We start from the raw sequence: 288,358 nt of genomic DNA, 5'->3' as shown, positions 1-288,358 counted from the left end.
GACGGGCATGACACGCTAAGGCTGCTGCTGCCGCCACCAAGAAGGCTGTGTGCGAGCACGGGTCACTATCCACACCCCGCTTCCGCGGAGCCTGTGCAGCCCGCCACTGCCAGGTTCCCGGGATCCAGGGACAACTTCCCCGGGAGAACGCACGGTGAGCCTCAGGCTGGTGCAAAGTCACGCCGGCCCGTGGCGCCGCAGGCTCGCCCCGCACTCCGTGCCCCTCCCTCCCCCCGGCCTGAGTGAGCCAGAGCCCCCGAATCAGCGGCTCCTTTAACCCCGTCTTGTCTGAGTGAAAAACAGACGCCCTCCAGCGACCTACACGCAGAGGCGGGGCCAAATCCAAAGCCGAGCCCCTGGGAGCGGTGCAAACAAAGAACAGAAAGGGAAATCTCTCCCAGCAGCCTCAGAAGCAGCGGATTAAAGCTCCACAATCAACTTGATGTACCCTGCATCTGTGGAATACATGAATAGACAACGAATCATCCCAAATTGAGGAGGTGGACTTTGAGAGCAAGATTTATCATTTTTTCCCCTTTACCTCTTTTTGTGAGTGTGTATGTGTATGCTTCTCTGTGAGATTTTGCCTGTATAGCTTTGCTTCCACCATTTGTTCTAGGGTTCTGTTTTTTTAAAAAAATTTTTTCTTAATAATTATTTTTATTTTAATAACTTTATTTTATATTACTTTATCTTCTTTCTTTCTTTCTCTCGTTCTTTCTTTCTTTCTTTCTTTCTTTCTTTCTTTCTTTCCTTCCTTCCTTCCTTCCTTCCTTCCTTCCTTCCTTCCTTCTTTCCTTCCCTCATTTAGACAAAGAATCATCCCAAATTGAGGAGGTGGACTCTGAAAGCAAGATTTATGATTTTTTCCCCCTATTCCTCTTTTTGTGAGTTTGTAAGTGTATGCTTCTGTATGAGATTTTGTCTGTATAGCTTTGCTTCCACCATTTATCCAAAGGTTCTATCCGTTCGTTTTTTTTTCTTAATAAGTAATTTTTAATTTAATAACTTTATTATATTTCACTTTATTTTATTTTACTTTATCTTCTTTCTTTCTTTCTTTTTTCCTTCCTTCCTTCCTCCCTTCCTTCCTTCCTTCCTCCCACGGTCCCTCCCTCCCTCCGTCCTTTCTTTCTTTCTTTCTTTCTTTCTTTCCTTCTTTTCTTCTTTCTTCCTTCCTTCCTTCCTTAAATTAAATTCAATATAGATATTTAAATTTAAGGTAAAACTAAATTATAATTTGAAATTATATGTGGAGTTTTATTTCCTAAAGAATATTTTGGAAATTTCAACTCCTATTTTAACTTATATTTTCAGAGAAGGTATTTGGTCCAAATGAAGAATATCTTCAATTATTGTTCTTCTATTGCAAGCAAAAAAGGATTTATACTTCTTTTCATGAAATATGGTTGTTTGACAACAGAAGGATAAATATTTTATATTTTTAGAAACAACAGTCAGGCTACTGATATTCTTAATGAGTTTTAATAAATCTGAATGCTTCTTATCATCTACTCTTTAGCTGGTACCTGAGGAGTTGTATACCTCCGGGAAGATATGTGCTCCAGACCCGTAAATATGCAGTTCACAGAGCCCACCACCAGAGGACAATAATGAAGTAAAATCTTGAAACCATGTAGTGAAAATAGTGGGAGTTTAAATAAAAGCAACATTTCACAGTATGCTTTTCTGACCAACGTTATATCTAATAACCTAATGGATTATATGTACATGGATTCTGAAAAGTCAGCAGCACACTTCGCTGGTCAATTTCTATGATAAGGGGAACGGAATTTGAGTGTAGAAAAACGGTATACTTACATCTTAAAATTCCACCCCTACAGAATCTACTCACTATTGAAAACTGGTAAGAATAATAGCTTTCTGTGTCTCAGTGACCAGTTAACATTTTCAAGAGTAGAATTTATCTTCCTATGATGCTCAAATACACAGGGAAAATGCATATCTAGGACAATGGATAAACTCTATATGACATGAGAAAATAGTTATTCAAATGGAAAAAGTATAAGATCTACAAGGCACAGTTTTATATGCATTAGTGTGGATATATACGTAAAGAAGCTCTAAGAAACATAAAAATCACTTCCAGGAAGTAATTTTAGGTAGAAGAGAATTAACATGGATGAGGAAGAAAAGAGAGTTGGTTTTAAAATAGTTTCATTTACTTGTTTTTTTGTTTGTTTATTTATTTGGTCTTTGGAATATAAGAAAACAGTGGCTGTCAGATCAGTATCCCAGTGGAACAAAGGGACCGAGGTCTATCCTGGTGCCCGGCCATTGTTTGACTATCTTGTAATAATCCTGGTGAAATACAACCAAATCATTTGAACTATAAGCATCCTCTCTGACAATAAACTTAAGACACCAACATTATATATTAAAGAAAGTAAAGAGAGAATACTGTTTTCTTTAGAGAGAAAATACAGATCCTGGCCCAAATCAATAATGTCAGCAAACCTCATGGGTATAGAATATTCTGCCGCCTATCATTTAGAACATGCCTCTAGAAGAGGGAAACTGGGCGATAATTTCCCCAGATTTTATATTTAATTCAAATATTTTAGATAAGAGGCATCTCTAGTAAAACATTGTATTATTGATTCTTTCCAATATGATAGCTCACAGGAGTTCCTCTTTCCTTCTCAAATACATATGGGGAAATGGAGGTGGGTGGGGGTTAGAGGAAGTATCTAAATAGAGCATAATAATCAACAGTTTGTTTTTTAAAAATAGAAATTTCTATTCAAATTGTTTCCAGAGACAGAAACACACAGAGACAATTCCATGTGACAAGAGTGAAAGAGACCAGAGTGATGCAGCTGCAAATCAAAAAACTGCCAACACCAGTGATTGATGGCCACCACCAGAATCTGGTTAAGACAAAGAAGGATCCTCCCCTTGAGGCGTCAGAAAGAACATGGTCCTCTCAACACTTCGAGTTTGAACTTCTGGCCTCTAGAGCTGTGATAAAATAAATTTCTGTTCTTTTAAGCTAACAAGTTTGTGGTATCTTGTTATGGTAGCCCTAGAGATGACAGTATTTGATTCCTGAGCTGGCAACTGTATGTTGATTATGTAATGACTATTCCAAGATAATCAACAGACACAAAGATAAAGGCAAAACTGAGACTAAGCCCAGTTCTTTTTATTCCCAGAATAATAAATGATTTTTTAATTAATTTAGATCTCTGTCTAACCCCTCTGCTTTCCAGAAGAGTATGTGGGACCAATCAAGTATTAATATGTTATACTTTCATTTTAATTCATCTCAAATTATTTCTAATTCCCCTTACGAGTTCTTACTTGACCCATGAATTATTTAGGAATATATTCTTTAATTTCCATTTGTGATTTTCAACAAATTTCTTTCTGTTAACGATTTCTTATTGCATTCTGTTGTCACCTGAGAGCACTCTTCGTATGGTTTATATCCTTTAAAATGTACTGAAATTTGTTTTATGCTCTAGCATATAGTATATCCATGTGCATTTGAAAAGAATGTATATTCTGATGCTGTTGGGTGGAATGTTTTATAGATGGCTGTTAGGTCTACTTGATTGATAATGCTGTTCAAGGTTTTTATTTTCTTGTTGATTTTCTGTCTGTTCTGCTATTGAAAGAAGGGTTTTAAAGTATACGACTATTATTGTAGAACTGTCTGTTTCTCTTTTCTGTTGTGTCGATTTTGCTTCATTGTATTTTGAAGTCCTGTTGTTACGTGCATATAAGTTTATAATTATTATGCATTCTAGATGGAATAATCATTTTATCATTTTAAAATGTCTTTGTCTCTGGTAAAAATTTTCGTCTTAAAATGTAATTTTTTTCTGATATTTTCTTAGCCACTCCGGTTTTGTTGTTGTTGTTTTGTTTTGTTTTTACTGTTATGGTATATCTATTGCAACCCTTTTACACTTCACCTATATATTTTCTTTTTTTTTTTTTTAAACATCTTTATTGGGGTATAATTGCTTTACAAAGGTGTGTTAGTTTCCGCTTTATAACACAGTGAATCAGTTACACACATACATATGTTCCCATATCTCTTCCCGCTTGCGTCTCCCTCCCTCCCACCCTCCCTATCCCACCCCTCCAGGCGGTCACAAAGCACCGAGCTGATATCTCTGTGCTATGCGGCTGCTTCCACTAGTTATCTACCTTACGTTTGTTAGTGTATATATGTCTATGCCTCTCTCTCGCTTTGTCACAGCTTAACCTTCCCCCTCCCCATATCCTCAAGTTCGTTCTCTAGTAGGTCTCTGTCTTTATTCCTGTCTTACCCCCAGGTTCTTCATGACATTTTTTTTCTTAAATTCCATATATATGTGTTAGCATACGGTATTTGTCTTTCTCTTTCTGACTTACTTCACTCTGTATGACAGACTCTAGGTCTATCCACCTCATTACAAATAGCTGAATTTCATTTCTTTTTATGGCTGAGTAATATTCCATTGTATATATGTGCCACATCTTCTTTATCCATTCATCAGATTACGGGCACTTAGGTTGTTTCCATCTCCTGGCTATTGTAAATAGAGCTGCAATGAACATTTTGGTCCATGACTCTTTTTGAATTTTGGCTTTCTCAGGGTGTATGCCCAGTAGTGGGATTGCTGGGTCATATGGTAGTTCTATTTGTAGTTTTTTAAGGAACCTCCATAGTGTTCTCCACAGTGGCTGAACCAATTCACATTCCCACCAGCAGTGAAAGAGTGTTCCCTTTTCTCCACACCCTCTCCAGCATTTATTGTTTCTAGATTTTTGATGATGGCCATTCTGACTGGTGTGAGATGATATCTCATTGTAGTTTTGATTTGCATTTCTCTAATGATTAATGATGTTGATCATTCTTTCATGTGTTTGTTGGCAGTCTGTATATTTTCTTTGGAGAAATGTCTATTTAGATCTTCTGCCCATTTTTGGATTGGCTTGTTTTCTTTTTTTGTTATTGAGCTGCATGTGCTGCTTGTAAATTTTGGAAATTAATCCTTTGTCAGTTGCTTCAGTTGCAAATATTTTCTCCCATTCTGAGGGTTGTCTTTTGGTCTTGTTTATGGTTTCCTTTGCTGTGCGAAAGCTTTGAAGTTTCATTAGGTCCCATTTGTTTATTTTTGTTTTTATTTCCATTTCTCTACGAGGTGGGTCAAAAAGGATCTTGCTGTGATTTATGTCATAGAGTGTCCTGCCTATGATTTCCTCTAAGAGTTTGATAGTGTCTGGCCTTACATTTAGGTCTTTAATCCATTTTGAGCTTATTTTTGTGTATGCTGTTAGGGAGTGATCTAATCTCATACTTTGACATGTACCTGTCCAGTTTTCCCAGCACAATTTATTGAAGAGGCTGTCCTTTCTCCACTGTACATTCCTGCCTCCTTTATCAAAGATAAGGTGACCATATGTGTGTGGGTTTATGTCTGGGCTTTCTATCCTGCTCCATTGATCTATCTCTCTGTTTTTGTGCCAGTACCATACTGTCTTGATTACTGTAGCTTTGTAGTAGAGTCTGAACTCAGGTAGCCTGATTCCTCCAGCTCCGTGTTTCATTCTCAAGATAGCTTTGGCTATTTGGGGTCTTTTGTGTTTCCATACAAATTGTGAAATTTTTACTTGTAGTTCTGTGAAAAATGCCAGTGATAGTTTGATAGGAATTGCATTGAATCTGTAGATTGCTTTGGGTAGTAGAGTCATTTTCACAATGTTGATTCTTCCAATCCAAGAACATGGTATATCTCTCCATCTATTTGTATCATCTGTAATTTCTTACATCAGTGTCTTATAATTTTCTTCATATAGGTCTTTTGTCTCCTTAGGTAGGTTTATTCGTAGATATTTTATTCTTTTTGCTGCAATGGTAAATGCGAGTGTTTTCTTCATTTCACTTTCAGATTTTTCATCGTTAGTGTATAAGAATGCAAGAGATTTCTGTGCATTAATTTTGTTTCCTGCAACTCTACCAAATTCATTGATTAGTTCTAGTAGTTTTCTGGTAGCATCTTTAGGATTCTCTATGTATAGTATCATGTCATCTGCAAACAGTGACAGCTTTACTTCTTCTTTTCCGATTTGGATTCCCTTTATTTCCTTTTCTTCTCTGATTGCTGTGGCTAAAACTTCCAAAATTATGTTGAATAAGAGTGGTGGGAGTGGGCAACCTTGTCTTTTTCCTGATCTTAGTGGAAATTCTTTCAGTTTTTCACCATTGAGGATGGTGTTGGCTGTGGGTTTGTCATATATGGCCTTTATTATGTTGAGGAAAGTTCCCTCTATGCCTATTTTCTGCAGGGTTTTTATCATAAATGGGTGTTGAATTTTGTCGAAAGCTTTCTCTGCATCTATTGAGATGACCATATGGTTTTTCTCCTTCAATCTGTTAATATGGTGTATCACATTGATTGATTTGCGTATATTGAAGAATCCTTGCATTCCTGGAATAAACCCCACTTGATCATGGTGTATGATCCTTTGAATGTGCTCTTGGATTCTGTTTGCTAGTATTTTGTTCAGGATTTTTGCATCTATGTTCATCAGTTATATTGGCCTGTAGTTTCCTTTCTTTGTGACATCCTTGTCTGGTTTTGGTATCAGGGTGATGGTGGCCTCGTAGAATGAGTTTGGGAGTGTTCCTCCCTCTGCTATATTTTGGAAGGGTTTGAGAAGGATAGCTGTTAGCTCTTCTCTAAACGTTTGATAGAATTCGCCTGTGAAGCCATCTGGTCCTGGGTTTTTGATTGTTGGAAGATTTTTAATCACAGTTTCAATTTCAGTGCTTGTGATTGTTCTGTTCATATTTTCCGTTTTTTCCTGATTCAGTCTTGGCACCTTGTGCATTTCTAAGAATTTGTCCACTTCTTCCATGTTGTCCATTTTATTGGCATAGAGTTGCCTGTAGTAATCTCTCATGATCTTTTGTATTTCTGCAGTGTCAGTTGTTACTTCTCCTTTTTCATTTCTGATTCTATTGATTTGACTCTTCTCCCTTTTTTTCTTGATGAATCTGGCTAATGGTTTATCAATTTTGTTTATCTGCTCAGAGAACCAGCTTTTAGTTTTATTGATCTTTGCTATCGTTTCCTTCATTTCTTTTTCATTTATTTCTGATCTGATCTTTATGATTTCTGTCCTTCTGCTAACTTTGGGCTTTTTTTCTTCTTCTTTCTCTAATTGCTTTAGATGCAAGTTTAGGTTGTTTATTCGAGATGTTTCCTGTTTCTTAAGGTAGGATTGTATTGCTATAAACTTCCCTCTTAGAAGCGCTTTTGCTGCATCCCATAAGTTTTGGGTCGTCGTGTCTCCATTGTCATTTGCTTCTAGGTATTTTTTGATTTCCTCTTTGACTTCTTCAGTGATCACTTCGTTATTAAGTAGTGTATTGTTTAGCCTCCACGTGATTGTAGTTTTTACAGATCTTTTCCTGTAATTGATGTCTAGTCTCATAGCGTTTTGGTCGGAAAAGGTACTTGATACAATTTCAATTTCCTTAAATTTACCAAGGCTTGATTTGTGACCCAAGATAGGATCTATCCTGGAGAATGTTCCACGAGCACTTGAGAAAAATGTGTATTCTGTTGTTTTTGGATTGAATGTCCTATAAATATCAATTAAGTCCATCTTGTTTAACGTATCATTTAAAGCTTGTGTTTCCTTATTTATTTTCATTTTGGATGATCTGTCCATTGGTGAAAGTGGGGTGTTAAAGTCCCCTACTATGAATGTGTTACTGTCGATTTCTCCTTTTATGGCTATTAGTATTTGCCTTGTGTATTGAGGTGCTCCTATGTTGGGTGCATAAATATTTACAATTGTTATATCTTCTTCTTGGATCGATCCCTTGATCATTATGTAGTGTCCTTTGTCTCTTCTAATAGTCTTTATTTTAAAGTCTATTTTGACTGATATGAGAATTGCTACTCCAGCTTTCTTTTGGTTTCCATTTGCATGGAATATCTTTTTCCATCCCCTTACTTTTAGTCTGTATGTGTCTCTAGGTCTGAAGCGGGTCTCTTGTAGACAGCATCTATATGGGTCTTGTTTTTGTATCCATTCAGCCAATCTGTGTCTTTTGGTGGGAGCATTTAGTGTATTTACATTTAAGGTAATTTTCTATATGTATGTCCCTATTCCCATTTTCTTAATTGTTTTGGGTTCGTTATTGTAGGTCTTTTCCTTCTGTTGGGTTTCTTTCCTAGAGAAGTTCCTTTAGCCTTTGTTGTAAAGCTGGTTTGGTGGTGCTGAGCTCTCTCAACTTTTGCTTGTCTCTAAAGCTTTTAATTGCTCCATCAAATCTGAATGAGATCCTTGCTGGGTAGAGTAATCTTGGTTATAGGTTCTTCTCCTTCATCACTTGAAATATGTCCTGCCAGTCCCTTCTGGCTTGCAGAGTTTCTGCTGAAAGATCAGCTTTTAACCTTATGGGGATTCCCTTGTGTGTTATTTGTTGTTTTTCCCTTGCTGCTTTTAATATGTTTTCTTTGAATTTAATTTTTGACAGTTTCATTAATATGTGTCTTGGCGTATTTCTCCTTGGATTTATCCTGTATGAGACTCTGTGCTTCCTGGAGTTGATTAACTATTTCCTTTCCCATATTAGGGAAGTTTTCAACTATCATCTCTTCAAATATTTTCTCAGTCCCTTTGTTTTTCTCTTCTTCTTCTGGAACCCCTATAATTTGAAAGTTGGTGCGTCTAATGTTGTCCCAGATGCCTCTGAGACTGTCCTCAGTTCTTTTCATTCTTTTTTCTTTATTCTGCTCTGCAGTAGTTATTTCCACTATTTTATCTTCCAGGTCACTTATCCGTTCTTCTGCCTGTTATTCTGCTATTAATCCCATCTAGAGTATTTTTATTTTCATTTCTTGCATTGTTCATCATTGTTTGTTTCATCTTTAGTTCTTTTAGGTCCTTGTTAAATGTTTCTTGCATTTTGTCTATTCTATTTCCAAGATATTGGATCCTCTCTACTATCATTATTCTGAATTCTCTTTCAGGTAGACTGCCTATTTCCTCTTCATTTGTTAGGTCTGGTGTGTTTTTATCTTGCTCCTTCATCTGATGTGTGTTTTTCTGTCTTCTCATTTTGCTTCTCTTACTGTGTTTTGGGTCTCCTTTTTGCAGGCTGCACGTTCGTAGTTCCCTTTGTTTTTGGTGTCTGTCCCCAGTGGCGAAAGTTGTTTCCGTGGGTTGTGTAGGCTTCCAGGTGGAGGGCAGTAGTGCCTGTGTTCTGGTGGATGAGGCTGGATCTTGTCTTTCTGGTGGGCAGGTCCACGTCTGTTGGTGTGTTTTGGGGTGTCTGTGGACTTATTATGATTTTCGGCAGCCTCTCTGCTAATGGGTGGGGTTGTGTTCCTGTCTTGCTAGTTGTTTGCCATAGGGTGTCCAGCACTGTAGCTTGCTGGTCGTTGAGTGATTCTGCGTGCTGTTGTTGAGATGGAGATCTCTGGGAGATTTTCGCCATTTGATATTACGTGGAGCTGGGAGGTCTCTTGTGGACCAGTGTCCTGCAGTTGACTCTCCCACCTCAGAGGCACAGCACTGCCTCCTGGCTGCAGCACCAAGAGCCTTTCATCCACACGTCCAGGTACGTGGGGACTTTCTTCCCTTTTGGGAGGTCTGAGGTCTTCTGCCAGAGTTCAGTAGGTGTTATGTAGGAGTTGTTCCTCGTGTAGATGTATTTCTGGTGTATCTCCGGACGGCGGGCGCAGGTGCCCGTTTGTGGGCTTCTCTGGGCTCCCGGCTCCCGGCGGCGGGGAGCGGCGAAGGAACCAGGAGGGCTGGCGGGCGGTCTGGGAATGTGGCGGCCGCGCAAGAACGGCCCATGGCCCTCACTCACCGCTCCAGTGCAGCCGCGACACGGGCCCACGCCCACCACCCTCGGGTTCCGCCACAGCCGCTGGACACGCCGCGGACCCGCACGGCTAAGCGGAGCTGGGCTCAGGCGTCAGCCCTCCCGCTCCAACTAACTCCCCAGAAGTATTGCCTGGTGTGCATTTCCAGGCTCTGCCTTCTTTCTCATCTCTTGGTGGCAGATTGAGGAAGAGGAGAAAAGGTTAAAAGTTTTTCATAAACCGGCAGAATAAGCTTATAACATCCTCTCACTATCTCTGCATAGGTTCTAGTCTCTGCAGCACTACATAAGCTTTGCCCGAAGTAATGAACAGTTAAAAGTCAAGTGTAGTACTTCACCAAACAACTTAAAAATGCTTGCGCACTGTAAAGGATTACGTTGCAGAGAGCACACATGGACCCAGAGCAACTTTTGCCAAAAGAGAATATTGTGCTAAATGTACAGCCATAGCTCTTTTCCATATGAAGAAACAGTCAGAAGGATAAAAGAACTTGGTCAAAATCACACAAGTAAGTAGGACAGAATCTGGTCTGTCTGTCGTAAGGGTTGTGTTCTTTAACCAGCAGGCTAGCTTTTCTCAAATCTGATTCATGCATAGAATAACTAAACACCTCTGTTTGCCTTGAATATTCCCTGTTTATACGTAGGGCTGCTGCGGTTTCTCATATTGCCCACTTTGACTCCCAAAAGCAACCGAGAATACACAATAATTTGGTCATTCTATCCATGGACCACTGTGGTGGGACTGCCCAGGAAGCTTATTAAAAGTGCAGCTTCCTGAGCCCTACTCCACATCTAGATAAGTTTTCTTGGGGTTGGCTCAAGAATCCAGGTACAAGTCTTTTTAAGTGCTTTTGTGGAACCCCCCAGGTGAGTCTCTCGCTCTCGTAGTTAATAAACCATTTATTCTGCCTCCCCCAGATGCCCAGCCAGGTCCTATTAAGGTAGAAGTTCCCCCACCACATCAGAGGGATGCTCCCAGCCAAGTAATCTCTGGAGCCTTGGAGAATCTGAGTGGTCTCATGCTGGCCCACCTGCCATGACAGAGCTCCTCCAGAGCATTCCCCTTCACATTTTACATTCTACCACTCCCAAAGGCAGTCTGCTCCAATGGGGCCTGACTTCGTGTGTCCTAACGCGCACCCGCTGATTCAAGCAGTTTAGGAATAGAAGGTGCTGTGGTTTTCAACCAGGGTGGCCCAACCTCTAAAATGGTAGTCGAAGCAGTCTCTACCTCCCGGGCACATCGCCTCTGCAACAGCCCCAGTAAACGAATGTCCCATCTTTGCTTTTTCGAGGTCGGCAACAGGGAGTCCCCTCCTAAAGAAGGTTGTCTCTCATTGCCACACTATCAAAGCCTGCCGCAAATGTTCCTTCCCGTAGGCTTGATCAGGCTAAGGGCAGAGTTGTCTCTTTCCTTCTCTGAGTCGGACCAAATCGTCTTAGAAACACCTCTTCACACTGTTGACCATGTTTTTCATGGGAGCTGCTGCTGAGTCTTTCTCTCATCCTTTCATGGTGGAGAGAAAGAGGATTCTAATGAGTTTTACTTCTAGGGGAGAGGGGAGTGTAATGATTATGTTGTCATTTTCTATTATGTCCTTGTGTCATGAATTTGTTTTCAATTTCATGTTAAAATGGGCCCACCATTTCTACTTTGTGAGGTCATTCAGCACCCTCCTTTTGCACCTTTAACATCTCTCTCGGTATCACTTGGAAATATTTGAAATGGCATGAGCTTGTCCTCACATTCCTATTAGCTGTAAATGTGGAGCCCCGACATGAACCTAACCATTGAGCAGAACACCTCTCCACTACCTGTGTAACACTGGGTAGGCCCCGTAGCCTCTTGGTTTTTTTAAGTCCTCAGTTGTAAAAATGTGAGGGTGCTATGGATTTATATTTGGGGCACGACAAGGTCGAGAAGAGTGTGTCTTTTCCTTTATTCTTCCAAACTGGAATGTCTTCCCTCTCTTCCGCATGGGTCCAAATCTCACTTGTCCTTCAGGCCGACTGCCAAGGAGCCTTCCCTGATTCCCCAGGCCACACAAATCTCTGCCTCTTAGGGTCAGTGCCATACAACCTAGCTGTCTCTTACGTTAATCTTGTCTCTCAAGCCAAACTCAGAATATGGGTGTCTCTTGCCCTCCTGTGGCCCCTGCGGCTGTGCCAGCCCACCGGCACGCCCCACGTGGGGTGTCTACTAGGCTGGGGCGTGGGTGGGGAGGCCCAGGGGTGAGGGGCGAGGCAGAGTACCTTTGCCTCTACCCTGTTCTCCTCCACAAAACTGCCCCTCCTCCTCAAGCCTGCCCCTCAAGTCAAAGGTTCCATATATGACGTCACTGGGTAGTGATGCCCTCACAGGCGTTCTCAGGGTTTCCATGGCAGCATAACTGTGCAAACGGGCTGCACTCAGAGAAACTACTCTACCCGTTCTCCACCAGATACCAATCTTTTTGGCTGTCTGTGTGAGAATGTGTGACCGGGTAGTGTATGTGTACTCTAACCTGTGCTCTGTTCCCTGGGTGGGCAGTGCAGCAGGTACACCCAGACAGGGCAACTCTACAGGAGGTGTGATATACACACAACCTCACCCGGCTGGCACATGTTCCTGTGGGGGTTGCCAACTACGTACAGCTGAGCACTTTCCCCCCAAATGTAAGTAATACCAGTGACCTGGGACGCCTTAAGGGACGCACAGTTCTCACTGCTGAGGACAAGTGAAAGCTCATCCCTGGACAAGTGTGCAGGACGGTTCTGAGCTTTATAAATGTAGCCTTACCCTTTGGGCTACAGGATGCTTCCATTCAGACCCTTTCCTGATTGGCCTCTTAACAAAAGACAAGCGCATTTTTGTTGGCAAGTTGCAAATGGAGCGGTTTGAGGAACAGGGCCACTCTTGAACCGCACCTTCAAACCCAGGCATCACTGTGCTATAATGTAGACATCTATATCGGTCCCCTCAGACACATCCCTTACTGAGTTGCTGAGTACTAGGGGAGAGGGTGTTGCCATATTGATGGGAAGACCGTAAGAACGAAGGGGGGGCGGTGATGAAGTGCTAATGAGACTGGAGGGCTGAGGAGATGGTGTCCCAGGAGGCTGGGTTGATGTGAGCCTAGACTTGGTACCCAGAACCCGGTTCTGAGTCTCCTGATCACTCTGCCTCAGTATTTGGCCTTGTTCTAATCGACATAAAAGTATTAGACAGCTAGAGTTCAGTGTGGTTGAAATAGGCAGTATAAATGGGGCCCAAGAGGGGTTGCCAAGGTGGGCGGGGTTCTTAACCAATTTATATTAGATTATTTTTTTCCAAAACTTGAAAGACATTTCCATGAAAGCCTCAGAAGTGACAGACTGCAAGAAATGTTTTCTCTGTTGTGGATGGGAGAGATGGAGAGGATCATGATTGCAATTACTTTCGGGTTCTACTGTTTTCCCTGGGAATGGTGAAGAGACTTCCTCATGTGCTGCAGCCCTAGGCTCTAGGGATTGCTTTTGCAGCCAGTGTCCCTTCTCTAGGGACTCATAGCGATGATGCGCCAAGGCTGTGTTTTGGACGTCAAGTAGATTAAAAGGTCTTCAGCCAGAAACTGGGAGAGACATGAGAGAGGGAAATTCTGGCAGGAGACTGTGCACAGCAGAAGTGACTGATCAGTTCTGATTTTCTTTGCAGCAGCAGTGGCTCCCGCTTCTCATCCTACACCTGGTCACTACCATGTCCTGTACCGCGGGTGTGGAGAAACGCAGTTGGGCTGGCATGGGGAGACATACTGCCTGGTTGGTGGCTACCGGCTCTACGGGGATGTTCCTTTGGCCACGCCAGCTAAGGTAGAAGCAGAGAAGCCAGTCCCCAGACGTGCTCCGAAGAGAAAGCACTCTCTGGAATGGTCGGACGAAGACCTGGGTTGCCCCAGACCCAAAATCCGGCGATTGGAGCTTTCAAGCAGCACAGGAATACAAGGTGCTTTGATTGTCAAGCAGGGTGGCCCAACCTCTGGGCACATCGCCTCTGCAAGAGCCACAGTAAACGAATGTCCCATATTTGCTTTTTCAAGGTGGCAGCAGGGAGTCCCCTCCTAAAGAAGGTTCTCTCTCATTGCCACACTATCCAAGGTTGCCACACATGTTCCTTCCTGTGGGCCTCATCAGGCTAAGGGCAGAGCTGTCTCTTTGCTTCTCTGAGTCGCACCATATGGTCTTAGTGACACCTCTTCACCCTGTTGACCATGTTTTTCACGGGGGCTGCTGCTGAGACTTTATCTCATCCTTTCATGGTGGAGAGAGAGAGGATTCTAATGAATTTTACTTCCAGGGGAGAGGGGAGTGTTATGATTATGTTGTCATTTTCTATTATGTCCTTTTGTCATGAATTTATTTTCAATTTCATGTTAAAATGGGCCCACCATCCCCACTTTGTGAGGTCATTCAGCACCCTCATTTTGCACCTTCAACATCTCTCTCAGTACCACTTGGAAATGTTTGAAATGGCATGAGCTTGTCCTCACATTCCTATCAGCTGTAAATCCGGAGCCCCACCATGAACCTAACCATTGAGCAGAACACCTCTCCACTACCTGTGTAACACTGGGTAGGCCCCTTAATCTCTTGGTCTTTTTAAGTCCATAGTTATAAAAATGTGAAGGTGCTATGAATTTATATTTGGGGCAGGACAAGGTAGAGAAGAGTGTGTCTTTGCTTTTGTTCTTCCAAACTGGAATGTCTTCCCTCTCTTCCCCATGGAAGATGCTCCTTTGGCCTCGCCAGCCAAGGTGGAAGCAGAGAAGCCAGTCCCCAGACGTGCTCCGAAGAGAAAGCACTCTCTGGAAATGCCGGACGAAGACCTGGGTTGCTCCAGACCCAAAATCCGGCAATTGTAGCATGGTGGCAGGAGGCGGACCCCACAGAATCTTGCAGGTGAGTCATCCTGAAGAGAAGGCAATGGTTTAAATGCCTAAGGCAGCGAATGCCTCTTCCTGCACTGACACCCCCCGCCCCCCACTGCCCACTGCCACAGATTAGAACCTGCATCGTTTTGTCTGAGCCTTCCCCAGCCAGGAGCCTCCTTCTATACTAAATGGCCATAAGCCAGGAGCCTCAGAAACTGAGGTTTGTAATGAGAGTCTGCCCTGAACATCCCAGGGCTGAAGCTGGCCTGGAAGAAACCCTGACGTTCCTCTGCTTAATCCTCGGGGGCCCCTTTGTGAGCTGAAGAAAGAAAAGTCTAGAAAAAACGGATACCTGGGAGGGGAAGATGGCGGAAGAGTAAGACGCGGAGATCACCTTCCTCCCCACAGATACACCAGAAATACATCTACACGTGGAACAGCTCCTACAGAACACCTACTGAACGCTGGCAGAAGACCTCAGACCTCCCAAAAGGCAAGAAACTCCCCACATACCTGGGTAGGGCCAAAGAAAAAAAGAAAAAACAGAGACAAAAGAATAGGGACGGGACCTGCACCAGTGCGAGGGAGCTGTGAAGGAGGAAAGGATTCCACACACTAGGAAGCCCCTTCGCGGGAGGAGAGTGCGCGTGGCGGAGGGGGGAAGCTTAGGAGCCGCGGAGGAGAGCACAGCCACAGGGGTGCGGAGGGAAAGCGGAGAGATTCCCGCACAGAGGATAGGTGCCAACTGGCACTCACCAGCCCGAGAGGTTTGTCTGCTCAGCCGCGGGGGTGGGCGGGGCTGCAAGCTGAGGATCGGGCTTTAGTCGGAGCGCAGGGAGAGGACTGGGGTTGGTGGCGTGAACATAGCCTGAAGGGGTTAGTGCACCACGGCTAGCCGGGAGGGAGTCCGGGAAAAGAGCTGGAGCTGCCGAAGAGGCAAGAGACATTTTCTTCCCTCTTTGTTTCCTACTGCGCGAGGAGAGGGGATTAAGAGCGCTGCTTAAAGGAGCTCCAGAGACGGGCGCGAGTCGTGGCTAAAAGCGCGGACCCCAGAGACGGGCATGACACGCTAAGGCTGCTGCTGCCGCCACCAAGAAGGCTGTGTGCGAGCACGGGTCACTATCCACACCCCGCTTCCGCGGAGCCTGTGCAGCCCGCCACTGCCAGGTTCCCGGGATCCAGGGACAACTTCCCCGGGAGAACGCACGGTGAGCCTCAGGCTGGTGCAAAGTCACGCCGGCCCGTGGCGCCGCAGGCTCGCCCCGCACTCCGTGCCCCTCCCTCCCCCCGGCCTGAGTGAGCCAGAGCCCCCGAATCAGCGGCTCCTTTAACCCCGTCTTGTCTGAGTGAAAAACAGACGCCCTCCAGCGACCTACACGCAGAGGCGGGGCCAAATCCAAAGCCGAGCCCCTGGGAGCGGTGCAAACAAAGAACAGAAAGGGAAATCTCTCCCAGCAGCCTCAGAAGCAGCGGATTAAAGCTCCACAATCAACTTGATGTACCCTGCATCTGTGGAATACATGAATAGACAACGAATCATCCCAAATTGAGGAGGTGGACTTTGAGAGCAAGATTTATCATTTTTTCCCCTTTACCTCTTTTTGTGAGTGTGTATGTGTATGCTTCTCTGTGAGATTTTGCCTGTATAGCTTTGCTTCCACCATTTGTTCTAGGGTTCTGTTTTTTTAAAAAAATTTTTTCTTAATAATTATTTTTATTTTAATAACTTTATTTTATATTACTTTATCTTCTTTCTTTCTTTCTCTCGTTCTTTCTTTCTTTCTTTCTTTCTTTCTTTCCTTCCTTCCTTCCTTCCTTCCTTCCTTCCTTCCTTCCTTCTTTCCTTCCCTCATTTAGACAAAGAATCATCCCAAATTGAGGAGGTGGACTCTGAAAGCAAGATTTATGATTTTTTCCCCCTATTCCTCTTTTTGTGAGTTTGTAAGTGTATGCTTCTGTATGAGATTTTGTCTGTATAGCTTTGCTTCCACCATTTATCCAAAGGTTCTATCCGTTCGTTTTTTTTTCTTAATAAGTAATTTTTAATTTAATAACTTTATTATATTTCACTTTATTTTATTTTACTTTATCTTCTTTCTTTCTTTCTTTTTTCCTTCCTTCCTTCCTCCCTTCCTTCCTTCCTTCCTCCCACCGTCCCTCCCTCCCTCCGTCCTTTCTTTCTTTCTTTCTTTCTTTCCTTCTTTTCTTCTTTCTTCCTTCCTTCCTTCCTTAAATTAAATTCAATATAGATATTTAAATTTAAGGTAAAACTAAATTATAATTTGAAATTATATGTGGAGTTTTATTTCCTAAAGAATATTTTGGAAATTTCAACTCCTATTTTAACTTATATTTTCAGAGAAGGTATTTGGTCCAAATGAAGAATATCTTCAATTATTGTTCTTCTATTGCAAGCAAAAAAGGATTTATACTTCTTTTCATGAAATATGGTTGTTTGACAACAGAAGGATAAATATTTTATATTTTTAGAAACAACAGTCAGGCTACTGATATTCTTAATGAGTTTTAATAAATCTGAATGCTTCTTATCATCTACTCTTTAGCTGGTACCTGAGGAGTTGTATACCTCCGGGAAGATATGTGCTCCAGACCCGTAAATATGCAGTTCACAGAGCCCACCACCAGAGGACAATAATGAAGTAAAATCTTGAAACCATGTAGTGAAAATAGTGGGAGTTTAAATAAAAGCAACATTTCACAGTATGCTTTTCTGACCAACGTTATATCTAATAACCTAATGGATTATATGTACATGGATTCTGAAAAGTCAGCAGCACAGTTCGCTGGTCAATTTCTATGATAAGGGGAACGGAATTTGAGTGTAGAAAAACAGTATACTTACATCTTAAAATTCCACCCCTACAGAATCTACTCACTATTGAAAACTGGTAAGAATAATAGCTTTCTGTGTCTCAGTGACCAGTTAACATTTTCAAGAGTAGAATTTATCTTCCTATGATGCTCAAATACACAGGAAAAATGCATATCTAGGACAATGGATAAACTCTATATGACATGAGAAAATAGTTATTCAAATGGAAAAAGTATAAGATCTACAAGGCACAGTTTTATATGCATTAGTGTGGATATATACATAAAGAAGCTCTAAGAAACATAAAAATCACTTCCAGGAAGTAATTTTAGGTAGAAGAGAATTAACATGGATGAGGAAGAAAAGAGAGTTGGTTTTAAAATAGTTTCATTTACTTGTTTTTTTGTTTGTTTATTTATTTGGTCTTTGGAATATAAGAAAACAGTGGCTTTCAGATCAGTATCCCAGTGGAACAAAGGGACCGAGGTCTATCCTGGAGCCCGGCCATTGTTTGACTATCTTGTAATAATCCTGGTGAAATACAACCAAATCATTTGAACTATAAGCATCCTCTCTGACAATAAACTTAAGACACCAACATTATATATTAAAGAAAGTAAAGAGAGAATACTGTTTTCTTTAGAGAGAAAATACAGATCCTGGCCCAAATCAATAATGTCAGCAAACCTCATGGGTATAGAATATTCTGCCGCCTATCATTTAGAACATGCCTCTAGAAGAGGGAAACTGGGCGATAATTTCCCCAGATTTTATATTTAATTCAAATATTTTAGATAAGAGGCATCTCTAGTAAAACATTGTATTATTGATTCTTTCCAATATGATAGCTCACAGGAGTTCCTCTTTCCTTCTCAAATACATATGGGGAAATGGAGGTGGGTGGGGGTTAGAGGAAGTATCTAAATAGAGCATAATAATCAACAGTTTGTTTTTTAAAAATAGAAATTTCTATTCAAATTGTTTCCAGAGACAGAAACACACAGAGACAATTCCATGTGACAAGAGTGAAAGAGACCAGAGTGATGCAGCTGCAAATCAAAAAACTGCCAACACCAGTGATTGATGGCCACCACCAGAATCTGGTTAAGACAAAGAAGGATCCTCCCCTTGAGGCGTCAGAAAGAACATGGTCCTCTCAACACTTCGAGTTTGAACTTCTGGCCTCTAGAGCTGTGATAAAATAAATTTCTGTTCTTTTAAGCTAACAAGTTTGTGGTATCTTGTTATGGTAGCCCTAGAGATGACAGTATTTGATTCCTGAGCTGGCAACTGTATGTTGATTATGTAATGACTATTCCAAGATAATCAACAGACACAAAGATAAAGGCAAAACTGAGACTAAGCCCAGTTCTTTTTATTCCCAGAATAATAAATGATTTTTTAATTAATTTAGATCTCTGTCTAACCCCTCTGCTTTCCAGAAGAGTATGTGGGACCAATCAAGTATTAATATGTTATACTTTCATTTTAATTCATCTCAAATTATTTCTAATTCCCCTTACGAGTTCTTACTTGACCCATGAATTATTTAGGAATATATTCTTTAATTTCCATTTGTGATTTTCAACAAATTTCTTTCTGTTAACGATTTCTTATTGCATTCTGTTGTCATCTGAGAGCACACTTCGTATGGTTTATATCCTTTAAAATGTACTGAAATTTGTTTTATGCTCTAGCATATAGTATATCCATGTGCATTTGAAAAGAATGTATATTCTGATGCTGTTGGGTGGAATGTTTTATAGATGGCTGTTAGGTCTACTTGATTGATAATGCTGTTCAAGGTTTTTATTTTCTTGTTGATTTTCTGTCTGTTCTGCTATTGAAAGAAGGGTTTTAAAGTATACGACTATTATTGTAGAACTGTCTGTCTCTCTTTTCTGTTGTGTCGATTTTGCTTCATTGTATTTTGAAGTCCTGTTGTTACGTGCATATAGGTTTATAATTATTATGCATTCTAGATGGAATAATCATTTTATCATTTTAAAATGTCTTTGTCTCTGGTAAAAATTTTCGTCTTAAAATGTAATTTTTTTCTGATATTTTCTTAGCCACTCCGGTTTTGTTGTTGTTGTTTTGTTTTGTTTTTACTGTTATGGTATATCTATTCCAACCCTTTTACACTACACCTATATATTTTCTTTTTTTTTTTTAACATCTTTATTGGGGTATAATTGCTTTACAAAGGTGTTTTAGTTTCCGCTTTATAACACAGTGAATCAGTTACACACATACATATGTTCCCATATCTCTTCCCGCTTGCGTCTCCCTCCCTCCCACCCTCCCTATCCCACCCCTCCAGGCGGTCACAAAGCACGGAGCTGATATCTCTGTGCTATGCGGCTGCTTCCACTAGTTACCTACCTAACGTTTGTTAGTGTATATATGTCTATGCCTCTCTCGCGCTTTGTCACAGCTTAACCTTCCCCCTCCCCATATCCTCAAGTTTGTTCTCTAGTAGGTCTCTGTCTTTACTCCTGTCTTACCCCTAGGTTCTTCATGACATTTTTTTTCTTAAATTCCATATATATGTGTTAGCATGCGGTATTTGTCTTTCTCTTTCTGACTTACTTCACTCTGTATGACAGACTCTAGGTCTATCCACCTCATTACAAATAGCTCAATTTCGTTTCTTTTTATGGCTGAGTAATATTCCATTGTATATATGTGCCACATCTTCTTTATTCATTCATCCGATGATGGACACTTAGGTTGTTTCCATCTCCTGGCTGTTGTAAATAGAGGTGCAATGAACATTTTGGTACATGACTCTTTTTGAATTATGGTTTTCTCTGGGTGTATGCCCATGAGTGGGATTGCTGGGTCATATGGTAGTTCTATTTGTAGTTTTTTAAGGAATCTCCATACTGTTCTCCACAGTGGCTGTACCAATTCACATTCCCACCTGCAGTGCAAGAGTGTTCTCTTTTCTCCACACCCTCTCCAGCATTTATTGTTTCTAGATTTTTTGATGATGGCCATTCTGCCTGGTGTGAGATGTGTAATACCAAGAATGAAGTGCAATGTAGACTATGTAATGTAAACAGATGTAAACTATGGACTCTGAATGATTATGATGTGTTAGTGTATGTTAAACAGGTGTAATAAATAAACCACTCTGGTCGGGGGATGCTGATAATAGGGGAGCCTATGCATGTGCAGGGGCAGTGAGTATAAGGGAAATTCCTGTAACTTCCCCATAACTTTGCTGTGAACCTCAAACTGCTCTTTTAAAAAGTATAAATAAATAATAAAAGAGAAATCATATCCTTCAAGAACAACGAAGTGGGGGAAGAAGGGGTATGTCTCCATCAGAGAATTATTAGCACTGCCTTCCCTTCTACTTAGGGCTCTAAGGCATTAGGGCCATATGCTACAAACAACATTCAAACCAAAATAACGAATGAAAGATTACCACTACTAAGATGAGAAAATGGATCTGTTGAGATGCGGCAGGGTGCTGAATATATCTACTTCCTTTCCCTGATGGTTCAAAACACTGCTAACTCCCTGCCACATCCTGGTAGAGAGGCTGGATTCACACACTTTCCAAACCGTAAAATCTAGAAATACATATTCCAACAAAACCTTAACTAGATATAAAATCATTCTACAATCAAGCAAATTGGAGGTAGTATGGAATTCATTTTAAATTGGCTTTTGGCTGAATATAAAAATCAGCAGTTTAAAGGCCCAGAATAATTTTCAGCAACTAAGGCTTACGCATAACTTAAGAAACTCATTAGCTTCTTAAATTCTTAAATTTTCAGAGCCTGTGAAAGCAGTATAGCCTGGCTATATATTTCAACCAACACTCAAAGCACGTAACACCAGGTAGCATCAGAAAATTTTCTAAGAAATTGATAAAATGCCTCAGCTGCCTGCTGGAGCAGAGGGAGGAAACAGAGCAGAAAAAAACAAAAGACAAATACAACCAATAACAAAAGCAGTCATCTCACAAACTTTTAGCTGAAGGCCTCCCTCCAGACTCTTGCATGATTTCCTCCTTTGCCTGATTCCTTTTAGATGTAAACATTTATATGGTGATCCTACGGTAAAGAGTTATGTGAGTCACCACTTTGTTCTATATGTCAAACAACCTAGTGCCTTCCACATATTCTTCTCCTGTAACTCAGAGCAGAACAAGACAGGAAACCTGTACTCTCTCAGAGACAAGACTCTGCCAACATAGGCCACCTTCCTGAGAAGATGAGGGTTCCCATCTTTTTAATTTGCTGGTAAATTATTGTAAAGGCAGACTTATTTTGTTCTTTGTTTGTTTTGACGGGACACCTAAGTCAGCTTGAAATTACCTTTGATTTCAAACTGAAGACTAAACTTTATCAGACAGAACAGGAATCTGCCCAGTTCTGCCACTTGCTAACCAGGTAACATTGGGAAAGTAACAGTAACTGAGTGTTTGCTACTAAAGCACCGTTCAAACTGCTTTACTTAGATTCATCCATTTAATCCTCAAAAAGACCCTTTGAGGGGAGACCCAAGAAGACAAAGTAACTGCGTGAGAGAACAAGTAACCCACTCAAGATCACAGAGCTGGTAAGACAAAGAACTAGGATTAAACCAAGGTAACCTTTTTGCCAGAGCCTGTACTCTTAACCACTTTACTGGTGGGTTTAAAATTTTTTTAATGTAACCCACTATAAGAAATATGTTCTACAGGGCTTCCCTGGTGGCGCAGTGGTTGAGAGTCTGCCTGCCGATGCAGGGCACACGGGTTCGTGCCCTGGTCCGGGAAGATCCGACATGCCGCGGAGCCGGCTAGGCCTGTGAGCCATGGCCGCTGAGCCTGCGCGTCCGGAGCCTGTGCTCCGCAACGGGAGAGGCCACAACTGTGAGAGGCCCGTGTACCGCAAGAAAAAAAAAAAAACAATAACACATAACATTTATTGGACATTTACCATACAGTAGGCATTGTGCTGAGTGCTTTACCTGCTAACTCATTTCCTTGTTGAGAAACCAAGGCTCCAAAAGATCAGAGAGTGTCAAAACTAGGTGTGCCTGACTTCAAAGGTCATGCTCTCAACCACTTGACTACATAGTTAGGTACTAGATGTGTGTACAGTTAGTGGTTTGCAACTTCTCCCCAGCAAGTACTCCTTTTTCTCTTTCCCCGCAAGAACCATATTTTGAAAAATTCTGTATGTTAACTTTTTTCATTAATCAAAGATAATTGTAACAGCTGATAGCTTTGAGCTAACCTCTTTGCCTCTTTGGATTTATATAGTTCCAGCCAAATAATGCAACTTAATATTTTATTTAACATATTTTGGCATCATTTTGGGATACTGAAGCATAACCCACTTTGTAGATGCCTAGGAGTTCAGAGAAGAAGGAAATCAATGGGGATGGGTGGAGCAGTCAGAAGAAATAGGGTCTGACTTCAGTCTCAAAGAAGCACAAATTTCACATAGACTAGAGAAGAGAAAAGATCATGAATGAGAAGTGAGAACAAGTACATGTAGGAATGAGACATAGGGAGCTTGTTAGGAGAACTGGACAAAAGAAATTAAAGAAGAATAAATAAAACATTGAGGCTTTGAAAGATAGGTAAATAAGGTTAAATTTAACCAGACAGGAAAATGCAGAAGCTGGAAAATTTCTGAGCAGGAGCCCTTGGGCTTGGGGAGATTAATCGGCTAGAACAAAGAGCATGAAAGGAGGAAGTGAGAGACTGGCAATTGTAATTCACCTTCCAGGAGGGAAATTGGTGGCTGGGAGGCATAGAAAGGGGTAGAGACTAACTTTTCACTATACCCCTTTTGATTCTTCTAAATTTTATACAATGTACATGTATGAACTAATGTCATATATAGATACACATATGTAATATATATAATGTATAAGTAACATATAGAAGCAGACATGTATGTACGACTATCATTACTGACCCAAAATACCATATAATAAAACTACACATCTACTTTTAGCACACTTAAGAATTAAGGATAAACCACTCCTCAGTTGTACTCTGCACCCTGCAACGCCTGGCCTGAGTAGAGCAACTTCAGCAATTTTCTCATTGGTTTAAAAAATTGATCCTTTAGTCTCTGTCTACCTACCTCATCCTAAGCATCAACTCCAGGCTGGGCTGGTGCCCAAGCAATTATATACTGCTCTTACATGTTTGCCCAACTCGAACGAGAACCTACTTCAGAACTGACTCAGAAATCTCACAGGATGTTGCCATTCACCCCCAGGATCAATGATCAGTAAGAGAGTTATAAGGTCTATACCTCCTGACCCAGCTCAAGGTCCTGACTCAGACAATGCCTGCTAGCTGGCCTCATCCCCACATGAGGAGCCCCTCATCCCCTAGGCTCCACTTCATCACCAGTGTATTGGCATCAATATTTATCTTTTCAAAGGAAATTGTTTACCTCATAAATCAATAGGTATCCTGTTGTTATCAGTTGTTTTGTTTTTAAGAGCTAATTAATGAAATAACTTCATCAACGATTTTGTGGGAAGATGTTGAACCTTTGTACTTTCTGAATAATCTATGTTTTATTTGTAGTGTTAGAAAGCTCAGCAGTGAAAGCAAGTACCCCATACTGCCCAGGCACACAACCTGCTGCCTTAGCGCTCTGAGCAGTAACTGACACAAATGGACGACTACAGAATTATTCTAATGTTTTGAGGTTTAGGGAGAGTTGCATTAGAAAACAATTCCTTCATCATACTGTGACTTCATTACATTCAAAGCCATAGTGGCTAGCTCTTATAGTTTAGAAGTTATACATGAAGATGACATAAATAAATGCAAGATACAGCAGGCAGAGGAGAGAGATAATAAACCAAAACTGACTGACACAGCTAGATCCTAAAAGCCAGCTTGGTTACTCTTTGAACATGTTGCCAATTTTCATCTGTAAGATAACATGCTATATTGTATGAATGAAAGTGTTACATCTAATTATTTGATCTGCCTGTCTTATGTTAGTTACTGGAGAAATATTTATTGAGCTCCACACAGATGAGTAATTTTAGAAACCATGTTCGTAGGGAAACATCCAAGAGTGGAATAAGTGCTAAGCCTCTAAAAACTGTTCTCTCTTTTCTTAAAACTCCTGGAAGGCAGGAAATACCCTGTGTTTTTCTATATGTGCCTTGTGCAGTGCTCACCCTCAAATGACACTAAACTAGAACAAAGAAAACCTTAAAGAAGAGCCATGATTCAAAACTAAAATTAATTAGTATGTCACAGTTCATAAAGTACTTCCCTTACGGATGAGGAAAGCAAGTTTCAGTAAGGATAAGCAATGCAGGTACGAAAATAGAGACTGGGGTTAAAACCAAACATGATCTTGTTAACGTGTTTTTATATGTGTGATTAAGGCCAAGCCTTTGCCCATCTACCCACAAATTATAGGTAAGATGTTACAAACTCATATTATGGAACCTGACTCTTAAAACATTTTAGTGCCCAGAGTGTAGTGAGGTACACACTTCATTCAGCATGCTATTGCTTCTTTGCAACATACACACCCACCAGTTGTCCTGGTGGGACGTGGTTCTCATCCTTGGATTTTGTAGCCCTCTCTAAAATGTACCAAAAACTCTCTGGAAACAACGAAAAATGATTCTCTCCTTTGAACTGACCTTCAGATCACCTCTTTCTGTAAGTTTTTCTCAATCATTTACACTCTACAAAATAATAGTGATTAAATTCCTCGTTCACTAACTCTCTGGTAACTTCCATACTTCAGCATGAATATAATTGAACCTTTTTACTGTGTTTCTGTTAAATATTTGCGTGCATAAACATATGTACACTCTGCTACGTCTCCAATGATAGCTTCTTAATAACTGAGATATTTCAGGCATTTAATTCAGATGTATGCACCATTTGAGTACTCACTAAATAAAAATATATACAATGCTTTTATTCTAATAAGTTCATTACCTCATCACAAAGCAAATATAAAGAAAGCTGCAAATTTATGATATTCGGCTCTAACTTTTACATGTATAGGTCCTGGTTTTACTGTGATTCTAGGATACTATATCGTGTACCTCATTAATAAGGGCCCTCTGATAAACCTGAAATAAACCATCTGGTTTACTCCCAGTTCTATCACCTTTTACTTGTAATACTTGAAGCTAGTCAATCTACTCTTAGACTTAGTTTTCCCATCTTTAAAATGGGAATTGTTGGGGAGAACACTTACCACCATCCCCTCATTCCACGTATTTTCTTCCAGGAGGAGTTCTTTCACTGGAATAACGTACCCAGGCTCTCGCTGTACCATCCCCTCCCCTTCCTTCATCAGGCCAGTACTCCTTCCTAGGGGAAGAGAAGTATCTTACCTGACTTGTAGGTTTGGTAACATAGTAGCTTATCTTTTTTCTTCCCTTTCTTTTTGGAATCTTCCTGTCTTTATAATATCATTTATTAGCCCCATCATATCTCAATAGAGATAATAATTACAACACAAGCTTGTCTTAATGATATTGTATTTGGTAGAATGTAAAACATTTTTATGTGTGAGAAGTTAGTATTTCAATTTTAATACTTCTTTCATCTATTTATTTCATAATAAGTTTTTAAAGAAGATTGATATATTCATTCAATCAGATGACTAAGTTTTCACTAAATCTACTAAAAGGAATAAACTTAATACCTAATTATGCTTGAAATCAAATATCTTCCATCCAACATATTCAGTTGTACATGGTTTCTTTAATAATACTTTAATTTTCTAAATAGGTGAAAGAATATATTACTTCTACTTAGACTACAGTCTAAGAGTTTAGAGATACAGTTTAGACTCAGAGAGTTATCAGAATATTGGCTGCAAAGATTTTTTAAAATCCTGTACTTTTGTCATAATAGATGTCATAATATTATTATTACTATTTACCTTTGTGAACTATAATGATTTTTAAACATGAACGTGTAACTTTGAAAACACAAAAACTTGAAATGAGCACACTAGAGAATTCTGCATGCTTTTCACCCAAGAATTGCAGTCTTCTACTGACCATAACATCCTTCCACAGTCTAAGGTGATAGTAGGTGTATTATTATCACTTTCATTGTCCTAGGCACTGTTGAACAAAACAGATACGGTCCATGTCTGCATAGAGATCACATTTGAAACAACAGCATGGCTACACAGTTTTTAAGTCATTTTTCACTATTCATAACCCAGCCTTGACAATCATAAAGTTGATAATTCTCACTTAGACTAAAATTGGCAAGGCCCACATATTTTACTTTGAGAAAGAAAACTAATACTTATTGGGTATAATCTTATGCACATTATCCTATTTAATTCTCCTAACACCCTTAAGAAAAGTATTATTTTCACTATTTAATAGTTGAAGGAAATGAGACTCACTGAGATTACAAAATACCAAAGAGGTCATGCACATAGATTAATGAAGAAGGAGACTTTTAACTCTATTGGGTGCCGAAGCCCCATATTTTTCTGCTAGAATCAGATCAGTTAATGCCAATTATATTCCAATTCCAAGTTGTTATTATAATAAGGAAGATTTCTAAACGATAAAAATGATGTATATAAAGACTTAAATCATCATGATATATATAAAGACTTTAGTCATCACTTTTGTAGACAGCAGTGTAGAGCTTATTTATTCTGTAGATAGCAATGTAGAGCTTTTGTCCCATACTACACACCAAAGAGCCATTCTCATCATAGACAGTCAATAAATGCCGAATTAAAATGTTCATATGTAAAAGAAAAAGCAAATTATAGCCAATGGAGTTACTTCCATAAAGTTTAAATGATTCCTAACAGACACTATTATTAAAGAGACACATCAACACTTTAAGATTGCTAGACTGAACTCCTTTAAAAGATATCCTTGCTCACGTATAAAATAACTCTTCATATAAAAGTGTGTTGAGTGGTGCCGAATCATTCACACTCCATCTCTCAGTACTCTATTACTTCATGAGAACAGCTGAACTGATTCAGAATACAGCAACATAATTTCCTTTGTTCAATTGCTGGCTATGCCTCTGAATAGCTGTGTGACCTTACACAACTAATTAACATCTCTGTGCCTCAGTTTCTACATCTGCGAAGTTAGAGTCATAAGAGCATCTATTGCACAGTGTTGGTGTCCTAAGCGAGTGACTCTATGGAAATTGCTTAGAAGAGTCCCTGACACGTAGCAAGCATTATATAAGTGTTAGGTTGTTTTTTTTAAAAATTAATAAATTTATTTATTTATTGGCTGCATTGTGTCTTCGTTGCTGTGCGCGGTCTTTCTCTAGTTGCGGCGAGCAGGCACTACTCTTTGTTGTGGTGTGTGGGCTTCTCATTGCGGTGGCTTCTCTTTGCTGTGGAGCACAGGTACTAGGCACGTGGGCTGCAGTAGTTGTGGCACGTGGGCTCAGTAGTTGTGGCTTGCAGGCTCTAGAGAGCTGGCTCAGTAGTTGTAGTGCACGAGCTTAGTTGCTCCACAGCATATGGGATCTTCCCGCACCAGGGCTTGAACCCGTGCCCCCTGCATTCGCAGGCGGATTCTTAACCTATAAGTCTTAGTTATTATTGCTGTTGTCGATATTGTTGTTGTTGTTGCTGTTTTAGAAATTCAGTACCTCATGTCCATATCCCCATAATCCACAAAGGACTTGAAGGGGGATATTATGGCCAACCAGAATCTCTTCCTCAGGAGTTCTGGGCTATGAAAAAGAACCTACACCATAGCTAAGTCCCTAGAGAAGTTAGAGGAGCCAGTTCTTTAACTGAAATGCAGACAGTGAGGGCTCCATAGAGCATTCATAATAACTGCTCTATGAATCTGCCAATGTCCTCTATCCAAAGACCACCAGGAACACATCTGCAGTTCTATAAATCTGGGTTTACTGACTCATTGCAAGCAGGAGTTATGTGTACCATGAAGAATCAGGACATCTCAGTAAGAGGATGTTAGAAATAATTTATCATAGGATTTGGACTTCTTGTAGGTGATTCTGAGGAGCATTCAAGGAAACGGGTATCTTCCCTGCATTGGATGCTGTCTGGAAGCAGGAGTGATTCTCTGATCAGGTATCTTAATTTATATCTAGACAGTGAGAATAATGAAATTGAGATAAAGCTATAATTGGTAAAGAAGAAGCAGGCACTTATTATTAGCCAGGAAAGGGCAATGTTTGCTCATTTTTGTGGTTTGAACAATGTTTTTACCTCTGTCTGTTCAAACATGATAATGAAGTGGTCTTATTTTTTCTTGCTCCACTACAGTGACAAAATAGTCCTGTCTGACGTTGATGTTCTATGAAAGTGTTTATATTGAACAGGAGAATGCCACAGATTCATTGGGAGTGCCAGGCCAGCTCCCAGCTAATAAGGGCTGCTTTTCTCTTTCTTAAACTAGATAAGAATGTTTTGCTTGAAGGGCAGAGCTGGCCAGGAAAATAACTATTATTATTATTATTTACATAGATTGACAGGTTTATAACTTATAAAGTTCTTTTATATTCACTGTATAACTTGAGTCTCTCAGAACAATCCTGGGAGACAGGTAGGCTATAGGGCCTCCACATCGCACAACTCTAGGGGGCCCATTCATAACGTATTCCACGTGAATGGCACCTCCCCAGTGTGAACAGTGTCCTTGGCAGGAGTTGTGCAACAAGGTTTCCCTGGCAGGGCAGACATTTCTATTCCTTTTTACAATTATAAAAATTAAGTCAAAGAAGCTTCCTGAGTGTTCCTTAGTTCCCAATAAACCTTAGAGTTCTCTCTGGCAACCTGTTCAGCTGCTGACATTGGACCCCTGCTTCAGTCATGTTTCCGATTCCAAATTGCACCAGCCGGCGCTGTTATGACCTAGACCAGTGGTCCCCAACCTTTTTGGCACCAGGGACCGGTTTTGTGAAACACAATTTTTCCCCGGACTGGGTGGGGGGATGGCGAGCGATGGGGAGCAGCAGATGAAGCTCCGCTCGCTTGCCAGCCGCTCACCTCCTGCTGTGCGGCCTAGTTCCTAACAGGCTGCACACCGGTACCAGTCTGCGGCCCGGGGGTTGGGGACTCCTGACCTACACTATACTGGCTACTACAATAAGAAAAGCTCTGCCTTCTTCTACAACTTGGTCTATACTTGCCCAAAAAAGGATACTAAAAAGGGTACTGAACTTATAATCTCTTTCATATAGCCACTGCCTAAAGCAGAAAAAAAAAAAAAAAGTGTGGCTTTGTCTGTGTGTGTGTGTGTGTGTGTGTGTGTATTGCCTAAAAAATATATCTTAGTATATTTTGCTTACAAGCTAGGAGTGACAGCTGGAGAAAATGATTTTGAGTTCTGAAGACATTTGAAAAAGCAAAATATCCTGCTTAATTCAGGAGCTAAAATTTTTAAATGCAGACTGAGCTACTGGTAACATACCTTTCCACACTCTTGGAAACCTGCCAATTAAAATGTCAAAAGAAAATGGAATTTCCCATGAAATGTCCATTAATAATAAATTTTTGTCCATCACTGTCTTTTTGTAGCTGGGAAATTCCCTCTTGCTACTAAATTCCTCTCCTGAGACATCATATAAAGTGAAACTGAAAATGTAATACCCTAGTGATACAGCAAGCAGTTCCCAGAAAGAATATGAGCTTTAATTCAAATAGATTTGTGCAGGAATCATGTCTCTGTAGTTTAAAAACTCTATGACTTTGGGCAGTTTGCCTTACCTCTCTTCATTAAATTACCATGCAGGCTTCTTTCTCCTAATTTCTGAGTGTGCCCTGGACTTCCCTACCAGAACATTTATCACACTCTACTGTAATTGTATGCTTAGGTTCTATCTCCCTTAGAACACTAAAAGCATTTTAAGGACAGAGACCATGTGTCTTTTGTTATCCCTGTATTTCCAGCACCTAGCATTATGGCACATAATATTTGTTAAATTTATTTGCTGTCTTAGGGGAGGTGAACTGGAGATCTGAAGAATCAGGAAGCCTTACTTCTCCTTTACATACCTTTTTATAATTCTTGTGGTTCTTTGTTATGGCAGTCCCTGGAAACGAATACACCCAGGTACAACTTTTTAAAACTTTTTATTTGGAGATAATAATAGACTCACAGGAAGTTGTAAAAATAATACAGAGTGGTCCCACATATCCTTCACCCATTTTCCCCCAATGGTTACCAGATGCTTTTAGACCAAAAAATAGAAAAAATTAGAATATGAGATGTTTTTAATTCTTGCATTTGTACTTTTTTAAGGGGTTTATTTTTCAACTTTTCTGTCTTGTTTCTAATTTTAAAGACTATGAGATATATCCCCTCTTTTTTTGGATTTCCTTCCCATTTAGGTCACCACAGAGCATTGAGTAGAGTTCCTTGAGCTATATACAGTAGGTTCTCATTAGTTACCTATTTTATACATAGTAGCAATAGTGTATATCTGTCAATCCCAATCTCCCAATTCATCCCACCCACCCCCCCACTTCCTGCCTTGGTGTTCATACGTTTGTTCTCTACGTCTGTGTCTCTATTTCTGCTTTGCAAATAAGATCATCTATACCATTTTTCTAGATTCCACATATAAACGTTAGTATATGATATTTGTTTTTCTCTTTCCGACTTACTTCACTCTTTATGATAGTCTCTGGCTCCATCCACGTCTCTACAAATTACCCAATTTCATTCCTTTTTATGGCTGAATAATATTCCATTGCATATATATACCACATCTTCTTTATCCATTCCTCTGTCCATGGACATTATATGTATACATATAGCTGATTCACTTTGCTGTACAGCAGAAATTAACACAACATTGTAAAGCAACTATAGTCCAATAAAAATTAATTTTTAAAAAAATTAGAAAAATAAATAAATATAAAGAACTTACAGGAATAAAAGGCATTGAAGTTAAAAAAACAAGCAAAACAAAAAAACAGACTATGAGAGATTTCAAGCATGCCATTTCAAGCTACCATGTCCCTAAAATAGCACATGCAGATATAAATAACCTTTATTCTCAGTAAATGGAAAATATGACTTAATATGATTCTACAGAATTTTGAATAGATGAATTCAACATATAGGTGTGAGGCTTGTTTTTAAGCCTAATTTGCATAATTATTCTCATGTTTTTTGTTTCTCATTTAGTTGATGTAGTTTAGCATTAGTATTATTTAGGTTTTCTGTCATTAGCCATTCATTATGGGCATTAATTAAACAATGTACATATCACTAAGAATACATAGTTTTAGCTCTATAATGGTGAAACTATCATGAAAGCTAAAGGTTTGATGTTGTGATAAGCAAATTGAAGCCAGATATTTAGAAGGTCTGCAATAAAAAGAATCTTAGCATTTAAATGACTTTAAAAGCACTGAAATACAGGAATCAGCAGATCAACATTATACTATCTATCTCGAAAAGAAATGCAAGAAGGTGTGTGGAGAAACAGCACTCTCATTTGTCTGCAGAAAAAGAAAACTGGAACAACCTCAGTGAAGGTCAATTCAACAATACAAACCAAAATTACAAACGAACATAACTCTTTTGTCCAGCAGTTCAGCTTCTAATATGGATACACTTGCACATGTATGAAATGACATATATGATTACTTATTGCAGCATAATTTGTAATAGTAAATATGTGGAAACAAGCTAAGTGTCAACCAATGAGGGGTAAATTATGGCATATCCATCATTAAAAAAAAAAAAGATGAGAAAGCTTTATATGCATTTGTATGGAAAGATATCCGAAATAGATTACTAAGTGAAAGACAAGCAAGGTGAACAGGTATATACTGTAATACTAATTAAATAAAAGTAAGAGACATAATATACACCCACATATATTATTTATTTTGTATTTAAACCTATTAACCTTTTATTGAAGTATAACATATATATACACAGAAAAGTGCACATTGTGTAGCCTCAAAGAATTTTCATAACTGAACATACCCATGTAACTGGCACCAAGAGTCTAGGTCCTAGATCAAGAAACAGAATATTTCTATCACCCCAGAGGCCTCATCCTGTCCCTTCTACTCACTATGACCACTCTACAAGAGCAGACATTATCCTGATTTCTAAAAGCATAGGCTAGTTTTGCTTACTTTTGTACTTAATAGGAATTGACTCATAAAATGTATACTCTTCTGTGTCTGGCTTTTTCATCCAGTATTGTATTTGTGCAATTCATCATATTGTACACTGCTCAATATCATTGCTGTTTAGTATTCCACTGTGTAAATGGGCCACAAATCATTTACTCATTCTACTATGTATGGATATTTGGGTAATTTCCAGTTTGAAGCTATTATAAATAGCACTACTATGAACTTTCTAATATATGCATATGCATGTCCATATACCTAGGCAAGGAATTGCTGAGGATCCTCATCACTGCAATTTTAATACTACTGCCATACAGTTTGCAAAATTGATTGTACCAATTGACACTCCCACCAGCAATGTACAAGAGCTCCAATTGTTACAAAACCTCACCCACACTTGCTATATTCTGTCCTTTTAATTTTAGTTATTCTTGTATTTGTGTAGTGATATTGCACTGTGGTTTTAACTTGTAGTTCTCTAATGACTGATGATGTCGAGCACCTTTTCACATTCATGTACTATTTGCTATTTAGATATACCCTTGTGTGAAGTATCTAGGTCTTTTGCCTAATTTTCTATTGAATTATCTGTCTGTTACACTTTTAAATTTTGAACCATGTGAATACTAATTTTTAAAAATTTTAAAGTAATGTAATTAAAAATATACATAAATTTCAGAGTGCTCTATGCTGCATGTTCTCTCCTTCGAGGTTTATAATACACGAGTATTTCAGAAGCTCTAAAAAGTCTTAGAATTTTCACCACACAACAGTTGGAGAAACGCTGTTTCCATTCTTGCCTAATTTTTAGTTTTCATGGAATTAAGAATTGCTTCCGTTTTTTACTTGCTTATATTTTTTAAGTTCTCTCTCGAATTTTATCACGTATTTCATTAGATCTATCAAACATCTATCAATGTAACTACCCAAATACTCAAAACTAGTAATCTAAATAAATTCAATTACACTAACCAGTCTTTCTTCTTGGAGTCTGCCATCTTCCTTCTCCGGTGAAAACGATTGCTCTCTAATTCTGCCACATATCTTTCACCCTGGCATTTCCCTTCACATTCTCCTGGTCCTTTTTTCTGGATCCCATGTCTTTCTCTTTCTTGTCTTGCTCTCAGGTTTTGTTGGAGCACATCCTCTAGTAACTTTCCCTTAAAAAAAAAAAAAAAAGGTGGATGGATGGATGGAAAATAAATGTTTTCATCCTTGTATATGTGAAAATGTTTTTATTCTACTCTTACACTTGATGGATAGTTTGACTACAGGATTCTAGGTTGGAAGTTATTGTCTTACAAAACTTGAAATTTCACTGTAGTGTTTTAGCATAAAAGTTATTGTTGAGAAACCCAATGCCATTCTAATTCCCATCCGTTTATTCCTGCTTCTTCCCTCTAAAAACTTTTAAAATCCTCTCTACTCTTCGTGTTCTGATCTTTTTAATGGTGTGCTTTAACATAGGTCCTTCTTCATTCACTGTGGGTAGCTGGTGGGTCCTCTAAATATGAAGATCTTTGTCTTTTGGTCCTGGAAGAAATTCTTGAATTATTATTTTGATCATTTCCTCCCTTCTTAATTTTTGTTCTCTTTCTCTAGAATTCTTAGTTTGTAAACTGACTGGATGAATGAATGAATGGGAAAAGTTTTCTGAGCACTTTTTGTAGCAAAAAGCTTATTAAGGAATGAACCACAGATTATCAGACCATATCTTTAGAGCTAAGTATTTTATTTTAAATTATCAAATTTTAAAACACACTCTTTCATTACAGCTTCCATTTATTGTAAAATGTAACACTGCTACTCTCATTTCAGGCAATACAAAAATACAGGAAGCACTGATTTTCTGTAGGCAGAAATCCCTGATTGAAGTCAGGCATTCCCTATTACTTTTGCTTTAGAATTCATTAAATGCCTAGCATGGACTTGGTATTGTGTATAATATTTGCACCACACTTTGCAAAATAATCATTTCTGGTGTAGAAAAGTGTTTGTTTAAGGTAAAAAGATCTTTGCAGTCTTTTTTGATTGGCATTAAACACCGCATTCTTCCCAGATCTATAAGAAAGTAATGTTTGCAGGCTTACCTGGAATCAAGGGAAGGACTCTCTCAAGGTTACTTTTCAATCTCTGTCTGTAATTATGGACGTCAGGAGAGAAAAAAAAAGTCAGAAAAATAGGTCCCTAGTAGAGAAGCACCCAACAGGAACTAAACATCTGAACGTTTAGACAGGATTAAACTCTGACAGGGCTTATCAGCCACCCCCACACGACTAAAGTAGTTGGAAGTGAGGTTAGATTGGAGTCCAGATAAGCAAGTGAATCTACACCCCTACTGACTCACCGGGCTGAGAAGTGCGGAGCCCTAGTAAGTCACCACTGCACGTCCTCAAAGGGCTTTCCGCGCAGGCTTGGAGTCAGGAAACGGCAGCTGCCACACCCACCCCACTACCTCTATCTGGTGTTTGGTGACTCCCGGAAGACGCGCCGATGGGACCAGAGGCGATTCCTCCTGGGTGGGAGGGTCCGCTGACTGGGTGTGGAGCTGCGAAGAGGAAATTTCCCCAAAAGAAAACCTTTCCAACCTAGTGGGTTGGGTGGAGAGAAGACAAATTGAGCGCCCCTGGCTCACTTCCCCACTCCCAAGCCCCCGCCCGAGCCCCGCCGGTGTGGCACACGTCATCTGGGCGCCACAAGGCAGAGATCTCGGGCCTCAGGCCGAGGCCGGAGCCTTGCTGGGAGGATCGCGGGCCAGTGGCCCTCATCCCCGCCTCGGCATCCGCCGCTGACGTCGCCTGAGAAGTCTGGGGATGGTGGAGCTCCGACAGGCGGGCTCCGGTGGCAGGCAGCGCCTGGGAGGGCCAGGTCGGAGAGAGGAAGCTTCTCCGCTGTGCGCCCCGCCGCCGCAGAGTTGACCAGTCTCTAGAAGAGAAGAGTCCGCTCCGGCTCCGGATAAGCAGCCGCTTGGCGTGGGCTGCGCGGAGAATGGACGGCCTCGTGACCTCATGTCCGGCAGGCTGTAGGGCCTGCCGACGCGGCTCGCGCAGGGGGTGGAGCCGGGGGAGCGGCGGGCACTTCCGGAATCGACCGGCTGCCTGAGTGCCCGCGCCACCCGCTACCATGAACGAGGAGGCCATCTGCAGCGTCCTGCCCACCATCCCGTACCACAAGCTCGCCGACTTGCGCTACCTGAGCCGCGGCGCGTCCGGCACCGTGTCTTCTGCCCGCCACGCAGACTGGCGCGTTCAGGTGGCCGTGAAACACCTGCACATTCACACCCCGCTGCTCGACAGGTAGGGCGCCTTGGCGGCTCCACCGCGGAGCCCCGAAATCTGCGTTCCCCACCCCACTGGCTCTAATCCCGGGCAAGCGGGCTTTGAAGCCCAAGCGACGGTGACCCTTTAGGATCGGCCGCACACCTCGTCACCTCTAGGCAGCCGTTCAACGCTTGGGCTAACATGGTGGGGAGAGCAGGCTTCTCTGGAGATGCAGCAATCACGCTTCTTTTCACTGCCCTCTCCTTTGTTTCTTACTCCTGGGCCTCCTTTCTCCAGATACCAAAAATCAGCGATCACAGCCCAACTCTAAACGTCCTCTTTATTGAAATTGGGTTCTGTTTGCTTTGTTTTTCCCTTTTTTTTTTTTTTGAAGTCGAATTCTAGGGCTGCACTGCCCAATAGGTAGGCTCTTAGCCACAGGTGGCTATTACTTTTTTTTTTTAAGTGGCTATTAGAAAATTTCAAATTGTATATGTGGTTCACATTATATTTTTATTGAACAGCACTGCTGTAGAGTCTGGGACGTTTTGGTTTGGGCTTTTTGTTGTTTTTGGTTTACACATGTAGGCATGAAAGTTTAGATATCAAACTCAATTTAGTTTCTCCTCTTACCGTCACAGGGAAGGAAGCCTGTCTCTAGAGGAAACTTGTATTATCTTTGCTAACAATAAACGGAAATCAGAAAGCTGTTAAACGACCAAAACTTTTGAATGTCTCTCCCATCCTGGAACAAGTTTAGTGCAATGTCCAGATTTCAAGGGAAGGCTAGATTAGTTCCTGTTTCCAGAAAAACCTTTCAACCATATATATTAATCAGTGAGTCTAGTCACTAGCCTTGTGTATTTTCCTTCCAATAGGAATTTAACTAGGCCCTGCATTCAATTCTTAGTGAGTTAACATCCATGATTACAACATTCTCCTCTCCTCCCCCTCTACCTAAAGTGAAAATACATCATGCTAGATGCCTGATTAGCCAGAGGCCGTCAGTATCCAACAGCAGATAAATTCCTCAGCTTCAGCCCTGCTAATGGTATTGACTTTCATCTGCCTGTGGCTTTTACTTGCTCTCTTGCGATCAGGCTTGGATGGGCTAGATCTCACAGTAAGTTTGAGACACCTCTAGAAATTGTTCCCGCTTTTTGTGTACCATAATCCTGATTTAGTGATATACAGGGTCTATTTACCCTGGGTCTTGAATTCTGTGGAGCAATTACTGGGAAATTATGTGTATCTAGTCAACTTTGAAGGGTGGTGGTTGATTAGAGAGGGTAGATGTATTTTAGAATCAACTATTAAAATATATGGAAATCTAGCACTGATGGATTCCTTAGGTATTTTAAAGGAGATTGATCCTCCCATTTTGGATGCTGCTTCTCAAGATTTTAATTTATCTAAGTTTTGTGCCATTTGGGACCAAGAAATGAAGGGAGCTCCCTTTCGTGCTCATTAACAATTTCATAATCTAAAATTCTTCACTACATCGGGTAGGAAATTAATTCTGCCGTCAAAGAAGCCATAAGGAACAGTGCAACACTCTGGCATTACTGCATCACATTTTTCTCCCACTTGTTTCCTAGAAAGTTAACATTAGCGGTATTTATGTAGTCTGAGCATAGGACTGGGCTATGCAGTTGACTCACAGGGTGTCTTATGTCCTCACTTATGAAGTGGGAATAACAGATACATGTACTTCTTGGGCTCTGGTGTGGATAATGTTTGCATTGTTCTTTGAGATCACAAAAGAAAAATAAGTTTCTGTGCTGTAACATGTTCTTATTTTAGTGATTGGTGAATTATTCTCTGTAACCTGACTTCTGCCCATGAGAGGACCTTCCCCAACAATCTCCCAACGCCTTATGAGTAGGTGAGTCTGATAGGTTGTTCAAATACCTTGTGTAAACAGTGTAACTGTTTAGTAACTGAAATTTGCTATGGGTAATTTAGGTAATATGTCTATAAAAGCTGTTTTACATTTTAATTTTTTTAATAAAAAAACCTATTTTTAAACTGTTTTGGCTTTCTCTGTTTTCCCATTCATTCTTCCTGAAATCTGACTTCAAGAATTTTCCTTCTCTGATTAAGCAGTGAGTGGAAAAAACAAAGGCTTTAGAGTCCCACAATTGCAATTCAAATCTGACTCCAAATCTGCCACTTATTGTTGGCATGACCATTAGAAACTATTAATTTATGTGAGGCTTAGTGTTCTCATATATAAAGTAGGGATAATGAAACCAACTGTAGTAAAGTGGCCAACACATAATAGGATCACAAGAGAAGGAAGAATGCATCATACTCTTAATGGGAGGAGGAATTCGTATATTAAGTATCACTAAGATATCCCCTAGCATGCCCTCTCTATAATTCTTTCTCAGAGTATCCAGGAGCCTTCCCGGCAAAGGTGCTACTCAATAACTGTCTTGTTGACCTACATTTCATGAGGCAAATACAGACCTGTTTCAGCTTAGGAAATATAAATTTAATTAAAACAGGTCTCACAAACTGGTATAATTGGGTGCCTCACAGTTGGGATATTAAGTGGCTGAAGAGCAGGGAGAAGAAGAGAAACTCTTTATGCATTCTTGTAATTCTTGAATTTTGAAACATATAAGTATATTACCTATTCAAAACATAGATGACTAAGATTTTTTTGGTTTATTTTGCTTATTGTTTGCTTATTGTTCAGAGCAAACTCTAAATTTTCAGCTTTCTTCCAGTAAAACCAACTGGAACACTTCACACATAATGGAGAATAACCACCATTTTCAGGTCTGGGATTCAGTGAATTGCTAGGGGTACTAAGGACAACTTTGTTTTAATACTTTTTACACCCAAATCCCTTCTATCGTGATGAGGCATAAGTGGCCTTTTACCTTTCAATTTAGTGCTTACCCTTATTAAATTTACCAGTCAATTGGCTAATATTTAGAGAAAGAGCCTCTGCTCTATGTATTACCAGAGTTGCCACCAGACCCTTGCTCAAAACTCACCAATCCCTCCTTTGAACAGGAACTAACATATATCTTTAAGTCACAGGGTCTGGACACAAAGGAAGTTATAGGTAGAGAAAAACAAAAACTGGTTAGAATCAGCTGAAACCAAAATGGCTACGAATCTGACCTCCAGCAGACCCTGAGTCTCATTTTATGCTGATTTTACTATATAGTATACTATATGACACACCTACAGGTGACTATGACCGGATGTCACAAAGCAAAAAAGGACAGAAAAGGGATGGTACCCCATTTCCAGGGAAGCCCTGCTTCTTTCCCAGAAAACCAATGCACGTGCCTCACCGTCATTAGTCTCACTCCTACCTTCATCGTCCTTATTCCTTAAAAGCAAATCCCTCTCACCATTAAGGTGAGAAGTTGATTCGTGAACTAAGTTTCTACTTCTCCATTCTCTGACCATTGAATAAAGCTGCTTCAATCTCAGCCTCGGTTTTATTTTGGCTGCATGAACTCAAAGGGAGAAAGAACCTTCCCCACTGAGGCAGAGGGCCTCAGCAGGGCTAGGGAGCAAGCAGGGGTCCATAAGACTTAATTTCGTAAAGTATACATAACAGTGCTTTGGGAAAATTCCTTTAAAATAGTCAAGTAATGACATGAATGTTCACAGAATGCATAAAGCTTGAAGGTATTCCTTTCATAGAATCTTTTCAAGAAGTAATACTTATTCTGATAATACTACTGTTACTAAAAAATATTTTTGAACCATTTGTTTGGAGATGTCTTTAGACTCAATTTACAATCTCATGTTTGCACAGTTATAGCTAATATAGACGAGGAAATAAGAGATGATAAGTCCACCATAGTTTAGAGTAGGAAAAACTCATTTCAATAGAGATTGACTAAGGAATGACAGGGCATCTGCTCCACACAGAGCAATCAGCTCACTGCTTTAAGGGAATATTTTAAAAATAATTTGTTCATTATAAAACTATATAACAGAATATGTGCATCCATGAATGATTTTCTTTTCAGAATTATCTAGGTAAGCAATATAATAATACTATGATTGCTAAAATATTCTTAAATTAGCCATTTAGTGTGCCTTTAGACTCAGTTTACAAGTAATGTGAAAGACTTAATCTCATTTTTGTTTGGTTATCGTTAATGCAGGACACTAAATGAAAAGATAAATCCTAATATAATTCAGAGCTAAGAGATAGCATTTCAATAGACATTGGCCAAGAAATTATCTATGAAAGAAGTAAGATTTAAATTAGACCTTGAATACAAGTACCATTTGGAGATGTGTAGAGAGATAAAGATAGCACTCTATGCGGAAACAGCTGTGTAAACAAAGGCATCAATACTGGACAACTCAGATTCTGCTCATGAGAGAGTAAATAGATGTAAGTGAAAACAAATATGTAAGGGAAGACTGAGAAACAAAATTAGGGTAAGAGTTTGTACGAAATTGTGGAGAGCTGTGGGCATATATGAGTTTTGATTAGCATGATGCCACTGGTAGCCATACACCACATTCAAAAACCATTTTTATTATTTTGCTATAAGGCTTTCCATTAGCAGTTTGATGGGATTCATTGTTTGGTAATACTTCAGTCTGTATGCTGCTTTCATTAGCTAGTATAAGCAAGATTCCTATTAAAGATTTTTTATTTCCTATAACATTTCTATTTTAATTTGTTAGATATTTATAGTTTAAAATATTTGATGAAGACTCTATGACCTTTGGAAGATCAGAATAGGAGAGGTATGAAAAACAAATGACTCCATTCATTAAAATGTGAAAAAGTAGCTTATTTTCCCAAGAGTGGTGCATGAAAGGCCACTGTGTAGATTACATAATCTTGCAAAGAAAACAACAAGCCTGTTTTTCACCAAAGCGGATCTGTTGGAGTTTTCTTCTAGTTCCTACTTCATTCTTTAATTCACAGTTGTATGACTTCTTTATTCTCCTTGTTTTACATTGTTTACTATTTCTTCCTGTCTTGACTCTTATTCCACTAACTTGTCCTAAAGCCTCAAAATCTCCCACCTACACCGTTATGTTAGTCACCACGGCAATGCTTAGGGCAGGTTATAATATATAGGCAGATACTGCCTTTATCTGGCATGTTCCCTTTGTGAGTACTTTTCAAACATCTTTCAGTGTTTGGTACTTTCTTCATTCCTGATCATTCAGTATGTCCATGACCTCAAGTGAAATCACTGTAACACTTTTACTAAGTATTATGAGAGATTGGACATGATAATATTATGGAACTCTCTAAAGGAAATAACAAATCTGAACTAGAAATCATTATGCAAGGCTTCCTAGTGGAGAAGAAACCTAAGGTTAGCCAAAGTGATAATCAGGAGCTACCCAGGCAAAATGTTGAGGTAAATAACTGCTGTCAGAAAGCATGGAATAAGCAAGTGTTCAGAGGAGAAAGAGCTGACGGTTTTGAGGGAACTGCAGATGACTTGGCAGAGATGGCACATGGGCAGTGAATCTGAGATGGGCGTGAGGAATGAGGCTGACAGGGTAATCAAAGCCTGGGTTGTGAAAGGACATGGATGCCATAGGATAGATGATGTTTTTCATCCTGAAGGTAAAAAGATGCTACCGACAAATTTTAAGGAGGAATATTACATGAAAACATACAAAGTTTTAGGAAGATTTTTCTAGCTTCAATGTAGAGAATGTGTTAGGAGTGCTCAAGACAGGAGATAAGGAGTTCCACTAAGAAGATATTTTAATATTCTGAATGAGAGATGATAGAACCCTGAAGTGGAAATATGGTAGAAGGAATGGAGTGAAAGGGAATACTCTAGTGATGTTATGCGGGTAAAATCAACAGGATTTTGTGCTTAATTGAATGTGAGGAGTGAGTGAAAATAAAATGTAATCTCTGAGAATTAAAAAGTATAATATATGTAATGTTTTCTTCAAGCTAGTATTCAGAAATATTAGTTTTGATTTAAATTCTGTTTATACCATAGTGTTCTATCCATTATAGGGATAGAATTTTGTGTAATTATAAAATTGACTTCCACCTAGTCTGTATTTGTTTCTAGTACATTTTTAAAGATTCTTCATTATGTGTCTAGTTTGATGAATTCCTATGATAATGTCTATTAACTGTCTTTATCCAGGTATTACTAGACTGGCAATGGCTTCTATTTTTGTAGCTTGAGAGTCTCTCTCTCTCTCTTTCTCCCCTCACCTTCTTTCCCTCTCTCTGTCTCTGTCCCTCTCTCTCTGTCTCTGTCTCTCTCTAATTACTTTCATTACTTTCATTTCATCTCTTCTCATTGCTTTCTTATTTCCAGGTGGTAGTGAGTGGGATTTAATCCTAATTGGATCCAAGCTGAGGCCAGATCCTTTCTTTCACAAATTATGGGCCCCGTTTCATACCAATTCACTTTGGTGGGTGTGTATGTGTGTGTGGAGTGGTGGTATTTTTGAGCCCCTTGTATGGTGGGCTACATAAATACAGTAATAAAAATTTTTTTAAATAGAATTTTTATGAAGAAATAAGAGCAATTCATATCCTATAAGAAGCCTATAAATAACGTTTTCTTTCTCCTTCAGTCTTTGCCAGACTGGCTAAGCTGCCATGACTTAAACGAAGGGTCTGCAAAATGATCTGAGACAGCAGAAATAAGCCTGTTTCTTATATGAGACACAGGATTTATTAGATCCACTTTAGAGATTCTGTGAAAAGTTTTAATTTTAAATGGATTTTTAAATGTCCTCCCCCTTTTCTTCTTTTAAAATCAATATTTTCTGCCTCGTGTCTGTATTTTTTAAGTGTTAACCCTCAAATTGAATATACCCTGTGCTTGGCAAATGAATATTAAATGATTTTTCCTGGAAAATGTGTTTGCTCTTTAAATTTGACAGTCATTGCTTATATGGTAAATGTTGTCAGTGCCAAGAACTACCTGGCATGGCTGCCAGCTACAGGTCCATTATTTTCATTGCCTTTAACCTATAATAAATATTTACTGCTTTCCATAGAAAGAGACTGCGTAGCTAAGCAGGATGAAAAGTAAGTTTATTCTTCTGAACCTTAGTTTCTGCTTTCACATCTAAAAGATAACATTAAACGCTTCCTCTGTGTACTACTGTCTTTACAAAACTGTTTCTTACCACTTATTTTGTGAAATGCTCACATCAGCCAAATCATGTCTATTTGAAATGACAGTTTGAATTTATCACTAAGTGAGACCCAAATTCTGCTTCATCGTGGAGTTATCTACATTTTTTGTTTTGTCATTGGGAGAAGGTTCTGAATTTTAATAGAATTTTTTGAGGACTGTATGCCTTTAAGTATAAAATCACCAGGATTTGCTCCGGGAATTTGGAGAAGAACTAAGCCTACAGGTAAAAATCAAGAGATCCTAATTGGGAAGAGGCAGAATTCAAAGGCTAGGAGGATGCTTTGATCTTTTAGATATGTAGGCTGGCAATGGGGACCCACTGAAGACGATTAAACTGAGGCATGGCATATAAATGTCATTGTGAAATGATTACTCTGATGATATGTGGAGACTGAAATGGTAGAGTCAGGAAAAGTGGGGTTTAATATAAACAAATACAGTAATTGAAAGAAATACAGCAATATTGTACATCAGGAATATCATAATAGTGTATGTGTGTAAGTACCTAGGCTCATGAATTTTTATTGTGAGAATTTTTATAATAATAAATATTTGGAAAGAGCTTAAATTGTCAAAAATCAGGGATTGGTAAAATAAATATGCTACTCTCCACTCTAATGAAGCCACTGAATTTGATTTCTAAAAAGCATATTTAGTACACAATGTTCACGGTACATGGTTGACATAAAATAATGTTCATGACACATTAAGTGAAAAATTGAATATCTATATGACAGGTTCATATTATATGCAAATAAACACATCTAGATGGAAACACTAAAATGTTATCTCTAAATGATCAAGTTATAGTTGATTTTATTTTCTCCTTTTATTGGTATTTAGATTTATTTTCTCAATTTTTATAACAAGTGAGCACTGTATGCATGATTTCTGCACTTGTCCACATGCTGAAATATTATAATGCAGCACTATGGATGTGGTCATGAAATTTGAGAGAAGGGCACAGTTTTGGAAGTCAGTGTTAGATTGAACTGGAATTTGATGACATTGAGTTCATCTAAATTTTATGTGATTGACCAATGTCACCACCAATGAAGCTCTACAATGTAGTCATTTCTCAAATATTAACTTTATGTGTATCACAACCTTACTTCATGGGAGAGAAAATGTGTGAAGAAAGAAAACAGCCTTACAGTCAAGGAACTTTTGTATGGTAATGTCTTATAGTATAGTCTCTAACTACATAGGATAATTATATCGGGCAAGGATAATCTACCACTAGCAAACCTTTGAAGTTTTCAGCTACAAAGAAATTACGTCTCTTTCCAAATAAAAGTTTAAACTCCCTTATATTCTAACAAAATATTTTCAGTTAAAATAGACAATGAATTAAGTGAAAATGTATGGCATCAGCCAAACATCATGTATGCTTACTATAAAAAAATTTTTTTTCAGTCACAGATAAAATACACCAACCAGTGCATTATGATTTACTTCATTCAAAACATATTTTCATTATCTATCTTGTGCAAGGCACTGTGCTAAGCCCTGCAGAGCATACAAAACTTATGAAATATAGTATGATCTCAAGGAGGTAATAGTCAGATGAAATGACATAAGTATTGATAGCCAGAAAGCAAGGTAAATATAACAAGGTAACTATAACAACAATAAGAATCATACAGACAACTAGTTTAACTGAATAAGAAACAGAACTCTTTAAGTTTTAGATTTTCATAAGAAGCTGAGAACAATGCAATAGGTATTGCGTACCCTGCCACTTCAGAGGGTGGCAGTAGATGCAAGACTTTCCAAGAAACTATGAGAGCTGTTATGCCATCATTAACCCACCATGTTCCTATAGACAAAAGTAACCCACTTTACTGAATGGAAAGTTTTCAGCTCAAAGGGAGGTTGTATAGAGGAGGATTTTGAGAAACTGAAAGAAGTGAATTATGTTCTCAATTATTAAGTATGTAACTGGCAACAGATAGCTAGCAAGAAAACCTGATAGATCAGCTCCTCCGCAGTCCTAGGTCTTGAGTGAGTAGCAGTAAGAATCTACACACATAATTTTAATTGTCATAAGAAAATATTAATTTCTAATTTTGACTATGGAGTATATACTCACAGTCCCAAAATCAAGTGATTGCTGATGGTTTCAAAATACTGCTTCATATAGTAGATACAAAGTTTACACCTACATGGATCATATAACTAAGTCCTTAAGAGTTTAAGTCATATGATACGTGATGGCATAAACTATATATATATACACACACACACACACACACATATATATATATTAAGATTGAGAACAATGATTCTGTGATATGAAGAGGTAGATGATTTTTTTCAGAACAAGCTTTGTTCTCACAGGTTATACCTATTTTATAATCACAAGATTATAAAAGAAAATTTTATAAGAAATCACAAGGATTTGAGGAGCAATCTATTTTGAGTAGAATGGGGTAAAATTCTGCCATTGTGCATTTCAAATCCGGGAAAGGGAAGCTGAATTATTATATGTAAAAATACATATTTTTGAGACAAATAGCTCACTATTTGGATAAAATAAAGCAAAATCCATACCTCATTCTTTGTAACTTCCAAATTGCTCAAATGGCTAAAATACTTAAATACAAAAATAATCCATAAAAATAGCATAAGAAATCTTCCTAGGGTTTAATTTTTTGAAAGTACTCTAAGAATGGGGAAGACCTGAGTACAGTAATAACTTCAGACAACATAAAAGATAAATTTGAAAATATAAACATTTTCAAGAGTTTTTAGGGGACACACACTCCAAGTCAAATACATAGAAAAAGTTGTTCTATATCCCTCATAGATACACAGTTCCTGAGGTGGCTCCTAATGATCCTTATCCTCGTGTATTATCCTTCTCTTAAATGTGGTCTGGATCTGGTGACAGTTTCCAACAAATAGAAAAAGCAAAAATGATGGATGTTACGTTCATGATTAAATAATAAAGGACTGTATCTTCCTTTCTCTGGCTTCGACACCTTAGACTGCTGCCATGTCATGAGGACATTCAGGGAGCCACTGGAGAGCCCTATGTGACAAAGAAACAAGACCTGACAGCAACAACATGAGCAATCTTGGAAGGGGACTCTCCCCCAGTTGAGCTTTGAGATGACTGTAGGCCCTGCCAATATTTTGATGGCACCCTGCCTGAGAGCCGGAGCCTGAGGCTTTGACACTCCCAGCTAACTTGCACCTGTTTTCCTATATCTGTTTCCATAGAAACTGTGAGATAATAAATGTCTGTTGTTCTAAGCTGCTAAAGTTTTTGGACTATTTGTTACACAGGAATACATAATTAATAAACCTCTTAATTCTTTTTTTTTAAACGTCTTTATTGGAGTATAATTGCTTTACAATGGTGTGTTAGTTTCTGTTTTTTAACAAAGTGAGTCAGTTATACATATACATATGTTCCCATATCTCTTCCTTCTGGCATCGCCCTCCCTGCCACCCTCCCTATACCCCGCCTCTAGGTGGTCACAGAGCACCGAGCTGATCTCCCTGTGCTATGCGGCTGCTTCCCACTACCTATTTTACGTTTGGTAGTGTATATATGTCCATGCCACTCTCTCACTTTGTCACAGCTTACCCTTCCCCTCCCCATATCCTCAAGTCCATTCTCTAGTAGGTCTGTGTCTTTATTCCCGTCTGGCCCCTAGGTTCTTCATGACCTTTTTTTTTTTTCTTAGACTCCATATATATGTGTTACCATATGGCATTTGTTTTTCTCTTTCTGACTTACTTCACTCTGTGTGACAGACTCTAGGTCCATCCATCTCACTACAAATAACTCAGTTTCGTTTCTTTTTATGGCTGAGTAATATTCCATTGTATATATGCGCCACATCTTCTTTATGCATTCATCTGCTGATGGACACTTAGGTTGCTTCCATGTCCTGGCTATTGTAAATAGAGCTGCAATGAACATTTTGGTACATGACTCTTTGAATTATGGTTTTCTCAAGGTATATGCCCAGTAGTGGGATTGCTGTGTCATATGGTAGTTCTATTTGTAGTTTTTTAAGGAACCTCCATACTGTTCTCCATAGTGGCTGTATCAATTTACATTCCCACCAACAGTGCAAGTGGGTTCCCTTTTCTCCACACCGACTCCAGCATTGTTTGTAGATTCTGACCAGTGTGAGATGATATCTCATTGTAGTTTTGACTTGCATTTCTCTAATGATTAATGATGTTGAGCATTCTTTCATGTGTTTGTTGGCAGTCTGTATATCTTCTTTGGAGAAATGTCTATTTAGGTTTTCTGCCCATTTTTGGATTGGGTTGTTTGTTTTTTTGTTATTGAGCTGCATGAGCTGCTTGTAAGTTTTGGAAATTAATCCTTTGTCAGTTGCTTCATTTGCAAATATTTTCTCCCATTCTGAGGGTTGTCTTTTGGTCTTGATTATGGTTTCCTTTGCTGTGCAAAAGCTTTGAAGTTTCATTCGGTCCCATCTGTTTATTTTTGTTTTTATTTCCATTTCTCTAGGAGGTGGCTCAAAAGGGATCTTGCTGTGATTTATGTCACAGAGTGTTGTGCCTATGTTTTCCTCTAAGAGTTTGATAGTGTCTGGCATTACATTTAGGTCTTTAATCTATTTTGAGCTGATTTCTGTGTATGGTGTTAGGGAGTGATCTAATCTCATACTTTGACATGTACCTGTCCAGTTTTCCCAGCACCACTTATTGAAGAGGCTCTCCTTTCTGCACTGTACATTCCTGCCTCCTTTATCAAAGATAAGGTGACCATATGTGCGTGGGTTTATCTCTGGGCTTTCTATCTTGTTCCATTGATCTATCTTCCTGTTTTTGTGCCAGTACCATACTGTCTTGATTACTGTAGCTTTGTAGTATAGTCTGAAGTCAGGGAGCCTGATTCCTCCAGCTCCGTTTTTCATTCTCAAGATTGCTTTGGCTATTCGGGGTCTTTTGTGTTTCCATACAAATTGTGAAATGTTTTGTTCTAGTTCTGTGAAAAATGCCAGTGGTAGTTTGATAGGGATTGCATTGAATCTGTAGATTGCTTTGGGTAGTAGAGTCATTTTCACAATGTTGATTCTTCCAATCCAAGAACATGGTATATCAGATGGAGACCTGTTTGTATCATCTTTAATTTCTTTCATCAGTGTCTTATAATTTTCCGCATACAGGTCTTTTGTCTCCTTAGGTAGGTTTATACCTAGATATTTTATTCTTTTTGTTGCAATGGTAAATGGGAGCGTTTTCTTGATTTCACTTTCAGATTATTCATCTTTAGTGTATAGGAATGCCAGAGATTTCTGTGCATTAATTTTTTATCCTGCTACTGTACCGTAGCTCTAGTAGTTTTCTGGTAGCATCCTTAGCATTCTCTATGTATAGTCATCTGCAAACAGTGACAGCTTTACTTCTTCTTTTCCGATTTGGATTCCTTTTATTTCTTTTTCTTCTCTGATTGCTGTGGCTAAAACTTCCAAAACTATGTTGAATAAGAGTGGTGAAAGTGGGCACCTTTGTCTTGTTCCTGATCTTAGTGGAAATGGTTTCAGTTTTTCACCATTGAGCACACTGTTGGCTGTGGGTTTGTCATAAATGGCCTTCATTATGTTGAGGAATGTTCCCTCTATGCCTACTTCCTGCAGGGCTTTTGTCATAAATGGGTGTTGAATTTTGTCGAAAGCTTTCTCTGCATCGATTTAATTCTTAAAATATAAGACATTAGAAATAATTATTCACACATCCTGTTGACAAAGAATGAAGGTTAATGATGCCCATTCTTGATAAAGTGTGGGAAAAGAGACTTTGCTTACTGTTTATAATGTATAAATTCTGTCATTTTTAAAGGTAAGATTTTTAATGTGTCTATGGTTTTAAATGTTTATACCCATTCACCCAGCAATTTATTTGAAAGAGTATGTATGAAAGTACCCAAACTAGGTGTCCATCAATAGATGACTGATTATATTAGTCATGAGTCACACATGCGATGGAATATTTTGTGAAGAATAAGATACATCTAAATGCTAATGTCTAAATTTGCCAAGGAAATGATGCTGTTACCTTTGCTTTATTTTCTATTTCATTTTGCTCCGTTTTCTAAAGATTCTTCCCCCTTACCCTAACATTGTTTTCAGCAATGTTTATTCTAACTTGTAACAGGTTAGTTTCGAGACTAAGTTGTTTACTTTGGAACCAGATTATCTGAGTTCATATCTCTTCTCTGCCCCTTCTTTTGTGACCTTGGACAGGTTACTCCGTGGCTTCTTCATCTGTTAGTAGTAACTGTTTCATAGGTATATTGTGAAAATTAAATGAGTCAATATAAGTCAAGACTTACAATAGTATTTGGAACATAGTACAAACTGCATAAGTGTTGATTCTTTTCTAAGTTGTAGTTTTGTCTAGGTTAGATATTTCCTAAAAAATAATTTCAGAATGTTTTAGGGGATAGATGAGCAGCAGGCACATTCAAGGATGTGGTCTTAGAATAGTTTTATCAGGTCTGCTCTTGGTACATCTCTTATTGGTGTCCTCTGGGTTCAATGTTTTTCTCCTTCTTGGTTACCAGGAAACCTGTGGATTGAGTTAAACCCCCTACTTTAGAAGATTTACATGAGATGCTTTGGATATTAAAAATTATTATTTTCACTGGTACTGGCAAAATATGCTACTACTTTCACTTTTTAAAAAAAGAAACAGAGTGTCCTTTGACCCACAGATGACCTCATTCCATTTCCAGATGAAACCACCATTACCAAAATGCTGGTATCCAGGCACCACCCTTAGTCTGGAGACCAACTCGGAAATGCCCATGGAATTTTACAGCATTAAGGATGGAATGGACTAAGACTAAAGTACAAGGGGAACATTGCTGATGGGGCAACTGCTTCTGTGCACAGGAGTGGGAAATTTTTCACAGGATGTATCGCATGTAAGATAAGATATTAAGAAAGTGTCTGGTAGCCATAGAGAAACTGGAAAGAAAGACTGGACCTCAGTCAAACTTAAATATTAGAAACGACTCATATGTAAAAAAGAAAAGTGCTATGAATACTACAATTTTTAGATGATAATTATGAAAATGGTATAGAAGATTGTTCAAATTGCAGAGGTTGATGGTGGAAAGCCAGCCAAAGGAAGAGGAAGGCCTAAATCAAAGCAGTGGCAAGGAATGGAGCTGGATTTCAGAAACTCATCTGATGTGAATAAGAGGCTATATAAATGAGATGAGGGTGTGGTTATAGATATATATGAATGTGGAGAGTTTTACTATAAATGTAAAGAAAGGAATTTATTTAATTTGTATTAGATACCTGTGAAAACACCTGTCAATCATGGTTCCATCTACTTATAATACAACTTTGACTGTGCACGATAAGTGTATGGATGACAAAATGCAGGTTGATCTTCATTATCTAGTCTGGAATCATTTTAGAATAAGTTTTCTAGCCTAATCTTTAAAAAAATAATACATAATGTATATCTATTTCAATATTAAGATGGATCTATATTGCTAGCACATTTATATCAGCCCAGATGAAACACTATTAAATTTCTTTTATGTAATGTTAAAGGTAAGTTAAGCATTTCTAATTTTATGGCATGTTTGTGTAATTTCCCCTTGCCCCCAAGTTCCACAGGGGTGGTGTGAATGAGGTCAGATGAATGCCTGCCCATGCAGTAGCTTTAGTGCAGGAGAGGAACTCTGAGCTGACCGAACCTGACTATATTTGAATGGGCAGAAAGAATGCTGCCCTTTGCTCTGGAGGAAGACGTTCTCTTTAACCTATTGCAGAATAACCTAAGCATGCCTGGTTTTGCTCCAGCAGGAGACACTATTTCTCTCTATCAAGGTATACCAAAATCCTTGAAATTACAGTTTGTTAACAAAGGACAGTTAATTACAACACAGGTTTGGACTGCTAGGGTCCACTTATACACTGAGTTTTTTCAATAATAAATAACATAATACTACATGATCCACACTTGGGAGAATCCACAGTTGTAGAATTACAGATACAGAGAGCAGACTGTAAGTTGGCTGACTATAACTTATATGCAGAGTTTCAACTGCTAGGGGGTTAGGGCCCCAACCCTTGTGTTATTCAAGGGTTGACAGTATTTGTTTGCAAAACATGCAGAAATGTGAGCCACCCATGCAGAGTTGTCTCCAACAGACAGTGTAAAGCAAAAGCACAATATCACAGTTGGTAACCATAAGTTTGTCTTCTATGTCTGTGAGTCTATTTGTGTTTTGTAAATACTTTAATTTGTATCATTTATTTAGATTCCACATATATAAATGATATATGATATTTGTCTTTCTACATCTGGCTTACTTCACTTAGTATGATAATCTCTAGGAACTATATATCAGAATAACCTATAATGGAAAAGAATCTGAAAAAGAATATATATACATATACATACATACATATATATATATATATATATATACACACACACAATATATCACTTTGCTGTACACCTGTAACACAACATTGTAAATCAACTATACTTCAATTTTAAAACAGCACAGTATCACACTGCCAATTTCACAAGTGTTGCTCTAGTCATGTAACATTAAATCCCCAGTGATGACAGCAATCACCTAGTGATGACAGTTTGATTCGGTTCAATATTGTGAATAAGAAAACAGTATTCTAAGTTGGCGATCTCTAGTGGACATTATTTATTTAGATCATATTGCCCCAAAAGTTTTATTTAGTTACTATATTTAATATAAGAGAATTCAATAAAAGTCAATTTATAAAAATAATTCAGAAAATTATTTTCAACTGATATCTATGCAAATATGGCTTAGCATGAGATGCATGATTCCTGCAAATTAAAAATAAACTATCAAATAAAATATGGCACTGATATATAGGTAAATTTATACTTCCCAAATCATTTGAAGGAGCAAGGGAAAATATACTATTCAAATTATATGGATTTACCTGGATATATCTAGAAATGCTTGGCTTATTTTACCATTCTATCTTGGTATGATTACATACAATTTCTGAGCACCTTTCTGTGATAAGTTCTTAAAACATATATCTACCATCTTCCTTTCACAAAAGACAAATAATACTTGCAAAATATTTCATTTAAAAAACTAATTTACTTAAGACACCAGGTTTATGCCATTCTGTGGCCTGGTTAAAATATGTCCAAATCAAGAAAGTTACATTTAGACATTTCTTACTTTTCATTTCTTCCAACATGCTATAATAAAAAAAATTCAAATAGAAAATCGAAAGAAATGTACAATGAAAACCTGTGTACCTTTCACTGGAACTAGTATCCTCTTTTTTTCAGAACAATTTGAAAGGCCACAGCCATCAGAGAAGAAAAAGAAATAAAAGGAATCCAAATTGGAAAAGAACAAGTAAAACTGTCAGTGTTTGTAGATGACATGATACTATACATAAAGAATCCTAAAGATGCTACCAGAAAACTAATAGAGCTAATGATTGTATTTGGTAACATAGCAAGATACAAAATTAATGCCCAGAAAGCTCTTCCATTTCTATCAAGTAATGATGACAAATCTGAAAGAGAAATTAAGGAAACACTCCCAATTACCACTGCAACAAAAAGAATAAAATACCTAGGAATAAACTTACATAAGGAGACAAAAGACCTGTATGCAGAAAACTATAAGACAATGATGAAAGAAATCACAGGCGATACAAACAGATGGCGAGATATACCATGTTCTTGGATTGGAAGAATCAACATTGTGAAAATCAACATTGTGGGTAGTAGTATACTACCCAAATTAATCTACAGCTTCAGTGCAATCCCTATCACACTACCAATGGCATTTTTCAGAGAACTAGAACAAATAATTGCAAAATTTGTATGGAAACACAAAAGACCCCAAATAGCCAAAACAATCTCGAGGAAAACAAAACAGAGCAGGACGAATCAGGCTCACAGACACTAGACTGTACTACAAAGCTACAGTAATCAAGAGAGTATGGTACTGTCACAAAAACAGACATATAAATCAATGGAACAGGATAGAAAGCCCAAAAATAAACCCATGCGCATATGGTCACCTTATTTTTGATAAAGGAGGCAAGAATAAACAATGGAGGAAAAACAGTCTCTTCAATAAGTGGTGCTGGGAAAACTGGACAGCTACGTGTAAAAGAATGAAATTAGAAATCTCCCTAACGGCATAGACAAAGAGAAACTCAAAATGGATGAAAGACCTAAATGTAAGGCCAGACACTATAAAACTCTTAGAGGAAAACAAAGGCAGAACATTCTATGACATAAATCACAGCAAACTCCTTTTTGACCCACCTCCTAGAGAAATGGAAATAAAAACAAAAATAAACAAATAGCACGTAATGAAACTAAAAAGCTTTTCCACAGCAAATGAACCCCTAAACAAGATGACAAGACAACCCACAGAATGGGAGAAAATATTTGCAAACGAAGCAACTGACAAAGTATTAATATCCAAAACATACAAGTATCTCATGCAGCTGAATATCAAAAAAAAAAACAAACAACCACTCCCAAAATGGGCAGAAGATCTAAACGGATATTTCTCCAAAGAAGATATACAGATTGTCAACAAACACATGAAAATATGCTCGACATCAGTAATCATTAGAAAACAAAGCAAAACTACAATGAGGTATTACCTCATACTGGTCATCATCAAAAAATCTACAAACAGGGCTTCCCTGATGGCGCAGTGGTTAAGAGTCCGCCTGCCGATGCAGGGGACACGGGTTCGTGCCTCGGTCCGGGAAGATCCCACATGCCGTGGAGCGGCTGGGCCCATGAGCCGTGGCCGCTGAGCCTGCGTGTCCGGAGCCTGTGCTCCGCAACAGGAGAGGCCACAACAGTGAGAGGACAGCTAATCAATGAATTTCGTAAAGTAGCAGTATACAAAATTAATGCACAGAAATCTCTGGCATTCTTATACACTAAAGATGAATAATCTGAAAGTGAAATCAAGAAAACACTCCCACTTACCATTGCAACAAAAAGGATAAAATATCTAGGAATAAACCTACCTAAGGAGCCAAAAGACCTGTATGCAGAAAATTATAAGACACTGATGAAAGAAATTAAAGATGATAACAAATAGATGGAGAGATATACCATGTTCTTGGATTGGAAGAATCAACATTGTGAAAATGACTCTACTACCCAAAGCAATCTACGGATTCAATGCAGTCCCTATCAAACTACCACTGGCATTTTTCACAGAACTAGTACAAAAAATTTCACAATTTGTATGGAAACACAAAAGATGCTGAAGAGCAGAAGCAATCTTGAGAACGAAAAACGAAGCTGGAGGAATCAGGCTCCCTGACTTCAGACTATACTACAAAGCTACAGTAATCAAGACAGTATGGTACTGGCAGAAAAACAGAAAGATAGATCAATGGAACAAGATAGAAAGCCCAGAGATAAACTCACGCACATATAGTCACCTTATCTTTGATAAAGGAGGCAGGAATGTACAGTGGAGAAAGGACAGCCTCTTCAATAAGTGGTGCTGGGAAAACTGGACAGGTACATGTCAAAGTATGAGACTAGATCACTCCCTAACAGCATACAGAAAAATAAGCTCAAAATGGATTAAAGTCGTAAACCTAAAGCCAGAAACTATCAAACTCTTAGAGGAAAACATAAGCAGAACACTCTGACATAAATCACAGCAAGATCCTTTCTGACCCACCTCCTAGAGAAATGGAAATAAAAACAAAAATAAACAAATGGGACCTAATGAAACTTCAAAGCTTTCGCACAGCAAAGAAAACCATGAACAAGACCAAAAGACAACCCTCAGAATGGGAGAAAATATTTGCAAATGAAGCAACTGACAAAGGATTAATCTCCAAAATTTACAAGCAGCTCATGCAGCTCAATAACAAAAAAAACAAACAACCCAATCCAAAAATGGGCAGAAGACCTAAATAGACATTTCTCCAAAGCAGATATACAGACTGCCAACAAACACATGAAAGAATACTCAACATCAATAATCATTAGAGAAATCCAGATCAAAACTACAGTGAGATATCATCTCACACCAGTCAGAATGGCCATCATCAAAAATTCTAGAAACAATAAATGCTGGAGAGGGTGTGAAGAAAAGGGAACACTCTTGCACTGCTGGTGGGAATGTGAATTGGTACAGCCACTATGGAGAACAGTATGGAGGTTCCTTAAAAAACTACAAATAGAACTACCATATGACCCAGCAATCCCACTACTGGGCATATACCCTGAGAACACCATAATTCAAAAAGAGTCATGGACCAAAATGTTCATTGCAGCTCTATATACAATAGCCTGGAGATGGAAACAACCTACGTGTCTATCATTGGATGAATGGATAAAGAAGATGTGGCACATATATACAATGGAATGTTACTCAGCCATAAAAAGAAACGAAATTGAGCTATTTGTAATGAGGTGGATAGACCCAGATTCTGTCATACAGAGTGTAAGTCCGAAAGAGAAAGACAAATACCGTATGCTAACACACACACACACACACACACACACACACACACACATATATATGGAAATTAAGGGGAAAAAATGTCATGAAGAGCCTAGGGGTAAGACAGGAATAAAGACACAGACCTACTAGAGAATGGACTTGAGGATATGGGGATCAGGAAGGGTAAGCTGTGACAAAGCGAGAGAGAGGCATGGACATATATACACTACCAAATGTAAAGTAGATAGCTAGTGGCAAGCAGCCGCGTAGCACAGGGTGATCAGCTAGGTGCTTTGTTACTGCCTGGAGGGGTGGGATAGGGAGGGTGGTAGGGAGGGAGACGCAAGAGGGAAGAGATATGGGAACATATGTATATGTATAACTGATTCACTTTGTTATAAAGCAGAAACTAACACAGCATTGTAAAGCAATTGTACTCTAATAAAGATGTAAAAAAAAAAAAAAAAAAGAAATGATATTCTGTGGAGAACGAAGAATGAAGCCGACCATGGGCTGTCCCATTCCTGCCCCAGAATCTCATAGAGCCTGGCTGTACAACCTAACCCCAGGTTCCATGCAATATCCCTCCACGCCCTCAATACATTTCCTTTTCATCAGCAATAGCTATTAAGACTGTGGTTTAAATTGGTTTCCTACCCACCCCTTTCTCACAGGCTGGCTTCCGCCCTACTAAAGCACCCTCACCAGCCCCCCAGTAGATGTATCCCTATCCCACCCGAGGTCCTGGCTGTTTTCTCGGTCTGCTATTCTTCATGCTCCACAAGTACGAATAGAATCTGACTGCCAAGTCTTCTTCACACTCTGCCTTCTGTTGGTTTCCATGACATTGTGCTTCCTAATTTCAGCCTCTTCCCACGACTTCTCCCAGCCCCTTCTCTCTCCTCGGTGTCCAGTCCTTGATTAATCTTTGGCTCAGTCCATGGGCTTCTACTCTTCTTTGTATATAGTCTTTCTAGTAATTCTTTCTCTTAGTGGCCTTACCCAATACCAGGCCTATGGTTTCTAACTGTATTGTTTAGCTCTTACTTGTCCATGAGCCCGCTCAAATTCAATACGTACAAAGCAAAACTATCCCTGCATCCAAATTTTCCTCAGTTACCTGCCCTTTTTTTTTCTTCAATTTTCTATATACAAGAGACCTCAGAACTTATTTCTGACTCTACTCTATCCCTTAAGTGTAATCTGTACTATAACCTTGCAGGCTTTCTCTTCCAGATAGCTCTCAGATTTGTGCTATCCTCCCCGTCCCCAATGCCATTACCTTTGCCCTAGCACATATTACTTCAACAGACTCTTAACTGGTCTCTTGTTTTCCACAGTCTCTCAATCATGTCCATTCTGTACATCACTGCAAAATCTCTCCCGCCTCCCTTGCATTGGGCATGTGATTCCCCTATTCAGAACCAACAGTGGATTCCCCATCACTAGTATCCACAAATATTTACTGAATTCTTACTATGGATGCTTGTGGGTACAGATGCAAAACATCTTCTAGGAGCCTATGATACAATTATGGAAATTACAGAGGACATAAGTTTTAAAAGATGTAAAACCACGGTAATATAATGTATCAAATTAATGGTGCAAATAACAGTGCCAAATAACCTCCATTCTATGGAGGATGTAATTACAAGGTTGGGGAAGTTAGAAGAACGGGAGACATGACAGAGAGGCAGTAAGAAAAACATTCTATAGAGAAACTAGCATCAGCAAAGATCAGAAACTCTCAGTGCATTTTCAGCAAACAGGAAGAGGAAGCCAGGCTGGTGAAGATAGAGGGGAGGATATGCCATGTAGAAAAATTAGAATAGTCAACGAGGCAGGAAGTTACCTAATTGGTTGGAGAAGAGTGACCAATAGCCCCATTAGTCGAGAACGTGGGACTAAGACATTTTGTCTAGTGCGAAGACGTTCTGTAGTGTGAAGAGTGCCAGAAGACAGCATTGGAAATTTTGATGGAGAATCCAGAGTTCACTGGGAGCCACTGAAGCCTTTAAGACAACCGAAGAAGGCCATCAAAGAGGTGTTTCAGGGCCCCGAGGACAAGGACCAGATCCAGCCTGCTAACATAGTGCTGAGCACGTCAGAGGTACTTAATATTCAGTGGTGCCTGTCAACGAGAAATGTGATCCTTAGGGGTAGGGGGAGAGCTAACTTGGGGGTAAGGAGGGTCATGATAGAAATAGAAGACTAAATAGGAAATGCCACTGGCAAAATTAAAAAAAGAGCTGTGTCGGACCACATTGCTTATTTATACTAATCACCATTCTTCAAGCAGGGTAACAATGAGAGCACAAGCTTGTGGGCAGGAATAAGCATAGTTATCATCATCACGTTCATCATTTTAAAATAACAACAGGAACCATAACTTACATGTACTGAATGCTTACTGTATGCCAGACACTGTGCTAAGTGCTTTTCTCCAGGCTGAAATGCCAGCTATTACGATACTGAAATGTTGTCACGTGCATTACCAAGCAGCTATTACGCTGAGCATCCTTAGGGAGCCCCCACTGCCCTGATCATCTGAGCTCTCCCCACTACTAGAACGTCCTGTGTCCCCTCCCTCCAGGAACTAAAAACATAAAAGGAGTCTGCTAGGACCCTTCTTCAGCGTTGTGACCTGTGCCTCTTCTGATTGGTCAATGCCCCCATTGAATATTTTGAAAATCAGTGCTCATTAGCCAACTTTATTCTTACACTAGTCTTATATTCTGCAAGAGCAGACTAAAGCTCAAAGAGGTCGGAGACTCGAAAGGTCATAGCTCATTAGGGACTGAGCACAGATTCTATCTGACCCCAGTTTGCACTCTTGGTCCCCCTCGTAGGGCAGGTTTTATGCTGGAGGTTGTAAGACCTCAGGCTGAAAAGAACGGCCACACTAAGTACAACAACAGAGGAAACATGATTTCCAGAAACATCCTGTTCTAACAGGTCATAGAAATCCCCAAATTCTCTTAAGAACATCAGGCTCCTTAGCCCACAATGCATACTAAATATTGTTAAGCCTGCTGGGTGAGCCCGCACTGCTAAGTTTATGCAGGGGGTAACATTGCCTTCGGTGGTGACATTTAGAGTGGACTGTTTCATCTTCATCTTGCAGAAAAACCCAAATTCTTTTCTTCCATTCTTAAATTTAACTGATCTCACCCCAGATGCTATGGTTATTTGCCTCTAGCTTCCAAAACACAAGTAAATGGCAATACCATCTGTTAACAGCCAGCTATATGAAAAGGTCACCAGCCTCTCCCATTGTCTCTTTACTCCAAGTTAAGTGTTATCAAAACAGAGAGATGTTTATTTAGTATGAACTCTTGAGTTTCTTCTGGTGGTAAAAGGAGGGTCAGAAAACAGGACTCAACTTAGGTTGCCATAATATATGACCATGAGGTCAGAAAAAGGACAGCAAAAGCCTAAGGAAAACAAGAAATACTTACAATAGGAAAAAAGCAGAAATTAAGGAATTCGAAAACCAGACTAAGTCTTTATGTAAGAAGTCCATCAGCTTCTATAGGAAAACATATACAGATCAATAAATATGTAGACAAATACTGTTTTTCATTGTTTCAATAGGTCAATATAGAAAATGCTCAATAGGCTCTATGACCATTTCAAAGGGCTCCAAAAGGCACTTGAGGAAATGCAACATTCATTCTTGAATTTTTTTAGACAGGTAATAATATATATGCATAGCGAAATACCCACAAGGGTATACAGAGAGATATTCATCAAAATGTTAACAGTATTTATCTCTGGGTGACAGAATTTGGGGCCATTTTTCTGTCTTCTTTACACTTCTCCATACTTCTTGAATTGTTTACAATGAGCATTTATCATTTTTATAGTCAGAATAAAACTTCTAAAGCCATGTTCATTTTTCTAACTGTCCCAAACATGATTCAGTGTGAAACAAAATACACACAAAAAACTACATCAAATGCAAAACCAATCATAGTCGTATTTGCTTTGTGACAAAGTAAGAATCACACATTTTGCATCACAATGGAGAATAAAAAGAGAGATCTCATGAAATTACCTACTACTCTCCTGTCAGATTACTCCCCAACACGTGGAGGGCAGTGGGGTCCCGATGAGTGAGTGAGCCCAGTGGCCTGAGAAAGCCAACCACAGGCTGACCTCACCTCAGAGACGGGGCTGATAGAGCTCACAGGGAGCTTCACCTGAATGTCACTGTGCTAGCACCTAAAACAAGACCAAATGACCACAGTTAATTTTGTATAAACAAGTCCAGTAGAACTGAAGACTAGTGGATGAAGTTAAGTTAGTCTAAACTACCCTTAAATTAATAAGCAGACTTGGGAAAAACACTCCCTCTCAAATTTTTAAAGGCCTCTTTCTAGTCATTAATGGAAAGTGCATGAGGGCTACATCTATACATTTGTAGGCACAAACCCCTTCTTTATGTGGGGTCACAGGGATGGGCATGCGACCCAGACCTGGCAAGTTATCTCACCCAGTACAGGGATTGGTCCAAGAGATGGGCACATAACCAACAGGACCAGTCGGTATCCCAGCATTAAACCAGAGACTGGGAGACTCTGGGATCACAGGCTTTAAGGACCATGTAAGCCAGCAGCCAGTGGGGCTCATCTTACCACCACTTGGAGATGTACCTAAGAATGAATCCAAGGGAAAGCAAGCAGTCTAGAAACACAGAGAGACAATGCTGAGGAGTTCTTACGACATGCCAAGCACTATTCCAATCACTTTATGGGCATTAACTCATGAACAATTTTAACAATCCTATCCCCATATTACCTATGAAAAAGGAGGCACAGAGGGCTTCCCTTGTGGCGCAGTGGTTGATAATCTGCCTGCCAATGCAGGGGACACGGGTTCGAGCCCTGGTCTGGGAAGATCCCACATGCCGCGGAGCAACTGGGCCCGTGAGCCACAACTACTGAGCCTGCGCGTCTGGAGCTTGTGCTCCTCAACGAGAGGCCGCGATCGTGAGAGGCCCGTGCACCGCGATGAAGAGTGGTCCCCGCTCACCGCAGCTAGAGAAAGCCCTCGCACAGAAACGAAGACCCAACACAGCCAAGAATAAATAAATTAATTAATTTTAAAGAAAACAGACATAATTGGCTATAACATTATAAAAAAAGAAAAGGAGGCACAGAGAATTGAGTAATTTGCCTGACCTCACTCAGCTAGTAAATAGCCCAGCCAGGATTTAGACGCAGGTGCTAGCCACAATGCTGCAGTTGCCTCTCCAGCCCAGGCTTACACTCAGCCAAATCCATCGTCATATTTCCTACTTGTCAGTTTTATGGTATGTGACCCCTGGTCTGCAGAGTGGTGCCACTGGGTTATTGAACTGAGAAGGGCCTGTTTGTCCTCTGCCAGGTTTTAAGCAGCCTTCTACAGGGGCACGTAAGAGGTGCTCCCAGGGTGAGGCAGAACCCAGAGTATCCATGGCTGACAATTGCAGCTGTGGAGACAGAGTCACCACTATCCTTGCACATCTGACCTCACAGTTACAACACAGTCACCAGCCTACCTGACGCTCAAACACAGTAAGCCTCACACAGACAACAAACGAAAAAATAAACTGGAATTCGTCAAAATTAGAAACTCTTGCACATCAAAAGACACTATGAAGAGGGAAAAAAACAACCCACAGAATGAGAGAAAATATTTGCAAACAATTACATCTGATAAGGTATTACTATCAAGAATGCCTATGGGCTTCCCTGGTGGCGCCGTGGTTGAGAGTCCGCCTGCCAATGCAGGGGACACGGGTTCGTTCCCCGGTCCGGGAAGAACCCACATGCCACGGAGCGGCTGGGTCCGTGAGCCATGGCCGCTGAACCTGCGTGTCCGGAGCCTGTGCTCCGCAACGGGAGAGGCCACAACAGTGAGAGGCCTGCATACCGCAAAAAAAAAAAGAATGCCTAAAAACTCCTATAACTCAACAACAACAATATAAGTAACCTGATCCAAAACAATGGGCAAAGGATTAGAGTGGACATTCCTCCAAAGAAGACATGAAATGGCCAAACACATGAAAAGATGCTCAAAATCACTCATCTTAGGGAAGTGACAATTAAAACCACAATGAGATACCACTCCGTGCCCATTAGGATGGCTATTACCAAAAAAATGGGAAACCCCTGTATATTGCTGTGGGGAATGTAAAATGGTGCAGTAGTGGAAAACAGTCTGGCAATTCCTCACAAAGTTAAGATAGCATTATCGTATGATCCAGCAATTTCACTTCTAGGTATATACACAAAAGAATCAAAAGCTGGGACACAAAGACACTTGTAGTCAATGTTCCTAGCAGGTGGAAATAAGGCAAATGTCCATCAACAAATGAATGGATAAACAAAATGTGGTAGGTATACACACACACACACACACACACACAACTGAATACTAATCAACCTTAGAAAAAGAATAAAATTCTGAAACAGGCTACAACGTGCATGCACCTTAAAAACGTGCTAAACAGAAACAGAATCACAGACATAGAAAACAAACTTACGGTTACCAGAGGGGAAATGGGGGCATGGGGGAGGGATAAAGTAGGAGCATGGGATTAACAGATACAAACTACTGTATATAAAATAGGCAAACAACAAGGATTCACTGTAGAGCACAGGGAACTAAATTGGATATCTTGTAATAACCTATAATGGAGAAGAATCTGAAGCTGTTCACCTAAAACTAACACAATATTGTAAATCAACAATAAATAAAAACAAACAAATACTAATTAATAAATACCTTGTGCTAAGTGAAATAAGCCAGCCACAAAAGGACAAATATTGTATGACTCCACTGAGATGAGCTACCTAGACTAGTCAAATTCACAAAGACAGAAAGCAGAATAGAGGTTACCAAGGACTGAGGGGAGGGGAGAACGGGAAATTGTTATTTAATGGGTTTCTGTTTGGAATGATGGAAAAGTTCTGAAAAGGATTAGTGGTTATGGCTACACAACACTGTACAAATTGTGAGTTACTTAATGCCACTGAATCGTACACTTAGAAATGATTTAAATGGTAAATTTTATGTTGTCTATATTTTACCACAATTAAAAGAAGCATTAAGCTATACAGAAAATCTCTGCCCATTCAAAATCAAATAGCAAAGTCTGAAAAGGGTCAGGCGACTAGATAGAAGAGAATCTATTCATTTAGCCAGAAGGATAGAAGAAAAAAAAATATTTAGGCAACAAACGGTCAGCAAAAATTGGTAAATCTTCAGGACACACGAACAAAGCTTTAAAACACAAAAAAGCAAAGAGCCTAGAAAAGAAACTTTCAGAAAGAATTAAATACAATAATGTTTACCTATTAGATATATGCTCACAAAGACATGTGCCAGGATAATAAAATAAATGTTCAAATTTTCAGCTACCAAAGCAGTGGAGAAATGAAGTTAAAATGCCCTGGTTTCACATGGATCTGAATGCAGAATAGAGCCTGAACATTTTAATTACAACCAAAGTCTATCCAGGGAAACTGCAGTGTCCTTGGGAGCTTTCAATCCTTTCCAAAGGGCTAACACAAAAGTTTTAAAATATAAGTCTGCCATAAAACTATCCATTAGAGACCAGCATATTTTAATAAAATGAGCTGCGAACTCCATAACTGCAAAGCAAGGTCATGGGATTGTAAATTACTCTGCAATCCTCTGTCTTCGACTGGAGCATTTTGGATTCTCCCAAACCTTTAACTTGGCCCACATTGGGTAAATGGGGGCTGGCGAGTCATAACACTACAGGAATATTGGTTTATTTAAGAGGAGACTAGATTCAACCCCAGGATGTGCCATTAAGTTACTGGGTGACATTGGGCAAGTCACTCAATGTCCCTAAGCACCAATTTCATTTGTGTGAAATAAAGAGACTGGACAAAATAACCTCTGAATTCTCTGTAACACACTATGAGTCATATTTTTTAGGATAACTTTTTGTTCAATTTATTTATTTAAACTAAAAAACAAAAGGACAAAAAACAATATGAGTCATCTTCTGTTCCATCTTTTCCCTTGGTGACATCTTTTTGCTTCTCTTTTCTAAATACGTCAGTATCCGAATTGAAAGCTGCAGTGTTTCATAAACTTCTCATAAAAATGTTATTCATTCAATCCCTCTAAACTTACTCTCCTCATCTCCCAGTTGTCTGCACCCAAAGATGATTAGAGAAACCTCTCTTCATTGTACTTATTTGAACACATCACTTCAATCTGCAAGAATTTGCACCTAATTTCATTTGCTTCTAAAAATTTCAAAATTCTCTTGTATGAATACTGTGCATAATCTTATTTTAAGACTAAATCCTTTTCACCAAAAAAAGTGCACGCTTTAAAGTGTTTACTTGTTTTATTTTTTCCATTAAAACAGGAAAGTGACATATGGATAAAGAAGGATGCTAAATGAATGCAGATTGGATACGGATGATTTCCAGCCAACTGCTGCCCTTTCTGTCCTGGCTTGATGGCTAATCACCAAAATACATTTCAGAGCTGTTCTCTTTCCTCATATATTTCATTTGAGAATGAATTCATTTCTGTTTCAAATGGTCCCATTTGGGAAAACCTAGATCCCATCAACAACAGCTTGAGAATAGAATCGAGGAGTAGAAAGGCAAGAAAGAAGAGAGGCATGGACATATATACACTAACAAACGTAAGGTAGATAGCTAGTGGGAAGCAGCCGCATGGCACAGGGATATGGGCTCGGTGCTTTGTGACCGCCTGGAGGGGTGGGATAGGGAGGGTGGGAAGGAGGGAGACGCAAGAGGGAAGAGATATGGGAACATATGTATATGTATAACTGATTCACTTTGTGATAAAGCAGAAACTAACACACCATTGTAAAGCAATTACACCCCAATAAAGATGTTTAAAAAAAAAGAAGTTTTAAAAATTAAAATAATCTTTCTTCAGTCTGTGTACAGAAAGGAAACTCTGGCGATCAGTGTGCAGTCAGTCTATACAGGGAAGATTCTATTCTTCTTCTGTATTAAGTAATCAAACAGTTTAATAACATTTATTAGTCTTTAGTCAGGACTAAACTCCACAACTGACCTCCTTCCCCTGGTGCAACCACAGGCGGCGGCTGAGTTGTTAATGCAGTCCTGGTCTCACGTGCACCTCATAGACCTGCCATGCCTGGAATTTTCTCAATATAGCTAGAAATTGTGTTTTGCAGAATTTTAAAAACAGAAAGACCCCAGCTTTTAATTATATAGGCAACTATATTTATACCAGCATCTGTATTTTATATGAAATTTCTTAAATTATTATTACAATAACAGTTTAAATAATGAAGACTATAAAGCTAGATCTATGGAAATGCTATATGAACCAATCCAGGCTCGAACCAAAGTGGAACTCAAGTGTCAAAATAAATCACAGTAATTTGATTCATTCATTTATTCATCAAACACAGACTGAGCAACATCTTTTTGCAACTATTCTAGGCATTGTGGGGGACCTATAAAGCGTACATCATCACATCCCATGGCAAAATGTAAAAAGTGCTTCTGGGAGGCATAAAGACAGTTCCTTCCCTGCTGCCCCTGAGAAGCCCCTTACAAAGATTCTGATGACCTGGGAAACAGAGGTGAGGTCGTAGCTTCCTCCAGACTCCAACAAGCCCGTGCCAGAGCAGGCATTATGACACCTTTGACCCAAAGATGGACGTCAACATGGATATACGGCTGGAGGGGAAAGCTGAGCTTACCTCAGGACAGACAGGACCTCTGCATGTAGAGCCAGTCCCTCAGCTCTTCGGCCCTGACCTCCCCTGGAATCCCAGAAGTTGAGAGAAATGAGACACCTCAGAGAAGCCATTATGAGAATAGAGGAGAATAGAAAGGCAAGAGAGAAGCCCTACCAATAAAATTAATCTTTCCTCAGCCTAAATCAAGACAGGATGATCTGCCTCTCAAGAGCTCATTCCATCCAAGAAGCAGAGCGAAGATGAAACACAAACTAACTCTGAGCTAAAAGAAAGAGGAGTAATGCTCTCTGAGGGGTGGGAGAAGAGGAAGGAGTAACAAAACGAGCCCACATTCCAGAAAATCCTGGTTTGAACTGTGGGAAGAAATAACACATCGGAGGGAAAAACAGAACAGCCCAAGCTGCCAATGAGTGACCAAGAGATTAAACAGCCTGACGAACTGATGACAAGCAGATTTCCAATTACAGCAGTGATATAATTGAGCACACAGGATCACTCATCCCCAAAGACTAGAAAAGACTCAACTCAGTCTGAAGGCAAGTTTTTACTTTAGAGCTCACAAGTTGCTCTTGTAAAAAATTCTGCCCCAGCGTTTCTTCTCCAGCCAGATCAGATATGTGCCCCACAGACAGCCAGGAGGTGAAACGAGTGTCAGCAAGTACTGATGAGTGGCTTGAAAATCCAGCTTTTAGAACCTCTAAGTACAGAAGTCTCACTCTCAAGAGAGGGAGATTAAAAGATGTTGGGAGTGAAAGGACTCACCAGTTGTCTGTTTGGGTTGGGAATAGAAAGACACTGAAGAGCTGGAAGAGCAGAGAGAAGCCAGGAGCAGAAGTCGCAATGGAAGGCAAGGCTGTGAAACACCGTGAGTCATAGTCTTAAAGTTAGAAGAGCCAAATGCACCCCACACCCCAAAATCTGCATTGCTCAGCTAGACCCAGCAAACAGACCCATGATCATCTTGTCTAGAAAAGCATATGATAGCACTCCCTGTGGGACATAATCCCTTTACTGATACTAGCTTTGACCCAATTCCATCCTCCCTTGGGTTTCCAGTAAAATCTTCTGAAACTGTAATTTTCAAAAAGTGAAAAACATGACTCTCATCCAAATATCAAATGAACATGTGTCAAAGATGTTATCCAACTTGTTAATTAATGAGGGAAACGTTAAGATGGTAAAGCTCCTTCAAAGAGCATTTTCAGGATCTAGATTTTCATAAGCATGTGGAACAACATTAGAACAAGATCACGATGTTAAATACAAAACTGGCTAATGACCTAGAGAGCAATAAGCCATAACCTTTGGGGTTATCTATTATACTGAACAGAAATTATTTGCCAGATCTACATGTTAACATGTGACTTCACTGAGTCTGGAAATTTTAATGAAAAATAATGGTTGGGATGAACAAAGCATATTCTCCTGCCTAAATACCCCTCGGGTGGAGCTGCTAAACTATGCCCCTAGATGATGTTAAAAGGACATATTACCTATCGTTCTGTCTTACTTCCAAGTTTTAAATAAGTTTTCTTAACTCCTTGGTGCTTTATTTTATAATAGAGGGTGGGCAAATCTCATTAACCACAGAAGCTAGAGAACCTCCCCTCCTCAAATTTTTAAAAACTGGACTGTCCATAGAAAATGTTGACCTTGGCCTTGACTGGCTGGCAAGAGGAATGGTGTATGAGGAAAGAGAAGAAATTCCTGATTTGAAAGGTCACTCAGATGGCAATGGGAAACAACTAACCGCCGCTAATCTTAGCCACCTGCCAGCCTACCAGACCTTACTGACTATGACACTCTTAAGTCTGGAATTCAGAAGGGGAAGTTGTTCACCTTCCTCTGTGCTGATCAACCACCTGAGTATAGTTCCATCAGGATGGAACCACTGCAGTTAGAAATCCAAGGGCATCCTCTGCAGAAGCAGCACTTCTCAGGTGGGTGAGGTACAGACTACCCTTTGAGTGTGGTACAAAAAGCAACTTCAAGCATCCCTCAAAGAGACCAAGTGTTTAAATCAGTTGGTGTGGATCTCCAGACGTCTGTCCAAGAAGATGCTCTTGGTGCACCCAACTCCACATAGGACCAGGAGTAATTAACTATCTCACCTAGAACCTCTCCCAGAGAAAAGAACCCAGTATCTTTCGGTGAATATTGACCAAAACCAAAACACTTCCCTCCTTGAATCTTGGCTTTCATACCCTTTTTTGCATATGATTTTTTTTAAAGTATTTTCTGTTACGACAAACAAAGGGTCAGTAAAAGACATTTCACACAAAGACACAGAGTTGTACCCTAGGAACAAGATTGAGACAGGCGTGAAAGTAAGTGGCCAGGTATACAGAAGAGATTGGTGGTTCAAATGAATTTTGCCAAAGGATTTGCCTGGCATCTATTAGCTCTTATACTGGCTTGGAGTGGTGGTAATATGAAAGGTACCTTGTTACTTCCTAAAAGTAAGAATCAAAACCACAATGAGGGACTTTCCTGGTGGTCCAGTGGTTAAGACTCCACGAGGGTTCAATCCCTTGTCAGAGAACGAAGATCCCACATGCCGCATGGCAAGACCAAAAAAAAAAGAAAAGAGAAGGAACCAAAACCACAATGAGATACCACTTCATATCCACTAGGATGGCTGTAATCCAAAAAAAACAGAAAGTAACAGGCATGATGAGGATGTGGAGAAAATGGAACCCTCATACATTGCTGGCGGGCATATAAAATGGTGCAGTGGCTGAGGAAAAAAAGGCAGTTTCTCAAAAAGTTAAACGTAGAATTACCATAGCAGTTCTACTCCTAGGTATATGCCCCAAAAAGTTGAAAACAGGTACTCAAACAAATACTTGTACACATATGTTCGCAGCAGCACCATTCACAATAGCTAAACAACAGAAACAAACCAAATATCTATCAACCAATAAATGGATAGACAAATTCTGATATATACATACAATGGAATGCAACGGTATTCAGCCATAAAAAGGAATGAAGTATTGATACATGCTACAATGTTGATGGACTTCAAAAATATTATGCCAAGTGAAAGAAGTCAGTCACAAAAGGTCATCTGTATGATTCCATTTATATGAAATATCCAGAAAAGGTAAATCCATAGGGATGGAGAGCAGAACCATAGTTGCCAGGGACTAAGGGGAGAAAGGAATGGGGAGTAACTACTTCATGGATATGGGATATTTCATTTGGGGGCAAGGAAACTGTTTTGGAACTAGATAAAAGTGTTGTTTGTACAACACTGTGAATGTCCTTAATGACACATAATTGTACACTTGAAAACGATTGATTTTATGTTATTTGAATTTCACCGCAGTTTAAAAAAAGAGAGGAAATATCAACAATTATAAAGAGAGCGTAGATTTCAAACAGAAAAGAGCAAGTTTATACAATGGCCTTCAAAACGTAAAAATACCCAGAGTAGGGTTTCCCTGGTGGTGCAGTGGTTAAGAATCTGTCTGCCAATGCAGGAGACACCGGTTTGATCCCCGGTCCGGAAGATCCCACATGCCGCAAAGCAACTAAGCCTGTGTGCCACAGCTACTGAGCCTGCGCTCTAGATCCCGCGAGCCACAACTACTGAGCCCACGTGCCACAACTACTGAAGCCTGTGTGCCTAGAGCCTGTGCTCCGCAACAAGAGAATCCACCACAGTGAGAAGCCTGTGCACTGCAACGAAGACCCAGCAAAGCCAAAAATAAATAAAATAAAATAAATTAAATTAAAAAAGAAAATACCCAGAGTAAACTAGAGTTTGGACAGAAGAGGGAGCAAGAAACACACATTTACATGAAAGAAAAGTTCTGAAAATACAATGATTTTTTTTTTCCCAGGATCATGTCACTACTCTCCTCCTTGGATGAATTGTTATATCTTCTAAAAATCGAATTTAAAAATAAATAAACTCTTCAATACTGAGAAAGAAATAGTGAACACTCATAGAATTTACAGCTTGAAGGGTTGGCCTGAGAGGTCATTCAGTCCAGCTGTCCTTATTATACAAACGGGAAAGCAAGAGAGACTCAGAGAGACTGCCTAAATGCCTTTCCCAAGGTCGCACAGCAGAGCTGGCGCTAGCAGCAGCCCACGGTTGGTTGGAGACCATGCTTTCCAAGATAGAAGCTCCAATTATGTTCTCTGTGGTTTTATTTTTTTCTCTTGAATCACATATCAAAAATGCTTCCAGGCCTATAGCAAATCAGTGTCAGCCACCCCCTCCTCAGCTTGCCAGTATTCACATCCAAGGACAATCAGGTTAAAATTAACATCGCTAGAGCAGCCTTACGTGGAAAAGGCCCAAACACGCAGCCTAGCGTGTGTAAGATGTCAGCACAGTACGCCAGCGCACTCTGGCCTTATTCCCAGGGAGGGGATGGGGGATTAAGAGACTGTATGTGTGTGCAGCCTACCTGTCAACTAGGGTCAACACATCCTTTGAGAGTCCGTCCAAAGGGCTTGAACTCCTCTCTCAGATCCTGTCATCCAGATCATCCCTTCCAGCCCTTGCCATCTGCACTAGAGGGCTGATTAAGCAATTTTCCCAAACAATGACCATTCTCTCCCAAGCCCAGCTGTCTAAATAACGTGGCTGGGGTTTTTTTCCCAACTGCATATATGTCCTGGGACTTCTTTTGAACTTGCTGGTGCATTCCCTTCCTCCCCTCCCTACACCAGTTACCAGAATGGGTCACTTCTTTATGGGGCCTCCACAAAAAGCAGAGTCTGCAGTAAACAGATATTTTGACTCAAGGTTATAATGCAGATAAGGAACAGTCACAGCCAAAGCATAACTTGAAAGTTTCCTACCCCAAGAGGGCTACCACAAACTGGATACCAGCGCCTCAAACACTGCTATTTAATTTTGCTAATGTCTTCATTAAATTTTCAAACTTTTAGCTCCTGAAATACAGTTTTCTTATTAAATGTGGATTTACGTCAGTGCCACGAGGAGCACCTAATCCAGCATAATGTCGTGCCAGAAAGGCCTCTCTCCCCGAATTATTTAATTTCGAATAAAAGTGGGATTTTATTTTGGGATTAAGAGTGGGCTCTGGAATTAGAATATTCATGTTCAGATTTTGGCATCACTTATATCTATGTGGTCTTAGGCACCATACATAACCTCCTATGACCTCAGTTTGCTCATCTATAAAATGACATAACAACGAGCACCTACCTCTTAAAGCCACTTTGAGAAAATAAAAAGTTTGCAGTACATATATGAGTGCCTGGCACATTCTAAGAGCTCAGTAACTGTTATCTATTGTTATCCTTCCCTAGGCGGGGCATGGTAATTACTCTTCAGTCAGGGAGAAGAACCTGCCTGCAGTCAGGAGTACTCTACTGCTAATATTCTTTGGGCAATTGATCTTCGGGAACAGTTCATACACTAACCTGTCTGTTCTGAATTTCCACAGGCTCCAAAACGATTCATGAGTTGGAGAGCCAGATCTACAGCCCTATGCAGATCTTATTCCCTTTCTAACATCCCAGAAAACCTCTGCTTGAATATCTCCAGCAAAAGGAAACTGCCCCTTGGCTGTCCATGTGACTTGTGGATGGCCTACTGTTTCTAATTTTGTCCCGTGGGTCCACCCAGCAGAAGGTACTTAGCCCCTCAAACATGTAAATACATTATCAAGTTTCTAGGCTGAATAACCCCATGTTCCTAAAGTGTTATCCCAGGGCCTGATTGATACAGTCCCTTCTACGGGGACTTCTGCTTGTTAATACGCTTCAGAGCCACCCAATTCCTGGAAGGGAGGCTGCCCAGCTCTAAGGTGAGGCCAGGCTGGGGAGAGGATTGTAAAGAAAGCCAGGGGACCAGATCTTCTTCATCATTCTACCCACTAACGCGCACCCCATCACTCTACACTTCTGAGAATCTTCAGAGATATGGCATCAGCTTTTTTCAAACATTTCCTGAGTTGGAGGAGATGTCAGTGATCTTGCAGTGGGGTACCCTAACTAAGCAATTTATCCTTTCTACATAACTTTAGGAAGGGAGAAGAAAGGAAATAGAGAGTGTTCAGTGATTATTATGTGTCAAGCTCCATGCTGAATTTTTTTTAATTGTATTTATTTTATCTATTTATTTATTTTTGGCTGCGTTGGGTCTTCGTTGCTGCGCATGAACTTTCTCTAGTTGCGGCAAGCAGGAGCTACTCTTTGTTGTGGTGCACAGGCTTCTCATTGCGGTGGCTTCTCTTGTTGCAGAGCACGGGCTCTAGGTGCGTGGGCTTCAGTAGTTGTAGCACGCGGGCTCAGTAGTTGTGGCGCACGGGCTTCACTGCTCCGCGGCATGTGGGATTTTCCCAGACCAGGGCTCGAACCTGTGTCCCCTGCATTGGCAGGCGGATTCTTAACCACTGCACCACCAGGGAAGCCCCATGCTGAATATTTTTCATATGTTACTTCATTTAAATAAACAACAAACATAAGGGGCATTCTAGTTACATTCCCCATTTTAAAGATGAGGAAACCGAGACTCAGGAAAGTCTAAAGCTTGCCCTCAAGCACAGAGTGCTTAAGCAAGGATATGAACTCAGGCCGCCCAATATAAAGTCCCTTGTGCTCTCCTCTCTACCAGACCTGTCTTCCAGGGCTCATCTCAACTTGCTCAAGGACTCAGCTACTACACAAACTATTCACTTACACTGAGCCTGCAATTGCTGGCCTTGACTGGGCTCCACCAAGCTACCATAGTACTGAAGCATCCCTCTAGACCAGGGCTCAGCAAAGCACAGCCTGTGGGCGAAACCTCACCATCGCCTCCTTTTGTAAATAAAGATTTATTGGAACATAGCCACGCCCATTTATTTTCATACTGTCTATGGCTGTTTTCACACTACAATGGCAGAGACTGTATGGTCTGCAAAATCTAAAATATTAATGAGGTAGCCCTCTCTTTGCAGACAAAGTTTGTCAACCCTGCCCCAGACCCACATTATATTGGCAAATATCTCATTATCCCATGGACAATCGTAAAACCACAAGCAAGAGAACAATGGAATCATAACCCTTTGTTATTTCTCTCATGGATCTTTCTTACATATATGTCTATATGCTGGTACTTTTTCCACATTAACCATAATCTACTTTTCTAGGATAGGCTACACCACCTCAGAACTATTGTAACACCTGTTTCAATCTCTATTTTCATGTGGTAATTTCTCATTTGCCATAAGAGGTGGTGTGTGGACAGTGGTTTCTATTTTTCCAGCATCCAGGCAGTTACCTCTCCCACCGTGTGCAGCTTTGGTAGGACTTTCAGTCAAGGTGCCCTGCCCTCCTCTAACCAAAGATAGGCTTGAGACCCAAATGGCCCATTAGGACTCCTTTCCCACAATTTCACATCTGGAATATCATGACTCATGGACAGAAATTTAGTGAGAGTTGATTTGTACCTGCATCAGTGCCCTTCCAAGACTCTTCATTCCTGCTGCTCTGCAAATTGTCCTTTCCAAGCCTGGTTCTTCAGATGTAAATTCCTTTTTAAATTAAGTTGGCCAGATCAGTGTGTCACTTGTAACCAGACCCAGCTGATACAATAGGTCCACAAAAACCTGCAGGGTAGGAGAATTTGTCTCTAAGGAATCTTATTGCTTCTGAACAAAATAGGACTAGGGGAGAGAGGTCTTGATTTGAATGTATAAAACCTTAGAAGAGGGCTTCCCTGGTGGTGCAGTGGTTGAGAGTCCGCCTGCCGATGCAGGGGATACGGGTTCGTGCCCCAGTCCGGGAAGATCCCACATGCCGTGGAGCGGCTGGGCCCGTGAGCCATGGCCGCTGAGCCTGCGCATCCGGAGCCTGTGCTCCGCAACGGGAGAGGCCACAGCAGTGAGAGGCCCGCGTACCGCAACAAAAAAAAAAAAAATATATATATATATATATATTTTTAATTCAATTATCGAATGCAGAAGCATATAAAGGAATATGGACACCATTTCCCAGATATTAAATTAGTCCCGTAGTTCATGCACAGTGATCTCCTATTGCTGAGGTAATTTTAGTTCCTTAGGACTAGCAGCTGGTTGCTTTGTGACAACATAGTACACCATCAGCATTAAGCATCAGAGACACCTCTCCGTGGCTTCCCCTTGGCGACATCTGCTCATCTGTGATGGCAAAGGCGCGGGTGAGGGTTTTTAATGCCTTTAACATGGAACTGACAACATAACAAAGCAGAGCTCACTACATCTGATTCTTGACATTCACACCAGAGGGTGTTTGGGGATGCTGGGAAGGTTCCCCAAAGGAGAGAAGAAATGAAAATTTCCTCTGCGAAGGCAATTCCTGCATCACTTGAACTGTAGGAAAGAACTCTCCAGATCATTTAGCCCACCGACTATCTGAGGAAGGAATCCCCTTCAGAAAAACCCCTGAACAATCACGTGTCACTAGAGCCGTCCAGGTGAATACCATCAATGATGGTGAACTCATTACCTTTAAGGCAGCTTGATTCATTTTTAGATAGCACAAATTGTTAGAAACTTCTAACAACTCTGAATTGAATAAAACCACACACACAAAAAACGCTACTCCCTCTTCCTTGTGGCCATCCTTCACACCTACCTTGATCATACTTTTCATAGCCCACTAAATCTTCTCAACTCCTAACCTAACACCACAGAAGCTCCAAATCATTTTTAATGTGGCATGCATTGAGTTTTTACTTTCCTACCTGTAGAGGTCAATCAGGTCCTGTCAGGAAAGGTATGGCACACTGCAATTTAGTAACTTGAGGACAGTTTAACAAAGGGACCATTTACAAAAGTGTGAGCACAGGGTAGGGAAACTAAAAGGGATTGTACAATACCCCAGGGTATTACCACTCCAGGCTTCAATGAACAAGGAAAGCAGTTAGCAGAACTGGATACAGGGCCAGCCAAGTAAAGAGGATTGCCTGGCAGGAGCTGTAACCTTCAGCTTCAGATGGCAGCCTCACAGGACAGGCCTTGGTGGAATAAATACCCCTCCCTCACTCTTCTCCTTGACTCTAATCTCCTGCCAGAGGTTTTCACTGGTTAAACGTAATTGGAAACTTGAGGGAAAGGGAGCACATCAAAGCACTTTATACAAGTTAGATTCCTGGGGCACAGAGCAGAGCGGTGAGCAGACCTGAGGGGCAAATGGAAAATATCCAGCACGGAAGACATCTCATATCTTGTCTGCCCAACATGCATTCACTTTTATTCTGGTAACAATACCTCAATTTTCTTCTAGGGAACCACTTCCCACCCACTCTCCTGTCACATGATTTAAGCCCAGTTGATCACACCTCGAACAGCAGGAGAGGTCATGTGACTCAGGACTGAGGCCTGTCCAATCAGCATCACAACCCTCTTAATAATAGTGATTGACTCAGAGATAAACATTAACTCAGTTAAGGACAATGCGAAGCAAACACTGTTCTTCTGCAGGAGAGGAATGTTCTCCTTTCCCCCAGATTGGTGGATATTAGCCTGGAGCTACTGGAAGCCACAGTGCCCCCCAAAAGAAGAGCCTGGATAAAGAGAAAGTTAACTCAGAGGAAGGCAGAGCCAAGAGAGAGCAAGACTCAGCCCTGATAACATTGTTTGAGGTCCTGAATCCAATTGTGCCTGAAATCTACCCTGACTATCCCAGCCTGAAATTTAAATGATATTGAAAAGAAAAGTTCCTATAGTATAAAGAGCACAGTTGGGACATAAGTTCAAAGTCTGGCTCCATCACCTTCTAGCTAGGCGACATTGGGAAAACCCTTCACTTTATGATCTTCAAGTTCCTTGACTTTAAAACAGGAAATTATAATGCCCTGCCACCCTCCTAGGCTTATTGTGAGTACTAAAGAAGATCACAGATTTAAAGGTCCCTTGTAAACTGCACGGCACTGTGCAAATGTCCCAGATTCTTCTTCAGGTCACCCCCACCTTCAGATGTGCCACACTCGGGACATTGGTAATGCAGTGTTCCAGTCAGGGGCACACAACATTCTACAATTACTTCCAAGGCTGAGTAATGACATATTGGAAAGCAGCTGTCAAGAGCAGTGGCAATCTCCACATTGCCAAATAGAAAAAAAGAAAGAAAGAAAGAAAGAAATTAACAGAATCGGCTTTATTTTAAAGAGACACACTGGAATCGGCAACTAAGAAATAAAATAATGAGAAAAATTCCACCGAATTAAAAACTATGTCTGAAACAATGTCAGGCAGAGAAGATGAGAAACAGGCAAACTGAAGAAAAGTGGTCCATGCTCTGGGGTGCTGTGATTCAAGCTGCAATAGTCACAGCTGGGTAGCAACAGAGTCAAAATCAAAAACCATGGAACAGACAAGACGGAGTGCTTCCCTGAGGACAGAGAACTGTTGAAAGGAAAAGCCCATACGTTACAACTATAAAATACTGGGAAAGAAATAAAGCCAGAGGCCAGCAAGTGCGGCAGTAAACCCAAGCTCAGAAAAACAGAAAGATATCAAAGGTCTCACTGCTGAAGCCAACCTGATGGTGAGCAGGGAAGCTGAGAGCACTTCACCAAGTGGCTAAACCCCATGTGGAAATTTCAAAACTGAAATGGGAAAAATCCAAAGCACAGCTAGGAAAATGTGTTACCACAGAGGCAAAAGAGAAAAACATATGTGCAAAATGCTTCAATGTGCTTCTCAGTAGCTCACCTCACAAATACAAATACCAGGCTTGGATAAAGCACTTGGCTTTTTGCTGGTCCAGCAACTCGATTCTACTGTAGACTAAAAGCAAAGAGCAGAGGAAAAATTAACTTGAATTTATAATCCATATGCCCTGTGCACCATATTTACCAATGGACTAGAAACTGAAAGAAGGGTTAAGTCCAAAGGAAAGTGAAATCTTTCTTGTCCAGCTGAAGAAACATAAAGTGCTCAAAAGAAATGTATATTTCAAAAATGATTTTCAGCATCTGAGCAAAGGACTGTGCTAAGTGCTACATAGGACGGGAGATGAAAGCAACATAGTCCTTCCCCCTGCCCCACCTCACCCCCAAACAGCTAGTAATCCAGTTGAGAAGGAAAATCCCACTAGACAAGACAGAATGTAGAATGGAACACAGCGAGTAAGACAAACCAGGCTTAGGTGGCTATAGAGCAGGTTTCTGCTCAGTGAAAATCATGAAAAAAGAGACTCACATGACAATTTTCTTCCCTTGTTTGAGTGGGCAGAGGAAGTGAATAAATCAGCTTGAAAGCATTGGTTGATACTTTCCTCTGCCTCCCAACTACCCCTCCCCCAAACACAGCATCATCAAGTCCTGCCCCTTCCACATCCAGACTGTACCTCGAGTCCTTCTTCCCTCAACCCCTGTTGCTCCTACCCTTGTTCAGGCCACTGTACTCTCTTGCCTGGACCACCTAGATTATCAGCTTGTTCCCATTCTCTTTCCCTTATTATCAGTCTTCTACCCAGCATCCAGAGTAATGTTTTTAAATGTAAACTAGAGCAAAACCCTTCCATGGCTGCCAAGACTACAATGAAATATCAACTCCTTCAAGACCCTGTATCTTCCAGCCTCTGACCACTCCTTCAGGTTCGTTTCCTCACTCACTCCAGCTTCACTGACTGCTCAGTTCTCTGAACACCCCACACTCTTTGCCACCAAAATACTTTAGCATATGCTGTTCGCTGTCTGTGATGCTGTTCCCTTCCACTCTTCCCATAAGTCTTATTTGCCTGGAAGTCTCAATTTAAAAGTCACTCCCTCAGACAAGTCTTTCTGAGCCCCCACCATAAACTAGGTCTCAGAGCACCATGTACTTTCCTTTATCATAGTTGGTAATTATGTATTTATTCTGTGTCTGACTCCTCACAATACTAAAAAGCGAGGAAATTTTCTTCTTGCTCCCCACTCTACACCCGGGTCCTAGAATAGTTTGTGGCACCCAGCAGGGGATCAGAAAATATTTGCTGAATGAATATACACGCTCAGCACTAACATGATGTACAAAAGTAGAAATTATGTCCTTTTTATTCAAAGTGATTCCAATCTAATATATGCAAAACAAATGGAAGCAGAAAAAAATAGAAGAAAATCACATGTAGATCAGATTATATGGAAAGTGCCATAGAGGTGCATAGGCAGTCCATGTATCTTTTTTTTTTTTTTTTTTATGGTACGTGGGCCTCTCACTGTTGTGGCCTCTCCCGTTGCGGAGCACAGGCTCTGGACACGCAGGCTCAGCAGCCATGGCTCACGGTCCCAGCCACTCCGCAGCATGTGGGATATTCCCGGACCGGGGCACAAACCCGTGTCCCCTGCATCGGCAGGCGGACTCTCAACCATTGCACCACGAGGGAAGCCCCCATGTATCTTATAAAACAGAAAAAACTAAATAAAGAAAAGATATTCTTTTAGGTCATGTCTATCTTCAGGGAAATCCCCATGGAGTCATTGGTAACCACAATTTTCTACAAAGGTAGAACCAAAAATAAAGAAAAACAAAAAGCAAAATAAAACCCACCTACTTGTCCATAAGCAGAGACCAAAGGATCTTGGCTTACCAACCCAGGATTGCAACAAACGGATAGCCAACTGTGCCAGCAGCACTGAAGCTGTGCTGGCCGCCAGTGCAGGTCCCAAATTTGCACCACCTGAGCCGTACAGAAATTAGAAGAAGAAAGGAACGCCAAAATTGGTTCCACTTGGAGACATAGCATTGGAAAGCATCACACCCACACTTACAACAAGGAACAAGCTAGACAAACGGCAAATTAACAATTTTTCATGAACTCATCAGAAAGCGGAGGTCACGGAGCCAATAACCAACCCAGAATCTGAGGAAAAACAGGCATCCACAGGAAGAAACAGGACCCAGGCCTTTGCCTGGCTGCGACAAACACCTCTGGACACCATATAAGCCATTAGGAAGAATTTAGCTCGAAATGTTTAACAAATTGCTGAAGGCCAATCGTAGGCTTGCTAAAGGCTGCAGTAATAGGAAAAGCTGGGTGAACAGTATGTGGGAGCTTCCTGTACTATCTTTGCAACTCTTCTGTTAAGTTTAAAATTATTTAAAACAAAAACTGATGGGGGACTCATGAACACTACTGAGCATGGACACAGGCAAACAGAAAAAAACATCTCATGGGAGGTCTCCCATCCCAGGCATGCATGGTCCTCTCAAAAGAATATCCACGTAGATGACCTCACTCACCAAAACTATGAAAAAAAAACAGGAATTCTAATGACTCAGCCCACAGAAACAACAACTAGAAGTTCTTCACCCTTGAAAAAGTACAGATATATTTATTTTGCATTCCTAGAAATTATAATAAAGGTTCATATCACATTAATGGAAATAAATTCAGAAGGGAGGTATGGGATGCATGGAGCAATGGGACACAAAAAATCAGAGCACCCGTTGGTAAATTTATGTAAGAACTGACTATAAAAATAATGAGGATGGGGGCAAGGGGTATATGAGAACTCTCAATACTTTCCACTCAATTTTGCCATGAACCTAAAACGGCTCTAAAAAATAGTCTACTTTTTAAAAAATACATAAATGATAACTTTTTTGTACTGAAAAACAAAATGGAAATACTAGATAAAAATGGCACAGAAGATGGAAAAGCCTCTCACAGCAGACCATGGGAGGAATATTTAAACGAAGTTAAAGCATTCTAAAAATACTAATCTTCTTCAGGAGGAAGACAGAAATATTGATTTACTATAGACTTTGTTAAAAAATATATGATTAAGTACTTCCGTTTAAAACTCAGGTTCAAGATGGCAACACACACACTGAATCTACAGATACAAAAAGAACAACTTCCTCGGAAAAAACCTAAAAACTGAGCAACTTCTATAAATGGGGCCAAGGAGAAGGCCCACAGGCTGCACGGGGGAAGGGCTGGGACTCAGTCTAGGCATAAACGCCACCCCTTCTCCTCCCCCCCGCCCCAGTCAGGAGGCAACTCAACAGCCAGAGTGTCTCCGAGGAGCAAAGGATCTGAACCCCACACCAGGCACACCAACTTCCAAGACCTGCACCTGAGAGGCGAGCCCCCAAAACATCTAGCTTTGAAAACCAAGGTACTCTTATGCCCAAGACCCACAAGGCTGTAGCGACGAGAGAAACAGCTTTTCCGGGCCTAGCGCTGGGACTCACCTGCTCCAGGGCCCCATGCGGAGCAGCCGCTGGGCGCCCAGACTTTGTGGTCGGGAGGCTCGTCTGCTTGTCCTGCAGCTTTGGCCCGAGTTCAGGCCTCTGATTTGACACACATCTGGGGCCTTAAGGGAGTGCTCTCTGCCTGGGAGACTGGCGGGCGCTGTCTCCGGACCCGTCCTCCGCCTAGCCCAGCCGGACACCAGCTTAGCGCCTCCGAACATCCACCGCCTCCCAGAAGGGAGCTCCTACGCGCCTCTGCTGCCCAGGGCGGTCTTTGCAGCGGTGGCCAAAAGATGCCCCGTGATCACCTGGCTCTGGGAGCAATTCCCCATTGGTCAGAAAAGTAGCCAGAGCTTAGAAAGGTACTAAGCCTGCCAGGTCTCAGAGTTCGTAATGGTGGACAGTGGTGGAAACTCAGGATGCCAGAGCTCAGGCTTCCCTAGGTAAACACTTGCTTTCTGCATTTGTCAGCTTGAGTGAAAGGCCCTGCATGCTTTTTGCTTTGCAAACTTTCCCTCATCTCTCAAGTTGCACCCCTTCAAGAAGTGTTCCCTGGCCCCTCAGTCTGGGCTTCCACAGGACACAAGGCACACCTGAATCTTCGCCCTTTACCACACTGGATGTGTTACTTTACCTGATTCCCAATTAGACTGAAAGATCCCTGAGGGCAGAGGCTAATTCTTTTTTTTTTTCTTTCTTTCTCTGTTTTTAACTTATAGTTGATTTATAAGTTTCAAGTGTACAACACAGTAATTCACAATTTTTAAAGGTTGTAATCCATTTATAGTTACTGCAAAATATTGGCTATATTCCCTGTGCTGCATAATATATTCTGTAGCTTATTTATTTTATAAAGAGTAGTTTGTACCTCTTAATCCTCTACCCTATCTTATGCCTCCCCCAACCCTCTCCCAACTGGTAACCACTAGTTTGTTCTCTGTGAGTCTGTTTTATTTTTTAGACTCCACACATAAGTGATATCATACAGTATTTATCTTTCTCTGTCCAACTTATTCCACTGAGTGAGATACCCTCCAAGTCCATCTATGTTGTTGCAAATGGCAGAATTTCATTCTTTTTTATGGCTGAGTAATATTCCACTGTGTATATATACCACCTCTTCTTTATCCATTCATCAGTTGATGGACACTTAGGTTGCTACCACCATATCTTGGCTATTGTACACAATGCCACTATGAATGTTGGGATGCATATATCATTTTGAATTAATGTTTTTGTTTTCTTCACATATACAACCAGGAGTGGAATTGCTAGGTCATATGGCAGTTCTATTTTTAGATTTTTGAGAAACTGCCATACTGTTTTCCACAGTGGCTGCACCAATTTACATTCCCACCAACAGTGTAGAAGAATTCCCGTTTCTCCACATCCTCACTAATATTTGTTATTTGTGCTCTTTTTGATGATAGCTATTCTGACAAGTGTGAGGTGATACCTCCTTGTGATTTTGATTTGCATTTCTCTGATGATTAGTGATTTTGAGCATCTTTTCATGTGCCTGTTGGCCATCTGTATGTCTTCTTTAGAAAAATGTCTATTCAGTTCTTCTGCCCATTTTTTAATCAGGTTTTTTTTTTTTTTTGATGTTGAGTTGTATGAACTCTTAGTATATTTTGGATATTAACCCCTTAAGGGTCATATCATTTGCAAATATGTACCTCCATGCAGTAGGTCATCTTTTTGTTATGTTGATGGTTTCCTTTGCTGTGCAAAAGCTTTTAAGTTTAAGTAGGCCCCATTTGTTTATTTTTGCTTTTGTTTCCTTTGCCTTAGTCAACAGATCCACAAAAATATTGCTACAATTTATGCAGAGGCTAATTCTTAATAGACTTTTTATTCCCAGGTCCTGGCACAGCTTGTTTGTGAATGAAAAAGAATTAGACACTCCTTATGAATCAACAGAAGATAACTCTATTTCTTAATAAGGCTCCGCACCCAATTTGTGTGGGTTTTTTCCCCACACCAACCAGTCTTCCAACACCAGCTGGGTGTCCTACAATTTAACTCAGTCCTAACACTATCTACCTGGAGATAACATCAGATCCCACAAGTTAAGTGCTCATTCCTACAAGAGTGCCGCCCCCCGCCCCGCACTTCAGACGCAAGTTCAGTTTGTCATTAGTGCTTCTCACAAACCAGCTATAAATTGGATGTTCCAATAAACCCCTCTCTGGGTTCAATTAATTTGCTGGAGCAGCTCACAGAATTCAGAGAAATGTTTTACTTACCAGATTACTGATTTATTATGAAAGGGTGTAACTCAGGAACAGCCAGGTGGAAGAGATACATAGATAGGGCAAGGTATATGGAAAGGGCCTGGAGCTTCCATGCTCTCGCCAAGCACATCACTCTCCCCAAGTCGCCCCATGTTCACCAACCCAAAAGCACTCCAAACGCCACTCTTTTGGGTTTTTATGGAGGCTTCATTACATCGGCATGATTGATTAAATCATTGACAACGAATGATTCAACTCAGTCTCCAGACCCTTTCTCCTTCCAGGAGGTTGAGGGGCAGGGCTGAAAGTTTCCACCCTCTGTTCACACAGTTGCCTCCACTGGCAGCCAGCCCCCATCCTTAGGAGCTTTTCAAAAGCAACCTCAGTAACATAACAAAAGACACCTTTATTGCTCTCTTCAGAGAAAATTCCAAGGATTTTAGGAGCTCTGTGCCAGGAATGGGACAATGACCAAATATATATTTCTTATTATAAAGCACATTATCACACTTCATAATTACCATTACCACAAACAACATAAATTAAATGTTCTTAAGTCTTCATGGTCAAATTTTTAAAGCTGTTCTGAATTGCAGATTATTTGTAAATGAGTTTCTTTTAAATTAAGAGGGTGTTGACATTTCCTGAAAGGAAATTGACATTTCCTGAGAGGGTATTGACATTTAAATTAAGAGGGTGTTGACATTTCCTGAAAAATGTTTTCAAACATTTATCTGTATGTGTCCTAGTTGCATTCACTGTGCTAACAGAAATACCCTACATGAATCCTGTTTCCAAAGTTAATTTGGCAAACATCTGCTACAAGAAAATGGTCCAGCTGGTTTCTGACATGTAGTGACAATAAATAAGTGGTCCTTTTCACATATTGCATGGTGTTTGCTGCAGTTTTCTATTAAAGGGATGTGGTTTTTAAAAGAGAAAAAAGACCACTTAATTTCATGGCCACCCAAGGCACATGGAAATATATGTGACTCATGTGTCTAAATGCCAGACCACTCTTCATAGATTCAAATGGCGTCACATTGCCAGTAACATCTCATATGTTACTGATTCATGTCTCTTATAATTTAACATCACTTACCACATGCCTTACATGTATTAATCTTTTCAACAACCCTATATAGTAAGTACTATCTCTATTTCCAGAGAAATAGTCCACAATTATTAGTTAAGTGGTAGAATATCTGACACCAAAGTCCATGTTCCTACTGTCCACACACTCTCCACACCAGTGGTTTCTCCACCACCAGGTTTCATACCCAGTGGACAAGGCCTTCTCTGTGCAAACTTGCATGAGGGCACCTTGTCATGCCTCTGAAGCCCATTGTCAGTCCCCTCCCATCAGACAGAGTGGAACATTTGTGCCCACCCTGCAAGCTCTCAGGCACAGAAGAACCATCCAGAAGTGCAGAGGATGCCTCTCTCACCCAATCCAGTGTCCCTCTTTTATATCCAAACAGCAGTTTACCATAGTATGTCTCAGAGCATCTTCTGAAACACTTTCATCTCTGCCTCAGATCCCTCTCTCCCTATGCCGGACCAGAGGGCTAAATCTAAGACAGACACTGCAATTCCCCTTCCCAAGGAGCAAAGGTTTTTATCCAAAACCCAATAGCAACCTGATCAGTGCACACTGAGCTGGGTTAGGAGGCAGGCAAGCGCTGAGTTATCATAGGAAATGGAACCAGACAGAAAACGCTGTATTCATCGAAACTCCTTCCATGAAGAATGTGACATGTGGTTGAGAGGAATATGTTAAAAAGTCACTTGGAGATGGTAAGATCCCACAAGGGTGTGTAAAGGTGGTAGTTAAATGCCTGGTAAGAAGGGGTGGTGGTGGGGCGTCTGGTTAGCCTCTGAGTTTGACTTGTTGGGGGAGGTGAACAAGTTTGGGGCTAGACGGGAAGTGTTCTTGTCAAGGGCTAAGAGCTGAGGGGGGTGGGTCTGCCTCTCCCACAAGGAGCACTTAACCTTTCCCCAGCTGAACAGGAATTTGAAGAGGCACCATACTGAGAGCCTGAGAATGCCATACAAGCCTGCCCTATAGTTTCCAGCAGTAGGTATGGCCTGGGCTGCTGCTATGATTCCTGCCTTCCATATAACTATTTCTAGAAATGTTTACCTTTCTTACATTTAACTCATTGTGTACTTTCAATATTTATAGCACCTGCTTTAAATAGAGCCCTAGGCTATTGTGAGAACACAAGAAAAACATTAGCATCTGGGAAGCTTCAAATGAAGGAACAAAACTGTTACATACAAAACACTTAAACAACATAAGTGCTTAACTTAAGTAACATTAAATAACTTAAATAACACTAGTGAGCACTTAGTATATCTGACACTGTGCTGAGTGCTTTATATGCACTATCTCTTTTAATGTGTGTGTGTGCACACGTGCTCACTTACGCACACACACACACAGAATACCTTGAGGTAGGTACTAGTATTATCTCCATCTTACAGGTGAGAAACCTAAGACTAAGAGATATTAAATAATTTACCCAAGGTCCTCCAGCTAACAAAGAGCAGAGCCACTAGAAGTCAGTATGTGAAGGAGATCCACCAAAAGGTGTGGGCAGAACTCAGTGGAAGGGATAAGAAGAGAAGAGCTGTTGAAGAGGGTCAGAGAGTGACAGAAAGCCAGGAAGACAAGACATGCAGTGGAAACAACTTGAGTAAGAGTGCAGATGTCAGAATAAAACTCCAGAATCCAAACTACAACCTGCAAGACAAATCCAGCCCACCATCTGTTTTTGTGCAGCTTAGTTTTGCAAATTAAGAATGGCTTTTGCCTTTTTAAGTGGTGAGAGGAGAGGGAGGATCAAAACAAGAATAATATTTGTGGGGCTTCCCTGGTGGCGCAGTGGTTGAGAGTCCACCTGCCGATGCGGGGGACACGGGTTCGTGCCCCGGTCTGGGAAGATCCCACATGCCGCGGAGCAACTAAGCCCGTGCACCACAACTACTGAGCCTGTGCTCTAGAGCCTGTGCTCCGCAATAAAGAGAAGCCACTGCCAAGAGAAGCCCGCGCACGGCAGCGAAGAGTAGCCCCCGCTCACCGCAACTAAAAGAAAGCCCGTGCACAGCAACGAGGACCCAACACGGCCAAAAATAAAATAAGTAAATAAATTAATTTAGATTTAACCAAAAAAAAGAGTAAGGGCAAAATAAGAACTTTCAGAAAAATGCTAAGAGTTTAATAGCCACAGGATCTCATGAAAACAATAAAGAGTAAATTTTAGTAAGAATAAAACTGAAGAGGAATGAAAGTATAGAATTAAGAAACAGCAATAAGCAGAAAAATTCAAAATGACACATGAATATGACAATAATATGTCATTTGTGTGTTAAAAAAAGGAACAAATAACACACTTGCAACAATAACCAGATGAGGTGGTATTGATTAATATGTGGCTAAAATGTGTTAAGATCCATGTTCTATTCAGGAAGGGGACAGAAATAGTGAATAACTTTATACCTGGTTAGAGAAGGAGACAATTAAATATATATGCTTTTAAATTAATTATTAGGGGCTTCCCTGGTGGAGCGGTGGTTGAGAGTCCACCTGCCGATGCAGGGGACACGGGTTTGTGCCCCGGTCCGGGAAGATCCCACATGCCGCGGAGCGGCTGGGCCCGTGAGCCACGGCCGCTGAGTCTGCGAGTCCGGAGCCTGTGCTCCGCAACGGGAGAGGCCACAACAGTGAGAGGCTCATGTACCGCAAAAAAAAAAAAAAAAAAAAAATTAGTACTAAAATTAGAAAAAAGGCCATAGTTTATAAAACAACAAAGAGGGAAAAAAGAAAATATTTACAAAACATATATCTATCCATTAAATAACTTTGATTTAAAATGTATAAACATTTACCACAATAATAAACAAACAACACAATTTTTTAAATGGGTAAAATATTTCAACAGATATTTCACCAAAGAAGAAATGTGAGTGGCAGATAATCGCCTGAAAATATGCTTAAAATAATTTTACTCATTAAGAAAATTTCCATTGAAACCACAATGAGATACCACTACACAGCTTCTAAAATAGCTTAAAAAAACAAACACACAAAGGAAAAACAAGTGATACAAAGAGTTTACAAAGATGAAGTGCCACTGGAACACATACATTTCTGGTGGAAATGCAAAATGTAACACTTTGGGAAAGAGTTTGGCTGTTTCTTCTAAAGAGAGACATAGGGAATTCCCTGGAGTTCCAGTGGTTAGGACTTTGCGCTTTCACTGCCACGGGCGTGGGTTCAAACCCTGGTCGGGGAACTAAGACCCCACAAACCAAGCAGTGCAGCCATAAATAAAGAAATAACAAATAAATAAATAAATAAAAGTTAAACATATGATCCAGCAATCCAAGCCCTGGGTATTTACCAAAGAAAACTGAAAACACAGGTCTCCACAAATGTTTAGAGCAGATTTATTCATAGTAGCCAAAATCTAGAATGAAGCCAAACATCCATCAACAGGTAAATATATAGATAAATAACACATGGCACATCCATCCGATAAGATTCTCAGCAATGAGACAGAGTTAAACGAGCAATAAGTAGAACCAAACTACTGATATATGCAACAATATGGATCAACCTCAAAAACACTATTGAAGGTGAGAGAAGCCAGATACAAAAATCTAAGTACTATGTGATTCTATTTGTATGACATTTTATAGAAGGCAAAACTACTGTATAGGGGTTGAAATCAGATAAGCGGTTTCCAGGAGCTGGGGCTGAAGGAGTCAATCAGCGTTGCCTGGTTTTGAACTTTATATGAATGGAATAATATAGTATATCTTTTTTCAGGTCTGGCTCCTTTTGGTCAGCAGTACATTTGTGATCTTCATCCATATTCTTGTACAGAGATATCATTTGTTCATTCTCATTTTTATAGTATTCTATGCATAACTATGCCATGATTTACTTATCAGATTGACTGCTGGTGTCACACTCACATTTTAAAATTACAACATAATAGCCTAATTGGCTAAAGTTCTCTTTTAGTTAGATTCTTAAAATTCTTAGTTTTAAATTCTTATTTAAGTCTTAGTTAAGCTCTACAAAATCTAAATGGGATTTTCCTTACCAAGTCACCTCTTAAGCAGATATTAAAACTCAGTATATATATCCATACCATGCATTGATTTTTTACTGAAAAATCCCCTTGATCATTTGGTCAGTTTGGGTTTACCCCCCAATATTATCACATCTGATTTGCCAGTACCTACCCACTCCTAGATTTTCCCCCATCAGTGGAATTTCTTTCTTCTTCATGGATTTTCTAATTTAGAGCTGGAGATACTATCACCCTTCCCATTTATGACAGTCAATAATTTCAGAATATTTGTCTCTTAGATTATGGTAGTCTTGGCCTTCTCCCCAAACATCATCAAGATACTCCCTGAAGGAAAAGAAAGAGGAGTGTTGGTTGTCAGTTCACACACAGTTTAGATGATAAGGGATTCTGCCCCAAACAATGACCATAATTAACTAGGGTAGCTGAGATAGAAGGCAAAACCTGTGAGTACATTACCTTCAATTACTGTAGTAGATGGAGCCACAGGTATATGAGTTAATTTTAAATGAAGAGGTTCTGGCAGGAGTGTGTTTCTGAGTCTCAGAAACCTGCACACATCAAGGTAACCAGGATAGGTTTAAACTTGGTTGAGTATTGAGTTTTTGCATTTTATTGTTGCAGTGAAAATCATGTCATGAATACTCCATTTATTTCTCTACATAAGGATGTTCCTAATTAATCTGTTATTCAAAAGCCACCAGTATTATATTAGTAACTGCAGTATTTCATGACGCTGACTAAAGCCCAGAAGCAGGTTCCTGTGGCCCAATTAAGTTTTTTAAAACCTTTTACTCAGCGGGATGCTGCCTCCCTGGATCTTTGAATGAAAGGAGATGAATGAAGCTGCAATGCAGGTGATTATAGTGAAAGTGATGAAGAATTTATTAGAAAGACAAGCATCACAGGCTGTACAGTATACGAGGCACAAAACTGCTAAAAGTAATGACAGAGTAGAGTTTAGGCAAGTAATGGGCAGTAGTGCTACAAAAGGAGAGCATGGAGATATATTATTTAGTAATAAAGTTCTCATAAAAATTGAAATATGAGGTGGAAAGATTAACATGGTCATACGAGTCATCTTTAATGTTCATAGCCAAGTCCTGGCTTTTAGAAAGAGTAAACTGAATTTATGCTTGTGACAACATGTAAGTCAAAATGCTTATTTGTACATTTCATGCAAATGACTGCAGACCTTTGGTTTGCAGTTACCAAAGTAATGTTTAGTAGCATTTAAATTTATTACATTAACATTGGATCAGGAGCTGTATTTCTACCTGCCAAATGACTAACATTTGTAGGTCATATCATCAATAAATAGGCTGTAGTTCACAGACCCCAGCACTGCTAGTCCCAAATCTATGAACAAAAGATTTCACATTTTGTTTTTCCACCTTAAACTGAATATAGATGTGTTCTCGTTTACTCCATCATAATATTCTAATATTATTGACACAAACCTTTCGGTCTTCTGGTGTGTTTGCTTCCACGAAGGGGATGCATAGCGCTCTATTTAAGAGCAAGGGCTTTTAGTGGAAGTAGACCTAAGTGAAAACCCTAATAGCCAATTACCAGCTGGGTGACCTTAGTTCAATGACTTGATAACTCTGGTCTCATTTTTCTCATCTATAATAGGGACATAATAATACCAGTCTCATGGAATTATTACAATAATTCAATAAAGTATATAAAAATGTATCTAGCCTATGGTAACTAACTCAATTATTATCATCATAATTATCATTATCAATACATTCTGGGAGTTTCCATAATAGAAAGTGGCATCAAAATTCTTGAAGGAGAGGCAAAACATACCTTATTCTTCACATATTCTCATCTCAGCTTCATTTCTAAAGTTAAAGGTCTGAAGGTTAACTTGTGTCTAATGAGGTATGTAAGTAAATTGACAGCCATTTGGATTTAACACAAATGTTTTATAAAAATGCTTGTCTTTTACGATTTCTTAGAAGTGGGTATAAAATTGGGGCTGTAGAATAAAACTAATCTGAATTTTGAGAAAACATAAATATTTACAAAACATTTTATTCTGAATTTGAAACCTTTCCTATTTCATGTCAATCACGTAAAGAATGGGAATAAGATTTCCATTTTAAACACAGTAGTAACAGAGGCCTTAATAAGAAAATGGCATCTGAGTAAAGGCCTGATAAAAGTGAATATATAAGCCATATGAAACTCAGAGGAGAGATTTCAGGTAAAGGGAATACCAGTGCAAACACCCTAAAATGCAAACAGAGGCATAGCAAAGGAGGGTGTGGTCAGTGGAAGTAGTTCACCATGGTTGTAGTCAATAAGTTGTGCACTGTATACAGAACATCTTAAATCAATAATAAGACTGATTAAATGTTTATTATCTTCATGAACTGACAAGTGTAAACAATATCAGTGATAAAATACTCCTCCCTAAAAAAAAATAGTCTATTGATCTAAGATCTAAACAACTGCTGTGGTTTCTATCAAGCTCAATGGCCTGCTGCCACTGGCCCATCTTTGGAAACATACCAAGAAGGAACAGCACGGGACAAGTGTGTCTGGATCAGATTGAATGGGAACAGGAGCTGTAGATGGGTGGGTCAATGATCAATAGCGTGCCTAGAATATGTACGGCTTTGTAAGCTCTGTTTGGACTTGAGCTTTTACTCTACAAGATGGAAAGCCATTGGATGGGTTAGAGTAGAGCGTTTTTAAGAAATTACTCATATGGGCTTCCCTGGTGGCGCAGTGGCTGAGAGTCCGCCTGCCGATGCAGGGGACACGGGTTCGTGCCCCGGTCCGGGAAGATCCCACATGCCGCGGAGCGGCTGGGCCCGTGAGCCATGGCCGCTGAGCCTGCGCATCCGGAGCCTGTGCTCCGCAACGGGAGAGGCCACAACAGTGAGAGGCCCGTGTACTGCAAAAAAAAAACAAAAAAGAAACATATTACTCATGTTTTCAACACACTGATTGCAGTATTGAAAGTAGATTTCGGGAGGGGAATGTGATAGTTATGAAAGAGAAAACTAAACTAGATGGTGATTGTTCTCAGTACATCCTATTCATGCCCCCGGTGAAGGATGAGTCCCATACCCTAAATAGTACAAAATGGCTGAAGATATGACATTCCACTCTGAACAGATGAGACTGACAGCAGTTTATTAGTCAAACATAACCTGGGAGAGGAGGATTCCACACACTATGCAGGGCAACACAAGCGTTACACTTGGGATAAGAGTGAATCAGCAGGGGCAGTTGAAGGCAGACTTTGTAGTAACCAGAGACAAGTGGCCCACCCGCATCCCAGTTCACATCTTGAGGATGTGATTGGTTTGTCTGAATAATTTTGCAGACTGACAGAGGAGTAAAATATATTAGGTTCAGATCCAGATGGGGTACAGCTGGTCTGGTTAACAGGGGAACTCCCTGGGTGTGAAGTCTTTCCCACTGAGCATGGAGCATATTCGCAAAAGCAGAGGAACTCACAGATAAGCCTCTGGGGCTCTGTGATACTCAAAGATGTCAAGGAATACAGTGATAGCTTGGGATAGAAGTAGAATTGGTGAAATTAGTAAGAAAAGAATTGATGCAGAATATATTTTGAAGGTAGAGCCAACAAGAATTGTGGAAGAACTGGATGTGGAATTTGAAAGAGAGGAGTCAAATATGACAGTAAAGTGTCTGATTCTAGCAAATGAAAAGACAGTGTCGATTACTGAGAAGGAAAACTATAGGAGTAGTAGTTCACGCTTTATCCACACAATTAAAAACTATGTACATGTACAAAACATAAACTTTTAATGTACTTATATGGAAATATCTCAAAATATAGTAAGTGAAAAAGCAAGGTACGTGGTATCCAATATAGCATTTAGGATTCATGTTTTAAAAGGGAGAGAAAAAAATAGATATTTGAACTTGCCAGTACACACATTTAAAAAATTTATATGAAGTGTGTAGGAAGCAAAAAACAAGTAATAATAAGAATTACCTGTTAGAAGGAGAGGATAGAAATTAATTGGGCAGAGATTGGGAGCAAAAGAGGAATAGATTCACTATAGTTTATGGTTTCTGATGTTTGTACAATGTGAATGTATTTTTTAGATAAAAATAAATGCTTAAAAAGATATAGGGAGGAATTCTGTTTGAAAAATGTGTATAGCTGACAGTCCCTGATACAGTATCTCCACATATATACCACTGTCTCTTGAAGAAACAATAATAAAAGGGAAAGACAAAAATAAGAAATAGATGAAGGAGGAGGAAAATAAGAAAAGCAAATACAATAATTATAACAAAAACAATAACATATTGAAACTTAAGACTAAGGAAAAAGGCAGAAACTGATTACTGAATTATAAATATAGCAACCCATTACCTATTGCCATAATTTGGAGTTGGAGTCCCAGTAACAGGACTGATAAAATCAGACTTTGAAGTAAAATTATTAGCTCATCATGTTTTGTCCTGAAAGATGATCACCTTTTTAAAAAAAGAAGTAAGGCTGATATCACATGGGGGGTTGGTAAAAGTTTAGCAAACTATTTGGGAATGTTAATTGCAGCTGTATGGCTGATTAGTAACATGCAAATGTACATACTTCCATTGTGGCTGATTTCAAATTACCAACGTGACCTCATATTTCTTCGCTGCTCTTTCTTTCTTTCTTTATGTAGATACAAGTTTCGGACCTTTATCATTTTCCTTCCTTCTGAAGAACTTCTTTTACCATTTCTTTCAAGGCAGGTCTATTGGCTACAAATTTCCCCAATTTTTGTTTGTCTGTGAAAATTAATTCTCTTTCATTTTTGTAGGATAATTTTTCTGGGTACAGAATTCTAGATCTTTGGGTTCTTTCTCTCAAAAGTTTAAATATTTCACTCCAGTCACTTCTTGCTTGCATGGTTTCTGAATAAAAGTTATATATAAGTCTTATCTTGTCCTTCTATAGGTAAGGTGTTTTTCTCTTTTAAGATTTGCTCTGTCTTTAATTTTATGAAGTTTGAATATGATATGCCTAGCTTTGTTTTTTTGTGTTTTTTTTCTTTTTAATTTATTCCTCCCTCTGTTCTGAGTTTCCTGGATTTGTGGTGTGGTGTCTGTCATTAATGTCAGGAAGTTCTCAGTCATTATTGTTTCAAACATTTCTTCCATTCCTTTGTTCTTCTGCCATCTGGTATTCCCATTATGCATAGGTTACACCTTTTGTAATTGTCCCTCAGCTCTTGCATATTCTGTTCTGTCTTTTTCATTATTTTTTCTCTTTGCATTTAAATTTTGAAAGTTTCTATTGACATTTCTTCAAACTTGCTGATACTTTCCTCAGCTGTGTCCAGCCTATTGATGAGTCTATCAAAGGCACACTTCATTTCTGTTACAGTGTTTTTGACTTCTAGCATTTCCTTGTGATTCTTCCTTAGAGTTTCCATCTGTCTGCTTACATTATGCATCCATCTTTGCATGTTGTCCACTTTTCCCATTAGAGCCCTTACCGTATTTATTAGTTATTTTAAATTCCCTGTCTGATAATACCAACATCTGTGCCAAATATGAGTCTAGTTCTGATATTTGCTCATCTTATCATGCTGTGTTTTTTTGTTGTTGTTGTTTGTTTGTTTTTTGTCTTGTAGTACTTCTTGTAATTTTTGTTAAAGGCTGGAAATAATGTACTGGGTAAAAGGAACTGAGATAAATTGGCCTCTAGTGTGAAGTTTTATGTTTACCTGACTGGGATTTAGGTTGTGCTTATTGCTTGCTCTAGCTGTAGGAGTGAGAGGTTAAAATTTCCTCTGATATCCTTGTTTTGGTCACTCCTGTAATCTTCAGGTTTCCTTAGATACTTCTTAAATGAGGTCTGAGACATGCAGTTCTTTCACTTGTATTTCCTGTTATTATACAGGAGTTTAAATGATGTGGTGGTAAGGTGTGTGGGAGAGGAAGTTTTCTATGGCTGTATGGTAAGGTCTTGGTCTTTTGGTGAGTCTGTAACCCTGCCTATGACTTTCAGTGGTATTTCTCAATTTTCTCCCTCTTAGGTCGAACAGGAAGCCTAGAGGGGGCTGCAGGTGGGTGTTCTCTATTTGGTCACATGTTGTTCTCATTCTTTCCTTTAATTCTTTATATATGCTTTCGCTTTAGTTCTTTTTTTAAAAAACATATATATTATAGCTTCTTGTTGACTACTTTTTTCCCGTGTGAGCACCATACTTTCTCATTATTTTACATGTCTCATAATTTGTATTGAAACCTTTAGAGTTGCATTAATGTATCAGTTTTGGAAATCAGAACTCCTACTCAAAGTTTCTGTTATAGCTGTTTGTGTTTTAGTGACTTTCTTGTACTAATTCTATAATGTATATATTACTTTCCTGTTTGATCACTGAAGTCACCACTCAATTAGCTTGATGGTCAGCTAATGATTGAACAGATTTCTTCAAAAATCTTTAAATATCCCAACTTTCGCCAAGGGTCTCTCTATGTGTATGGGGCATGCCTTTAACTCTTAGGCAGACATTTTCTAACTCCACCTTAGACTTCACTTCTGCTTTTGCAGAATTACCAGGTCAGATGAAAGGAGAGCTTAGGGCCTTCTGGGGCCTTTCCCAGGAATGTACACAGCCTTTGTGTGCACAGGCCTATGCATACAAAGTGATCTTCTCATTTTCCCAAAATATGTTGAAGTTTTTCAAAGCCTCTGGTTGTCAGGAGATCACCGACTGAAACCCCCCACTTTGGCCAGGGCCAGTTACCTGAGTTGTCTCACAGCAGGAAGTCCAGATAAGGAACATGGTGCTGAAAATTAACCGGGAGAATTCGGGAGAGGTGAAAAGAGGGAGGAGACAGCCAACCTCCCAGAATACTTCATGCTGGAATCCATCTGGGCTGAGAGACGCACGTGCCACCAGGTAGGACCCTGAGTCACACTATGGGCCAAGCAAGATGATTGGCCAGAGGCAACCCAGAAAGTAACCCTCCTACCATAAAACCTGAGACTGCAAGCCACATGGCAGAGCAGTTCTCCTAGTTTCCCGTACCCTGCTGCTCTCTGCCCGGTGCCCCTTTCCTATACTAAAGTCTCTTGTTTTGTCAGCACATGTGTCTCCTCAGACAATTCATTTCTGAGTGTTAGACAAGAGCCCACTCTCAGGTCCTGGAAGGGGTTCCCCTTCCTGCAACATTTTGACATCTTATTCCCCAGTTTTTCCTTTTAGGTTGTTTGGTGAACTTCTTATTAGTCCCAATCAGTAATGTTACTTCAGACAGACTGACATTAAACAATTATCATTAATTTTCTTGAAACTTTCCCTGTAGATAGGCTTGTTCATACAAGGTAAGGACTCTGTCAGATCATATCAAGACACGAGAACAGAGCTTTTCATAGACCTGCCAGGTAAGTCAAATAGTAATAATTCCATGTGTGTGGGGCTTTTGGGATACTTCAAATTGATTCTGCTCCCTCAAACTTTGCTGCTAGATTGGTGGCTTTCCAGCTATAGTAGTTGTAAGGCTGTTCCATTTTCAGGACTACCACAGAGTTAAGGACAGGGGGATAGAGCAGGTTAAAGCCCTACAAGGCTTGCTCTTCATTTCAAGATTCAACCATTTTTCTTGGATAATCATTCCCTGGATTGTTGAAAATCATTGGTTAATTTTCAGGGTTCTGAAAATATTGATTTTGACAGTTTTTGCCAGTGTTCTCATTTCTTCTATGGAGGAGTATGTACTTGGAGGTCCTTACTTGACATACCTTTCATTAGTCAATATATACAAGAGTGTGTCCCCTGCCAGTGAAGATGATATAGGTAACAGAGTTGTTTGAAGATGGAGAATAGAGTATTGTTTTCCGAGAGAAATATCTCCATAGCCACTCTCTTGTGGCCCGAATTCCATGAAGTTTATTTTATTTTATTTTTTAACACCTTTATGGGAGTATAATTGCTTTACAATGGTGTGTTAGTTTCTACTTTATAACAAAGTGAGTCAGCTATACATATACATATATCCCCATATCTCTTCCCTCTTGCATCTCCCTCCCACCCCTCTAATTACAATAGCCAGGACATGGAAGCAACCTAAGTGTCCATCGACAGATGAGTGGATAAAGAGGATGTGACACATATAGACAACGGAATATTACTCATAGGTGAAGTTTATTAAACACGGTAAGCTCTGCAGCTTCTGATGCCCAGCTATACTTTGCTATTTTGCTTGAGTAAGGAGGATACCTTTCACTCTACTCTGACAGAGAAAAGAAGTACAGCTTCCTTGTTTCTTTATGCACTAGAGAAACCCAGGTTATAAAGAACACACACACACACACTTGCTTTCATTTCAACATTGTAAATATAAAATTGTATCATAACAATGGGAATATGTTATTTTAAAAGCAACAGATATGAACATATCATTGTCCCAGCGAGTATAATAAAAGGAGAATTTCCCAGGGATCTTTGTTTTGAAAAATATAGTGATATTGGGAGAGAGTTCAAAAGTCAGGGAAAGCGAGAAAGGAGACTTCCCCGTTGGCTTCATGCTTAAATATATTTATCTCTGAGGCAGAGAAGAATGAAAATTAAACTCTGCCTTTACACTTTACTTCTGTTACAACACTCCTCAACCCAACCCTTCTTGCTCTGTTTATCCAAATCCTGCCCATTTTTCAAAGTGCAGCTCAAATCCTGCTTCTGTTGTAAAGTATTCCCTGACAATTTCACCTGGAAGCAACTTGTCCTTCTTCTAAACTTCCACAAGACTTATTTTCCATACCACTCATTCATTACTTATTAGTTACTGACTGGTACAGATGTAATATTTTCTGAAATACTGCAGCTATTGTAGAGACTTTTTAAAATTCTTTTGTATATACTACATCAACATAACTAAAAGGAAGCACATCTGTAATGCTTACAGTATGCCAGATACTGTTTTGAGAGCCTTAGAGATATTAAAAGCTCTAACTACTTTACAAATATTAGGTAGCTAATAATAGATATTTTACGTGTGTATATGTATTTTTGTGTGTACCCAAGTAAAATATATGTATGTATATGTGTGAGGTATATGTATATATGTATGTGCATGTACTATATATGTATATATATGTGTGTGATTATATATGTATATATGCATGTGTGGATACTTATACATATACGTATTAAATGTTGTTTTTCTCATGTGAATATCATATTGTAAAATTGAAATAAAACAATATTTATTCAGGAGTTTATTAAAAGACATCAATAAGTTGTTAATAATTACAAATTTATTATTGCATTTATGTAATTTTTCTCACTTCTATAATAGATAAAGGTACAGGCTGGTAAACAAGAAACACAGTATATCTTAGTACTTTCCATCTTTGATGAAAATTTTAGAAGGGGAAAAACCCCATATATTATATTTAGAGTAATACAAAATTGGATTTTGTTTCTGAAATGAGGACCCTCTTATTTTTATTCAGCAGACAAAACGTGTTGGTTTTATTTCTCTGAAGGAAAAAAATGTGTACACAAACAAAAACTACTTGACAATTACCTAAGAGTCCTCCTAGATTCTAGTCCAGCATCACCATCAACTAGCTCTAAGTATTAACCTTTCTGTTCCTTGGTTTCTTCATCTGGAGATGAGGGGCACCAGTTCAATTAACAGTATTATCTCCATTTCAAATTTCCAAATCCATGTATGATTTTGTCCATAGAGAAGACAGTCTATTCAAAAGGATTTTCAACCATATCTATCATTAGTTTCTACAGTTATACAACTTAATGTAATCCAGGCAAAAATTTCCATTTCCAGAAGCTGATAAAGATGAAGTGATTAAAATAAAATTATAGGAATCTATCTATACCTACATTACCCTTCTGTAGGTGTAAATATTTCCTGAATTGACACCATGCTGAAGATAATGCCAATTATTTAGAGCAGACAAGCAGGAAAATGTCTTTTAAAGTGCTTGCCTCTGTGCTAGGTATATCCTTGGAAAAATCCCACATTTATTCTGGACTAATGGATACTCTACCTTTTTTAGGTGCCTTTTCAACATCCAACCGTGAACGTATTGCTTTCTGTGCAGTTCAGTCAAATACAATCATACTTATAACGCTATTATTCCATGCTTCTGGATTATGTGGCTTTGAATTTGAAAGATATTTGTTAAAAACATGTTATGAAACAAAGAGATGGCAAGAACATATCTTCATGCCTATATCAAAAGTCAGCCCACAGCAAAGAAGTCTTCAAATTCATTTTTCTTTTTTACATTTTTTGTTAAAAAAACAGTGACTTATGAAAAAGGAACTAATTTTTTAAATTAGTAATGTTCTGCGTTGTGTTATTAACTAATCATCTGGAACTATAGATTATTTCCAACAAAACAGAAAATCCAGAGTGAGGGTCTAAGCTAGATGAACACTCTAAGAATATATATATATATAATGCATACATAAATACATACATATGTATGCACATACATATACATTCTTAGCGTAATAGATATAGTAGGATATATTATATTTCATTATATATTATATTCTTAGAATTTTGAATGTGTATATATATATATATATATATATATATATATATACACACAGACACCCCCAGATTTAACGATGATTCAACTTAAAATTTTTTGACTACTGTGGTACAAAAGCAATACACATTCATTAGAAACCGGAATTCGAATTTTGAATTTTGATCTTTTCTCAGCTATCATGCAATATGATATTCTTCTTCTAATGCTGGGCTGCCACAGGGAACCGCAGCTGTCAGTCAGCGAGAGGATCACAAGGGTAAACAACCAATGCACTTAAAAACATTCTGTACCATACAACCATTCTACTTTTCACTTGCAGTACACTGAAACTGTTTGCTACACTACCTCCTAATTTTGGAACTGCTAAACAGAGAGTTGGGAACTCTTCCTAGGTTAAAAGTACTGCCTTGGCCTTGTGCAATTATACTGTTTAGGTTGCTGGACAAATCCAAGGATAAAACTGGCCTGGACCTAGTGATGGGCAATTCCAAAAGCAAGCTGAATGTGAGAAGTTCACTCACAGAGAACCTTAGTGTTAAAGAGCCTCTCTACTTGGGAATGGCTCAACACTGGGAAAATAAACCCTGGTTCAGCTGTAAAGAGAGCACATCCTTGGCCATTTTTCCCCCTCAAGTCCGGAAACTGATGATCTGGTCAGCTTAGGAGAGGGAGGGAGGGAAGGAGGGAGGGAGGGAAGGAGGAAGGGAGGAAGATGAGAGAGAGAGAGAGAAACCTGTTAATAGCTGGTGCCAATTTAAAGAGAGAAGGAAAGGGCTTATTATATACGTACACGCTAATATTATTCTTAAAGCCAATTCTGATATATCCTTCGGGAAAGAAAGAGATGCAGCCATCTGTTAATGTGGCTTCAGCTTCTTGGTTTCCAAATGTTACAGCTGTCATGAGACCAGCCATTCCACCTGGGGCGAGGCCAGGAGGTTAGAGGTTAGAGTTGGGTTAGGGTTAGAGCTGTCCACTAAGGACACCACTAAACAGCAACAAAATCTTGGGGCGACCCCTCTCTCTTTCCTCGAGTGCTTTCGCTAGCCGGTCCTACTTCCCCACTCCTTTGGGAGTTTCCTGTTCCATTACGTAGGCAAGAGGGCGAGAGGTCCCAGCTTTCATCATTGTGAGTGGTTTGGCTGGGTGTGTACGTGCGAGTAACTGTGTGTGTGTGTGTATGTGTGTGTGTGTGTGTGTGTGTGTTGCGGGAAAGTGGAGCTTGCTACAAGGGGCTTAGAAAAACTAGTCGCCAATTTAAAATATTTTCGGAGTGTTTGAATGATATCTTAAAAGCTAATCCCACTCTCAAATTCAGCGAAATGAACAGCACAGATAAGGAAGATGAAGAGGGTGGAAAACCCAAACAGCGGAATGGAGCTGTCCATGCCCCGGGAGTGACAGGGGAGCGCTCAGAGGAAAGGAGCTCTGCAGAGAAAGTCACTCTGGCTCTTCTCTCTCGGTCCACCAGCCGGCGACGCTTCTTCTGTAAAAGCATTCCTAGAAAATAACCCTAAAACCGGGAAGGGTAGCGATCGTTGAGCGCAGTTTCCAGGAGCCGGTCCCCGCAGCCGGTAGAGCTCCCTCTCCCCCCGCGGCTGGCGCGGCATGTGGCGATCCGGCCCGGCGCGGGGGATGACTTCTTGCGGCCGGAGCTCGGCGACGGAAGCAGCTGCTGCAGCTTGCAGGTGTGGTGGCGGCCGGCCGAGCTGACCACGCACAGACCCGGCGCGGCGGCACTGCGGCCCCGGGGCAGCCGGCGCCGGGGACATGCGCTGATTCGATCCCTCCGGAGAAGGTAAGCAGCCCGGCTATTATTAGCGTCGGCCACACTGCGCGATGCTTTCTGCTTGGTTAGTAATGGGGTTTGTAATACAGAGGGAAGACGGGGAATATCCCTGCCGCCTTCTGCAATGGGAAAAGGAGCAACAACTGGAATTGAATGTTAATGAGCCAAGTGCTTGAGATTATTGGAGGAGCGGTGTTACTGGGCAGAGAAAGAAGGCGGTCAGCCTCTGTAATCTTAAGATAATCAACCATTGCTATGCCACACTCGCTTAGATATTGAAGAGGATTCAGAATGTAAAATAATTTGAGTTGCACTTCTACGTTGCTACCTTCCACCTTCGCTTGGTTAATTTCTGGTTTGCGAGCAGCAGGTTCTTGTCAGCAGCCTGGAGAAGTAATCGGAAATCTTCCCTCTCCTTTGGCCTTCCTCAGTCTTCTCCCTTTCCAGTTATCAGAATGGGTCTGCACATTTCAACGTCAAACACCCACTTCAATACTGAACCTTTAGAAAGAATCTCAAATTAGAGGAGAAACTTACCTGCTGGAGTTCAGCTTGGGTTGAGCAGCGCTTGTCCCCACTTCCCCGTTCATTTACCATCTTCTCTTGTCAATCATTTCATTGATTTCCCCCCCACACCCTGCTCCGGGGATGCTGTGCCCATTAACAAGCCGGCTCTTGTCAGCTCCTGTCCACCACCTCTGTTCCGTGACTGATTTTTCAAGGACCCAGAATGGGCATTGCCTTATACCACGTTTGGACTATTATCTGTGTCCTTCCCCAAAATGCATGGCATGAAAACTCCTTTAAGCCCAGTACCAACATGGTTTCCGATAACTCCCTTCATTGTAGTCAGTGCAGCTACCAGATGGGTTTGGAGGACAGCAGAATCTGTTGGGGTGTGAGAAAGAGGGCTATACCTACATATTTTGCTCCATGTGCATCAGAATAGGTGGAAGTAGAAATGCAAATGTCCGTCTATCCCGTTTTTCTTGAAGCTTTTTTAGTCCAGCTAGGTTGTGAGACACCTAGCTGGGTAGGGTATGGGGCAAGTCCTCCTGCAAAAGCAAGCAGTGTGTTTGTCCTAGGATTCCCCCAATAACCTCAAAAGGGTTTCCAGAGAGGCTTTTCCCACAGACAGTCAGAAAGCCAGGGGAGGTGGCCAAGGTAAACCTCAGGTTATTTGGGCATCCTCATGTTAGTCTCCCCTTTTAGGGGTTCTGACCTAGGATTTCCCCACAAACACCTTGCCGCTGAGCTCAAGTGCCCATTCTTGTTGCCCACCTAGGGATGTACAATTGAATGCTATTCTGTGTAATGGTGAAGATTGCTATGGTGGGGATAGCAAATGTGCCACTTCACCAACAGAGAACAGTTGCAATAAGCCAGACTGTGTGGTGTCTGTGTGCCAATATTCCATTTAAAAAGAGATTTGTTATCTTTAAATCTGAAATTAAAGATACAGTTTGACTCAAAAGGCCATGGATTTTATTTTAACAAATTAAAATAGGAGATCAATGAAAAAGAGGGCCAGGGTTTATAGCTAACCTTCTTACCTTCTTTTTATTTATTTATTTATTTATTTAAGGCTGTGTTGGGTCTTCATTTCTGTGCGAGGGCTTTCTCTAGTTGTGGCAAGTGGGGGCCACTCTTCATCGCAGTGTGCGGGCCTCTCACTATGGCGGCCTCTCTTGTTGCGGAGCACAGGCTCCAGACGCGCAGGCTCAGTAGTTGTGGCTCACGGGCCTAGTCGCTCCGCGGCATGTGGGGTCCTCCCAGACCAGGACTCGAACCTGTGTCCCCTGCATTAGCAGGCAGATTCTCAACCACTGCGCCACCAGGGAAGCTCCTTACCTTCTTTTTTAAATATTGCTTTTAGGACAAGATACTGGTTCTGAAAAATCATGTTACTTCTATTACATATCATTATTGTTTTTCTGGTTACAAGTTCTCTATTTATAAATACACTGTGGAAAGATTTGAGTTGGTTTCTTTGTCTCTATCTTCAGTATATGAGGCAGAAGGAGTGGAGGGGGGTGGGCAAATCCCACTCCAAATGGCCCACTCAAAGAACTGTTCCCCGGACCATGCAAACCTCTGGACCGAAATTTTTTTGGCTGGTTGTTATTATTATCTTTAAATGTGGTTTGGGTTTGAAATATTAAATTTTCAATATTCTAAAATTTTGACTCAGGCACACCAACTAGAAGAGAGAACAAAGAACAAGAATAGCAAGACTGTTTTCCACCTTTCTTACCTAATTGTAAAATATTTAATTATATGAATAATTATTCTGAATCATAAGTGAAAAACATATTAAAATAATAATTCATTTTTAAGAAAGTAGCCCAAGGTTTATGAAATACAGGTTAGTGCAATTGATCTTAAGTACAGTAAAAATTTCTGTAATTTTAAGAGGTGTTTTTATGTTGAGTATTAGTACATGAAAATATGCTAATGATGGTTAGAAACTGAAATGTCTGTTAGTTGGTTTCTGAAGAAACTGAATTCTTTGGCAAGAAATGGGGCAGGATTAAGGGACTGGAGCCGCCAAAGCTGGCATCATACCTGCCAGTGATTTTATAGGTGAGATGGATGCACTAAGTTATGGATTAGGGTTGGAGAAACCTTCTGGGGAAGAAAGAAAACAAGATAGAAAATATAATTTGTTATTTTAGTGCAACTAAGATAATTAAATTTAAGGTGTTTCTGAATTTGGACTTCCTTATATTTAAACAGTTTCTGAGGAAAGTTTCTAAATTCAAAGCCCTAGGTAGACATAGTTGATTTCCTAACCGAAACTGATTTATGACTCTATTTCCTTTTTTCAAACGTTTCCCAGAGAAAGGAAAAATTACTTGCCCCGTGTTAAAGAGGAGTAATACCAAATAGAAGGATGTACGCTATTACATGCTAAATGAACTGTAGGACCTTTTTTGTAGATTTCACAAGACAGAATTGAAATCAATCTGTTGCTTTCCAATCACGTAAAAAACAACATTTAGTCTGGTGGGTGGTCAGTGTTATCAGTAATTTAAGACTTGAGTACCGATTTAGGATTCAAAGTTGCCCTCTCCTTACAAAAGGCATTTTCTGGTGCTGCCTTACTGCCATTCGCTACAATTGAAATAGACTTATCCTGAGATTTTGAAAAACAGCAAAAGAAATAGTAGGATTAATAAGGCTTTGCCTCCACTGAGAATGGGTAGAAAAAGTGCTATTTTGAAAGTTCTCAATGGCCTCTTAATTGCCAGATTTCTGCGCTGTTTCAAACTGTTTTTTTTTTGTTGTTGTTGTTTTTGCGGCACGTGAGCTTCTCACTGCTGCAGCCCCTCCCGCCGCGGACGGAGCACAGGCCCCAGACGCGCAGGCCCAGCGGCCAGGGCTCACGGGCCCAGCCGCTCCACGGCACGTGGGATCCCCCCGGAGCGGGGCACGAACCCGCGCCCCCTGCATCGGCAGGCGGACCCCCAACCACTGCGCCACCAGGGAAGCCCTCAACCTGTTTTTTATGTCTTTATTTTTAAGTCCTCTTCTAAGTTCTTTTTTAAAAATTTTACTGCTTAGTGTTTTATTCACTAAAATAGCATTTTTAATTGAAGTATAGTTGATGTGTAATATTATATAAGTTACAGGTGTAAAATATAGTGACTCACAATTTTTAAAGGTTATACTCCATTTATAGTTATTATAAAATATTGGCTATATTTTCTGTGCTATGTAATATATCCTTATAGCTCATTTTATAATAATAGTTTGTACCTCCTAATCTCCTATCCGTATATTGTTCTTTTTTTTTACATTCAATACTTGTGTTCAAAAGTATTACAATAAGTAATATATAAAGAGATATCTCTTTATCTAGTTTCTCACTAATCCCCTTAAATTACCTCAAGGCCAGCCTAGAACAAGTGATATTTATTTGTAGTTTGTGCTTCATGATGTCACGACTATATGTCTTCATTTGTTCCTTTCACTCACCCTGCTACACGGTGAAACCTTGCTCACATCATACACTGCCTCTTCCATGAACCCTTCCCCATACCCACCTTCTTTCTCATTTCAGATGTGTTTCTCCCTTGTCTAAATTCCTATGGCACTTTCTATTTTGGTCTATCCTTTAGTTTGAACGTGGTTTGCTGTTCTAAAATAACCCTAGAGAGCAGAGTCTTTGACTAACAACTTTTTATTACCTGCAACTCATAATACAGTGCCTAGCTATGTATATTCAAAGTAGTTGTTCAGCAATTGGATTTTAGTGAAGAAATTAGCTATTATTTTCCGGTGGTGTATATCCACCTACTCTAATATCCAAGTTAGGCTCTAAATAATGTGTGCAAGTGCGTTTTAGTTTAAAATCCCTATATAATAATATAGTGAAAGTACATTCAAACAGTTATATTCAACAAAAGTTATTGTGAGCTTACATGCCCTTAAGTGGATATTGGCTCATCCGCATCAAACAGCACAGTAAGCGTTACAAAACAAAACGTTAAAGAAGACATTGTACCAGCTTTCAGTATGCTTTCATTCTACTGAAAACAAGTAAGCAGGGGAAGATGTCTTGCATAAATAAGTACTAGTTTTAAAGCACTCTGCTAGGTACTTTCATCTATGGTATATAATTTCATCCTTCTACTATATGCTAAGTTTACACTGAGACTCAGAGATCTTACCTAAATGGCAGAGATTCTTTCCACATTAACATGCTGTTCTTTGAAGTGTTAACGAGTGAAGGAAAACTATAAAAACATAATCAGAGTAGTTTAAAATTGTTTTGTGATCAGGCTTTCCAGCGCTTTTTAAACTTTTGGGTCTTAACATCCCCTTGAATAATTCAATAAAGGCTATACATCCACTCCCCTAGTACATACACAACACACACACATAGAATTTTGCCTGTAATTGCAGGTGTTTACAGACCTAATAAAGGCCTCCTTTGCAAATGCTTTAAGGACATCTGCGCTGGGCTCAGTTTTTCTTTTTGCTTGTTCTATGCTTAACATTTATTTTTGTACCTATTAAAATTAAACAAATTGTTATCTGTTATAGATTGAGATATAAACCTAAGCAGCTTCGTACTTGACAACTTTTCTTTTTGCATTTTTGTATTCTGTCCTTCTCTCTCACACAAACATAGAAATTTATATAAATGAGATCAAATAATACTTTTTTGTGAAGAGAATGCTTAGAATGTATTCTTAACGATTTTTCTATATATCACACGTCAGTCTTAGCTGTAGTCATCGTGTTGTGCGTTATGTCCATAGTATGTATTTATCTTACAATTGGAAGCTTGTACCTTTGACCATCTTCCTCCAATTTCCCCTCCCCTGACCCTCTGTCTCCTGTAACCACAGGTCTGATCTCTTTTTCTATGATTGTTTTCTTTTTTTTTAGGTTCCACATATAAGTGAGATCATATAGTGTTTGTCTTTCTTTCTCCGGCTTATTGAACTTAGCATAAAGCCTTCAAGGTCCATTTCTGTTGTCTCAAATGGTAGCATTTCTTTGTTTTCTTATAGATGAATAATATTTCAGTGTGTGTGTGTGTATGTACATATGATATGTATATATCTATAAATATACAAAACAACCTCTTTACCCATTTGTCCATCAGTGGGCACTTAGGTTGTTTCCACGTGTTGGCTATTATAAATAATGCTGCTATGAACACGGGGGTGCAGATATTTTTTGAGTTAGTGTTTTCATTTTCTTTGGATATATTCCCAGAAGTGGAGTTGCTAGATATATGTAGTTCTAGTATTAATTTTTGAGCATCCTCGATACTGATTTCCATACTGGCTTTACCAATTTACAATCCCACCAACAGCACAAGGGTTCCCTTTTCTCCACATCCTCACGAGCATTTGTTATCTATTGACTTTTTGAGGATGACTGTTCTAACAGGTGTGAGGTAATATCTCAGTGTGGTTTCATTCCCTAATGACTAGTGGTAATGAGCATCTTTTCATGTACCTGTTGGCTTTCTGTGTGTCTTCTTTGGAGAAATGTCTATTCAGGTCCTTTGCTCATTTTTTAATTGGGTATTTTTTTTTTGCTATTGATTTGTTTGAATATTTAATTTATTGTGGATATTAACCCTTATCAGGTATATGGTTTACAAATATTTTTTTCCCATTCTATAGGTTGTCTTTTCAATCACTTTGTTGATTTTGGTTTTGCTTTTTCTTTGCTGTGCAGAAGCTTTTTAGTTTGATGTAGTTCCATTTGTTTATTTTTTATTTTGTCATTTGTGTTTTCAGTGTCATATCCAAAAAGTCATTACCAAACCCATGTAATGAGCTTTATCCCTATGTTTTCTTCTGGCAGTTGCATAGTTTCAGGTCTTACATTTGAGTCTTTAATCCAATTCAAGTTAGTTTTGTGAGTGGTATAAGATATTGGTCCAATTTCATTCTTTTACATGTGAGTATCCAACCATCCCAGGGTACCCTTGTATGTAACTTCTCTCTTTTCTCTTGCTGGTCTTAAAATCCTTTCTTTGTTTTTAACTTTTGACGATTTAATTTCAATGTGTCTCAGTGTAGCCCTCATTTGAGTTCAACCTATTTGGGCTTGATTGGGCTTCATGGATCTGGATGTCCATTTCTCATCCTTGGTTTGGGAAGGTTTCACCCATTATTGCTTTAAATATACTTTTTCCCCCCTTTCTCCCTCTCTTTTCTTCTTCTGGAATTCCCATAACATGAACATTGTTTAGTTTCTTGTGTCCCATAATTTCCATAGGCTTTCTTCACTCTTTTTATTCTTTTCCTTTTTGTTCCTTTCACTGGGTAATTTCTAATGTCCTAACCTCCAGTTTGCTGATTCTTTCTTCTGCATGGTCGAATCTACCTTTGAAACTTTCTATTGAATTCTTCAGTTCAGTTATTGTATTTTTAAAATCTAGTGTTCCTGTTTTTTTGATGTTGCTATTTCCTTGTCAAACTTCTTGTCTTGTTCATGCATTGTTTTCCTAATTTCACTTAGTTGTCTGTGCTTTCTTGTAGTTCACTAAACTTCCTTAGGAGGATTATTCTGAATTCTTTGATAGTTCATAGATCTGTATTTTTGTAAGGTCAGGTATTGGAGTTTTCTGACTTTCCTTTGGTGGTGTCATATTTGCCTAATTTTTGTGATCCTTGATTCCTTACATTGGTATCTGCATATTTCAGTAATTGGGCTCTTCCTCCAGACTTTACTGGGTATTATATTCGGTAGTAGTAGTAGATGGGGCTAGGAATTAGTTTCGTGGCAGAGAATCAGAGCCTGTATAGGACCTGGCTCTGGACAGGACCCAGAGCCTGTATAGTTCATTGTTTGGGAACCCAAATCAGGCCAGAGTGTGCACTTAATTCCCTGGTCAGGTGAGGGCACTGGTTTTGCCCTGCAGATGGGGGAAGCCACAGGCTGTGCTGTCTGTTCAAGTGCCACTGTATCTAGGGCTGTTTAATGGGCTGTACAGCTTCCCATGCTCTCTGTTTAGGTTCCCCAGTTGGACATGCTGAAGGCTGTATTCAGTGATGAGTAGGGCTATGAATTAGATTTCCTGCCTGGGTGCAGCAGAAGAAGCAGCTCTAAAGCCAGTAAAGCTCTTTGTTGTCTTAACTGAAGCTGATCCACACCCCACGTTCTGTGGCTGAACAAGGCCACTGGCTTTGCTTTGCAGACTATCAGCTCTGCCTCCCGTTCTCTAGGCTTGAGCACTGCTGGGCCACACAGTTTCTAGGAGTTGTCACCAATCCTTCTAGTCAGATGGGCCACAGTACATCCACAGCAGATGGGATGGGGCTAGTCCCAGTTCCTTTGCCTGGGTGGGATGAGGAGGGGCCACTGCAGGCTACTCTTAATTTCTCAAACAGGCTCCCCAGTTGGGAGGATCTGGGAGCTACTCTCAGCCTTGGATATGAATTAATCTCCCTGCCTGTGCACGGTACAGGATCCCTCCACACCTGGTACTGGCTCTGCTTTGTACCAGAGCCAGTGATGAGCTCTGGCTGCCTGCCACTTGGCTGGAGCGGCTGGAGCACGACTGGGCCAAATAGCTTCCAGGATTTATTGCCAGCCCTTTTGGTCAGATGGCCAGAAGACACTCTCCACAATGGGTGGGCTGTGACTCTGCTCTTTCCCTGGGTGTGGGCAAACCAGGCTCAAGGGCCAGATACGTATCAGGTGGATCTGTACCCTGCTGAGTTCCCTGGTTGTAGTGCCCCGCCAACCTGGCTCTGTAGATAAGCAAAGATGCCAGTTATGATCACTACTTGGGCACTGCAGGTATGAATTCCATCTGTCACAATCCATGTGCTGGCTGTTGCATGCCCCTTCCCCCTTCATCACAGTCCAACTTTTAGTGGTCAAACCCTGCAGATTTCCCTGCAATCCCAGTGGAGCAGATTAGAGCAGTGGCTCCCACAAAGCAACCCCAATGCTAGTGGTAGTGCTTGCTGTCCCCCAGTTCTCTTCTCCTACTGGAGGAACCAGAGGTTCAGGGGAGACCTCACCCATGGTGCTCCACTGGCCTGGGGGAGGGGCAACATGGTCAACGCGTAGCTCCTTCTCTCACCCTTCTAATGCAGTCTGTCTTGGTCTCTGTGGTGCACGGGGGTGCTTCAGCCTCACCTCCATGTTCTAGGATCCTCTCAAATAGTGTCCTGTTTCTAAATAATTGTTCGTTGTTCCTCCTTGGGGGGGGTGTGGAGCCAGGAATGACCTTGGTGATGTCACCCCACTCTGGGCTTACTTTGACAATATGTGTGTCCTTTATAGCCCAGACATTTGTGGTACTTGAAATGAGGTTCTCCTTTTATTGTTCTCCCTGCTTTAGGACCTAAAATGGGAGCTGTTCATTAGCACTGGCACAAAGGCTGCTGAGATGACTAGGAAGCAAGTGCCAAGGAGAATAGTGAATCAAAGAACCTTGATTCATGGAAAAGGAATCCCAGAAGGAGCTCTAAACGTTTCACATTCCAAATGATTTATTCAGGGTTTTCCAATCAAAACCATTTTTACAAAAAAGAAACAGTTCTCAGACTCAGAGTACTATACTGCCAAGTATGTAGAAGAACGTTGCCAGCAGTTGAGTGGTGTGGTCTAGTGTGAAATATATTCAGTTTTCTTAGGATGGACATACGTCTACTTCCAAGTTACTATTTCTTTCTAGTAATGCTGTCTACAGTAATATATTTGCTTTTGCCAAGTTAAGAAAACAATGACATCCCTCCCAGGTTCTAAAACAATTACCAGCATAAAAATACATTAAAATTTTTAGCTGATACTTGAGGAAACCAGCACTAGCTAGCGTTCCTACTGATGCTAGTATTCAAAGAGAGGCGTGACAAAACCATGAATCTAGAAAACACCGGGTTGGAAAGATGGAGAGAAAGAACTCAAGAGGACTACTTAAGCTGTTGATGTCTTTACATGTCCCAAATATGATAATAACCATATAAGCTCCTAAAATAAGTGCAATTTTATGCAAACTTCATAATACGCCTAGTAAGAGGTAAATTTTTACTTTATGTTATAGTTTATTTTTATTTTTATTTTGGTAAAATGTCCCATAACGTAAAATTTACCATTTTATCCATTTTAAGTGTATCATTTATTGGTGTTAAGTCCATTCACAATGCTGAGCAGCCATTGCCATTATCCATGTTAAGACCTTTCTTATTATCCCAAGCAGAAACTACTCACTAAACAATAAGCCCTTATTTCTCCCCTCCCCTTAGCCTCCGGTTCACTCTATTCTATTTTCTGGGTTTATAATTTGCCTATTCTAACTACCTCATATAAGTGGAATCATACAATATTTGTCCTTTTGTGTCTGGCTTCTTTCACTTAACATAATGTTTTCAAAGTCCATCCATGTTATAGCATGTGTCAGCATTTCATTCCTTTGTAAAGCCACACAATGTATAGTGATTTTTAGTTGCAAAACACTTTTAGTACATTGTGTTTCTATTATATTAATGATATCTAGCATATATCACTACCATATTACCTTTAGTAGATGCCCAGTTATGTGTACTATGAGTGAGCCATAATTTCATTCAGTCAAAACCCATTGATAAACATTTATTAAGTTCCAAACAGTTTTATGATTTCAAGAAATGTGGTAATGGACATAGAGGTTCATGTCTTTATGTGCTGGAGCTTTTACTTTTGATGGAAGAATTCTTGGAGTGGCATGGCATGGTATGGTTGGGTCAGAGATTATGCAGAAACATTTATAATTGGAATACATACATTGACTATAAAAACCATAAACTTCTTCAACAGATAGTATTCCTGTATTTTATGTAACCATTTATGACTATCTTAAAAATGAATGCAAGTAATATAAGGGAATCCATTTAATGTGATTTGAGCAAGGAAACATTCTCACTTTTTCATTTCTAGTTCATGGAAGAAAATTCCTATACAGAAGTATTGAAATATTTCAAGTCTCTGGATCACACATTTCATCATTTCAAAAATATTACAGAATACATCACGGATGTCAGTCAAGTCTTGTAACAACAGTGTGGAAAACTAGTAACATTTATAGCTAGTTTTTTTTTTAAGCTTCAGCAATGGATCATTTCTATCCAGCCTAATCTTAAATTTAATTAGATCAATTTTTAAAACAAAAAAGATTAATTTTTAATCTAAAACTATTTTTACTTAATATTTATGTACCTGCATTATGGTAAATATTTTATTTTATTTTTTTTTCTTAGTTTCTCTTTAGACTATCTTTTAAAATTTATTTTGAAACAGAATAATTAAAGCCCAAAGATGAGAATGTCTCATTTCAGCTAAACTAAAGAGTGTTGGAATAGCTGAAGTATGAACACAACTGGCAAAACTTTTCACTACCCTCCTTAGAAGAAGACTGTTTTGATTTGCATGGTCCAAAAAAGGAGAAAGAGATAACTTGCTGGGGATTGCATCCTGCTTTACTTAAATTAGACATTAACAGGCTAAAAGGGCAAGGGTGAAGCAACATGTTTATAACATATTTTTGAAAAGCTACTTAAAGGTGAAGGGTTGCAAGAACACAGACAGACACACCCTAGACATTTCACAACAATATTTTAAGGTATGCCTTTTCTTTGGTTGATAGGGATGGAGGGACCTATTAATAAACATTTCTCCTATTTTCTTTTGTCTTTATTCTGTCTAATCAAACCCTCATTAAAAAACAGACATAAAACAAATAAGCATTCTGACTTTTGCCTGAATAAGCAACAACAAGCTCACATCTTAAACAATGGACTGCAATGGCTATGAGACTGAGGATCCTTGGTCATTGCAACAGTAGCGGCAACAGAACCTGCTTTGTTCCTTCTGTTGTATACTGCAGAATCTGAGTAAATAGAGAGAAGTCAGTGATACCTTTAGTGCCATTTCTTATACTCCTCTCCATGATCTTTCACATTCAGGTTCTCTGGTAATCTCAATGTAGTGAAAAACAACCAGGATGCTAATACCCTCTATCCATTCACAAAACTTAATGCTTCTGAGACTTGCAGAAATAATGTTGAATCTGAATTGGTGGTACCCAATAGAGTCACTAATAATAATCTGTCAGACTCAGCAAATCCAAATTCAGATTTAAAGGCCATCAAATTTTAAAGATTACGAAGATTTTAAGATTTCATTATTTGTTATATATGGTCATATGTAAAAATTTAGGAAAGTAAAATTATATGTATAGGTTTTTAATTATAAGCTATATTCACTGGAGAATTAATGCATTTTTAAAAGGATTCATTCTGAAAAGATTACATTAGCACTTTTTTTAAACCACTACCCTCAAAAATAAATTGTGACAAATCATTGTTCATCCAAGTTTATCTCTCATCTCAAGGAAGTGAGTTGTTCTTGGGGAAATTGCTTTCATCTAATTTGTGCTTTCCTGCAGCGGATCAAGCTGAAATGAAGTGGGGTTGACATTCTTAACTATTATTACGCGCCAACATTTACCAGAATTACCTAACGATCAGTACCGAAGAGTTTTATAATAAATAAATATGTATGTCTGAGAGTCTCCACTGATACAAGTTAGTTGAGACATGGCTGGTGATCCTGTAGAAGAGATATCTAGATTATATTTCTTACATCATCTCCATATTAGAAAGCAATCCAGGATTGCAAAGCAAGGCATGAGACAGTAGCATTTGGTGTATTTTATAAATGTTTAGATTTCTAGGGAGCTTATTGGTATCATATATTATGGTAAGCACTCAAATGTAAACTTACTTTAAAATAGTAAAATATCAAGAACGTAAAAATTTCTGCAACCTAAATGGTCGGTTTGGTATTTGGCTTTATTATAGGCATTTGCAAGATATTTATTAAACAACCAAATGAACCAATACCATTTAATTTTGAAAACTGCCTTCCTAATACAAAAGAATTGGTATTCTACACAAGTTCCTTGTGATTATTTTTGTAGGTGTGATGGGAATGAATTACGGATGGCACTACCCTTTCTCCTGTTTCTTGTCTGAGGTTTTGGTAAGGTGGAAATTAGAGGTGATGGACCTTAAAGTTTGAGCAGTTCAAGACACTCAACCAGTAAGTCAGAAAGAGAAAGACAAATACCGTATGCTAACACATACACATGGAATCTAAGAAAAAAAGAAAATGTCATGAAGAACCTAGGGGTAAGACGGGAATAAAGACACAGACCTACTAGAGGATGGACTTGAGGATATGGGGAGGGGGAAGGGTAAGCTGTGACAAAGTGAGAGAGTGGCATGGACATATATACACTACCAAACGCAAAATAGATAGCTAGTGGGAAGCAGCCGCATAGCACTGGGAGATCAGCTCTGTGCTTTGTGACCACCTAGAGGGGTGGGATAGGGAGGGTGGGAGGGAGGGAGACGCAAGAGGGAAGAGATATGGGTACATATATATATGTATAACTGATTCACTTTGTTATAAAGCAGAAACTAACACACCATTGTAAAGCAATTGTATTCCAATAAAGATGAAAAACAACAACAACAGTGAGTAGAATTCAAATAAGTACTAGTAGATATAAAAATAATAAAAGAGAAATTTTGGCACTAAAAAGCAAAAAACAAGACACTCAACCAAGCACAGTCCATTTACCCAGGACAAGAAAACATATGATATTACTCTTATTTTTTCAACCACAATGGATTTGAACTTTTAGAAAATTGAAAATGCAAGATACAGATTTTATTTATTTTTTTAAGTTATTTATTTATTTATTTATTTATTTCTGGCGGCGTTGTTTCTTCGTTGCTGTGCATGGACTTTGTCTAGTTGTGGGGAGCGGGGGCTACTCTTCGTTGTGGCGCGCAGGCTTCTCATTGCGGTGTCTTCTCTTGTTGCAGAGCACGGGCTCTAGGGCACACCGGCTTCAGTAGTTGCGGCGCACAGGCTCAGTAGTTGTGGCTTGCGGGCTCCAGAGTGCAGGCTCAGTAGTTGCGGCGCATGGGCTTAGTTGCTTTGCGGCATGTGGGATCTTCCCAGACCAGGGTTCGAACCCGTGTCTCCTGCATTGGCAGGCGGATTCTTAACCACTGCGCCACCAGTGAAGCCCAAGATACAGATTTTAATAAGAAAATATTAGGCAACAGTTCTCTTATCTCTATGTCTTTTTCTGTCTCTTTTATTGTGAAGAATACAATCATAGAGAAAGCAAAATCTACATGAGTTGAAAATTTTTTCCACCTACATGCATGTTAGAGTGGATGTGTAACACCTTCACAGGGTTTGTGAAACACTATTTCAGCACAGAAATTAAATATGACACTAAAATTATCTGACACTAATTAGTCTATTGAATAAGGGGAGGAGGATTGGCATTTGGTCATCGTTTAGAAGAAAAAAAAATCATTAACCTGTTAGGCAAAATACTTGTCTTTAAATTACCTCTTAATAAATATACTAGAAAATGAAATAAAATGGCAGTACAGTGTTATGAAAGGAAAGCAATTGGGTTGATCTCAAAGTGAGTGAGTATAAAAATCAATGTTTTTTGTTTAGTTTGTTAATAATTTTATCCTTAGAGCTCTCAGGCAGGTAGCTTTTGGTCATTTTTAAGATCAATCAAAAAGTTCTAAACATTTTTAAGGTATGCAGATCACTAGGCCCTCCCCGCCTCCTTTCTCTCTTTCTTTTAATTTTTTAATTTACTTTGGAGAGTTTTGGGTACTATTTATGTTCTAATCATGTTTTTCAGCAAGTGAATTTGAACTTTGAACCTCACCTAGTTTGAATCCTACCTCTATTGTTTTCTATCTCTATGACTTAGGGTAAGTTACTTAACCACTGTGAATTGTTTCTGGATATTTAAAACAGGGAAATCACAGGGTTGTTGCGAAGATGAAAGAAGATAACATAAAAGGGAACTTATTGCAGTGTTTGAGACATAGTAAGGGTTAGTAAATATTTCCAATTTTCATCTTTCTAATTCTCGTGAGCAGTTTACAATGAGATCTCATTACCACAGATTTTCCCTAAAATTATGAGCCTTTTCCTACCCCTCTCCATTTTAAACCAAACCTTGAAATGACTGAACCTCATAGGAAGATGTCTCAATGCACGTAATCCCAGTAGCAGGAGAGGTTGAAGCTCCCACAATGCAAAGTTGTCAGGCTCTGATCTGGCAGTAGCTGTGGGAATTAGTCTTAGCTTCTATTTTTAACTCTGCAAGGAGTTGATTGGATGACCTGGGAAAACTCAGTTGGCATCTTATTTTCTTTCTGAATTTCTTTCTGCATCTTATTTTCTTTCTGAATTGTACCATTTGTCTAATCACTCTTTTCACTGACTCATTATCAGAAATGATATGAAGGTTGTTGAATTACGGTGTTGATTTCAGAGGTAATGTTATAGAAAATAGGAATTGTTCCCTTTCTTAAAAGCAATAGTTGACAATTTTATTTTTTTCTGATACAGTGTTGAAGTTCCTGGGAGAGGGAAACTTTAATTTATAAAGAGTTGTTAACATTCACTTCCTCTAACAAAAGCCTTTAAAGGTAATACTACTATCTTCCTTGTACCCCAATCTTTTTTTTTTAATATGTAACTTTTGAAGATTTTTTTAATGTTAATCAATATCATTAAGTTGTCCAAAAAGGAAAATTAATCTGTTACTCCATTGTACACCATATACAAAGGAATCTTCTTGGTATATGATATCTTTCTATTTTACTGAATCTCAATGAATTTAGAGAGTACATGTAAGAATTTTAATATTCGGAGTCTTATTCATAAATGTGCAGTACTGAGTAGATTCAATCACTAGCAACACCTTTAAACTGAAATCAAAAATAGAGCCTCAATTAACGTGAAAACTTTAGTACCAGAAACACCTGCCTATAAAAACTGCACTGTTAGTATACAGACGAGCTTTAGTATGATAACAATTTTGTTGGGCTTAAAAAGCACATAATTTTACATTTTTTCTTATTTGACTTTTTATCATTATGTGGACCATTTAGGTCTAAGGAAACAAGTACAAAAACTGCCTAAAAAGCCTTCCATTTAATATGTAAGCCGTAGTTGTCCACAAGAGAGAATTTTGTGGTGATCAACAACTCTAGCCAAATCGGCAATAATTTATTTCAGTTGGTAGAGTCTAATCATGTGTACCTAACTATGTTCTTTTAAGTAAAAAGTGTAAAACATTTTTAGTAGTAAGTTTGTCCTGAATTTCCAAATCAATATTTTTAATCCCTGTTTGAATACTGAATTCATTAGCTATTCACCAAAGGCTTGAGGCATAGATTTTGGGCATAGTCTGCTTCTAAGATGAGATGTAGCAAACAGTCTAAATTCCTGTTTTAAATATACATGTGCATACACGTATATTATACAAAACTTTATATACAGACATTCCCCGAATTACAATGGTTCGACTTACCGATTTTTCAGCTTTACCATGGTGCGAAAGTGATACTCGTTTAGTAGAAACTATAGTTTGAATTTTTTCAAAGTATACTTTGAATTTAGAGTAGAAACTATACTTTTCCCAGACTACTGATAAGCAGCATGATGCTCTCTTGTGATGCTGGGCAGCAGCAGCAAGCCACGCCTCCCACTCAGCGACTGGATCACAACTGACACACTTAACAACCGTTCTGGTTTTCACTTTCAGTACAGTATTCAATAAAACAAATGAGATAGTCAACAGACTATTATAAAATAGGCTTTATGTTGATGATTTTGCCCAACTTTAGGCTAATGTGAGTGTTCTGAGCACCTTTAAGGTAGACTAGGGTAAACTATGACGGTTGGTAGATTGGGTGTAGTATAAGCATTTACAATTTATGATATTTTCAATTGATGTTGGGTTTATCAGGATGCAATGCCATAGTAAGTTAAGGAAGATCTGTACTTTATGTGTATTATATATATTAATTATATTTAGCCAATTATGTGTGTAAATATATATATGCATATATATGCATGTATATATGTCTGTTTTCATGAACATTTGCCTTCTCTTTCAAATATTTGATTATATTTATTTTTTTATTTTTTGATCATATTTAAAATAAACAGAGAAGTTCTTGGAGAAGCATTTGAAGAATCTTTGTTTCCAGAGTCAACTTTTGCAAAGAAAACTTAGTTTTTCACTAGCTGTTTATTTTTCAATAGTTAAAAAAATATTTTTAAAATTTCAAAGTGATTCTTTAATATATGAATACGAATATGTATTTACTTCAGGCACTATATATGTGATTTATACATATGTGTATTTATATATATTTAGATGTTTTTAAACCTGATCTTACTGGGTTATAACTACTATCCAATTATGTGAGAATAGTGATATTGTTGCCTTTCAGCTTGGAACATGCTTCTGTTTCATTTGATTATATTTTATCCATTAAGTGCTCTGGCCTTCCATTAGCTCTTTTGCTTTGAGGAATACATTTTATAGTGTATTAGAAATAGTCTTCGATTTTTCATGCCATAATTTTCCAGTGTCTCACAAAATCCTAATTTGGAATGTTCTGACTTGAATGGTGTCTCAGAATAGAGACTTGTCCCTTTTGGAATCATCAGATCTGTTGGTTAGGTACAGTAATTCTTATTTTTTCTGTTGGAGAGAGGGAGGAAGGAAACTGCACTATGGAACTTTCCAGTTTTTTTTTCTTTTTTCTTATGCTTATACCAAAAAAATGCACTCTTCTAGTAAAACTAGAAACATGAGTGTGGCAGTTACATAGTTCCAAATGAGGACAACCTAATATATTGTAATTTTTTCAAGTAAGAGAATAACCCAGGTAGTATACTATTAACTAGATTTTTTAAAATAGCCATTTGTTGATTAATAACTCTATTCTTTTTCCATTCTTAGTTTCATAACAATTTTACACAAAGGCTTATATTAACAAATACCATCAGTTGTATTGTTGGTTTCCTCTTGCTTTCTGATTAGTTCTATAATTTAAAAATGCTTAAAGTCCAGACTTCTCAACTAGAAAACATAAGCACAGTCAAAGCAGTGTTTTTAAAATTAATTCTGGAATATATTTCTTTTGATGGTAAAGACATATAAGATTACAGATGTGTATGTTTGGATGCTATATAAATAAAAGTAATATGATTAATCATGTATTAATTTATACTACCAGAAATTCCCTCTAAATCCTTTCTAGGACACAAATATTTATGACATTTCTATATTGTTCTCATTTTATTATTTTAATGAAATATTATACAGGTAGTATTTCATAAAAACACTGCATCAATTGTAATACTAGTTTAGGAATTTTAATTTAGTATGTAAATATACTAACTTCTGTTGAAATTGCTATATATAGCTTAGGGTCAAAATGAATTTGAAGGTTATTAGTGTTATTATTCTGGTTTTTATTAGCTGCTGTCTCAAATTAATTATACAGACAAAAATATCCCTGGCTTAGAGTTTCTGCACTATTAATGACATACCGAGATGTCTCTTGGGTATCAGTAAATGATATATTTTAGAGCATAACTTATGAAATGACTTGCCGGTTGGCAGACCACCTTTGACAATAAAATATATTTGATAGTCTACCTTTGCAAATTCATTGTACCACACAAATGTGATCTTGGTAATTGACATATGACTATTAAGCTTCAATCATTCTCCATAATATTCCTATTACCAATTATTAACAGAATAAAGGGGAGATAACAATTCTATAGTATTTATTCAGATTTTTATTGAAACTCGAGTATAATCTATATTTCTATAGTGCATTTTTAATCTAACGCCTCACTTAAGCAGAAGGAAGTGTTCTAGAGATTTGTTATCGCTTTTAAATGAAGTAATCTTTAACTATCTTTTATTTAAAAATACTAAAAATGTTTCATGGTCTTTAATTAAATATAAATATTGGAATTGTCTATGAAACTTTTGAAATGGTCAATCACATAAAAATATAGGGATATCCTTTAAAGCAGGGGTCCACAACCCCCTGGCTGTGTTAGGAACCCGGCCGACCAGCAGGAGGTGGGCGGCGGGCGAGCTAGCGAAGTTTCATTTGCTGCTCCCCATGGCTCGCCATCGCTGGCATTACAGCCTGAACCAACTATCCTCCCCCGCTCACCCTGTAGGTGGAAAAATTGTCTTCCATGAAACCGGCCCCTAGCTCCAAAACAGTTGGGGATCACTGCTTTCAAGCATATGAATTTCTAATATATTTATTTAGGTTATATATGCTGAACTATTTTTTACATAATAGCTCATAGGTAACCTTCACTATTAAGTATTTTATGATGCTGAGAATCGGAAACAATACAGGAACTAACAAATTAAAATTGTTTTTTCTAAAATGTCAAGTGAGAAGAGAAGAACGTTAAATAATAAATACAGCATATTCACAACTTGGTTTTGAATATCACACACATAGAGAAAAAAGACCCAAAGAAAATTTAAAAATTATTTATCAATGGTTAACTCAAGAAATAAGAGAGTCAGGTCAGGGCGACCTTTACTTTCTCCTGTTCTTATTCTGTATTTCCAAATTCATTGCAATATGTATGTATTACTTTTAGAACTGTTTAAGAAGAAATGTGTCAGTTTGGATAATTTTTTTTTTAACATCTAAACATTGCTGAGTGTTGCTAAAATGTTCAGGTTTTATGTAGCTTTCTGGAAGATCTAGCTGGCCATAAAAAACTGAATATATTAGAGGAGGGGGAGTTTTCCCATCTTGAAATAATAATGATAAATAATATTTTTAAAGCATTAAATAATTTTCAAAGCATTTTTGTATACATTTTCTCCTCAGACCATCCTAACTCTCTAGAGTTGGTAGAAAAAGGATTATACTCATTTTGCCCAGGGTGGGGGTTGGAGGGTGGGAATTGAAATTCATGAAGTTTAGCAAATTGCCCATTTAAGCCGTGCACAGTTATTAAGGCAGGGCCAGAATTCTAACCCGTTTCATGCCATGGCCCATCTAGTGCTTTCCTCTATGCTGTAGGAACTGGACATATTTAAGAGGTAAGCACAAAAATGGAAATAGGTCTGAATCTTGCTCTAGTTACAAATTTGCCTATAGACCTCACTGGAGCCTGAACCACGAAAATCTATATGAATTTCTTTCTTCAACCCAAAGAAATGGCCATGTTAAATAATTCCTAGGTTTAATTTTAAAATATCTATACTGTCTGTTTTTTCACCATATTCCAGTTTGTGTATCTTGTGTCTATCAACTACTCCAAAGAACCATGCTTCCTACCTAAAGGATTGCATTGCTTAATAAACAAACATTGACAATTCTGATGCTAACCTGAATTAAATAATATACCAATCATTTATGAGATCCGCCTTAGTATTTTTACACTCCTGAAATATCATCTCTATAACCTGCTTTTTAAAATAGTCTGACACCTACCGAATACTCTTTCACTTCCTACAAGAAATCAAGAAAAAGAAAGCATTTGTGTTTTTAATTTTAGTGAAGGGTTCTTGATTTATGAATTAGTCATTTAGTGTCATTTGAATTTCAAGTGTGCCTCAAGTAGTTGAGGTTCTTTCTGTATGACTTCTCCAGAGTTTTCACATATCATCATTAATTTCATCTTTCACTTGGGATTAGTAAAAGAAAAGGTTTATTTACTACTATTTCTTAGTTTTCTTCATTTCAAATATTCAGTGCCTTATCAAAAATAATATTATAGTCTTATTACTGTTCATTGATAACAGATAATACCAAGAAATTGTGATTCTGGTTTTCAGTTAAAAAAACAAAATGAGAAACTAAAGAAATAATTACTATAACAATTTTTTTCTTCATTTAGCTAATCAGATATTCACATCAGTGAGTGTTAGATTTTGAGACTATGAATCCCAATACTAAATGTTTTATATATTCAGAGAAGTGAAAACTAATAATTATTATGCTTCCTCTGTGCTAAATACTGTTTTAAAACCAACTGGAATCCCCCCTCACAACAATCCTAAGATGTAGGTACTCTTTGCACCTATTTTACAGCCGGACAGACTGAGGCACAGAATGATTAAATTATTCATGGTCACACAGCTGGTAAGGCACAGATACAGGATTTAAAATCAAGTCTGTTTTTGTGAGAGTCCACATTCCCAACCCCTGTAATGAAAGCGTGTGATCCCTACTATTTGCTATATACCCATTTACTTGCTTTGTGGAAAGAAAGGGAGTGAGGGAAGAGGAGGGAAAGGGAGGGAGGGAAAGAGGAAAAGAAGGCGGAATGGAGGGAGGCAGGAGAATTGTCAAAATTCTGCCAGCTTGTTGATACTCTTTGTTATTTCTTATAATAAGGTTGAAATTAAGGACTTGTAGAGATTTACCTGGAATAAATAATTTTAAATTTCCTTAAGGGAAGTCTCTGGTAATATTATCAGACGGAGACAGCAAGTGAATTTCTGTTTAATTCTATTCATAATTAAAATGCTATATCAGGCTCATATTTGGAACAGACACAGTTCTGGTAATTCTCATAGTAATGATTCTACATTTTCTTAAATTTGTTATCATTTTCCTCACCCTCAGCACTCTCGGCTTATTTAATTTTAGTACCTACTCTTTTTCAAAAGTCCATACATTTTAGTTAGGCTTAAATCATAGGAAAATTGAAGAAAGTTTAGAGCCTGTAACAGAAGGAAACCACCCCCTTCCCACCCCGAGAGCCCAGCTCTGTCCATTTCTATCAGAGCTACACCACCAAGAATGGAGGAATTATTCTGATTGGTCAGATTTATGACACATTCTGTTACATAGGGTGACTGTATTCGTTTCGAGGTACAGAGCAACAGTTTCACATTTCTTCTTGTCCGTTGCCTGGTCCTGTGAAAGCAGGTAAGTGGAGTGAAGGTCCTCAAAACCTAGACCTCAGTCTCTTGTTCCTGTTCCATTCCATTCACCAGGGTGAGCTTAATCCAGCAGAAGAGTGAGCTCTTCTGTGTTTCGCGGGATGTTTCCATGCAGATGAGTCAAGTTCCATTTTGAGCCGGAAAATCTTGCATGCTCCCTTATCAACTTCTTCCTTTTCTGAGTATGTACTCAGAAAATGGTAACATGCCCCCAGTAAGCCTTTACCACAGCTCTGACTCAGGGTTATTAGGAAGTAATTCCAAATCTCAGACATGTTCTGTATTTTAATCAACAGATAATTTGTACTTATAGTTAACATTTACTCTGGATTATTCACGTGTTCTTATGCAGTTGGAACCTATTTCTGTCTTCATGTGCTTAAAGCTAGGATGAGTACGGATTTTAATCAAGATAATTTAGAAATTTTATTAAGTGTTTTTTATGTGGCAGGCACTGTTCTAGGTACTGGTGATAGAGTTTTAAACAGAGTGGTTACAATCCACACTCTAAGAAAGGGTACTTAACATTAAAATTCAAACAGGAAAGATGTACAGAAATCATACGCAAAAAACCAGAGTCAGTTTAATATGCATGGTTGGCATCTTGGGGATAGAAGAAATCTAACACAAGGAGTTTTACAAGACTGATGATATATAGTCACTTCAGTTGAACTTTGTTTTATTTAAAACAAGCAACTTTTTTTCAAACCAAGTAAAAAAATTATTGACAGTGATTGTGCAACTTTATAGCTCCTTATTTTAGTAAAGAGAGGGTGCTTTGACTTATGATACGAGGCAATTTCAGTATTTTGATAAACTAACCTGCAGCATTTTAGAAATTAAGCTTTTACATTGATGGAAATTCTGATATTTGCCCATCAGTTTTATTGCATGCCTCCAAAATTATATTTTCCAATTTTAAATGAAAAACTGGCATATTATCTGTTGACACTACAGTTCCAAGTTTTATCATAGGAAAAGGGGGGTGAGAGGAATCCCCAGCTCAAAATCCTATCCAAATTTGAATTCTGAAAGTCTTTTTTTCATTGATTAGTAGATGTTGGTATCACATTATTTGCAATGACAGAGGACATTGTCAGGTGGTTATTAGCATTCACTGCAGCACCGGCTTCTGAGAATGTAGTAGTTTTTTTTTTAAACCACGTTGTCTCCTCTTGATGCATGACTCCAACTCTAAAAATATCTTGACTCATTCATACATCATACATTCAAGAAATAATTACTGATCGCATATACTATTCCAGATACCAGGCTGGTCACTAGGGAGTCAAAATGACTAAGGCACAGGCTTGGCTGTCAAGGAGACCCCAAGGTAGTGAATCTTTGCTTCTTACTCTTCAAGTGGCATTGATCCCGTGTAATCAGAAGTAATAGGGAATTAAGTAGCATTCATATTGTAATGAAATGTAGATGGAGCAGGGGATTTTCCAAAATCAGGCTTAATCAGAGATAGGGCAGGAATGTTCTTTGGGATTTTTCCTTGATGAGCATTGTTAACTATCCTTGAGATGCAATAATAGAAGTCACTGAGTAATTTATCAATTTGGTTTCCTATGGGAACCAAGATGAAGGACGTTTTCTCCTTTAGTCATTGACTTTCTACAGAGATAGCGAAGGCGCTTCAACTTTCCCAGACAAGAAATCACCAGTAAACAGCAGTGATGGTAGAGGTGGGTTATTTACTACCATGGGGTTGAGAATATTAGTGAGCTGCATTTTGACCACTTGTCAAACATTTTGACATCTTGGAACAGAAAGTGTTATTTAAATATAAAAAGCATTTTCTGTTGAATTGCTGTTAGTCATCCCTATGAGGAAATGACCTATGAAGTAATAGATCAGGAATAAGATTGATTTCTGCTAAAGAGTCCTTAAAGTAGCTACATGTTTCAATTTGTGGGTTTTTTTCAACCATTTGTAAGTTACCACAGTAAAAACCCCATATAAAAAGCTATCTGAACTTACTTTCCAGCATTCTTTCCTGGGCTTTCTCTATCTTTCCCCCTCTCCCTCTCTCTCAGATCAGAAGGAGAGCAATGGGCCTGAAGCTTTAGCGAGAATCAGAAGGCTTGTCAAAACAATGATTTCCAGAGCCTCCGCTGGGAATTTGCATTTCTAGCAAGTTTCTAGGAGAAACTTCTGCTGCTGTTACTTATTTGATGAACCACTGCTCAAGTAAAAGGACTGGGAATTTAGGAAGTAGAAAGATGGAGAGCTATGAAAAGCTGAAGTCAGCCTCTGATCTTCTTCACCAAGCTGCCCAAGCTATTGGGAAGATCATCACTAGTGCCTTAGGGAAGCGTATTGAAAGTCACAGCGATTAGAATGGGCATCATCAGAAAATCTACAAGCAACAAATGCTGGAGAGGGTGTGGAGAAAAGGGAACCCTCTTGCACTGTTGGTGGGAATGTAAATTGATACAACCACTATGGAGAACAGTATGGAGGTTCCTTAAAAAACTAAAGATAGAATTACCATATGACCCAGCAATCCCACTACTGGCACATACCCAGAGAAAACCAGAATTCAAAAAGACACATGCACCCCAATGTTCATTGCAGCACTATTTACAATAGCCAGGTCACGGAAGCAACGTAAATGCCCATTGACAGACGAATGGATAAAAAAGACGTAGTACATACATAAAATGGAATGAACTTGGGTCATTTGTAGAGACGTGGATGGACCTAGAGACTGTCATACAGAGTGAAGTAAGTCAGAAAGAGAAAAACAAATATCGTATATTAACACATATATGTAGACTCTAGAAAAATGTTACAGATGAACCGGTTTGCAAGGCAGAAATAGACATAGATGTAGAGAAGAAACGTATGGACACCACCGGGGGAAAGCAGGGCAAGGGTGGTGGTGGTGGGATGAATTGGGAGATTGGGATTGACATGTATACAGTAATATGTATAAAATAGATAACTAATAAGAACTTGCTGTATAAATAAATAAATTCATTTAATTTAATTAAAAAAAAAAGTAATCGGCCCTCCTCTGAGTAAGTGATTGGCCGAGGGCATCATGTAGAACACTCTTGACTGTCCTACTCTTAAGCCCAGCTTTGCAGTGAATGAGCCATTTAACCTCTCTTTACCCCAGTCTTTCTCAGATTCAAAATAGTAACAGTAATTTCCCTTCCCTCTTGTTAAAAAACAAGACAAAACAAAAATGCAAATCCTGATGGTGCTTTCCCTTTGTGGAAAATTCTTTGGATTTATCCATCTATTTCTCTGATGTAGTAAAGAAGAAATTTAGCAAAATTTCTCTCTGTCCATAAAGATTTTAGGCTTCTAAGCTTAACTCTTTAGCGAAAACTCCCAAATGCCTGCTCTCCACTGCCTGGGGCTAGACATTTCCTTGATTCTGTCTAAGACGTGGGAAGCCACAAGGGAACAAGTACTTAAAGAGACTCTAAAAAGCCCTATCTATTCTGCACCCCCTTCACCACCACCAGCTCTCCAGTTTATCCACTGCTCTTCTCACTCTTCCCACACCAGGAACACCAGCCTCTTACCTTGTACTTTCAGCACTCAACGTCCTCCCATCCAAAGGCCCTTGCATGTACGATTTCATCTTCCGGGAATGTTCTAGAAAAGCAGTCCATACACATATAAACAGAATATGATACTAGAGGTTATGATAATAGGATATGGCTACCTTCCAGTTTCTGGTCAAATGTCACCACATCAGTGAGACCTTGATCATCCTATAAAAAACAACTGTTGTGCATCCCCATGCAGGTGCACACATTAACCTACACATGCTCCATTCCATCTCTGATATATTTTTCTCCATATGTTTGTTCCCATCTGCCAAACAATATATCAATATTTTGGTATTGGTTTATTTTCTCTCTCTTCCCTAGGTGGAATGCGAATTCCGTGCAGGTAGAGTCATGGTTTTTTCACTGCAGAACCTACAACCATCATTGGCACATAAGAGTCGCTCAGTAAATATTTCTAGAGTGAAAAAAGGAAAGGTGATATATCCTTACGTTAGATTATCCAGTGCAAATTTTGGTATCTTTTGCATTACTTGCTCAAATGATCTTATACTCCAGTCATACTTACCTATTGGCAGTTCTTTAGAACCACCATTGCTCTTTATGCCCTCTCGTCTTTTTTAAAATTTTATTTTATTTTTTTAACATCTTTATTGGAGTATAATTGCTTTACAATGGTGTGTTAGTTTCTGCTTTATAACAAAGTGAATCAGCTATATATATGCATATATCCCCATATCTCTTCCCTCTGCGTCTCCCTCCCACCCTCCCTATCCCACCCCTCTAGGTTGTCACAGGACATATATACACTGACTACCAAATGTGAAATAGATAGCTAGTGGGAAGCAGCCACATAGCACAGGGAGATCAGCTCTGTGGTTTGTGCCCTCTTGCTTTTTAAATCTTGCTGTAGCCTCTGCCTAGAATGTTCGTTTCTGAAACTTTTTTGTTGTCTTTCACACTTCTACATTTCCTTCAAAACACAAATCAGGCGTCCTGTTCTTCAAAAATATTTCATGATAAACTCGTTCTTTCTCTGTGTCCTCCTTCCCACCCTGGCACCCTATCCTGGCACATATCTACTCATTATGTTATACTATTCTGTCCAGTTGAAACCCCTCCCAGCTTTACCAGAGACCACTTGAAAGCAGGGACTGCTTCTGACATCCAAAGCACAATGCCCCAATGCCTGGCATATGACAGCTACTCATAAATGATTAATAAATGAACAACATTCCACCTTATTCTTTTTTCTTATCATAAGAAGCTACGCTTCATTGCTTTAAACTTCTAAAATTGCCCTGAGGGATATAGTAGTAATGAGTGTTCCTGAAAATCAGGAGAATGGGCACTTACGATAAGTAGCTTGAAGATCAGCCAAGTGAAAACTGGAGTAGCTCCCAAACGAGGAAGAGGAGTGAGGCATTCAAGCTTCTTTAGGAGTAGCAAGTAGCAGCGATGCTGGTGTTCACACTGCCATGAAGAAAACCACTGCCGTGTGAAGCTCCTGACACGAGTAAATATGTAGTGCCTCTGAGGTATGTGACAGTATGTGAGAGTAGATCATGACAAAACTCTTCAGCAGCCTTGTTTCTGGGTTTTACCTCATCCAGCATCACTTGGTGTACGTTGAGGTAATGCACAAATTTTACTAGGTAATTAGTCAGGAATTATTCCTCTAGGGTAGAAAGATGCTATGTTACTCCAATCGTGTTGCTATAACAAAATACCACCAACTGGGTAGATTATAACAACAGCAATTATTGCTCACAGTTCTGGAGGCTGGGAAGTCCAAGACTGAGGTGCTAGCATGTTTGCCTTCTGGTGAGGACCTTCTTCCTGGTTCATAAGCTGACACCAACTCCCTGTGTCCTCACATGGTAGAAAGGGCAGGGGATCTTTCTGGAGCCTCTTTTATAAGGCATTAATGTCATTCATGATGGTTCCATTGTTACGACTCAAGCACTTCCCAAAGGTCCACCTACTAATACTATCACATTGGGCATTAGGGTTTCAACATAGGAATTCAATGTATAGAACATTCAGACCATAGCAGATACTTGGGACTCGAAGCTTGTTCTAAACTTTATAGCCGGGAAGACTCTGTGAAGCTAGTATGTGTGGCTGAGTCATGAATGTTTGAAGATGATAAAAGACCCATCCCAGCAGAAAAATCCTACACACAACTGAGAAACCACTGGGCATTGTGAATGAGTGTATGCCTTGGCAGAAAGATTTTACAGCTGTTCCTCCTCACATCTGTGAATTATGTATGATATTGCAAGAGGACTTTTAAAATATGAGCAATTTGGAGCAAAAATGACAGAAAAGAGAAGTGCAAAGGTACAAGGTGAGTGAGTATTGAAAGGCAGAAGTGGTATATTGGTAGGCCTGGAAATCAACTGTGGGTAATTTAAGTTGATTAAATGTAGCATAGAAAATGTACAAGAAAAGGTTGAGGGGATCAAATTAACAGGCAAAAGAAACAATTTTCTCAACAGTAACATTTTTGCCAGATCAAAGTGAAAGCAGTCCATAAGAGATTGAGAAAATGAGTCTATTTTCTCATTCCTTTGTCATGTGACCAAGGAATAAAATAATTCCTTGGTCACATGACTAGATCTAAGGTGAAAATTAGAAGTTTATCTCCATATAAGGAGGCAGTCATTCTCAGGAAATAACATTTAATTTGAACAAGAAAGAGGAGATCAGAGGCATGAACCAAGAGATAAGAACTTGTCTCACTTATTTGTAAACTATGGGGCCCAACTGTGGAACAAGAATCAGTATCGAGGCTGCAGAGAACAAAGTTGTATTTGGGGTCTTAATAATTGCAATCCTGGAGAGACAGATTCAGGTAAAACCCAAAGATGTTTTGTGGAAGAGAAAGAGTCAGGGACTTATAAAGATAAAAGGTACAAGGTTGTTAAAGCTGTCTGGCAGGCATTATGATTGACTCTGACGCAGGAAAGGAAATATTTGTCCTTAAGGGATTCTCTGTCACAAGTTATTTTAGGGTAAGGGTCCGATAAGTATCTTGAGTTTCTGGAACGTGGGCAGATGCTCTGGATGCCTGTGTCAAAGCAATAGGTAGTCAAAAGTTCAGGTTCCATCTCGGCTGAGATGTGCCTAAGTCACACGTCCTCAGTGGCTTCCTCAGAGGCTCCATTTGAGAGAGCTCTCCCTACCAATAATGACTCCATTTCTATTTTCCTTTCACACAACTTACCTTCACTCCTCAGATTTGTTGGGAACTGATAAGCATATTCTCACCATAGTACTTGTTGTCGCTCACTTGCATTAGAGTGTACCGTATCCAACATCAATAACTGATAATATTGAGTTTTGTTGTATTTTTCTCAAATTCAGAGTTATTTATTTTAAAGCATCAGTAAGCAAAGTATGGCCTACAGGTCAAATCTATTCTTGGGCTAAGAATGGTTACTGCATTTTGAAAAGGTTGTAAGAAAAGAAAAAAGGCAAAAAAGGAAGAATATGTGTTCGAGACCTATGTAGGTCATAAAGACAAAAATATGTATTACCTGGAGGGCTTAAATTTAAGGGGATAAAGTTGATATTCACATTCATTATATATATATGAATATAATAAATATATTATGAATAACAACTGAACATAATAAATGTATATACTGAATGCAAAGGTTTATATAGACACAGTTAATTATAAGAGAACAATTTTGTCTTACACATTGTAGAATTTCACACCCTAAAGGGTGGATTTCTAGATAAGAGAAAGAGAAGATATATATTTACCAGTTTATAGTTCATTGAGGACAAGAAGGAAGAGGATTGAGGCAAGTTCACTTCATTTTTGCAATTACAACATTACAGAGGAAAATGAAGTAAAAAATGTGAAACAGAAGCCTGATTGTGGAAGATGCATGAAGGGAATGAATAAGGCAATGAAAGGGTATAAACTGCTTTGAGAGCTCTGATACCAGGAGGAAAGTGGAAAGTAGTAATGTATGTCCCTGCAGGTATTTGTAGATTGTCTTACACTCTGAGATTTCTCTGCTGCTGCCCCTCCTCTAAACAAGTGTCAGAGAGGATTGGAGCTCTAGCTTCACAGCGCTTGCTGACTTTTCAAGAGAAACATTGCACAGATAGACCCACAGACATACTTAAATAGATATCCACAGCTCTGTTGGATGTGTAGTATTTAGCTTCTTCGGTCTGTGTGTGAAACACTTCTAACGTGCTTCCCCTACTCCAATGGCCACAGGGCCACCAGTTTTCAACCTGTTTTCTCTGTCCTGTTAAACACACCTCTTTTTCTAGCAGCTGAATGGGAAGGAAGACCCCCCCCCTTCAGTTGTTATCTTCCTCGGAAACTGTTCATTCTAAACGAATTCTCACATTTCCCTTCTGAATCTATCTACCATCTCCCTCTATGTCTAAACTCCTCCTGATAGCCAAATTTATTGAGCGCTTAAATGTATACCAATTACCCTTTGTCAGTGGCGTTTAACCCTCACACATATTATCCACATTACACAGGCAAATATTCAGACTTAGAGAAAGTAAGAAACTTGCCAAAAGTTGCACACTTAACAAGTGACATGTCTATGATTCAGGCACAAAAGGTTTGAGCCCAGAGGCCATGCTCTTAATCGTGAAGTTAAGCCCTCTGGGAAGAAGTTAACACCTGTTCAAGGGAAATGGAGGGTCTATACCAGCTCCCTTATTTATACCAGCCGCCAGAGGGGAAAGTTTAACAGAAAAGTGTTCCCATTTAATTTTTCTATTTCTTTAACCATTGAATTAAACAATAACACATCCTTCTTAAATGTAATCTCTGTTTGATTCAAGCTTTCTGATTATTTCAGAAACTTCAGTGAATAGTTTATATCTTCATAAATTTTTTCTTTAATTTCAGAACTTTGTGAGAAGGAAAATGTTATTTTCTTTTAAGTGATTAGATAATTTTATAATATTCTATACTAAAAAGTATGCTTATAGATATAGTATAGTATATATAAAATTCTATGTATTTAATGTATACTTTTGTTAAAGCATTATAAAATAACAACTGAATTGTACTCAAATAAATACATCATTATTCCTCAACATTGACTTGATGTGCACTATAGTTCATATTTTTTTTTTTTTTTTTTTTGCAGTACGCGGGCCTCTCACTGTTGTGGCCTCTCCCGTTGCGGAGCACAGGCTCCGGACGCGCAGGCTCAGCGGCCGTGGCTCACGGGCCCAGCCGCTCCGCGGCATGTGGGATCTTCCAGGACCGGGGCACGAACCTGCGTCCCCTGCATCGGCAGGCGGACTCTCAACCACTGCGCCACCAGGGAAGCCCCTATAGTTCATATTTTTTTTCTGATTAGTTCAGAATTATCAAATTAGAGAATTATCATTTTGAGACTGGTTTTTACTAACTCTAACTTCCATGTTCCTAATGAATAAACTAAGCTTTATTTATCCTTAATATTTTCTGACCTCTTCACCTCAACTGAAATCTCGATTGTTTCAAATGATTCCCTTACCATGTCCACCACAAATTTAGCTTTCTCTTTCTCTCGTATAAGAAGAGCCAGCCTGCTTCTTACATTTATGCCACTTTCTGATTATTATTTTGTAATCTCTGTATTCCCCTAATTTTAACTTACTGTTAGGAAGTAAAGTTGGCCCTCTCTCTATTCAAACCACTCCTGTATCCTCCAGAACCAGTGCCCACTTATACTTTGCTGAACGAGGTCAACTACAGTTCACCAAGCTTACCATTTTTTAATTTTAATTAATTAATTTTAAAATAATTAATTTTATTGAAGTATAGTTGATTTACAGTGTGTTAGTTTTACGTGTACAGCAAAGTGATTCAGTTATACATATACATATATCTATTCTTTTTCAGATTCTTTGCTCATATAGGTTCTCATAGACCAAGCTTACCAATTTTATACTTTCATTGCCTGTCTTCATCTGTGCCATGACCTCATTTCTCATTCACATCTGAAAATTAAACTTTCAGAACTCTATTGCAACAACGATCAGTGGTCTAATGAACTTGTATAAGATGACCACAAGTTGAAATATTGTAAACATTAGTAATATAAAAGTCCAACTACTGTCTGTTCTGCAAATGAATATATGTTTCATACTAAATATATGTTTAATACGAAAAGTTTCACCATGGTAGTGTGAGTCTTTCCAAAATTTATTACATTCCTATTATATGCCAAGCACTGACTTACTCTTTGATTTCATTTTTCCCCGCATTTTGTTTTCCAAACACAGAATGACAACTTGGTGAAAAAACCCTGTGGTATATACCAAATACCAAGATATGCATCCTCTGCCCATCCTCATTTGTGTATTCCCACTCATCCCATCATAATTAGATTCTGCCACTTTTCTCCTCAGCCCTGTAATCGTCTCATGTCTACTCACTTCCCACCTCTTCCCCATCTTTTAATCTCAAATACAGTTCATACATACAGAACGTCACCTGAATGATGTTCATTACTGATGGCTGCTTGCTTTCTTAAGAATGCTTAAAAGATGCAGTGTTGAAAGAGAAAACTGTCACCACCTGCTGACTTGTGCCCAAAGTCTCAGAGGCTGAAACTCCTGCTTTCATAAATGGGGAGGCCCAGCACAGAAGTGAAATGAAGAAGTGCCATAAAAGAGCTTATGAGCCTTTTAAAGACTCCCCAGGAAATATACACACACACATACATGTACACAAGATGTTCAGTGTGATTTCAGAGAAATTCTCAGACACCTCATATGTCTTGAACACTGGGTAAGACCTCTGCTTCCAGACATTCTAAAATTTACTCTTGAATAATGCAACCCAGAGAGCTGTGTACTTGGACCAAATTACTTATATCCTTTATAGTATTATTTCTGGCAAATTACCCCATCCGCTTTTGGCTTGCATAACAGACAATTACAAGAATTTCTTTTCTATCTATTGGTAGAGGTCGTCTTCCATCACATCCTTTATACAAAGACTATATAAATGCACGTAATGTCTTACATATTATTTCACAGTGTTAACAGATACTTGGTGTCCAATGTAGAATAACATGAACTATGGGCTAATAATGTTCTATAAAGAATAAAGTAGTTCTTTGTAAACTAGACTGTTTATATATTTCATGCACACTCTGTTTCCCAGTTATTCTCTCTTATTGCTTAATAACTTCTTTTGATGTCTTTTCTATATCATTTGTACTAAAGTGAAACAAAGCAAGATGTTTTTGATTGCTCCATACCTGGACAAAAGTGTTAGAATGGAAGCCTAGAGGCTGCTATGGTGGTAGCAGTCATAATGAAAATGAGAGAACCCCTAAATGGATGTGGTTTTCCTGCTTCAATTACCTGGAGATTGTTTTCCAGTGCTGACACCAGGATGTTCTGAATTTTGCTTTAGTGAAAGGAATTAGTGTTTCCTCTACAGTTTTAATTATAATTTTGTTTCCTCTAAAATTGCTATGTAATTTCATTGACCATTGAATTAATACAAAGTGAACTCCTTGGCCTGGCCCTCCAGGCACTTTAACTGTTCTAACCTATCACTGCCCCTCCATCACCTCCCCTTCTCCTACACATGGGCCTGTGCTGCCATCAAACTGCACAAACCTCTCTTCTCTCAAGTGCTGGGGAGTTTTCTAATCTCTGTGTCACTTTTCATTCTGCTGATTATGTCAGGAATTGGATTTTCTTAGATGCGATGCATATTAAATCTACTTTACATGTATAACATGCTTATATAGTTAATAAATTTGACAAAAAATTATTAAATGATACCTAATGATGACTACGTCAGAAAACCATATATATATATATGCTTTTTCATATATATTTATGTCTTTCAACACTAACCTCACCCTCTACATTCTCATAATACTTAAAATATGCTTGCTTTATGTTTTCCAGACCATTGCATGTGGTACTCTCTTTGCCTGGAGTTGTCTCCTTCCTCCGTTCTTCTACTTGCCAGCACTTCCCCATGTAATGACCCGATCTGGAGAAGACTTGTTTCTGCCCCTCTTATGGGTTTCCTTAGTACCCTATTCTAAGCTCTATTAATTCACACTGCATTGTAACTCCCTGTGCATTGTCTTACTTCATCATTGTGTCCCCAATGCCTATACAGCACCTAACGTTTGGAAAGTACTCAAATAAATGAAAGTTGGTGGCATTGAAATACATGTATAACTGGTTTAGAAGAGTTAAATGATAATTGTTATTGAAAGTCATAAAGATACTTACGCCTTTGACCCAGTAATCCAGGCGTCAAAAATTCAAATGCTTTCAGGGTCAAGCAAGTAATCTAAATGTGCAATGTTGGCCTGGGGGAAGGCAATGGGGAATACAGGTTACTGTACTTGCCTCACCTAAACACATTCAGATTTACACTTTTATAAATACTGTTGACACAAGCCAAACAAACCATAACCCCTGTCTCATTCTAAAGAAACAATTCTGTAGAGGAAAAAAAATATTCATAATAATGTTATTTGTGAATCTGTCTGTAATAAGGAAAAAAATGAAGAGAAATAGGTAGTAATAGGGAGCTGATTAAATTAAATATAGACTGTATCCATTAAATATCATGTATTCTTTAACATGAAAATAATCCCCCAATCGTAATACATGAAAAATGCTTTCGTTATTGGAAATAGTGAAGGAATAACACAAAACCCTGTGTTTCCTATAATTGCAACCATGTAAAAATGTACATCCTTGTTTAAAAAAAAAGTATTATGCAAAATGAAGATAACTATGTTAGGGTGCTCAGAATAGAAATGATTTTTTTAAAGTTCAGCATTTACTAATGCCGTCATTTTTCCAATCCCAGTCTCTGGAGAAAACTTTGGCAATATCTCTTGGAGTCTTAGAAGATGACACCTAGCAAGCAGAACCAGGTTACTTTGGGTAAAAGCTGAAGAATATGAATTGTGGGCTGAGCTACAAATAACCTTGTCATAGCAACCTCCAAAGATTTCATAGAAAAGGCATGAGTTGGATTTCTCTGTTTTTTTTTTTTTTTAAGGAAAATGACTAACAAGATCCCTTTTGAAACAGTTCCGATACAGTGAGGGATAAGATACAATAAGTTTGATAAAGAGTTTTGTTGAGAAATTGGGATAAACTGGCATAACCTTGAGATCAGAAGTCAGACTCCCTAGTGTAGCCTTAACACATTGTTTTGTGTGTGTATTGATTAGTTTTCAGTGACGTAACACTTCTGTGATGCCAATCTGCCTTCCCTGCAGATAATATTTATTTATTTAATAATAAAATATTAAGAACAATATAATGATTCTATAATGATAATAATGGTTATTATAAGTAAAAAAGTTCAATTCTCCTTGTTAAGAGACATTTAATATATTTCTCTGATTCTTTATAAAGGCTTGATTATCTGTTCTCAGGGTTCTTCTGTGATACTATATATAACCTCCTGGAAACAGAGGACTGTGGAAATACTGACAGTATCAATGCAAATCATTGTAACTCCTTCCTTGGAAAGGGCGTGTTCCATCAGTCTCATTGCCTCATTTGTTAAGCTGAATCGCCATCCTAAGTGACAGATCTTTTCAGTGTCCAAACTTCCTGCAAGGATTTATGTATTAACCCCATTCTGTTTGAGTTTAGATCAGGAGTGTCCCTTAGGTTATTTTATGAACCCAGGTTTCCTGTAGTTTGCAAAAGCTGGCCCAGCCCACTGGCAGAAAATCTACTTCTGGTAGCATAGTCCTGTGGTAACAACTTTGGTATCTTGCACAAATAAGCAGCCTTGATATAGGTCCATGTGTTTAAGGAGGAAGACATTGTCAGTAATTACTTTTATGGGGGAAATTCTAGTTAGCAATTTTTTTCCAGTTCGAGGTAAACATGTAAATCTGGGCTTATCAAAAAGAGCAATATATCCAAAGTATCATTCTCAGACTACACACAAATTTTTGACTCTAGCTTTCTGTGTAACATTAGAAAAACAAACACACAAAAAAGCGTAGTCAAATCACCTATTACCTCAAAATAAGGAGCTGTGTGGCAGCATCAGGAAGCATAATGAGTTAAGCCAGAATTAACAAGTAGCAGGGCTGTGTGTGAAACCCCTGCAGTTCAGGCCTTATCTTTGAAACTGGCACCTGATTGCCCTTACAAGTAATACCCGTTCACTCAGTTCTTGAAACAATCAAATATATACCATAAATATCATGGTTCTGCTAACACCTTTTGATGTTTTCTGAAGCCACTGGTAGAACTAACCTTTTTAACCATCTGCTGAGGACAGAAGTCATGTTATAAGTCAAATGGAACTTTGAGTTCTATTTACATTTCTGAACATTTAACCACAAAATTAAGCCTCAGATTCTTAAAAGAAGAATTCAGTCTTCTGTGCAGGTGGAATCTGTCCACTCGTTCATTCAACATTTACTGAGCTGCTGCTTCATGTAGAATGTACAAGTGGGTTAAAAAATGTTTGAGGAGATTACTGTCTCGGTAGCCATCCAACTAATCATCACTCATGCTGAAGTTTTGAATGAGAAAAAAAAAAGAGTTGAAACAATATGTGTTAAATTTTGCACACAAATAGCCCTAGGGAGCACAAAAGGGAAGGCTTTTTCCATTGAAAAAAATGTATGACTTTTCTGAATAAATTAGTATGTATCTTAATCATCTATGTTTCAAATGAGGAAAAAGTTAATTTAACAGAATCATTCTGTAAAACCCCTACTGCTTTGAATCATATGAAAACTTGTTGCTAATTTGAGGCTTTCAAATTTAAAGTCATAAGATAAGTTGATCAATCAATAACCTTGAAATTTAGGAAAGTGACTGACATGGGCTAGCCAGGACATTTTTTGCAGTAATTTGATTTATAACTCTGCCCTAATCACTCTTAAAAATCAGCTAGACAGTAAAAAGTTCTCTACCTTCAAACCTCTTGATGAAGTTTTGTAGATTAATCTGAATGAGTTTAAAATGTGAAGAAAGGATGGAGAGAATCTAAATTTAGTTTCTCTGGATAGCCACATGCAAAAGAATGAGATTAGACCACTATCTTATACCATACATAGATATCAACTTAAAATGGATTAGAGACTCCAATGTAGGACCTAAAACAATAAAACTCCTAGAAGAAAACATAGGCAGTATTCACTTTGACTTTGGTTTTAGCAATATCTTTCTGCATATGTCTCCTCAGGCAAGGAGACAAAAGCATAACTAAACAAATGGCACTATTATCAAACTAAAAAGCTTCTGTACAACAAAGGAAACATCAACAAAATGAAAACCTAACAAATGGGAGAAGATATTTGCAAATCATGTATTTAATATCCAAAATATATAAAGAATTCATGCAACTCAACAACAGAAAAGCTAACAATCCAATAAAAAAATGAGCAGAGAAACTGAATAGATATTTTTCCAAAGAAGTTATATAGATGGACAACAAGCACATGAAAAATGTTCAACATCACTAATTATCAGGGAAATGTAAATCAAAACCACAGGGAGATATCACTTCACACCCATTAGAATAGCTATTATCAAAAAGACAAGAAATAACAAGTGTTGGAGAGGAAGTGAAGAAAGTGGAACCCTTGTGCACTTTTGGTGGGAACGTAAATTAGTGCAGCCACTATGGTAAATGACATGGAGATACCTCAAAAAATTAAGAATAGAACTATCATATGATCTAGCTATTCCCCTTGTGGGTATTTATCCAAGGAATACAAAAACACTAATCTGAAAAGATATATGCCCCCCTGTGTTCATCACAGCATTATTTAGAATAGACAAGATATGGAGACAACCTAAGTGTCCACTGATGGATGAATGGATAAAGAAGATACACACACACTTACAATGGAATAATAGCTATGAAAAGATGACATCTTGGCATATGGGACAACATGGATGGACCTTGTGGGTATTATGTTAAGTGAAATAAATCAGATGGAGAAAGACCAATACCATAGGATTTAACTCATATGTGGCATATAAAAACAAGCAAAACAAAACGAATGAACAAACCAAACTGAAACAGATACAGAGAACAGAGTAGTGGTTACCAGAGGATAAGGGGGTGGAGGGAGGGCAAGATGAGTAAAGGGGGTCAACAATATGATGACAGATGACAACTAACATTCTGGTGGTGAGCACACCGTAGTGTATATAAATGTCAAAATATAATATTATACACATGAAACGTATGTGTTATAAACCCATGAAAATATAAAAAACTAAAAATTTAATAAATGAATTTACTTTAATTAACTTATGAAACAGCAACATACTTTGCCCAATTTACTTAGCTTCAGAATTTTCATTTGTACAATTTGAACCAGAAGAAGTATCTTTATTCGTCTTTTTTTTTCTCCTAAAATTCTAAGACTAAATTGTTATTACAATGTCTTCATAAAATTATTAATAGAATGCTTTCATAATTATCTCGCATAAATATTTAGATAAATAGCTATGTAATAGCTGAATTTTTTCAAACTGTTAAAGTATTATATCTACAGGTATATTTCAAGGTAAGAAGGATTAAGCTGCACAGATATAATGTTTAATGATATTTCTCAAGTGATAAGAACTTACTATCAGAAGCATGTAATATGTTAGTACCCTCACTATGGAGTTCAGATTCTCTCTTCAGCAGAAAATGCTCAGGGCATATGTGAGTGATGATTTTTTTTTTCTATGCCTATATTCCTATAGCATTTCTTATCATGATCTCATTGTGTAACTGCATTTAAAGTGTGCTCTTAGGGACTTCCCTGGTGGCGCAGTGGTTAAGAATCCACCTGCCAGTGCAGGGGACACGGGCTCGAGCCCAGGTCCGGGAGGAACCCACATGCCGCGGAGCAGCTAAGCCCGTGCGCCACAATTACTGAGCCTGCGCTCTAGAGCCCGCGAGCCACAACTACTGAGCCCGTGTGCCACAACTACTGAAGCCCACGCACCTAGAGCCGGTGCTCTGCAACAAGAGAAGGCACCACAATGAGAAGCCCGCGCACCGCAACGAAGAGTAGCCCCCGCTCCCCGCAACTAGAGAAAGTCCGCTTGCAGCAACGAAGACCCAACGCAGCCAAAAATAAATAAATTTAAAAAAGATGATTCTTTAATAAATAAATAAATAAAGTGTGCTCTTAAGCGTTTGCCAATTAAAGAAACTCAACATAAAGACCCAAAGACCCCATCTGAGTTTGTTAAGTGATGCAGTGTTAATAAAACTGTGGCTCATTGGAATCTAGTGTGTTACAGGATTTTTTTGCACACTTAGCTCCTCAACTGATTTGGTTTGGATTCTAGTCAAATTACTTGGCACCTTGGTTAAGTGGGCTTGTGAAAAATACCTGATGTATACAACCACTTCATATGGAGCTAATAGCTTGCTAAGTATTTTGTGAGAAGAAAAGATGAGAGAGCAAAGAAAGCTGCATTTCCTTAAAAGCCCTGAACTGTAACATGTATGTAAAGACTGGGTAATTACTGGGCAGAAACAGGCCTGCCAGTAAAAGCCAAATATATGCAGCTCCCTTCTTTTGCTGAAAATCTGTCCTAGTTTCATGTTAAATTATATATTAAAAGAATACTGCATTTTTCTCTAATGATGTTTTTATAATATAGACGGTATGTTTCTGACCAAAGACTCTACATCCACAATATATGATAAAAGCAAAGGTATAATTATAAAATATCATACTCAACTCATTTAAGTAGTAAAGTATATTCTAAACCTCATAATGGACAAATATAGGCACTGTGAGGTGGTTATATAAGTCTCTAATATATTTTAAAAAGGTATATATCATGTTCAAACCAATTTCACCTATATCTTAAATTATAAGTATATGAAATGAACACATTAACTTTAATTACCACTTATTTACACTAATATAAGTCTGTTCCCCAACAAGAAAGATGTACATATGTATATGGGTGTTTGTATGAGTTAGATAACTGGCATCTTTTTTAAAACTGTCCAAGAAAGTTTGAAGTAATGAATTTTCATGTAGCATGAGGAGGTAATCAAAATCATTCTCCCATATTTCCTTAATTCTAAGGTGCCATATGTTGTATATGACCTTAAGTTAGTGAAACTTTTTTTGGAAAGAAAAAGCAAGTACACCAAATGCGCACATTAGAAGGAAAATTCTGGTTTTATACATTTTATAATGAAAAAAATGAAAATGGAATACATATTTTTATTTACCTTAGAATTAAATTTGAATTTAATCCTCATTTCTACAGTAACCTTTAGAAATTTTTATTATGCAGTCTTTCTTGATGATAATTTGTAATTTGCTATGATTGATTTAGAATTTCCAAATTTCCATCCATTTTTAGAATTCAAAATTTTGGCTAAAACCATCAATTATTTGAAATCTTCTCTCAATCTAGACTGTGCATGAGGCCAGTGTCTGAGCTGATCCTCTAGAGAGCTTCATGGAGAGTATAATAAGGGGAGCCCTTGTTGAGTAATTTATAGTTGGTTAACATCCTCATGAATTGCTCCCAACTTTATTCATGATTCTGAACACTTGAGATAATTGAAATACCAAAAGAATGAGTATAAAGCTTTTAGGACGAATGGATACTTGAGCCTACTCACAGTCTCTTTGAGGCAGAGGCTCATTTTGTGCATAAGTGTAAAGAAATATATTTTTGGAAAAATAATTCTAGTTCCAGTTAGAAGATGGTGAACTCAGAGATTTCATTTATCACTGCTCAAAGTGTTTAGAGCCATTGAAAACGTTTCCCCCTAGACCTTGACATGATGGACTTCCTTTAATCAGCAATTACAAAAGTTGACCAAGTGCCAGGCCTCAGTGAGTAGATTATTGGGCAAAAATCAGTTTTTTCCCCTTGTACAAAACCTGGATGCATCCTGTCCAAGGACAGACTTAAACAGGCAAGGGAAAGTTTATTCAAAACTATTGCAATTGGAGAGAGAGATTGGACTAAACTCTGCTGAAACAAAAGGTGGGAGAGTTTCTCAGCTCTGGAGTGAGCTAGTGGACTGGTACTGGAGGGCATTAGGAGGAGACTGGTTAATGTGATGAGGCCATCTGTGTTTGCTAATCAGCACTTATTGAAGGTAGACTCTTGCCCTCCCACAGAGGATGCGGTGCTATCTTTCTTGATGATTACATTTTGAAAAATGGCTCCCATGTCCTTGAGAAAGACATTCCTGGGTTGTAAATCTGGCAAGATTACTAGAAGATTTACGTGTCAAAGGGGTGAAAAAAGAATTTGCATGTTTTTTAGAGTAAATGTTCTAAAGAAGGGGAGGTCAAGGGCCTACAAGTCAGGAAGAAACCTGTCTAAAGTTTTATTAAGCTGAAAGGAATGTTAAGGCTGTCTTGGTCAATCTAAACCTTGAACACAGGTACAGATGTTTGCCAACTCTAGAGAAAAGCCTACAAGTACGGCAAGCTCCTTTACCTTTAATCTCCCATCCTCCCTAATCTGATTTAGATATTTCACTTGTGTTGTCACAGGCCTACCAATATCACAGAATTTATCAGGTCAAATTGCAATTTTTTGTCTGTTTACTACTCTTGACACTAGACTATAAGGCACCTGAGAACAGGGATCCTGTTTACATTTGTAACCACAGGACCTACTGTAATTCCCCTTACCTCAATTAATGCCTGCTAAAATAAACTGAATTCTCAAAAATTAACAGAAGAGTAGCTGAGATAGGAAATAAGAATGTGGGAATTACAAAAAAATTAAGAGCCTTTAGTTTAGTAAAATGAAGATGGTAAGGGAATATGATCAAAAGCCATATATTCCTAGAAGGTATGAAATTTTCTAGTAAATCCTAGAAAACTAGAAGTTGGCCACGCCCAGTGGAGATAGGAAAGAGGGCTCACATTTAATGTACACTATATGGTAGACACTATGTTAGCATATCAAATTTAATCCTTTATCTGTGAAGAAAGCACTGCAAACCCTATTTTATAAGTAAGAAAACATACCTGGAGTGGCCATATACCACCTACCAAACAGTGAACCAAGATTTAAACACTCACCTTTATGGCCCCAAGTCATAAAGCTATTAAACTCGGCTGCCTTAAACATAAATTATAATAGTTTAAGTTTAGGAGAGAACAATGATCAATACTTTTAACTTTGCATATGAGATGATATCCCTAAGAAGGGATCACCCTCAAAATATAAATAGAATCAATAAGTATCAGATGTATCTTTAAATACTAGAGACAAGCAAGGTTGTAAAGAAAACTGGTGATGTTTGGGGGTACCTTCCAAAACTTTTGAAGGTGGTGTCACCACAAGGAGGCCCTGTCTCTTGGTAGCACCATCAGCTCTGCTTCTGGATTGGATGGATATTGAGATGACATTAGAAGTGCTCTTCTCTTAGAGTTAGGACATTCTCTGATTCTTTAGTAATGAAATACCTTTGATTCTTTGCTTTATCACCAAAAAAGATTGTTTAAAGGAACCACCTTTCTGTTTTTCCAGGCACACACTGGGAATGCTATTTACTGACTCTCATTACATGCTGGAGATATGGTGGTAGTCCCCTTACATACCCCAGTATACCGTACAGAAAACAGTAAGGCTTCTGGCATCAGCCCCATATGGTTAAATAAGCTACTTAAAGGAGGATATTCCTGAACTGGAGAGGGATGTCTGGGACAAGAGCAAGCAGGATGGAGAGGATTTAATCAACAATTTAGTTTTATCTGGAAGCCTGATAAAATTCAAATACCCGTGTCTCGCTTACATGGGACTTATTTTTCAACATAATATGGCTTGACAATTTTTCTTAAGAATTTGGGACGAGAAGGAAAAATTAATAATTTAATCTAGTCAATAAAAGGAATATTGATGTTCCTCATATTTCTTTGAAATCCTTTGGTAAATTTCTTGACTTGTCATCTGACTGATTTTTACTCTTTTCTAGAAAAAAAGCATAGCAGGAGGAAGTAAGACCTAGTGCTTTTCTAATGTACTCCTGGCATTCTTCCAACTCTTCTGGAAAACATCATTCTATCACTTATATTCCTGTAGAACTGTGAGCTGAAATGAAGAACCCTCTTACACAGCCTCTTAGACAAAAGTATCACGATATTCTTACAAAGACCCTATCCAAACAGACATATTTAAAATAATTATTAGTTCATCATCATGCCCCAACAAGACTGCAGGGTTGCTTCGTAGCAGAATCAGGCACCCTTAACAGGAACATGCATGGGAACAATGGTGAAAAGTGATCGAGATCTTACAAAGGCAAATTCTTTGAATTAAATCTTTGTGAAAAGACATCTTGGGGAAAATGAGTTTTTTAACCTAAGAATTGTTTCCTGAGATTGATACATTATTTCATAGCTAAACATCAACCACTTTCCATAGAACAGATAGAACAATGGAACTTTTAGTCTTTACATAATTTAGGGCACTTACAAAACATTATCAGTGTTAGCTTGAAAATGAATAATATTTCTGTGTCGTCCCATTATCTTTAAAACTGTATAGATATATAAAGAAAGGAAGTTACTTACAAAAATAAATACTACAAATATATTTGATTAACGACATGTTCTATTTTTATGTCATACATAGACTATAAAAAATTGTATTCTTTTAAATTTGAACAAGATATAAGTATATATATATGTATACATACCTACACACAAACGTGCATTATCTATCTAACTCCCATTTCCAGTGGAAAAAAAAGAAAAGAAAGAGCCTACAAAGCATTGTCGCTTTTGAATGGGCTGATTTTATACTACAGTACCTGTAAAGGCACTAACTTGCTTCTATTAGTAAATGGAAGAAAATCCAGTACGTATGGGCTCTCTTGATGCAATATGTAAACACCCAGCAAGTTCAAAGAGTAAGCTGAACACCCTGGCAGAAGACCTCAACTTTGACCCTAGTCCCATCTCTGGCTTGGACAATTCACTTAACCACCATAGACCTCATATTCCTCATCTATAAAAGGAGGCCTCCAAGATTATTTTCAGCTCTAAACTTCCTAAAGTTCATGTCCATCAACTCTAAGTAGCATCATTCTTTTTTCTCATAGAAGAATTGTTTTACTGCATTGGTCATTTGACTAATGTCTATGTAAATATGAGAAGTAGCAGGCTTGTTCGCCAATACATTCCCGTATCAGGCAGAAAATTTTCAATGCTGGCTTTTTCTTTGTTTGCTTTTTCTTCATGTCTGATTCCATGTTGCAGAGCTGATTTTTAGTTTCTGGAAGTTAAAAACATGCAGGTGCGGATATAGTATGCTGCAGACATTTATATCACCAGCCATAATGTTTTACAACAACTGGCTTTTTTGTATGGTCTTTAGAAGAGGGTTAGGTGAGCGCTTCTGTTTTCCTTTTCTTGAGAAGTTTTATAACAACACCAAAAGGTCATCTTTAAAATGTCAGACAAGATTAACAACAAAATCTTGGAAGACAGCCAGTCCACCAAGGAAACAAACCCAAAGGACTATTTACAGATGCAAACCTTAAATAAGCAACAGAACCCGAGAGTGGGGTGAGGGCAGGGGAGAGAAATACTTTGTAGCAAAGAAATACTTTCAAGAGATGCCTCAGGGCATTGAACTGTTGGAAACCAGTAGCGGTAAACAAACCTGGCCCCCAGCAATTGCTAAAGGCACATTCATGAGGAAGTTGGAAGCAAGAAGTCTAAGATCGTGAGTGAGAGAAGCAGAATCATGAGCCACACCCACACTGGGTTCTATATGCTGTTGTTAAAACAAAGAGAAGTTGATGTAAATATTTTAATTGCAAGGAATTGAAAAAGTGGTTTTCAATCCCACTGGTTGATGCCAGGCCAGGTTTTTGATTATACAACTGAGGATGTAGGTCTATAGTCCTGCCAAGTGAGTAGTAGAGAAGATGCTGTTTTCTTCCCACAAAAATACCACTTCTGGGCTTCCCTGGTGGCACAGTGGTTGAGAGTCCGCCTGGCAATGCAGGGGACACGGGTTCGTGCCCCGGTCCGGGAAGATCCCACATGCCGCGGAGTGGCTAGGCCCGTGAGCCACGGCCGCTGAGCCTGCGCGTCCGGACCCTGTGCTCTGAAACGGGAGAGGCCACAACAGTGAGAGGCCCGTGTACCGCAAAACAAACAGACAAACAAACAAAAAAAACTCAACCACTTCTCCTACTAACAATTCTAACGGGAGAGAAAGCCTTTAACAGAGAACACATTGAAGGAGAGTCACAGTTATTTAAAACCAGAAACTTAAATATTGATGTAAGAAGCAAGTAGGTTTAGGAAGAGAGCAAGTTACAGAAATTGATAAAATCTTTGCACTTTTAGTTGAAATTTTTAAAAATTATAGACAGAAATGGAGACTTCTCTGCAATTTGTATTTTATCCAGTATTCAACTAAGTGGCCTATTAGTTTAGTAGGATAAAAACTATCTTGCTGGCAAATGTGGAAACTAATACTGAAACAAAAATATAAGGCAGAGACATATTTTTGTAGCAAAGGATTTCAGCAGCTTTGTCAAGGTTGACACCAGAATCATATTATAGTTATACTTAATATAAATGTTAGATTATGAAATAGATAAATGTATATTCAGGAGAAATAGTCAATAAATTGTACATAACATACTACAGTTGTAAATGTTAGGTTCTTTTCAATGAATACTTTATAGTGTTTTTGCGATCTTTTTAAAGAGCCTAGTTTTTAAATAAATACTATTTCAAATTTTGGGAATGAGAAGTTTAAAATAAGATGAACCAGATTTCTACAATGCATTTTCTGATGCTCAAAGTGGGCAGACTACAAAATGGAGCATGGCTGAGGCCATGTGGTAATCAGTGTGTTCCTTGCACTGTTTGAATTATATTATACATCCGTAATATGCAGGGGCACAGATCACTCATAGGTTATGCTTTTTAGGCAAACTTTTACACACGAATAATAACTAATTAGAATAGACCCTAGCAAAGCCGTGATGTTTGCTTGTTTCATCAAGCTCCACTTTCTGAGTTTCCCCTGTGAGTCTATTGATTGCTCTGTCTTCTCTATTCCCTAATACCCTCTGCACAACACTTATGCCCTCAAGTTCTCTTCCCTCTTACACATCATCAGAACTTGCTTTTGGATCATTCAGGCTGAGGTAAAAATGACTACGATCTTAAAGCACAACCAGTATTTGAATTTTAATGGGAAAAAAAGATTTAAGGTAAAGGGATGAGATTCAGAGATAAAGGGATGAGAGTTGAGTGCCAACCATGAGTTAGTAGATGAGAAGACATTTTTAGGCATCAAAACTTTTCTGCATCTCTAATCATAATACTAATTCTGCAAGCTATATAGTTGGAGACATGCAATCATATGAAAGGCTCAAGATACCAGAAAATAGAAACCAAATCTATTTCTTCTTAGTTCAAAAATAGGGTGTAGGTTTACTAAAGAGGACATTAAAATTGCTCCCTATTTCCTGAAGCCAATCCATCCAGCAAGCGAAAGGAGTTGAATAATGTGGCATTTGAGTTGGTTAATGGCAGGGAGAATTCAGAGTGGAATTACAGATGTAAAATGGATATCAGGATGTTATTAGTGTGTATGTGTCCATTGTGTATGTGTATAGAAGCCACCTCTGTCATCTAGGAAAAGACATTTAAATCTCCCAGAGTTAGTAATTCACTGAGAAGAAACGGTAAGCTTCAGCATCCTTTTGTTGCTAAATTGGGTCATATTTGAGGGATGAATCAATAACAATGATTTCCTTGAAAGGTCTCTCAAGGCTATTGATTTTTTTATGGCACTGGTATGCAAGGGGGTTGTTCTGAAAGGACACAAACAGGTAATACTATCTTTCAAGAACTTTGGTAGTAGTAGTTGAGCAAAAGCGACAGTATGATAGAAAGCAGTTAGTTTTCTTTGTCTCATATGCAGAGTTAAAATTAAAAAGTGAAAAGACCCTACGTTTTATCATTTTATATTTAACACTTATTTACATAAGTGTTAAAACAAATTGCTCTTACTACCCGTTATGATTATTAAGGTACCAAAAAAAATTCACTTTGAAAACGATTCCTGAATATGGATACATTTTGTATTCAGAATCACATGGAAAAAGAAGCCTCTTAACTTCCATGGGCCAGTGTCCCATAGTTATTGATCATTATTCATGGGAAATAAATTAATTTTCTAACATTCCATCATTTGCTATTTTTTTAACAAAAGAGGGATTTTATTGTTCAGCACAGGGAGATATAGCCATCATTGTATAATACTTAAATGTAGTATAATCTATAAAAATATTGAATCACTATGTTGTACACATGAAACTAATATAATATCGTGAATCATCTATACATCAATAAAAAAGAGGTATTTTAGTTTTCTTATCAGCTGTTCTGTTCTTTGTTAAGAAGGGAGGAAAAAACACTGATTCTAAGGAAGTCAGATCCTTGATTTGCCTGATGATTGTGAATATGAAAAAAGTGTTCTCTACAGAACAGTAGCTCTTAATCAAAAAAGGCCGGCTCTAACGTACTCTACAAAGAAGAGTGTGCCAAGATATAGCCATCCTTTTTGATTTTTTTGAAGTTTAAACAAATAGTGTACTCTGCATGAATCTTATCTTTCAACTAAATCGTTCTACTGTGGAATTTATGATGCTATAGTACTAGTTTACGAAGAAAGCGCAGTAGGCTCCACATATCTCCATATCTTATATTGATGGCATTTAAATTCTAATACCAAACTGCTACTGTTTCATAAACTAGGAGAAAATTGCGCTGATAACAAGCAGGAGAAGCTGGCAGAAACAATAGATTTTCCACTCTGCTTTCTATTGTTTGTAAGCCTAATTACCCTAGTTGACCAATTAATGACAACACATGACAAAATTTTCCTGACTGCTAATTAATTAGCTCTAAGTTCACTAGTTCTGTTACTGCTAAGGCTTCCACTAATTCTATGTGTGAATGTCTTCTTACCCTACTCCTCCTATTTTCCCCTTTGAACTTCCTCATATGTAGAGAACCCATTTGATTGACTTAAGAGTCAGAAGATACTTATAATCAGAGAAAAAGCAAAAAAGAATGACTATAATGCCAATTAGTATAGCTATTAATTAGAAATTATGTTTTGAGGATTTTCAGACAGAAGAGGGGTAGAAATGATAATAGTTTAGTTTTAGGAAAGCTGTAGTACACAAATAGAACCCCAAATCACACCACAGATAATTTTCCAGGAATTTAATATATCTGATATACACTCAATTTGTGCCCATGAATGGTGAGCAACTAGAAATAAAGGAGAATCACATAGTTACATTTCTGGACAAATCAGGTTCTCAGAATGATGTAATAATGGCAGTTTACCTCTGTCACTTCTTAGGCTTTCTTATTTACTATGCTAAATGTTAAATGAGATTTCTGAGTAAAAGCATTACAATGACTTCAGCATTGTGGAACATGAAACACAGTGAGAACTCAGAGCAGGGAAGGAAATAAGTAAGGTAAGAAGGAAAAGGAATTGAAAGAGCTGAAAGATGTATTACTTGGCTGTCAAGTGTTAGGAGAGTTTATTTGTGCTTTTTCTTAGTCTTCATAATGCTCTTGTCAGAATGGTAGTAACATACCCAGGTTTTTAGATGAGCGACCTTTAACTATAGGTTGCACTTGATTGTCTGCCAGGTCTTCAAGTCTGTGATGGGGACAGTAATGTCAGAAATTTCAATCCCAGTCAAAGCAAGACCCGGTAGAAACACCATTATGGAAGTGCATAGTTTTGACCCAAATTTGACCACATTAAAATGTTGTTCTTTCTTCTCCAGGATGATAGTCTATATTTCAAGAAGAATTATAATTCTTGCCCCATAGCAATTTCTCTGAGTTCTTTGTTCCAACTAAAGCCTTTGATTGATTTTCATATTAGCAAAGCCCTGGAATTATGTGCAAAATGCTATGAATAGTTATCTACCTATCTATTTTTAGCAAAAGGATGCAGAGCCATTATCAGATTCTCAAAACTCAATCAGATTATCTAATAGTTTCCATTAAATGAGGTAATGAATGACCTTTCTGGATCCAAACATTATAATATTTTCAATCCTTACCGTGGTCCCTGAAATGTCTATTATCTCTAATTATCAGTAAGGGAACTGAGGCGTAGTAAAGTCTAAGTAAGTGAGAGGTCTGGAATTCAAATCCAGGTCAGTTTCAGGCTTGAACACGACTAATTCTATAGCCTACACTGCATTCTGTGCTCTCACTGTAGATAATCAATAAGTGTTCATTTCTTTCCTTTACCCCAGTTGGGGACAAAGAACATGGGTGTGTGAAAGAAAGTACAGATTACTTTTAATGTAAATGATATAATAATAATGCTAGTCAGCAGTTACGGAATATTCATATTGTGCTAGGAGTTGAGCATTAAGTACTTGACAGGCATTCTTTTATTTAAAATCTCATATATATAATACCTACCTTAGGAAGTAGGGAATATAAATGTGCCAAGGTGATTGAAGTAACGTGGTCATGTACAGGCAATGAAACTGGGAAAGGGTTTTCTGGGCTGATGGTTGAATGTTGGCCAAGACATTAAGGGGAGAAGGGATGGGCACTGGTGGGGAGACTGAAAACTTATTCATCGTGCGGAGAAAACACTGGTGTTTAAGCATTGTACTGCTTGCTTCAGAACTGTTACCCTCATAACCCGAAAACTGAGGTTTTGCTGAAAGCTGAAGGCAGATTGCTTGCAGTGTGAAAGAGAATTTACTGATATCTATTCATCTCTTCATGTTTGAACCTGACTGTTTTGCAGATTTGTTGAAATGACTCAAGTTCTCTTTCAGATCTGGACTAAATGATTGTATCACAGCATTAGGGCCCATGGAGCAGCATTTGCAAGCCCATACTCACCTCCCCCCTTTTTAGTGTTTTGCACTCTGGAAAAGCAAACAACAGCAGCAACAACAATATTTTATTTCCTTTTATCTATAGTTATTATTCATCTTGTCAAGAAACCCAATTTGATATATTTATGCTAAAATATAAATGAAATTTTTCCAGTTTTATTGAGATTTAATTGATATATAATATTGTATCTGTCCAAGGTGGACAATGTGATGGTTGATATATATATATATATATATATATATATATATATATATATTTATAGTGTGAAATGATTACCACAATAAGTTTAGTTAACCTTAATTCACATAATTACAAATTTTATTTTTGTGATGAGAACTTTCAAGATCTACTCTCTTAGCAACTTGCAAACATAAAATACGGTATTGTTAACTGTAGTGACTGAGCTGTATATTACATCACCATTACTCACTTATCTTATAACTAGAAGTTTTTACCTTTTGGTCATCTTCACTCATTTTCCTCACCTCCAACCCCCAGCTCTGGCAACCGTCATTCCATTCTTTCTATCATGAGTTCAGTATTTTAGATTTCACATATGAGATCATAAACTATTTATCTTTCTCTGTCTGACATTTCATTTAGCATAATGCCCCCCAAATCCACCCATGTGGTCACAAATAGCTAGATTTCCTTCTTTATCATGGCTGAATAATGGTAGGTTGTATGCACCCCATTTTCTTCATCCATTCATCCACAAAAAAACACTGAGGTTGTCTCCATGTCTTGGCTACTGTATTGGGTTGGCCAGAAAGTTCATACAGCTAATGAATACACTGTTCAATAAAACTTGGTGAAAATGAAAAATGTGTCTTTTATTTTTACTTAAAATAAATCTTTGGCAAAGCCAGCTAGGCATCCCTTTGAGTAATGACTTATATCACATTGAAATATTTTAAACGTATGAACAGTAGTAGCTGAAATGACAAATGTTACTAATATTGACACAATTTATCAAGGAGAATATGTTAGAATATGTTAAAATGCAGATGGACAGTGAAAGAACAAATATAACTTTTAACTAAATATTGTCTTGATATTTAGACCATTGGTTAAAATCATGATAACAGGTTTCATCCACTTCAAAAAAGCAGAATATTTGCAGATCACTTAACATTTACTAGGTATGTTCTCAGTCTGGAAGGATATATTTCACTTACATGTGTCATTTAATTTAACCACATCCCTCTGTAATAGATAGTGTTATCCCTATTTGCAGATAGGAAACAGGCTCAGAAAGATTAAGAATGTTACCTAATTCTAGTAAGTAGCCAAACCTAAACTGATCTAATTCCAGGGCAAAGCTCTTTCTGACACATCAGTGTGGGTCTTTATCTCTTTGACAATTGTTGAACATTAAAAGCCTTCTTCCAGGTAAATGCATAAAGAAACAACATGAGCAATGACATAACAATACAAGTCTCACTAAATAATTGGTGTGTCTGGCCTTGCTTTTGCTGATAGATCTTTTGCAAAATTGCTTTTCTCTGAGATAGTGGACTTTAAATATTTTCTTTGAAGACTTTCCTAAATTATACCGATCAGAAACCTACTTTGCTTTAAGGCTAAAGAAAAATGAAAGCTTACTTAACTACACTTAGGTGCCAGGGTCATACTATGAGCTCTACACCTGCCAGGATTCATGCTAAGATAGATAGGGTAGCTCAGCAAACTGTCCAGAGTCCTGTGATTTCTTTCTGATATTCTGCAGTAGAAATAATTTAATAACTGTTCACAAAAGAGAGAAACACTGTTTCTTGGTCCTCAAATCATACTGCTGTAGGCTAATTCTTTCTCTCTTCTGTTGCCCCTTAGTATAGAGAGTGTGTTTTGGGGACCCTCCTTCACGATCTTCTCCATTCCAAGAGCATCTTACATAAATCCAGGACTTCTCAAGCAGCCAGTTTTGCCAGATGGTCTTAGGGTTGGTTTTACCCATATATGTATAATCCTGAACTTCTCAAGTAAGGTCCTTAGAGAGCATAATGGCTAAGAGTATTGGTGCTGATACCAGACCTGAGTCCAAGTACTGCCTATGCCCCTAACTAGCTGTGTAACCTTGGAGAAGTAACTTAAGCCCCTTAAAGGGATTAGATTTCTCACCCAGAAAATGGTATAATAAATGCATCTACCCCATATGGTTAGTGTGTAACTTAATGTACCTTGAGATGGTGCATGTTAAGCATTAGCACAGTGCCTGTGTCTTGTTAGTAATACCTGCTTTTATTATTAATTATTCTCTTTATATTCCCAGTTCCAGCCAGGTGCCTAACGTATAAGAGCTGTTCAGCAAATATTTACTGGATTGAACCAGCTCTGAAATTTAAGCATTGGGTCAACAGCAAAGTAGTCACCCCACCATCATTTCTCCCGCAGAAAGGGAGAATAGATGGAAGCCAGCCATCATACTTTCTTTTCTTATTCTAAACTTCCCATCCAGCCCCAGCAATAAAATAATCTTCCTGAACCCCAACAATTTCAAGAATTTTTCAAATCACACTATTTGAAAATAGTTGGGTTGCCCTAATGTAATATTTCCCAGGACCTCAAGGTCACCAAGCTTATGTTAATGAAGTCTAGTTAAGATAAATGATTAGTTAGTAAACCAACTGCTTATGAGCTCATTGGGCTTTTTAAAATTTACTATCTGCGCTTCACAGAGACACAAGTATTTTGCTTTTGTAGGACACTCAACAGTCAAAGTAGTCTTTTAAAAAGCACAAATCAGACGCTATTATTGCACTGCTTCTAACCTCTAAAGGCTATCTATTGTAAAGAGATTAAATTTTCAACTACTTAGCCAGGCTCACAGAGACCATGTGCTCTGGCCACTTACTACATCTTTCCCTGACCTTCATGGGGTTCGAGGCACAGTTGTCTTTTTCAGTCCCTCAGATGCAACTATCTCTACTTCTTGCTCTCCCAGCTTTAGATTGGCTAATGCTTCTGCCCAGACCAATTTCCCTCTGATCGTTAAGGTCTCAGTTCAAACGCCACCAGTACTATCTTGACCAAAGAGACCTGCCTCCTCAGTGCCTCTCCATCCCATTGTCCCATCGTATTTCTGTCACTGTACAAAATTTATGTACATGTTTACTCTGTCTTCCTCCACCAGTAGACATTTGCTTAAGAGCAAGGACTTTGTAATTTTTTGCTCACCACTGAATCTTCCAAGGCTTGCAGCAGACACTGGCACCTAGAAGGTGTGTAGGAAATGTGTGTCTAATAAATGAATAAATATGTGAATGAAAAAAAACTGTAAAACACTAACACAAGAATATTCTTCAAAAGAATAATGAAAAATAATTTCATTCAATAAGAGTCATTCTTAGTTACTGATACATGACTTAGTAGTTCCCATTCAATTTAAAATGTTCCATTTTTTTCTGATACTTCACAAGTCATTAATTAACTGTTGCTCACTTTTAAGGCCAATCTGTGAGACATTATTTAACTTGTCTACTCTAAAGTTCCAGCATTAACTCAGGCGGGGCTTCACCAAGTACTGATCATGTGACCTTGGCCTCTCATTGCCTCAGTTTTCTCATTTGTAACATGGGTATAATAATAGGCTTATTTCATACGCCTATGAGGAGGAAAACTTCATATATGTGTGTGTGTGTGTGTGTGTGTGTGTCTATATATATGTATTTAAACAGTGTCTTAGAATAGTGTCTGGCACATGATAAGCATTACCGAAGTATTGACTGCTGCTACTAGTACTGTTATTATGAGAACTAACTGTTGAGAATAATCCTTCATATAGTGGTTTATTCCACTGAAGATAAAGGAAACTCATAGAATATTAGAAATCAGATTAAACACAGAAAGCCAGTAAAATATACCAGGACAGAAGTTCATGCGAGTGTAAAAGCGTAGAAGAAAAAAAAGGGTTTTTGTTTTTCTTTTTCTTTTTTAAAGAAGGAAAGAGCCTAGAAATAGGGCAAAAGCTATTCATTGGCTATACTGACATGGAGATCGCTGGTGACCTTCATAAGTAAAATTTCAGGACAGTGGGCAGAGAGATTACGGTGAGAGAAGTCAGATGGATGTAAATTATAGAGTAAATGGGACGTGAGGAAATGGAAACAATATATGATGATAACAATTTTGAAAAGTTCAGACATGAATTGGCTAAAGAAGATGTTCAGGGATTAGGGGAGGAGGGAGGCTTTCATGTTGCACGTATAGTTTTTAACATTTTAAGTTGGAGTTACTAGTCTAGAATGAGGTTGAATTTTGGCAAGAATCATTCATAAGGAGTAGATGGGTTGTAGAAAATGCAGTGCTGTGAAGTACTTGAGAAGATGAGAGAAAATGAAATGCTATCTGTAGTGCACGTGGCCTTTTAACTTTAACTCCTGTAGTGGAAGGGAATACAAAGATCAATGCAAATGCTAATGAATTAACGGATTTGGCAGTGGACTATTTACTGACTTCTGTGTTCCTAATGAGTTATGAAGCGCCTCACCAGATCAGAGTGAAGGAAGTAGAGAGGATGGAGGAAAATTTGAGGAGGGTAGGCAAAGCTTCTAAGAAAATAGTCCTTAAGGAGAATTAGAAAGAACTTACTGTAAGTCAGAGCAATATTTCCAGTCTTGAAAATCCATTTAAAGTTGGTGATTATTAATTTATTGGAATACCAATTTGCCCTGCCACATGATTTTTCTCCAGCTCCCTGGATATAAGTTACACAGAGGCAGAAAAGAGTGAGAGATAACAATCGAGGGAAAATACAATTAGTATTTTTTTTATCTTTTTCCACTTCCCCGCTCCAACTCTGGGGAGGCTTCATGGACATGGCTGCCCTCCCAGCCTCCAGCAGCACTCTGTTATCAAAGAATTCAAAGAAATGGAACATAGGTTTCCAATTTATTAATTTAGCAAAATCAAAAAGTATATATAATGCTTTTTGTTGGCAAAGATTTTTGCAGTATAATTTGGTTCCATCTTTTGACAAGTAATTCGGCAATGTCTAGCAAGATAAAAATGTTAATAGCTTTTTACACATTAATTCTAATTCTGGAAGCTTATGCCAATAAATAATTTATAATCCAGAAAATTATTATATAAAGATGCTCATTGTCATATCATTTGTAATTACAAAAAATTGGAAACACCTTTAATTGTTAACAGTAGGAAAACACTTTAGGAAATTATATCCACTTAGTAGAAAATTACACAGTTACTGTATTATAATTACAAGATGATGGAGCAAAATAGAATAATGCTTAATAAAGAAAGAATGAAGAAAGCTGACCTAAAATTGTGTCTTCCTTATGACAGTAATTATGTAAACATATCAATATTTATTAAAACTTAAAAGCAAAATAAGGTATTAAAAGCTCTGTACCAGTAATGGGGATGTAATGCTTGTTTCAAAATATTTTTTAACATAACTCTTATAATTTTGTTTTTTCTACTCCTTTTCTTAAGAATTTCTGATTATTACCACATTTTTCATTTCATAGTTTCAAATAAAGTCAGCAATTTTATCATCAGAGAAGATTAGATTTATTTGACAGTTCATAATTCCAAGTTATTTGGTATAAAAAGACCATATACACTTGTAGGTGCTTTCAAAATAAAAGTTCGAGATTTTTTTTTTTTGCTTAGTCTTTCCTAGTATGGAGATTAAGCAAACTACCTAAAATTGCTAGCCATTCTTTTTTCATTTTTCTCATTTTATTGATTTATCTTGCCCTTCACAGGAATGATAACAAATGAGTCTGCAGTTGTATCTGCCAATTTCTTAAATCCTCTATTATCCACATTATGAAATCATACTAATATGAATGCTTCCAGTATTTTCAGAGCTCTTTTGTTATTATACTTTAGCATTCTGTATGAAGTATCTTATGTAAGTGTAAAATTTAGACTCAACTTCTGGAAGCTTTTGATTTCTTAGTTCAAAAGTGAGAGATCCTTAGTTCAACCATATGATTAACAATTACTTGTATAGTAAGAAGCTCCTAAATTATTGCTTTATGGATACCTGGCAGTTTTCTTGCCATTTCTCAGAAGTTCTCTATTAAACACATTCTCTCTCTCTCTCCCACCCCCCCCCCCCCACACACACATTGTGATTAAAAGCACAGACTTTGGCATCATGAAGTCTAAGGTTCAATTTCCAATTCTGTAGTGTCTGGGCCACTTCACTTTAGGCAAGTAACCTAATGTCTCTGAACCTTGTTATTTTCATCTGTAAAATAGAGATTACAATTATATTAGACAATCCTCAAAACATCCGTAATGATTTTAGAGTTTCAGAGTCAGGTACAAGCAGGCACTCAGTAAATGGCTAGTGCTTTTATTACTTTATTATTATTTAGGTCTTGGTTTTCCTTGAGTCTGTGAGTCCCCATAATGAAATGTAATTTCCAGTAGATTGAGTAACACCTGTTTTCACCAAAAATTTTAGCTGAGTTCATTACTTTCTGTGCAACCCAGATTAGTTTTCTGCCTTTTCTTCTGTGCCGTACGTAGGTGTTCAATAGATTTATTTAATAAATGTATCGATGCATGAACACATAGATGAATTTTTAAATGCTTCTTTTTGAGAAGGTAGAACAAATGTGACACAGTACAACAGATAAGAAAATAGTCCATGGAGAAAATGTCAAAGTCATGTATGTGCCCAGGGCCAGCCTAAGAAGAACTGCTTTTTTTTTTTTTTTAAGGAAAAATGTGTTGAATAGCTTATTTTAATTATTTTTAAAAGTTAAGTACAGGGACTTCCCTGGCGGTCCAGTGGTTAAGACTTCGCCTTCCAATGCAGGGGGTGTGGGTTCAATCCCCAGTCGGGGAGCTATGGTCCCACATGCCTCGCAGCCATAAAGCCAAAACATAAAACAGAAGCAGTGTTGTAACAAATTCAGTAAAGACTTTAAAAAGTGGTCCGCATCAAAAAAAAAAGTTAAGTACAAAAATTTGCTGATGATTTACATATTTAGGACCAATAAAATAATGTGAGATTAGCTGTACTAAAACAGAATGTTGAGCTACATTCACATTAAGTGACATTATATAGTCTAAATTCATGGAAAACTTCTGAGATGGCTGAAAAAAAGTAAGATGGTGAGTGACCTTTGAGCAGAAAAAGACAGAAAGAGAAATGGCCTTTTCTACATTCTATTGTGCCTCTAAGTAAAATGCTTGGTAATCTAGCTACAAAGCTGTATGTCATTTGGCTTTAGGCACCTACTGTGATTTACCCTGTGAAGATCAGATTTTGCCATGGAGAGGATTTGTAAAAGTATCACACATTCCAGTACCGTCGGCAACCACAGCTACCAAAAACTCCAGTTTAAATCGATGAACCTAATATCAGATGATCGTATCATCTCCTTGTGGGTGTTCTGGGGAAAGGTGGGTAGGAAATGTATAAAAGTGAATACTTTACTGACTGAAATAACAATTCATCATTTTGAAAACATAAAATACATTAAAGCTGTTATAGCATCGTGCATTAATATTTCACTGTACTTTAGACATTGCCTACAATCAATGTTTTCTGCCCTTTGAAACAGAATCATGCTTGTGGTATGCATTAATCATATAAAAGATTAAATACTGAAAAGAAATTCAGCCTTTAAAGACAAGTTGCTTTGATTTATTCAGTGGGTTCTTCCAAAAAGTTAATACCAAGAATTATTGCTTGTTGAATTGGAGTTACAAATTCTTTCAGAGTTACTTAGTATTTTCTTTAATATCAGTATCAAGGAAGGTAAAGCAAATTTACATATTTATTAGGAAATACAGGCACATAATCATAAAACAAGAAAACACAACGTTTTTATAGACTTTATATTTTAGAAGTGTTTTAATTTTACAGAAAAATTGAGAAGATAGTATAAAGTGTTTCCATATACACTATATCCATTTCCCTCTATGATGATCAACTTATATTAGTATGTTACATTGTTACAATCAATGAACAAATATTGATACATTATTGTTTACTATAGTCCATACATTAGTCCAGTTCCTTAGTTTTTACCTAATGTCCTTTTTCTATTCCAGGATTTCATCCAAAACATCACATTACATTTAGTTGCCATGTTTCCTTAGGCTCCTCTTGGGTTTGATAGCTTCTCAGATTTTCCTTGCATGACCTTGACAATTTTGAGTAGTTAGGTTTTTGTAGAATGCCCACTACTAGAATTTGTTTGATGCATTTTTCATGATAATATTGGGATTATGTGTTTTGGGGAGGAAGACCACAAGAATAGAAGGGTTATTTTGTCAGATCACATCAAGTGTACAAAGTATCAATATGCATTATGAATGCTGAGGTCAACCTTGATCACCAGGCTGAGGTGGTGTTTTTCAGGTTTCTCCATTGTGAAATTACTGTTTTCCCTTTTCCATATTGTACTTTTTGGAAGGAAGTCAATATGCTCAGCCCACAACTAAGGAATAGAGAGTTATGCTTAACATGGAGTACTATATAAACTATTTGGAATTCTTTTGTACTGGAGATTTATCTATTCTCCCGCATTTATTTATGTATCCAATTATTTATTTATATCAGAAGAACTCATGGATTTTTATTTTATACTTTGGGTTATACTAATTCTACCTTAGTTACTTTGTTCCTCAAATTGCTCTAGTCCTGACCCTTGTGAACTCTTTTCAGTTCAGTGGCTCGTGTGCCACTCTGAGGTATCCCCATCCTATATATTTTCTTGGAACTTCCTAACTTTCTGACATTATAAGATGGTCTTGTATATAAATCTTGTATATTTACTGCCCCAGTCCTAGAATCAGCTATTTCTTCAAGGATAACTAGGTCTTTTTAGTGGAGAACAGTATTAGAGAGCAGGATCTGGGTTTTGGGGTGTGCTAATTGCTGCCCGGATGTCATTGCTTCTAGATCTTCTCAGCTGACAGAGCAAAGAGATAATATGTCTGTACATTACCCATGTATATGCACATATCTATAAGTATCTCTCTACATAACCATGTGTATTAAGGTAATATGAAGCAATATTAAGCTAAACATGAATGTATATTGATGTTTCCAACTTTAATCTGTTACCACATAGATCATCTTAGCCTCATCTCTTGCTTATCTTTAAATTTCAACTCCAGCAAAACACTTGACTTTTAGAAGTATGAAAATCAAATTGTAGCTACTTTGGGAAGCCACATCATCTAGCAGAATAATTCTTAAAGGGCAAGGTGTAGATCATCAAATTTCAATTTACAGTCAGCAGTACTTTGTAACATCCATAGGCCTCCAGACATCTGCTTCCAAGAAGATGAAGTAGCCCATTTCTCCCAGGTACATAACAACAAACAAACATAGGAAGACACTGAAAGGTGGAAATGAGAAGGCAGACTTAACTAGGGACTTTGGGACTTGAGGAATAACATGGTGATGAGTCCCCTGTGTTTCCTGTTGCTTCCCATACATCCTGGAGAGGGTATTACAGGAACCCCCAATCAATAACCACCAACAGAACAACAGACAAAAAAGCTTCAAAAAAGAAAACACAAAACCCCCGTTCCCCCTAGCCAAGGTATGAGGAAAGGGGTTGCCAGAGACAGAAAACCCTTTGGGCAATAATATACACACTGCTCGAGCCAAGTGCCAATGGAATATTACACCCATCCCCTATGTCCTGTGGTTTCAGTTGGGCCAAGCTAGGATTTGATCTTCCACACCACCCCACTCCTGCCCTCCAGAAGAGGCAGCGCTCTGATTCCCCACCAGGGCTGTTTCAGTGTGGTGCAGTGGTGAGCTGAGCCTCCACCCCTTTGCATTAGCAAAGAGACTTTCAAAGGTGGTGCCTGACAGGCTAGTTAACACTGGGCTGCCCTCACAGAGTAGTGGGGTCCAGTGGTGGGATCTAGCCTCCGTCTCTCCCTGACATCAATAAGAATAGGATGTTACAGGTTGGAGGGAGTAGGCACCCCACTAACCCCCAACACATGGTGTCAGTGAGACCCAATGGGGTGCTGAATCCCCATAACCGTCCTGAGGCAGTAAGACAGAATGAGATGGCACAAGCAGGGCTAGTTGGCAGTTCTCTTCCTCTTACCCTGGTGTCAGTGGGGCCAGCAGGTAGCTGACCCTCTACCCACACCTGGCATCAACAAGAAGGAATGAAGTGGGAGGAAGGACAGCAAACACTTCACTTCTCCCCTCCCCTGGTGTCAAGAAATCTACTGGGGAGATGAACTTCTACTCCTACTAAAAGGCAACACAATGATATTAGTGTTCTCACTTTTGGGGGGAAGGTGTCAGAAGGGCCAATAGGATAGCTGAACTTCTACTTGATCTGTCTGCAGTGAGACAATGTAAGTGCCCACTTTTGCTGGGGTATTGACAGTAGGGCCCAATGGAAATCTGTACGTAACCCCCCAGTCCTCATACTACACCTCCAATAGGATGACTTCCTTCTAAAAAGTAATAATAAAATTAAATGGGATACAGTGTCATATAATAACTCACAATGTTTAGAATACAATTGAAAAATACCCATGGCACCAAGAACCAGGAAATCACAGAATAAATGAGAAAAGACAATAAACCTACACCAGCACTGAGATAAAACATCTATTGAAATTATCAGACAAGGATTTTAAATAAGTTGTCACATAAATGCTTCAATTAGCAATTATGTGTTCCTTGACAGAAATGGGAAAAATAGAAAATGTAAACAAAGAACTAGAAGTTATAAGAATAAAAACAAATGAGAACAGTAGAACTGAAAAATACAACAATCAAAAAACTTTGCTCAAGAGCAGAGTGGAGATTACAAAGCATAGAATCATGAACTTAGAAGAGATCAATACAATGTCCCAAATGTACAGAGAAAAATAGACTGAGGGGTAGAGATGAGAGAAAGAACAGGATCTCAAGAACCTGTAAACAGTAACAAAAGCACTAACATTCATATCATCAAAGTTCCAGAATGAAAGAAGAGAGCAAGTAGGACTGACAAAGTATTCAAAGAAATAATGACTCAAAAGGTCCCAATTTTTTAGAAGACATAGCACAAATTCAAGAATCTGAGCAAATCCAAAGAGGAAAAACACAAAGCTATCCTTGCCAAGACGCGTCATAATTAAACTTCTGAAAAGTAGAGACAAAAAAAATCTCGAAAGTGGACAGGCAGAAACAATGCATCACTTATTGAGAAACACCAATTCCAATGACAGCATATTTCTTGTCTAAAACTATGGAGTCAGAAGCACTGACATAACCTTTTTCAAGTACTAAAAGAAAAGAACTCTCAGCCACAAATTCACACTTTTTATATCCACTTCCTTGTTTGACTTATATTAATGGACTACTAACTCATCTTCCTATATCCGGGCCTGCCATCACCCTTCTCCAAAAATCTAGTCACAGTATTTCCAGAGTGATCTTCCTGAAAAAGAAACAAATTTTTCTTACAAAAATACCTGATTGTGTTATGAAACTTTTCTCTCTTCTAAGTTACCAGGTAAAATCTTTCAATGGATTCCCATCTTTCTTGGAGTAAAATCTCACATTCAAACTCTCTTTGTCCTTTTGGGCCGCTGTAAGATTATACTGCAGGTTGGGTGGCTCATAAACAACAGGAATTTTTTTCTCACGGTTCTGGAGGCTGCAAGTTCAAGAATAGGGTGCCAGTATGGTCAGATGAGGGCCCTCTTCTGAGTCACAGACTTCTCATTGTATCCTCACATGGCAGAAGAGCTTAGGGAGCTCTGTGGGGTCTCTTTTATAAGAGCACTAATACCATAATCACTTCCCAAAGGCCCCACCTACTAATACTATCAGCTACGGAAATTAAGATTTCAACGTATGAATCTGGAGGGGAACACAAAGACTAGACCATAGCACTTACTATACATGCATGGACCATGCATGATCTGGCCTCTACCACCCGCTCCATCGTCTTGTTTTTTTTTTTTTTGCGGTACGCGGGCCTCTCACGGTTTTGGCCTCTCCCGTTGCGGGGCACAGGCTCCGGATGTGCGGGCTCAGCGGCCATGGCTCACGGGCCCAGCCGCTCCGCGGCATGTGGGATCTTCCCAGACCAGGGCATGAACCCGTGTCCCGTGCATCGGCAGGTTTACTCTCAACCACTGGACCACCAGGTAAGCCCCAGTGAGCATTTGTTATACTGATGGTGAATGGAACTCCTTTCTGTACTGATCCTTAACCATTCATTTTCCGGCAACCATGAATTTATCTTCTCTTTTCCTCAAAAATTCACCCTTCCTTCATGTTACATATCCATTTCAATTGCCTTCTACAGGAAGCCCTACTGATATCCCCCATATACTACGGTCCACAGCATGAATTAAGGTCTTACCATGTCTTCCTATAGCACTCTGTAATAATTTTTACAGTAACTATGGATTTTCTTATTTGAGTGTCACAATACATTGAATTCTAGGTGGCACGATAATGATTTTAGTAACAGTAACACTGGTGCCTAGTTTAACTCATGACATACTTCAGGTGTTCAATAAATGTTTGTTGAATGAGTGAATGTTTGAATGAATGAATGGTCAATTTGAACTCTTCATCATGTTACTTTTCAAAAATCTGTTACAAGATACCCACAGTTTTCCAGAAGATTAGGGACTTAGCATCTTAAACTTGATTTAATAGAGGAAATTTTTACTCATACATCATGTTAAATACCTCAAAGTAAAACCATAAACCCAGGAATTTAAGGTTATCCATTTGGACTTTCAAGCCAATAATAAATATCTCCTGCCCCGACTGTATTAGATGATTTCAATGCTCCACTCATATCTCCCCAGCACTCATCATTCCAGTATATGCTGATAGAACCATGCTGCCACCTGCAATTATCCACCTTAGGGCAGGCCAGAAGTATACAGGAGTTAATGTATCTGGGTGTAGCTTTCAACCAAGGACAGAGGGGACTGGAAGATAAGTACTTCAGGTTTCTCACCGATTCTTGGGATAACTCTGAGACATGTTCTGTAGAGTTTCACAGAACTCCCCTGAAGTACTGGCAGCAGTTCCCTGCAGGAGTAATTTATTCGGTAATGCACCTCTGTTGGCTTCCTTCCATGCCTCCATTCTCAATTCCCACTCCACTTCTGAGTTTTCTGGAAGCACCTCCCAGATGAACAGTTTGCATTCAAATTATTTCCTCAGGTTCTGCTTCTAGGGGAATTCAATTGATAGCCTCCTAACAATCCAGTGCTCTCTACAGAGCCGTCACTGGTACAAGTACCAAGGCACGGCACATTACGTATCACTCCTCCTAAATCCTAATATTTTTAAACAGATAGGAAAGAGCATGACCTTGAAGAGAAAAAGAGTTTATGAGGATGGCCAATGGATAAAGGGAAGGAGAGACAGTGCCATTTGCTTTCCATTAATGATAGTGTGAAATTTATGGGCATATGGTCTAACGGGTGTGACTATAATTTGAGGAGCCTCTCCCTTGGTTACAGAAGACTGCTATTGTTATTATTATGGAACCACAACCTCATGACTTTATTGTTTCACTTGATGTAGCCTTTTCCTTTACCCTTAAATCTTTCTACATCACTGAATTGCAGCCAATAGATTTATTTTCTCCCTATGGCTCCATCACAAAAAAAGACACACATGCGCGAGCGCACACACACACACACAAACACACACACAGAGTTTTGTGTATGCCAGTGCTAGAAAAGACAAGCTCATGGTGCATGTATGCAATGGATATTGTACATTACAGGTCTCTGTGAAATAGTCTTCTGCAGGTTCCTATGTTTTTATTTTATGAATAATTAACTTTAGTAAAGTTAATTTCCTGAAGATCTTGATGAAGACTGAAGAAAGGAAGTAAATTGTAAAGAAAAAGACTTCGAAACTTGCCCTTTTTGCCCTCTCTTTGTGTCTTAATGAACAAAGGATAACTGGGCCTTTTCTGAAGTCTTTGCTTGAGTTGAAGACACAAAATGCAACCTGTACTCTTATCATAATATGTTCAGTTTATGAGTACACAAACTTATAAACCGTGAATTTCCCTAAAGCTATTATACCATTTAGAAGATGTTTGCTTGGACATTTACTTAAAACCAAACAATTGAGGTCTATATGTCCAAATAATTTCCTTCTCTCTTGCTTGTCTCCATTTCAGTTTCCTGAGTTTGTGGGAAGGCCTGGTTTCCCCAAAGGAATGATTTCTGGTAGAAGTCTGAAGGTCTGACCCAAGAAAAAAAATCCAGTATAGCCAATGAATTGAGGACAAGAAGGTTTCCAATCAGGTAGGAACATTTAATCTCATACATTACAATCACCTGAAGTAAGGTGTGCTGATAGCTGGATATGATTTAACTGCTTGGAAAAAGATGCATATCTATTATATAACCTACCCCACAAGGAAGCTGTTCTCAATTCCCTTAGAGGTTGTGGTGTTTCTCAGAGAGTGCCTTGGGGGAAAATGAATACAATAACAGTATGATGCTTTTTTTTTTATTTTTAGCTCATTGTTGCCAAGTACACTTGGTGATCTTGGTGTCTGTGGTTTAATCCCAGGACGTTAGACACGTGGAACAGCACATTAACCGTTTTTAGTATTTTCTCCCAAGACAAATCATTTTTATAGGTTGTCTCCATGGTCTTCTAGTTGCTTATCAAAATTAAGCATCAAGTCTTCTAAGTGAGCAATAGCCCCAGTCAGTGTGAGGAAATCAGGTTGGTTCTTATTGGGGCACAGCTTCTTGGTCTTGGCACAAAGTGGGTTCACATAGGGAGTTAGAAGGAGGAGAATGGGGCATGCGAAAGGGGAGTTCTGTGTTCTCATTTACCTATGCATGTTGAAACTCCACTAACAGCTTTATTTTCATTAGCAATTTGTGATAAAAACTTAGGGTAAAGGGAATAATGAAGCTGTCCCATTATATGGCAGGACAAAAGATAGTAGTGACATCAAAATCAGGGCCCATCCATCTCATTTGCAGTTATATACTGAGTGGTTAGCATAGCATTTGACCCCTCGTCGGTATTCAATAAGAAGATGCGTGTTGAATGACTTAGGGATGAATTAATGAATGAAAAAAGTTAATATGGTAGAAAATGTGTTTTATCCTTGTATTTTCGTGTGTTGACTTCTGTATTTCAAGACCCAGCACTGTAACTGACACATAGAATATAAGCAAAAAAATTTGTTGAAAGAATGAATGAGTCCCCACAATTCTAAGAATAATTTTAAGACCAACACAGACCCCATATCTGCCAAGGTCTATGACAGAAGTATCCAGAGGTGAAAGCCTGGATCTCAGCTAGTGGTAGAGCTGACAGAATTTATCTAGTTTTAATAATTTACAGCTCATCCCATTACATTTAGGCATAGTACCTACATGAGCCATACAATTAAATGTTGACTGAAAAACAATGCACAACCTAGAAGTTGGGAATTATGTTTTATGTGGAGGACATACTGAGGACTTAAGTCAGGAGACAGCCTCTCAGATAGCTCTGAGGGACTGTTCTGAAGAGGTAAGGGAGGGCACAGGGTATTTAGGGGTTCTTGCAAAAAAAACACAGGTAGTTGGAACATCAAAAGATTACTGTTAATTAAAGAAACTAGACATCTTAAGTTAATAAATTTAGCACTTTTCTATATATGGTGAGATGCAAGAATCTGGTCTCATGGAAATCATTCCCTTGATTTGCACTTTAATTATCTAGGGCCAGTATCCTGTTTTCTCCATCCTGAATCCCCTCAGGGTGCGGCTTTGGGTGTGGCTTCAGTGGCTGATGTCTTGATGGCTATAATATCCTTTGTTACTGATAAGGCTGGCTACATTCTTTGTCTACATAAATGACTTGAATATGGATAGTAAATCTGTGGATTTGCAAAACGTAATTCTTGGAGCATTTTTATAAGGACAAAGTTAAGGGCAATTTCAGAATCACTAGTGGCTAAAATTGCTATTTATACTTTTCCACTGGTAGGTAGTAATCTGCTATTGCTGTCTTCAGTATTCCCAAGGGATAACAAAAGCCATTTAATTCAAGAAAGAAATGTAAAATTTAGCACAATGCAGCTTCCACAAAACCAAACACACAAACACACACCCAACTCTGGCAGATATGAAGTAATAATCTAAAATAGAATCCTGGAACTAATTGCAAAACAAGAGCAAATGTACTCATATTGGATAATTTTATTCTTTTATTAATGTTTGATATATATATATATGTATTTATTATTAAAATTCAAAGTTGCTATATGGAGAAATAGCTTTGTACCGATATTGTCTTTGTATGTGTTTATCAATAATGTATGAGATTGCCTCCTATGCTCCTTTTCCTTTATTCTCCTGCAGGCAGTAGATGTAGTTATCAGTTGTTTTTAAAATTTCTAGGCAGCCAAAGGACTAGTATCACTTAAATAAAGAAGGCAAATTGTCCCAAAGTAGGAACAATTTTCCTTCATTATGGAACATAAAGTCCTCATATGAAAGGGGAAGAATTTCATAGCTAAAAGCTTTCAACTACAGAAGATTTATGAGTAACTATGTATGTTGTTTCAAAGTGGACTCTCTATAATTAATGTCTAGGGGTTATCTTTGGCATATAATGATTTTGATTTTTTAAATACTATTAGATAATATAAAAAAGAATATATTTAATTGTATGTAAGTTATGAGAAATAATAAAAACTCCTGCAAACACACCACCAAAACTAAGAACTAGAATCAAAACTGCTGAGTCTTCTCTGTTCTCTACCCTGATCCCACCTTCCTGCTTTCATCAAAGAAATCACTCTGATCTTGGCTTTATGTTCAACATCCACATAATTTTTATCTGATTTTGCTTATTATTGAGATTTATAAAATTGATATCATACTTTAGTCTTCTGTGCTTGCTTTTTTTACTCAACATTATGCTTCTAAGATTCATCCACTTTGCTTTAACTAGTGTTCATTCATTTGTACTACTGTATAATATTTTATTGTATAAATACAGGAAAATGTGTTTATTATTCTATTAATGATATTTGGGTTGTTTTGGGCCTATTACGGACAGTACTTCCATGAACATTATTTTAATGTTTCCTGGTACACATGTGCAAGATTTAACATAAGTAAAAGAGTAGACATACTAAGAGTAGAATTGCTGAGTTGTAGGGAATTCAAATAGTCAACTTTAAAAAATAATGTCAAAATGTTTTCCAAAGTTATGGAATCAATTTTCAGTCCTTTTGCTCTATAGCTTCACCAGTTAGAATGGCCAGTCTAGTCTTTTGTTCCTTGTTATTAGTCTGCTCAGGTTGTCCTAGCAAAATACGTCAGATTCAGTGGCTTAAAAAACAAGAGATTTATCTTCTCATAGTTGTGGAGGCTGGAAGTCCAGGATCAAGATGTTGGCAGTTTGGGGTCCTCCTGAGGCCTCTTTCCTTGACTTGCAGATGACCACTGCTTTCTTGCTATGTCCTCACATGGCCTTTTCTCTGTGTGTATACATCCCTCGTATCTCCTCCTCTTCTTACAAGGACACCAGTCATATCAGTTAGGGCCCCACCATTATGACCTCATTTAACCATATTTATGTTTTCAAAGTCCCTGTCTCCAAACAGCCACATTGGGAGATGGGGCATCAACATACGAATTTTAGGGAACACAATTCAGTCCATAACAATTTTAATTTGTATTTCCCTAATTACCGATAGGTTGAGAATCCTTTCATTTGTTTAATAGTTGCCTATGTTTCCTATTCTGTGAAAGTCCAGAGAATATCTTTTGTCCATTTTTCTACTGGTTATCTTTTTCTTACTTATTTCTATTGCTCTTTAAATACAAGCAAATAATCCTTGGTCAGCTATATATGACACAAATAAGTTATTTCATGCCTTCTCACTTTTTTAATGTTGTCTTGTGATAAATAGCAGCTCTCAATTTTAATGAAATCAAATTTATCTTTTAGCTCAGTGTCTTTTTGTTCTACTTAAAATGTCCTTCCCTAGTTTAATGCTACCCAGATATAGTATATTTTCTACTGAAAGTTCTAGTGTATCTTTGTTTTATATTCAAGCCATTAATGCACTTACAATCGACTTGTCTGTATTACCCAATTTCTTTGTTTTCTTATGAATAATTAAGTTTTCCAGCACCATTTTGGAATGAATGGATTTTTTAGGTGTGTCTGAGCTGTTCTTGACCACTCACATAAATTGCAGAATTGGCAATCCTGTAAAACCTCTATTAAGTATTTTTATTGTAATTGTATTGACTATATAAATTAAGTTGGGGAAAATTTACATCATTATGATGAGTCTTTTCTATCCATAAACAAGATGTATCTCTCCATTTATATAAGACTTCTTTAATATCTTTCAATAAGGTTTTATTTTCTCCATAAATGTCTTGCACATTTTTATTTAGATTTATTCCTAGGTAGTTTTTTTTTCCATTTTAAATAATTTTTAAGCTCTCTCTTTGTTCCTGGATTATAGAAATCCAATAGATTTTTGCATCTTGAGCTTATATCTAGCCATCTTGCTAATATTGTTTTTTAGTAAGAGGATTTTCTTAGCAAAGAGGAATAAATGTAAAATTAAATAAAAATGTTATGGGTCAGCTCTGGTCAGTAGAACTTTCCATGATAATGGAAATGTTCTTAGTGCTGTCAAAAACTATAGCCATTAGTCACATGTGTTTTTTAATTTTTTTTTTTTTTTTTTTTCGGTACGCGGGCCTCTCACTGTTGTGGCCTCTCCCGTTGTGGAGCACAGGCTCCAGACGCGCAGGCTCAGCGGCCACGGCTCACGGTCCCAGCCGCTCCGCGGCATGCGGGATCCTCCTGGACCAGGGCACGAACCCGTGTCCCCTGCATCGGCAGGTGGGCACTCAACCAGTGCGCCACCAGGGAAGCCCATAAATTTTTAAATGTAAGTTCAATAAAATTCAGTAAAATTCAAATTTCAGTTGCTAACTCAAACTTGCCCACATTTCAAGTATTTAATAGCCGCTTGTGACTAATGGACACTATCCCGGACATTGTAGCTCTAGACTGTTAGACTGTGAAGCCATGGCGTCCCGGGATTTTATCTTTGTCAATGGCATAGTGAGATCTTTCATGTGACAGTTATTCTGTTATTAAAAAGAGAAGTTACTTAACCTAGTCATCCCTAACTTTTTGAAATAATCCAACATAGCTTTCACTATGCATGAATTTCTTGAATCATATTTATGTTTCTAAACTATTTCTTGCGTCAAGTGTTCACTTTGTAGCAAGTTCATTGTTCTAAAATGGCACATACCAAAGTATCAAGAGGTTCCCTTATTCCTGATAAGCTGTGATTGGATGAAGAAGACCTTGTTACCCTGCCTATCTGATTTTTATTATAATCAGATGTTAATCTGTATCAGTCTCCATATTCAAAATTCACCTTCAAAATTATATGTTATTCACATGATGGTTGTCTTTATTTCATTTAGCTAGTATCATGACCTTATAAATGCAATTTTGGTCACTTTCTCCTAAAATCTCCTATTTATCCGTGTGGAAATACATCTCCTACTTCTTTGCCCTCTTATAAACTCTTCCTGTAATTTAATCCTCATGAGCTTTATTTCCCCTAATTTTAATTACTTAATATTTTGTAAAACATTTAAGAGATCACTGGTATGCTCTTTTTTTCAATCATCTATACATTTAAACAGTGTGTTGCAATAAGAAATAGTACTGGTAATCAGAAGACCAGAGTCCTAGTTTTACCCATAAAAATGAACCATATGTGCATTTAAATAAGGTTTATATAATGTTATATAAGGTTTATTCTGATTCTAAAATTGTTATGATTATTTAGAAAATTGTGTTTGAAATATGACATTATTCAAAACCAATAAAGGTTTGAAATCTATTAAAAATCTACAAACAATTCAAGTATTTCACCTTTTTCCCTGATTTGATATTAAACTGTAATCCTTCATCTTTCACTTACAGCATGCTGTAGCTGCTGTTGACACAAAGACAAAATATAATGTCTAAATATTTTGTACTTGTTTTTTAAATGAATACTTTTGTTTAAAATTGTCTTTTACATAAATTCTTGATTCCCTTTTCACAACTTTTCCATTCCCCATGCTACTGCAATCAATCACTCATGATAGAAAATTATTCTCTTTTCTGTTTGCTAAAGCTCTTTTTAAAATACCAAGTTTCAAATTCTCATCAATTCAAGAAACTTTGGAAAATGAACTTCATAATTTCCAGAATGAATATTTTGTTTCACTGGCTACCAGGACACCATCCTCTCCTAGATTTCTCCCCTCCTCACTCACCATCCCTTGGCAGTCTACCTTGGTGATGCCTCCCATCCCTCAACGTCTGTTAGAATGCCCTAAGACTCATTCCTGGCCCCCTTCACTCTCCATCTACCTTAACTACTCATGAGTTTTAATCTAGTCCCACTACTTTAATGGGAAGATGACTTATGACTCCCCAATTCATACTTCTAGCCCTAACCACTCACCTAACCTCCAGACTCCTAATTCCAATTTCCCACTAAATATCTCCAATCTATGCATAATAGACATTTCAAACTTAGCAAATAAAACTAAGTATTTTGCTTTGATCCATCCATTGCACTCCAGTTTTTCCTGGCTCCATAACTCATCCAGTTGCTCAGGCCAAAAATGTTAGATTCATCCTTAAACTCTCACTTTCCCACAATTCCTATGTCCAGTCCATCAGAAATTCTTGCCAGCTCTAACTTGAAAATACATTCTGAATCCACCTACCTCTCACCTTACTCTTGCCATCTTTACTTACTCCAAGCCATCATTGCTTGCCTCATCTAATGCAATAGGCAGCCTCTTCCACAACCTCCTTGCTTCTTCCCCTCTTGCCCCAATCCTTATAGTCTATAACCAATACAATAGCCAGAATAATCTAAAAAAAAAAACCCATAAATCATATCACATTATTTCGCAAAACCCGTTCCCATCACTTTAGAATAAAAATTAAACTTTTTACCTGTCCTACATGCTTTATTCAATATTTCTTCTGCCCTACTCTCCAAACTCATTTACTACTACCATTCTCTCACACACACATCCAGATTTTCTTTCTGCAGTGGCTTTCCCAACATCAGGGCCTTTGCACTTGCTATTCCCTAAAACCTGGAAGATTTAAAAAATCTGTAAGATTCCTCCAAGCAAGATCTTAGAAGGTATTTACATTTCATTCTGTAGAGACATTTGATAGAAGACATTTTTGCAAAAGATAGATACATTTTACTTTGGCGGCTGTTCACACATCTAGCAATTTCCAAGTTGGTTAAATAACAAATGTGAATTGATGAAGCTAAAATGAAAGAACTGCAGTTGGTGAGACCTATGTGTTTTAAACCGTGAACTTTGAGGAATTGTAGACGTGCAAACTACACCATGGTTTCAGTGTTAATGTGTGAGAATTAGCTAAGGTATTTTCCAAATACTCATTACTCTCTAAAGAGCTTCTGAGCAGGAAATCAGAACAGGGCCTGTGGACCTGAATTTTATCAAGTACCTCAGTTGATTCTGTTGCAAATGGTTTTCAGTCAGCCCTTTGAGAGACACCAAGCTGGGGTATTTGCCCATTACCAATGGTCATGCAAGTCACCAATGAGATACAATCGAGAATCGACAAATGACTGAAAAGAGTGACAAAAGAAGAAGAGGATCCAGTAAGGACCAGTAGAGACGCTATCCCAAGCACTCCTGGCTGGGAGTTTTACAAATGCATTCATATAAATGCACTGATAGTTAACAGCCATGGCACTGCATATTTTTCTAAGTTGCTGAGTATTAAAGTGTATGGCTGAGCATCATAAGTTGTGTTAAATTATATTTTGGTTGCTGTAAAATTAGGTGTACATTGTGTGTCATAGATGTAGGGATACAGATGTGTAAATATATGTCGTTGTTTCAGTTCTTCAGCTGATACTTCATAATGTCTTGGTAACTTCTAAATGAAGGACCTCTTCAAATATTGTTTAGAAAGAAAAGATACCTGTTCATCCCTGTCCACCTCCCTTTCTTCATCCCCTTCCTTGTCCCTTCACTTTTTTTTTGTTTTAAATCTTTATTGGAGTATAATTGCTTTACAGTGTTGTGATCCCTTCCCTTCTTGAACAAATTGGTCCATTAAGTGAGGTAAAATAACCCTTTGTCAGCATGGGGGAGGTGGGCATTCAAGGAACCACATGATTTGGCATTGGGTCTCAGAGTCTGAGAAAGGGGAGAGGATGTCTGCATAAGGGAGCCTGGAGTTGACTGCTGAAGTCTGATTCGTGTGAAAGGGCATCCACATGAGGAAGTGGCCTTGGCAACCACTCTGTACAGATAGTCATAACCCGTGCCAGGTGGAGAAAATGTGTGGGATGGGAAAGTGGCAGCTACAAGAATTTACTTAAATACAGGAAGATTGATCAGATAAGTAAGGAGATTAAGGATATGGTAATCAGTGTTATTTTAATATCTGTGGAGGGAGTTAAAATATGAAAAGGGCAAAAACTAGAATGAAAGGGTGTTGAAAGGGAATGGAGGATGTTAATGTGAACACATGATTTTCAATATAGAGACATTACAGAAACAAACATAGACAATATGTATGCATATGTTTCTGAATATGTGTTTATGAATATGTGTAAATGGTTATGAATATGTGTTTTCATATGTGTGTATATATATATGTACCTAAATCCCCTAGCTCTGCCTATTGAGAGTACCTGGGACCACTACTTCCCAAGAGCAATGAATACACCTAGTGTCTGGATCTTGGTTTCTAAATACAGCTCTCCAACTGAAGGAACTAAAGCTCTTTGGAGAAATGGCTGATTCTAGAGCTGCTACAGGGAAAATATAAGATGACCCTAGAACATATTATTGTTTCAAGAAGTAAGGGATCAGCCATAAAAAGAAATGAAATTGAGTTATTTGTAGTGAGGTAGATGGACCTAGAGTCTGTCATACAGAGTGAAGTAAGTCAGAAAGAGAAAAACAAATACCATATGCTAACACATATATATGGAATCTAAAGAAAAAAAATAGTTTTGAAGAACCTAGGGGCAAGACAGGAATAAAGATGCAGATGTAGAGAATGGACTTGAGGACACGGGGAGGGGGAAGGGTAAGCTGGGACGGTGTGAGAGAGTGTCATGGACATATATACACTACCAGATATAAAACCGATAGCTAGTGGGAAGCAGCCGCATAACACAGGGAGATCAGCTCAGTGCTTTGTGACCACCTAGAGGGGTGGGGTAGGGAGGGTGGGAAGGAGGGAGACGCAAGAGGGAGGAGATATGGGAATGTATGTATATGTATAGCTGATTCACTTTGTTATAAAGCAGAAACTAACACACCATTGTAAAGCAATTATACTCCAATAAAGCTGTTAAAAAAAAAAGAAGGGAGATATCAAAGAATAATTGGGAAATATCAAAGGATATAGAAGCCAAACTGAAGGGGTTTCCACTGGACAAATCTAGAACAATCTAAGCCTCAAAATAAATAATGGTAGAAACATAGTCAATTGAATAAAATAGGAGTCTATGAGTTCATACTGATTTAAATAATTAAACTGAATAAATTATGTTTGATGAGGAACAGGATATTTACATAATTACAAAGTGCCTTACCACAAAAATGATTAATAATGAAGGAGAAAAAAATAACTTTACAGTGGAGGAGACCGGGTGATACACCTTAATCAAATGAGTGAAATAATATTCCAGTAAGGTTACAAGTTAAAAGTTTGCCAAAATTGTTTGATAGGAAGCAGTGAGAGGACAGAGCTTCACCACTGTGTTATTCCTGCCAACTACACATATCCTGAATAATCATGAGACAAATACAAACAGCTAAATCCTACAAAGTAACTGATCCATATTCTTTAAAATTTTCTCGTACATGAAATTCAAGAGAAGCCTGAGAAAATTTTCCAGATTAAAAAACTAAAGAGACAGGACAACTAAATGCAACATGTGACGCTGGGCTGATCCTTTTATTATGAAGGACGTGATTGGGATAATTGACAAAATTTGAAAGGGGTCTGAGGCTTAGTAACACTGTAGTAATGTGTCAGTGTTAATTTCCTGATTTTCATGATTATATTTGGATATATGTTTGTAGGAAATACTAGAGGATTTGGGGGAGACATTGCATTGTGTTGGCAACTACTCTCAAATGGTTTGGGAAATAAATTATTTTTATTGTCACTTCAACCTTTCTTTAATTTTCGAGATTGTTGAAAGAAGGCAAAGAAAGAGGAGAAGACCCCTGAGTCAGGTAATCCTCCTTTTCCTGGCAACTCCCCTAGTTAAAAGCTCAGTTTACAATGGTGGTCAGTTTTTCAGTCCATTTGTGCTGATTTCTGTTACTAACAACATAGCATCTTATTTTCTATCTGAGGGTTTTGGATTTTTCCTAATTATGCTTTTGCTTTTTATTCTATCAAATGTCTATGAATTTGATAAAGTCCTCGGTATTAAAAGAAAATCAGTAAGATTCATAAAAATAAAAATAAGTTCTTGGAGAAATTTATAAATTTCTACCTGCATTCAAAGTGGAGTAAGTTGGCAAGAAATTTATAAGGGGAAAATACTCTAAGGAGCACTCCCATTCGGAAACTCAAAATGGTTGCACGTGTTTATCCTGTAAGAGGTCTGTGATGAAACAGCAGGATGAAGGCTATATGTGCAAACTTAAATGCCATCTTTTAAATCACCTTTCATGTCAGGCCAGGTAAGAACTGGGCAATTCAATAAGTAAATTAGAACAATTCTTATTTTCAATAATTTCTTAGGTCAACAGAATAATGAAAAACTTATCTTTAACTCCAAGAAATCTGGACAGTTATTAAAGCAAATGTGTTGTCCTACTGGCCTACACCTGGTTATGAACAGCAGTACGACTTCAGAAAACCCTGGACACTGAGTGGACTTTCTAAATATAGCTTTTTCTTTCTATAAAGGTGTTTTACAAGAATGCTATCTTTTGTGAAAATGTGGCCTTTGTAAATGGTACACAGACACTAAGGTCTGTGACTTTTAGACCTAGAAAAGATTTGAAATATTTTCTTAGCCTGGGAATCCACATTTTAGAGGCATAGAAAGAGAAACCCAATGAAATTAATTATTTTACCCACCATCAAACGGCAAACAAGTAATAACGACAGCACTCAAGCCTCTGTCTTCTAACTCCATTGAATGCAGCATAAATAGATTGCAGTAACTGCTTATTTTCATTGTCCTCAACACTACATTTCTTCTGTGCCTTATCCCTCTTCTTTTAAGAGGAATGACAACATTATCTGCAAACTTTACCTATAACTAATTTTTTTTTAATTTTGCTGTTTTGTAACTCATTTTTGAAAAATTCTGTTTCTACGTTGAAAATGTGTAAGGACATTTACCTTCTTTCTTGAAACACCTTTGCCTGCATTTATCACATTTTATTGTTGAACTGTTGTGTAGCAATAAGTACAAAAGCGTGTCTAGTAGAGGAGATAATGTCAGAGGCGACAAGGTGTGTGTATGGGGGGGGTGGGGTTAGAGTTGACATACCTTAAGGGAGATGAGGAGAGAGAGAAGAGAATAGAAATTTTATTTATTTGAAAAAAATATGATTGCAAGTTAGACAATGTTTGGCTAAACTTAATACAGTATAGCTTTCCTTAACTTTAATTCTGGATAAACTTCCACTGTTTACATTGCCACAGACTAGGGAATAAACAAAGCAAAAAGATTTTTGGTACCACCATTTTGTGTTAATTTCATAAAGATTTCTACAAGACTTTTTAAAAATAAATTGAAAAACGAAAGACTTGTCTTTAGCTTATTTTCCCTGCATGCTTGCACTTTAATAAGTTGATAAATGACATTTAAACTCAATAATTATGATTAATTCTGTCCCACAATTTTTACAAGCACTGGTGATTGTGTGCGCCTGCATGTGCGCACCTTTACAACCAGTAAAATAAAGTTCTTGATCAAAAAATTATTATCATTTAGACTATTGAATAAAATCAGATATGATAGAGGGGCCAGCTGTTGGTAGGTTTAAAAGTCACCCTAGGTGATTAATTCATGCAGCAGTGTTGCAGGTCTCTCTTTAGATGAAGCACTTAGAAGTATAACCAAGCATGGCTCTAATTTCATATCTGAGTTCATATTTAGAGTTCTTTGGCAAGTGCTTGCTCTATGTGTTTTTATAGTCTTTGGTTGTGCTCTAAAAATATCAAAATTATGAATTAACAGATATGCAAAAGTGAAATCCTAGAAGATAGGATAAACATGAAGTCCTGTAATTATCACTCAAACAGAACTGGGAATCAGACAAAGACATTCATAAGTCATAATGCTGAAATTAAAATCTTCTAGTTACAGTACAAAAGAATCCTGATTTGTACCACAAGGTAATGAATTCAGTACTTTTCATTTGTTAAATATTTGCTTATTACCCTGCACCGTGCATATAACACTGTTCCAAACTTTGGAGGGCAAACAGGAAAAACAGAAACTCTCTAGCCTCAAGTTGTTTATACTGCAGTCAGTGAAATTTCTCTACTTTGAGATCTTTTAATTCCTCAGTTCATTGTAACATCTTCTTCAGATGAATTGTGTTTTATTTGTTAAAACCAATGTTTAGCACTTTAAGTAGTTTCTTCAATGTTCCTGATAGTGAAATAGAGTCATAATGCTAATTACCAATACTAATTGTAGAATTGATAGGAGAAGTGCTCAAGATCGATAGGAACGTGATTTCGGTAATCTACAAAATGTCTTGAGGTTTCCCAGATAACAACTTGTCTCCCAGACAAAAATGCACTTATTATTTATATTCCAAGCTTATAATTTTTTTGTATCTTAATCATATAGAGATTTTACAACATCTTTTATTTTTTTATTACTTTTTTAAAATTTATTATTATTTTCTTTTGCAGTCCACGGGCCTGTCACTGTTGTGGCCTCTCCCGTTGCAGAGCACAGGCTCCGGACGCGCAGGCTCAGTGGCCATGGCTCACGGGCCCAGCCGCTCTGTGGCATGTGGGATCTTCCCGGACCAGGGCACGAAACCGTGTCCCCTGCATCGGCAGGCAGACTCTAAACCACTGCGCCACCAGGGAAGCCCTACAACATCTTTTAATTCACATTTTAAGATATTTTGTTCAGTGGATTATCTCATTTTGAAACTATTGATTTATATGTACATACTATGTAAATATTAGTATATATTTCTCAATGGCTAGGTTAGTGCTTTCTTAACTACTTAAGTTTGTTTAATTCATATGGTTGTTCTTCAGCATTTCTTTTACTCGCTGGAGCCTATCCTACTGACTTCAAAAAGCCTGAAAAAATCTGAAAATCCCATTTAAAGTAATTGTATGGAAAATCTTTAAAATAACATATAATAATGGTAGAGAAGAAGAGTATTTAACATTGTGCTGAAGATCATTCCACTAATAAAGAGATTAATCAATAATTCTAACATTCAGACATATAATAAAAATGAAAAACATTAATCATAATACTGAGCAGTGACATTTTCAATAAAGGGAGATATTAAATATCGTATAGGAAACTAGTATCTGCAGAGCAGATAAGTTGGCAGTGATTATACATATATTTAAAATATGTTGAAACAGTCATAGACAGTTTTTCTTTTTGGCTGAAAAGAGGCATATTGAAGTGTTTAAGCACTACTTCAACTGGAATAGATATTTAGACGCTCTACAGAAAACACATGATTGCAGAAGAGCAGATATTAGCAGGTGTGTGAATGTGTATGTCTTTAATTAATGCATTTTCACTCATTCAAAAAGGAGAAGACTGCCAAATTTACTTTAAAGGTGGCATTGTGATATGTTAAAGTTCCACTCTTAGACTTTTGCTGCTGTTGCTGTTCCTTTAGTATTCACCAAAGAGTACCGTCCTGTCATTTATCCAAGTTAGAAATCTAGAAGCAATCCTAGGATTCTCATTATAGGGTCCCCTACCTTCATGCTCCCCACTCAATAAGCAACAAATTCTTGGCTCTCCTATGTAGGAAAGCTCTCTCCAATGTACGCCTGCTCTGTCACTCTCCGGGTCCAGCATCTCTGCCTCACCCTCCCATTGAAGTCACTTCTAGTTCATTCTGTGCAGGGCCATTTTTAAACCTTCCTCAGTTCTAGGCAATTGCCCTTTTAGAAGCTTTACCCTAAATGTTATCAAATGCATTAAAATGTGCCCAAGTCACATATCCAATATAATTTATAGATAACTATATGAAAGCTGAGTAACATTGCTGTTGTAGTAATATTAGTTGAAAATATTAATGACACAAGTTTTTATCTCAACTTTGCAGATTTTTTTTCCTATTCTGGAGCCATGTTTTTCAGGTGTCAAACCATTTTCTAAGTCCTTCTCAAATTCCTAGTCCCTAGTGAGTGTGCTTTTACTGTCACAGGGTTGAACAGCCCAGACAGCAAGATGTCTGAAGATGAAGACCATCACATGGTTGAGTAGATCAGATATGTGGATGTTGGAATGCAAAGCGTTTGTAGAAAAAAATATACAAATCAAGGAAGAAATTGCAGTGTCAATTAATATGATGTATATGAGATGATAGTATTAAAAAGCCAGGTTCTGTAGGGATGTCAATAATATATCACCCTACACAGTAATGTCTCAACACTGCAGTATGTGAACTGCTTACATATTAAAAAAAAAATAGGGTTGGCAAACCATCAACAAAAAATTAAGTATAGTATGTTCCAAAATGAATGTTGGAAAATGGCAACTGGTTTTGGAAGTGGTTAAATCACCTATCAGTTTCATGACAATATTTCTAAACCTTTAATATTCCATCTTTAAAACTGAGATAATGAACATTCCTCTTCGATAAATTTGTTGATGAATTTAAACTATACAATTCACATAAACTTCTTAGTGTTATATCTGGCAAATACTTGATATTTTTGTTATTTTTGATAAATAATTAGTAAACAATAGCTGTTTTGTTACTATGGTCATTATTACAACTTAGACCAGACCAGAACAGACCAGAAAATATTACTGAGATTGATTTGATCTTTCATTGTGCTTTTAAAGATGGAAAATTTAATAATGAGTTATTTTGAGAAGAAATGTGTCGATGTTCTAATGTCCTTGCAAAAACTAAATATTTATTGGATGTAGAAAAAATAGTCTAGTTTAATGAGAAGTTATAGATTTTAAAAGTATCTTTCCTCCTTGGACTCATAGAGAGCCAGAAAAGGAGATTAAACAAAGGATTTAGAAAGTATAATATAATAAAGAACAGCACCAGCTCTGGACTCTTAATGCTTTTGTGGTTTTGATGTGAATAACCCCAGGTCCCCATTGTGACATCAGTACTACCATTCACTGTGTAAGGCATGGTCAAGTCGATTAACCTCTCTCTGCTTTCGTTTCTTCATCTGTAATGTGCAAGTAATATTACTTGTCAGTTGCCAACCAGCAGTACTTCTTCAGCTAATTGACTGTGTCAGCAGGGATGCTGCAAAGATTAGCTAATAGATGATTTATAAACCTTTTGAAATATTAAATAAATGATGTAAAAAGCCTTAACAAAAGAAGGACAGAACAAATCATTCCATGCATTAATTCGCTACTTTAGTCATATATATTTTATAAAAAACTTTACAAGCGGTAACCTTCCGTAAAGTGAAAATAGGATAGATTACTTGGATTTCTAGAGTGCTTTTTGTTGCTGTTATTTTTTAAAAATCTTCTGTCATAATTAAGAATACACAGAAGAAAAAATGTATCAGAGGAAATGATTACAGTTCACCTCTTTATATTGATGATAAGTATTATGAGACAGGAAAATTAAATGAATAAGAATAAAGAAACATGCTTTCTGAGCTATCAATACTTTTACTATTGACAATGGGATAACGTTGACAAATTTACTTTACCAGTAAGGATCTTGAGTATGATGATTAAAAATAAATCTACAATATACTTTTTCCAGATGTAAGAACAACATACAAAATCCTGTGCCAAGCATTCTGAGGGGACTCAAAAATCAAAGACCCAGATCTCAAGGAACATATAATATAGGAAGAAGAGCAACATGAAAATAATTAATTCTTGCATAGTGCCAAATTAAATAAATATTATAATAAAGTTATTTATTTTACCTGGAGATTGGGAGGTGTTGTGGCTTGTAAAGTGGGTTTGAAAGATGAGGAGGATTTTGTTGTCATTGGGAGAGAAGGTCACTCCAGGTTGAGAAAAGCAGCATGAGAAGACCAATAAGAGAACACCAGAGATATAGCAAGTGTTTGCTATGATCTAACTTAGTATACATGGGAGAGATAGTATAGGGAAAAAAGCTAGTAAATTAGGTTGGGTTCACATTCTTGAGGGCCATGCAAATAAAGTTACAACTATGTTTTGAGGGTTCCCAGGAGCCACTGAAGATTTTTGAGTATTTTATGTTTAATAAAGTTAATTCTGGTGAAAGTGTAAAGGGTAACTTGGAAAAGAATAAGTTTAGATAAGTAAGTAGTTAGCCTATAATTGCAATAGTCAAGAAAGAGATGATGAAGGGAGTGACCAGACAAAGAACGGAAATGAAGAATACTTAAGAAGCATTGAATGGATAGAATTAAAACAATGAGGTTTGAGAATTGATTAGATGGGAAGAATTAGTGAGATGGAAGTAATTGAACACAATTCTAAGATTTCTATTAATATCATGGATACCTAAGAAAATAGTAGTAATATACACTAAAATGATAAGGATAATAAATAGTTTGGGGGGTGGAGGTAGAGATGCAGCAAAGAGATTCCATTTGAACTTACTGAATTTGAGTTTTTAAGGACAAACATGGGGGAATATCCAATAGGTAGTAAAAATTCCCAAGCTACGCTTCAGCAAAATATCAGGCCCCCAAATTATAGATTTGATAGCCATCTATACACAGTTGGAATTTAAGACAATTGGGGTAAATGGGATTACCAAACAGAACAAAAGAGAGAAAATATATTATTTAATAGTTAAGTGAGAGAAAGAGCAAGAAGAAATATAAGAAGATTATGAGGGAATCAAGAGTACAGTAACTATCAGAGCCAAGGGAGAAAGATGTTTCCGGAAGAGAGGAATAGCAACGTAAAATGTTGTACACAATTTGATATAGGTGATTACAGTGAAAAGCCTGTTGAATTTTGTGATTAATCTGTAATGGTTTTTCTCTGAGAAAACAATTCTGGTAAATTGATAGATATGTAAGCTAAATTGCAAAGGAATTAAAAATAAAGCATTGTAAAGGATGCAGGAAAATTAGCATCTACCTCTTTTTCTGTAAGTTTGAGAGTTAATGAAAGTAAAAGGTGAGTGACAAAAAGAACAGAGCTAAAAGATGAAATATATTTTATACCAGAGAATATGTAAATAATTTTATAGGCATTGGAGAAGCAGGGAAAAGAAAGACTCCGGAAGCACAAGGCAGGATTGAAGGAAAAATAATAGGAGAGAAGATAGAGTCAAGAGCACCAGTCAGGTATTAATGTTGGCAAAAGGACTCAAATAAAAAGATGGCAATTTTGATGTGATGATAAAGAAACAGCAATTGAAGGAATTTATGTAGGATGACCTTGACATTCTCCATAAATTCATTAGGCAAGAGTTTCTATGGAGTGTAAGAAGATGAAATACAAGTGAGACTTAAGAAACACAAAACAATGAAGAAATTGCTGTTTTTAAGGATGGTGAACGGGTCAGCCAGAGATCAACAAAGGAATTTATGAATAGCTTTGTTTTGTATGAATTAGCTTGCCTAATTAGACAGGGAAAATATTTTCTTGAGATAGCCTGTGCTTCTGGCTTTATAACATTTTTAGGCTTAGATTTCTCATTACAAAGTTTTGATTTGTTAAGCACTGTGGGAAGAAAAAAAAAGGATTTGAATCTGGGCTAAAGGAAGTTTCAGAGAAGAAGTTAAGTAATAATACAATTGACTAGGTCATGAATTTACAAAAACAATATGAAAATGTGCCCATGTCAAAACAAGGAAAATATATATATATAATCTTGAATGAAGGCATAAGGATCACAATTATCACATTACTGGGGATCAGAGATGAATTGATGAATAGAGAGAAGATTGAGAATAATAACCATTAGTATCAAATGTTGGAAATTTTTGAACTTGAGAATTTTTATTATACACTGAAAATCAGGGAAGAAGTGACGAACTCCCCCCAACAAATGTAGATGGGTTATTATTTGTAGTAGTATTAGTCAAAAACTTACTGTGAATGAAAACCATCAAAGACAGCCTATTTGATCTCATATTAGGCAAAATTTATTCTAACAATATTTTGTGATTTAAAAAGTCAATGCCTTGGATTTAGAACAAAAGAGGGTTTGACTTCACAGAGTTAATATGTGTTGGCATCATTCTGTGATTCTGAGATTACTTTTTTTAAGTGTGCTTTTGATAGAACACTATCCAAACTCTTCTAAAGGACAATACGTGTCCCATTATACCAAATGGTATTCTAGAGCATGCAGTGTCATGATCTGGCGCAGGATTTATAATTATGCCTTAACAGAGGAGACTTCTGTGGAAATTTTCAAATTGTTGTTATTAACAGGGTATGGTTCTTGATTTCTTCTTTGTTGTCACTTACTCCAAAATGTGACTAGAATATAGCCCAATTCAAGGAAAAGGGGAACTAAGGTAGCATCAAGTTCTGGCACCCTGTCCTGTCTCATGAGACTTAATTTGAAGCCCTCTGATTTGTGAGATTGGGGGGTTGTTCTTAGAAATAAGCTATTAGATTGTTTGTAAGCCTGAATTAGATAAATAAGTAATATTCTTATGCAGGAAAAGAAAAAAGAAAAAGATAGATAGTATTGTACTTAGCATGGAAACAGCTGATTATTTCCAGAATATTTTAGGAATCAAAAACCTGCTTAGTTAAGTTCTTTACAAAAGGGTTCCCTTCTCTAATCCGTAGTGTTTGTCAGATAGCTTCCTGTTACTGTGTAGATCAACAGTTCTCAAAATTTGGTCCCCCAACTCCTGCATGTCCCCAATGACCCTTTCAGTCATTCCCTGAGATACTTGCAGTAGATTCACAAGTTTAAAATAATTTTCATACTAATACTGATGCTATTTACCTTTTTCACTTGGCTGCCATTTGCACTAATGGTGCAAAAGCATGGTGGGGAAAACTGCTGACACCTTAGCATGAATCAGGTCAGTAGCAGCAAACTACTAGTAAGCCTGGTATTCTTCACTGCCACACACTCAGAGTTAATATTTTTAAAATGCAAGATGTACCTAAGAATGTACTTGATTAAGGAGTAAAAATATACTAATTGTCAAATCTTGACCCTTGAGTAGATGTCTTTTTAATATTCTGTGTGATGAAATGGTAAGTCAGTGAAGATGTACCAAACTGCATGGTTGTCTCAAGTAAGTACTTGTGTGACTGCTTGGGTTGAGAGCTAAATTAGCCACTTTTCTCATGAGTCACCATTTTTACTTGAAAGAACAACTGACAAGCAAACTGGGTTTTTTTCAAACTTGGATATTTGGCAGAGATTTTCTTGAAAATGAACAAAGTGAGCTTGTCACTTCAAGAGAAGCAAAATCCAATTGTATCTGTTGCCAGTGATAAAATCTGAGCTTTCAAATAAAAATTACAATTTTGGAAAACTTATTATCGGCCCCTGTGAACTTGTCAGTTTCTCAATTCTTAAAGAATTTTCTGTTGAGATAGGTGGCATTACTAACAAATGTGATATTGTATAATGAAATAAGCTACTATTTGGAAATTTTGCATAACCTGGTGAACCAATATTTTTCCAAATGACCAATACCTGTTATTTTTAAAAATACATATGGGCAAAATATCCATTTAAGTTGCAAAGTAGACAATAGATTTTAATAAAACAGTAAGGGAAGCATATTGATATGGTTTTAGATTCCACATTGCAAAATTTAAAAATCCATAATTATCTGAAAAAGCTATTAAAATTCTCCTCACTTTTCCAACTAAGAAATCTGTGTGAGGCCAGATTTTCTTCATATACTTCAACTGAAACAACATATTGAGACACTGAACGCAGAAGCAGATATGAGAAACCAGGTGCCTTTTGTTAAGCCAGACATTTGCAAAACTAAGCCAGAGAATTTCAAAATGTAAAACAATGCCATTCTTGTCACTATTTTATTTTGGCTTTGGAATATATATTTCATTTCACTAAAAATATATTATTTACTGAAATGTAATGGGCTTTTTATTTATATTTTAAGTGAATTAATAAATATTTAAAATTTACAGTCTTAATTTCACATAATGTAAATATTGGCAGATATAACTATATAAACAAAATCTCATTCGGGGTCTCAGTAATTTTTGATAATGTAATGGATATCTGAGACCAAAACGTTTCAGAAACACTAATGTAGACCAAATCTTAAGCACATAGGAAACTACTCAATGACTTTTAGCAAATTTCACATGATTTTATAAAGTAACACTGGAGAAGTCATGTAACTGCATTTGTAATAATGGTAGAGGAAGAATTTTCCTTCTCTTTTAAAAAAAAATCATACCATTTATATTAGAGAGAAGACTTCAGTGCCTGCTGATGACATTCTCTCCATTCTTTCTTCCAAGTCTGTGAGTCTCATTTTCATGTGTCCCCATTTACAGGAGTAAAATTAGCGTTTTATCCAGTCACCATTTGGCTCATGACTCAATGTCACTGTAAAAATCATTTAAGCAGCTTCATAGACCCAACTTCTTTTAGAATACATCTGTGCGGACACTTCAGTTTGTTTAATACAGGAGACGTAAGTACATACTTTTTCTAGCCTCTTGCAGTCTATCTAAATCTATAAATTATGCTAGGGTGAAATCTGGTTTATTCTCTCAATTTGTGTAAATGATATTTAAAAAGATAGAGGGCATAAGTAAGGGAAAGACCAACACAAATTATGAATCTCAGTTTAGGAATCCATTATACAAACAAAACAATTTTAGAATACCAATATACTGTTTGCTTTGTTAAAAAGGGAGAAAGTGAGGCTTTTTTAAGAAGGGGGGGAAAGAAAGCAAGGTTATTTCTTAGTCATGAATTTTGATTGGATTTTTAGATATCAATATTTAGAAATTTATGCTTTAAAATTTAATCTAATTTTAAATAGTACAGTACTTAAATAATAAAATGTCTTTTCCTCCCTCTAATCAGACTTTGAATATTAGTATAATTAGCTCTTGTACATAACTAGATACAAAAAATAGCACCATATTATCTTGTTTATATCCAATACTACCATTTTGTCATGTCTAGGAAATTCTAATTACAGCAACATAAATAGGAAGCTTTAGTGAAGAGTCAAAGCCCACTTTTGGTAAATTTTTCCAAGTTTTATTCTGATTAGTTTATTTTGCATAAGGCCAGAATGTGTGCTAAGTGCTACTCTATTAAATCTCTACCAGCTGCTGACACTTACTAGACTTTTGTTTTGACTTTTGTCATTTTGGGGTGAACATCTGTCAGCCATAGTCATTTGGCAACAGTTTGCCCAGAATTTCTAAGCTAACTACAAGTCATTATGCAGTGATTATATTGGTGTAAAAGTTATTTCCAATCTCTGGTAGTCATATCAATAAATTGAAAAGCTGTGTCAAGATGTTTAGCTGAAAGGAAAAAAACATAGCTGCCATGCATGTAAAAATTACTGTTTTTGAGCACCTAATGGGAATTCATTAAGGAAGTATAATCATGGAGAGAGAGAAAAAGATACAGAGTTTATAACATGTATATGTTTTGTTTCAAAATGTAATTATATATTTAAATATGCGCTATTTGTCAGCTATTGTTCTTTTTACTGAAATTTAAGTTTATTGTCTGGAGAAAACAAATCTAATAAAAGTGAAATACTACTTTATAATAATAACTATTATAATAATAATTATAATGGCTACCATAATTGAATGCCCAGTACTTTCTATGTTACTTTAGAGGTTTACAATAAGATGCACATCAATCTAGCAAGTATATTTCATAAATGCTTAAGAAGAAAAGGAGTTTACAGAATAATCTGTTCTCATAATTCTCATTATTGTCTTTCACTAAATCCAACTGAAATCTAGATACACACATTTCAAAGGTGAACACAGTATACACATACATCTCTCATAACCCTGTTTCTTCTTCCATGTGCTCATTACTTAGGAATACCCTAAATGAAAATTCAAATTAAGTTTTTGGTTCCCCTCTTATAAATAGAATTAGCACCATCACAGAAATTAACATTCCCAGATATACAAATCATAATGCAGTACTCCTTTTAATTCATATCTTCTCATGGAAAATGTCACCACTTTTTTCTGTCTCACTCTGATATTTCAAATCTTCTTAAAACTATTATCAGCAAAGTGAATTAGATGTAAACTCCCACATACACGAGTATTATTATGGCAGTCTACATTTTTAAAAATGATAATGGCAAAAAACAAGGAACTTTATTGCAAAATACAGTGTTCTTTATGCAAAACCCACAGACCTGGGTTCAAGTCATAGTTCCGTGTGTTATTTAGCAATCACTTAACATCTCTGACTTATTTTCTTCAAATGAAAATGAGGATATTTTTGCCTACTTCATAACATTGTTATCAGATGAGAAATAATAGCAGTTGTGCTATTTTTAAAGCCTATGTTTTCAAATGCCATAAAGAGACTAAGAATGAAAGACAATAACAATGACTTTGAGATGAGCTTATTCCTGTAACCTACTTCACCTTTTTATCAGATATATTTGATAGATATAAGAAGGTCAATGACTGATTCTAAATTTCCACAAAATGTGCCCTTATTTCAAAATGTGACCATAGAAAGAAATCGGTAAAGATATCCAATTCTAAATCTTTAAAGTAACATAGAAACTAAGTACTGCGTTGGTTAATGGTAGTGGAGTAGGTAATGAAAATATCATTATAATAGCACCAAATTACTTCAAGGTCAAAAACTTTATGCAAATTCATAGCTTACTCACAGACAGGCAACCTGGTAAAACAGAAAGAGTGGACTGGGATTTGAAGACCTTCATTCCAACCACTTAATTAACTATGTGAAGATGGGCAGATCATTTGAACTATCTGGTCCTCAGATTTTCCACCTATAAAACCTTCCAGAGTTTTAGGATTTGGTGATTTAGTATAACCCAGGGATAGGGAAATTCTCTGTGGCTACTGATGAAAGGTGATTAATGTATTTCTTCCTCATTGTTCAGTTCTAGTTAACATACTTTTATTCAGCACTGATTATGTGCAAAAGGCTCTACTAGGAATTCTGTGTAGTTAAAATATTAACAAAATGCATTTCCTGTCTTGTCAGAACTTGTGATCTGTCTAGAAGGAGAGGCAACCATGATGCCAGTTAGAATTTTAACTCCTTGTACGGTCACAAATCAAGGCCTGTGGGAGCGCTAGGTGAAGAGATAGGGGAAAGAAGACAAAGAGAAGATGGCATTGGCTGAATTTTGAGGTCTAAATCCATTTCAACAAGCAAGTTTGTCAGGAGAAGGCATTCCAGGTTGAATGACAGACTTGAGCAAATGCACCATCAGAGAAGCTCTGGGAAAACACTGTGCATTTTTCTGTAGCGTACCAAGTATGAGAGTGAGTGGTTAAAGTTAAAGCAGCAAAAGTGGGTTCTTTTCAGATTGTGGGAGAACTCAGCCGTAACCCTGGTAAGAGCCTTTTCTGTGTTTTACAGAGAATAAATATGAGTGACGTCAGATAGAAACCAACGTGACCTGGCAGATGATTAGACATGGACATCAAGTGAGAGGAATAAGTCAAAATATGCCCCAACACAGCGCATTAATGAAGCCAGTCTGCTCTATTTACGTGTTCTGTTGTTGTCTTACTTTGTTTTATTGAAGGTGAAATGTTTGTGCAAAACCAAGTGGAAGTCCCTGTTCAGCAGGCAGTTGCTCTTGTGTGTGAGGACCTTGGGAGAACATTCTAAATAGCAGGTGCAGACGTTTGTATCATCCCTAGTGAGGAATTAGAAGCATTGGGATTAGATGAGTTATTCAAGTAAGAAAGTAAAGAAGGTCAATGACTGATTCTAACTCCCTACAAAATGTGCTCTGATTTCTAAAGGTGACCCTAGAAAGGGAAGTCTGTAAAAAATACAAAGGTCAAATGGGATGGAACCAGGATAGTAAGGGATCATGAAAGCTAAGGAAGTGACAGTTGTTTTTTTTTAAATCAGTACTTACCCACCATGTGCCAAACACTGTGTTAGTCTCTTGAGATACATAAACCAAGTAAATTCTCATAATCTTGAGAACTAAGTATGTTTATCACAATTTATAGATAAAGAACTGAGCACAGAGAGATTAGACATAGCATAAGAAGTAAATGGAAAGTCTGGATTCAAATACAGGTAAGTCTGATTCTTATAATTATTTTACCTCTATAACTTTTAATATACGCTAGGGGAGAGTTTCAAGGAGAATGTAACTGGCAGTGTCATGTGAGCTCAAACAGGATAGACGCTCACAAGAACATTTAACACTAAGCGGTCACTTAATGTTAATACAGATCATTTCAGTGATCTATATGAAAGTAGTCTCTGTAAAACATAGTATATAAAGGCCAATGGAATAGAAAAATTCTAAAGGTTGGTTCAAGGAAAGTGAGAAAATAAAAGTAGTTGAACCCTACTGAGAAGTTTAATGAAGGAAAGAGAAGGTAGTGCAAAGATTTAAGAAGGTTGAGGAATGCGTATTTGGTTGAATGGTTGGTTCATTTTTTTTTTTAGTAAGGAAAGACTTGAACATGCTTATAAGCTTAAGGGAGAGATCCAGAGGAGAAAGAACACTCAAATTATTGAGAAAAAAATGGATGGAGAAAGGCCCTACAGGAGGTAATAGGAAATAGAGTCAATAGCATGCCTTAAAGAGAAAGCAGCTAGTTCATCTAGAAAAGAAACAATAGTGATTTACAGAGAAATGTATTTGATAGGGAGAAATGTAAGAGAACTTGCAGCAGATGTCCTATATCTTCTCCAAGAAGGAAGACGCAAAGTCACCCCTTAAGGCAGGTAGTGTCTGGTTGTGTGGACTACAAAAGGTTTGGAATCCTTCCCACAGAGGGAAGCCATAGGGAAGAGTCAAATAGAGATGAACAAAAGAATTTCCGTTCAACTCAGAGTGTATACTAATAATAGAGTAAAAATGTTTAGTTGAGCCAATTGGCACAATTTTGTGACTTTTTTGGTAACACTTATCCACCCAGTAATGAGATCAGAGAAATTGTACCATGCTGTTTTCCAGGTGAGGCTTAGGAAAGTCAAGGTGACGGTAGAGCAAAGGGACTTCTTGATGCTAATGAGAAGCTACACCAAACGGTGGGCAATTGATCCAGGCTGGGCCTAGATGAAACTAAAACAAAAAGGGTTAAAGGAATTAAAGATATGACCAGTGTGAAGAACAGATTCATTATGAGTAAGAGGAAAAGAAAAAAAATTGGTGGTTATGGTCACAGAAGGGAATTTCCAAATTCAAGATTCTAGAAATGATACAGTTTTGAGTGATCATTGTTTTTACACTTTCACTTAAAGTGCCATTAATGATTATGTCATCCAGCTGTCCTGCTTTACTTATTAGAAAATGGAAGGCCAGGAGGTCAAGTGATTTTCTGTCACTCCATGACCCAATGTCAGGGGCAGGATTCAATCCAGGACCTTCTGAGGAGCATTTGGAAATTTTAAGTAACATGGTAACAACCATTAAATCATATTCCCATAAAAAAGAATGGTGGATATAGTCAAGTGATTGGAACCATAATATAGTCACAGTAAAGCATGCAGTATTCATATATTTCCTATTTCAAAACTTGTATTGTGCTATTCCTCCCTCTTTCCTCTTTTGGCTTCCTCTTACAGAAGAGAGAGTATAAAAGTTTTGCCCAGATTAAATTAACAGCTCCCTCATTAGGCACTGGGAGAAGAACTAAGCTTTAAGGAAAGTGCTACTGACGGCCATCCTGGATTTCACTGTAAATGGCATCAGTTTATTTCAGAGTGACAGTGTGCATGTCCATGATAGTGTATGGGTTCTACCATTTTAGCTTCTTCCACATTTTGTATATGTTGAAAAGACTCCTTTCTCTTGATTATTGGCATGGGTTTTTAATCTTAAACTATAGTAAAATGTAATTGGAATGTTTAGGAATAGGAGGGAAATTGTGTTACTTTAAAGTCCTGTTTAAACAAAATTAATCCAACAGAAATTCATTATTCATATCTTAGTATTCATCCCTCTTATGACCTTCAGGAAAGAATATGAGTTTTTAACATAGAAAAAGACATGAAAGATTTAATTTTTCTCCCTCAGAATGGGAGAAAATATTTGCAAATGAAGCAAATGACAAAGGATTAATCTCCAAAATTGACAAGCAGCTCATGCAGCTCAATAACAAAAAAACAAACAACCCAATCCAAAAATGGGCAGAAGACCTAAATAGACATTTCTCCAAAGAAGATATAGAGTGCCAACAAACACATGAAAGAATGCTCAACATCATTAATCATTAGAGAAATGCAAATCAAAACTACAATGAGATATCATCTCACACCAGTCAGAATGGCCATCATCAAAAAATCTAGAAACAATAAATGCTGGAGAGGGTGTGGAGAAAAGGGAACACTCTTGCACTGCTGGTGGGAATGTGAATTGGTACAGCCACTGTGGAGAACAGTATGGAGGTTCCTTAAAAAACTAAAAATATAACTACCATATGACCCAGCAATCCCACTACTGGGCATATACCCTGAGAAAACCATAATTCAGAAAGAGTCATGTACTAAAATGTTCATTGCAGCTCTATTTACAATAGCCAGGAGATGGAAACAACCTAAGTGTCCATCATCGGATGAATGGATAAAGAAGATGTGGCACATATATACAATGGAATATTACTCAGCCATAAAAAGAAACAAAATTGAGTTATTTGTAGTGAGGTGGATGGACCTAGAGTCTGTCATACAGAGTGAAGTAAGTCAGAAAGAGAAAGACAAGTACCGTATGCTAACACATATATATGGAATCTAAGAAAAAAAAAGGTCATGAAGAACCTAGGGATAAGACAGGAATAGACACAGACCTACTAGAGAATGGACTTGAGGATATGGGGAGGGGGAAGGGTAAGCTGTGACAAAGTAAGAGAGTGGCATGGACATATATACGTAAAATAGATAGCTAGTGGGAAGCAGCCGCATAGCACAGGGAGATCAGCTCGGTGCTTTGTGACCACCTAGAGGGGTGGGATAGGGAGGGTGGGAGGGAGGGAGACGCAAGAGAGAAGAGATATGGGAACATATGTATATGTATAACTGATTCACTTTGTTATAAAGCAGAAACTAACACACCATTGTAAAGCAATTATACTCCAATAAAGAGGTAAAAAAAAAGATTTACATTTGATGATCTTTTGTTATTACATGTATCATATTCTACCTTGTTAAATATTTTCTTCATTAAGTCTTTAATTAAGTATTTGTGTTACCAGGCCTGTTTGGGGAAACTCACTTTCATTGAGTCCTTTGTAATTTTGTAGATTTTATTTCAAAGTTTCAGTCAAGAAAGTTTATTATTCCTCCCAAGGAATGACTTACCAAGGAGGCAACAAGGGAGCTGTGCTCCTGGACTGGGAGCGGTCACTGGCATTGTTTAGAATTGCTGGTGCGTGATGATAATAACAAGCAAACTGGATTTTGGTCAATTTCATTATTGTCCTTAGGTTCTCTGCAAACAATGCCCTTGCTTACTGCTTATCTCTACGGTGGAGCACTTCCACTCCACCTCCCACCACTTTGGTATGCTACTGAGCTCAAGTTCTTTCTGGAGTTGAAGACTGACTAAAATGGTATTAGAGAAGGAGAATTTTATGATCTAAACTGGGTGTCCACAAACTATGGCATGCAGGCCAAATCTGGCCTTATGCCTATTTTTATAAGTTTAGTTTATTACTTTTATTTAATGTATTCTCTTTGAGTACTTTTGTCCTACAACCATAGAGTTGGATAAAGACTATATACCCTCAAAGCCTAAACTATTTACTATCAGGCCCTTTACAAACAATGTTCCCTGACCCTTGATCAAGAATCAAAGCATTACTTGCTTTGTGGACATGTAAGCAAGACAGTTATTTCACATCCATATTATAGGCCAGTAATTTAACAAGTGTCTTTGTTAAATGTTTACCATTGACCAACATTATATTTACCTTTTAATTTTTCTCTGTTTTGTAGCTCCTGCTATGTGAATATTTGTTAGCAGTGACTGATGTGGAAACTACATATGCAGATTTTATTGCTTCAGGAAGAACGGGTAGAAGAAATGCAATACATGATATCCTGGTTTCCTCTGCAAGTGGTAACAGCAATGAATTAGCCTTGAAATTAGCAGGTCTTGATATCAACAAGACAGGTGAGTCCTTTGACATCCATCTCTATGAACATGGAATGATTTGCAGCACTTTGCTAAGTAGGATTAAGCCATGAAAAGACACCTTTGAAAGTAACTGAATAGAAAGTTATAAACAGTCTAAGGCAAGATAAAAGGCAGGTACTAATCTCTTAATCACTCCCACTCTGTTTTCAATGACTGCACCTTACAGGGTTTCCCACTCAAATGCAGAATCCTTAATCTGATTTTACTAATGCAATCAATAAAACACATGAGGTTTTTTTTTTTTTTTTTCTTTTTTTGCGGTACGCGGCCCTCTCACTGTTGTGGCCTCTCCCGTTGCGGAGCACAGGCTCTGAACACGCAGGCTCAGCGGCCATGGCTCACAGGCCCAGCCACTCCGCGGCATGTGGGATCTTCCCGGACCGGGACACGAACCCGTGTCCCCTGCATCGGCAGGCGGACTCTCAACCACTGCACCACCAGGGAAGCCCTGTTTTTTTTTTTTTTTTTAATCCTAATCTCTATAAAAGCTATGAAATATCTTATGTAGAACATTTAACAAAGTTGGAGCTCCTGCCTTTGACAGTTTGGCCACCTGTAACATTTAATAGCATTAGATATTTAACAAGATTCACAGATGAGTCTGACGGATCTCGATTCCAAGAACCATTTCAAAATAAAAGGGTCTCCAGGACAATTTTTATTGAGAATGGAAGTAAAATAGTCTATTACATAAGTAAGTCTTAGGTAAGAAGTTCTTTTAGTTTTCCTTTCATGATAGACTGAGTTTGAAAATTTTGTCTTACTATTGGGCCTCGAACTCCTACCTACCAAATTTAACTTTACCAATGAAAAAGTAAAATAAGTTTGACATGTCAAAGTACTTCTGAAACCCCTGATGGCTCTTCCATTCATAGCTTTTGCAAATATCAAAGCTGAATGTATTTCCCTGAAAAACACTTGTGCAAAAAATAATCTTTAAAAGTAAAAAGGATTTCACAATTAAGGAACCACCGTGTTATATATGTGAAAAACACTGGTCAGTTTCTGACTCATGGTAACACCTTGATAATTCTTTGCTATTAGAATTTTCATGGCAAAGCCTTCCAGTTATTGGAAAACTGAGTCAGAGTGTGTGTGTGTGTGTATATATATATATATATATATATATATATATATATATATAAATGAAATAGCTCAGCAACATTACCTTAAAATACCTACTGACAGAACTTTATTCAATGACTACAGGTCAGCAGGTCATAGATTGGTCTTTTAAAACTCAGGTTGAAAATAAAACTTTAATAATCACTTCCATGGAGTATATAGACTGATGTATATTTTAGGTTTCGTTGTTTCTCTGTTACTACCAGGAGTTAATTTTCAAAATAGCTCTGAGAAAGGCTATAGGGAATTATTCCAATTTGGTGGCATGAAGTAAGTAAATATAATTTTTCTGCAATCTTTGAGAATTTACTAATCTTTTTCATAAAATTTGTCTTTTATATGAATACTCTATTTTAAATAATCTGTATTAATTTTAGCCACTCTTACTATGAGGACATTTTTATTCATAGTGTAGTTTAATTTCTTCTTTTTTTTCTTTTCACTGAAATTAAGACCCATTAACCTCAAGACCTTTCTTATACAAGAGACTATAGTCTCTTAACATAGTCTATTAAACTATGTTAAAATTTAAATAGGTTGACATTTTATATTAATAAATAATTTTATATTTGATATTAATATGTTATAATTAAATAATTTAAAATAATTCAAATATCTTTATGCTTTCAGATGTATTCTTTTTCAAATATTTCTACGTGTTAATTGCAATTCTGTAGGTCCTGAAAGAATTTTCTGTTTCTCTTCAAATCACAAAACCCAGAATAAGGCAAAGTAAACAGCACTGAGTTTATTTATGACCATTAATTAGTCTATATAACTGAATAGTTATTTCTCAAATAACCTTGAGATAGCACTAGTTTTATCTGTGATAATTTTTGGCCAAAATAGTCATGGCCCTGCTGACAGTTTGCTGGCCCATTCTCTCTCTGAAAGAACCAGTCCAAATGCAAGGTTCTATCTTTGTCTTCTCTCACTCCGACCTTGGGCCTAGTATGATTGGCACTTAATAAATAAAATCTATAATTAAAATTAATACAGGGAGATCACCTCATGTAAACAATGTAAATGTATTAAACAAAAACAGAAGAAATCTTTTTCAACCAGTGTGAGTGCACTGGGTATATTCAATAAAAACAGTCAAGCAATCAAAAATAATAATACACAATTTCCATGTCTCTTGTACCTCAGTGTAGAAAATTTGTATAGGGACTTATTTCTGATGGTCAACCATTTTTCGAAATAGTTCCAGTCTGTGCACTGGAATTCTCACACAGCCCATAGGTTCTCCAGATCCTCTGATGCGTCTGGTAATCTAAAGAGATTAATGGTATTCTCTGTAGAAAGCCCTCAACTTGCTCTGGAACTTGAGGTCAGGCTATAGTAAGGTTGTGTAAGCAAATGCTGTCTTTTTAATCTGAGTATTCCTTATTCACTCTGGAGTAAACCATGAGGTAATTCCTAAAGAGTTAGGAATTTTGCTAACATTTACCAAAGAACATTTACCTTGATTCTTTTATGTCCTTTTTTTTTTCTGCTAAATGACCTTATTTATTTATTTATTTATTAAATAACACATCCGTTCTGCCTTGTTGTCTTTGCAAAATAGGCCATATCCTCTTGTGAGTCCTTTCAGATTTGAATTGCTTATCTATGTGTGCTCTTAGTTTTATGATCTTGGGCCAATTCTAGTGCTGTTTAGTTCACAAAATACTTATGTGTCACTTCCTAATGCTTGGCTTCTAAGAAAAATCAGTGAAAAAGATGAATGGAGTACTTGACTTTATAGTACTTAGGGTCTAGCGGGAAACAGACAAGGAAACCAAAAAATACAACAAACTGTGATAAAAGCTATGTTGGGGATAACACAGGATTTCATGGGAGCACGTCACCCAGTAGAAATCTGGAGGCTCAGCAATAACTTGTTAGAGAAAGTAGAAGTGTAATTTGAAATCTGAAGTGTCAAATGAACCCTGAGGTGGGGTGAAAGGGGATTGACTCATTGGAGGGTAGAGCAGCCTGGTTATAAAATGAAGGGTACAGTAGATGATAGGGTAGTGCTCTAGGCAAAAGATTCAGCAAAAAGCCCTAACACAACAGGAGCTAAGTGCAAGAGATGAGACATCTGGAATCAAGTAATTCAGGGTCTGAAAAGCTAAGTTAAAATATTTAGACTTCAGTTAAGAGCAGTGGAGAGCTACTGAAGAGGATTTTAGGAGAGTGGTGACGTGATAGTATTTGTGTTTTAGGAAAATCACTTTGACAGCGGTGTGTGTGTGTAACAGACAGGAGGAAGGCAAGACAGAGAGAAGGAAAGCAAAATAACCCTGGTCTTGCTGAAGATGGAATAATAGGGAAGGAAGAAATCTCAAGTTTACACAGGAAGCGGGACATCCTATTGTCTGGCGGTGGATGGCAGAGATAAGAATGTACAGAGATACTCAAGTCAATACCTGAGGGCCTCTATCTTCTCAACAAAGAGCTATTATAATACACCAAGAGAGTGAAGTGTTAAATAAAGTTAAAAGATGAGGTAGATTAGAAAATGTGGGTTTGAAGCAAGAGCAGTCTTCAAAGCTGTTGTATTTTTTCCAACAGCTCACTTAGTTGCACAGGTATATAAGATGAAAAGGGTGACTCTGTACTTGATTTAGAATTGTGTTCTACAAGTGGAGGACAGAAGACATCGAAGACGTAGGGGATTGATAGGTGTATGGTTCTCGTGACCACCTGTGCCAGGAACAAACTCAAATACATGGCGGGGCTGGAGATAAGAGCAAGTTAGCAGCATGAAGCTACGTTAAGATTTCATAGTGATTAAGGATGGCTCTGCCTAGTTGTACTACCATCTGGCACCCTTCACGTAGATGGAGAAATGGGTAGTTTATGGTCCCTGAACTCCTGAGCACTACGATATAAACTCAGTAGATGTGAGAGCAAAAGGGGTTGCTGATGAGTGGGGTGAGGCATGTGGAGAAAGCTGTAGGAGGGGTAAGTAGAAAACGGAAATAATTAGAGGTGCCACTAAGTGAGAGCGTGTGAGAGTCAGAATGATTACATAGTTCTGAATAAAGAGGAAGGAATTAGAGTCTGCTTTTTTTGATCTGATGGCATTTTTAGATGACAAATCCATGATATTTTCATGGGAATGGAGGGCTGAACTGAGTGTGTAATCTGTGCATCTGTAAGTGCATGAGTGGGTGGGTGGGCGGGGTTCTCAGGGAAGATCAAAACCTGGGCATTTGAGATTTTCTGTGTGGGTGTGGGTGTGTCTAGATAGTGTTTTATAAAATTTGTACTTTTGCAAATGTAGAGGAATAGGAATCAGATTTTCTAAACACCACCCAGGGAAGGCAGGTGTATTTCTCTCTGTGTGTGATATTCCTCCAATGAACTAATAAGATTCTGTGGCCTCCGACTGCAAATCAAATTTTCTGTAGGTCCCCTCTCTGGAATAGCTGTTTGGGCCATTTGCATAAAGAGGTAGTTATCCGTCAAAGAAGAGGACAATTTTGTGTTAATAAAGGATTGTTTCTATCAAGTTAAAATAAAAATGTTAAGAACCATAAATGTGGACGGTTGGATGGACAGCCTGTATGAGGAGTGATGTCACAGAACATGGTGTCTGGGTATCGCAAAAGGCAACACAAATCCTTAACCAGAGAGCAGTCACCAGGAAAACAGTAGGCGGCAGCTATGAGGGAAAGTAGTGTGGTGTGTGGGATAGCACGTGTGGTCTGCAACCCGTGATTAGGAAGCGAGAGAAAGCCTTTCCTACCTTTGGATCCTGTGATAAATAATGAGTTAACGATGAGTATAAGAGTGTTTACTATTGCATAAAGTTTCAAAATATTCCTTGTGAAGGACTGAGACGGAGGAAAGCAGAAGCAGGGAGAGATGAAGCAAAGAAACACGGGAGAATAAAAAGGACAGGCAATAACTCCAGAGCCTAGAAGTTTCAGTAGTGACCAGGGATTATAGGAACAGGAGATGTGTTGTAATTAGATTAAACGCAATTAGAAAACAGTGTTTGAAGTTAGTCAAACAAAGGAATTAAGGGAGTTCCGTCAAAGAGAACGTTTCACTTGGTAACTTGCTGTTCTAGTAACATATCAACACACCAAAGAAACTTGAAAGACTGTTCTCAAAACACAGAGGAGAGTCTGACATTGCTTTCACATTACTTAGAAAACATAAATTAAATTTAACTGGACCCATTATGAAACCACACTGAATTCCATCATCAATAAGGAAAGACCTATTACTAGTGTAACGAAACAATAATTTTCCTGACTTCCTCATTTTTTCCTGCTTTTTTATGGCCATGGAGAAACTAGAGGAATATTTAAGAGTGTTGGAATTTGGGCAAAGTGAGGGAAAACTGCAGTCCTGGTCTCAGACTCCATTTCAGCTTCCCACCATTTGCTCTGTTCTCTCTCTCTCTGTAAATAAAGAGTGAAAAAGAAGGCAGAACGAAGTGTTTTATTAGGGAAGTTATGTCTTCTTTTCCATCCCTATTCTCCTTATTCAGTAATTCTGAAGAATCAATAGAAGGAACTGAAAATCAGCCTGTGACCTGTTCTTAAAGACCCCTAGAATGTGGAAAACAACCTATTTGAGTGAATTTTAATAATTTTTTGCTAATAAATATTTAACCATAAGCTGGGGATGCTTAAAGGAAAGATAATATGAAAAAATATTCTTACTGTTATTATTTTTATTGCCTAGTATGTGTCCCTGGCTCCCAGTTGTTTTGAGGGTGGTAAGGCTGGGAAGCAGACTGCAGCCAGGACCAACTCCAAGAAAAAAGTGTGCTAAGTAGAATTTAGTCCTGAGCACACAGCACCACCAGCTGGAAGGATGCTGTAGGGCAATGACAAATTCAGTTTATCTTGATTACCTGTCTTGAGAAGCATAATTTTCACTAAAATTTGCTTTATTCTGAAATTAAATTTTGTAGTAAGGGTACACGTATATGGGTATCCTTGTGAGTATGGGAACATTGAAGGTAGTTCTACCGTATATCTTGCGAGTCAAATTTTTATGACATTATCACAAAGCAAGAACACCTTCCCCCCTTCTAATGGTGGCTACGTTTTGCCATTAAATTAAAACATTGCATTTGATTATATAGCACAACAATGTCTGTCAGTGGCTTTTTTTTTTCATTAAACATCTTGTGTAAATTGATCTGTTTTTTTTTTTGGCCACGCTGGGTCTCGGTTGCTGCGCCCGGGCTTTCTCTAGTTGTGGTGAGCGGGGGCTACTCTTCCTTGTGGAGCGTGGGCTTCTCATTGCGGTGGCTCCTCTTGTTGCGGAGCATGGGCTCTAGGCACGCAGGCTTCAGTAGTTGCAGCACGTGGGCTCAGTAGTTGTGGCGCAAGTGCTTAGTTGCCCCACGGCATATGAGATCTTCCCCGGACCAGGGATCGAACCTGTGTCCCCTGCATTGGCAGGTGGATTCTTAACCACTGGACCACCAGGGAAGTCCTAAATTGATCTTTATACAATGAGAATAGCAATGGCACACAATTCTGCCTTTCAATGCTAGAAGCTTTTGTCCATTGAAGCAATTATAATGAGAGCATTTTAAGAGTTAAAAAGCACTTTAAGCTGTAATAGAGAGTAATATTTAAGGAGCTTCTAATGTGTAAGTAGGTGCTGAACTATATATTTGGGTTACAACTTTTTATCTAATGATTTTATATATATATATATATATATATATATATATATATATATAGTTTAATAAACATTACTTAAACTCTTCAGTCTAGAAGAGGTCTCCTGTATCTAATTTCCTCTTCTGGGATTCATAAGAGACTAAACAAGTAATTCTCACAATTGCTAACATTCTCAGACTAGGAAATCCAACAAGCTCTCAGGATAGCCGATTTCAGTGTTTAACAGCATGTGTATTGAGTATTTCTGTATTTTCTTTAGTCAGCATGTTTAACTAAATCTGTATCTTGTTGCTTATTTCACTATGGATGTTGTGAATAACAAGACAGACAAATAAAAGCAGCTCCATCTTTCCTTCACACTGAACTTCACACTTGCTGTGTCTCATTAAATTCTTTGTAATGATTCTTTGTCATTTGAGATTTCCTTCTCTAAAGAGGCTCCATTATACCTAAGAAAGATTTAAGTAAAACAAATGGAATGGAATGGTGCACATAGATAAGAAGCTCGCATATAACTAATTTTTCTCTCTTCATTAAATAGTGGATCCTAGTACTTCAAAATAAGATAGAATTGCAAGATGGCGAGACTCATCATAATATTCATATCCCATTTTGTCTCCTTATATAGACCCAATAACTATCATCTTATGCCTTATCCTGTCACCATGGTTACGTGTCATGTATGAAATATTTCTCCTAGTGTCTCGTGTAGGATAATAAACACTCTGGAATTTTGATTGAAAACAACTGAACAAAAAGTTAACAGTGTTATATTTTTGTTTTTATATGTTTTCAGGAGAAAATTTTAAAGTACTGTATTACAGATTATGAAGTATTTCCCTAAACCATCAGTCTATTACTTGGTACCAGTTGCAGTTTAAAAACACTAAGCCAAGAAACAGCCATTCATAAACTTTACTTATTGTAAGAGTCAAGTGTATACATAATGTTCTAGGCAAATTTGCCATAAGAGTGAGCTTAAACCAGTTCAGATCTACTGGCAGAATAACTAGGTAGTCACTTCAGTCAGTCATAGTTATGCCATTTTCCCCACAAACTGGAATAGTACTGGGACCAGAGAACTCCGTGTACCTGGGGTGGGGAGTGGGAATAGGAGAAAACCAGAAGGAGAAAAAAACTGAAGAACAGTTAACTTTTGTACTCCATCATATTTTCACTACCCTTTCCCTCTCCAGCTTCCACCACCCCACTTTACGAGTCAGCAGACAATAAAATACAGCCAGAAAAATGTTATTTTAATTATCTGATCTATTAAGACCAAAAATTATTTTATTTTTATATAAATAAATATATACAGCTTGTAAATTCAGAGCTAGAGAAATTAATATAGTGAAATTCTCATAGGGTATTTATTTTTAAATATTTTTCTCAGTGGAAGAGGATACATGATTAAGAACAATATATATGTACAAATATTCAGTTAAATGGATTATAACCTGTCTAACCAATTGGGAAGGATTTCTCCCAGTGACTGACTGTGTGTCCTCAGGCATGTTACATAAATCTCTGTACCTAAATTTCCTCATCTATAAAATGAAGATATTAATATTTCATAGTTTTTTGAGAAATGTTATATAGTTTTCGTAAAGTCAATTCACAAATTTAGAATATTTGTTCTGCAATAAGAACTCAGTAGGATTAACTGTTACTATTATAATCTATTCCTTTGAGATTCACAATTCTACAAGTATCCTTAAATTGTCTAATGATACTGTGATGCAATCATTTCAGTGGGTTCAGACTTTCTCGGTCAATAAAATATTTCCTCATTTGGAAACCTATCTCACTATTTTAATATCCACTTTAAATTATTTTTGTATATAAAAACTTGTTTTCTGTTCCCAATCTGTGGCATGCTTATCCACACAACTGCCATCTTGGAGTCATAGTGGTTAGGTTGATAGCTAGTGCTATTTTTATGCTCTTTGGACTGTCTATATTTTTGTCCAACCTAAAGATTTTAAGTTGTTGATAGCAATACAACTACCTACGTCAGGGTCCATATTTTGAATACAACCCACAAATAAACTGATTTGAACTAGAGACCAGCTCACTGGTTTAATGAACTAGATTTTCACTGAAGAAACTGTTACCGACCTCAGATTTGGCTGCTCACCACTCAAAAGCCAATACTCAAGAGACAGCTGTTGGTTGGAAAAGGAAAGTTTGCTCATTCAGGAGACCAGCAACCTGGGGAGAAGGTGGACTCATGTCCAAGAACCAACTCCAGTGATTCTGCTTGGCCACGAACGTTTTTTAAGGGAAAAGTGGGGAATAATCTTAGTTAATTATTGAGGTAGGGGACCAGATTTTTTGCCACCTTCCCTTGTGTGCAGGTTTGTTGACTTCTTGTGATCTTTCTTTAGATGCTATCTTGTTCACACAGTCTGCCCATGGGATTACTGAAGGGGAAGCTGGGGAAGAGATCTAGCCATCCATTAACTATTTATTCTTCATTCCTACTTCTTCAACATAAGAAAAGAATCAACAGGTTAGACAAGGCATTGTGTAATCAAAAGATTTGAGTGGTATGCTTAGGTTGGAGATTAGTGAAGCATGGGGGTACTTGGTGTAAATGTTAAATTAAAATATAGCTTTGCTAAAGTGACAGAACAAAGGGCCTCCTGCAAAGAGTTGCTTCCTGCAAAGAGCTGCTGACAAAATCTGAGTTCCCAAATATGAGTCTTGTTTCTTCCAATCAACCTCATTCTAACTGTCACCAACCCCTACTTTAGTCTTTCACTTCTACCTCCTTCAAACACATATCAACACCCTCCACACATAGAGTGTGGTGTGATCAATGGTTCCCATTCCCAATACCAGTCAGGGCATGTTTCAGATTGGTTTATGTGAGAGAAGTTGGCTAGTCATCTGCCTATATATTGTCAACCATGTCTGATAAATTCCAGGGACTTCTGCCACCGAAGGTAATGAAGAAATAACACATTATATAAATGTATTATATTATCTGTCTCCTGGCAGAAAATCGGATCACAGTAATTTCCTAAGAATCATGAATGGAATGGAGCAGGGACAACCTTCATTGTCTTTTATAGTCATTTAACCACCTCGAAACTTCACTGGAATCTTCCCATGTGGGTGTGTGTCCAACAGTCTTCCTCTGTATTTATGAGTTAATTAATTTGTTATATTTTATTTTGGCGCTCCCTTTGAAAATGAAAATGTATAACAACATGATGCATTTGGCCTGCTCTGGTTAAAGTTAAATACTGCCTTTTTAATTTTCACTTCCAGTAGAATAGGTGTGACAGATGACATAGTAATTTTTCTATTTCTTCATGTTCATAAAACGTTGATAGTATGATTTTTACCTTCCCTTTGTTCTCAATTAAATGAAATGCTCCAATACAATTAATGTGCTCTTGCAATTTCGGTTTTCTTTAGAGGTTTCTCTTGTCTCTGATTAACAGCATTTTCCATCCATTCTGAGAACCCCCGACTGCTATTCAGAATGTTCCATTATGCCTGCCAGCTGTAAATACAATTGTGAACTAATATCATTTTAATTGTTTCACTAATAACTTGTTTTAAATGATTCAAAAGTCATCAGGAAAGATAAGTGCCCTTGTACCCTGCAGGCTTATGGGCCTGATGGTATGAGGCAATGCACAGCGCTGTATCAGAATAATGAAACCATGTGCAGAAGATAATGACAAAGCACTCACATTGCTGTAAAGATAAATGAAAACAGTAGATCTTCTTTCCTCAGTAATATAACATCCACTTTTAACTCCCATTTCAATCATTAGACCTTCTAAACAGATTAATGCACAAATACACATATGCAACATGTTCCATTGCAATAGCCACATGCTCCCCTTTTTCCAGGAGACTGTGAATGATGGAGTTAAGGAGCTTTACAAATGCTCTTGTTAATTAACAAAGATTGTTACTTTCTCATTTGAGGGGGGCTTTATAAATTAGACTTAATTACACCAGATAATTGCAAGTGCCAGGCAGGGGAAGCTCCTTCTCATTCTGTTGTTTCAGTGGCAAATCAACAATTGCAACCATTGCCTATTTGTGTAGATGAATTTAATAAGCAAACAGCCCTTTTATGTTAATGGTTTACGGGCATTCATGGGCCTGGCAGGAGAAATGTGCTGGGGGAGGGTTTGCTAATGGCAGCACATAATCACATTAATTAAAATATAACTGCCATTTAAAGGTTTGTAGTGTGGAATTAGAACATGTTGGGAACTGAGAAAATCAAGCTAGAGTGCATATTAGAACCATTACTCTGTGCTCCCTGCACAGCAGTCAGCAACCTCATGTGTCATAAATGTAATTTATGAGTGCTATTTGCTTTGAAATATATGTTTTTAGTTCACTCATTAGAATGTAAAAATTTGCAGTGTCTGCTTCAGGAGGTTCAAAACAAATTCACTAAAAGCTGAGACCTATGATCTGCTTTTAATGTATCCCTCAACCATGATTTTTTTAAATTAAGACTTTTATAATGTCTTCAAGTAAAACTGTCTCCTTTTCTGAAGACAAATTTGAGTAGTCTCCACGCTACTATAAACTGGGTACTTTTAGTTCCATTTCTCTAATTCAGTGTAATTTTTATTGGGTCTTTAATAAATATGGTCCTTAATTTTGCTGCTTTGTTCTAGAGAAGGTCGGTGGAAACTGCTAAATGCTTTAAAGTTGGGCACATGCAGAGAAGATAGTTGAGAGAATTTCTTGTAAAGCTTTTCATTAGTCTGTCCCTGAGATCCACTCTTTAGTTTTAAGACTATCCTTGACCTAAATCAGACCCATTTATACTGCACCTACAAAGAAGCTATGAATGTTCAAACCCTGTATAAATCGCCAAGGGGCCATGGCAATACCTAGTAGAACAATGCTTAATTGATTCTTAATAACCTCAAAAGGATTCTAGTTTTAGGAACCAGCCAACTGTGACCAAATGCCACTTTACCAAAGCCTTAAACCTTCAACAATGTACAAATTGACAATAAATTTTTATGTCCTTTTGTTCAACCAACCCATAAAGTCCCCAACTTCTAGAATTAAAATTTGAGCCTTCTAAGTAGAGGGACTTGACTGAAATACAGTGTGTATGACTCTGGCAGGCTCCGCATTGATATTTTCATAAACTGCTTGGACAGCTTTCCAACACCAGTAACTTGAGTATGTTACAGCTACAGAAACGAATGCTGTGCCTGCCCCAGAAAACCGACAGCCCAGCCACACTAATGAGGGACTTTTCATGTGGAGTCCCGTGCCATAGCTGATATTGTTTCTCAAGCTAAACCTTTGTTTCACTGAGGAAGCAGGGCTTCTTGGAGCCAAGGATGACTGCCCCTGAATCTTCAGCCCTGTAAGCTTTCAATATGTTCCTCAGGTGTAAAGGTAGAAAGCAGGCCAATTCTGGCAGATTTTCAGGTAGAATAAGATAAGACATTAAAGATGCATTAAGGCTATGATACTGTCCCAATGATTAGGGCTTGATTTCTACTTGAGGTGCTTTGTTGCAATTTTCTCTCCACATTTTCTTACTTAGTTCCTTTAAACTATGGGCATGTCATTTCAGGGTGGATAGTTAGGTTGGGGAAGCAGTTTCTGCCTACAAAACAATTTTTTTTTAATGTTTCTCTTGTTCTTTATGTGTAGATCTTGGTTTGATTCATATCTGTGACCTCTAGAAGAATTATATCTACTGAAATGTCATTTCTAGTTTGCAGGGAAGTTAGAATGGTAGCCATAGAATTTACGTCTGGAATGATGCCCAAGGGTGAGCCAGTGCAACCATTTAACTAATTAAGAAATTGAGATTCACCTCAAATCATAAAGTGGTTGGTCTGAAATTACATAACGAATGAATGTAAAGCTGTGGGAAACCTGAGAGAAACACCTGGATCTTTTGATTCATCACCAAATTTATTTGCCAAAGCAGTTCCTATGTTCTACTAGAAAAACGAGGAATATCTCTTGATTTTTTGTTGGTTGGTTGCTTTTGCTGTCAGTTTGACTTACTTCGTTTAATAAACATGTATTGTTAGACCCTTGACTAAGCACTGAAAGTTCAAATATGAAAAAGACATGGCCTGAGCACTGAAGTAGCCCAGGTTGATGGGAGAGAAAGAACACAAAAATAGTTATATTTAATCTCATATGGGAAGTGCTAAGATAGAAATGTGTGCTGGGTTATTAGAAATGTAGAGAGGTACTTAAGCATCCAAGGAGACAGGAAGCACATATTTGATTAAAAAAAAAAAAAGGATGTATGGAACAGAATGATGTGTGCAGAAAAATATACATACTCTTGTACCACCAAGGACTCTACTGGGAAGCAAGGGTATGGCAGGAGATGAAGCATAAGGGGCTACATCCCATGCTTTATGTGGGGCATTGGACCAGATGATGGAAGGCCTTTAACAAGTTCTCCATATAAGGGTGACATGTCAGACTTGGATATTAGGTTGATGATCATGTGATAATTCAGGGGATAGATTATTGGGACAAAACCTGAGACAGAGAAACATGTCAGGAAGCTGGTGTAAGAGCACAAACACTTGCAAAAGATCTACATGTGAGGAATGAGGAGAGAATAATGTACGATGTTTCCCGGGCTTCTGATGTAGAAGCTGGCTTTATGGTGTTTCTAACTGATCCTCTCCCTTACTTACTTTGACTTCTGCTTTACTTTGAAGATGCAAGAACTTCAATTTCGATATAGTACTTTGAAGGCAGTATAGAATAGAAGTTAAGATAAGTGACAGTGGAGTGAAATGAATCTGAATTGAGGTCCTGGATCTATTATTTTGCTAACTGTGATATGACTTTACGACATTACTTCACTTGTTGGCCATGTTACTTTGAGCAAGATATTAACCACTCAGACTGAGTTTCTGAGTTTGTAAATGGTGTTTTTATGCAAAAATAATAATGCGATCAATGAGCTGGTTTAGGAAGTGCTCAGCACAGTGCCTGGAACATAGTAAGTAATCAAAAATGGTGTCTGGTATTACTGTTGCCTAATAAGAGATGAAGTTAAGGGAAACGTCAGATAAAATTGAACCTTTCAATACAAGCATCTCTGCTCTTGGGATCATGAGTGATACTGTCCTTGTCTCCCTTAGCAAAGGGTGTCATGTTGGCATAGAACAGGTACTTAGGAAAATTTGTCCAATATATGCAAAAATGAATGAATGTCCCTATCCATCCTCCTCCAGATAAAGAGGACTCCAACTTGCTGTTAGTCATTATTTAAACAGAAAGAAAATTCTACCTGCAACATTGCATGCTCCACTAAATGTTAACTGAAAAGGCAGAGTTTCCAGTAATGAGATTGGGGAATGCCATCACTCCACAGGCACCGAAGCCAGGTTCCTTGCAATTCAGCACTATAGCAAGGGGACTTGCGATGCTTAATTTAGTACTATAATTATTGTTTTATATGAAAAGAGACTTAGAATTGGAAATGGCCACTCACCAGCTTTCCTGGAGTGCCCTTATTCCCGGAACGGGTGAGCGGTTTCTTTGGGCCCTCACTGACATGTCGGTCTTCACGCACCAACTTTCTATGGTACAGATACCTGGCAACTGCTTACAGCTGTCAGACTGGAAAGGGGAGGAGTATTTTCCTAATTCTAAGCATAAAGGTGAGGCTGAGTCACTGAAAGCTTGCTTTCCATTTAAAAAGGAAATTTTGGAACCAAAAATAGAGAGCTTCTGGAGAACCAATTTCTGCCTTAGTTCTAACCTTCACACTATTTCCAAGAAATGTTTTCAAATGGTTGGGCAAGTAGGCAATATTTTTGAACGGAATCACTATGCTTTAATTGGGCAGCCCCTTTGTGCATAACATAATAATACAATAGGAAGCACTGCAGCCTATTAGATATTACATCACCTGTGATATAATATTGAAACAACACCAGCAGAACAAAGCAGAACAAAGCATCAACTGAAAAAGGAAAATGATGCAGAAATTTTACAGAATGCTCAGGGACAATTAAAGTATAGGTGACATGGTTGTAAGATATCTGGTCCCTTAGAAAATAGACAAAACATCAAGGTCTTCACTTAATGTCTTGAATGACCATCTGAAAATATGAGAATGCCATATGGCAGCAGATTTCACTGCCATGGCTAAAGGAGAATCTACAGCACTGACTCTGACAGCTTCAAGTTATGGCACCTTTCCAAACTTGGCAGTGCTTACAGAATTCTGATTCAACTAGAAATAAAATGACCTGGATGAACACTTGACCCAAGACCAAGTGTCAAGAGATGAAGAGTAATGTCTGCCTAATATTATACTTCACGCTGCTCACACACAAACACACATATATGCCTTTTGGTTTCCTTATGTTGTGATTCCATATTACTTCATTAATCCTCCCTTATTTAATGATATACATGTTTGTCTGCAGCTCTATCTCTGTTCATCTATCATCTATCTATCATCTATCTATCGATATCCATGATATTTTGCCATTTCCCTGATCATTAGAACATTGGAAGGGTGCCTGGAGCATCACAGAAACTCTATAAAGAATATTGTACGTTTAACAAAGGGGTTTTATCTATACAGTTGAATGTTTTGAGATATGGCTGGTCTGGTTAAAAGATGTAGATGGATGGCAGGTAAAGTAACACGTTCTATGAGCAATAAAACTACTCAGAAACTTCCATTTTCAGATTGTGGACTGAATCCATGCTTTTAGTTTTCCATTTGTGTTCTAGATCTTTAGAAATGTTTGATATGGTACTTAGTTTATGAATCATAACTGGGCAGAAAAATAAGAAAATTACCTCTTAATTTAATAGAAAATAGTATGAAGATTCCCACTAGGTATGTAGAAGACAAGATCAGATTGAAACTTTTGACAAATGTAATAAAAGTTGAAAACCAGTCTCTGTTTCAAATAGAGACAAACAGAAAATAATTGTCAAAAATATTTACAATCTAAAATGTGATGTTAGATCTTGCATGAAGAGCATGCTAAGAAATTATAAAATGTGTTCTGCCATCTGTTGCTTGTCACCGTCCTACAGTGAGAATTGATGTGGAAGAGGCCTCTAGAGGAGAATCCCTTGGAAATACTGATCAGGGTCCCTATGAGAGAAGGAGGGGTTTTGGAAGGAAGAGCACAGTGCACACCAAAAGCTATCTCTAAAGCACTCAGAAAGATTGGATTGATGTTCTCTGGAACTTGAGATGTGCAGACAGGTGTTTAACTTCTACAGTAGAATTTTCATGACGATTGACCGAGTTGGCAGAGAAAAGAGAAAGAAGGTTAAGAGAAAGCTACTGTCTACAGATGACCTGTTTCCCTGGGAACCAGATGTGGGCTGATGAGGGAGCTTCTAGTGTTGCCCTCAAAGGGAAATTGCCCAAGAAGAACGACTTGAAAAGTATAAACGATCCCAAACAAAAGGATAGGTTGTCAAAAGCCCAGGGGAGGGGAGAAATTTCAAGAGGCCAGCTAAAGGAGGTTTCTGTCCCATAGTCCTAGGAACTGCAGCTCAAGGTCTCTAAAGAAGGTGCAAATGCTAGTTAGAAAAGGAAAGGTCATTTTGGGAACTGTATAACACCCAGAAGGTGGGACTTCCCACATGCTGCAACTAAGCGCCCGCATGCCACAGCAAAGATCCCACAAGCCACAACTTAGACCCAGAGCAGCCAAAATAAATAAATATTAAAACAAAAATTTGTTCCTTTAAAAAAAAATCAGAAGATTTCATTGCTAGAACCTGTATCTGTAGGATCCAAGACAATCTAGGTTAGAGCATAACAGAAAATTTAATTGGTTTAGAGTCTGATCATGGTCATGTCATTATTAGTTCAGTTTAGGTTTTTTATTACCTGGAAACAAAGAATTATTTTATTATGCAAAAATAACAAAAAAATGCTGTTGAACCTCATTGAGATTTCATATGAGAGGCAGGACTGAGTTAGTCCACTGAGCGGATCTGAAGGGGAACTTAGTGGGAGAATTCACAAATTCACACACTTGGATTCTGATTGTGCCCTTTACCATCCAGTTTATGCCACTGATTGTTCGTAGATTCATGGGAAAACAATGTTGTAAAAAGAGGATGCTTGCCTAAAGGTGATGGAGTCTGAGCACAAAAAAGGAATTCAGGGGCAATTAACATGAATATGAGATGCAGTCCTGCAGCAGAGAAAACTCTGTGGGTAGTCTTTTGTGTGTATGTGTGCACAGGCACACACGTAGGCACACGTGCACACGCACGCACACACGCACACACACCAATGACCAGGAAGATCTGACAAGGCAGTCTCCTATGAGACTGTGTGGAACAAGAGACCGTGGCCTGGGATGCTAATGATGTCTAGGAAGAACCCACACCCAGAGGACTAGCCACCCAGGCATTCCCCCGAGAACATGCCTCTCTCCTCCATTCTTCGCTCTCACTGTAAACAAGCCAGAATATCATTCGTGACAGAACACTATATCTCAACCTCCAAGCAGTCATTCACAGCAGACTCAGGGGAGAGTCTAAGATGGACCCACTACTGATGAACACGAAATATTTGAGGAAACCCAACATCATTAAAAAGGTGCACCACTAGACAGTATATTTATTATCAGATACAAAAAAGTCAATAGAATTGTTACAACTGGTTATAAAATGAACATATTTATTTTTCTGAGAGACACCTGCATTCAGTCAAAAAATATACATATTATAAAAATTAAATGTTATTTATATTTAATACAAAAGAAATAGCAGATGAAATAAATAGACTTGTTATAGCTGAAGAGAAAATTACTAAGGAAGAGTTGGGTAGAGAATTTCCAGAATAATAGCATACTTAAAGTAATTAAATACATGAATGAAGAAAATATAAGGGATATATAGGGTTGATCCAGAATTTGGGATATATTTCTCTTAGAGTCAATATTAGGCTAGAAAAAAATATTCTAAAAATCTCAGTGGCTTAGAACATTGAGATTTTACTTCTTAGCCTTACAAATCTGCTGCATGTCCAGTTTATTCTCCAGAGCAATACTCCATCATGTGCCAACCTCGTGGTATAAAGGAAGTCATCATCACAATGGCACCAGACACTACCTGATCAATGCTTCCACTGCACAGTTCATTGACCGTGAAATGGAAGTCCATTGTCTCCAGTGCACAGTTCAAGCAAGGTACATGGCCAAGTCTAGTTTCAAGGAGTGAAACAATGTAGTCCTTGCTGTGTCTGAAAGGAGAGGAATCACTACAATGTCCAGATGGGCAAGAGAGGATGGACAAGAAGTAATATTCAAATAAATAGGAAGGAGAATTTCTTAGACATGCATTTGTGTTCACATGGAAAGGATTCACTAAAGGGCATACTGTACACCTGCAATTATTTTTTTAGTGAAGTATAGTTGATGTTCAATATTATATAAGTTACAGGTGTACAAGGTAGTGATTCACAATTTTTAAAGGTTATACTCCATTTATAGTTACTACAAAACATTGGCCATATTCTCCGTGTTGTACAATATATACTTGTAGCTTATTTTATACATAATAGTTTCTACCTCTGAATCCCCTACCCCTCTATTGCCCCATCTATCACTGTTTTGAATACTAAGTGTCAATAGTGTTTCAACAGCCTTGACATCTTGACATATATGTTCTTATAAAAGAAAACAAACAAAATTGGCAAGTAGTTGAAAAGTTTGGAGAAAAAAAGCATAAATAGCAAATAATTTTAAAATAAAATACAGGTTTATGAAAAACAATTAAAAATTTATAGAGAATACCACACAAAATTGTTTACCAATTTTTGAAAATTATTACTGAAAATTATTGATGAAAAATATAAATTTCCAATCCACTTAAGGAAAAGTATAAAATCTGAATATACTAAAATCAAAACAGAAAGTGAAATACAGCCAGAAGGTAGAGATCTACATGACTTTTCTCAATGATTTATCAAACAAAAGAACTTTCCCTATTTTTCTGTATTCTTAAACTGTTTACATATCATTAAATTATTTATGACAATTTAAAAAATTAACTTCAAAACCCTATGGATGAGAAGTTCTTTTATTTCATACATAGCCTGTTCAGAGTTTTTAATATATTCTTGAAATAGTAGTTTATTTTTTAAAATTCTTTTATTGAATGAAAGATTCTTTAAATTAGACAGTGCTTTACAATTTTCAGAAGTTTCACACAGATGATTTCATATAATCCCAATAACCCTTAGTTTATTTTTATATTCCCCAGGTAATTTTGCATTTAATTGAAATGTTTATATCAAGTTGTATATATAGTCTCTTAAATGAAAAAGGTGTTTCTCATATAATCTGCTTCATGTCTAGCTTTTATGTTTGTGTTTGTTCTCTTCTCTTGATTAGCTTTGTGAAGGGCTACATTGGCTATATTTTATTACAGTTTAAATTCTAACTTTCTCTTACTTGTGTCTATTTGTCAACAGTACTCTTCCTACTATTGTTTGTTTCTCCTTTCAGCACAATTATTTATTTTCTTTTGTGTTCTTAGCTTTATTTGTAGATCATTAATAATTTCTTGAAATAATCATTTTCACTCTATGTTTAAAATAATTCAATTATTTAAAGCTTTCTGTTTCCAAATTAAACCTTTAAACCTATTTTATATTCTATGATTTACAGCATTCTTTTTTCCTTCTTAATATTTCAGTTTTGCTTTTAAATTTCACCTGGCAGTTATGATGGTAACAATTTTTTTTTTTAATTTTCAGGTGATCTAGTTACCACCTTTTAAAAAGATGACCTTTTGATCATTTACTTTCTTCCATTGTGATCAAATAATGAAAATAATGATAATTTGAGGTTTTTAACTTAAAAGAAGTTATTCTTAAGGCCTAGAATATAACAACTTTGTAAAAAATGTATGGACAAATAAGTATTCTCAGACCATGAATGCTCTGTTTGAAGTATTATAGACATTATTTAAAACTATATATCTATCTTCTTTTTTTTTCCTTTATTTTTAAAAATCTTCATTGGAGTATAATTGCTTTAAAATGGTGTGCTAGTTTCTGCTGTATAACAAAGTGAATCAGCTCTACATATACATATATCCCCATATCGCCTCCCTCTTGCAGCTCCCTCCCATCCTCTCTATCCAACCCCTCTAGGTGGTCACAAAGCACTGAGTGGATCTCCCTGTGCTATGCAGCTGCTTCCCACTAGCTATATATTTTACATTTGGTAGTGTATATATGTCCATGCCACTCTCTCAGTTCGTTCCAGTCCTTCCCCCTCCCCATGTCCTCAAGTCCATTCTTTACGTCTGTGTATTTATTCGTGTCCTGCCCCCAGGTTATTAAGAACCATTTTTTTACATTCCATATACATGTGTTAGCATATGGTATTTGTTGTTCTCTTTCTGACTTACTCCACTCTATATGACAGTCTCTAGGTCCATCCACCTCACTGCAGAAAAACTCAATTTCATTTCTTTTTATGGCTGAGTAATATTCCAATGTATGTATTTGCCACATCTTCTTTATCCATTAATCTGTTGATGGACACTTAGGTTGCTTCCATGTCCTGGCTATTGTGAATAGAGCTGCAATGAACATTTTGGTACAAGACTCTTTTTGAATTATGGTTTTCTCAGGGTATATGCCCAGTAGTGGGATTGCTGGATAGCATGGCAGTTCTATTTTTAGTTTTTTAAGGAACCTCCATACTGTTCTCCATAGTGGCTATATCAATTAGTATTCCCACCAACAGTGCAAGAGGGTTTCCTTTTCTCCACACCCTCTCAATCATTTATTGTTTGTAGATTTTTTGATGATGGCCATTCTGACTGATGTGAGGTGATACCTCATTGTAGTTTTCATTTGCATTTCTCTAATGATTAGTGTTGTTGAGCATCCTTTCAAGTGTTTGTTAGCGAACCGTATGTCTTCTATGGAGAAATGTCAATTTAGGTCTTCTGCTCATTTTTGGATTGGGTTGTTTGTTTTTTTGATACTGAGCTGCATGAGCTGCTTGTAAATTTTGGAGATTAATCCTTTGTCAGTTGCTTCACTTGCAAATATTTTCTCACACTCTGAGGGTTGTCTTTTCGTCTTGTTTATGGTTTCCCTTACTGTGCAAAAGCTTTGAAGTTTCATTAGGTCCCATTTGTTTATTTTTGTTTTTATTTCCATTTCTCTAGGAGGTGGGTCAAAAAGGATCTTGCTGTGATTTATGTCATAGAGTGTTCTGCCTATGTTTTCTTATAAGAGTTGTATAGTGTCTGGCCTTACATTTAAATCTTTAATCCATTTTGATTTTATTTTTGTGAATGGTGTCAGGGAATGTTCTAATTTCATTCTTTTACATGTGCCTGTCCAGTTTTCCCAGCACCACGTATTGAAGAGGCTGTCTTATCTCCATTGTATATTCTCACCTCCTTTATCAAAAATAAAGTGACCATATGTATATGCGTTTATCTCTGGGCTTTCTATGCTGTTCCATTGCTCTATATTTCTGTTTTTGTGCCAGTACCACACTGTCTTGATTATGGTAGCTTTGTAGTATGATCTGGAGTCCGGGAGCCTGATTCCTCCAGCTCCATTTTTCTTTATCAAGATTGCTTTGGCTATTTCGGGTCTTTTGTGTTTCTATACAAATTGTGAAATTTTTTGTTCTAGTTCAGTGGAAAATGCCATTGGTAGTTTCATAGGGATTGCATTGAATCTGTATATTGCTTTGGGCAGTATCGTCATTTTCACAATGTTGATTCTTCCAGTCCAAGAACATGGTATATCTCTCCATCAATCAGCTTTAATTTCTTTCACCAGTGTCTTATAGTTTTCTGCATACAGGTCTTTTGTCTCCTTTGGTAGGTTTATTCCTAGGTATTTTATTCATTTTGTTGCAATGGTAAATGGGAGTGTTTCCTTAATTTCTCTTTCAGATTTTTCATCATTGGAGGCTAGGAATGCAAGAGATTTCTGTGCATTAATTTTGTAAACCTGCTAATTTACCAAATTCATTGATTAGCTCTAGTATTTTTCTGGTAGCATCTTTAGGATTCTCTATGTATAATATCATGTCATCTGCAAACAGTGCAAGCTTTACTTCTTCTTTTCCTATTTGGATTCCTTTCATTTCTTTTTCCTCTCTGATTGCTGTGGCTAAAACTTCCAAAAGTATGTTGAATAATAGTGGGGACAGTGGACAATCTTGTCTTGTGTCTGATCTTAGTGGAAATGGTTTCACGTTTTCACCTTTGAGAATGATGTTGGCTGTGGGTTTGTCATATACGGCCTTTATTATGTTGAGGTAAGGTCCCTCTATGCCTACTTTCTGGAGGGTTTTTATCATAAATGGGTTTTGAATTTTTTCAAAAGTTTTTTCTGCATCTATTAAGATGATCATATGGCTTTTCTTCTTCAATTTGTTAACGTGGTTTATCACTGATTGATTTGTATATATTGAAGAATCCTTGCATTCCTGGGATAAACCCTACTTGATCATAGTGTATGATCCTTTTGATGGGCTGTTGGATTCTGTTTGCTAGTATTTTGTTATGTTTTTTGCATCTGTGTTCATCAGTGATATTGGCCTGTAGTTTTCTTTGTGACATCTTTATCTGGTTTTCATATCAGTGTGATGGTGACATTCTAGAATGAGTTTGGGAGTGTTCCTCCCTCTGCTATATTTTGGAAGAGTTTGAGAAGGATAGGTGTTAGCTCTTCTCTAAATGTTTGATAGAATTTGCCTGGGAAGCCATCTGGCCCTGGGCTTTTGTTTGTTGGAAGATTTTTAATCACAGTCTCCAATTCAGTGCTTGTGATTGGTCTGTTTATATTTTCTATTTCTTTGTGGTTCAGTCTCAGAAGGTGGTGCTTTTCCAAGAATTTCCAAGTCCATTTCTTCCAGGTGGTCTAATTTATTGTCATATAGTTGCTTGTAGTAACCTCTCATGATCCTTTGTATTTCTGCAGTGTCAGTTGTTATTTCTTCATTTTCATTTCTAATTCTATTGATTTGAGTCTTCTTTTTTTCTTGTTGAGTCTGGCTAATGGTTTATGAATTTTGTTTATCTTCTCAAAGAAGCAGCTTTTAGTTTTATTGATCTTTGCTACTGTTTCCTTCATTTCTTTAACATTTATTTCTGATCTGATCTTTATGATTTCTTTCTTCCTGCTAACTTTGGGGCTTTTTTGTTCCTCTTTCTCTAATTGCTTTAGGTGTAAGGTTAGGTTGTTTATTTGAGATGTTTCTTGTTCCTTGAGATAGCACTGTATTGCCATAAACTTCCCTCTTAAAACTGCTTTTGCGGCATCCCATAGGTTTTGGGTCTTCGCGTTTTCATTGTCATTTGTTTCTAGGTATTTTTTAATTTCCTCTTTGGTTTCTTCAGTGATCTCTTGGTTATTAAGTAGTGTATTGTTTAGCCTCCATGTTTTTGCATTTTTTACAAATTTTTTCCTGAAATTGATATCTAGTCTCATAGTGTTGTGGTCGGAAAAGATACTTGATACGATTTCAATTTTCTTAAATTTATCAAGGCTTGATTTGTGACCCAAGATATGATCTGTCCTGGAGAATGTTCCATGAGGCTTGAGAAAAATGTGTATTCTGTTGTTTTTGGATGGAATGTCCTATAAATATCAATTAAGTCCATCTTGTTTAATGTATCATTTAAAGCTTGTGTTTCCTTATTTATTTTCATTTTGGAATATCTGTCCATTGGTGAAAGTGAGGTGTTAAAGTCACCTACTATGATTGTATTACTGTTGATTTCCCCTTTTATGACTGTTAGAGTTTGCCTTATGTATTGAGGTGCTCCTATGTTGGGTGCAAAAATATTTACAGTTGTTATATTTTCTTCTTGAATTGATCCCTTGATCATTATGTAATGTCCTTCTTTATCTCTTGTAATCGTCTTTATTTTAAAGTCTATTTTGTCTGATATAAGAATTGCTACTCCTGCTTTCTTTTGATTTCCATTTGCATGGAATATCTTTTTCCATGCCCTCACTTTCAGTCTTTATGTGTCCCTAGGCCTGAAGTGGGTCTCTTGTAGACACCATATATATGGGGCTTGTTTTTGTATCCATTCAGCCAGTCCATGTCTTTTGGTTGGAGCATTTAATCCATTTACATTTAAGGTAATTATAGATATGTATATTCGTATTCCCATTTTCTAAATTGTTTTGGGTTTGTCATTGTAGGTCTTTTCCTTCTCTTGTGTTTCCTGCATAGAGAAGTTCCTTTAGCATTCATTGTAAAGCTCGTTTGGTGGTGCTGTGTTCTCTTAGCTTTTACTTGTCTGTAAAGATTTTAATTTCTCCGTTGAATCTGAATGAGATCGGGCTGGGTAGAGGAATCTTGTTTGTAGTTTTTTCCCTTTCATCACTTTAAGTATGTCCTGCCACTCCCTTCTGGCTTGTAGAGTTTCTGCTGAAAGATCAGCTGTTAACCTTATGGGGATTCCCTTGTGTTATTTGTTGTTTTTCCCTTGCTGCTTTTAATATGTTTACTTTGAATTTAATTTTTGACAGTTTGATTAATATATGTCTTTTTTTAACATCTTTATTGGGGTATAATTGCTTTACAATGGTGTGTTAGTTTCTGCTTTATAACAAAGTGAACCAGTTATACATATACATATGTTCCCATATGTCTTCCCTCTTGCGTCTCCCTCCCTCACACCCTCCCTATCCCACCCCTCCAGGCTGTCACAAAGCACTGAGCCAATATCCCTGTGCCATGCGGCTGCTTGCCACCAGCTATCTACCTTACTACGTTTGTTAGTGTGTACAGGTCCATGACTCTCTCTCGCCCTGTCACAGCTCACCCTTCCTGCTCCCCATATCCTCAAGTCCGTTCTCCAGTAGGTCTGTGTCTTTATTCCTGTCTTACCCCTAGGTTCTTCATGACATTTTTTTTCTTAAATTCCATATATATGTGTTAGCATATGGTATTTGTCTTTTTCTTTCTGACTTACTTCACTCTGTATGACAGACTCTAGGTCTATCCACCTCATTACAAATAGCTCAATTTCGTTTCTTTTTATGGCTGAGTAATATTCCATTGTATATATGTGCCACATCTTCTTTATCCATTCATCCGATGATGAGCAGTTAGGTGTTTCCATCTCCAGGCTATTGTAAATAGAGCTGCAATGAACATTTTGGTACATGACTCTTTTTGAATTTTGGTTTTCTCAGGGTATATGCCCAGTAGTGGGATTGCTGGGTCATATGGTAGTTCTATTTGTAGTTTTTTTAAGGAACCTCCATAGTGTTCTCCATAGTGGCTGAACCAATTCACATTCCCACCAGCAGTGCAAGAGTGTTCCCTTTTCTCCACACCCTCTCCAGCATTTATTGTTTCTAGATTTTTTGATGATGGCCATTCTGACTGGTGTGAGATGATATCTCATTGTAGTTTTGATTTGCATTTCTCTAATGATTAATGATGTTGAACATTCTTTCATGTGTTTGTTGACACTCTGTATATCTTCTTTGGAGAAATGTCTATTTAGGTCTTCTGCCCATTTTTGACTTGGGTTGTTTGTTTTTTTGTTATTGAGCTGCATGAGCTGCTTGTAAATTTTGGAGATTAATCCTTTGTCAGTTGCTTCATTTGCAAATATTTTCTCCCATTCTGAGGGCTGTGTTTTGGTCTTGTTTATGGTTTCCTTTGCTGTGCAAAAGCTTTGAAGTTTCATTAGGTCCCATTTGTTTATTTTTGTTTTTATTTCCATTACTCTAGGAGTTGGGTCAGAAAGGATCTTGCTGTGATTTATGTCATAGAGTGTTCTGCCTATGTTTTCCTCTAAGACTTTGATAGTTTCTGGCCTTACATTTAGGTCTTTAATCCATTTTGAGCTTATTTTTGTGTATGCTGTTAGAGAGTGATCTAATCTCATACTTTTACATGTACCTGTCCAGTTTTCCCAGCACCACTTATTGAAGAGGCTGTCCTTTCTCCACTGTACATTCCTGCCTCCTTTAGCAAAGATAAGGTGTCCATATGTGCGTGGGTTAATCTCTGGGCTTTCTTTCCTGTTCCATTGATCTATGTTTCTGTTTTTGTGCCATTACCGTACTGTCTTGATTACTGTACTTTGTAGTATAGTCTGAAGTCAGGGAGACTGATTCCTCCAGCTCCTTTTTTCGCTCTCAAGATTGCTTTGGCTATTCAGGGTCTTCTGTGTTTCCATACAAATTGTGAAATTTTTTGTTCTAGATCTGTGAAAAATGCCAGTGGTAGTTTGATAGGGATTGCATTGAATCTATAGATTGCTTTGGGTAGTAGAGTCGTTTTCACAATGTTGATTCTTCCAATCCAAGAACATGGTATATCTCTCCATCTATTTGTACCATCTTTAATTTCTTTCATCAGTGTCTTATAATTTTCTGCATACAGGTCTTTTGTCTCCTTAGGTAGGTTTATTCCTAGATATTTTATTCTTTTTGTTGCAGTGGTAAATGGGAGTGTTTTCTTGATTTCACTTTCAGATTTTTCATCATTAGTATATAAGAATGCCAGAGATTTCTGTGCATTGATTTTGTATCCTGCTACTTTACCAAATTCCTTGATTAGCTCTAGTAGTTTTCTGGTAGCATCTTTAGGATTCTCTATGTATAGTATCATGTCATCTGCAAACAATGACAGCTTTACTTCTTCTTTTCCGATTTGGATTCCTTTTATTTCTTTTTCTTCTCTGATTGCTGTGGCTAAAACTTCCAAAACTATGTTGAATAAGAGTGGTGAGAGTGGGCAACCTTGTCTTGTTCCTGATCTTAGTGGAAATGCCTTCAGTTTTTCACCATTGAGGATGATGTTTGCTGTGGGCTTGTCATATATGGCCTTTATTATGTTGAGGAATGTTCCCTCTATGCCTACTTTCTGCAGGGTTTTTATCATAAATGGGTGTTGAATTTTGTCAAAAGGTTTCTATGCATCTATTGAGATGATCATATGGTTTTTCTACTTCAGTTTGTTAATATAGTTTATCACATTGATAGATTTGCGTATATTGAAGAATCCTTGCATTCCTGGAATAAACCCCATTTGATCATGGTGTATGATCCTTTTAATGTGCTGTTGGATTCTGTTTGCTAGTATTTTGTTGAGGAATTTTGCATCTATGTTCATCAGTGATATTGGCCTGTAGTTTTCTTTCTTTGTGACATCCTTGTCTGGTTTTGGTATCAAGGTGATGGTGGCCTCGTAGAAGGAATTTGGGAGTGTTCCTCCCTCTGCTATATTTTGGAAGAGTTCGAGAAGGATAGGTGTTAGCTCTTCTCTAAACGTTTGATAGAATTCACCTGTGAAGCCATCTGGTCCTGGGCTTTTGTTTGTTGGAAGATTTTTAGTCACAGTTTCAATGTCAGTGCTTGTGATTGGTCTGTTCATATTTTCTATTTCTTCCTGATTCAGTCTTGGCAGGTTGTGCATTTCTAAGAATTTGTCCATTGCTTCCAGATTGTCCATTTTATTGGCATAGAGTTGCTTGTAGTAATCTCTCATGATCTTTTTTATTTCTGCAGTGTCAGTTGTTACTTCTCCTTTTTCATTTCTAATTCTATTGATTTGAGTCTTCTCCCTTTTTTTCTTGATGAGTCTGGCTAGTGGTTTATCTATTTTGTTTATCTTCTCAAAGAACCAGCTTTTAGTTTTATTGATCTTTGCTATTGTTTCCTTCATTTCTTTCTTTTTTTTTTCTAGTTCAAATTTATTATATATTGCTTTAAAATCTACATGATAATATTCTTTTTTTTTTAAACATCTTTATTGGGGTATAATTGCTTTATAATGGTGTGTTAGTTTCTGCTTTATAACAAAGTGAACCAGTTATACATATACATATGTTCCCATATGTCTTCCCTCTTGCGTCTCCCTCCCTCCCACTCTCCCTATCCCACCCCTCCAGGCTGTCACAAAGCACCGAGCTAATATCCCTGTGCCTTGCGGCTGCTTCCCCCTAGCTATCTACCTTACTACGTTTCTTAGTGTGTATATGTCCATGACTCTCTCTCGCCCTGTCAAAGCTCACCCTTCCCCCTCCCCATATCCTCAAGTCCGTTCTCCAGTAGGTCTGTGTGTTTATTCCTGTCTTACCCCTAGGTTCTTCATGACATTTTTTTCCCACTTAAATTCCATATATATGTGTTAGCATACAGTATTTGTCTTTTTCTTTCTGACTTACTTCACTCTGTATGACAGACTCTAGGTCTATCCATCTCATTACAAATAGCTCAATTTCATTTCTTTTTAAGGCTGAGTAATATTCCATTGTATATATGTGCCACATCTTCTTTATCCATTCATCCGATGATGGGCGCTTAGGTTGTTTCCATCTCCGGGCTATTGTAAATAGAGCTGCAATGAACATTTTGGTACATGACTCTTTTTGAATTTTGGTTTTCTCAGGGTATATGCCCAGTAGTGGGATTGCTGGGTCATATGGTAATTCTATTTGTAGTTTTTTAAGGAACCTCCATACTGTTCTCTATAGTGGCTGAACCAATTCACATTCCCACCAGCAGTGCAGGAGTGTTCCCTTTTCTCCACACCCTCTCCAGCATTTATTGTTTCTAGATTTTTTTGATGATGGCCATTCTGACTGGTGTGAGATGATATCTCATTGTAGTTTTGATTTGCATTTCTCTAATGATTAATGATGTTGAGCATTGTTTCGTGTGTTTGTTGGCATTCTGTATATCTTCTTTGGAGAAATGTCTATTTAGGTCTTCTGCCCATTTTTGACTTGGGTTGTTTGTTTTTTTGTTATTGAGCTGCATGAGCTGCTTGTAAATTTTGGAGATTAATCCTTTGTCAGTTGCTTCATTTGCAAATATTTTCTCCCATTCTGAGGGCTGTGTTTTGGTCTTGTTTATGGTTTCCTTTGCTGTGCAAAAGCTTTGAAGTTTTATTAGGTCCCATTTGTTTATTTTTGTTTTTATTTCCATTACTCTAGGAGTTGGGTCAGAAAGGATCTTGCTGTGATTTATGTCATAGAGTGTTCTGCCTATGTTTTCCTCTAAGACTTTGATAGTTTCTGGCCTTACATTTAGGTCTTTAATCCATTTTGAGCTTATTTTTGTGGATGGTGTTAGGGAGTGATCTAATCTCATACTTTTACATATACCTGTCCAGTTTTCCCAGCACCATTTATTGAAGAGGTTGTCCTTTCTCCACTGTATATTCCTGCCACCTTTATCAAAGATAAGGTGTCCATATGTGCGTGGGTTTATCTCTGGGCTTTCTATCCTGTTCCATTGATCTATCTTTCTGTTTTAGTCCTGGTACCATACTGTCTTGATTACTGTAGCTTTGTAGTATAGTCTGAAGTCAGGGAGACTGATTCCTCCAGCTCCTTTTTTCGTTCTCAAGATTGCTTTGGCTATTCGGGGTGTTTTGTGTTTCCATACAAATTGCGAAATTTTTTGTTCTAGTTCTGTGAAAAATGCCAGTGGTAGTTTGATAGGGATTGCATTGAATCTGTAGATTGCTTTGGGTAGTAGAGTCATTTTCACAATGTTGATTCTTCCCATCCAAGAACATGGTATATCTCTCCATCTATTTGTATCATGTTTAATTTCTTTCATCAGTGTCTTATAATTTTCTGCATACAGGCCTTTCGTCTCCTTAGGTAGGTTTATTCCTAGATATTTTATTCTTTTTGTTGCAATGGTAAATGGGAGTGTTTTCTTGATTTCACTTTCAGATTTTTCATCATTAGTATATAGGAATGCCAGAGATTTCTGTGCATTAATTTTGTATCCTGCTACTTTACCAAATTCATTGATTAGCTCTAGTAGTTTTCTGGTAGCATCTTTAGGATTCTCTATGTATAGTATCCTGTCATCTGCAAACAGTAACAGCTTTACTTCTTCTTTTCTGATTTGGATTCCTTTTATTTCCTTTTCTTCTCTGATTGCTGTGGCTAAAACTTCCAAAACTATGTTGAATAAGAGTGGTGAGAGTGGGCAACCTTGTCTTGTTCCTGATCTTAGTGGAAATGCTTTCAGTTTTTCACCATTGAGGATGATGTTTGCTGTGGGCTTGTCATATATGGCCTTTATTATGTTGAGGAAAGTTCCCTCTATGCCTACTTTCTGCAGGGTTTTTATCATAAATGGGTGTTGAATTTTGTCGAAAGCTTTCTCTGCATCTATTGAGATGATCATATGGTTTTTCTCCTTCAATTTGTTAATATGGTTTATCACATTGATAGATTTGCGTATATTGAAGAATCCTTGCATTCCTGGAATAAACCCCATTTGATCATGGTGTATGATCCTTTTAATGTGCTGTTGGATTCTGTTTGCTAGTATTTTGTTGAGGAATTTTGCATCTATGTTCATCAGTGATATTGGCCTGTAGTTTTCTTTCTTTGTGACATCCTTGTCTGGTTTTGGTATCAAGGTGATGGTGGCCTCGTAGAAGGAATTTGGGAGTGTTCCTCCCTCTGCTATATTTTGGAAGAGTTCGAGAAGGATAGGTGTTAGCTCTTCTCTAAACGTTTGATAGAATTCACCTGTGAAGCCATCTGGTCCTGGGCTCTTGTTTGTTGGAAGATTTTTAATCACAGTTTCAATGTCAGTGCTTGTGATTGGTCTGTTCATATTTTCTATTTCTTCCTGATTCAGTCTTGGCAGGTTGTGCATTTCTAAGAATTTGTCCATTGCTTCCAGATTGTCCATTTTATTGGCATAGAGTTGCTTGTAGTAATCTCTCATGAATTTTTTTATATCTGCAGTGTCAGTTGTTACTTCTCCTTTTTCATTTCTAATTCTATTGATTTGAGTCTTCTCCCTTTTTTTCTTGATGAGTCTGGCTACTGGTTTATCTATTTTGTTTATCTTCTCAAAGAACCAGCTTTTAGTTTTATTGATCTTTGCTATCGTTTCCTTTATTTCTTTTTCATTTATTTCTGATCTGATTTTTATGATTTCTTTCCTTCTGCTAGCTTTGGGGTTTTTTTTGTTCTTCTTTCTCTAATTGCTTGAGGTGCAAGGTTAGGTTGTTTATTCGAGATGTTTCCTGCTTCTTAAGGTGGGCTTGTATTGCTATAAACTTCCCCCTTAGAACTGCTTTTGCTGCATCCCATAGGTTTTGGGTCGTTGTGTCTCCATTGTCATTTGTTTCTAGGTATTTTTTTATTTCCTCTTTGATTTCTTCAGTGATCACTTCATTATTAAGTAGTGTATTGTTTAGCCTCCATGTGTTTGTAGTTTTTACACATCTTTTCCTGTAATTGATATCTAGTCTCATGGCGTTGTTGTCAGAAAAGATACTTGAAACAATTTCAATTTTCTTAAATTTACCAAGGCTTGATTTGTGACCCAAGATATGATCTATCCTGGAGAGTGTTCCATGAGCACTTGAGGAAAATGTGTATTCTGTTTTTTTTGGATGGAGTGTCCTATAAATATCAATTAAGTCCATCTTGTTTAATGTATCATTTAAAGCTTGTGTTTACTTATTTATTTTCATTTTGGATGATCTGTCCATTGGTGAAAGTGGGGTGTTAAAGTCCCCTACTCTGAATGTGTTACTGTCGATTTCCCCTTCTATGGCTGTTAGTATTTCCCTTATGTATTGAGGTGCTCCTATGTTGGGTGCATAAATATTTACAATTGTTATATCTTCTTCTTGGATTGACCCCTTGATCATTATGTAGTGTCCTTCTTTGTCTCTTTTAATAGTCCTTATTTTAAAGTCTATTTTGTCTGATATGAGAATTGCTACTCCAGCTTTCTTTTGGTTTCCATTTGCATGGAATATCTTTTTCCATCCCCATACTTTCAGTCTGTATGTGTCTCTAGGTCTGAAGTGGGTCTCTTTTAGACAGCATATATAAGGGTCTTGTTTTTCTATCCATTCAGCCAATCTGTGTCTTATGGTGGGAGCATTTAGTCCATTTACGTTTAAGGTAATTATTGATATGTATGTTCCTATTCCCATTTTCTAAATTGTTTTGGGTTCGTTATTTGGGTTCGTCTTTTCCTTCTCCTGTGTTTCTTGTCTAGAGAAGTTCCTTTAGCCTTTGTTGTAAAGCTGGTTTGGTGGTGCTGAACTCTTTCAGCTTTTGCTTGTCTGTAAAGGTTTTAATTTCTCCATCAAACCTGAATGAGATCCTTGCAGTGTAGAGTAGTCTTGGTTGCAGGTTTTTCTCCTTTATCACTTTCAGTATGTCCTGCCACTCCCTTCTGGCTTGTAGGGTTTCTGCTGAGAGATCAGCTGTTAACCTTATGGGGATTCCCTTGTGTGTTATTTGTTGTTTTTCCCTTGCTGCTTTTAATATGCTTTCTTTGTATTTAATTTTTGACAGTTTGATTAATATGTGTCTTGGCGTATTTCTCCTTGTATTTATCTTGTGTGGGACTCTCTGTGCTTCCTGGACTTGATTAACTATTTCCTTTCCCATATTAGGGAAGTTTTCAGCTATAATCTCTTCAAATATTTTCTCAGTCCCTTTCTCTTTCTCTTCTTCTGGAACCCTATAATTTGAATGTTGGTGTGTTTAATGTTGTCCCAGAGGTCTCTGAGACTGTCCTCAGTTATTTTCATTCTTTTTTCTTTATTCTTCTCTGCAGTAGTTATTTCCACTATTTTATCTCCCAGGTCACTTATCCATTCTTCTGCCTCATTTATTTCACAATTGAGTCCTTCCAGAGTATTTTTAATTTCAATTTATTGTGTTGTTCATCATTGTTTGTTCTTCTTTAGTTCTTCTAGGTCCTTGTTGAACATTTTTTGCATTTTCTCCATTCTATTTCCAAGATTTTGGATCGTCTTTACTATCATTACTCTGAGTTCTTTTTCAGGTAGACTGCCTATTTCCTCTTCATTTGTTTGGTCTGATGGGTTTTTACCTTGCTCCTTCATCTGCTGTGTGTTTCTCTGTCTTCTCAGTTTGCTTAACTCATTGTGTTTGGGGTCTCCTTTTCGCAGGCTGCAGGTTCGGAGTTCCAATTGTTTTTGGTGTCTGCCCCCAGTGACCAAGGTTGGTTTAGTGAGTTTTGTAGGCTTCCTGGTGAAGGGGACTGGTGCCTGTGTTCTGTTGGATGAGGCTGGATCTTGTCTTTCTGGTGGGTAGGACTGTGCCTGGTGGTGTGTTTTGGGGTGTCTGTAACATTATTATAATTTTAGGCTGCCTTTCTCTAATGGGTGGGGTTGTGTTCCTGTATTGCTAATTGTTCGCATAGGGTGTCCAGCACTGTAGCTTGCTGGTCGTTGAGTGGAGCTGGGTCATAGCATTGAGATGGAGATCTCTGGGAAAGCTTTCACCATTTGTTATTATGTGGAGCTGGGAGGTCTCTGGTGGCCCAGTGTCCTGAACTTGGCTCTCGTACCTCAGAGGCACAGGCCTGACACCCTGCCAGAGCACGATGACCCTGTCAGCCACACAGCTCAGAAGAAAAGGGAGAAAGAAAGGAGGAAGGAAGGAAAGAAAGAAAGAAAAAAAGAAAAAAGAAAGATAAAATAAAAAATCAAATCAAATAAAATAATTAAAAATTAAAAAGTAATAAAAAAAGAATGAAAGAAGAGAGCAACCAAACCAGCAATGATAACAAGTGCTAAAAATTAAATTAAAAGAAAAAAAAAGAAAAAAGAAATGGTCAGACAGAACCCTAGGACAAATCGTAAAAGCAAAGCTATACAGACAAAATCACAGAAAGAAGCATACACATACACGCTCACAGACAAAACACACAAAGCAGCATACACATATACACTCAGAAAAACAGACACAGGAAATACATATATATATATATATATATATATATATATATATATATATAAAGGCAGAATCAAATCTACATACTATAATAAATTCTAAATACTAAACTAAGATAAACATAATACCAGAAACAAATTAGATGCAGAAAACAAACCCCAATTCTACAGTTGCCCCCAAAGTCCACCACCTCAATTTTGGAATGATTCGTTGTTTATTCATGTATTCCAAAGATGCAGGGTACATCAAGTTGATTGTGGAGATTTAATTCGCTGCTCCTGAGGCTGCTGGGAGAGATTTCCCTTTCTCTTCTTTGTTCACACAGCTCCTTGTGTTCAGCTTTGGATTTGGCCCCGCATCTGTGTGTAGGTCGCCTGAGGGCGTCTTTCGGGAAGTCTGAGGTCTTCTGCCAGCGTTCAGTAGGTGTTCTGTAGGAGCTGTTCCACATGTAGATGTATTTCTGATGTATTTGTAGGGAGGAAGGTGATCTCCACGTCTTACTCCTCCACCATCTTGAAAGTCCTCTTCTTTCTTATTTTTTTGTCTAGTTGAATGGTTGCAAGTAAAAAAAGTATTAATTTCTGACAAAAGGGTTATTTATATAAATCTGTCTTTTTTTCTAATTGATTCTTTATGTAAAACATGGAGTCATTACTATTATGCATTCATTAGTACCTACAACTTTTTATTATGAAGTTATTCACTTAATTTTATCTAATAAATTTTGCTTTGCATTTTTACATTATAGACAACACTATTGTCACTCATTCCTAATTTTGTAGTTGTTCCTTTTATCTTTCTCAAGAAAAATTCCTGAATTTCTCTCAAACAAAAGATGTATACTAGTCAGTGTTCTCCAGAGAAACAGAACCAATATATGTCACTTCTCTCTATATTAATTTAAAGGTGGAAGACAGAAAAAAACCTTCACAGACACACCCAGAAATAGTATTTAATTAGCTATGTGTGCATCCCTTGGCCCAGACAAGTTGACACAAAATTAACCATCATAGACATACTGTGAGCATATATGTGCATTGAAATCCAAAATGGAAATCCTTTACAGCAGAGGTTCACAGAGGTTTTCTGTAAAACTACAAAAAAAATCCCAAAAACAAACCACTTTTTTTTCTGTTCAGTATTTAAGGTTTTGCAGAAAGAATTCAAAATTGAAGATGATATTTATGTATTTATGTAAGAGAGAAAATAAATTTCCTCAAAATTTAATAAAAGTTGAATAAAATTTTGTAATACAAGTTTACTAATGAGAAGAGTTCTTTTCTGAGGGGATAGCATTCCTTGAATTTGGACTCAGAGTTAATGATCCCTATCATCAAAATCATTTGCAAACTGCAAAATTTAATGATGATCTTTTATAAGATTTTACATCTTTCATCTTCGAATATATGTGTCCTGTCACACATCATGGCTAAAAACACTGAGTTTTAACTGCATGTCATCGATTTGCAGTGCACCAAGCATCAGTGCAAAGCGATATAATCAACACACACACACACACACAAAGAGTCTCTGAGGCAAATTATTCAACCAATGTAGCATAGAAACAACCATAGACAATCCATAAACAAATGTGTATGCCTATGTTCTAATAACTTCATTTATGGACACTGAAATTGGAATTTTATATATTTTAATTCATGACTAAATATTATTTTGATTTTTAAATTATTAAAACTGCAAAAAAATTACTTATTTGTGAGTAGTACAGAAAAAGGGGGATGGCTGTATGTGGCCAGTGGGCTGTAGATTACTGACCCCTGCTTTAGAAATAGAGGAATTTCTAATGAATGCCTAATTTTTAAAATCTCTTGTGGGTCATTTGCTATTTTTCTCATGATGTCTCTGCTTCTCTCTGATTTTCATTTCCTGATTCTGTCTACTTATCCAACTCCTCATCCCCTCCTCAAAATATCTTTTCCCTTTCCCTCCACTTCCTTCTTAATTTCCTGATTTCCGGTCCTTCATGTTACCTATGCAGTGTACGTTTCATTATGACATTGCCCCTACTCTTCTTCATAGAATCTTTTTAGCTTTATTGCCCCATTAACTCATTTTTTTCTAGGTCAATATACCAAGAGAGAGAATTTGATTGATCTCATTCATGATTTCATCATACTCGTGTCATTCATAAGCCACACATTTGCCTGAGAATTGATTGCCCTTGGATCTAGAATACATCCTCAGTTCAACCAGACATGCGGAAATGGTGGTGGGGGTCCTGCACCCCTAAATATGTCCATTTCTTGAACGTGGACATGTGCTGGACATGTCTGCTTAGAAGGAACCTCATAGTGAGACACATTTTGAAGCTTGATTTGTCCTAAGAGCCTTTTTGTTTCTTTATACTTGCATGTTAAATCTGAGTATGTACTTTCATTTTAAATGATCTACATCACTTTGATTTTAAGTGGGATTTTTCAAATTTTTTGATGGCTTAATTCAATCTTAGTATCTTTGTCTTTTAATGGATTTCCTGACTTGAGTCTTAGGTCTATTATTTACTCTTGCAGATGAATTTTATAATCATCTTGTTAACTCTCATGAAATATCATACTGTGATTTTAATTGTAATTGTTTTTAGTGTTTTTAGAGTAATTTAGAGAGAAGTGAAATTTCTTACGAAATTTTATCTTCTCATCCAGAAACATAATAGAACTTTTTATTAAAGGCTTTTAAAATACATTTCACCAAAACTTTGTATTTTTTTATATTGGGTACGATTCTGTGGTTTATTTTGATTGTTATTTCTATTTTAAACATGAGGTTTTAACTATAATTTTCAAAATTATTTACAAATTATATATATGAATTGCCATATACATATATGTATGGATTTATATCTTTTCTAGTCACAATAGTCTAAGACCTCCAGAGTAACATGTAATAATAGTAGTGTAACATGCCTCTTATCTTTTTTTCACTTTAATAGGAATGCTTTTTATGTTCATTTATTTTTTTATTATTATTCAACAAAAACTTTTGATGTTTGCTGTATACTAGAAAATGTCCGAGATTCTTGGGATATATCAGTGACCAATACAGACAAACAGCTTTGAGCTTTTTTTTTTTTTTTTTTTTTTTTTTGCGGTACACAGGCCTCTCACTGTTGTGGCCTCTCCCGTTGTGGAGCACAGGCTCTGGACGCGCAGGCTCAGCGGCCATGGCTCACGGGCCCAGCCGCTCCATGGCAAGTGGGATCCTCCCGTACCGGGGCACGAACCCACGTCTCCCGCATCAGCAGGTGGACTCTCAACCACTGTGCCACCAGGGAAGCCCTAGCTTTGAGCTTTTGATACTACACTCTAGCGAGGGAGACAGTCAACAACAAGCATTATAAATAGGTAAGCAGTGTAGTATCTTAGACATTGATAAATACTGCTGAAGAGAATTAAAAGTACAGCAAGGTCTAGGGGTTTGAGAAAGAGGAAATGAGTAGAGGGGCTACAGTTTTAAATAGTGGTCACAGTAGATCTGGTGGAGAAGGAGAGATTTTAGTAGAGGCATAAAGTACAATTTCTAACACATTTTCTATAGTCATTGGTCTATTCTGGTTTCTCAATTTGACCTAACTTGATTTCAGCATTTATGTGTGTCTGAAATTTTTTTCATATAATATCTTTCAGATTTATTCACAGCAGATTATAATTAGTAGCCACATGGTTTCTCAGTCTCTTTCATATCTCAAAACTAATAGCCTTTAAAAAAACCTGGTTTACATAGAATGTATCTTTGGTCCCTTTAAAGCACTGGATTTAATTTTCTTATTTTGTTTTTATATTTGGTTAATTGTTATCTTTATTATTAATTACTTTAAACACTTTTCATGCCTGTCATTTTTTTCCAGCTACTTGAATGTTTTACGTAGTTTATTTTTTTCTAAAATATTTATTTAAATATAGAGTGGAAGCTCTTAATAATCAATACGAGAACAAAACTAATATGATAGCATTGGGCTTTACCCTTTAGAATAAAATATATATCCATGAGTCCATACTGATATAAATTATCCAATAAGAAATTCACACATATTTTCCAAGAAGTATCATTTGGCCACATCTCTTAGGTTTACATATAAAAATATCTCTTATTGTTCTTTAGTTTTGTTTTTTGTTTTTCTTTTTTTTGAAACTGAAACTCTGAAAATATTGCTAGATTTATTTGGCTAAAATGTTTTTCTGTAGCTATTTTCATTTTAGTTTAACTGAAAGTTTGTCTTCTTAGAGTTCTCTTCCCTTATAACCAGGCTTTATTTTCAGGCTCTATAAGTCTTTGGGAAAAGTTCAGATCTTTCCTGACTCACTTTATGCAAGGCATATTCCCGAATTCATAACCATTTTTTTATGGTCCCAATCCCCTGCTGCAACCAGTGACATAAGTTTCAACTGATATTTCTCTCACATCACTGAAGAACAGAATTGGCTCTAAATGCTGACATATCCTGTATAAGAAAAAAAGAAGTAAGCAAGTAGAATCCCAGAAGGAAGAAATAATTAAAACCCATAGACCTACATAGTAAGTTACTTCAGTCACAACAACAATTTACTGTGTTTCTTTCCGTTTTTTTGTTCACATGTTCGTGTGTGAACAGAGTAAAAGGCCACCCATTTCTGCAGCACCACATTTACTCACAGCTTAACTGAAGACAAGGTTAATTCTGTAGCAAGGTGGTGATCTCACCATTAACAGAAGGTACACAAATCCTTTAAGCACTATAACAAAAATATCAATAAATACTAGTGTCTGAGGCATGTAGGAGTGAACAGATTGTCAAAAAAACAGAAAAAAATGATAAATAATTTTTCTCAATTTTTACAGACTATTTTCATCAACAACTATGAGGCCAAAGTGGCCAGAAAATTCACTAAAATAAACTGAAAATCAACTGGGAATCAAATGTGTTGTTAGAATACGTGTAAACAATAGAAAGATTAGTTAAATAACTGTGAGATATTTTGTAAACGTGTGAGACAGTTTGTAAATTTAGTCTTAATATTCACAGGGGTCTTCAATAAACATTTTTTGTTGTTATTAAATTAGGGCAAATAACCAAGTCATCAAGAAAGTAGAGAAGGCATTATACTAAGTGAAATAAATCAGAGAAAGACAAACAGTGTATGGCCTCAATTAAATGGAATCTGAAAAAAAACAAAACTCATAAAAAGGCATCAAATTAGTGGTTGCCACATGTGGGAGCTGGGGTGTAGGGGAAATAGTTGAAGGTGGTCAAAGGGCACAAACCTATAATTATAAAATAAAAAGTCTTAGGGATGTAATGTACAACATAATGATTAAAGTTAACAATACTGTTTTGTATATTTGAAAATTGCTAAGAGAGTAAATCTTCAAAGTTCTCATCACAAATTAAAAAATGTTGCAACTATGTGAGGTGACAGGTGTTAACTAGATTTATTGTGGTAATCATTTCACACTATATGCATGTATCAAATTATGTTGTACTCTTTAAACTTATACAATGTTATAGTCAACTACAGTAACTCAGTAAAATTGGGGAGGGAGGGAGTAGAGAAAATACAGAAGCTATCACACAATACCCCCCCAAGAATCAGTGATACAATTAAAGAAGGATTGAGACATTCATTCCCTCTATTCTCTTTTTGGGTGTCTTTTTTTTTTCTTTAAGTTATATGCAGGAAGTGTAAGAAAACATAAGATACCACTTAACAGAGTTGTATATGAAACAGAAAAAAGATGATCCTTCTCCCATGAATGCATGTTAAATGTGCTTGAGAAAAATGCAGATTTTTAGGTCCAAAAAAAATCTTATGATCAATTTTCCTTAAGAAATAGTGACATCTAATTTGTCAGAGTTTTACGTTGTTAGGGATAATAATGATTCTGCATTTGTACAAACTGGGGGTTAATCCATGCATTTTAATTGTTAGGACAAATAAAAAGTTGTATTTATTACACTCATTTCAGAAAATAAATTAACAGTTGAAACAAAATGAAATATTTTAAGCAAAGGACTTACTTACATCAACTAGAGAAACGCAATTATATTTAAACAATAATAGAATTAATGTGAAAATAGTGCTAAAGAAGTATCCTTGCGACTACTCTAGGTAGGTTTGAGTACCGTAATCACTGCAACAGTGTGTCCTTGTGTCTTTGGAGCCCTTCTAGAATGTAGACTTCCACCAGTGCGGGCTTGGCTTCATTCTGACTGGCCCACACGCTTGAGATCTTTCTGTATACACAGGATAGATTCAAAAGAAGTTGTACCAAGAGGAAAACACACTATGGAAAACCTCTACTTGCAATTGTTAACATTCTAAAGTGACAGAAGTGCAAAGGAGAAACAGTTCATAGATTGACACGTAATTCAGTAGGAATGGAGAACATGATGTGAAAAGAAGTAAGCATCTAATATATGCAAATGGAGCCCTTGAAAGGTTTCAAGGAGAATGTAGAATACAATGGCACATTTTGAGATGAAAAACAATCTCCGCGTATACCTCCCTCTTTTCAACCCCACTTCTTTGCTCTCTGCTTCATGATCCTCTGTCGAATGCCTTCTCTGCACCATCAGGTCTCTTTCAGGGGTTCATCCGCATTCCTATGATTCTCCCAGGAGCATCCTGAGAGCCCAGAGCTGGCAGGTGGCAGGGGACTGAAGCCAGGACTGTTCCACATGCAAGGGGTTAGCATTCACCTCCTGTGTTAAGGGAAACAGAAAGCCAACAGCTAAATACGGTCTGGGTTTGCCTAAGCCTGTGATCACCTGTGGCAAGGAAACAGTCTGACAAGGCAAAAAACAGTGAGGTTCATCACTACTTGGCCTAACAATGTACATATTCATAATAAAATCAATTTAAAATTCAATGCTCCTTGATAAAGTTTCACGCATACTAAAAATTAACCAGTGCTGGACAGCACTTTAGTTTTACAAACACATTCACTTATTTTATGGGTCATCATTATTAACCTACTTAAAGATGTAACTGAAGTTCAGCCCCAGGCAGTAAACCACAATGTACTTGAGAAGCAGGCATTCAGCATCCTTGTAACCTCACTTCTCGTGAGATTGGTTACCTGCTTACCATGTGATGGTCCTCTGCCACATGCAAGGAATTCAGGGACAGATAAAACACAGCCCTTTTTCCTTGAAGAGTTTACAGTGCCCCAGGGAAAAGAAGAGACGTTGACAGTACTTTAGAATACTGTGTAATATGAAACGGGCCCAGACAGAGGGGAAGGAAGCTCAGGCACTATCAGAGGACAGATGTTACTCGTAGCAGAGTGCATGTGCCTCCAGGGGCAAGGCTTCCATGAGGAAGTGTTACTTGACCTGAATCTTAAAAGGCGATTCAAAATTAATAGGTGTGGGCTTCCCTGGTGGCGCAGTGGTTGAGAGTCCGCCTGCCGATGCAGGGGACACAGGTTCGTGCGCCGGTCTGGGAAGATCCCACATGCCACGGAGTGGCTAGGCCCGTGATCCATGGCCGCTGAGCCTGTGCGTCCGGAGCCTGTGCTCCGCAACGGGAGAGGCCACAACAGTGAGAGGCCCGCGTACCGCAAAAAAAAAAAAAGAATTAATAGGTGAATGAGAAGGACTGACAGGACAGGGAGATGATGAACTATAAACATATGCACTGGTGTGTGCTGTAAGACACCCAATTCCTGGCCACAAGAGCACAAAAGCAATTGTAGGTTTGGGATGAAGTTGGAGGGAAGGAACAGGTACGATCAAAGAGGGTCCTATCACAGCTAGCAAGGATTTCAGGTTCGAATCAATATGAACAGACTACTTCTCATTTTAGAAAGACACCTTATATTTTATTTATTTTTTTAGTACTCAGTACTTAATTTTTTTATTTTTCAAAATTTTTATTGAAGCTGATTTGCCATGTTGTGTTAGTTCCAGGTATACAGCAAAGTGATTCAGTGATAAATATTTATACATATATTCTTTTCCATTATAGGTTATTACGAGATATTGAGGATGGTTCCCTGTGCTATACAGTAGGTCCTTGTTGTTTATCTATTTTATATACAGTAATGTGTATCTGTTAATCCCAAGCTCCTAATTTATTCCAACTCTCCCGTTTTCCTTTGGTAACCATAAATTGGTTTTATGTCTGTGAGTCTATTTCTGTTTTGTAAATGAGTTCATTTGTAGCATTTTTTTAGATTCCACATATAAGCTATATCATATAATATTTCTCTTTGTCTGACTTGCTTCACTTAGTATGATAATACCTAGGTCCATCTGTGTTGCTGCAAATGACATTATTTCACTCTTTTTTATGGCTGAGTAATATTCCACTGTATATATGTACCACATCTCCTTATAATTTAAAAGAAGGATGGCTTTTAGTGAGATAAGACTCCTCATAGTCTTACAATGAAAGTTAGCATTGAAAGGACTACAGGGGTTAAAAGAAGACATATCCTTTGGTCCCAAGCAATTTATATTTGATTTAAAAAGTAATTTATGTATTTGTACATGCAAGCACACAATCTAGAACAAGAGCAAAAGTAGTATTAAATCTATTAAGTGCTATTAAACTTGTCTGAAATCATTAAAGAAAGCTTCAGAGAGGAGTTCAGCTATAAATATTGCTAGGATTGTCACTGAAGAGACGAGAGAAAGAATATTTCAGAGGGCAGTATAGAATATAAAAAGCATAGAGTGGAAAATAGAAATTAGATACTTGTAACAAAAGCCCAGGACCAGATGCTTCACAGGAGAATTCTATCAAACATTTAGAGAAGAGCTAACACCTATCCTTCTCAAAGTCTTCCAAAATAGAGCAGAGAGCGGACCATTCCCAAACTCATTCCATGAGGCCACCATCACCCTGATACGAAAATCAGACAAAGATGTCACAAAAAAAGAAAACTACAGGTCAATATCACTGATGAATATAGGTGCAAAACTCATCAACAAAATACTAGCAATCAGAATCCAGCAGCACATTAAAAGGATCATACAACATGATCAAGTAGGGTTTATCCCAGGAATGCAAGGATTCTTCAATATATGCAAATCAATCAATGTGATAAACCATATTAACAAATTGAAGGAGAAAAACCATATGTTCATCTGGATAGATGCAGAAAAAGCTTTTGACAAAATTCAACACCCATTTATGATAAACACCCTCCAGGAATCCAAATCGGAAAACAAGAAGTAAAGCTGTCACTGTTTGCAGAGGACATGATACTATACATAGAGAATCCTAAAGATGCTACCAGAAAACTACTAGAGCTAATCAATGAATTTGCTAAAGTAGCAGGATACAAAATTAATGCACGGAAATCTCTGGCATTCCTATACACTAATGATGAAAAATCTGAAAGTGAAATCAAGAAAACACTCCCATTTACCACTGCAACAAAAAGAATAAAATATCTAGGAATAAACCTACCTAAGGAGACAAAAGACCTGTATGCAGAAAATTATAAGACACTGATGAAAGAAATTACAGATGACACAAATAGATGGAGAGATATACCATGTTCTTGGATTGGAAGAATCAACATTGTGAAAATGACTCTACTATCTAAAGCAATCTACAGATTCAATGCAATCCCTATCAAACTACCACTGGCATTTTTCACAGAACTAGAACAAAACATTTCACAATTTGTATGGAAACACAAAAGACCACAAATACCCAAAGCAATCTTGAGAATGAAAAACGGAGCTGGAGGAATCAGGCTCCCTGACTTCAGACTATACTACAAAGCTACAGTAATCAAGACAGTATGGTACTGGCACAAAAACAGAAAGATAGATCAATGGAACAGGATAGAAAGCCCAGAAACAAACCCATGTCCATAGGGTCACCTTATCTTTGATAAAGGAGGCCGGAATGTACAGTGGAGAAAGGACAGACTCTTCAATAAGTGGTGCTGGGAAAACTAGACAGGTACATGTCAAAGTATGAGACTAGATCACTCCCTAACACCATGCACAAAAATAAGCTCAAAATGGATTAAAAACCTAAATGTAAGGCCAGAAACTATCAAACTCTTAGAGGAAAACATAGGCAGAACACTCTATGACATAAATCACAGCAAGATCCTTTTTGACCCACCTCCTAGAGAAATGGAAATAAAAACAAAAATAAACAAATGGGACCTAATGAAACTTCAAAGCTTTTGCACAGCAAAGGAAACCATAAACAAGACGAAAAGACAACCCTCAGAATGGGAGAAAATATTTGCAAATATTGCAGCTCAATAACAAAAAACCAAAACAACCCAATCCAAAAATGGTCAGAAGACCTAAATAGACATTTCTCCAAAGAAGATATACAGAGTGCCAACAAACACATGAAAGAATGCTCAACATCATTAATCATTAGAGAAATGCAAATCAAAACTACAATGAGATATCATCTCACACCAGTCAGAATGGCCATCATCAAAAAATCTAGAAACAATAAACGCTGGAGTGGGTGTGGAGAAAAGAGAACACTCTGGCACTGCTGTTGGGAATGTGAATTGGTACAGCCACTATGGAGAACAGTAGGGAGGTTCCTTAAAAAACTACAAATAAAACTACCATATGACCCAGCAATCTCACTACTGGGCATATACCCTGAGAAAACCATAATTCAGAAAGAGTCATGTACCAAAATGTTCATTGCACGGTATGAAATGTTCAGTGTACAGTAGCCAGGAGATGGAAGCAACCTAAGTGTCCATCATAGGATGAATGGATAAAGAAGATGTGGCACATATATACAATGGAATATTACTCAGCCATAAAAAGAAACGAAACTGAGTTATTTGTAGTGAGGTGGATGGACCTAGAGTCTGTCATAGAGAGAGTGAAGTCAGAAAGACAAAGACAAATACCGTATGCTAACACATATATATGGAACCTAAGAAAAAAAAATGTCATGAAGAACCTAAGGGTAAGATGGGAATAAAGTCTCAGACCTTCTAGAGAATGGACTTGAGGATATGGGGAGGGGGAAGGGTAAGCTGTGACAAAGTGAGAGAGTGGCATGGATATATATACACTACCAAATGTAAATTAGATAGCTAGTGGGGGGCGGCTGCATAGCACATGTAGATCAGCTTGGTGCTTTGGGACCACCTGGATGGGTGGGATAGGGAGGGTGGGAGGGAGGGAAACGCAAGAGGGAGGAGATATGGGAACATATGTATATGTATAACTGATTCACTTTGTCATAAAGCAGAAACTAACAAACCATTGTAAAGCAATTATACACCAATAAAGATGTAAAAAATAAAAAACAAAAAAACCCTCCAGGAAGTAGGCATAGAGGGAAATTACCTCAACATAATAAAGACCATATATGACAAACCCATATGCAACATCGTTCTCAACGGTGAAAAATTGAAACCATTTCCATTAAGATCAGACACAAGACAAAACTGCCCACTCTCACCACTATTATTCAATGTAGTTTTGGAATTTTAGCCACAGCAATCAGAGAAGAAAAAGAAATAAAAGGAAACCAAATCAGAAAAGAAGAAGTAAAACTGTCACTGTTTGCAGATGACATGATACTATACAAAGGGATTCCTAAAGATGCTACCAGAAGACTACTAGAGCTAATCAATGAATCTGGTAAATTAGCAGGATACAAAATTAACACACAGAATTCTCTTGCATTCCTATACCCTAATGATGAAAAATCTGAAAGAGAAATTAAGGAAACACTCCCATTACCACAGCAACAAAAAGAATAAAATACCTAGGAATAAGCCTACCTAGGGATACAAAAGACCTGTATGCAGAAAACTAGAAGACACTGCTGAAAGAAATTAAAGATGATACATGCAGATGGAGAGATATACCATGTTCTTGGATTGGAAGAATCAACATTGTGAAAATGACTCTACTACCTCAAGGAATCTACAGATTCAATGAAATCCCCATCAAACTTCCAATGGCATTTTTCACAAAATTAGAACAAAAAAAATCACAATTTGTATAGAAACACAAAAGACCCCGAATAGCCAAAGCAATTTTGAGAAAGGAAAACAAAGCTGGATGAATCAGGCTGGCTGACTTCAGACTATGCTACAAAGCTAGAGTAATCAAGACAGTATGGTACTGGCACAAAAACGGAAATATAGATCAATGGAACAGCATAGAAAGCTCAGACATAAACCCACGTACATATGGTCACCTTATCTTTGATAAAGGAGGTGAGAATATACAATGGAGAAAAGATAGCCTCTTCAATAAGTGGTGCTGGGAAAACTGGACAGTACATGTAAAAGAATGAAATTAGAAGAATACCTAACGCCATACACCATAATAAACTCAAAATGGATTAAAGACTTAACTATAAGGCCAGATACTATACAACTCTGATAGGAAAACACAGGCAGAACAATCGATGACATAAATCACAGCAAGATCCTTTTTGACCCACCTCCTAGAGAAATGGAAATAAAAACAAAAATAAACAAATGGGACCTAATGAAACTTTAAAGATTATGCACAGCAAAGGAAACCATAAACAAGACGAAAAGACAACCCTCAGAATGGGAGAAAATATTTGAAAACGAAGCAACCGACAAAGGATTAATCTCCAAAATTTACAAGCAGCTCATGCAGCTCAGTATCAAAAAAACAAACAACCCAATCAAAAAATGGTCAGAAGACCTAAAGAGACATTTATCCAAAGAAGATATACAGATTGCCAACAAATACATGAAAGGATACTCAACATCACTAATCATTAGAGAAATGCAAATCAAAACTGCAATGAGGTATCACTTCACACCGGTCAGAATGGCCATCATCAAAAAATCTACAAACAGTAAATGCTGGAGAGGGTGTGGAGAAAAGGAAACCCTCTTGCACTGCTGGTGGGAGTGTAAATTGATACAGCCACTATGGAGAACAGTATGGAGGGTCCTTCAAAAAACTAAAAATAGTACTACCATATGACCCAGCAATCCCACTACTGGGCATATACCCTGAGAAAACCATAATTCAAAAAGAGTCATGTACCACAATGTTCATTGCAGCTCTATTTACAGTAGCCAGGACATGGAAGCAAACTAAGTGTCCATTGACAGATGAATGGATAAAGAAGATGTGGCACATGTATACAATGGAATATTACTGGGCCATAAAAAGAAATGAAATTGAGTTATTTGTAGTGAGGTGCATGGACCTAGAGTCTGTCATACAGAGTGAAGCAAGTCAGAAAGAGAATAACAAATAGCGTATGCTAACACATATATATGGAATCTAAAAAAAAAATGGTTTTGACGAACTTAGGGGCAGGACAGGAATAAAGTCGCAGATGTAGAGAATGGACTTGAGGACACGGGGAGGGGGAAGGGTAAGCTGGGATGAAGTGAGAGAGTGGCATGGACGTATATACACTACCAAATGTGAAATAGATAGCTAGTGGGAAACAGCCACATAGCACAGGGATATAGTTCAGTTTGGTGCTTTTTGTCTACCTACAGGGTGGGATAGGGAGTGTGGGAGGGAGATGCAAGAGGGAGGAGATATGCGGATATATGCATATGTATAGCTGCTTCACTTTGTTATAAAGCAGAAATTAACACACCATTGTAAAGCAATTTTACTCCAATAAAGATGTTAAAAAAATACATTGTTGTGCTTGCAACCATGAGAAAATCATTGCAGCTGGAAAGATAAGCGACAGATAGGTGCAAACCCTGCTTGGTTGTCATAATAGGACCCCAAATTTCTCACCAACAGGAACTGCAATGTTAGCCTGTCTGTGAGAAAGACATAGATTTCTTCAATATTTCATGAAAATATTATCGATATTTTTAGGCATGGTCATTACAGTCAAAATTAAATTCAAAAAACAGAGAGAAAGATAAGGATAAAGATTTAAAAAATTACAAACGCTTTTTGTTTTAGAGTGGACATGACGTACAAAGCAGGTACTATAGCAGTTAACTGATACTTATAACTCTAAGACCGTTCAGGATATATGAGGAATGATGGGAAATAGGCATAGGCAAATGTTTGGCAAAGATGTTTCTTCAAATTCTCTGCCTCCAAACTGATGATTTCTCCCCTGTGAAGACATTGTTTACATGCAAAGCCAGAGGTCATAACAAAGGTCTACCGTGTGCCGTGCAGTTATTCAGATTTTATATTCTTTCTCGCTCAGTAGCAATACCACTGGCTGGATATAGGGATAAAAATGTGCCTGAGGTTTTGACTGACAGGTTTGGAGCTTGGTTTCCCTTGAGGAATTCTCTTTCTATAAGTCTTTGTTTTCCTGGCATTTTACACATTATACCATAATGCTCATCAGAAAATTCATATCAGATCTAACTACTGGCACTTGACTGTAAAGTTTTATATTTAAAAGATGCTGTTTGGCTGTTTACAATATATAAATGCCAGTTTATTTCTCTGGGAAGGGTCACAGAGAAAAAAGCAGTAATTTTCTTTCACTGACATCAGGGGAAACTGCTTCCTGCTAGATCAATGCATAAAAATTCAGTTTTAATGACTTTGTAGTACCTTAGCCTTGACATCTGTATATTTAGAAATGAGTGTGCAAAACCTTCAGCATTTTATAAATGAAAAGAAAAAAATGATTTAATTATGAGTAGTGTATACAATATTATGATTATTATTGCTAGAGATAATAACACCAAGAGATGGTCCATAGACAAATGAATACATATTTTTCCAATGTTTATGTTAATAAAGTCATTTAAGTAAATTCAGACCTGGTGTTGTCTGCAGAGCAGTACATTATTCTCTATACACACAAATAATTATGAAAGGATTAGTCAGTTGTAGGAATTTATTATGTATAGTATTCTGCCTTGCATTTATCATTCAATGAAGTATTAAAAGGCAGCTTATGGAGAAAGGAATATTTCAAATTATGGACTTATAAATACTCTGCAAACCATTGCTTTTGATGAACTGATTTCCTGATCAGAGCAATCTTGTATAAATTTTGATCATATTATATTTTTTCCATCTGTACTTCTTTCAAGTTCAAGTCTGGATAGCTTGAGATTGTTGCTTGTCCCCCATTAAATTGCCTGAACTCTATCTCAAAGCCCGAACCATGCTTATGTTACATAACACCCAAGGGGAAATGTGTTTCCTGTGGGGACTCAGTTAAAAAGATGCCTTTTCCACATAAAGATCTTTAATATTTCTGAAAGCACATTTTCCCTGAATGTTAAAATCTGCTTTCCATTACACTCTAATGGTAAAAGTTTTTGCATGGGCATCTGTGGTCCAAAGGTTGCCTCAGCAGGGTCACATAACAGTCTCTCAAAGTAAACCTGAGGGGCCGGCCCACCAAGCCCCCCTCCGCAGAGGCAGTAGCAAGCTGGGCTGATCAACCACCAGCACAGATCAAACCAGCAGCATAGGAGTTCTCACTGCACTGCAGCACTTCTTAGCAAATGGTTTGTAATTAAGTCCACATTCCCAAAGACAACACATTGAAAAATGTATATGTTTAGGAGTGAAAGGTGAAGAAAAGAAAGCCAATACATGAGGTACCTAGAGCTGTCAAATTCATAGAGCAGAAGGAAGGAGAGTGGTTTGCAGAGGTTGGAATCAGAAGGGAAGAAGGGAGAAATATTGTTGACCGGGTACAAGATGGGACGCTGAAAAGAAATCTGGAGATGGATAGTGGTGACTTGCACAACCATGTGCAAACTTTATGTTATATACATCTTGCCACAATTTTTTTTAAAGACCTTGTTAAAAACAACAAAAAAGAAGAAAGCAAATAAGAGATAGTCATAATGATTGCACTCGATCAACTGCTTAATTTGTATCTTACCCAAATCTAAAATGTTATTCTTTTGTTTTTCATAATTGTCCAAGTTGGTTCCCCTTCTGAGGTGAGAAAAATAGTGAATTTGCTAATGATTTCTCTCATAGGCATCTATATCTTCTGCATTTTTGAGAACCTTTTACAAGTCCCCAAGTTGCTTACACAACCCTCAGACACTGTGATGCTTCAGGCCCTAGAGAAGGATGCTAAGTGTCTACCATGTTTGCGGTCTCAAGGTACCATTCCTTATAAAAGCTCAGGAAATAGCTAGGTGGCTCGCAGAACTAACCACCATGACGGTTCTCTCTGGTTGAGGGGTTGGCACTTTAATTTCCTATGGTGACAGTTTCCTTTGCTGAGAGCTGCAAGGTGTCAGGACCTATGGTTTCTAAAACCTGGAGGACTGGGCTATGGCATATGCAGTGGAAATGCTGCTCCACAATCCAGATAAGTAGACCCACTTCTTCCTGAGTGACGTTAGCTGTCTACACCACAAATGGAGCCATTGAAAAAGTTAGATATTATCTGAACTCATTAATATTCTGCTATGAAGTTTGTTACTAGGCAATTATGATTAAAACGCACAAATCTTCAGTCTCTTGAAAACTATGTTTAATGACACTTGCAAGTAGTAATTTGTTTCTTCTATTTATGGACAAATATTAAAACCAGACCTTCTTAAAGGAGACAATAACCTCAGTTCAAAGAAAATCAGCCATAATGCAATCACACATATGTAAATATTAAACATATACATAAACCAGAAAGACAATTCATGTTTGATTGTGGCAGGAATGGATTATGATTCTTTTGTAATCTTTTCTTGGAAAAAATGATTATCCAAAGAATAAATTCACAAGTTCTAATTTTAGTTCCTCTTCATCATCAGGAGAAAAGGTGATTAAATATTTAGCATTCAGAGCTCCCTATGGCGTAGTTATCATGCCCATTACAAAATGAGGAAAAATCACTCAGAAGGATTAAATAAAATTGCCTAAGCACAGCTAGACAGGAGCACAAACAGGATCCACACTTGTGTCCGACTTAAAACATTCTCTTTTACTTCCTTATGTTTCCTCTCAATAAATAATTATTAAGACTGTATTATATGAAGGATACTGTGAAGGGCCTTCATAGACTAGAAATAAACATAAGCTCCTGTCTTTCTGTGGATTAACTGATAGAGCAAATGTACTGATATAGTGATGCAGTCTTTATATATGTAGAAGAGGCCTGACCATTAAGACTAGAATGTTCCAGGGAAGTCTTCAAGTGAAACTAGGAAAGGAGCAGGTGAATAACACCTGACTGGAGAGAGCATGTTCATAGCTGAGCAGGTCAGAGAGCTGCTGCCTTGCATCCTTCAGAATCATCACAGACACAAGAAACACAGTCTTACACAGAGTGGATAATAAGTAGATAGTTATTGAATTAATGGACAAGAGGACTAATTACTAAAGTCATTTGGCTGGAGTAAATGCTTTATGTAGAAAAATAAAAGCAAAGGTAAAATTAGGAGGATAAAGAAAGGGAGCATGTAGAATGGTTTCACGGCAAGAATATGGGCTTTGAACTCTATCCTCTAGAAAATGGGAGAGGTCACATAAATGGGATGATAAAAGACAGAGTGGATATGTTGTCTAGGAAGAATTGGAAGGGGAGAGATTGGTGAGAAGTAGACAATAGCCCAGGTGTGAGATAATGAGAACCTGGGCTGGGGAAGGGGGTGCAGTGGGGAATGGACAGGATTATCTTTACTTGTGAATAATGGAAACCTATTTCAAGAATAAGTATGGCAAATATATTCCAACAAAATGGATAACTCACTGTTAACAAATTTCTCTTACAATTGAAGATAAAAAAAATACTGGTGTGAATAAATTTATTTAAATTTTAAGATGTATATTTTAAAGCGGTTTCATTATTTGATTGATATTTACCATTTAAATAATTAGTTGTCCATATCATTTTGCATATACAATAACTCATACCCAATCTGCTGACAAAACCTTATGGAGTCTACACTGAAAAACTGCATCAGCCTTTTCAATTAATTTAATAAAGCACTTGCTCTTCACATTTTAAAGAAAAAAATATAACAAAACCCTAGCCCAAGAAAATCATCTTTTACTTGGGCATTTGTAAAATAAAAATTAAAAAAAAAAATGAACATCTTTTGGCTTTCTCTAACTCTTTTTTACTTTGAAAGAGAACAATAAGAAAAGTCCAGAATTGTAAGTTCATCCATTATTTGGACTGAATATAATTTCATCCTTAAGTGAGTATTTTGTTTTTAATCCTGGCCTCCTACTGTAACCAAAATAAAGCATATTGGTTACCTGCCAGGAGTCAAGTCTGACGCCACAGTACAAGTGCACTGGATTGTTCTTTGGGGCACCCAGGGTAAACTAACACCCAAAAGTCATCCCAAGTTGCCCTTCAAAATCACTTGCAGTTATTCGTTATTTAATCCCCACAGCAATGCTTTTGTAACAAAGGTCAGGATCTCTTTGTAGGCAATCAGGTGGCTGAGGCAAGTGACACAAATGTCAGAGTTTTAGGTCTTCATCCAGCAGCTCAATTTTCATCTCTCTGTTTATTAGACCGAAGTAATAAGGCTTAACCCAACTATGTATTCAAAATGCATCATAAAAGATAGATGTCTTGACTGCAATAAATTTTTTTAAAACCAAAAGATAAATAAAGTGATGTTTCATACAGCTGGGGAGTTTGAGTTTATAGAAAAGTATTTGTTAACACAATAGTGATCTTAGCATTAAGAGTTTATATTTCTTAAAAGCTCTTCAGAGCTTAGAATACTCACCAATACACTGGGATGGATCGCGTATAAACGAGCCTACTTCCTACTTTGTTCATCTTTTGTTTTAAATGTTAATCCACAAAAGAAGCCGAGTGAAGTGTTTTCTATGAGAAAAGTATAAAAGCTGAGTTTATGAATATAAAAAATAAAGGCTAGTATAACAACCAGCCCTGAAATAATGGGAAATGGACTGCTGTCAAAAGAACAAGAAAAAAATTAGGAGAAAAGACTGGATTTTTCTACTTTTGATGTGAAAAGGAAATGGCTGCTTCTTTTCATCTGTTTACCCCCGGACTCACCTCTCCCCAGATACGTCGATTGTGAGTTTGAATATTAAATGTCTATCAATGTAGTAGAAATAATGAGATCTATTTGTCTATCTATTTATCTGTCTGTACATATACATTTACATTCAAAACATACTATCATTTGATACAATCATTTTTTGAAATGTCAGTGTTTCATTTTATATAAAAAGAGATACAAAAAATTAAGTGAGTAAATTAAAGAAGGGTCAGAAATAATGTGACACAATAATAGTGACACAAAGGACGCCTGGGAGCCATAAAGAACCTTTATCTGTTTCTAAGAAGCCTGCGGCTTGGTTATTTAAGATAAATACTTGCCTCTGCTCTCTTGATCTGCACATTCACAAAGCAATAGGCTGGGAAGCAACACGCCAACTATCAAGTCCTTTCTTTGCTGCTTAGTCACAGTATACCTTTTGCACAGCCATTGAAATTTTCTGTACCCCAGTTTAGTCACAGGGAAAATCATGCTATAAACTTTCATTTGTCTTCTATCTTTAAGAGTAAGGGAGAAAAAACTAAAATTAAAGAGATTTTTCTTTTCTTAAGTTGAATTCAGGAATTTTTCTCATAGCTAATAAATGTATTTTCAAGCACAAAGGCCAAACTCCAATGGCAAACACATTATCTGACCTTGTATGCATTGTCAGATATTTCCAAGGAGAGATGCAAGCATGTGTGTCTACTGTGTGTGTGTGTGTGAGCGTGCATCTGTGGTATTTGTCCACACCGACATATACCTGTGAATACAAACTAATATTACAGCATATTGAATACTATAGGAGTAAAAAATCTATACCTCTCATATAAATATTAAGTGTCTTAATTCTATGGGATATTCTATTGGGCTTATAAAATGTATAAGATGTAAATCACAGAATTTCTCGAAATGCAATGGTTCTAATTTGAAAGTGGTTAAAATCAAAACTTTACAAATGGGCCTGGTCTTACTCTACAACAGATGGATTAAGCAAAGACATTTAAGCTCATAGCCTAAGTGTATAATCATCCTCATTGAGAATAATATCTTTTTAAAGTTGACTGTCCATGACTTGATCTATTTAGCATTGGGAGGAGAGATAAATTAGGAGTTTGGGATTAATATATACACACCACTATATGTAAAATAGCTTACCAACAAGGATCTACTGTACAGCACAGGGAACTCCACTCAATATTTTATAATAACCTATAAGGGAAAAGAATCTGAAAAATATATATATGTGTATAACTGAATCACTTTGCTGTACACCTGAAACTAACACAACATTGTAAATCAAAAGTACTTCAATAAGAAAAAAAGATATAGAGGTGCCTATCCCATCACATATTGTGAGTTTTACAGGGTTACAGAATCCTGGGTGGTGCCAGCGCCTAGTGGGCAGAGTCACAATAATTTCAGAATTACTTAGATTTGAAATTCCAGAAATTCTATTAAGTCGGAAGTGAGAAATGTGTGAGTCCTCTTGACCACAAAAGTATTCAATGAAATATATTACAGTATTTAAGAGAGAAGGTCCTAAGCCTGCTTGCCTTAGTTTCAACGCCAACTCTGACACTTTCTAACCAAATGCCTTGGACAAGTTATTTAATATTTCTGTACCTTGGAAGTCCTTGGTCACTATTGAAAAGGAGATGACGGTAGTCTTTACCTCATAAAGCTTGAATCTTCTATGTGTTCAGGAAAAATACTCACTAGCACAGAGGAAGCGTGTGAAGAATGTCTGATGTCTGTTTTTCCACTGAGTGTCCTTCAACAGCCTCTGGACAGTCCTGAGAACAAATAGCTAAAGCTCTTCTCTTTGATGTTGTGTTGTATGGACACTACTTGCTACGTCTTTAGTCTGTAGTTTTCTGTGACAAGTTGAGACTTGATAAGATTTCCAGGGCTTTATTTTTCTCCACTTGTGATGAGGGAATTAACTCATTTGATAAAAGTTTACTGAATAAATACTGTGTGCCTGAAACTATGGTAGGTACTGTGGATGTATGAATGCTGTATCAGGTGAAGTTACATGCTACAAAGAAAAATTGCAAAAGTTAGGGAGTGTCAGTTTTCCAATGAGTTAACATTTGAGAAGAGACATACAGGAAGAGAGTGAATAATCCATGGGCGTATTTGAGCCCTGAGTGTTTGAAGGAAAAATAACAGTAAGTGCAAATACCCTGTAGCAAAGTCATGCTTGGTGTGTAGGGCACTGCAGAAGCCAGTATGTCTAGAGCAAAATGAGGAAAGAAGAATGATTGTGAAGCTCCAAGACATGGGATCATGGAGGCTTTTGTAAGAAATGTGGCTTTTACTCTCAGCGCATTGAGAGCATTGAAGAACTGGAGTAGAGAAATATCATCAAACATGGTTTACAAAAAGTGTCTTTGATGTGTTGCAAATAGATTGAAAGAGGGCAAGAGCCAATGCAGTTAGAAGGCTGTTGCAATAATCCAGGCAAGAAATGATAATATCTTGGATGAGGGTAGCAATGATTAAGATGGTAAAAGAATTTGTATTCTGAGTAGACAGTCCTTAGGGACAGAAACAAGGGTGTTTGTTCATAGACTGGATATGGGTTTGAGAGAGACAGGGAGGTTACGGACAGCTGCAGTGTTTTTGGTATGAGTATAAGGGAGGGTGGAGTTGACTTTAATGAGCTGGCAAAATTGTGGGATGGGTGGGGTTTGGGGAATCAGAGAGAATCAGAAATCTCACTGTGAATTTGTTTAAATGTGAGATGACTATTAGATACTTAGTGGGAGTATCAAGGAAGCAGTGAGGTACACTGTCAAGATTTGGTTACTCTGGGAATAAGATCCAAGGGTAGACTCCTCATTGTCATGATGTTTTGGATGTGCCCATGACTTTCATGCATTGACATCATATTGCTGGTCATTTGTCTCGTACAAGTTAGCATGATGATAAATAACAGAAATACCTTTATGTCCACCCCATCCAACAAGGCATCAATAGAGCTATAAGAGATCATCTCTGAAAGTATGATGGGCAGCTGCATGGTGTGAGGCAAAGGGACAGCCTTACCAATTCTTGGTACCACTTTCCACCACCTCTCCACATTTAGACATTGTTTGCCTTACATTGTATCTCTGAATCCACAGCTCCTTGAATTTCAATCTCAAACACAGTAAGATGTATGGAGTGATTACTGACCCCAAGCAGAAGGAAAAAAATGAAACAAAACAAATGACAAGTTTTGACTATTCAGTTTAGTTAGAATAGTAAGTGAAGTATGAATGAAGTATTTTAAACTACATACTGCAAGATGAAGTATTTTAAACTACATTCATTTTGTCCGTCTAAATGTGTTTCTTCCATTACCAGTTCTTACTTTTTTCCTCTGACCTACCTTTGCTTTTAGTGTTTTTCTAGTATGTTTTAAGTACATTTAACTATATGGGAATGGAACTGTGTTTCCTCCTGAGAATTCTGATGACTCATTAGCTGGGTTGATTTCATACACTGCATTAATGTGCTTGTTATTACAAACTATAAGATAAAAGCATGTTTTCGTTTTTATTTAAAAGTTCTTTCTAAATATATACACACATTCATATGCAGCACCTGCAAGCATTAGAATTGCTACACTTCGTATTTCATACATTTTCCTTTTTTCTGGTGTACCTGTTCTTTGTCCCACTTCATTCTACACCATTTATTTTTAATTAAGGATGCCTCTTTCTACTCTAGATGGCTGACTCTAAATTCTTCAACTTTTCAAAACCCACTGAACATTTACTAGTACACTGGGATCCAATCTTTGGAATGTTTCTAAAACAAGGCATGTCCTATGCACCAAATCAAAATACGCATGCCACTGTCCCTGTACCTCCAAACCTGTTTCTGATTACTGATCGAAATTCCCCTGTTCTTCATTAAAGGCTGAGATTCTTTTTAAATGCTTATTTATGGCTGCCTGGTCCACAGGGGCAGACTATGGATTTAATCGCCTACAGCACAAACCTCTTTTAACATTTGGCCAACTGAGCATTAGGTACCTTGTTGGCTGGGGGGCAACACGTTCCTACTTAGTGTTTGGAGAAGGTAGCCTCAATCCAATATTCTTCATTTATTTCCAAGAACTATTAACGCTAATGAGCATTACATCCACACATCAAGAAAAGATACAAAATAGAGTCACTGCTTCTCAGACTTCATTAAGCTCGGTATTGCTTTATTCAAGGAGCAGGTGTCTAATTTTACAATGTTCTATAAAGACAGATGAAAACAAATACACTGTAATTAATAAAAAGTATTGCTTACCTCTTTAGTTGGTAGCCCCTATTCAGATACAGCTGTGAGTTTGAAAAGATACTACTTGGGGTTACAGGAAGAGATAATTAAGTGTACTACAACAGAAAGCAATTCATTAAATGACAATGAATTTTATTTTCTTCTGATACAAGTAAAACAAGCAGGTGTCCACATTAATTTTGTATCTTCTTTTGTGACTGCAACATACCACAAAAGGTTTTCACTTAAATTTAACTTTTGTTACATGATTCATATTATATTGCTTGCTGTATGTGTTTAAATGCTTTAAGCTCGGCATCTACAATATAAAACTTAAAAAAAGCTTTTCCTCTTGGAAATGTCAGGGGTTTTTTTTCCCCCTAAATCCAGAGTATGTTTTCAAGGTCTCTTCTAAAATGATAACCTTCATATGAGTCACAGGAAGCTAAGAACATCTCTGCATTAGTCTGGCTTCAGTGAGGTTAAATGCAGCAACATTATGCCTACAAAGAGATACGATAAGCAGTTGTAATGGGTATCACTCAACACAGCACCAAATATCAATGAAAACTAACAAATGCCCTCCCCCACAAATGCTCTCAAGTTCAGTTCCTTGAATTTAATTATTATAGCAAATGGTAATATAACAAGAGTGTCTACTGTCAGGAAAAAAAAATGTTTAAAACAGATGTGAACCATACAAAGCATATGTAAAACACATGTGATCCACAGCGAGGTCACAGGACCCATTGACAGAACACATGTGGAGTACATGAACCACATATGGACACATGTTGCAAAATCACGTTTCTGTTCAATGCCAAGACTCGTATCGTATTCTAAAGAAATCAGGGGCTCTTCAATAAACTTTGTACTTCTTAAGGTAAATGGATACATTTTTGTTTAAAATCCCTTAGTGTAGGCAGACAAGGGTCCTCAAATCTAATATTGGGCTTGAAAGTACTCAAATCCTTGTTTCACTCCTGTTTTCCTATCCCAGGGTGATTCAGTTGATTATTCTCAGGGAATAAAGATTTCTTCCTTGCCCACAGCTAATTCTTTGAGGATGCCATAGCTTATAATGAAACCTAAGCAAACAGAGCCTAAGTGTGTGAATTAGGAGCAACTGTGGTTTGAATGGGCTTTTTCTTTCCTAAAACACTCAAACTAGCAAGGCATTGCTGCCTTATCTTATGTATCTGGAATAGAATTTAAATCTTCTATACTTACAAAAAATCATCAGCATAAAAATCCCAGAATAACATTTATTTTATCTTATAATTTGGGGGAATAAAATATTAACCATATAATTTAAAGTGAATATGAAAAGTCTCATATATACATGGAAATAAGCACAAGTATATCATTTTCTAGTGTGAAAACAGTAACAGTGCCTTATGCATAGGCATTAATTTAATTAGATTCAATATATTATTTCATTTGGTCCTCCTCACAGCCCTGAAGAAATGTAGTGCAACTAGAATTCAGTAAGGCAACTACATGGTATTTAAAAAGAACCTAAGAGAGTGGCATGAACATATATACACCACCAAATGTAAAATAGATAGCTAGTGGGAAGCAGCCACATAGCACAGGAAGATCAGCTCGGTGCTTTGTGACCACCTAGAGGGTGGGATAGGGAGGGTGGGAGGGAGATGCAAGATCCCCTGTATATGGGGATATATGTATATGTATAGCTGATCCACTTTGTTATACAGCAGAAACTAACACACCATTGTAAAGCAATTATACTCCAATAAAGATGTTAAAAAAAAAAAAACCTAAGATATAAGAACAAATGAGAGAAGTAAAAGTTCTCCCTGAGCTGTTAAACTGTGGCTTCCAACAAGTGATACACCTTTTTTGAGGTTCAGTTTTTAATAAAGAAACATGGGGATTATACAATTGCTAACAATATGTTTGTTGTAAATTACCCAACTATTATATGCAAAATCATATTGTAAATGCAAAGATATTATATGTATAGGTGTTAGCTATTTCCGCTGACAATTTACACATGAGAAACACTGAGATTCAGAAAGCTAAGCCGATTGTCACATGACTAATAATTAGTAGGCCTAAGATAAGAAAATAGATAGTTTTGCGTAAGAGTCCCCCATTCTCTTCCAAAAGGCAAAGCTAAGCAGAATATATTTCTCATTAACAGGACATTCATTCTACCTCTACCTCAATAGACAAGCATTGATATCACAGATAATCATTATTATAATAATGCCACATTCACATTTACAGCATTTTACATTTTCAATGTAAAGCATGATCCAGTGAGCATTTGTCTCTTCCATTTCAGGGAAATTACCTCCTTTCTAAAGATTACTAAATTAAGGTTCTAAGAACACAGTAAATAGGTTGCTTGAATTTGTATGCTTGTTAAGAAACAACATTAAGAATCTAATTCAAGAGATGAAATTCGAAGTCCAGTAATTATTTTCCATTAAACTAAAATTTTAAATATATAATTGGCAGGCTCTCAATATTGTGTTTTTGTATAATTATATCCAAAACAGTGTTTCTATTGATGCTGCTATTAAAAATGAGTGTATGATGGAAGAAAATCGTGGCATCAGGAGGAGAAATTTTACCACTGAATGAAATGAAAGATTTTCCTTTGTTACTGATTTTGGCAAAATGCAGTAGACTATCCAGCATGGCCTGAAAAGACAGAGCTCCAAGCTGCTTACTGATTTCAGATGTATCCGTTACCTATTGTTTATCATTGTTTTTGAAAGTGTCATTCTGTTATACCTTAAGATTTTAAAAATGTTTCTTAGATACATGCTTTAGCTGTAATTTCTTTGTTAGCATGACTGTCCCCTTTAAACCTGGCTCACTGCCATCCACACTTCAAGACAGAATTCTGATATCACTTCTGTGAACCCTTCCTGGAGGATCCTAGACAGAATTGTTTCCATCTTTCCATTGTACTTGCTGCATTGTGTTACAGTCGATTGTTTGCATGTCTACGTTTTATCTCTGCTAGTCTGAAAATTCCTCAAGAGTGGAGTCATTATTTTTATTAACTTTGTATCCACAGTGCTTTGTAAAGCTATTTAAAATGGCAATTCTGAGGAAGTAGAAAATAAGTGAATGAATGAATGAATGATATATTGCTGCTTTTCCTTTTTGGAATTAGTTGACTTAGAGGCTTACACACTCAGTTCAGGTGCAATGTCTTGGCCAGCCACATACCGTACTAAACTATTTCCACCCTAAAAGAAAATATTATAATTCAAATAGCCACTGGAGTTTTGTTCATTCCTATTAAATTGTCTATTTATGAAACATCCCTTCAAATAATCAGCGAAGTAGTGTGCCTCTTCTTTTAGATGATTCTATATTACACGTATTATAATTTTTCGTGAGACACTCCCCCTGACACTAGAAAGAATCTTTATGTCAGACTAACATAGAGAACTGTAGACAATATCACTACACTGGGTCTGGAATTACTTTTCTGGATTTTGACACTAGATTACACACACACTTTTATCATACGCTGCATCTCCATTGGAAGTACAGAAAATAGGGGTAATCTTTTGTCATTCCAATTTGCCACCAGCCATTGACATTTCTCTATTAGAGATGTGGAGCTGAAAATGTGAGTCTCACCCCTTTTTGTCTTATCTTAATGAGCCACGAGGAATGAGAATCACTCAATATTTTGGCTGTACACTCTCTACCATGTGCAAGGCAGACACGGTGTCAGCCAGCCCTCCAAAGGGTATGCAGATCTCGCATGCTTTCACATTTGATCAATACAAATCTGACAGTCTGCTACTTAGTTTCTTCCAAGGCTGAGTCTCACACATGAAAACAGGAGTAAGGTTTTCAACTCAATCAAAACTGATTGTTCTATTCCTCTCTTCCCATCTAATCCTCTACCCATCTATGCACATCCACGAGACACAAATATGACAAATATGTTTTAAAACCCTTTCTTGTATGTAAGGTGAGGTCCAAACTACTTTTGTACACAGACATGGTTTGTTCAATCTAGACTCTTACCTATCTCATCATGGTTACCTTTAACCACTTTTTTCCTGCCCCTTCTTATTCACCTTTATTCTCCAGCCACATGAAGTTCTTACAGCTTTTGAAACGTGATATCTACGTGATTTGCCTGACTTGTCCTATCTCTACCTCTGCTTGTAAAACTCCTTACTGATCCTTCAAAAATCAACTGAAATATCATAGAATATCTTCCTTTTCATGCTTTCACAGGACCTTTTACTACTCCTCTGGAAGAAATTGTCACTTTGTAATAAAATTATTTGCTTACGCACCCTATTTTGCACAAGATGGGTGAATTTATGAAGGTAATATCATCTGTGTATTTCCTATACCTCTACATTCACCCACTGGTTAAAATAGTATATGGTAAGAGCTTGAAAGATTAAAAGAAGCAATGGAGGGGAGGGAGTAGCTGATCTTATTTCAAAAGGAGCCATTAATGCACACATCTCAAAATAGGCTTTGAAATCAAATATAGAATTTGTCCTTCTTAAGCTTTAGGGATTCTTTTTTAGATAAGGATGCACCTGAAGACAAGGAATATACTGTGGATTCTGAATGTCTGTTTCCATCTTATAGAGCACTTGCTTACAGAGCATCTTATAGAGCAGTTTCCCCTTATAGAGGGGTTTTAGGTACCCCGGTTACTGCAACAGTTAATGATTCTTAACTTCTATTTTTATTATGACGTGATCAGCTCCCAATATTAGACCAACTACTAAAGCCAATAATACTTGTATTTATCATTTTTCTTTGTGTTCTTTATTATCAAAGCTGATTTATCGCTGAATTTTGGTTTCCTTATGCAATCAGGAGGGTGGACCCCATGAACACATCTTGGGATGATATCAGCCAAAGGTAGCATAACATGCAGTCACATCACGTATCTAATAAAAAAAGAAAAATCAGGGGCTTCCCTGGTGGCGCAGTGCTTGAGAGTCTGCCTGCCGATGCAGGGGACACGGGTTCGTGCCCCGGTCCGTGAAGACCCCCACATGCCGCGGAGCGGCTGGGCCCGTAAGCCATGGCCGCTGAGCCTGCGCGTCCAGAGCCTGTGCTCCGCAATGGGAGACGCCACAACAGTGAGAGGCCCGTGTACCACAAAAAAAAAAAAAGAGAGAAAAATCAATACTGGGCACGTGAAATATACAAGTTGCCCTGGAAAAGAGTAACTCTCGGAACAACTGTGAGATCTTAATTAGTATAAGGAAATCTTGAAGAACACTTATGAATAGTTAAGCTTTATTTGTGTTATGGTTTTCTAATGATGTGGATGCAAAATATAGTGTGAATGTGAAACAGTTTTGATCTCTGAGGACCTCGCAAAGACAGGACTATCCTCCTAAAGAGACAGAATAGCGTGTAGTCTCCATACTGCGTGCTACATCTCAAGAGAACTTTCCAATGTGCCCAAAATAACACATGCATACATACACACACACACACACACACACACACACACATACACACTCACTTGGACACTCCCTTTATTTCTGAAAGTCACTTTGAGGTTTTAGTTTAAGCCAAATAGGCTAAGTGCATTTCTTAAAATCTCAAAAGCCCAGAGGAGAAGTGACCTTTAGTCCCTGGAAGGGTGAATGAATTTATGTTTCAGAGACAATTTTGCTTAGGGAGCAGGGCTGAGAAAGGGCATAACAGGGATGGAGGAAGAACAGGTAAGTGGCAACTCCGTGTACCTCTATGTAGACCAGGTGGCATGTCACCTTTGTCACAGTTTTGTCATTGGTAGAAGGAGCACTCTCCTCTATTTAGAATTATCAACCCTGAGAATAACAGGAGAATAGAAAATATCACCGTCAAAAAGTCTTTTCTCCAAATCTTCCCAGCAAGAAGCTGGGGGATAATGATTTTCATACAAGTCCTATAGGTGTTACAGAATTAAATCTTCTTTCAATGTGTCATTCTTTCTCTTATGGTGACTAACTGGCCTCTTTCTTGACTGAAAACAAATACTATTTATGGCCCTTCCATTACTAACAGAAATATTTTTAAATTACAAATACAGCTCTACTAATGGTCTGTTGAAGGCCATGCCACACGCCAGTATCATAAAATTTCCATTTTAAGTCAAATAAGACTTGTTAGAATGTGAGAAAGTTGTATTTCTCATGATGGCACACAAACCAATTTATTATTAGTCATCACATGCTACAGAACGAGGATCATGGAAGAAAATGATTTATTATAGGGGTAATATATTTGCTTTTACTTTTTTCTTCTTGTTAGCTTTTCTGATGGCGCCCCTTACCAAGGGGCATCTAAAAATGTCTTTTCACTACTGAGAGTAGTACTATTCTTATTTACTTATCAACAATTTTACAAAGTTAAGTGAACATGGGAAAGTATTGTTTTAAAGCAGTTTGTGACAGAAACCTCTGTGCTTACACTATTCAATGAGCTTAATCCATTTGGTTTATCTCTCTCAAAAGAAAATGCATGTCTTTGGGTATTTGGAACTGTGTCCAGAAATTTCCTTGTGTTTAATTTTTTGTATTTTCTTTTAAAACTATCTATAAAACTTATGTGATTTAATTTCACTGGAATTTATTTGTGAAGAAATACCAGACTTCTTAAAACAAACCTGAACTCCCTTTTCTCCAACACACACACACACACACACAGAAACACACACAACTGATAATATAAACTTTTTGATTTTGAAATCTACTCTGTTATAAATCAAAGTACACTGAATAGTGCACAGAGTGAAGTAGGTCAGAAAGAGAAAAACAAATACCGTATGCTAACATATATATGGAATCTAAAAAAAAAAAAAGGTTCTGAAAAACCTAGGGGCAGGACAGGAAGAAGATGCAGACATAGAGAATGGACTTGAGGACGCGGGGAGGGGGAAGGGTAAGCTGGGACAAAGTGAGAGAGTGGCATTGACATACATGCACTACAAAATGTAAAATAGATAGCTAGTGGGAAGCAGCCGCATAGCACAGGGAGATCAGCTAGGCGCTTTGTGACCACCTAGAGGGGTGGGATAGGGAGTGTGGGAGGGAGAAGCAAGAAGGACGGGATATGGGGATATAAATATACGCATAGCTGATCCACTTTGTTATGCAGCAGAAACTAATACAACAATGTAAAGCAATTGTACTCCAATAAAGATGTTATAAACAACACTACATGTGCATTTAATTGTGTCTCAAATGTGAGACTTGTCCCCCCCCCGCCACCTAAGCCTGCTGCCCTATATTGTGAGATACATAAACAAAAGAGTTAAATCACTTAGACTATATCTGGCCTTGTATCTATTTTGTTGCACAACACATTCCTAAAACCAGGAAACACTAGCTTGTGAAAACACCGTTTGTTGTAGTATTGTTGCCTTTTAATAACCTCGGCAGTCTTCAAAGGATTTTCATTGGCTCAAAAATTGAAATTGATTCACTTGGCTAAAGTCTGTTCTCTTGGAACACACTGGAGTGTTCCTGATGCCTGTGTGTATATCTAAGCCTTTATAATGTAAGAGGATGAGCACGTAGCAACAGAAGTTTTATCTTGATATCATTTGACGCTACCATGGTTTGTTCAAAAGCATTCTCATAAAAGAAGTTGCAAGAATTATTTTCAGGACCGTGTATGGAAATGAGGCACATAATTCTGACTACAGTAGTGGGAGTGGTGTGTTTAATTCCACCCACACACCCTTATTAACTGAAAGCATTATTTCCAAGCTGCAAGACTTCAAAATCCTGGTTCCAGTAGCTATGCTGTCTGCCAGTATCCCATAAAACTTTATTTCCCTAAGGTTTCCACAATATGACATATTTGGATCATGTTCAGTTCTTACCTTCCCCTGCGTACATTTGTTTCGTGTATTTTTATTGTTCTCTTAATTATCTGCGCATAGATATTAATTCCAGAATGTACAAATAGGCACCATTGTGATTTCCCCACCACACTTTATATGATAGCATCACTTATGAATGCTATTTACAAGTTTCCAGGCAGACGTGGGGTTGATCTAAATTTGTGGGGCAACAGCATTCAGATATCTGCTTTCAATTTGTGTGCATGTTTCCCCCTGTTATTTTCCCTTTTTTATGACTGTATTAATTGTTAGCAGAAGTCTCTATGAAATGACAGAGCAATCCAACAATGGAATGTAGCAGGTCAGAAATTATTGTTTTGCTTCATCTGAGAAACGTGTCAATACAGCCTAATTCTTATGTCTTGGGGCATTTGTGTGGTGATTCGCCACTTAATTCTCAGCATGTGGGCACTAGCTGACCACCGGGACAGGAACTGTCCTAACATTGATGCTTTTATCGACCCATTTGACACGATACTTGCAGAAATGATGAATCAAAAACTAACCCATCACTAAGGGAAACAGGACATGCGGGAATTGGTATGTTGCACCTCACTGAGTCTTAAGGCATTAAGGCTAAGGATTAATCCAAAGAGGCCGTGAAGGGCATCAAAGCCATACCCTAGCCTCATGCCTCCGTGAGTTAGCAGCAGAATGGACAGCAAAGGGCCCTGCGGTCTAATCCGGAGCATTGACTTACTATTTGCTCAGGTTTATTTCCATAAACTTCTTTTGGCACACAATGCGATACTTCTTTCATTGAAAAAGAGAACTTTAAAAAAGTATCAATAAAATTACTAACCACTTAAGAATATGGTTTCAAAGGATGTGAATAAAAGCCATAATTTTTAAAGCCTGTAACTCTGAGGAATCTAGGCTGAAAGACCCTGCCACGGTGACAGTGAGACCAACACTGAGGCTTTGAATGTAGTCCATTAAAGGAGATGGCATGGGTCTTCAGACTGAGATAAAGTGTAACGTGAACTAGTCGATCAAGAAATAACATGACGAGGAAGTGCCTCTGAACCCTTCCTAGTGCAATATAATTGCTACTGTCACCTCTGCAAACAGGTCAGGTGAATATACAACTTTCCACTGATCTAGAAAATGGATGGAATATTCAGTTTCTCTCTCCCTCTCTCTTTCTCTCTCTCTCCCTGTCTCTCTCTCTCTCTGTCTCTCTCTCTCTTTTACATGTTACCAATTGTTTTCAATCCTGATTGCATTTTAGAAACATCCAAGAAACTTTTAAAAATACTAATGCCTAGACTCATCCAGAGAAATTGAGGCAGAGTCTCTAGAGGTGTGGTTGAGGCATGTGTATTTTTAAAACTCCGCATGGGACACCAATGAGTATCCAAACTTGAGAGAATTTTGGAGTTCTAATCAATAGCTTAGTCAGTGTCAACAGCAGCGTGACATACATGAGTATGTTATGTGTCTATGAACGAATTCCCAGAGTAGATTACAAGCTCCCCCCAAATCATTTGTTCCGTAGTAACATTAAACAGTCACTGCAAACTGCTTAGTAACTGTTTGGGGTTTTTATTTTGCCTTCTTTCGTTTTCCTTTTCTTCTCAACCAAATCAGAGGGAAAATCCCTTATACTTTCTAAAAACAAGAAAAAACCAGACTGATCGACAATACTACACTTATGTGTACATTTATTTATAGGGAAATGTTTCTGCATTATGCTACTAAGTGACAAATGATTGTCCACTCGGGTCAATCTTTTTTCCTTCATAGAATACAACTCTCAGCATCCATCTAGAGAGTCAACTGCTATCTTCATTCACTGTTAAAATAAAGAGTCCTTCTTTTTCTTCCCTCTGTCCATACAGGCTAATAGCTGGCTACATTTACTTAGTACAAAAGATGAAAATATAGTAATATAGCAAGAGCAAAAAATGATGGCTGCTAATCTTTGGCCTCATGCACACTCCCACAAATGTTCATTCAGAAAGTGCTTAAGAAATGTTTCCTGAGTGCCATCAGGTGCATAAGAGAAGATCACGTTGGATTCCCTGGAGCTGCTCCATAAATTTATACTCTGAGTCATTTTGCATTTGTGGAAAGCAGATGGTAAGAAGGGATCAGACTTGCAAGAGATCTGTTAACGCCTAGGAGCGTGAGAAAGAAAGGAGAACCTTCAAAACATGATGCAGATCTGATATCCATGGAAGGACAGAGGAAAGGAAGGTAGAATGAATAAGAAGAGTCTCAGACTACATTGCAGTTCCAAGAAAGGTTTGGCAAAGCCAATGGGGCATCCTAGAGCCAAACTCACCTGTTGGGGCAGTCTTGTATTCACAGGAATGGCCCCCTTTCTTGGACACACCAGGCTCTGTCCTGTGCTGGTAACAGTAACTGGAGCCATCAGTCAATCATGATCCCTGTAATAGGAGATCTGAGTGTCATGTTTTTAAGGTTACCACAGTCCATCCCTGTGCTACATATATCCATTTCTCCATGACGCTTGGTGGCACAGCTCCACCATGGTTCCTATGGGCTTATCGTCCCAAAGAGAACCTTAAAAGTGGAAGGTTAGTGAGATGAATAACAGTCCCTCTCTTTGCAAGTGGTCTCAGGGCTACAACTGGTACTCATCCTTGCCCTTTCTCCAGTACCAATTCTAAATACAACTGACCTGATAAAATGGACCAGAGATCACCTGAATGTGCAGAAGTTGCACTACAGGAAAGGAACTTTGAAAACATGAGACTTGGAGCTTACGTAGGGTGGCTGGCACTTCTGATGTTCCTCCTCTCTGAGAGGTGGAGCAACTGAGAGAGAGAGAGAAAGAGATGAGAGACTTGGACTGTACAGCGTAAACAAGTCCCCTTTATGCTGCTTCTAACTGTAATCAAATGGCTCTGCTCTGGGGGAGATAAGAAAGTAGAGTCCATATTTATTACATTAGAATGCAAGCAAATGGCACTTGAGCAATGCATAATCTGTGATTTCCAAAGCCTGTTTACTATCCAATTATCCTTCCAGTGGTCCCCAACCTTTTTGGCACTAGGGACCGGTTTCGTGGAAGACCATTTTTCCACGGATGGGGGGCGGTTCAGGCAGTAATGCGAGTGATGGGGAGCGATGGGGAGATGGGGAGAGCAGATGAAGCTTTGCTCCTGCTGTGAGGCCTGGTTCCTAACAGGCTGCGGACCAATACCAGTCCATGGCCCGGGGGTTGGAGACCCCTGCTTTACACAGATTTCTAGTAATCTTTGCTTGGAAAGCTGTGACACTGCAGGAAAATGGAACTATTCACAAAGCCTTGTTTTGCACCATCACTTCATCTTGACAAGGTGACTCAAACTTTCATTTCTGAGGTTCTGAGCTCTTGTCAATTATAAAGCTCTTAGGCCAAGTCTTCAGAGTATGTTTGGACACTATTACCATGGGTCCAGGGAGTATCAAGGGGTGTTCAAGTATGTCACCTGTGTTCCATATGGTTTCCTCCTTGACTGCATATTGTAAAAACAGCCCTAATCCCTCTTACTGATCAAGATTGATTACTCCTACCATTATGGTGACTTTTCTGTACACCTACTGATCATCCCAATTTTCCTGGAACTACTGGGGACATGGTGCCATATAAAGTATGCGCTCTGATTTAGTGCATACACTACATCTGGAAGGACAGCATTCTGTCCATTCAGAGTTTGCCTCCAAGGTGGTGATTTATCCATGTCTTTAGAAAGCCATTCTAAAGCCAGAAATTGTGTTTCCAAGTCAATGGGTCATGATTTATCCAGTCTTAAGCTCCAGACCCCTTCATCAACACCATTAAAATCCAATTCCAGGGTTGCTTCCTTGACTCCTTCTTGTACTCACTAGCTATTTTTGCAGTTTCTCCAATATGTAATATCTTTTCTCTTTTATCAGACCTTGTACATCCTTAGCCAAGTTATGCTGAGCTTTAAACTAGTCCTCAGCTTGTGGGTCAGCAAAAGTGGTGCTGGAAGCTACTGAAAGGTCACAAACGCCAGAATCACTTACAACTTCAAGGATATTTCCCTCCACAAGTTTATTTCCCCGCGTCTTAAACGGGGAAATATTTAGTTAGTGGGTAATCATCTTGTGTTTGGAACTGTCTATGCCCCAAAACTACTCAGGATGATGTACTTTTCACCAGCACAGGGGATAGTGAATCAATCTCAAATCCTCATTTTACCACCAATTTTCTTGAACTATTCTATTTTCCATTTACATTAGTGTGGGTTCTCCAAGATGCTGAAGTCAAAATGGGATTAGAGATGAAAGCGGGATGGAGGGGCAGCAGAAGAAAGGGGAAAGAATCTTCAGCTTATGATATAAATATCAATCTTGTGTAAGAAAATGGTGATTGGAATGAGGGTTATTGTAGGACACGTCACAGATTACAGTACAATTGGAAGAATGCTGGGGTTGGGTAGCTGAGTGCTCTCAAGACAAAGCTGTGCCTTGGAAGAGCCCTGCTTTTCACTGAAATGGGTCCACCTTAGGACTTCCTCTGTGCTCGGTCATTGGCTAGGAGCAGGACATGGAATACATGGTCTCAGTGTTACTGCAGTGGTGAATCCACAGGGGCAGCAACTAGTATCATTGGACAGTTATGTTCCTCAGAGCATGAGATCTGACTGGTCTATTTTCATAAACACCTCTACATGTAAGTCTAAGTAAATTGTATTCAGGTAGGTCCCTGTTATCAAAACCAAAGAAGGAAATTCAAAAGGTGCCAAGTAGACCCTAATATTGATTTATACAGGAGAACTCCATGGGAAATCAACTTACCTCTTGCACTGAGAAGAATCAACACCATCTCTTGGTGAGACTTCTGGGATCACACTTAAAAAAGAGAGAGAAAGAGAAGAATTTCACTTGACACATATTGGGTTCAAGGTACTGGTGGGAATCTGAAAAATATTGAAAATGTCCAGAAGAGTTGGGAAAGTAGAATGCAAGCTGGATAGACAATTTAGGAAAAGTAATTCTAATTTTTATCCTCTAGGTGCTTTAGTGGAATGCATAGTAGATATAAAGACACAGAAGAATGATGTAAATATAGTGTGTGTGTGTGTGTGTGTGTGTGTGTGTGTTTAAGGCATGATTTAGCATCACTAATTTAATCTCATGAATGCCAATAAATTAAAAGTTGAGATGCAGAAAGTGGCTTGAGAATACAAAAATAACACTATAGTTTGATTATTTTGTAGTTCCATGAATTGTTTATATGTGGAATCCTAAAATAAACTGTTTTCAAGATGCCCTCAGGCTATATCCCTCAATGAACATATTTTCAAAGAGAACAGATACAAAAGTATCACTTTTAAATTCTGATCTTGACAAAACATTGTGAGTAAACATAGGTAAAACATACCCAGTATTTCTGTTTTAAGACAGCAAATTCTCTTTATAAGACATGGACACACATATATGCAGATATACATTTATCTAGATCTCTCTATATATATATAAGAAATTATGAAATAAAATTATACATTTGAAATAAGAGCATTAATTCATGAAAATCATGCCAAATACATGAATGCAAAGCTTTTCAAAACTTTTTCAGTCTCAGAGCAAATGTAAAATTCAAAAGTTTCAGGTATATAAATGAAAACAGCCAAGCTAAAAGGAAAAAAAAAAGAAGCCAGTTAAAAGTATCTTCTCAAACATTCTAGGGTGCCCCAGGATGAACCATTTAGAAAGCCAAGATCAGAGCAGATCTCTGAATGTAGATCAAGTTTTATCAAAGCCAACTACTTGGTCTGCAAGTGGAACAAAAGACATAGTTTAACAAATGCAGAAATAATGAGGGTTTCAGATTTCTAACCGAGGCTCCAAAAGATATACTCCAGTCTAAAATATCAAAGCATAGGAGTTCACAACTGAAACTACTATTGCCACACAGAATTTCTGCATACCATAGGCAGAATTTATAAAAGCAAAAATTTCAGTCACTTCCTCTTTGTATTTCTGTAATGAGAAGAAAATATATGCTAGATCTAGCCTACAAGAAATTTGCAAATTTCAGTATTTATGTTGGTTGACCAAAGAAATCTGTTGATTCTATGGAAAATTAAACTCATTACTCTCCCACAGATTCTCAAGATGCTAAATTTCAAAATACTGGCACCAGTCACCAAAAGACCATATTTCAAGGTTGCAAATTTGAAGTTGTGTCTTGGGTGATGGTAATACCTTACAATGAAATATAAAAATGCATATAAATAATAAGGATAACTTAATTAATTATGCAAAACTGTTTTTTGAGATCTCAAAATAACTTCAATCACTGTCTTGTCCATCTGGTTCCGAGCATATGAAATGGAATCAGATCTATATCATCATGAATTCATGTGCTTGATCTTCTATTTGTTATCTAGGTGATTTAACTCATATAAATCTCAATTTCCACATATTAACATTGAGAATACTACTATTACTCACCTTGTAGTTAAGATGCAATAATAAAACTAAACTACAGTGGCTTATTGGACACCTTAAAAATGTAGTCAGTACTATATTGTTATTAATACCTTCACATTAAGTATGTAACAATTTGAATGTTCAAATAATTATATAATTACTTCTTTATTAAATAAATATGCATTTGCATTTTCAATATATTTCCATTATGTTGTCTTTTGATTGCTGAAATTTTTTTTTTAACAATTAAAGCAATAGTTGCCCAGATTGGTTCCAGATGGCAGAGTAGAAGGACATGCACTCACTCCCTCTTGCAAGAGCACCAAAATCACAACTAAATGCTGAACAGTCATCGACAGGAAGACACTGGAACTCACCAAAAAAGATACCCCACATCCAAAGACAAAGGAGAAGCTGCAGTGAGACGGTAGGATGGGCGCAATGACAATAAAATCAAATGCCATAACTGCTGGGTGAGTGACTCAAAAACTGGAGAACAATTATACCACAGAAGTCAACCCACTGGAATGAGGGTTCTGAGCCCCATGTGAGGCTTCCCAAACTGGGGGTCTGGCAATGGGAGGAGGAGTTCCCAGAAAATCAGACTTTGAAGTCTAGAGGGATTTGATTGCAGACTTCAACAGGACTGAGTGAAACACAGACTCCACTCTTGGAGGGCACACACAAAGTAGTGTGTGCATCAGGACCCAGGGGGAAGGAGTAGTGACCCTATAGGAGACTGAACCAGACCTACTTGCTAGTGTTGGAGGGTTTCCTGCAGAGGCAGGGGTTGGCTGTGGCTCACCACGGGGACAAGGACACTGACAGCAGAAGTTCTGGGAAGTATTCCTTGGCATGAGCCCTCCCGGAGTCCACCATTAGCCCAACCAAAGAGCATGTAGCCTCCAGTGCTAGGTCATCCGAAGCCAAAAACCCAACAGGGAGGGAACTCAGCCCGATCCAACAGCAGACAAGCAGATTAAAGTTTTACTGAGCCCTGCCCATCAGAGGAACAACCAGCTATACCCACCACCAGTCTCTCACAACAGGAAGCTTCCACAAGCCTCTTAGATAGCCTTATCCACCAGAGGGCAGACAGCAGAAGCAAGAAGAACTACAATCTTTCAGCCTGTGGAACGAAAACCACACTCACAGAAAGACAGACAAAATGAAAAGGCAGAGGACTAAGTACCAGATAAAGGAACAAAATGAAACCCGAGAAAAACAACTAAATGAAGTGGAGATAGGCAACTTCCAGAAAAAGATTTCAGAATAACGATAGTGAAGATGATCCAGGACCTCATAAAGAATGGAGGCAAAAATCAAGAAGATGCAAGAAATGTTGAAAAAAGACCTAGAAGAATTAAAGAACAAACACCTAGAAGAATTAAAGAACAAAAAAACAGAGATGGACACTACAATAACTGAAATGAAAAATACACTAGAAGGAATCAATAGCAGAATAACTGAGTCAGAGGCACGGATAAGTGACCTGGAACACAGAATGGTGGAATTCACGGCAATGGAACAGAATAAAGAAAAAAGAATGAAAAGAAATTAAGACAGCCTAAGAGACCACTGGGACATTAAACATACCGACATTCTCATTATAGGGGTCCCAGAAGGAGAACAGAGAGAAAGGACCCGAGAAAATATTTGAAGAGATTATAGTCGAAAAATACCCTAACATGGGAAAGGAAATAACTACCCAAATACAGGAAGTGAAGAGAGTCCCAGGCAGGATAAACCCAAGGAGAAACATGCTGAGACACATAGTAATCAAACTGACAAAAATTAAAGACAAAGGAAAGTTATTAAAAGTAACAAGAGAAAAACAACAAATAACATACAAGGGAACTCCCATAAGGTTAACAGCTGATTTCTCAGCAGAGACTCTAGAATCCAGAAGGGAATGGCATGATATATTTAAAGTGATGAAAGGGCAGATCCTACAACCTAGATTACTCTACCAGCAAGCATCTCATTCAGATTCGATGATGGAGAAATCAAAGGCTTTACACACAAACAAAAGCTAAGGGAATTCAGCACCACCAAACCAGCCCTACAACAAATGCTAAAGAAACTTCTCTAAGTGGGAAACACACAGAAAAAAAGGACCTACAAAAGCAAACCAGAAACAATTAAGAAAATGGTAATAGGAACATACATATCAATAATTACCTTAAATGTGAATGGATTAAATGCTCCAACCAAAAGACACAGGCTCACTGAATGGATACAAAAAGAAGACCCATATATATGCTGTCTACAAGAGACCCATTTAAGACCTAAGGACACATACAGACTGAAAGTGAGGGGATGGAGAAAGATATTTCATGCAAATGGAAATCAAAAGAAACCTGGAGTAGCAATACTCATATCAGACAAAATAGACTTTAAAATAAAGAATGTTACAAGAGATAAGGAAGGACATTATGTAATGATCAAGGGATCAATCCAAGAAGAAGATATTACAATTATAAATATATATGCACCTAACATAGAAGCAGGTCAATACATAAGGCAAATGCTAACAGCCATAAAAGAGGAAATCGACAGTAACACAATAATAGTGGGTGACTTTAACACTTCACTTACAGGAATGGACAGATCATCCAGACAGAAAATTAATAAAGAAACACAAGCTTTAAATGACACAATAGATCAGAAAGATTTAATTGATATTTATAGGACATTCCATCCCAAAACAGCAGATTAATCTTTCTTCTCAAGTGTACATGGAACATTCTCTGGGATAGATTACATCTTGGGTCACAAATCAAGCCGCAGTAAATTTGAGAAAATTGCAATCATATCAAGCATCTTTTCTGATCAAAACACTATGAGATTAGAAATAAATAACAGGGGGAAAAAAGTAAAAAAACACAAACACTTGGAGGCTAAACAATATGTTACTAAATAACCAAGAAATAACTGAAAAAATCAAAGAGGAAATCAAAAAATACCTAGAGACAAATCACAACAAAAACATGATGATCTAAAACCTAGAGGATACAGCAAAAACAGTTCTAAGAGGGAAGTTTGTAGCAATACAATCCTACCTCAAGGAACAAGAAAAAATCTCAAATAAAAAACCTAAACTTATATCAAAAGGAACTGCAGAAATAAATGCAATAGAAACAGAGAAAACAATAGCAAAGATAATAAAACAAAAAGCTGGTTCTTTGAGAGGACAAACAAAATTGATAAACCTTTAGCCAGACGCATCAAGAAAAAGAGGGAAAGGACCCAAATCAATGAAATTAGAAATGAAAAAGGAGAAGTTACAATGGACACTGCAGAAATACAAAACATCATAAGAGACTACTACAAGCAATTTTATGCCAAGGACAACCTGGAAGAAATGGACAAATTCTTAGAAAGGTATAACCTTCCAAGACTGAACCAGGAAGAAATAGAAAATATGAACAGACCAATCACAAGTGCTGAAATTGAAACTGCGACTAAAAATCTTCCAACAAACCAAAGTCCATGACCAGATGGCTTCACAGGTGAATTCTACCAAACATTTAGAGAAGAGCTAACACCTATATTTCTCAAACTCTTCCAAAAAATTGCAGAGGAAGAAGCACTCCCAAACTCATTCTACAAGGCCACCATCACCCTGATACCAAAACCAGAAAAACATACTACAGAAAAAGAAAATTACAGACCAATATCACTGATGAACATAGATGCAAAAATCCTCAACAATATACTAGCAAACAGAATCAAACAACACATTAAAAGGATCGTACACCATGATCACGTGGGAGTGGGATTTATCCAAGGGATACAAGGATTATCCAAAATATGCAAATCAACCAATGTGATATACCATGTTAACAAGCTGAAGAACAAAAACCATATGATCATCTCAATAGATGCAGAAAAAGTTTTTGACAAAATTCAACACCAATTTATGATGAAAAACTCTCTGGAAAGTGGGCATAGAGGGAACCTACCTCAACATAATAAAGGCCATATATAACAAACCCACAGCAAACATCATTCTCAATGGTGAAAAACTGAAAACATTTCCTCTAAGATCAGGAACAAGACAAGGATGACCACTCTTGCCACTATTATTCAATATAGTTTTGGAAGTCCTAGCCAGAGCCATCAGAGAAGAAAAACAAATAAAAGGAATACAAATTTGGCAAGAAGTAAAAGTGTCACTGTTAGCAGGTGACATGATACTATACATAGATAATCCTAAAGATGCCACCAGAAAACTAATAGAGCTAATCAATGAATTTGGTAAAGTAGCAGGATACAAAATTAATGCACAGAAATGTCTTGTAATCCTGCACACTAACAATGAAAGAACAAAAAGAGATATTAAGGAGCAATTCCATTCACTATTGCAACAAAAAGAATAAAATACCTAGGAATAAACCTACCTAAGAAGGTAAAAGACCTGTGCTCAGAAAACTATAAGACACTGATGAAAGAAATCAACGATGACACAAACAGATGGAGAGATATACCATGTTCTTGGATTGGAAGAATCAATATTGTGAAAATGACTATACTACCCAAAGCAATCTACAGATTCAATGCAAGCCCTATCAAATTACCAATGGCAGTTTTCAAAGAACTAGAACAATAAATCTTAAAATTTGTATGGAGACACAAAAGACCCCGAATAGCCAAAGCAATCTTGAGGGAAAAAACTGAGCTGGAGGAATCAGGCTGGCTGACTTCAGACTATACTACAAAGCTACAGTAATCAAGCAGTATGGTACTGGCACAAGAACATAAATATAGATCAGTGGAACAGGATAGAAAGCCAAGAGATAAACCCACGCACGTATGGTCAACTAATCTATGACAAAGGAGGCAAGGATATACAATGGAGAAAAGACAGTCTCTTCAATAAGTGGTGCTGGGATAACTGAACAGCAGCTACATGTAAAAGAATGAAATTAGAACACTCCCTAACACCGTACACAAAAATAAACTGAAAATGGTTAAAAGACCTAAATGTAAGACTGGATACTATAAAACCCTTAGAGGAAAACATAGGCAGAGCACTCTTTGACTAAATCACAGCAAGATCTTTTTTGTCCTACCTCGTAGAGTAATGGAAATTAAAACAAAAAATAAACAAATGGAACCTAATGAAATTTAAAAGCTTTTGCACAGCAAAGGAAACTGTAAAGAAGACGAAATGACAACCCACAGAATGGGAGAAATATTTGCAAATGAATCAACGGACAAAGGATTATTCTCCAAAATATATAAACAACTCATGCAGCTCGATATTAAAAAAAGAAACAACCCAATCCAAAAATGGGCAGAAGACCTAAATAGACATTTCTGCAAAGAAGACATACTGATGGCCAAGAGGCACATGAAAAGCTGCTCAACATCACTAATTATTAGAGAAATGCAGATCAAGACTACAATGAGGAATCACCACACACCAGTCAGAATGGCCATCATAAAAAAATCTACAAACAATAAATGCTGGAGAGGGTGTGGAGAAAAGGGAACCCTTGTACACTGTTAATGGGAATGTAAGTGATACAGCCACTATGGAAAACAGTATGGAGATTCCTTAAAAAACTAAAAATAGAGCTATCATATGACCCAGCAATCCCACTACTGGGTGTTTACGTAGAGAAAACTATAATTCAAAAAGACACATGCACCCCAATGTTCCTGGCAGCACGGTTTATGATAGCCAGGTCACGGAAGCAACGTAAATGCCCATCAACAGATGAATGGATAAAGGAGATGTGGTACAATGGAATATTACTAGTCATAAAAAGCAACGAAATTGGGTCATTTGTAGGGTTGTGGATGGACCTAGAGACTGTCATACAGAGTGAAGTAAGCCAGAAAGAGAAAAACAAATATTGAATATTAACACATATATGTGGAATCTAGAAAATAGTACAGATGAACCAGTTTGCAAGGCAGAAATAGAGCCATATACGTAGAGAATAAATGTATGGACACCAAGGAGGGTGGGTGGGATGAACTGGGGGACTGGGATTGACATATATACACTAATATGTATAAAATAGATAAATAATTAAAACCTGCTGTATAAAAAAATAAAATTCAAATATTCAAATTAAAAAAAAAGATGAAGAAATTCTTTAAAATAAATAAAGCAATAGTTGCCCAATATTAATGTGAGTAAGAGCTTGTAAAAACATGGATTTTGCATCTGTGAACCTGCATTTTAATGAAGCACCACAGATAATTTTATATAGGTTCATTTTGGACAATACTGACATAATGATTTCTAGGAATAATTTACATGTAGTGCTATAAGTGGTGTTCAATTTCAAATGAAAAGCTTTTTGGATTTTGCAATAAAATAAATCTGTTAAGGAAAGAATGTTTGTATCCCCCCCGAATTCATATGTTGAAGCACTAACCTCCAACATGATGGTATTAAATGGTAGGGTCTCTGGAAGGTAATTAGCTCTATATGAAGTCATAAGGATGGAGCCCCCATGATAGGATTAATGCTCTTCTAAAAATTGGACAGGCATCAGAGCTTCCACAGTGTGAGGACACACTGTGAGAATTTGGTTATCTGTAAGCCAGGAAGATGGTCATCACGAGAACCCAACCATACTGGCACCATGATCTCAGACTTTCAGCCTCAAGAAGTGTGAGAAATTAAATTCATGTTTTTTAAGTCTCCTAGGATGTAGTATTTTGTTATGACAACAAACTGAATAATACAAACCCAAATCATCCCAAGCATTTGTTTGACTTAAAACATGCCCTCACAATGAGATATTACTTCACACTTGTCCCAACAGCTAATCATCAAAAAGTCTACAAACAACAAATGTTGGTGAGGATGTGGAGAAAAGGGAACCCTCCTACACTGTTGGTGGGAATGTAAACTGGTGCAGCCACTATGGAAAACAGTATGGAGGTCCATAAAAAACTAAAAATGGAAGTACCATATGATCCAGCAATTCCACTGCTGGATATATATCTGAAGAAAAAAAAATACTAATTCAAAAAGATACATGCATCCCAAAGTTCACGACAGCATTATTTACAATAGTTAAGATATGAAAGCAAAATAAGTGTCCATCAACTGATGAATGGATAAAGAAGATGTGGTGTATGTATAAAATGGAATACTACTCAGTCATGAAAACAGAATGTAATTCTGCCATTTGCAACAATGTTAATGGACCTAGAGGGTATTATGCTTAGTAAAATAAATCAGACAGAGAAAGACAAATACTGTATGTTGACACTTATATGTGGACTCTAAAAAATAAAACAAATGAATATGTATAAAACAAAATAGAAACGTATTCACAGATATAGATAAACTAGTAGATACCAGTGGGGAGAAGGAAGGAGGGAGGGGAAAGATAAAGGTATGGATTTAAGAGCTACAAACTACTACATATAAAGTAAATATGCATCAAGGATATATTGTACAGCACAGGAAAATATAGCTATTATTTTGTAATAACTTTAAATGGAGTATAATCTATAAAATATTGAATCTCTATGTTGTATACCTGAAATTAATGTAATCATCTATACTTAAAAAATAATAAAAAAGGATGTGACAATATATAAAATATGAAATACTTATGACAGAAAAATATAAAATGTATACTCATTTCTGACATATTAGTTTGGATTATCTGTCTCCATATCTTTACTGCATGTTTTTTTTTTTTTTTTTTTTTGCGGTATGCGGGCCTCTCACTTCTGTGGTCTCTCCCGTTGTGGAGCACAGGCTCTGGACGCACAGGCCCAGCGGCCACGGCTCACGGGCCTAGCCGCTCCACGGCATGTGGGATCTTCCTGGACCGTGGCAGTAACCCATGTCCCCTGCATCGGCAGGTGGACTCTCAACCACTGCGCCACCAGGGAAGCCCTACCCTAAGTTTTTATCACAAATTGTTAATGAAAATAAAGCTGTTAGTGGAGTTTCAACATGCATAGGTAAATGAGAACCCAGAACTCCCCTTTCGCATGCCCCATTCTCCTCCTTCTAACTCCCTATGTGAACCCACTTTGTGCCAAGACCAAGAAGCTGTGCCCCAATAAGAACCAAGCTGATTTCCTCACACTGACTGGGGCTATTGCTCACTTAGAAGACTTGATGCTTAATTTTGATAAGCAACTAGAAGACCATGGAGACAACCTATAAAAATGATTTGTCTTGGGAGAAAATACTAAAAACAGTTAATGTGCTGTTCCACATGTCTAACGTCCTGGGATTAAAGCACAGGCACCAAGATCACCAAGTGTACTTGGCAACAGTGAGCTAAAAGTTAAAAAAAAGAAGCATCATACTGTTATTGTATTCATTTTCCCCCAAGGCACTCTCTGAGAAACACCACAACCTCTAAGGGAATTGAGAACAGCTTCCTTGTGGGGTAGGTTATATAATATATATGCATCTTTTTCCAAGCAGTTAAATCATATCCAGCTATCAGCACACCTTACTTCAGGTGATTGTAATGTATGAGATTAAATGTTCCTACCTGATTGGAAACCTTCTTGTCCTCAATTCATTGGCTATACTGGACTTTTTTTCTTGGGTCAGACCTTCAGACTTCTACCAGAAATCATTCCTTTGGGGAAACCAGGCCTTCCCAGAAACTCAGGAAACTGAAATGGAGACAAGCAAGAGAGAAGGAAATTATTTGGACATATAGACCTCAGTTGTTTGGTTTTAAGTAAATGTCCAAGCAAACATCTTCTAAATGGTATAATAACTTTAGGGAAATTCACGGTTTATAAGTTTGGGTACTCATAAACGGAACATATTATGATAAGAGTACAGGTTGCATTTTGTGTCTTCAACTCAAGCAAAGACTTCAGAAAAGGCCCAGTTATCCTTTGTTCATTAAGACACAAAGAGAGGGCAAAAAGGGCAAGTTTCGAAGTCTTTTTCTTTACAATTTACTTCCTTTCTTCAGTCTTCATCAAGATCTTCAGGAAATTAACTTTACTAAAGTTAATTATTCATAAAATAAACATAGGAACCTGCAGAAGACTATTTCACAGAGACCTGTAATGTACAATATCCATTGCATACATGCACCATGAGCTTGTCTTTTCTAGCACTGGCATACACAAAACTCTGTGTGTGTGTGTGTGTGTGTGTGTGTATGTGTGTGTGCACGCGCAGGCGCATGTGTGTCTTTTTTTGTGATGGAACCATAGGGAGAAAATAAATCTATTGGCTGCAATTCAGTGATGTAGAAAGATTTAAGGGTAAAGGAAAAGGCTACATCAAGTGAAACAATAAAGTCATGAGGTTGTGGTTCCATAATAATAACAATAGCAGTCTTCTGTAACCAAGGGAGAGGCTCCTCAAATTATAGTCACACCTGTTAGACCATCTGCCCATAAATTTCACACTATCATTAATGGAAAGCAAATGGCACTGTCTCTCCTTCCCTTTATCCATTGGCCATCCTCACAAACTCTTTTTCTCTTCAAGGTCATGCTCTTTCCTATCTGTTTAAAAATATTAGGATTTAGGAGGAGTGATACGTAATGTGCCGTGCCTTGGTACTTGAACCAGTGACGGCTCTGTAAGGAGCACTGGATTGTTAGGCGGCTATCAATTGAATTCCCCTAGAAGCAGAACTTGAGGCAATAATTTGAATGCAAACTGTTCATCTGGGAGGTGCTTCCAGAAAACTCAGAAGTGGAGTGGGAATTGAGAATGGAGGCATGGAAGGAAGCCAACAGAGGTGCATTACCGAATAAATTACTCCTGCAGGGAACTGCTGCCAGTACTTCAGGGGAGTTCTGTGAAACTCTACAGAACATGTCTCAGAGTTATCCCAAGAATCGGTGAGAAACCTGAAGTACTTATCTTCCAGTCCCCTCTGTCCTTGGTTGAAAGCTACACCCAGATACATTAACTCCTGTATACTTCTGGCCTGCCCTAAGGTGGATAATTGCAGGTGGCAGCATGATTCTATCAGCATATACTGGAATGATGAGTGCTGGGGAGATATGAGTGGAGCATTGAAACCATCTAATACACTCGGGGCAGGAGATATTAATTATTGGCTTGAAAGTCCAAATGGATAACCTTAAATTCCTGGGTTTATGGTTTTACTTTGAGGTATTTAACATGATGTATGAGTAAAAATTTCCTCTATTAAATCAAGTTTAAGATCCTAGGTCCCTAATCTTCTGGAAAACTGTGGGTATCTTGTAACAGATTTTTGAAAAGTAACATGATTAAGAGTTCAAATTGACCATTCATTCATTCAAACATTCACTCATTCAACAAACATTTATTGAACACCTGAAGTATGTCATGGGTTAAACTAGGCACCAGTGTTACTGTTACTAAAATCATTATCGTGCCACCTAGAATTCAATGTATTGTGACACTCAAATAAGAAAATCCATAGTTACTGTAAAAATTATTACAGAGTGCTATAGGAAGACACGGTAAGACCTTAATTCATGCTGTGGACAGTAGTATTTGGGCGATATCAGTAGGGCTTCCTGTAGAAGGCAATTGAAATGGATATGTAACATGAAGGAAGGGTGAATTTTTGAGGAAAAGAGAAGATAAGTTCATGGTTGCCAGAAAATGAATGGTTAAGGATCAGTGCAGAAAGGAGTTCCATTCACCATCAGTATAAGAAATGCTCACTGGGGCTTACCTGGTGGTCCAGTGGTTGAGAGTAAACCTGCCGATGCAGGGGACACGGGTTCGTGCCCTGGTCCGGGAAGATCCCACATGCCGCGGAGCGGCTGGGCCCGTGAGCCATGGCTGCTGAGCCTGCGCATCCGGAGCCTGTGCTCCGCAACGGGAGAGGCCAAAACAGTGAGAGGCCCGCGTCCCGCGTACCGCAAAAAAAAAAAAAAACAAGACGATGGAGAGGGTGGTAGAGGCCAGATCATGCATGGTCCAGGTATGTATGGTAAGTGCTATGGTCTAGTCTTTGTGTTCCCCTCCAGATTCATACGTTGAAATCTTAATTTCCGTAGCTGATAGTATTAGTAGGTGGGGCCTTTGGGAAGTGATTATGGTATTAGTGCTCTTATAAAAGACCCCACAGAGCTCCCTAAGCTCTTCTGCCATGTGAGGATACAATGAGAAGTCTGTGACTCAGAAGAGGGCCCTCATCTGACCATACTGGCACCCTATTCTTGAACTTGCAGCCTCCAGAACCGTGAGAAAAAAATTCCTGTTGTTTATGAGCCACCCAACCTGCAGTATAATCTTACAGCAGCCCAAAAGGACAAAGAGAGTTTGGATGTGAGATTTTACTCCAAGAAAGATGGGAATCCATTGAAGGATTTTACCTGGTAACTTAGAAGAGAGAAAAGTTTCATAACACAACCAGGTATTTTTATAAGAAAAATTTGCTTCTTTTTCAGGAAGATCACTCTGGAAATACTGTGACTAGATTTTTGGAGAAGGGTGATGGCAGGCCCGGATATAGAAAGATGAGTTAGTAGTCCATTAATATAAGTCAAACAAGAAAGTGGATATAAAAAGTGTGAATTTGTGGCTGAGAGTTCTTTTCTTTTAGTACTTGAAAAATGTTATGTCAATGCTTCTGACTCCATAGTTTTAGACAAGAAATATGCTGTCATTGGAATTGGTTTCTCAATAAGTGATGCATTGTTTCTGCCTGTCCACTTTCGAGATTTTTTTTGTCTCTACTTTTCAGAAGTTTAATTATGACGTGTCTTGGCAAGGATACCTTTGTGTTTTTCCTCTTTGGATTTGCTCAGATTCTTGAATTTGTGCTATATCTTCTAAAAAATTGGGACCTTTTTAGTCATTATTTCTTTGAATACTTTGTCAGTCCTACTTGCTCTCTTCTTTCATTCTGGAACTTTGATGATATGAATGTTAGTGCTTTTGTTACTGTTTACAGGTTCTTGAGATCCTGTTCTTTCTCCCATCTCTACCCCTCAGTCTATTTTTCTCTGTACATTTGGGACATTGTATTGATCTCTTCTAAGTTCATGATTCTATGCTTTGTAACCTCCACTCTACTCTTGAGCAAAGTTTTTTGATTCTTGTATTTTTCAGTTCTACTGTTCTCATTTGTTTTTATTCTTATAACTTCTAGTTCTTTGTTTACATTTTCTATTTTTCCCATTTCTGTCAAGGAACACATAATTGCTAATTGAAGCATTTATGTGACAGCTTATTTAAAATCCTTGTCTGATAATTTCAATAGATGTTTTATCTCAGTGCTGATGTAGGTTTATTGTCTTTTCTCATTTATTCTGTGATTTCCTGGTTCTTGGTGCCATGAGTATTTTTCAATTGTATTCTAAACATTGTGAGTTATTATATGACTCTGTAACCCATTTAATTTTATTATTACTTTTTAGAAGGAAGTCATCCTATTGGAGGTGTAGTATGAGGACTGGGGGGTTACGTACAGATTTCCATTGGGCCCTACTGTCAATACCCCAGCAAAAGTGGGCACTTACATTGTCTCACTGCAGACAGAACAAGTTCAGCTATCCTATTGGCCCTTCTGACACCTTCCCCCGAAAAGTGGGAACATTAATATCATTGTGTTGCCTTTTAGTAGGAGTGGAAGTTCATCTCCCCAGTAGATTTCTTGACACCAGGGGAGGGGAGAAGTGAAGTGTTTGCTGTCCTTCCTCCCACTTCATTCCTTCTTGTTGATGCCGGGTGTGGGTAGAGGGTCAGCTACCTGCTGGCCCCACTGACACCAGGGTAAGAGGAAGAGAACTGCCAACTAGCCCTGCTTGTGCCATCTCATTCTGTCTTACTGCCTCAGGACGGTTATGGGGTTTCAGCACCCCATTGGGTCTCACTGACACCATGTGTTGGGGGTTAGTGGGGTGCCTACTCCCTCCAACCTGTAACATCCTATTCTTACTGATGTCAGGGAGAGACGGAGGCTAGATCCCACCACTGGACCCCATGACTGTGTGAGGGCAGCCCAGTGTTAACTAGCCTGTCAGGCACCACCTTTGAAAGTCTCTTCGCTAATGCAAAGGGGTGGAGGCTCAGCTCACCACTGCACCACACTGAAACAGCCCTGGTGGGGAATCAGAGCGCTGCCTCTTCTGGAGGGCAGGAGTGGGGTGGTGTGGAAGATCAAATCCTAGCTTGGCCCAACTGAAACCACAGGACATAGGGGATGGGTGCAATATTCCATTGGCACTTGGCTCGAGCAGTGTGTATATTATTGCCCAAAGGGTTTTCTGTCTTTGGCAACCCCTTTCCTCATACCTTGGCTAGGGGGAACGGGGGTTTTGTGTTTTCTTTTTTGAAGCTTTTTTTGTCTGTTGTTCTGTTGGTGGTTATTGATTGGGGGTTCCTGTAATACCCTCTCCAGGATGTATGGGAAGCAACAGGAAACACAGGGGACTCATCACCATGTTATTCCTCAAGTCCCAAAGTCCCTAGTTAAGTCTGCCTTCTCATTTCCACCTTTCAGTGTCTTCCTATGTTTGTTTGTTGTTATGTTCAGGGTTTTAGTTTTAAGTGCAAGAACCTGGGAGAAATGGGCTACTTCATCTTCTTGGAAGCAGAGGTCTGGAGGCCTATGGATGTTACAAAGTACTGCTGACTGTAAATTAAAATTTGATGATATACACCTTGCCCTTTAAGAATTATTCTGCTAGATGATGTGGCTTCCCAAAGTAGCTACAATTTGATTTTCATACTTCTAAAAGTCAAGTGTTTTTCTGGAGTTGAAATTTAAAGATAAGCAAGAGATGAGCCTAAGATGGTCTATGTGGTAACAGATTGAAGTTGGAAACATCAATATACATTCATGTTTAGCTTAATATTGCTTCATATTACCTTAATACACATGGTTATGTAGAGAGATACTTATAGATATGTGCGTATACATGGGTAATGTACACACATATTATCTCTTTGCTCTGTCAGCTGAGAAGATCTAGAAGCAATGACATCCGGGCAGCAATTAGCACACCCCACACCCAGATCCTGCTGTCTAATACTGTTCTCCACTAAAAAGACCTAGTTATCCTTGAAGAAATAGCTGACTCTAGGACTGGGGCAGTAAATATACAAGATTTATATACAAGACCATCTTATAATGTCAGAAAGTTAGGAAGTTCCAAGAAAATATATAGGATGGGGATACCTCAGAGTGGCACACGAGCCACTGAACTGAAAAGAGTTCACAAGGGTCAGGACTAGAGCAATTTGAGGAACAAAGTAACTAACGTAGAATTAGATTATAACCCAAAGTATAAAATAAAAATCCATGAGTTCTTCTGATATAAATAAATAATTGGATACATAAATAAATGCGGGAGAATAGATAAATCTCCAGTGCAAAAGAATTCCAAATAGTTTATGTAGTACTCCATCTTAAGCATAACTCTCTATTCCTTAGTTGTGGGCTGAGCATATTGACTTCCTTCCAAAAAGTACAATATGGAAAAGGGAAAACAGTAATTTTACAATGGAGAAACCTGAAAAACACCACCTCAGCCTGGTGATCAAGGTCGACCTCAGCATTCATAATGCATATTGATACTTTGTACACTTGACGTGATCTGACAAAATAACCCTTCTACTCTTGTGGTCTTCCTCCCCAAAACACATAATCCCAATATTATCATGAAAAATGCATCAAACAAATTCTAGTAGTGGGCATTCTACAAAAACCTAACTACTCAAAATTGTCAAGGTCATGCAAGGAAAATCTGAGAAGCTATCAAACCCAAGAGGAGCCTAAGGAAACATGGCAACTAAATGTAATGTGATGTTTTGGATGAAATCCTGGAACAGAAAAAGGACATGAGGTAAAAACTAAGGAACTGGACTAATGTATGGACTATAGTAAACAATAATGTATCAATATTTGTTCATTGATTGTAACAATGTAACATACTAATATAAGTTGATCATCATAGAGGGAAATGGGTATAGTGTATATGGAAACACTTTATACTATCTTCTCAATTTTTCTGTAAAATTAAAACACTTCTAAAATATAGTCTATAAAAACGTTGTTTTCTTGTTTTATGATTATGTGCCTCTATTTCATAATAAATATGTAAATTTGCTTTACCTTCCTTGATACTGATATTAAAGAAAATACTAAGTAACTCTGAAAGAATTTGTAACTCCAATTCAACAAGCAATAATTCTTGGTATTAACTTTTTAGAAGAACCCACTGAATAAATCAAAGCAACTTGTCTTTAAAGGCTGAATTTCTTTTCAGTGTTTAATCTTTTATATGATTAATGCATACCACAAGTATGATTCTGTTTCAAAGGGCAGAAAACATTGATTGTAGGCAATGTCTAAAGTACAGTGAAATATTAATGCATGATGCTATAACAACTTTAATGTATTTTATATTTTCAAAATGATGAATTGTTATTTCAGTCAGTAAAGTATTCACTTTTATACATTTCCTACCCACCTTTCCCCAGAACACCCACAAGGAAATGATACGATCATCTGATATTAGGTTCATCAATTTAAACTGGAGTTTTTGGTAGCTGTGGTTGCCGACGGTACTGGAATGTGTGATACTTTTACAAATCCTCTCCATGGCAAAATCTGATCTTCACAAGGTAAATCACAGTAGGTGCCTAAAGCCAAATGACATACAGCTTTGTAGCTAGATTACCAAGCATTTTACTTAGAGGCACAATAGAATGTAGAAAAGGCCATTTCTCCTTCTGTCTTTTTCTGCTCAAAGGTCACTCACCATCTTACTTTTTTTCAGCCATCTCAGAAGTTTTCCATAAATTTAGACTATATAATGTCACTTAATGTGAATGTAGCTCAACATTCTGTTTTAGTACAGCTAATCTCACATTATTTTATTGGTCCTAAATATGTAAATCAGCAGCAAATTTTTGTACTTAACTTTTTTTTTTGATGTGGACCACTTTTTAAAGTCTTTATTGAATTTGTTACAATACTGCTTCTGTTTTATGTTTTGGTTTTATGGCTGCGAGGCATGTGGGACCATAGCTGCCCGACTGGGGATTGAACCCACACCCCCTGCATTGGAAGGCGAAGTCTTAACCACTGGACCGCCAGGGAAGTCCCTGTACTTAACTTTTAAAAATAATTAAAATAAGCTATTCAACACATTTTTCCTTAAAAAAAAAAAAAGCAGTTCTTCTTAGGCTGGCCCTGGGCACATACATGACTTTGACATTTTCCCCATGGACTATTTTCTTATCTGTTGTACTGTGTCACATTTGTTCTACCTTCTCAAAAAGAAGCATTTAAAAATTCATCTACGTGTTCATGCATCGATACATTTATTAAATAAATCTATTGAACACCTACATACGGCACAGAAGAAAAGGCAGAAAACTAATCTGGGTTGCACAGAAAGTAATGAACTCAGCTAAAATTTTTGGTGAAAACAGGTGTTACTCAATCTACTGGAAATTACATTTCATTATGGGGACTCACAGACTCAAGGAAAACCAAGACCTAAATAATAATAAAGTAATAAAAGCACTAGCCATTTACTGAGTGCCTGCTTGTACCTGACTCTGAAACTCTAAAATCATTACGGATGTTTTGAGGATTGTCTAATATAATTGTAATCTCTATTTTACAGATGAAAATAACAAGGTTCAGAGACATTAGGTTACTTGCCTAAAGTGAAGTGGCCCAGTCACTACAGAATTGGAAATTGAACCTTAGACTTCATGATGCCAAAGTCTGTGCTTTTAATCACAATGTGTGTGGGGGGGGGTGGGAGAGAGAGAGAGAATGTGTTTAATAGAGAACTTCTGAGAAATGGCAAGAAAACTGCCAGGTATCCATAAAACAATAATTTAGGAGCTTCTTACTATACAAGTAATTGTTAATCATATGGCTGAACTAAGGATCTCTCATTTTTGAACTAAGAAATCAAAAGCTTCCAGAAGTTGAGTCTAAATTTTACACTTACATAAGATACTTCATACAGAATGCTAAAGTATAATAACAAAAGAGCTCTGAAAATACTGGAAGCATTCATATTAGTATGATTTCATAATGTGGATAATAGAGGATTTAAGAAATTGGCAGATACAACTGCAGACTCATTTGTTATCATTCCTGTGAAGGGCAAGATAAATCAATAAAATGAGAAAAATGAAAAAAGAATGGCTAGCAATTTTAGGTAGTTTGCTTAATCTCCATACTAGGAAAGACTAAGCAAAAAAAAAAAAAATCTCGAACTTTTATTTTGAAAGCACCTACAAGTGTATATGGTCTTTTTATACCAAATAACTTGGAATGATGAACTGTCAAATAAATCTAATCTTCTCTGATGATAAAATTGCTGACTTTATTTGAAACTATGAAATGAAAAATGTGGTAATAATCAGAAATTCTTAAGAAAAGGAGTAGAAAAAACAAAATTATAAGAGTTATGTTAAAAAATATTTTGAAACAAACATTACATCCCCATTACTGGTACAGAGCTTTTAAAACCTTATTTTGGTTTTAAGTTTTAATAAATATTGATATGTTTACCTAATTACTGTCATAAGGGAGACATTATTTTAGGTCAGCTTTCTTCATTCTTTCTTTATTAAGCATTATTCTATTTTGCTCCATCATCTTGTAATTATAATATAGTAACTGTGTAATTTTCTACTAAGTGGATATAATTTCCTAAAGTGTTTTCCTACTGTTAACAATTAAAGGTGTTTCCAATTTTTTGTAATTACAAATGATATGACAATGAGCATCTTTATATAATAATTTTCTGGATTATAAATTATTTATTGGCATAAGCTTCCAGAATTAGAATTAATGTGTAAAAAGCTATTAACATTTTTATCTTGCTAGACATTGCCAAATTACTTGTCAAAAGATGGAACCAAATTATACTGCAAAAATCTTTGCCAACAAAAAGCATTATATATAATTTTTGATTTTGCTAAATTAATAAGTGGGAAACCTATGTTCCATTTCTTTGAGTTCTTTGATAACAGAGTGGTGCTGGAGGCTGGGAGGGCAGCCATGTCCATGAAGCCTCCCCAGAGTTGGAGCGGGGAAGTGGAAAAAGATTAAAAAAATACTAATTGTATTTTCCCTCGATTGTTATCTCACTCTTTTCTGCCTCTGTGTAACTTATATCCAGGTAGCTGGAGAAAAATCATGTGGCAGGGCAAATTGGTATTCCAATAAATTAATAATCACCAACTTCAAATGGATTTTCAAGACTGGAAATATTGCTCTGACTTACAGTAAGTTCCTTCTAATTCTCCTTAAGGACTATTTTCTTAGAAGCTTTACCTACCCTCCTCAAATTTTCCTCCATCCTCTCTACTTCCTTCACTCTGATCTGGTGAGGTGCTTCATAACTCATTAAGAACACAGAAGTCAGTAAATAGTCCACTGCCAAATCCGTTAATTCATTAGCATTTGCATTGATCTTTGTATTCCCTTTCACTACAGGAGTTAAAGTTAAAAGGCCACGTGCACTACAGATAGCATTTCATTTTCTCTCATCTTCTCAAGTACTTCACAGCACTGCATTTTCTACAACCCATCTAATCCTTATGAATGATTCTTGCCAAAATTCATCCTCATTCTAGACTAGTAACTCCAACTTAAAATGTTAAAAACTATACATGCAACATGAAAGCCCCCCTCCTCCCCTAATCCCTGCATATCTTCTTTAGCCAATTCATGTCTGAACTTTTCAAAATTGTTATCATCATATATTGTTTCCATTTCCTCACGTCACATTTACTCTATAATTTACATCCATCTGACTTCTCTCACCGTAATCTCTCTGCCCACTGTCCTGAAATTTTACTTATGAAGGTCACCAGCGATCTCCATGTCAGTATAGCCAATGAATAGTTTTTGTCCTATTTCTAGGCTCTTTCCTTCTTTAAAAAAGAAAAACAAAAACAAAAACCCTTTTATTTCTTCTATGCTTTTACACTCGCATCAACTTCTGTCCTGGTGTATTTTACTGGCTTTCTGTGTTTAATCTGATTTCTAATATTGTATGAGTTTCCTTTATCTTCAGTGGAATAAACCAGTATAGGAAGGATTATTCTCAACAGTTAGTTCTCATAATAACAGTACTAGTAGCAGCAGTCAATACTTCGATAATGCTTATCATGTGCCAGACACTATTCTAAGACACTGTTTAAACACATATCTATAGACACACACACACACACACACACACACACACACACACACACACATGAGGTTTTCCTCCTCATAGGCGTATGAAATAAGCCTATTATTATACCCATGTTACAAATGAGAAAACTGAGGCAATGAGAGGCCAAGGTCACACATGATCAGTACTTGGTGAAGCCCCGCGTGAGTTAATGCTGGAACTTTAGAGTAGACAAGTTAAATAATGTCTCACAGATTGGCCTTAAAAGTGAGCAACAGTTAATTAATGACTTGTGAAGTATCAGAAAAAAATGGAACATTTTAAATTGAATGGGAACTACTAAGTCATGTATCAGTAACTAAGAATGACTCTTATTGAATGAAATTATTTTTCATTATTCTTTTGAAGAATATTCTTGTGTTAGTGTTTTACAGTTTTTTTTCATTCACATATTTATTCATTTATTAGACACACATTTCCTACACACCTTCTAGGTGCCAGTGTCTGCTGCAAGCCTTGGAAGATTCAGTGGTGAGCAAAAAATTACAAAGTCCTTGCTCTTAAGCAAATGTCTACTGGTGGAGGAAGACAGAGTAAACATGTACATAAATTTTGTACAGTGACAGAAATACGACTGGACAATGGGATGGAGAGGCACTGAGGAGGCAGGTCTCTTTGGTCAAGATAGTAGTGGTGGCGTTTGAACCGAGACCTTAATGATCAGAGGGAAATTGGTCTGGGTAGAAGGATTAGCCAATCTAAAGCTGGGAGAGCAAGAAGTAGAGATTGTTGCATCTGAGGGACTGAAAAAGACAACTGTGCCTCGAACCCCATGAAGGTCAGGGAAAGATGTAGCAAGTGACCAGAGCACATGGCCCCTGTGAGCCTGGCTAAGTAGTTGAAAATTTAATCTCTTTACAATAGATAGCCTTTAGAGGTTAGAAGCAGTGCAATAATAGCGTCTGATTTGTGCTTTTTAAAAGACTACTTTGACTGTTGAGTGTCCTACAAAAGCAAACTACTTGTGTCTCTATGAAGCGCAGATAGTAAATTTTAAAAAGCCCAATGAGCTCATAAGCAGTTGGTTTACTAACTAATCATTTATCTTAACTAGACTTCATTAACATAAGCTTGGTGGCCTTGAGGTACTGGGACATATAAGATTAGGACAACCCAGCTATTTTCAAATAGTGTGATTTGAAAAATTCTTGAAATTGTTGGGGTTCAGGAAGATTATTTTATTGCTGGGGCTGGATGGGAAGTTTAGACTAAGAAAAGGAAGTATGATGGCTGGCTTCCATCTATTCTCCCTTTCTGTGGGAGAAATGATGGTGGGGTGACTACTTTGCTGCTGATCCAATGCTTAAATTTCAGAGCTGGTTCAATCCAGTAAATATTTGCTGAACAGCTCTTATACGTTAGGCACCTGGCTGGAACTGGGAATATAAAGAGAATAATTAATAATAAAAGCAGGTATTACTAACAAGACACAGGCACTGTGCTAATGCTTAACATGCACCATCTCAAGGTACATTAAGTTACACACTAACCATATGGGGTAGATGCATTTATTATACCATTTTCTGGGTGAGAAATCTAATCCCTTTAAGGGGCTTAAGTTACTTCTCCAAGGTTACACAGCTAGTTAGGGGCATAGGCAGTACTTGGACTCAGGTCTGGTATCAGCACCAATACTCTTAGCCATTATGCTCTCTAAGGACCTTACTTGAGAAGTTCAGGATTATACATATATGGGTACAACCAACCCTAAGACCATCTGGCAAAACTGGCTGCTTGAGAAGTCCTGGATTTATGTAAGATGCTCTTGGAATGGAGAAGATCGTGAAGGAGGGTCCCCAAAACACACTCTCTATACTAAGGGGCAACAGAAAAGAGAAAGAATTAGCCTACAGCAGTATGATATTGAGGACCAAGAAACAGTGTTTCTCTCTTTTGTGAACAGTTATTAAATTATTTCTACTTCAGAATATCAGAAAGAAATCACAGGACTCTGGACAGTTTGCTGAGCCACCCTATCTATCTTAGAGTGAATCCTGGCAGGTGTAGAGCTCATAGCATGACCCTGGCACCTAAGTGTAGTTAAGTAAGCTTTCATTTTTCTTTAGCCTTAAAGCAAAGTAGGTTTCTGATCGGTATAATTTAGGAAAGTCTTCAAAGAAAATATTTAAAGTCCACTATCTCAGAGAAAAGCAATTTTGCAAAAGATCTATCAGCAAAAGCAAGGCCAAACACACCAATTATTTAGGGAGACTTGTATTGTTATGTCATTGCTCATGTTGTTTCTTTATGCATTTACCTGGAAGAAGACTTTTAATGTTCAACAATTGTCAAAGAGATAAAGACCCACTGATGTGTCAGAAAAAGCTTTGCCCTGGAATTAGATCAGTTTAGGTTTGGCTACTTACTAGAATTAGGTAACATTCTTAATCTTTCTGAGCCTGTTTCCTATCTGCAAATAGGGATAACACTATCTATTACAGAGGGATGTGGTTAAATTAAATGACACATGTAAATGAAATATATCCTTCCAGACTGAGAACATACCTAGTAAATGTTAAGTGATCTGCAAATATTCTGCTGTTTTGAAGTGGATGAAACCTGTTATCATGATTTTAACCAATGGTCTAAATATCAAGACAATATTTAGTTAAAAGTTATATTTGTTCTTTCACTGTCCATCTGCATTTTAACATATTCTAACATATTCTCCTTGATAAATTGTGTCAATATTAGTAACATTTGTCATTTCAGCTATTACTGTTCATACGTTTAAAATATTGCAATGTGATATAAGTCATTACTCAAAGGGATGCCTAGCTGGCTTTGCCAAAGATTTATTTTAAGTAAAAATAAAAGACACATTTTTCATTTTCACCAAGTTTTATTGAACAGTGTATTCATTAGCTGTATGAACTTTCTGGCCAACCCAATACAGTAGCCAAGACATGGAGACAACCTCAGTGTTTTTTTGTGGATGAATGGATGAAGAAAATGGGGTGCATACAACCTACCATTATTCAGCCATGATAAAGAAGGAAATCTAGCTATCTGTGACCACATGGGTGGATTTGGGGGGCATTATGCTAAATGAAATGTCAGACAGAGAAAGATAAATACTTCATGATCTCATATGTGAAATCTAAAATACTGAACTCATGATAGAAAGAATGGAATGACGGTTGCCAGAGCTGGGGGTTGGAGGTGAGGAAAATGAGTGAAGATGACCAAAAGGTAAAAACTTCTAGTTATAAGATAAGTGAGTAATGGTGATGTAATGTACAGCTCGGTCACTACAGTTAACAATACCGTATTTTATGTTTGAAAGTTGCTAAGAGAGTAGATCTTGAAAGTTCTCATCACAAAAATAAAATTTGTAATTATGTGAATTAAGGTTAACTAAACTTATTGTGGTAATCATTTCACACTATAAATAAATAAATAAATATATATATATATATATATATCAACCATCACATTGTACACCTTGGACAGATACAATATTATATATCAATTAAATCTCAATAAAACTGGAAAAATTTCATTTATATTTTAGCATAAATATATCAAATTGGGTTTCTTGACAAGATGAATAATAACTATAGATAAAAGGAAATAAAATATTGTTGTTGCTGCTGTTGTTTGCTTTTCCAGAGTGCAAAACACTAAAAAGGGGGGAGGTGAGTATGGGCTTGCAAATGCTGCTCCATGGGCCCTAATGCTGTGATACAGACATTTAGTCCAGATCTGAAAGAGAACTTGAGTCATTTCAACAAATCTGCAAAACAGTCAGGTTCAAACATGAAGAGATGAATAGATATCAGTAAATTCTTTTTCACACTGCAAGCAATCTGCCTTCAGCTTTCAGCAAAACCTCAGTTTTCGGGTTATGAGGGTAACAGTTCTGAAGCAAGCAGTACGATGCTTAAACACCAGTGTTTTCTCCCCATGATGAATAAGTTTTCAGTCTCCCCACCAGTGCCCATCCCTTCACCCCTTAATGTCTTGGCCAACATTCAACCATCAGCCCAGAAAACCCTTTCCCAGTTTCATTGCCTGTACATGACCACGTTATTTCAATCACCTTGGCACATTTATATTCCCTACTTCCTAAGGTAGGTATTATATATATGAGATTTTAAATAAAAGAATGCCTGTCAAGTACTTAATGCTCAACTCCTAGCACAATATGAATATTCTGTAACTGCTGACTAGCATTATTATTATATCATTTACATTAAAAGTAATCTGTACTTTCTTTCACACACCCATGTTCTTTGTCCCCAACTGGGGTAAAGGAAAGAAATGAACACTTATTGATTATCTACAGTGAGAGCACAGAATGCAGTGTAGGCTATAGAATTAGTCGTGTTCAAGCCTGAAACTGACCTGGATTTGAATTCCAGACCTCTCACTTACTTAGACTTTACTATGCCTCAGTTCCCTTACTGATAATTAGAGATAATAGACATTTCGGGGACCACGGTAAGGATTGAAAATATTATAATGTTTGGATCCAGAAAGGTCATTCATTACCTCATTTAATGGAAACTGTTAGATAATCTGATTGAGTTTTGAGAATCTGATAACGGCTCTGCATCCTTTTGCTAAAAATAGATAGGTAGATAACTATTCATAGCATTTTGCATATAATTCCAGGGCTTTGCTAATATGAAAATCAATCAAAGGCTTTAGTTGGAACAAAGAACTCAGAGAAATTGCTATGGGGCAAGAATTATAATTCTTCTTGAAATATAGACTATCATCCTGGAGAAGAAAGAACAACATTTTAATGTGGTCAAATTTGGGTCAAAACTATGCACTTCCATAATGGTGTTTCTACCGGGTCTTGATTTGACTGGGATTGAAATTTGTGACATTACTGCCTCCATCACAGACTTGAAGACCTGGCAGACAATCAAGTGCAACCTATAGTTAAAGGTCGCTCATCTAAAAAACTGGGTATGTTACTACCATTCTGACAAGAGCATTATGAAGACTAAGAAAAGGCACAAATAAACTTTCCTAACACTTGACAGCCAAGTAATACATCTTTCAGCTCCTTCAATTCTTTTTCCTTCTTACCTTACTTATTTCCTTCCCTGCTCTGAGTTCTCACTGTGTTTCATGTCCCACAATGCTGAAGTCATTGTAATGCTTTTACTCAGAAATCTCATTTAACATTTAGCATAGTAAATAAGAAAGCCTAAGAAGTGATAGAGGTAAACTGCCATTATTACATCATTCTGAGAACCTGATTTGTCTAGAAATGTAACTATGTGATTCTCCTTTACTTCTAGTTGCTCACCATTCATGGGCACAAATTGAGTGTATATCAGATATATTAAATTCCTGGAAAATTATCTGTGGTGTGATTTGGGGTTCTATTTGTGTACTACAGCTTTCCTAAAACTAAACTATTATCATTTCTACCCCTCTTCTGTCTGAAAATCCTCAAAACATAATTTCTAATTAATAGCTATACTAATTGGCATTATAGTCATTCTTTTTTGCTTTTTCTCTGATTATAAGTATCTTCTGACTCTTAAGTCAATCAAATGGGTTCTCTACCTATGAGGAAGTTCAAAGAGGAAAATAGGAGGAGTAGGGTAAGAAGACATTCACACATAGAATTAGTGGAAGCCTTAGCAGTAACAGAACTAGTGAACTTAGAGCTAATTAATTAGCAGTCAGGAAAATTTTGTCATGTGTTGTCATTAATTGGTCAACTAGGGTAATTAGGCTTACAAACAATAGAAAGCAGAGTGGAAAATCTATTGTTTCTGCCAGCTTCTCCTGCTTGTTGTCAGCGCAATTTTCTCCTAGTTTATGAAACAGTAGCAGTTCGCTATTAGAATTTAAATGCCATCAATATAAGATATGGAGACATGTGGAGCCTACTGCACTTTCTTCGTAAACTAGTACTATAGCATCATAAATTCCACAGCAGAACGATTTAGTTGAAAGATAAGATTCATGCAGAGTACACTATTTGTTTAAACTTCAAAAACATCAAAAAGGATTTGCTATATCTTGGCACACTCTTCTTTGTAGAGTACGTTAGAGCCGGCCTTTTTTGATTAAGAGCTACTGTTCTGTAGAGAACACTTTTTTCATATTCACAATCATCAGGCAAATCAAGGATCTGACTTCCTTAGAATCAGTGTTTTTTTCCTCCCTTCTTAACAAAGAACAGAACAGCTGATAAGAAAACTAAAATACCTCTTTTTTATTGATGTATAGATGATTTACGATATTATATTAGTTTCATGTGTACAACATAGTGATTCAATATTTTTATAGATTATACTACATTTAAGTATTATACAATGATGGCTATATCTCCCTGTGCTGAACAATAAAATCCCTCTTTTGTTAAAAAAATAGCAAATGATGGAATGTTAGAAAATTAATTTATTTCCCATGAATAATGATCAATAACTATGGGACACTGGCCCATGGAAGTTAAGAGGCTTCTTTTTCCATGTGATTCTGAATACAAAATGTATCCATATTCAGGAATCGTTTTCAAAGTGAATTTTTTTTGGTACCTTAATAATCATAACGGGTAGTAAGAGCAATTTGTTTTAACACTTATGTAAATAAGTGTTAAATATAAAATGATAAAACGTAGGGTCTTTTCACTTTTTAATTTTAACTCTGTATATGAGACAAAGAAAACTAACTGCTTTCTATCATACTGTCGTTTTTGCTCAACTACTACTACCAAAGTTCTTGAAAGATAGTATTACCTGTTTGTGTCCTTTCAGAACAACCCCCTTGCATACCAGTGCCATAAAAAAATCAATAGCCTTGAGAGACCTTTCAAGGAAATCATTGTTATTGATTCATCCCTCAAATATGACCCAATTTAGCAACAAAAGGATGCTGAACTTTATCGTTTCTTCTCAGTGAATTAATAACTCTGGGAGATTTAAATGTCTTTTCCTAGATGACAGAGGTGGCTTCTATACACATACACAATGGACACATACACACTAATAACATCCTGATATCCATTTTACATCTGTAATTCCACTCTGAATTCTCCCTGCCATTAACCAACTCAAATGCCACATTATTCAACTCCTTTCCCTTGCTGGATGGATTGGGTTCAGGAAACAGGGAGCAATTTTAATGTCCTCTTTAGTAAACCCACACCCTATTTATGAACTAAGAAGAAATAGATTTGGTTTCTATTTTCTGGTATCTTGAGCCTTTCATATGATTGCATGTCTCCAACTATATAGCTTGCAGAATTAGTATTATGAATAGAGATGCAGAAAAGTTTGGATGCCTAAAAATGTCTTCTCATCTACTAACTCATGGTTGGCACTCAACTCTCATCCCTTTATCTCTGAATCTCATCCCTTTACCTTAAATCTTTTTTTCCCATTAAAATTCAAATACTGGTTGTGCTTTAAGATCGTAGTCATTTTTACCTCAGCCTGAATGATCCAAAAGCAAGTTCTGATGATGTGTAAGAGGGAAGAGAACTTGAGGGCATAAGTGTTGTGCAGAGGGTATTAGGGAATAGAGAAGACAGAGCAATCAATAGACTCACAGGGGAAACTCAGAAAGTGGAGCTTGATGAAACAAGCAAACATCACGGCTTTGCTAAGGTCTATTCTAATTAGTTATTATTCGTGTGTAAAAGTTTGCCTAAAAAGCATAACCTATGAGTGATCTGTGCCCCTGCATATTACGGATGTATAATATAATTCAAACAGTGCAAGGAACACACTGATTACCACATGGCCTCAGCCATGCTCCATTTTGTAGTCTGCCCACTTTGAGCATCAGAAAATGCATTGTAGAAATCTGGTTCATCTTATTTTAAACTTCTCATTCCCAAAATCTGAAATAGTATTTATTTAAAAACTAGGCTCTTTAAAAAGATCGCAAAAACACTATAAAGTATTCATTGAAAAGAACCTAACATTTACAACTGTAGTATGTTATGTACAATTTATTGACTATTTCTCCTGAATATACATTTATCTATT

At 37.6% G+C, this 288,358-nt stretch overlaps 1 protein-coding gene and 2 long non-coding RNA genes across 9 annotated transcripts; 2 read left to right on the top strand and 1 right to left on the bottom strand.

Annotated features, from left to right (window-relative positions):
- Nucleotides 1–13,436: 13,436 nt before the first annotated feature.
- LOC149747024 (uncharacterized) lies at nucleotides 13,437–36,247 on the bottom strand. Of its 4 annotated transcripts, none has more exons than XM_089898980.1 (5): nucleotides 35,027–36,247; nucleotides 34,770–34,816; nucleotides 33,652–33,839; nucleotides 25,795–25,910; nucleotides 13,437–14,789 (listed from the first exon to the last, which is right to left on the bottom strand). In XM_089898980.1, the coding sequence occupies exon 1, from the start codon at nucleotides 35,838–35,840 to the stop codon at nucleotides 35,268–35,270; it is 573 nt and encodes a 190-aa protein (XP_089755106.1). In that variant the 5' UTR covers nucleotides 35,841–36,247; the 3' UTR covers nucleotides 13,437–14,789; nucleotides 25,795–25,910; nucleotides 33,652–33,839; nucleotides 34,770–34,816; nucleotides 35,027–35,267. The 4 variants fall into 4 exon arrangements, with proteins under 4 accessions (XP_089755106.1, XP_089755105.1, XP_089755104.1 ...); XM_089898978.1 differs by lacking the exons at nucleotides 13,437–14,789; nucleotides 25,795–25,910 and adding exons at nucleotides 25,917–26,674; nucleotides 31,189–31,354; XM_089898979.1 differs by lacking the exon at nucleotides 13,437–14,789 and having other exon boundaries at nucleotides 24,631–25,910.
- On the top strand, nucleotides 35,676–46,333 carry LOC149747023 (uncharacterized). Of its 2 annotated transcripts, none has more exons than XR_016388488.1 (3): nucleotides 35,676–35,975; nucleotides 37,743–37,824; nucleotides 42,933–46,333. It is a non-coding gene; the product is annotated as an uncharacterized LOC149747023 (long non-coding RNA). The 2 variants fall into 2 exon arrangements; XR_016388487.1 differs by having other exon boundaries at nucleotides 35,712–35,975; nucleotides 46,065–46,333.
- Nucleotides 46,334–94,044: 47,711 nt separating this feature from the next.
- LOC149747022 (uncharacterized) lies at nucleotides 94,045–284,802 on the top strand. 3 transcript variants are annotated; one of them, XR_016388489.1, is made up of 4 exons: nucleotides 94,045–99,086; nucleotides 161,950–162,076; nucleotides 190,124–190,301; nucleotides 272,403–284,802. It is a non-coding gene; the product is annotated as an uncharacterized LOC149747022 (long non-coding RNA). The 3 variants fall into 3 exon arrangements; XR_016388490.1 differs by lacking the exons at nucleotides 94,045–99,086; nucleotides 161,950–162,076 and having other exon boundaries at nucleotides 162,086–190,301; nucleotides 272,403–272,587; nucleotides 275,909–284,802; XR_016388491.1 differs by lacking the exons at nucleotides 94,045–99,086; nucleotides 161,950–162,076 and having other exon boundaries at nucleotides 162,086–190,301; nucleotides 272,403–276,804; nucleotides 279,333–284,802.
- Nucleotides 284,803–288,358: the final 3,556 nt, after the last annotated feature.

The sequence above is a fragment of the Delphinapterus leucas genome, chromosome 17, assembly GCF_059928025.1.
Source record: "Delphinapterus leucas isolate spDelLeu-1000000601 "Yukka" chromosome 17, BTC_Dleu_Yukka2, whole genome shotgun sequence".
NCBI lineage: Eukaryota > Metazoa > Chordata > Mammalia > Artiodactyla > Monodontidae > Delphinapterus > Delphinapterus leucas.
The sequence above is the reverse complement of the archived record's forward strand: the minus strand, read 5'-3'. Positions and strand labels throughout refer to the sequence as shown.

What these genes read in the sequence shown, in the direction of transcription:
- LOC149747024 (XM_089898980.1), bottom strand. Translation starts at nt 35,840, where the DNA reads ATGGTGGGCAGGACGCTGCAGATGGCCTCCTCGTTCATGGTAGCGGGT.